Below are 288,358 nucleotides of genomic sequence, written 5' to 3'. Positions count from 1 at the left end.
CATTTAGCCTGTGATTGAGTTGAGATTTCCACCCCTGTTGATCTACCCAGCAAAGGAAATCGACACAAAGTGCTAGAGTAACTCAGCGGGTTGGGCAGCATGTCTAGAGAAAAAGGATGGGTGACATTTCGGGTCTGGACCCTTCTTCAGACTGAAAAAGAAGGGACCCGACCCAAAACATCACCCATCCAATATCGCAAGAAACGCTGCCTGAGTTACTCCAGGACTTTGTGTCCATCTTTGGCATAAACCAACATCTGCAGTTCTTTGTTTCTAAGGAAAAGATGTGCTTGATTTGGAGAGAGTGTGACAAATGTTTGCTTGAGTGGTTGTTAGGAATGAGATTGTCTTGAAAAAAGAAATAGAACTTTATTCCTTAGGGTTCTGAAAAATCCACTGTGACCTCATTGGGAACATGACATACTCAATGCATTTGACCAGGCAAATATTGGGAGGAAATTGCCCATTGCTATGAAGTTGACAGCAATGGGTTACAAACTCAATAGAAGGGCTGAGGATGGTGGTGAGAAAACATTTCAAAGGTTTTAGACAAAAGCCAATAGGTGCAGGAGTAGGCCGTTCGGCCCTTCGAGCCAGCACCGCCATTCAATGTGATCATGGCTGATCATTCACAATCAGTATCCCGTTCCTGCCCTCTCCCCATACCCCCTGACTCCGCTATCATTAAGAGCTCTATCTAACTCTCTCTTGAAAGCATCCAGAGATTTGGCCTCCACTGCCTTCTGAGGCAGAAAATTCCACAGATTTACAACTCTGAGTGAAAAAGATTTTCCTCATCTCCGTTCTAAATGGCCTACCCCTTATTCTTAAACTGTGGCCCCTGGTTCTGGACTCCCCCAACATCGGGAACATGTTTCCTGCCTCTAGCGTGTCCAATCCCTTAATAATCTTATGTTTCAATAAGATCCCCTCTCATCCTTCTAAATTCCAGTGTATACAAGCCCAGTCGCTCCAGTCTTTCAACATATCGCCATTCCGGGAATTAATTTTATGATTTTTTTATGGACCTCATCACCCCAAAAGTCCATAATTGTTGGGCAAATTCAAGACAGAAATTAATCAGCAAATTAAGGGATATGCCAAAAGTGCAAAATATTATAAACTGTCAGTTCAATGTCAAAGGTTCAATGGCCTAACGTGTCTAATATGTTCTTAACTCGAGTGGCACAGTAAATCACAGAGATGAGGCAGAGTCAACCTACTTAGCTGTGATGACATTGTACCTGTACGTCACCTTCTTTGTACACATGATAATAAGCACCACTTGACCACTTTAATTTTCACACAGCGGCAAGCCATTTTCTTTCTGAGGTTATTTTGTGAATTATGTCTCCCTCTTCTGGTGCTCTAAGGAAGTGCACCTTTGTTAGACTGTTAATAGATTATTTTGTAATCTGGATAAATACATTTTATGTACAAGAACAAAAGAAATAGATCCTGTGGCTCCACACGCCTACAAAGCCAGTCAAACGATAATGCTTGAAATCCTCTTTGTCTCCTGATCCAAATATCCTAACATCCGAAAACCTTTCAATCTTATCCTTGCATGGTTCAATGATACTTAATTGTCACAAGTACCTAGATGCAGTAAAATCACATTATACATAAGCATAACCATAAATAAGTACAAAAGTGCAATGATTGTAGTGCAAGAACACAGTTTTATCAGACCGAGGGGGGGGTGGGGAAATGGTGTCCATTATTGCCGATTGTCCGCTATAACCGGGTAAGGGATTACCGAATAATAGTTTCATTGTACAAGTAGAAGAAACAAAGAACTGCTAATGCTGGTTAATACACAAATAACCATTTTAACCCTCTTTACCATTCCCATACTGATCTTTCTGTCTTGGACCTCCTCTATTGCCAGAATAAGGCCACATGGAAGTTAAAGGAACTGCACTTCATATTCCGCTTGGGAAGCTGAAGGAATGGTATGAACATTGAATTTCAGGTAACTAATCTACAATCAACCTCCCCACTTTACCTCCTGCCCAACTATTTTCCCTCTCCCTTCTCTTTGCCCCCCACCCTGGATGCACACCCATTCAACCTTTTCCCATTCCTGTCCACCCATATTCCTTCCTCTGGCTTCACATTTCACACGGCTCTTATCCTTACTCCTTATCTCACATATTTTGTCTTTTCAACCCTGACCTTTGTCCAATCATTGGCCAATTGAAAAAAAACTCACATGTATCCACTTATCACTTACCAGGCCTTGTCTCACCCTCCACGTCTCTTCCAACTCAACAGCACCTCCTTAATCAGTCATCTGAAACACTTCCAGCTTTCCCCCCACTACTACAATCAACCCGAAAAAGGGTCCCGACCCGAAAAGTCACCTATTCCCAGAGAGGCTGCCTGACCTGCTGAGTTACTCCAGCACTTTCTCTATTTTTGTAAACCAACATCTGTTGTTCCTTGTGTCTGCAGTACCCCTTATCACTGGTACAAACAAAACTAGCAGTACTGCAGTGATTGAGGTGCAAATCAAGTAGGCCGCTGTTTCCTGGAGAGTATTCCTGTATTGATGCGTACTCATTAAATCACAGAGGAAATTATTCCATCAAATTCCTCACATGTGCCTTGAAAAATCTTGGGAAGTCATTAAGTGAGACATTTGCCACAACAGCTAACTCGTTCTTGTAGCCACATTATTAACACGGTTGCTCCAGTTTCTAACCAATGATAGCCCACAGAATGTTGTTGACAGGAGACTGACAACAACAAGTTCAAGAGGCAATGATGAGACGCTCTCTTATTGAAATGGCCATTGCGGTTATATCTTGAAGCATGGACATGTTGTTCTTCCCGAGTCCATCTGTGTGTTCAGTTTGATCGGAGAGGCTTGTGGTTCCCTCTAAACCTTTCCTATACATGTACCTGTCCAAAGGTCTTTTAAATGTTGTCATGGCACCATGCCAAATGTTGATATAGTACCTATAAGACAGTAACCAAGAGTGCACACAACATTCCAGCTGTGGCCAATCCAATATTTTAATGAATTGCACCAGAAACTCCCTGCTCCTATTTTTTATGCCCTATCTAATGAAATTAAGTATCCCCTAGGCCTTCTTAATCACCTTATCTACCTGTACTGTCACCTTCATGGATCTTTGGACGTACACATCAAGGACCCTCTGATCCTTAGAAATCCTCAGGATCTCGTCACCCATTTTGTATGTCCGAGCCGCGTTTCAAAACGCATCAATCCACCATTTTTTGTGTCATTTAAGAATTTACTATCCATATCTCTTACATTCACATCAAAATTGTTAATGTACAATATAAATAGTAAAGGTATCAGTATCAATCCCTGCAGGATATCACTGGTCACAAGCTTAAAATATCAGAAACAATCCTCCACCATCACACTCTGCCTCCTTTTAGTTTAATTTAATTTATTATTGTCAGGTGTACAGTACAGTAAGGTACAGTGAAAAGCTTTTTTGTTGCGTGCTACCCAGTCAACGAAAAGACGATACATGAATTACAATCAAGCCGTCCATAGTGTACAGATAGAGGATAAAGGGTATAATGTTTAGTGCAAGATAAAGGCCATTAAAGTCCAAATAAAGATAGTTAGAACATCTCCAATTAGATAGATGGGAAGTCAGGACTGCACCCTAGTTGGTGACAGGACGGTTCAGTTGCTTGATAACAGCTGGGATGAAACTGTCCCTTCATCTAGAGGTGTGCGTTTTTTCAAACTTCTGTACCTCTTGTCTGATGGGAGAGGGAAGAAGAGGAAGTGACTGGAGTTGGACCGCTCCTTGGTTAGGCTGGTGGCCTTGCTGAGGCAGCATGAAGTGTAGATGGAGTCAGTGTAAGGGAGGTTGGTTTACTTGATGGATTGGGCAGCGTCCACAGCTCTAGCAATTTATTTTTGGTCTTGGATGGAGCTGTTCTTACTACAAAGCCAATTTAAGATCTGTTATTAAGACGATGAACAGCACAGTGGCACAGGTAAAGTTGCTGCCTTACAGTGCCAGAGACCTGGGTTTGAATTGTGACTCTGTGTGCCATCCATACAGAGTTTTCACATTCTTCCTGTGACTGTGTTTTTTCTCCGGGTGCTCCGGTTTCCTCCCACACTCCAAAGATGTACAGGTTTGTAGGTTAATTGGCTTCCTTAAATTGTGAATTGTCCCTAGTGTGTGGGAAATGCTAGTGTACGGGGGATCGTTGGTCAGTGTGCACTCAGTGGGCGGATGGGTCAGTTTCCATGCTGTATCTCCAAAGTTGAAAGTCCAAAGACAACAATATTAAAGGTTGTCTCTTGTCAGTCTCCTCTCATTCAATGGAAATATGCCTGCTTGTGTCAACATACTGGACATAAAAGACTTGTCATATTGGGAAACAAGGAAAAAAAGGCTACAATTATTCTGTCACAGATCATTTTAGCTTGAGTCATTGTTCTTCAAACATTTCATGTTGGTTACCACAGAGGGAGTGAAAATGTAGAAACCACAGTAATTTGCCTTTGTGAACATCAACAAGCAGTATTCTGCAATCAAAATCCTCTTTACATAGAAGCAAGGATGTGGGAAAGGGACAGAGATAAGTAGGGGCAATAATCTCACTGGTGGGTCATGGAAATTACACCATTTTATTCTAAACTGAATGACCTTTTTCAAGAAGACTGCACCATTAAAGAATGCCACAGGCATTTAGTCATGGAAATTTGTCTGTGTCAGATCTTTGATAGTTATTTTGTTTGTAATTCTTAAAATCATTACTTTTCTTTGAGGAATTGTTATGTGAAATACAAACATTTTTCTTACGACCTGGGCGGTCATGGTGGCGCAGCGGTAGAGTTCCTGCCTTACAGCGCTTGCAGCACCGGAGACCCGGGTTCAATCCTGACAATAAATGCTGTCCGTACGGAGTTTGTACATTCTCCCTGTGACCTGTGTGGGTTTTCTCTGAGATCATCGGTTTCCTCCCACACTCCAAAGACGTACAGTTATGTAGGTAAATTGGCTTGAAATAAGGGTAAATTGTCCCTAGTGTGTGTAGGATTGTGTTAAAGAGCGGGGATCGCTGGTCGGTGCGGACTTGGTAGCCAAAGGGCCTGTTTCCGCACTGTATCTCTAAACAAAACTAAAGTACCACCTCTCTTGAATGTACAGGTGCAATTGAGAGGTTAAATTCAATGCTCAATATCTTAGAATCATATTTCTAGGACAGGACTTCTAATTTCACTGGCATTGGTTGAGAACACACCAGTATATATATATTGACCAGGATGGTTTTGGAGACTAATGGCACAGTTGTTAAGGAGAAGGCATGATATGAAGATTTCAGTGGTAGTATTGGACGCAATCTTACTTAATGGAGTAAATGGCTCCCACTAGTTCTGTAGTACTTAAATAATATTTACAATTTCAGGAGCAGAAATGAACAAAAATGTGTGTGTGTGCACGTGTATATATAATAAACAAAAAAAAGTTGAGTATACATATATATATACTCAACTTTTTTTTGTTTATTACATTGCTTACAAAGTACTCTGTTTACATATTCTGTTGTGCTGCTGCAAGTAAGAATTTCATTGTTCTGTTTGGGACATATGACAATAAAACAATCTTGACTCTTGACATGTTGGCTGGCATGGGCAAGTTGGGCTGAAGGGCCTGTTTCCACACTGCATCATTCTATGACGTTTCATTCCGATTGGAAAAAGCGCTGTCACTCGAGATGTCTGAGTGAGGCCAAACGTAAATTGGAGGAACAGCACCACATATTTCGTTTGGACACCTTATAACCCAGCCATAAACGAACCTGAAAGCTTTGTGCCTTATTGCAAGGAGCATTCGAATAAAGTGGATGAATTGAATGTGCAGTTAGTAGTTAAGGGATATGATATCGTTGGAATTACGGAGACATGGCTCCAGGGTGACCAAGGCTGGGAGCTAAACATGCAGGGGTATTCGATATTCAGGAAGGATAGAGAGAAAGGGAGGTGGGGTGGCATTGCTGGTTAAAGAGGAGAATAATGCAACGGCAAGGAGAGACATTAGCTTGGATGCTGTAGAATCGGTATGGGTAGAACTGCAAAATAGCCAAGGGCAGAAAACACTTGTTAGAGTTGTATATAGACCACCAAACAGCAGTAGGGAGGTTAGGGATAGCATCAAGCAGGAAATTAGGGATGCGTGTAGCAAAGGTACAGCAGTTATCATGGGTGACTTTAATCTACATATAGATTGGGCCAACCAAATTGGTAACAGTGCTGAGGAGGAGGATTTCCTGGAATGTATACACGATGGGTTTTTAAACCAATATGTAGAGGAACTGACTAGAGGGAAGGCCATCCTAGACTGGGTGTTGTGTAATGAGGGAGGATTAGTTTGTGATCTGGTTGTGCAAGGCCCCTTGGGCAACAGTGACCACAATATGGTGGAATTCTGCATTAGGATGGAGACGGTTAATTCTGAGATTCGGGTACTGAACTTGAATAAAGGAGACTTTGAAGGTATGAGACGTGAATTGGCTTGGATAGACTGGCAAATTATACTTAAAGGGTTAACAGTAGAGATAAAATGGCAAAGATTTAAAGACCGCATGGATGAACTCCAGAAATTGTTCATTCCTATCTGGCGAACAAATAAAACTGGGAAGGCTGGACTGACATATGAGGAAAGAATGGGTCGACTGGGCTTGTATTTGCTGAAATTTAGAAGGATGAGAGGGGATCTTATAGAGGCATATAAAATTCTTAGAGGATTACATAGATACATAGACAATAGGTGCAGGAGTAGGCCATTTGGCCCTTCGAGCCAGCACCGCCATTCAATGTGATCATAACTGATCAAACACAATCCTGCCTTCTCCCCATATCCCTTGATTCCACTAGCCCCAAGAGCTCTATCTAACTCTCTTTTGAATGCATCCAGTGAATCGGCCTCCACTGCCTTCTGAGGCAGAGAATTCCATAAATTCACAACCCTCTGGGTGAAAAAGTTTTTCCTCATCTCAGTTCTGAATTGGCCGACCCCTTATTCTTCAACTGGGACCCCTGGTTCTGGACTCCCCCAACATTGGGAACATGTTTCCTGCATCTAGCGTGTCCAATCCCTTAATAATTTTATATGTTTCTATAAGATCCCCTCTCATCCGTCTAAATTCCAGTGAATACAAGCCCAGTCGCTCCATTTTTTCATCATATGACAGTCCCACCTTCGCTCAATAGCGAGAATGTCCTTCCTCAAATTAGGAGACCAAAACTGCACACAGTACTCCAGGTGTGGTCTCACCAGAGCCATGTACAACTGCAGAAGGACCTCTTTGCTCCTATACTTAACTCCTCTCGTTATGAAGGCCAACATGCCATTAGCTTTCTTCACTGCATGCTGTACCTGCATGCTTACTTTCAGTGACTGATGTACAATGACACCCAGATGTGTAGGAAAATAACTGCAGATGCTGGTTCAAATTGAAAGTAGACACAAACTGCTGGAGTAACTGTAGAAGATGGAGGCGCAGGAGTTACTCCAGCAGTTTGTGACTACCTACAAGGACACCCAGGTCTCATTATACTTCCCCTTTTTCTAACCTGACACTATTCAGATAATAATTTGCTTTCCTGTTCTTGCCACTAAAGTGGATAACCTCACATTTATCCACATTAAACTGCATCTGCCATGAATCTGCCCACTCACCCAACCTGTCCAAATCACCCTGCATCCTCATGGCATCCTCTTCACAGTGCCACCCAGCTTTGTGTCATCTGCAAATTTGCTAATGTTACTTTTAATTTCTTCATCTAAATCATTAATGTATATTGTAATTAGCTGTAGTTCCAGCACCGAGCCTTGCGGCACCCCACTAGTCACTGCCTGCCATTCTGAAAGGGGCCAGTTAATCCCTACACTTGGTTTCCTGTCTGCCAACCAAATTTTAGTTACCTTCTGTTGATCTTTAAAAGTTTCCCAATCCTCTGGCTTCCCGCACATCTTTGCTATATTATACTTCTCTTTTATTTTTATACTGTCCTTGACTTCCCTTGTCAGCCATGGTCGCCTCTTATTCCCCTTAGAATCTTTCTTCCTCTTTGGAATGAAATGATCCTGCATCTTCTGGATTATTCCCAGAAATACCTGCCATTGCAGTTCCACCGTCATCCCTGCTAGGGTCCCTTTCCAGTCAACTTTGGCCAGCTCCTCCCTCATGCTGCCATAGTCCCCTTTGATCAACTGCAATACTGACACTTCTGATTTTACCTCCTCCCTCCCAAATTGTAGAGTAAAACATCATATTACAGTCACTACCTCCCAATGGTTCCTTTACCTGGAGTTCCCCTAACAAATCTGGTTCATTAAACAGCACTAAATCCAGAATTGCTTTCTCCCTGGTAGGCTCCAGTACAAGCTGCTCTAAGAATCCATCTCGGAGGCTCTACAAACTCCCTTTCTCGGGGTCCAGTACCAACCTGATTTTCCTAGTCTACCTGCATGTGAAATCGCCCATAACCACCGTAGCATTACTGTTGTTACATGCTAATTTTAACTCCTGATGCAAGTTGCACCCTATCTCCAGGCTACTGTTTGGGGGCCTTTAGTTAACTCCCATTAGGGTCTTTTTACCCGTACAATTTCTCAGTTCTATCCACAATGACTCTACATCTTCTGATTCTATGTTACCCCTCGTAAGGGACTGAATTTCATTCCTTACCAACAGAGCCTCCCCACCCCCTCTACCCATCTGACTGTCTTTTCGATAGGACGTATACCCCTGAATATTCAGTTCCCAGCTCTGATCCTCTTGCAGCCATGCCTCTATAATTTCCACATCATACTTACCAATTTCTAACTGAGCCTCACGTTCACCCACTTCATTTCTTATACTTTGCACATTCATATATAACACTTTTAATTCAGTATTCACCTCCCTTCTCACACCGGTTCCTATTTCACCTGACCTTCCTCTCTTATCCCTTCTTGAACTTTCCCGTCCCATTAATTTGGGTGTCTTTCGTAACTTTTCCTGTACTCTCTTTCCCTTTAACTCCATCCTTATACTCCTAATTAGTCAACACCTCCAACCCCCCCCCCCCCCCCGGCTATTTAGTTTTAACTCACCTGGGTGGCACTAGCAAACCTGCCTGCCAGAATGTTGGTCCCCCTCCAGTTAAGGTATAACCGTCCCTTTTGTACAGGTCACCTCTACCCCAGAAGAGATCCCAGTGGTCTATAAATCGAAATCTCTGCTCCCTGCACCAGCCCCTCAGCCACACATTCAAATCCCTCATCTCCCTGTCTTCACCAGCACAAGGTACTGGAAGCATTCCAGAGATAACCACCCTAGAGGTCCAGCTTTTCAACCTTCTTGCTAACTCTCAAAACTCACGTTGCAGAACCTCCTTCCTCTTATTCCCGACGTTGTTTGTGCCTACATGAACAACCACTTCCTCTCTGCTCACTTTCCTCTCGAGGATGTTCTGAAGTCCGTCCAAGACATCTTGGACCTTGGCACCAGGGAGGCAACACACCATCCTCAAGTCTCACCTGCCGCCACAGAATCTCCTGTCCGCACCTTGGACAATGGAGTTACCCACCATTATGGCTCTGCCTGACGCCGGTCGAGTCTCATCGCTAGGATTGGAGCCACCAACCTGTCCACCACTCGGACTGGAAGCGTCGTCTGCCCCGACAGCTCCCAAGAGGGCATACCTTTTGCATCAGGAACATCCACAGAGGTATCCTGCACCTGCTTCATCCCCTTTCTTTCCATCCTTACTCGTCACACCTCCTGCACTCGTGGAGTGACCATCTGACCGGAGGTTATGTACAGGAATCTTTCGGCTTACCGAATGTAATGCAGGTCATCCAGCTGTTGCTCCAGTTCCCCAACAGTCATTGTGGAGCTGCACCTGGAGACAGTTCCCACAGGTGTAGTGGTCAGTGACACCAGTATCACCTCTGACTTCCCACATCCTGCAGCATAGGCACTGCACTAGCATCCCTGCCATTACGCTTAAATATTTAAATTAAACACACAACAGAATAAGTGTAGCCTCCTTGCCTCACCCACCTCGCTGAAGACTCCTGAGCCAAAGACTCGCACTTTACTCACCAAGGCACTTCTTCCCAATACGCTGCTCCCCCAAGAGCAAGCCCTACTTTTATTTGCTGTTCAATTAAGTTGTTTTACTAATTAACTAATTTATAAATTTGGTGACGGCTTTTTTAAATGACCCGCTCTTGAAAAACTCACCAAGGCTTTAACTTCTGCAGCCAATCCCTGTGCTCGCTCCTTTACCTGCCGCTCCTCTGCCGACCTTGAAGGATTGGACAGGCTAGATGCAGGAAAAATGTTCCCGATGTTGGGGGAGTCCAGAACCAGGGGTCACAGTTTAAGAATAAGGGGTAGGCCGATTAGGACTGAGATGAGGAAAAGCTTTTTTACCCAGAGAGTTGTGAATCTGTGAAATTCTCTGCCACAGAAGGCAGTGGAGGCCAAGAGTTAGATTTAGCTCTTAGGGCTAATGGAATCAAGGGATATGGGAAAAAGCCAGAAGAGGGTGCTGATTTTGGATGATCCGCCATGATCATACTGAATGGTGGTGCTGGCTCAAAGGGCCAAATGGCCCTTTGTATGAAGACGGGTCTCGACTCAAACAATCACCCATTCCTTCTCTCCTAAGATGCTACCTGCTGAGTTACTCCAGCATTTTATGTCTATCTTCAGTATGAATATTGATTTCTCTAACTTCAAGTCACCATTGCTTTCCCTCTCTCCCTCCCTTCCCCACCTTAGTTTCACTGTCCTCCTGATTAATTTTACTATTGGCATGCCTCCTTGTCAGCTTCCCCTCAGCCAACAATGTATCATTCTACATTTCCTTGAACAGTCTGCTTTTTTGTCCTTTTCACGCTTACATGCATTTTGTACCCTGTAGCGACCATGGAGAATGGTCTAGGTCGTCGAACCCTCGGATTGGCCAGCGAGGTCACGTGGGAACGCGACCATGGGGATTGGTCCAGGGAAGGACATCGCTGATTGGTCAGCGATGTCATGGGTGCGTTTGGCGCCCGATTGAGTTAGTTCGTTTGAGTCTTCAAGGAAGACAGTAAGTTTATATTGGTTGTCCTGCGACTTGTTGTTTTGATTCTGTATTCGTGTATTGCGGTTGCAATAAACTTCATCCACAACTACAAGTCTCGGACTCGCCATATTGGTGACCCCGAACGTGATCTGGACGATCACCGACTGAGAAAAACCCGACGCCTCGTTGACGATGACTGAGCAGGGCACACCGGAGTCAAGCACGGCGGACGTTCATCTTCCGTTATTTTGGACGTACGCACCGCAAGCTTGGTTTATACACGCCGAGGCCCATTTCCATATAAAGAAGGTGTCGGATGATTCCACGAAGTATTTCTACCTCGTCAGCGCGCTATCGCCGGACACAACCAAGCGCGTGATGCGGTTCATAATAAATTCACCTGCGGAAGACAAGTATGAAACCATGAAGAAGGTATTACTGCGGACCTTCGGGTTAAAAAAGCATGGTGGTGCGGCAAAACTTCTGCACCTACCGGAGCTTGGAGACAAACTGCCTTCCGTCCTCATGGCCGAAATGATGGTGCTAGCCGGTGAGCATACGGATTGCCCGATGTTTGAGCAGGCATTCCGCGAAAAACTCCCCGAGGATGTCCGATTGCTGCTTACGGATTGTTCTTTTAAGGACCCTGAAGCATATGCAGCGAAAGCGGACGCGCTCATAGCGGGAAAAAACAAGGCAGGGGATTCCATCAACAAAGTCTCGACCTCGGCGACCACGCCACAGCGACGGCAAGATGGCGCCACGTCTCCCGCCAATTCTCCGAAAGCCCGCCAAAAAGATCCGCACAAGCGCGGCTGGTGCTATTATCACCTACGATGGGGTAACGAATCCCGCAACTGCCGCTTGCCTTGTACCTTCGCGGGAAATGCCTCGGCCGATCGTACATAGGGGCAGTTACGATTGGCCAGAACCGGCGCCTCTATGTCCATGATCGATTCACGGACACAGAATTTTTGGTAGACACGGGAGCCATCGTCAGCATAGTGCCGCCGACCGACCTCGAAACCAGATCGGGTAAGACAGGTCCCACCCTCATCGCGGTGAACGGCAGCCCAATTCGCACGTTCGGTACACGGAAAATGTCCCTGGGTTTAGGCCTCCGCACGTACGAATGGCCATTCATCATAGCTGACGTCAAACAAGCGATCCTGGGCGCAGATTTTCTCTGGGCTTTTTCACTGGTTCCTGATGTCCGCGGTAACGACCTCCGACCTTCCGCCGGAGAGGAGCCCGTCGCTCCGACAATCGCCTCCTCGCTCAGCCCTACTGTCCAGGCCGTCGTCGCGGCCCCCGACTCATATGCTGCGATTCTGGCCGAGTTCCCGGAGCTGCTCGTTCAACGTTTCGACGCACCTTCGGCTAAACACGGTGTGGTCCATCACATCCACACCGAAGGCCCTCCCGTTTTCGCTCGGGCCAGGAGACTGCCGCCCGACAAACTGGTGGTGGCAAAGGAAGAGTTCAGGAAGATGGAGGAAATGGGAATTGTCCGTCAGTCTGACAGCCCGTGGGCCTCGCCGTTACACATGGTCTCCAAGGCATCTGGGGGGTGGAGGCCATGTGGAGATTATCGGCGTCTCAATGCTGTCACCACGGCTGATCGCTACCCCATACCGCACCTACAGGACTTTTCATCTGGGCTGGAAGGTGCGGTAGTGTTTTCCAAAATCGATTTGGTGCGAGGATATCATCAGATTCCGGTGCGACCGGAGGACATACAAAAAACTGCAACTATAACTCCGTTCGGGTTGTTTGAATGGTTGCGTATGCCTTTCGGTTTAAAGAACGCGGCACAGGCTTTCCAGCGACTGATGGACCGCGTGGGCCGGGGTTTACCCTTTTTGTTTATCTATCTAGACGACATCCTGGTAGCTAGCCCCTCAGTGCAGGAACACCAGGCCCATTTGCGGACCGTGTTCCAGCGGCTCCAAGACCACGGGCTCATTATTCAACCTTCCAAATGTCAATTTGGCCTCCCTGCTCTCGATTTTCTAGGGCACAGAATTACCTCTGCCGGCGCTGCCCCTTTGCCAGAGAAGGTGGAGGCTATTCGGGCTTTCCCCAGGCCCACCACAGTAAAAGGGCTGCAGGAGTTCGTTGGCATGGTTAATTTCTACCATAGATTCGTTCCGGCAGCGGCGCGAGTCCTGCGCCCGCTTTTCCAATGCCTTGCAGGTAATCCAGTAGAATTGTTGTGGTCCCCGGCCGCAGAGTCGGCTTTTACGGCAGCTAAGGCAGCCTTGGCAGACGCCACCATGTTGGACCATCCGAGCCCCTCAGCCCCCACGGCCCTGACGGTCGACGCCTCTGACGTGGCGGTGGGTGGAGTTCTGGAGTAGCAGGTTGGTGGCCGTTGGCAGCCTTTAGCGTTTTTCAGCCGGCAACTAAATTCGGCCGAGCTGAAATATAGCGCATTTGACCGAGAGCTTCTAGCTCTCCATTTAGCTGTCCGTCATTTCAGGTATTTCCTCGAGGGCCGCCCATTTGTGGCATTTACGGACCACAAGCCATTAACATTGGCTTTTTTGAAATTGTCTGACCCATGGTCGGCCCGCCAGCAGCGGCACCTCACGGCTATCTCAGAATTTACCACAGATGTCCGTCATATCGCGGGTAAGCTGAATGCCGTTGCTGACGCCCTGTCTAGACCTGCTTTTCCCCCTATTTCGGCGGTGGACTGCGAAGTGGATCCCCAGGAGCTTGCGGAGGCACAGCTCCTGGCGGATACCGTTTCGACGTACCAGTCCACCACTTCGGGATTGAAGTTGGCCCAGGTAGCTTGTGGTTCGGAGGGCACGAAAGTCTGGTGCGATGTTTCTCTTCCTCGCCCCAGGCCGGTAGTACCGCCCTCCCTTCAGCGCCGGGTTTTCGATGCCATTCACGGGTTGGCGCACCCGTCCATCCGCTCCACCTCTGCCTTGGTAGCAGCGAGGTTTGTCTGGCATGGCCTGAGGAAACAGGTAGCGGGGTGGGCACGTTCCTGCGTGGCCTGTCAGACCGCTAAAGTCCAGCGCCACGTCCAGCCCCCCGTACAGGATTTCGAGGTCCCGCCCTTTCGTTTTTTTCACATCCACGTGGATTTGGTCGGACCTTTGCCTTCCTCCCGGGGCTACACCCACCTCCTCACGGTGGTGGATCGGTTCACCCGGTGGCCAGAGGCTTTTCCATTGTTTGATATTTCGTCAGCGTCTTGTGCTAGGACTTTGGCCCTCCATTGGGTAGCTCGTTTTGGGGTCCCGGCAGTCATTACCACTGACAGAGGGCCACAGTTCACTTCGTCCCTCTGGGCCGCGCTGGCAGAACTGTACGGGTCCAAGTTACAACCCACAACTGCATATCACCCCCAGGCAAATGGACTCGTAGAGAGGTTCCACCGCCAACTTAAGGCGTCCCTCAGTGCAAGGCTTGAAGGCCCGGACTGGGTGGACCAACTCCCTTGGGTTCTTTTGGGCATCCGGACTGCTCCTAAGCAGGATCTCGGTGCGTCGTCTGCAGAGCTAGTATATGGCTCGACACTTCGAGTACCCGGAGACCTTTTTTCGGACCCTTCAGCCCTGCTCCCTTCGGTCCCATCAGCTTTAGCATCTCTCCGGGAACGGGTGGGCTCCCTGGCTCCAGTGCCGACTTCACGCCATGGGTGTTCCATGGTGCATGAACCGGCTGCCCTGAAAGACTGTGAGTTTGTTTTTCTGCGTAAGGATGCCCATCGCGCCCCGTTGCAGAGGGTCTATCAAGGGCCGTTCCGGGTGTTACGTAAGGGAACGGCTACTTTCACCTTAGACATGGGCGGCAAGAGCGAACTCGTCTCGGTGGCCCGGCTCAAACCTGCCCATTTGGACCCGGATCAACCAGTTTTGGTCGGTCAAACCCCTCGGAGAGGCCGACCTCCGTTAGTTCCGCCCAGTCCAGAAACACCCGTTCTGACAGTTCCTTCAGGACCTCCCGTTTCGGCAGTTCCTCCGGAGCCCCCCGTGCCGGTAGTTCCTCCAGAACCTCTCGTTCCGGCTGTTCCACCAAGTCCGGAACCTCCGGCTCCTGTGGTTCAGGCTGTCCCTCTCCGTACTCGTTGTGGTCGCGAAATCAGGCTCCCAGCTAGGTTCCGCACCTCGGGTTCTGGGGGGGGTCATGTAGCGACCATGGAGAATGGTCTAGGTCGTCGAACCCTCGGATTGGCCAGCGAGGTCACGTGGGAACGCGACCATGGGGATTGGTCCAGGGAAGGACATCGCTGATTGGTCAGCGATGTCATGGGTGCGTTTGGCGCCCGATTGAGTTAGTTCGTTTGAGTCTTCAAGGAAGACAGTAAGTTTATATTGGTTGTCCTGCGACTTGTTGTTTTGATTCTGTATTCGTGTATTGCGGTTGCAATAAACTTCATCCACAACTACAAGTCTCGGACTCGCCATAACCCTTCCATATGTCCAGTTTCGCTCTACTCCGACTCTCAGTCTGAAGACGGGTCTGGATCTGAAAAGTCACCCATTCCTTCTCTCCAGAGAGGCTGCCCAAAGATAATAGAGTAGAACAAGGTAGACCACTCGACACTAGTCACCGTAGTATGTCATGGCGCCATTTTAGTAGGCAGAAACTTGCAGAAACATTCAAAAAGAAAAATAACAAAAATCTGTGAATTGATAGATGAGATATATTCTGCATTTTAATGGTATCATCACACATACTGTTCCCTCCAAAACACTGATTACTGCGAAAGGCATTGCGAACGGCGGGTTTTGCTTACTAAAATGGCGGACGTTCCGCTCCTTCCACTTCAGTGTGGGCTATTCCGACTACGTGTCTCCTCTAGCATCTTTGATGCCGCCTGACCTGCCACGTTACTCCAGCATTTTGTGTCTGTCTCTGGATGATTGACAGGTCTGAGTGTGGGGCGGGACGTCGCCGCCAGTGACAGGCTGTCTGACGTCACCGCGTTGGGCGGGGGGGTGTAACGTTATTGACGTCACCGTGTTGGACGGGGTGTGTGTGTGTGTGACGTGTTTGACGTCACCGCGTCGGGAGGAGGTCTGGCGTAATTGACGTCGCGCGGGTGGTTGTGGGCCGGGACTTGGCCGGGCGGCGGCGAAGCGGGGAGACAGAGCGGTGCGAAGAGAAGAGAAGCAGAACAACCGGCCATCGCCCCTCACCACACCGGTCTGCGGGCCCTGGAAAAGTGAGTGGATGCTTTAGCCCGGCGGCGGTCGGCGAGATGAGTGGGTGGATGGGAGAATCGGCCGGGCGGGCGGCGTGGTGCCGCAGCGAGGGCCGAGGCCCAGGCGTCGGAGGCCGTCCTCCCTCCCGCCCGCCAACTGGGCTCCGGGCTTGGACTCGCCCGCCGCCTGGAACCGGACCCGGCCACTGCCTCCTTCGTGTGAATCAGCGACAGACCCGACTGATCGGTGGCGCAGCGGTAGAGCTGCTGCCTCACAGCGCCACAGACCCGGGTTCAATCCCGACTATGGGTGCTGTCTGTACGGAGTTTGTACGTTCTCCATGTGGGTTTTCCCCGAGATCTTCGGTTTCCTCCCACACTCCAAAGACGTACAGGTTTGTAGGTTAATTGGCTTGGTATAAAATGTAAAACAATTGCCCCTAGCCTAGTGTGTCGTAGGGTAGTGTTCATGTGTGCGGATCGCTGGTCGGCGCGGACTTGGCGGACTGTTTCCGCGCTATATCTCGAAACAACTAAACCAGGGTCCATTGAATGGGGGGGGTGGGGAATAAATGAGGCGGGCAAAGGGGGGGGGGATCCGGACGCTAAAGTTGCATGTGAAGGCTCGGATCGTCCCCTCCAACCTTCGAAGAAAACACGCATCATTTAATCATAAAGATACATTGAGTGTTGACACAAGGAACTGCAGATGGAGTACGGGTAATTTGTGTTGAAGGTTGGCGTGTCTCACAATCTTCACATCATTCTTTTGAATTTCCAAGAGGAAATATTTGTAGAAGGGCGAAATGTGTGTGTGTATATATATGTATGTGCGTGTGTATGTATATATATTTATATATATACATACATACACACATCTGCACATCTCGCTTGCCAGGTTTTGTCCCACCCCTACCTCTCAAGACTACTCCATCAGTCTGAAGTTGGGTGCCAACCTGAAGCGTCCATTCCCAATCTGTTGTATGACCCATACTCTCCAAAGATGCTGCCTGGCCCACTGAATTTCCTTTGTTCTTTGCACTGGCATGTTTGCAAGTATGCTTGGACAATGATCAGCTAAGGTGGGATTGATTTGTTGTCTTATGCTGTATATTTTTCTATTGTGTACTAATGTTGAGTATTTGCTGTAATAACTTATTTATTTATGGATTATCAGAAGTAATATTTTAAATTGAGCATCCAGAATGAGCGATTCTTAATTTGTGGCTAGATAGGTTGATATTTCTCCTTAATTAATTTGTGTTTTCTAGATGTCAGATGAACTGGCAAAACAACTGGCCAGTTACAAGGCTCAACTTCAACAAGTAGAAGCTGCTTTGTCAACTGATGCAGACAATGAAGACCTGCTTAAATTACAAAAAGATCTGCAGGTTGGTGTTCTATTTAATTTTAATACATATTTTCAATTCAAAGATAAAATTTCCCTAGTTGCCTCAGTTTATGAAAGATCATGTTTTACTTTTAAGGAGGTACTGTAAATGGGTCAAACCAATAAGATGGTTAGAGCATACCATTGCTATTAATAAAAAAAGTTGCTGTATCATATCTATTGGGCCGGGATGTTTTTGTGGGATGAGGAGCAAATTGTTTCCAAAGTCTCGCTGAAAATCAGAGCAAACAGATACAAATAAATCAGATGACTCAATTCAGGAAGAATGCTGATTATAGGGCCTTCATATCACAAATAATGAGTGTTTTCTGTCTATGAGGAAAATTGTTTTTGTTGTTCATCCAGTGTTGGACATGACAGGCAAAGTGTGTAGCAGTTGCTGACATTGATTTTAATCATTGTTCTATCCATTTTGAATAAAATATGAATAATTTTTGTCAGTTCAATATTTTACTGCTTTTAAACAGTAAACCACCTGAAATTAAGAACATTTTAATAGTTGAGAGATAGTTGGAGCACAAATTAAAATTCATGAGACCACTTCACTAAAGTAATCACATTTATTGCTTTCAGCAGAAAATTGGACTGCTTCGAAACAGGAAAGTACAATTTGACAAATGTTTAAAACATATATTCTTTGACATGTGGTAACTATCAGAATGGCAGATTCGTTGACATTTTAAGAGATTGTTGGTCAGCTTTTATCATAAGGGGAATAACACATGTGTAAGCGGGGAGCTGGTTCACAAATGCAAATCACTCTCAACATGTAGTTCAGTGTAGAAGTACACCCGAAACGTCACTCATTACATTTCTCCAGAGATGCTGCCTGTCCCCGCTGAGTTCCTCCAGCTTTTTGTGTCTCTAAGCTTTATTCGAGAATGGTTCTTCAAAAGATTCAAGTGTTTAATTATCATACATAACAGCAACAGACAATGTAATTCTTGCTTACAGCAACTTAACTAGCCTGTAAACACAATACAGATAGGTGATATATAAACATTTAAATTCAATTAACTAATAATCATAACACCAATGCAAAAATGCTTGACTTAAAGTCCAAACATTACAGCATAATAAAGTGCAGATACACAGAGACAATTTACATAGAAAATAGGTGCAGGAGGAGGCCATTCGGCACTGTGAGCCATTCAATGTGATCATGGCTGATCATCCACAATCGGTAACCTGTGCCAAACTTCTCCCCAAACCCCCGATTCCAATAGCCCCCAGAGCTCTATCTAACTCTCAGCCCCCAGAGCTCTCTCTAACTCTTTTAGTAGAAATGATTTAGTAGAAATTATCTGTTAAAATTTGACAGGTGTTTTGAAACCTGAGGTACCAGAAAAATATTTAGTCTTTGTGTTTTGATGTCGCTTTTTTGCATGATATATATATATTTTTTAACGATCAATATCATATCAAGCTTAATGATGTTCTGAGATTCGATCATTTCTGCAGTTTTTTCGACAATGGTATTGCAGTTGCGTTAAAGTTAGCAAGTGGAAAAATCTTTCTTGTACATTATTAAGAAGTGGAGCTCGGGACTTGATAAAATTATCCAAGTTTTAAAGTTCCTTTTATTCTGCTGGCAGTGAATGGTAACTCAATTTCTTCATAATTTTAAAAAGAACTAAAAAAGCATCTATAAAGATTTCTTCTTTTTTTAAAAACTTTTTTAACTCAAATAGAGTTATTTGACTCTAACAACATTTATCAATATATTGCTGGAGATTGTTTTGTTTGAGAGGGTGGTGGTGGTTCTCTTTTAAACAGTTTGAAATCAAATTCATCTCGGAGTGCTTGAAAGTCGATTGTGTTACAATGAGATTGGACTTGCATCTAGGCAGGGTAGCAGATTACCATACATAAAGGATGTTCATGAAAAGGAGGGTTTTTTTGAATAGCAATCGAGCAACTTCACTTTTTATTTATTTTAAAATTTAATTTAAACACATGAATTAATGTTCTCAAAACAGCCTTGATGGGATTGGATTTATTCCAAGTCTCAGGATTACTAAACCAGTAATGTATCTACTGCTCAAGTATGCCCAATATTGCAGGAAGTAGATGATATTTGAAAATTCACAGCAGAGATTAAATGACAGGAAAACAGATGGCATATCATAAATCACGATACTAATTTACATTTGATGCTGGAAGTGAATTGTTGGGAACCACTTAATTTTTATCTGTGTTGGGGGAAATGGATACAAAATTCCAGAAAGTAACACTATTGGTGAAATGTAAAAAGAAGATCTTGTCTTAAAAGGAGTAATTCAAGCTGTATTACTCTGCAGCTTATGAGCCTCACAATGGTTGGATGGCTGAATTGTGCAGAATGTCTACAAAGGTAGTCTAGGGATTTCTTTAACAGTTGCATTGTCCAACAGTTCAGAATCTTTTAAGCTGTGCAGGAATAAAACACCTCCGCTGCAGATGTACATTGTACAAGTCTAGGCAGTGTTAAATTAGATCGTCTATACGTCAGACCATTTGCTGGACAAAAATAGAAGTTTTAAAACTTTGTATTTATTGTTTGGCACAACATCCAATATTTCTTAAGGATTTACCAATTCCTCGCCCTTTCTGTGCACATTCCTCACCCCTGCCTGCCTCTGCTTTTTGGTTAAGAGATATTAATTTATAATCGAGATCAGGCCTTTGCAATTCGTCAATCCAAGCTACCATGATGACACGTGCAGGGGAAATCAGACTGTAGTACTTCTATATTTTACATCTTTTTTTCACAGTTGGTACACGCCATGTTTGATTTCAGGTGGAAATGGACTCCTCTTCTTGTTCTGAGTAAGTATTAATCCTTGTCAACAGTTGCACATGGATTTAAATAGATTTATTAATTGGTTAAAATATTGATGGGATTATATTTTATTTCCCACCAAAAAAAGGCAGTGTTTTCCTAATTTCTCGTCTGCTCCAAATCAAAATGAATTGTTTAGCTCTTGGGCTTCCCGCAGTAAACTTGCATCTGCATGTGATTGGATGTATCTTATTAGTTACCAAATGTACTTGTACTTTATGAGGATCAGTTCTGAGTAAAACAATTACTTTCCCAATATATATATTTCTCTGAGACGTAGCTGGTATGAGCAGGTAGCTGGCATATGTAAAATCAGTGTAATAGTGTCTGGAAAATGCAGATATTTAATAACGAAGCTTTCGCTAAGGGCCAGCAAAAGTTGATTTGTGAGGTCAGTAAAGATTCTTTGCTACTTTACCAGTGAACGGATTTCCAACACCACATATTTAGGCAAGTCACTTAACAAATTCTTGAAGCTGAAGTTACAGTTTTACTCAAAAGTATTGCTTTACATTTGTGCAATTCTTAACATCAGTAAACTTGAGGCTACGAACAGAGGCATTGATATAGTTTGTTTTGCCTTGTGAGTATCTGATGTGGGGGAAAAAAGAGTTGTGATGTGGTAACAAACAAGGTGGTATCTAAACCTACATTCAACTTTAGAAAAACCTGTGGAGAGAACAGATTTATTTTGCAGATGTGCACTTTAGCTTTGTCTGTTCTCTACACAAATGCTATCTGACCCATTGATAGTTTCTGGCTTTTTTTCTTTTCTTTTTACTCGACGTCTGCAGTTTTTTTTGCTCTTTTTGTGCGTCCTCGGAAACCATGACTTCTTGGCATGTTCATAAACTCTTTTTTTTCCTGCCATAATGTAAAATACATGATGCAGCCCCTTTGACCATCAGATACCCAGAGTAGATTTAAGGTCTCAGGACATTGAGGGCAGAAAAGTGGGGTTGAGGCCAAAGAATGGCAAAGCGGGCCTGAGAGTGTGTAGCCTCCTTGTCAAAGATGGACAATAAAAGCTGCAGTAACTCAGTGGGACAGGCAGCATCTCTGGAGAGAAAGAATGGGTGAAGGTGGAAGTCTGAGGGGTCTCGACCCGAAACGTCACCCATTCCTTCTCTCCAGAGATGCTGCCTGTCCTGGTGAATTACTCCAGCTTTTTGTGTCTATCTTTGGTTTAAACCAGCATCTGCAGTTCCTTCCTACACATTTAGTATTTTAGCATCCAGTATTTTGCAAAAGATTTGAAGGTTAGTTCATTGTCGTGAATTTTTGATAAACAAAAATACAGCATAGGTGTATTGGGGATAAGGACCCATATTGCCTCCATAGATTTTACTCTTCTTGCGTACCCTCTGCCTTTGAGTTATTTTCCCTGGTCTCTAACTTTTCAGAAGAGGTGGATGGTTAGAATAGCTCTCTCTCCTGGTAGAAAACATCCTTAGCTTTTTGTATAAGAGGAAGGGTCTCGATTCAAAATGTCACCCATTCCTTCTCTCCAGAGATGCTGCCTATCCTGCTGAGTTAGTCCAGCTTTTTGTATATATCCCTTTTTGTCTATTTAATGGATGATAGTGGATCTTGGGAAATAGCCAGTTAACCATTACAATCTTCCCTTTGTTGTGCTTGGATACTGTAAAGCTTTGCTTTATGCCCTGTTAGTGTTCTGGTCTTAAGGTGACTTTAAACACAAATATGCAATTTCCCACCCTAAAGACATTTTCTTTTAAATGTCCTGTGTTCCTTCACAACGCCACCTCCATTTCGCTTTGGAAACTTGCTATTCCAGGTCTCCAACTCACCGGGGAGCTAATACCATCCATGAGAATAGCCAGCAAGTGGCTCCGGCAGTGATGAGAATACAGGACTGAAGAGATTGACAATTGGATATCAGCAGTATTCATTATCAATACCACCCGGTTCCCTGGTAAGCTTGAACCCAGAAATGGCTGGCTGCTAGGAGCTTGTGGAAGAGGAGCAGGATTTTTTTTTTTGTCTTTTTGCTTTATGTGTTTCAGATGTGAATTCACTTCCTCCTCTTTAAATAACACTTTAAAATGTTTTCTCCCTTTAACTTGGGACATTATGGAAATTGCCATGAATAAAGGGCGGGGGTCTAAATGGAAAACACACTCTAAAATACAAAGTTGACCCAGGTGCCTTGTTACAGCCGTAACAAGTATAATCCACCATCAGCCTTTAAGGTTACCAAAACAATTTTTATCTCAGCATTTGGAATGGGATGTCCTTGATTTTATCTTCATCTCAAAAGTCCATCCCATCCATGGATGGTTGATCCTACTGGCTGTTAGGTATTCTTAAAGTTACAGCATATCTAATTGTCCTTTGATATTTTCAACGTGGTGGCTATTTTCTGACTCTGTCAACCTTTGAGTGGGGAAAGCAATGGTTTACAGCCATTCCTTTTACTTATATCGGTGTTCTTACTATTGATTTCTCAATCAAAAAAAGGAATTGCCCATTCCTGTAAGTCTTTCATTATTTGATACACCTGAATTAAATTTTCCCTTTATGTCCTGTGTTCCAAAGAAACTCGCATAATTTATCCAGTCATTCTCAATTCCATGCAAAATCTTTGTAAATCGGAATCCTTTCAGATGCTGCCATATCCCGTTATTATAATTTTGAAACTCCATATTTATTTTCAAATGTGTACAAAACATGTCAACGTACAATTGATAGCATCGTTGAAAACAGGTGGATTAAAAAAGGCAGAAAACATGGGTAGTGTTGGATCACGATGCACACAAAAGGCTCCTTTGTCATGAGAATTTTAGACGCAGATGTTAAAAGAAATTGAGAGAATGATAAACTCTTAAGCGCTTTAGGTATGCTTGCCACAATGACAGTTGAATTTAAGCATGTGTACTGGTATTTGGTTTGGGTTTTTTATTGTCATGTGTACGAGGTAGAGTGAAAAGCTTTGTTTTGCATGTTATGAAACAGATCAGATAAACTATACATACATATTCAAGTACAATAGATAGAACAAAGAGAGGGATACAGAGTGTAGAAAGGAAGACAGTGGGAGATCTGGGGAGGGGAAGAGAGGGACAGAGGAACTATCTAAAGTTGGAGAAGTCAATGTTCATACCGCTGGGCTGCAAGCTGCCCAGGCGAAATGTGAGGTGCTGTTCCTCCAATTTCCGGTGGGCCTCACTGGCACTGGAGGAGGCCCATGACAGAAAGGTCAGACTGGGAGGGGGAGTTGAAGTGCTCAGCCACCGGGAGATCAGGTTGGTTAAGGCGGACTGAGCGAAGGTGTTGAGCGAAGCGATCGCCGATCCTGTGTTTGGTTTCGCTGATGTAAAGAAGTTGACATCTAGAGCAGCGGATGCAATAGATGAGGTTGGAGGAGGTGCAGGTGAACCTCTGTCTCACCTGGAAAGACTGTTTGGATCCTGGGATGGAGTTGAGGGGAGAGGTAAAGGGACAGGTGTTGCATCTCCTGCGGTTGCAGGGGAAAGTGCCCGGGGATGGGGTGGTTTGGGTAGGAAGGGATGAGTGGACCAGGGAGTTACGCAGGGAACGGTCTCTGCAGAATGGGCCTCCTCCAGTGCCATAGTGAGGCCCACCGGAAATTGGAGGAACATCACCTCATATTTCACCTGGGCAGCTTGCAGCCCAGCGGTATGAACATTGACTTCTTCAACTTTAGATAGTTCCTCTGTCCCTCTCTTCCCCTCCCCCTTCCCAGATCTCCCACTGTCTTCCTGTCTCCACTTATATCCTTCCTTTGTCCCGCCCCCCTGACATCAGTCTGAAGAAGGGTCTCGACCCGAAACGTCAACCATTCCTTCTCTCCTGAGATGCTGCCTGACCTGCTGAGTTACTCCAGCATGTTGTGAATAAATACCTTCGATTTGTACCAGCATCTGCAGTTATTTTCTTACACTACAGTGTAGAATATAGTTTTCGTACAGGTATGTAGGTTAATTGGCTGGGTAAATGTAAAAATTTACATCCCTAGTGGGTGTAGGATAGTGTTAATGTACGGGGATCGCTGGGCGGCACGGACTTGGTGGGCCGAAAAGGCCTGTTTCCGGCTGTATATATATGATATGATGATATGATGTTTAACTATGGATGCTAAAGGGAGCAACAGATAATTGACACCAACAAAAGGATGGGACTAAACTAACAGGTGTGACTGAGGGCTTCTAACTGTAACAGATTGGATGGGGATACATTTTCGGACTTGTTATTATTCCCAATTTGTTAACTTCCCGGTGCTAATCTTTCCCACGCCACTCACCTCATGATGTATTATTTAACCATCAAATCCAAGCCTCTCCTTTGCTTTGTTGACTTTAGCACTCTCCTGTATGACACAGTCATTCAGTTTTTCTGCCCTGGTATTGCAATTGGCATTCCTTTCCTACATTTGATCACGCTCCTTATGGCTTTTTTCAAAGGCACTCAAGGCACATATTTTGATCCAGTTCGGTGATAGCCATCTGCTATCATTCATCTGGCATGTGACATAAGGAATTGGTTGAGAATTTTAATGCCTGGATCTGAGTTGGCCCTTTTGTGTGTTATTAATGTGATAAAAGATTGTAATCTTAAGAGCATGCTCACCGTTGTTAGACTATTTTGAAATTTCCCATTCTCCAAGCAGTCTTTAGTTTTATGGTTTATCTCTTGGGTACAAATTAGGTGTACCTCTTCTGGAAATGTTGTTATTCGTTGCAGCCTGCCAAAAAGGGGATTTGAGGCTATAATGAATTGTCAAATATCCTTTACACAGAAGAAGCAAAAGCAACAGGCAGATTGATACCATTTTTGATTGAAATTTTGTTGATACTCAATTTTCACCATGGTTGCAGGTAAATGTCATGTGGTATGGCATAGTGAGGAACATTGTATTTTAAAGTTCAAGATGGTGCCATATTATCAGTGGGTTGTGCTGTAAATCTAGAGGCAGGAGTTTTATTTGGCATTCATCCAATATCATTTGATCTCCACCTTTGGGGCTTTAGTACTGATGCAAATTACATCATTACAAGAGGTATAGCTAGATTACAAGCAGGTCAGTGAGGACAGTGGTAATGATAGAACAGTAGTGTAATGGAAGCATTTTGAGGTGAGCACACTTGAATGAGCCAAGAGAGGATTATAATTGAGTTCGGGGATGTTGAAAGTACAGAAGGCAATACATTGAAGAATTGGCAGTGATTACTCAAGGATGAGAAATGTGCACTTTATGATCACTTTACATGAGTTTGACTGGCCATTGCTTTAAAAGCTGGTTTCCAACCGGCATAGCTTCATCTAATTCTACATCCAGGTTAAGGGAGCTGAAAAACATTTCAGCCAGAATTGGGACTGCCGGTTCAGATATTGTGAATGAAAATAAAACACAAAACACCAGCAGATGCTGAAAATCTGAAATAAAAACAATACTGGAAACATTCACATAGAGCAGCATTAACGCTTCAGGTCTGAGACTGTGGGGAAAAGGAGAAAACAAGTTGGTTTTCAGTAGATGTGAAAGTGGGGGGGGAGGAGGAATGATGAGAACGTGGGAAATATTATAGATATTGTGATTCCTAATATTTGAGGCACAGCAAGCAGGCTGTAACAAATTCCTATTCGATTGTGTTGAGTGGGTGGGGGGGGGGGGAATTGCAACCAGAGCAGTATGAAGCTGAAAGTGGAGAGCAATTTTGAGAGCTAAGTAAAACAGTGCTGATACATACTATGTATTGATTTGGAAACTGACGTTTATGCTCAAACGTTGCTTTCCTTTGACCCTGCCATTCCAGTGAGCAGTCATGAAGGTAGGAGTCAGTGTTATTGGCATACAGATCAAGATTCTTGACTTTAATCTTTGGAGACAAAGAAGAGTGAATGTAGCATAGGGTTTCAATCATTTGGAGGCAGTACAATCGGTTGATAACTTAACCATATCTTTACATTTCCTAATTTTAATAAAGCATTTACTAAACTAGTTTGTTGTTGAAATTGTACCAAACATGTAAGATGGTATTATACTTTACCAAAGGGCAGCACTAAGTCTTATATTTGCTTGAATGTCTTACAGGAAGTTATAGAACTTACCAAGGACTTGCTATCAAATCAGCCTTCTGTTGCCACAGCCAATGCAGACAGCTCAGCAAACTCTGTGTCCAGTCATAAATGGAAGACTGGTGACAAGTGTATGGCCATTTGGAATGAGGATGGACAGTAAGTGTAAAACTCTCTAACAGTACATCAATAGAACAGTAAAAAATGGTAAGAGATTCTTTGAGATTTATTCTGGAATTTGTCACTTAGGATCGGTAATATTTTAGCATACTAATGCAATTAAGATTTATTCTATTTCTGATTGTACCACAAGCTTCGCACATGTGCTTATCAGGCCAATCTGTTATTTATGCTTTGTGGCATTACTGATTTTGTTGTTGTTGCTGTTTTGGTGCAAGTAGACAGTGATCTCAGGAAGGCAGAAGTCATTGCTGTAGACATTTCTGGCGGCAGCATAAAACTGAACTATACTGATTCATCCATGGTGTCCAATTTAACACCAAGGTGAGGATCTGTCTCTGACCACGAAGGTGGCTTATTTCATCCTCCGAGAGCATCATTTGGTCCTGCAGCTGCATCAGCTCAGATCCCCTCAATATCTCTTTACCTCGAGATCTCTCTGCCCCCTCCCCATTAAGGCATTTCTGATCAAACCTTTTTGATTTGTTCTAATGTCTCCTTTTGTGAGTTAGTGAAATGTTAGTGTTCCTTTCGGGCATTTTGCCTTGTATAAATAACACTTTTTATTTCCGTGTATTTGATGATGATTATTGCCGGGTGTCTCCATTATGTGACAGTTGATTGATGACTTAAAGGTCATTGCAGGATTGGCAGATCTCAGAGATGTCTACAGCAAAACCAACTGCCTGGCCCTGCTATTTACAACTAGTGAAGATTTAGTGCACTTAGAGTTACTTGATGACTTTTAAAAAGGATTTACTTTGTACATGTTATTCTGCTATACTATGTACTGTGTTGTAGTACAGAGTATACTGTGAATTGGATATAACAATTATTCAATTATGGAACACTATTTATATTACAGGGGCTAAATTGGTTATAACATGATTTCAATTGGGAACTAGGGACTTCGTTTGTTTGTAAATTAACGAGCAGAAAGCTGTTTCGCAAAAAAATCAGTCTAGGTTATTATGTAACTCCCTGCAGTAAACAGCCACAATGGTCTCTTAGCCAAGGTAGGGCAGGCAGCCATGGAAATTGACCAGCAAATACTTATATTGACACTGGTGCAATAATGGTCAATTAAACAATGTTACAATTACATAAACGTAAAGTTACTTTTTCTAAATCTTGTCGGGTTGTGGAATAATTTGTTGACAAGGGACCAAACCTTTCTAGCCCCTAAGCCCCACTTATTGACTATTTTCTACAACACATTTCTTAGAACTTCAACCACTATGTTATAGCAGAACCACCTGTAACATTCCAAACTCGCTCCAGGAACTTTTCAAAGTTTCATTTATGAACTGTTTTAGCATGTTCTGTCAGACATTTGCCACGCATTTTCTAATACCATTTATGCCTATTTAAAAGATGCACATAATGTTACTGCTGTTTTCCCATGAGTTTCATAGAAGCCTAATTGTATTAGTAAAGCAATTTGATGTTTACTTATTTAAGCCATACTTATACTAAATAGATTTTGTTACATTTCGCAGAATTGCCTGAAATGTCTACAGATAGCAAATTTAAAGTATGCACTTCTTGATTGTTAATAAATTGCATTTGATTTGTAAAACACAGTAAAAACATTAGTTAATGTAGAAATTGATTAAAGCTTTGTAGGGCCTGGTTATCAAACCTCTACTCACATGCTTACAGCCCTAACTTCCTTGCAGATTGTATGAAGCGGAAATTGAAGAGATTGACCAGGAGAATGGTACAGCTGCCATCACCTTTACTGGATACGGAAATGCTGATGTGCTTCCCTTGACCAACCTGAAACCTGTTGAAGAAGGAAACGATAGTGAGGACCTGGGTGGCGACAAACCCAAATCAAAGTGAGTCCTGACAAGTGGATAAATGCATTACTTTTGATTGAAAACTGAAACTTGAGTCTTGTTTTAAATGCGCTGGAAATATAATACCAAGTTAAACCATTTGTTCAGTGGTTTTTGATTTGGACTGTTTGCAGGAAAGAAATGGTTGCCCAGCAGAGGGAGTACAAGAAGAAGAAAGCTTTGAAAAAAGCTCAGAGAATGAAGGAGCTCGAACAGGAGCGAGAGGAACAAAAAGTAAAATGGCAGCAGTTTAACAACAGAGCTTATTCCAAGAACAAAAAGGGACAGGTACATATAAAATTATTCTCTGTATACTTTTCATTCCCTTCTTCTTGCTCTCTTCCTCCCCCCCCCAAAAAAAAACATTAATATACTAATGCGAATAGGTCACCGACATTTTATTTCCTTATCTTTGGCATTATACCCAAGTGCAATATTTTCCTTAATATAACATCCTTGTATTCTTTCCAGCATGGATCAGTGAAGGACCTTAAGGTTCCTTAGATGGAGTATCTTTAAATATTACTTTTCATTAGCTTAGTGGCACTAAACTAATTGTTGTATCTCATCTGTTTCTTAAATTTAGATTGGCTCTGACTTTTGATTATGTCTTTGATTTACAAAAGATGGTGTTGATCCTGTAAAATTTATGTGGCATTGAAATTAAGTTGTGCTTCTGTGACATTTCATCCCAACGAATATTTACATCCGAATTGAATCTCCTTGTTTGTCTCCATCTTTCACGATGCATTGCCACTTTGATAATCTGACATCCTTGGTGTCCTGGATTAGCAGATTTTTGGATTTTGCTCCTGTTAATAAACCAATGCAATTTTAATTCATTTCTTTAGAAGTTACACAGTATAGTAATATTCTAGTGAACCATTGAGTTGAAAGGGAATATTAGAAATGGGGCATGGTGAGTTTAAAAGAGCATGGATAATAGAACCAGGTGAGTTAGATGCCAGATCATCGGGAATTCCCAACAGTAGAAAAGTGGATTATAAGAGCTTCACTGTATTTTGGCTGCCAATTTAGATATAAGAAAAAAGAGGCTTTTTTTAAATCAAAAGGAGTGTGTTTAATGGCCCTCAATTATTCATGTAGAGGTTTTCTTCCCTTCCACCATTATCGCTCCCTACGGCTTTATATTTGACCTCATCTGGCATCCTTTGTCTCCTTTTCACCTCTAGCCACTGTCACTTGCTCCAAGTCAATCGAATTCCCTCACTTGTATCCACCTATCTATTGCCAGGCTTTATCCAGCTTCCACCTCGTCTGATAAATGTCATCTGTCCATTCCCTCCACAGATGAGCGGATCTGAGTTGCTCCTGCATGTTGTTTTGCTCAATATTCTAGCATCTGATATTTCTTGTCTCTCTGATTTTTTTTTCTTCTGGCTATAATCAGGATTTGGATGGCCAAATTCATAAATTTTCCAGTTAACTGCACAATCCTTTAGAGTGCAGCTGGAGAATTTGCATCCAAATTTACCAAGTAGTCTGTTTTTAACAGTAAGAATGTTGTCCAAGAGTCAGTTGTAACCTATTGTATTAGTTTGTGTGCTTTGAAATGCAGACAGATGTAAATGTTTTCTCATTCCTCTCTGTGAATGCTTTACCATGAAATGGTGAGCCTACTTGGTAGTAACTCTATGCCAAATTCTGCACTGGGTTTCTTCAAGCAGTTTATGATGGAATAATTTGCTACTCCGCTGTGATGCATTACAATAACGTTACCAAAACTTTGGATTATTGCACGTCTTTTTGGTTATTGTTTTGAAACTAAATGCCTTGTTGACTTGTGTAAGTGCATTTGATAGTATTTGCAAGGTTGGCTTGGTTCCTTTGAATACTTCAATTCTACTAAACTTCCAAGATAAATAAGTTAAGTACTTATTTAATGTTCAGTTTAGATTCTTTACGTCTTGCTGTGAGAATATAACTGGGTATACATGTCTTTATATTTGTGCTATTTTAGCCTGATATCACATTTTACTGGATCATAGTAAAAAAGAAAATGGAAATGATAGAAAATATAATTATTACCATTGTAATTGCAGTATTTTTTTTAAACTACTTGCAACCAACATGTATTAATTCAGTCTTTATTATTATAAAGGTAAAGAAAAGCATTTTTGCTTCACCGGAAAGCGTGACTGGAAAAGTTGGAGTTGGCACATGTGGCATAGCGGACAGACCAATGACCCAGTACCAAGACACGTCCAAATACAATGTGAGGCATCTTATGCCTCAGTAGCTAGCACCAGTGTAAAGTATTTGCAAGATAACATTGTTTTTTGTCAATGTATTACATTAGTGCACTTTTAATATTTGTTTTTGGTGACTTCATTTGGTGTATTGGCACAAGTTATAGCTGTGTGATGCCAAGTGTATGAGACAGTTAATGTGTATGTTACCATCTATTACTGAGGCAGGTGGAGGATTTGATAACTCAATCTTCCTATTTGAGGAAGAGTAATTTTTACAATTTAGTTTTTTTTTGTAAGTATAATTGGGCGATTTTAACAAATAAAAAATAATCGAAAACTTGTCTTTTGTATTTTCTAATTAATAATTTGAGGGGAACAAATGTTGAATATATATTGTGACGGCCAGTTTAATCTATCATGTTCTATGCCAACTTTTAACCTGATCAGTGTCTTCATGAAAGTCATATCATAGGTACAAATGGAGGAATGTTCATTCCAACCTTGTACTCCCAATGATAAATTAACTGAAAATTCTCATTATTTACTACTCCAGAATTTATCACTTGCCTACATTAATTACAATGTATATGAACAGTCGACAAACTGTTTGTAAAATTTGCAGAGGTACAGGAAAATGTTCTTGTTGTTAATTTCATCCAGCCAGGCATCTGCTGCTCTGATATACCAAGGATGAGATAATTTACCTATTCATTGTAGGTGCTATAACAGCAGAGGCCTTTCTTCAGAAGAATCCTAACAAATACAATATTGCAGATTTCTGCCACTTGATAAACTTAAAACCCCTTCCCTATCATTTGAGTGGAAAGAAATCATGTGGTTTGGCATTTTGAAGATTGATGGGGGTGGGTTTCTAATACTAGGTTTATAAATTCAACAAGTTATAGGAGCAGAATTAGGCCATTTGGCCCATCAAGACTACTCCACTATTAAATCATGGCTGATATATATTTCCCTCGCAACCCTATTTTCCTGCCTTCTCTCCATAACTCTTGACACCTGTACTAATCAAGAATCTGTCAATGACCACCTTAAAAATATCCATTGACTTGGCCTCCGTTAACATCTGTGGCAATGAATTCCACAGATTCACCGCCCGCTGACTAAAGAAATTCCTTATATCCTTTCTAAACGTACATCCTTTTATTTTGAGGCTTCACTCATTATATGTTAACCCAATCATTCCTGGGATTATTCTCATAAACCTGTGGATCCTCTCCAATGTCAGCACATCCTTCCTCAGTACTGCTCACAATACTCCACCAAATGCAGTCTGACCAATGCCTTATTAAACCTCAGCATTACATCCCTGTTTTTGTATTCTAGTCCTCTTGAAATAAATGGTATCTATTTAATTTAACATCTCCCTATTACTGCTGAGGACTATGTTGATTCACTCAGTTTTGAACTATTGATTTTACGCCCAGGAAAATAACTTTGTCTCAGCCTTTGTTCTTGAAATGCCCAAAGAAATAGTGCCTGCTTTTTAATTTATATTTTTGCTGGCGTGTGTAATTGCTCAAAAATCGTATTAATTGTAGGGGGTTACTTTAGCACAGCCAAAGATTAAAATGCACTTCAAATTATCTATTTGCCATGGATACAGATTTGATTTGTTGTGGGAAATTAAATTATGGTTCCTTTTTCAACTAATGCAACCATGTGGAAGAATCCAAGTAATGTATAAAATTTATTCAGTACACTTAAACATCTGTTTTGCAAAATGTTTCTGGTTGATTCTGAAATTGGCAATTGCTATCTAGACAGTTGTGATTGTTCCATTTTATAGTGGCCGTTTTACTTAATTATCCATAGAGGGAATCTGTCCCAAGAACTGTTTGAAACCTGGACTGTTCATAAGTCAGAAAACAAGTGTATGGGAGTGGATCGCAGAAACAGCTGTGATGACATAGTGAGCAGTGATGGGAAGATTGGCCACCAACTGGCCTCTGACTTATTGAGTGAGTCTGCTCGGTTTGATCCGGCCTCTGATTGAACCACGCTTGGTGGGGAGTGAAGGCATGCAGAAATGCCCCATTCCCTTTAGATGGAAGATGGCTGCAGCCACCAGCAAATTCATCCTGTTGGTCTCCCAACCACCCATTCGTACATCAGTGTCCACACGATGGGTGTTTTTCGTAACCCCAAGAGGACCTGTAAGTGATAATTTGTTACTGCTGGAACAATGTCTTATCAGCTTTCAGGTTACCTGAGCGAAGTTGGTATCAGACATCAATCAAATTTACATTCTCTTTGTTTCCACCAAACATGGCTCCATTTTGTAAATCTCCATGTTTTATGACATGGGAGGCAATGCAGCCCATTAAGTCAGTTATATAATGGAGCAATCCCATTTCCCCTCATAATTTTCCATAACCTATTCTTCCCATTTTTCCTACTTCCATCTCCCTGTTTTTACCACTTGTCTACATCAGAGTGAATTTACATGAGCGATTAACCTACCAAATTGTTAAGAACAATTGACTAACTCCATGTTGGAGAAAATTTAGAGATGCCAGAAAATATTCTCAGTTAATAGTAGATGGCACAACTAATGATACATTATTTCACAAAATGAAGTTTTATTTTATGCTTTATACAAGACGTACATAAGAGATTTCTCTACAAACAAAAGTTAAGCAATTTTTAAAACTGGAGTAAGCTTAGGGAACAAGTGTGCTATTTGTTTCAACCAGCATGAACTCTTTACATGTGTATTCACTCTGTAAACAAACAGCCTGCCTTAAAACAATATCCCATTTTTCCTTGCGCTGCCTTCTATTTGAGACTTGCTACAAGCCTTGTTTTGTACACTTTGCAGCGTGTGATTTCGGCAATAAATGAATCAATAATTAACTAATATACATTGATTATGAATAGCACCTACACTATAACAACAGTGCCATTTTGGTTTCTATCACAATGAATATTGCAGTTTTTAAATACTGCTCATTCCAAGTGACTTGAAACAAATCCTGTTATAATCCATGAATATAGCTACTAAAATCTAGAACTGAGCACCCCTTCCTCTGTTCACCAACCAACTTGGGAGGGTCTTGAATTAGTTTTTAATTTAAGGTCATATTGCTGCATTTTGGAATCAACCATGGCCATTTGTTAACAAGATGGAGAAACAAAGCAGTCAAACCATATCTAGATAATTTAAATGTAGAAGAGAATGCGTTGCAGGTGTTGTTGATTTGGGGTGTATTCTACAAAAACAGATTTCCTAACAATTTCTTGTTAAGATAAAGGACGTAGTATTTTATTAACCTAATTTGAAGGAAGAGTATTTCATAAGTAATAGCAAATTGGCAGGTTAATATCATTGTATTTATGTAGTTTAGTGGGGTTGAAGAACATAGTGACCTGAGGTATATTTTTTAATACTTATGTCATCTTTCTGAAATAAAAACAATTTATACAAGATCATGAAATTAATCTATGTGCAAAAATGTATGCTACAACCACTTTAAGATGAAAAATCCTGCATTGTAGATGTGGAAACCACAAAGCATGAGTTAGATCATCATCTCTTGCATGTTCCAAGATACTATCCATTTGGCAGTGTGACACAATTATTATAAAAGTTTAACAAAATTGAGTCAAATTCCCATGTTACAGAGTGATTGATCTAAAGATGTGGAGGAAGGACGTTTATGAAAATCAATTTACTATTAACTGAATCGGCTGTAGTGTAAACTTTGTGGCAGTTAAAAGTCACAAATGCAGGTTTTGTACAAACTAATATGTTAATGTAGTTTATGAGTAGGAAAAGCACAAGATATCACCTAGAGCAGTATATTACATCAAAATATTAGTGTCGGATTGTTCTTTATTTAGTTCAACCAGTTTAAACATTTCTGAAGCTAAACTGTTGAAACCGGTGCAGTAATGGTGTCACATGACAATGATCTTTTGAGGGAAACTAAAGAGCCTAAGTGTTTTTCTCATTTGAGTAACGACGACAACAGTAAGTGCATTTTGATCAAAGAGGCAGCAGTTCATCTGGTCACCTTTTAGATAAAGACCAAAATGTCAGTTAACAGAATTCTGCGGTGAGTTTGAAGCCATGTGGGTTTTAAAAAGAATTTGCTGTACTTGGTGTTTATATATCCCCAGCTTCCACTTAATAACTTGTGTCCTATTTGACTTCATGTACTTGCTTACAGATAACTAATGACCAATGAAAACTAGGTTGGTAAAATGGACTCAATTTCATTTGTAAGTGGCCTAAGTGAAAATTCTACTTTTAAACTGGTCAGGTTAGATTCATGATAAACTGATCAATTTGAGGATCAGAATTGTTTAACTTTAATCATTCACATGGTTTTAAATCAGTATATGTATCTTTGGTTACCAATTTAAAATAGTTTTGACAATGTCTTTAGATATCTTCTGCTCATGTTTTTCCTTGAAATTGAAAATGCAAAATTGTTTATATTGATTGAACAAGGTAGTTGAATTTTGCATTGATAATGGTCACTTGCACCCTCTGGACATTGCAAATGCAGTGTTAGAAAGACACTATTAAGTCAAGCGATCATGTGCTACCAGTTTCCTATGATCACAATTAACCAGATTTCTCGATGGAAGGGAAAGTAAGTAACAGCAGGAAATTGGGCATTGGTGATACTCTGTATAACATTGTCAGATGATTAAACACCACTGCACACCTGGGAGGCTTGGACTGAATGGGAGAATGTATTCTTTCCTTGGGATCCAGAAAGGGCCTCTGTATCTAATTTAGTTGAGAGATACATTTAGAACTAATTGTGGACCCTTGAACACTGAATAAGACTAGTATCGATCTCAATTTTTTTTCCAGTTTGGTTTAATTCCAAGTTAAATTTGAGACCAATTCTCAGAGTAGGGCTTTCTGACATCAAAGAAGAAATGGGTGAATTTTTACTAAAACATGAAGCTTTTTCAACAATTCTCTGCAAACATAAATAACATTTATTTTCTAAAGGATTATAAGTGCAAAAAAAATGCTGAAGAAATTGCACTGAAACATTATCTGTGAATGCCACTGGATACTGATATCTCCAGTCAGTATTGTTTGGCAGCTGGCATTAATTGATAAGTTTACCAGTGCAGTGTTGTCCTGAAAGGAAGAAGGGAAATGTCAACACTTTTACATGACACAGAAATGGGAAGGTCATGCATATCAGCCCTGAAAATACACCATTAATGTAATATTAATTAGCAGAGCAACCAACGGCATCAAGAGTATAACAAATTGTATGCTTAAATGCACAAAATTGCATTCGTACTTGGCAAGGACTGATTTATTTTCAAGGAGTTGAACTGGATTATGTATTTTGAATTTAACCAAGCATGGTCATTCTGATCATTAGTTGGGTGCATTATTTGCATAGGTCTAGATTTGGCCAACAATTGCAAGGTTGTTGCAAAACCTACAATACCATTTTTATATCAAAATACACCATCCTATGTATGACATATATTAAGATATGGAAAAGTCGTTCCAAAATAACCATCCAAATTAAAATTGATTTAAAAGAATTATTGGTAATAAATATGAAGATTGTGTTATCAAATGCAAATATTGAACTGCAGTCGGTACTATTAACCAATTAGCAATTTCTCTTTCAGCTTTATAAAAAAAAATAAACCAAAAAAATCCATTGTAGGAGTTAAAAACATACGAAATATCATTGTTGCCATGTATTTTTTCTGGTTATTACTGCATTAAGGAAGGGGAAAGGCATCACACATCTTTATACATTATAGTCAAACTGTAACAGCTTTAATACTAAATACTGCCCAGAAATAGTATTTATTTTACGCTTGTTGAAAAACAAGGCTTTTTTGGTACTATTGTGCCTTTCCTTTAGATTTTATGTTCTCCACTATAATTATGGACATTGATCTTTTTAACAATTCTGTTCATTTTTGAGCGAATCCCATACTGCCTGTATTCCTGTCAATTCTGTATAGTTAAATAAAATTCCTGTTACCCATTATTTCATTGCAACAGTTGTTTATGAGTATTGTGCAGTAACTCAATCTGGTTAAGTGGTCTACTGAGACACTCGTATATACATATTGTTAAAATGTGCCTTGCTGTACTGAAGTGGTTTTTGACAAAACTAAAGGTCTACTGCAGCATTGCTGAATGTTCAACATTCAAATTTGTTAAACCAGAATTCTAGTAATACAAAGTGAATCTGCCAGTCCTAGCCAGATTACCTCCTAATAAGATTAAGATACCGCACAATTCGGAATATAAAACGATAGTTCTAAATTTACCTCAAGATGACCATGTTACGTGAAAGATGCAGATAATTTTTAAAGGGTTTGGTCATAAATGTCATCAGAATCAGGCAATATCTGTAGGATATATCTCATGGTGTAAACGTGTGGAAGTTGCTGGTGAACATTTTATGTTTCTCTAGAATTGGTCAATCAGCACATTCAATCAGTCACAGGATTTTGTAGCTGAGTGTCCTGGAGTAAAGCTGCCTCTTGTTTTACATTCGTGTTCTGCTCACTTCTTAGAAAAGAGGTAAAGCGGGAAAAATAGTGAAGAGACTGAAATATATTACAAAGCTGCCAAATCTGTGCATTGTCCATATGAGCTTAGTAACTAAACCAAACAAGGCTGTTAAGTATAGTAAATTAAATTGTAGCAATTTAAAATGTTGCAATTATTGTGTCCCAAACAGTCATCACCGAATAGCACCAGAATCATATTCTTCCTGTTTTCTATGTTTTAAGTTGTACGAAACAGGTAATTTACATTTTCATGATATGTGAAATTCCTGGGGGCTTTTCTTGACTAGTGTAGAATGCAATGGAAAGCGCATGCAATCTATACATGCCTTTAGTACTATTTGATGCATTTCACCTTTGTTTTTGTACATATTCTTACAAACCCGGTTAAAACTGTAACCTATAAAAAATTCAAACAAATAATCGTGACCAGAATTACTTAAGGTACTACTTTTAAGATTCTAAAATTTATCTGAAACAGGAAAAATGTAATCAGCTTGTTATTTAAATCTGAACTTGGAAATCACAATTTATAGCTCACAACAAACAAATATTCAATTAAAGACACAGAGCTGGAGTAAACCCGATCCATGTACTCCAGAAATTCTGCCTGACTGCTTATTTATCTCCAGCACCTCGAGTGTTTTTTTATAAAACAGCATCTGCAGTTCTTGTATCAAAAGAAATGTTCAGGTTTTTCCAATTATTTGAGCTGCACCTAATGCAATGGCCTAAATCTAGTTCTTGACCTGCAAAACTGCACAGTTGCAGTGTAAATCTGAAGGACTGTTTGATTATAAGGAAATGCTTTTTGATCAACTGAAATGCAAAACTCTACTTTTGAGAGGTGAAGGTTTCCTGGTTGATTTACTGTTTACTGGTTGATTTTAGAAACAGGTGTTTCAAGCTCTAACCCTCTCTCATCAACAACACATATTTGGCAAATCACAGGTGTACTCCCTGTGACATTTTGTCAAATTTTAATGATTACAACATTTAACTGCAATTTCCTGATATGCACTTTATCCAGCATGCAAGAGAGCAGTGATGGACTTTCTGGGGAAGGACATCTCAAGGAGATCGAATGACAACTTGTAGAAAATATAACAGCTAGGTTGTTTCAAATGAAAATGAATTGTTGTTAAAACTAAAGTTGAAATATTACTGAATAAAAATACTAAAGCTCAGCTGCAGGTAAAAGTTAAATTGAAACACAGACAAGCCCTCTGTCTAATAGTCCCTAGTGGTTTTTAAATTTTAGATTTACAACACACATCTCTATATATGCATGCCGTAGTCCTGAATCTACTGCTAATGCTTCTGTAGTTAACACCAACATTAGATTTGACCATAGCAACGATAAAATCTTTCTCTTCTCTCTATAAAAATACCATTAACTGTACTGCAGTGTGCACATATACCAAAAGCTAAAACAGATACTAACGCATATAGGTTTCCATTCTTGCAAAGCTAATTTATTAACTTTATTGTTATGGGGCTTCAAAATTGATGAAGGAGGTGTGGAGGTCAGGTTAAATTTTACAGGAATCAGGCCATTCTAATATGGAACTGAGGTTGAAGGGAAGTGAAGGAAACAAGATTAAAATTGAACTATTTTTAAATCGCTCTGAATACATGCAGGGACAAATAGATAATAGACAGTAACTTCATGACAACACAATGCACGCTTAGAAGGGACAACATCAGCACAAACAAAAAATAAAAAGGAGAAAAAAAGTCCCTAAGATTTAACTTCATAAAACTTGGAGAATCAAAGGGAGCAAGATACATTGTTTTTTGTTTGCCACACCAAATAAAATCAGTCATAAATTACCAATTTTGTAAAGATTTCTTCAGTAACTATTTGGGGTAGTTATATATTTTTTACAGTAAGTGGACTTTACAACAATCTGATTGGCGAGGTTTCCAGAGGTAAAATCTCTGCGGGTTTTCTAAAGGAAACGAAGACCTCCAAGTGCAGGGTAGAAACAATCTATCAGAAAGCCACAAACTTTCTGACATTGTTTAAATTACATTGGAACTCTGGGCGACACATCAAGATGCCCTTCACCTTAAAAAGTGCATTTTTTTAAAAAAGGCTTATATTTTCCAACTGAATTGACACTAATGGGTTATCTGCGAATACACAAAGAAACCATCTGAATAGTGGTATCGCTTTGCACCCACAATCCTATGCACTATTTCTTTCTTCAAAACAATGTAATTTATCTCAGTCCTAGGTGAATGCCTCGTGCATGAGTATTGCAGTACAAACACGTGTTCTTAACCTATTTGTTTTCCTCACAAAAGTCTAAAGCTGAAGTAGCTTGTCATTGTGATCCCTCAGGCTATTTGCAGGTAGTTTCAGGGTCTTTCTTCTAAATGGATGAGGAGAGCTTTATACTGCAGCTTGAGTAACCCTCATCACTACCAACGCTTTGGAGGCTGCTGTGGTCATCAAGGTCGCTGATGCTGGAAGTGCTAATATTGTCCACATCTCCATGGGAGAATTCTGTGCTCTCAACATCCACTTCAATTTCTTCTGGAAATAAACAAAAACAAGACCATTGGAGATGTGTCAGTTAACAGTGCCAGTTAGAAAAATAATTAATTTTCTGATATCTAAGTTACCTAAAGAAATAATTTTATAGTTTTTTTGTTTATTGTTTGAAACCTTTGTCATCCAGAGTAACCTAAATAGCTCTGCTAGTGATAATTTTTTTGATTAAATAGAACATTCCAAAATATTTTAAAAGTTCAATAACAGCAGTAAAGAGCAGCTTCACAAAATTAATCATTAAGTCTAGCCTTGTTTCACCATTTCCTACAATAAACTAGAGGGACAAAAATGTCTTGAGAGCAGCAAACATTATTTTATATTTCAGGTGATGTTACGAAAAGATATGCTAAACTTACAAATCCTCTCAAGGTTAGTGGCTTGGACTTTGCAAAAAGTGGGAAAGTAAGCATGAATAAAGATGCTCACAAAGATCCACTTTTGTGGTGACAAGAATTGCGAAACATTGTGCTTGTCCCTCTTTTCCGATATGAATGGCTGTCAGGATTCAGTTCTATCGGACATGGGCAACACTGATAGCATTAAGTGTAGGAAGGAACAGTGGATGCTGGTTAAAACCGAAGATAGACACAAAATGTTGGAGTAACTCAGTGGGTGAGGTAGCATTTCTGGAGAAAAAGAATATGTGACATTTCGGGTCGGAATCCTTCTTCAAACGTTAAGCTGGTTGAACACCAATCAGTGACAAATTGTCAGGTAAGAAACCAAGATGTTAAAAGCAGTTTTTAAACTAACATTTCAAGCATATTGCAAAGCATAAAATACAAACCAGAATATTGCTAGATGATGATATACCAAAAACATTTTAAAGTAAAATTAAAATTAATTTTAATTGAAATATTTATCATAAGGAATTACAAACCCCCTACCTAATATTACTTGGATGACTAATCAATAGTAAGTGGTGTGGGCAATAGAATTTGTTTATAGAACTTTACCTCGTTCTGAGTCTGAACGATCAGAGAAGACATTGGATCCTACACTATCCATTCGCATTCGTTCATTCTCTGGCAGACCCTGTAGCTGTTCCAGTCTCCTCTTTAAAAAGCGATGCTCTCTTTCCAGGTGCTCAATCTGGTACAGTGACTTCCTATCCAGCTCTTCAAGTTTCTGCCAATATGTAATACAAAAAATGAATGAGCATTTACAGAGCAAGCCAATCAAAGGAATTATTTACTGACCTAGCAAAATTCACTGAGAAGACTTTAGGCAGGTTGTGAACTTAGCATATGTACGTGAATTTAGCACGCACAATCAATTACAATTGATTCCATGACAATTATGAGGAGAGTGCTGTTTACAAACAGCTTATTTCTTCATTCCAAAGTGTTAGAAATTGGGTATGGAAATAATTTTTTTCCTCAAATTTGTCATATCTGCTGAAATAAATTTCAGGTTAATTTAAATTATTAGTGTGGTTGCATCTTAAAGCACCTTCATCTCAAGTTAAAATCACGATTGCAGATGAAAGGCAGAGTTTAGGCAGCCAAGGTGGTTAAACAAAAAGGATCTCAAAGGTGCCATCTGATAGTTAAAATTGAAATAATATGATTGAAGCAGTTGGATGTGTAGCTGGAAAGATGGAGTAGATGACAGGGTCTTAAATTACTGGGCAACAGGGATCATTCTGAGGGAGGTGCAACTTCTGCAAGCCAGATGGGTTGCACCTCAACAGGAACAAAACCAATATTGTTGTGCAGGTAGTGGTGAGGGGTGAGATTGTTGGAGCTTGGGTGCTAGTACTGCTGGGTTTCACAGAGCTTAAACTAAATTTACAGGGGTTGTAAAGCTGAGGTTAGAATCAGAATGGAGAAAAACTTAGTTGAGGGGGGTGATAGAGGTAAAATGACCTGATATCAAGAAGGAGAGAATATACAAGCATAACATTTAATCTGTAAGGATACAAATGAAGACTGGGAAAATGGTATGGAAACAGGTTGAAACAGCTATGATCTCAATTTCTGGTGGGGCAGGCTCCATTCTTGTTATGTTGCTGATGAGCCTGAGATAAAGAATTTAACATCTGACCAAGAGGCATGTAGTTGTATTATTTTGCTTTACCTTAATATGTGCTTTGGCTTTGTTGAGTAAACCAAGAGTAGTGTGCCTGGTACACTCTGATCCCAGTGGTATAAGTTCCTTCAATTGTTCCAAACAGAGACGAAGGTGTGCTCGACTGTAATCAAAAATATAATGTGCTCAATCCAACAGTAAGCCAATAAATATATAATGAACAACTCGAGGATATTTTTAACAATTGAACATTCAGTCAATAATTTAAACAATTCATGGAATGCTCATTGGCATTAAGTGGTAGCAATCTAGCCAAACTAACAGTATTAACTTTTCTGTTCATTTCCATCTAATGAAGATCAGAGCAAAAGAAGTTGATGTTTATTTCTGGTTTTGTTGCTATACTATTTGCCTGGACAATACCATCCATTATTTTGGAGGTCTGAAATACTAGATACACTAATTTTGAAATCTAGGGGGAAATATTCATCACAAGTTTGGAAATAAAATACTGCAGTTAAACGATATTGCCTGGAGTAGAGCAAACTTGTGCCTATTTCTTAGACTCTTAGTGCTCAGTGTGAAATTTGCCCCCTGATTTTCTGGAACGATCTTAATTGATAGTAGAAGCAGTGTTGTATCGTAGAACATCCCTAAATGACATTAACAATAGTCCAACACCAAATATTCTCTCAAACCTTTTCTCTATGGAGTTAAAAATGACATTAGTTTACAGAAAACAAATTAATTTTCAATAAGCTAAAAACGATGTTATTTTTAAAGGACCAACTTTCAAACTGCATTCTTCGAAAGGATGCTCCAGGAGAAATTCTCCACATCCAACTCTTATGGATGGCCTGGATATCGATCATATGCATCAGAGGATCACGGAAGTCACATAGACCACATAAGAGGAGGCATACAAGAACCCTTCACCAGATCTTGTCCACCAAAGATTTACGAAGAGAGTTCATAGCTGGACTGCTTTGAGGTGCAACAATCTCACAGGCTAAACTTCACCAAACCAGTCCAAACATAAAATTAAAAATCTCCAGATGCCTCTATCTGAAATAAAAACAGAAAGTGCCAAAAGCACTGAGATCATGCGGTTTTTCTGTTACTTTGGGCCAAAAAATTTAACTGTTTCTCTTTCTACACATGTTGTTTACCTCACTGAAATGTGTCTTCCGATGTCCTCAAATAAAGGCGACCGTTTTGCCGCAGACATATGCTCTGTCCGCCAAGCCCTGCTGGAGCTCTTGGTTGCTAACTATTCTAACGTCCCTTCCCATACCAGTCTTTTTGTGCTTGGCCTCCTCCAATGCCACAGTGAGGCCACGCTCAAAGAACTGCACCTCATTTCCCACTTGGATAGCCTGCATGAATGTATGAACATTAAATTCTCCAAATTCAATAGACCCTGCCCCCTCTCTTTTTGTCCTGTCACGTGTCTCACCACCACTGCCCCAGTTACTCTTTTCCCTCTTCCAGACACTCATCTCCCATCCCCAAGTCCCATATTTCCCTCTCTCCCATGCCCCTCCACCAATATATCCCACCATCTGTTTAACTATTTTCTTATCTGACACCATTTTGTCTCCTTGACAAAGAAATGGCAGACAAACTGAATGTTTTTTCCATCAGTCTTCACAGTGGAAGACACCAGCAACATGCTAGAAATTCAAGAATGTCAGGGGCAGAAGTGAGTGCAGGCGCCCTCTTTTTTCCAGCTTGCTTCTCCCTACTCCACCCAGTTTGAATGGTCTGGGCCCAAAATGTCATCTGTCCCTTCCCTCCACAGATGCTACCTGATCCAATGACAAACAATACTAACTGAAAAAAAATCACCATGAATTGAACAAAAAGTGAAAGCTGAAGAATTCAAGGCCAATAAATTGTAACTGTTTGAATTGAATGAATTAGCTTGTTAACCCTAGTACTTTATTCCATTGAGGTACAAGTCTGCTGTAAACTACAAATTTTATTAAACAACCATAAATCATTGGGGTTGAGGGAACAAGGGAATTTAAATCAATGACATTTTTCAGCCTTTTGGGCTTGCTTGTACTTATCTCATTTGAGTGCATAGCAGGCAAAAGATAGCTTTTCACTGTACCTAGGTACACGTAACAGTAATACACCTAAATCCAAATGCAGGGCATAATGGTTTCTGGTGAGGGAAATTTAGAAACGTTGTTGTGAAAGGACAAAGCAATAGTGTGGAATACCAAAATGGACAATGAAAACCCTTATCTGCCTGGTATACTAGCAAAAGGATGGACATCGCAATTACAGTTAGACCAGCGAAAGACCGTATTAAGACAAAATTGAAGGTCATTTTTCTGAATGCAATTGCTTAATTAAAACTGAAATTTACTAATTAGATAATAAATAATAATAAAGCTCCAAATCTAACTTTTGGTGATAAAAATATCAGTAAACAACTAGAAGTATGAAACATTGTAGTTTTAATGCTAGTTTTAATAAAATACCAGATTATAAATTATATATAATCACACTGGCTAGGCAGGTTACATTGCAAAATGCTTAATGTGCTGTTTTTATGGCCTCGAGAAGAACGTAATCCATTCAGCCAATTATGCATGAAATTGGCAGCATGTACTGTGCCCCCCATAATGCTTGGGACAAAGACCCATCATTTATTTATTTGCCTCTTACTCCACAATTTGAGATTTGTAATAGAAAAAAAATCACATGTGGTTAAAGTGCATATTGTCAGATTTTATTAAAGGGTATTTTTATACATTTTGGTTTCATCATGTAGAAATTACAGCTGTGTTTATGCATAGTCCCACCATTTGAGGGCACCATAATGTTTGGGATACATGTCTTCATGGGTATTTGTAATTGCTAAGGTGTGTTTAAATGCCTCCTTAATGCAGGTATAAGAGAGCTCTCAGCACCTAGTCTTTCCTCCAGTCTTTCTATCACATTTGGAAACTTTTATTGCTGTTTATCAACACGAGAACCAACATTGTGCCAATGAAAGTCAAAGAAGCCATTATGAGACTGAGAAACAAGAATAAAACTGTTAGAGACATCAGCCAAACCTTAGGCTCACCAAAATCAACTGTTTGGAACATCGTTAAGAAGAGAGCACTGGTGAGCTTACTAATCGCAAAGGGACTGGCAGGCCAAGGAAGACCTCCACAGCTAATGATAGAAGAATTCTCTCTATAATAAAGAAAAATCCCCAAACACCCGTCTGCCAGATCAGAAACGCTCTTCAGGTGTCAGGTGTGGATTTGTCAATGATCACTGTCCGCAGAAGACTTCATGAACAGAAATACAGAGGCTACGCAAAAATAAGATGGCCTGGTTACAATTAGCCAAGAAGTACTTAAAAGAGCAACCACAGTTCTGGAAAAAGGTCTTGTGGACAGATGAGATGAAGATTAACTTATATCAGAGTGATGGCAAAAGCGAAGTATGGAGTAAAGAAGGAACTGCCCAAGATCCAAAGCATACCACCTCATCTGTGAAACACGGTGGTGGGGGTGTTATGGCCTGGGCATGTATGGCTGCTGAAGGTACTGGCTCACTTATCTTCATTGATGATACAACTGCTGATGGTAGTAGCATAATTAATTCTGAAGTGTATAGACACATCCTATCTGCTCAAGTTCAAACAAATGCTTTGAAACATTGGCTGGTGGTTCATTCTACAGCAAGACAACAATGCCAAAACATACTGCTAAATCCACAAAGGAGCGCAGCGGTAGAGTTGCTGCTTTACAGCGAATGCAGCGCCGGAGACTCAGGTTCGATCCTGACTACGGGTGCTGCACTGTAAGGAGTTTGTACGTTCTCCCCGTGACCTGCGTGGGTTTTCTCCGAGATCTTCGGTTTCCTCCCACACTCCAAAGACGTACAGGTATGTAGGTTAATTGGCTGGGTAAATGTAAAAATTGTCCCTAGTGGGTGTAGGATAGTGTTAATGTACGGGGATCGCTGGGCGGCACGGACTTGGTGGGCCGAAAAGCCTGTTTCCGGCTGTATATATATGATATGATAAAGCTAAAGAATAGTCAATTCTTGAGTGGCCAAGTCAATCACCCGATCTGAACCCAATTGAGCATGCCTTTTATTTGCTGAAGAGAAAACTGAAGGGGACTAGCCCCCAAAACAAGCATAAGCTAAAGATGGCTGCAATACAGGCCTGGCAGAGCATCACCAGAGAAGACACCCGGCAACTGATGATGTCCATGAATCGCAGACTTCAAACAGTCATTGCATGCAAAGGATATGCAACAAAATACTAACATTTATATGACATTGCTGTATCCCAAACATTATGGTGCCCTGAAATGGGAGGACTATGTATAAACACTCCTGTCAATTTCTACATGGTGAAACCAAAATGTAAAGAAATGGCCTTTATTAAAATCTGACAATGTGCACTTTAACCGCATGTGATTTTTTCTATTAAAAATCTAAAATTGTGGAGTACATAGGCAAATAAATAAATGATGGGTCTTTGTCCCAAACATGATGGAGGGCACTGGATTTCAAACAGTTGTTCTGACCGACCGAAGTACCCACTTTTAAGATTTTAAAAAGGAAGTGATATGGGATGTGTAGATTGTTATGTTTATACCACAGAAGCCACATCCCGGAAAAAAAAACTATACACACAGAGAGCTGTTTAGTTGTTCCATTCTCCGTGGCTCATCATAACTCCAACAAACAATTATAAAATGGTTGCACAATTACACTAAAAGTCAAATACCATTACATATTTCTCCCACTTGTTTTACTCCTAAATTGTTGCCCTGAATGCAGTAAGTCATTTTAAGGTATAGACTGTTCAAGTACCTTGTCTACTTAGTCATCCACTGTGCACATACTTAATCTATGAGTGTTGTTTTTACATTACACAACTGAGAACATGATTGCTTGCTTTCCAAAATTGATCTCTTCTTCAATATGTGCCCATGAAGCTCATCTCTAGAAAATGCTCATACTTTGTCCCTTGGTCTAAATCTGCATTTTATAATCCATCCTATTGCGAGTTCATACAACTACCAGGTTTTCCAACAATCTTGGCTACCCCCAACAACTATTGTCTCCATTATAATTGAATGTGGCAGTGTTACAATAATGTGGCAACAAGCATACTCAAAAGCTAACAGGAATCTACTTTATTACAGATGGAAGGATTATATCATAAAAGGATGTTTTTTTATTTTAATTAATGTACTGTTAGTCTAGATCACATAGTCCTTTATTGCCAGTGGGTCTAAATCCTGGAATTCCTTTTCCGATAGTCTGATCAGTCTGAAGAAGGGTCTCGACCCGAAACATCACCCATTCCTTCTCTCCAGAAATGCTGCCTGTCCCGCTGACTTACTCCAGCATTTTGTGTCTACCTTCCATTAGCATTTCTATATATGCTCAAACAATGCAAGTTGTTTCACACCTTGGACTATGTTCCCGACCCAAGAAAGATAACTACTGAATGAAAAAATAGTTTATCTATTTGAATCCGATGCTTGCTAAAATCTGTAGTTTGAGTTATTGGCTAAGGGTAAGGAAATTATTTTCACGGATCCCTGAGGTAAGTGTACTGTTCTCAATCAGAGCCAGAAGTATCTGGAGTTCCAACTCTGAACTATTAACCATTAGCTTGGTCTGGAAGCACCTCTGATACTCATCACCCACCTAGCAGGGTCTAGAATATCAGATCGGCTAGGAAATAAAATTATTTCTGTGGACTCCTCAAGGCGATTTTAAGAGAGTCAAATAGAAATGTCTCCAACTTTCAACGATCAGCGTGTAATCATGCAGCTTTTGGTTAGGGTAGTCTGTCCCGCATGGTTGAAGATTACTTGCTCCACTCCAATTCTGTGGGTTCTGAGGTTGCTGATGAACCTAACATGGGATCTAAAGACTCTCTCATAGGTGGAGCAGTAGGAGGGTAACAGGGCACTTAGGTGGATAGCACATGAGGTAGTGCAATCCTTGCACTTTCTTTGCTGGGCTAAAGTGACTTGAGGTTCTCAATGCTATCCATCTGCATATTGAATGGTCATGGGCTAGGGATTTGGTGGGAATGTTATATTTTTTCCAAGTGGCTTTGAGAACATCCTTTGATTGTTTCCTGGGTCTTTGAGATAATGTTTTGGTGAAGCTCAGTGCCTGCTCTGGCATGGGCTAAGTCAACGATATGATATTGCCACTGTTGCCAGCTGAGTAAAATTAGCCTCATTGCTGGAAATATTGGTCAGGAAGAGGGCAATGAAGTTAGATTGTTTATCCTGCCAATAGATTTGGAGGATTTTGTGGAGAATTTGACAGTGCTTTGAGGTGTCTGTTGGTAGTCTACATCTTAAACATATGTAGGACGGTAAGATTCACTGCACACATCTAGCACTCTTTTCCTAGGGTAGCTCAAGTTGGTTCAGGCACACTGAAGGCGATGGTGAATTTCATGTTCAATATCTGCCTTTAGTGAAAGATAGCTCCAAATTTGTGATAATGGCAGAGAAATGGTGCATGCCAAACAATTCCCCTTTGATTGGATTTGTCACTAATTTACACTGGTGGCTAAGGGAAATTTTACAGTTGGGTGGCGCAGCGGTAGAGTCGCTGCCTCAGCGCCAGAGATCCGGGTTTGATTCTGATTAAGGGTGGTGTCTGTGGGGAGTTTGTACATTCTCCTTGTGAATGAGTGGGTTGTCGCTGGGAACTCAGTAAAGAATGTCTTGATGAAGCGTTGCCTGCATAGACATTGCTTCTCAGGGACATATAGCTGTGAACATGGATCCCTGAAAACTCTGGGGATATAAAATCTTGGTAATGGGCCCTTCCATATCGCTTCCGTAACCCATCTACAAAATATTAACTGAAGCCAAATTCCCTTTGGACGTTAAAGCACTGAAAAATCATGAAGATGCAAGGAAGTTTCTAATTTAAATAAGTGTGATATGTAAATATTGGGTTGCAGCATGCTTTGGAGCACCTGGGCAGAAAGGTTTGATTGTCGCTATTTAAAAAACACTCTTTCAGGATAAACAGGATCAATAAAAGCTAGTCAAGTTAACAAACTAGTCAAGTAAACAAACTTCTGTTTTCCAAACCAAAAACAATCAAGAGACAAATAATAGATTAAAATATCTGCAATTAATGGGCACCAAAGAGGACCATAAAATAGTTACAATACTCCAACTAAGCATATTTTCAACTAAACAAAAGTTTTATTTTTTATATACGTATTGCGAGAGTAATTTTTAGGCCATAAACTCAGGTATCCAAAATCTAATCAACACACAAACCATTCTTAAGTAATATCCACGTTATGACACATTAATCATAATAGATTTGTCAATTAATAATTTCAATGATCTTTGTAGGAGAACATTTTTATGTACAAACAACTGCTATGTTTGCTTAAATAATTGCAGTGATTAAAAGCCCTAACACCAGGGAGGTGAAACGTCATGCTAAAGTCCCATTTGCAGACACGAAATCTCCAAGTCTATTCTTCTAACTACTGACTCCAATGATTCTCTCTACCATGTTCATAATGCCCTCCCTGGCCAGTCAAACTTCCATTATCCTCACTGAACTGCTAGTATCTTCCTTCTGATTACCATCTTTACCTGATCTAGCCATTAGGGTCTCCAAATACCATTTATGGTTACTTTTGAAAACCCTTTGAAATGGGCTAGCAAGTCACATCGTTGTATTACTATTGGGGTGGAAGTTAGTAGAGTGACTATCACTAAAGAGAAGGTGCTTGGGATGCTGAAAGGTCTGAAGGTGGATGTCACCTGGATGGACTGCACCCCAGCTCTCATCTTCTTTAGCAGCCTCACATGTGGCATCTTATCAAAGGCCTTCTGAAAGGCCTTCAGGTAGACCACATCCACTGAATCTCCTTTGTCTATCCTGCTATTTACTTCCTCAAAGAATTTCAATAGGTTTGTCAGGCAAGATCTCCCTTTCACAAAACAATGTTGACCTCGGCCTATTTTATCATGTGCTTCTAAGTACATAGAAATCTCGTCTTTTATAATGGATTCTAAAACCTTATCAGCCACTGAATTCAGGCTAACTCTTCTGCCTCGCTCCCTTCTTGAACAGCGTCATATTTGCAATTTTCCAAACATCTGGAACCACCCCTGACTCTAGTGATTTTTGGAAGATCACAACTAATGCCTCCACAAAGTTTCAGAACCCTGGGGAGCAGTCCCTCCAGGTGACATCCACCTTCAGACCTTTCAGCATCCCAAGCACCTTCTCTTTAGTGATAGTCACTCTACTAACTTCCACCCCAATAGTAATACAAATATGTGACTTGCTAGCCCATTTCAGGGGGTTTTCAAAAGTAACCATAAATGGTATTTGGAGACCCTAATGGCTAGATCAGGTAAAGATGGTAATCAGAGGGAAGATACTAGCAGGTTGGCTGCATGGCAGAAGGCAGAGAGTGACAATAAAGTTGTTTTTTTCTGGTTGGCGGCCAGTGACTAGCGATGTTCCGCAGGGGTCGGTGCTGGGGCCGCTATTCTTCACGGTGTATATAAATGATTTGGATGGGGGAAAAGGTGTAGAATACTTTCTAAATGGGGAGAGAATTCAGAAATCGGAGATGCAAAGAGACTTGGGAGTGCTGGTACAGGATTTCCAAAAGGTTGATTTGCAAGTTGAATTGGTAGTAAGGGAGGTGAATGCAATGCTCACATTTATTTGAAGAGGATTACAATATAAAAACAGGGATGTAATGCTGAGGTACTGATCAAACCGCATTCGTAGTATTGTGAGCCGTTTTGGGCCCCTTATCTGAGGAAGGATGTGCTGGCATTGGAGAGGGACCAGAGAAGGTTTACGCAAATGATCCCAGGAATTATTGTTAACGATGAGCTTTAGCAGGCACTGGGTTTGTACTCGCTGGAGTTTAGAAGGATGAGAGGGAACCTCATTGAAATTTACCAAATCGTGAAAGGCCTGGAAAAAGTGAATGTGGAGAGGATGTTTCTACTAGTGGGAGAATCCAGGACCAGATGCCATAGCCTCAGAATAAAAGGACGTACCTTTAGAAAGGAGATGAGAAGGAATTTCTTTAGTCTTTCCTTAGTCACCATCGTCAGTGGTGAATCTGTGGAATTAATTTCCACAGACGGCCAAGTCAATGGATATTTTTAAGGTGGAGATTGACAAATCTTGATTAATAAGGGTGTCAGCGTTTATGGGGTGAAGGAGAATGTTGAGAGGGAAAGATAGATCAGCCATGATTGAATGGTGGAGTCGACTTGATGGGCCAAATGGCCTAATTCTGCTCCTAGAACATGAACTCAGAGGGTCAGGCTGCATCTATGAAGAGAAATGGGCAGACAATGTTTCGGGTCTGGTATACTCCATAGATGTAGCCTGAACTGCTGAGTTCCTCCAGCCGTTTGCTTTTTGCACAAGATTCCAATTCGCTCTTTCTTGCTGTCCATTTCAGAATAGACCAGTTCTGCCTGTCATCGTTTTGGGTCAGTTTTTCTGTTTCCACTTGTAGTTTGGCTTGTATGGCAGGTCCCGAAGCCTTACCAATAGCAACACATTGCACATATTAAAAAAGCATCATCTGATTCTAACTGCTATATTTACTCATTAGTCTCATCCTGTCACAGATATTGCCTTTGTTCTACTCACCACTTCCCACCGTCTCAGCAAATTAAAACTAAATTATTTTATTTCTTTCCCAGTTGGAACCGAAACATTTACGTTTCTCTTTACACAGATACATGTTTCTGAAAAGATATGACCATATAGTTTTTTTCCCACTTCATACGAACTCACCAGCAGTGCTACAGTAACCTGACACCTTAGCAACAACATCACCATGTGACCCAATCAGAGTTCAGCATGTCAGAGAAAAAAAGCAATGAGTACTCTGCATTCAGATTTTCTGCTTCAAGTCTGACATCTACTTGCATTTTGGAAACAAGTTGCTGGTTTGTAAGGGGAGCTTAAAGTTTTACTCCATGAAACATTTGCTAATCACTTCCTTTATTTTAAGAATCAAATTATTTTTCCGTTTTATAATTGGAAATTAAAATTTTCATGCTCATTACCAAATGAGATAACTGTGTGGTATCCTATCTGTCAGTGACTTACCGGTTCTTTTCTAATTCATTGTGTGTAGATCTGCAAAACAGAAATTTAGCAGTTATTTTAAAAGCTTTTGAAAACATCTCTTGGATCAGTAAATTGTCCACATTTGAACTTAATCAAACTGTCTATTTTTGCTGTTCCAATATTCTTCTCTGCAGAAAAGTGATGATTATGCATTTTAGTCTTATATCAAACATTTAAATATCAATAGGCTATATAATTATCACATGTGTCACTGCTGAACCTGATTCTGTCTTCAGTTAATAGTTTTTATTTGTAATTTTCCAACATTGGAAAGCAATTGGAGGCAGAAATTCTGATGTTTTTTTTTAACCTTTTTTAAATCAGGGATGCCGAGGTCAATTAGAGTGCTTTAAATGAGCTCAACATCCTCAGCACTGTCCAAAGATTTAATTTTGGAGCTGGCTGATTAAGAGCTCAACCTCATACCATATGCATAACACAAATAGCTGGTGTAAATTAACGGATCAGGCGGCATCTGTGGAGGGAATCGAAAGGCAACATTTTGGGTCGGGACCCTTCTTCAGACTCTTGAAACATCACCGATCCATTCCCTCCACAGATGCTACCTGACCCACTGAGTTCCTCGTGGCTTCATACCATATAATTGCCAAAGACTAGGATCGGAAGCAAATTACATTATTCGTTCTTTAATAAATGCATGTCACAAAATTTCCAAATAAAATCTTAATGTCAAACCCCTGCTGTGAATCATTGGAGAAAAATACAAATTCCTGGCTGGAAAGCAAATGGCTAATAAGAGGATATTTTGTATATGAATGTGTAGGTTCACATGATTAACAAAGGCTTCCTAAAACAAAAATATTGTTCCATGCCATGAGATTGTATCCCATGAAAAGGGATGAATTTCAGATGGGTGTGACGAGCCTTAACATCAAGACAGTTTATGATTGAACGTGACCTCAAAGAATTCTGGTAAAACTGAAGTTAATTTTTAAAAAACTCCAACTCGTGTCATAACTAGCACAAAGGAAGATCCTCAAGATCACCTTAATAATAATAGAACATCCCTGCAGATTATAGTCAAAGAACACGGAAACATTTCCTTTGGCCCAACTTGTCCACCTGACCAAGATATCTGCCTGAGCAAGTCCCATTTGCCTGCTTTTGGCCCATTGCCCTCTAGATCTTTACTATCAATGTACTTGTCTAAATATCTTTTAAACATTGTAATTGTACCCACCTCAACAGCTTGTTCCATATACCCATCCTGTGTGTAAGAAAGTTGATCCTCGGTCCCTTTTAAATCTATCCAGTCACCGTAAATCTATGCCCTCCAGTTTTACACTCCCCGTCACAGGGGAAGAGACTGTGGCCATTGAATCCTCGGGTACTGTCCTAGCTCAGTTATGTTCAACTCTACTTCAATAATTTCCTTTCTTGGTTGAGGAGGTCAGAACCTATGATAGAACTGTTCAATTCAAATTCACCCAGGCTTTTTCAACAGCATCTCCTAAACTTGTTAACAGTTCACTATTCCTTCATCATTGCTGGGTCAAAATCCTTGAACTCCATGGTGTCGAGGCACCTTCACTAAAGGACTTTGATGGTTCAAGAAGGTAGCTTACTGTTACTTTTACTTGGGCAATTAAAGATGGTTATTAAATGCTGAGTGAATAGAAATATCTCAAGCTGCAGCAAGAGTCCTTGAACTGTACACAAATTCATGTACAAATATTTTCAATTAAATAATATAACTTTCTTTAATGGAGATAAATTTATGACTTGAACTTTAAAAATAGAAAATCAGCTTACCAAAAAAAGGCCATTAAAAATGCATTCTCAAGGAACGGATGCTGGTTTACAAAAAAAAGGACACAAAGTGCTTGAGTAACTCTGTGGACCTGGCTGAGTAACTCAGCAGGGCAGGTAACATCTCTGGAGAAAAAAAGATGGGTGACGTTTTGGGTCAGGACCCTTCTTCAGACTGAAAGTAGGGGGTTGTGAAAAGTTGAAAGCAAGAAAAGACCAGAACCAGGACTAGGGTGGAGGAAGGGGGAAAGGAGGGAGAAGGGAAGGGGAGATTAGTGTAAGATTAAGTTACTTAAAATGAGAGAATTCAATGTTCATACTGCTGGGTTGTAAGCTACCCATGAAATATGAGCTGCTGTTCCTCCAATTTGCATGTGGCTTCACTGGCAACGGAGGAGGCCCAGGACAGAAAGGTCAGTATGGGAATGGGAGATGAAATGGTTGGCAACCGGGAGATCTCATAGGCAAAGCGGACAGAGCATAGGTGTTCAGCAAAATGGACAGAGTCTACGTCAGGTCTCGCCAATTTCTCTAACCAAAAAACGTCTTCAGTCATGTTAAGGTAATCCCTTTCATTGGCAGAAAATAGTCATAAAACGCTGGAGTAACTTAGCGAGGCAGGCAGCATCTCTGGAGAGAAGGAATGGGTGAGGTTTTGGGTCGTGACCCTTCTCCTGTCCCCCATTCCTTCTCTCCAGAGATGCCGCCTGTCCCGCTGTTATTCCAGCATTTTGTGTCTATCTTCTGCATCTGCAGGTCCTTCCTACACTCTTTCATTGGCAATCCCCCGAGGTCAACAGCTTGGTAGTTGAGAAAGTGATGTGTTCCTTCTATTTACTTTGGGTTTCTTTGTGTTCCTGAAGGAACTCAGGCCTCCATTTTGTGTGGTCACAGCCAAGGATTCCCACAAATTGGTGGGGATATTGCATATTTTCAAGGAGACATTTAGAACATGTTAGAACCGTTACCACTGTCTAGCTAGTAATCTTTTGCCTTAATGGAACTTGCATTTGGTGTCTCTTTCAGGCATTCAAACATGGTCAGTGCATCTTTACGAACTGAATGCAATTAGGATCTTGATGCTGGGGATAGTGGTGTGTGTGAGGGTGGGGCACTATTCTCAATCATTTATTATGCCAGTGGATAGTTCTTTCAGGTGCCTTCTGTAAGACATCCACGTCTTGGGAGAAAACAAAAAGGCAGGGATTACTCATTGTTGCCAGGAGGGTCATGATCTTTATGTTGGGTTACAGTTCTTGATCTTCAAATGCTCTTTTTATCAAAGACTGTGTTGTCACACGGACATTGAGCAACACCTTCAGGATATTCTTTTGTCTTCATTGGGAGGTGGCTTCCAAGATATGGGAAATGCTCCACCTTTTCCATCGTTTCGTCATGGACGTTTATTATTGAGGAGCTGAGTTATGCAGTGGAGCAGACCAGTAGAGGTCCTTTACCCTGCAGATGTTAAGTGTAAGGCTCGGTATCTTGTGAATGAACAAATCAGCCATCACTTGGAGCTCAGTCGCTGAACAAATGTTGTCCACGTAATGCAACTTGATGACTGAGGTAAGGGTGACAGTTTCTTCTGGAATGGAAATAATATAGATGGAAAAGCTTTCCATTTCACTTTCAAATTAGCGCCTCTTCAGTGGGCAACTTGTTTTAGGTAAGGTGCAACAGTGCAGCGAGAATGACTGAGCAAAGTGTGGGGCAGAGATACAATCTTGCTTGACACCGAAACCAGTCTGCGTTGAGATTGGTTATGTTGTGATTAAGATTTGAGCTTACAAGTCAATATGTAGCAAATGTAAGATGGAGACAAATATTGAGAGCAATCAAAATTGATAGGGATATTCTACAGTACCTCTTGATTGATGTAGTCAAAGGCTTTTGAGAGGTCAAATGAGCTCATGATGGTTGATGTTGCTTTCTGGACTATTTTGGAGATGATGTGTGGTGAAGATCATGTATATTATGACTTTAAATGCTAGACTTCACTTAGTGATTACATTGTGATGACAATTTCAAGGGCAGCAGTCTGAACCTAACCAATAACCATGTTTTATCTGTAAAGTTTGTGTATGAGGTCGTCAGGAATGTGGACTTAGAGCTGCATTTGGATGCCGGGAATATTCTTTGCAGGAGTTATCAGAGTTTAGCCCGCTAATTTGACATTCAATTTGTAAGTACTATAACACAATTTATGGCTAGCTCATAGAATCAAGTAACTTGGATGACATCTTACTTGGCCTAGCCTGCAGAACCAAGTTCAACTGTTCTCATCTCAATACTATGTCAACTACGGTCACAGAGTAAACAGGGAATATAAACATTTCCTGGTGTGAACAGCTCAGAATCACACTAGTGCACATGCACAGCCGTTAAGGTAGTCCACTGAAATTCTTTACAAGCCCGAGATTTTTTTTTAAAACGTTGCTAATTAGTTAAATCTAACATAAAACATGACATGGCAGTGTGGTCCAACAGCATTTCAATACAGGGATGGCTATCCTAACTTCATTATTCAGCAGCATTATTATAATTCAGACAAACTAGGAGTTTCAAACTTGAACCCATACTTGGTTCACCTTGTACAGCCCCACAGGTAGATGTAGGAGAAGCGACTGACTTGCATCAGAACTGCAGGCAATTGCTGAACCAGGAGGAGCTCCTTTCAAATCATTTATTTTTCAGTAGCACCCGTGGTTTCTTTAACCACTAGTTAGGCTGCTTAAACTAAAAACACTAGTCAAGGCTTCAATTAACGCCACCTTATTTCAGTATTTAGCTAGGCCACTAAATAAAGCCTCACACAATTTAGCAGCAGTCCAAAGGGAGAGATCATGCACAAGCTTCTGCTTTACCAAACTAGTCATAGGCATTTTGGTAACTCGTCACAAATTTGGTAAATCTACTCCAAAACACTCTGGTCATTAACTGACCTGGTGGGTAACACCAGTTTAGCTACTACAATCGTATTCTACAAATGATTTATATTAAAAAATTGTGAATTGGATTTTAATGTTTTGGTTTATTAACTATTAACTGCATTTCATTTAACATAAGAACATAAAAAATCTGAGTAAATCTAAGCCATTTAACAATATCAGGCATGCTTCACCATTCATCAAGATCATGGCAGATCTTTATCTCAATGTTATTTTCCTGCATTATCTCCATATCCCCTGACTCCCTTGATATCCAGAAATCAATCTAGCTGTTTCAAAAGAACTCAATGACTGAGGCTTCACTGCCAAAGATTCACCACCCTCCGAAGATTTTTCTCCTCATCTCAGTACGATGAGCAATAAGAAAACACTCTGCATTTACACATCATCTTCTAAGGCTAACCACAATTAAAATAAAATATGTAAGCAAAGGGATGACCAGAAGCCTAGTCATGCATTCACATAAATAACTGCCCTGGTACCATTGGTTCTGCCTGCTCTTGCCCCGTTGAATTCATCTCAACATACCTCAAAACTGACTAGTCCCTCATTTTCAAGTTCCTTCCCACAAATATCTGGGACACATCACAAGCTCTCCACCAACTTCTAATTCCCTGGTTCCACTACCTCATCTTTACCATGGAGCCAGTTCCTCTGCACTCCATCGGGAACATCGGGAAGACTTCAGGGTGTCCGTTTCTCCTAGAACTAAGGCCAAGGTTCCTTCAGTTAAAACTGTCCTCCTCCTGGCAGAACTTATTATAACCCTCAAGGACTTTTTTGATTTGTCTCACTTTTTCCAATCAAAGGTATAGCCATGGACACTCACAAGAGCCCCAAATATACCAGTTATTGTTGGCTATGTTGAATGCTTTTTGTTCCAAACATACTCTGGCACTACTCCTCAACTCTTTCTCCGCTACATCGATGATAGCATTGGCAGTCACAATCCCATGGCAGGACTCATCAATTTCACCCTGGCCACAAATTCATTTGGACTATCTCTGACACCTCTCTCCCCTTTCCTGATCTGAGATGTCCTCTTTCTTCAGGAAACATGGTTTCCCTTTGGCAGTTGTGGATGGAACCTTCACCCATGTCTCCTCTTTACCCTATAATTCTGCTCTTGCTCGCCCTTCTGGACAGATGGAACAGGAATAGGGTTCCCCTGGTTCTTATCTTTCACCCCATGAGCCTCTACATCTAAAACATAATTCTCCAACAATTCCCCAGAATCATTGCAATCCCTCCACCAGTCACATCTTCCACTCCCCACTCCTTTCACGGAGATCACCCTCTCAGTGAATGCTCTAAACGCTATGCTTTAAGACAGTTTTAACAGAAGAAAGAGGTGGACAGGCAAACATCTTTAAAGATAATTCTAGAAGGCACGGTCTAGATGTCAAAGCTACAGCAGCAAATAGTTTGAAAGGGAAGTTTATTCTGAAGATACGAGTTGAAAGAGGTTACAGAATAAAAAGCGGTGAGGCTGTAAAAAGGTGTGATTATAATGATGAGCATCTTTGTACGGGTGGCATCAGAGCAACAAATGTACAATGCAAGTTAAAAAAACTCGAGATGCAGGAAATCTGAAATAAAACAGAAGATACTGGAAACATTAAGCAGGTCAGCCAGCATCTGAAAAAATATAGTTAAGGTTTTGTGTTTTTAGTTTAGTTTAGAGGTACAGCACGAAAACACGCCCTTCGGCCCACCGAGTCCGCGCCGACCAGTGATCACCCCCGTACACTAGTTCTATCCTACACACCAGGGGCAATTTACAATTTTTACGCGAAGCAAATTAACCTACAAACATGTACTTCTTTGGAGCGTGGGAGGAAACCGGAGCACCTGGAGAAAACCCATACAGTCATGGGGAGAACATACAAACTCTGTACAGACAACCCCCATAGTCACGATCAAACCCGGGTCTCTGGCGCTGTAAGGCACAGCGCTACCATGCCGCCGCAGCCTCTGATGCTGTCGAGGATCAGAACTGAGAAAGAGGGATTTTTTTTAAATTGCAGGGAGGATGGGTGTAAGATGCAAAGGGAATATCTCTGATAGGCCAAACCCAAGGCTGTCCTGGGACATACTGTAAAATAACTCCTTTGGAAAAAAAGTTAATGGGGCAGTTAGGGATGGAAAACATGGTTGTTTGATCATTAAAAGCCAAGAAATTAAGCCAGTTAGAATGAGAACCGTAACAAAATAAATGTACGGATTGCAAAACACAGGGCTGCAGGATCTGCCCAACAAAAACACTGAGCCAATATCAAGATGGATGACATGGCCTGTTCTGATATAGATAGAGAAACCTGTTTAGGCAACAGGAAGCTTAGGCTTGCTTCTGAGTACAGAATACAAGTGCTCCGCAAAGCAGTTGCCTGATCTGCATTTGGTATCTCCAATATAGAGATCGCATTGTGGACACTGAATGCAATACACTAGATTGTGAAAAGTGCAAGTAAATCACTGCTTCAACTGGAAGGATTATTTGGGTCCCTGAGAAGGGAACAGTTGAAAGAACATTTGCCGAATCTCTTGCAGTTACTTGAGAAAGTGTTGATGTCCTACCTATCTATTCCTTAACTTTCCTGTGTTTTGAAATTAACTTTTCACTTCTTCCCAGTTGTGATAAGTGGTCTTGAACCCAAAATGTTAACTCTGTTTCACTTATCACACACACGGCCTAACCTGCTGAGTCCTTCCAGCATTTCCTATTACAATACACAACGCAGATCAGTGAGAACATGGATGAAAAACAGGAACTAGATTTTTCAATCAGCTTGTTTACTGAGGTGCAAAGTGAATTGCAATCAAATGTGCATTGAAATAATACAGTCGATTGATATAGACAAGGAAAGAGGTTTGGGAGGACAATAAACTGTGCTAGGGCAGAGAGTGGATTCAGATGGAATCGGAAGCATTGCTCAGAGGATTAGAATAGATGGCAGAATTTGACAACAATAGCTTAAAAAGACATAATATAGAACATGTTGCCTATCCCTTCCTCAAATAATAGAACATGAAATGGAGACACAATAAACTGCAGAAGCTTGAACCTTGAGCAAAAAAAAAACAGCTGAAGGAACTCAGCAGGTCAGGCAGCATCTGCAGAGGGAATGGGACATTTCACATTTTGGGTCAAGATCCATCTTCAGATTGAAGGAGTAGAGGGGAGATAGTTAAGAGAAAGCAGTCTGGGGAAGGAGTGCGGCAAGAATTAGCGCATGATTGATGGATACAGGTGTGGAAGGGCTGATAGCAGACAAGTCAAACCAGGAAATGATTTTCATAATGAATGAAAGGGTCCTGGTGAATGTTGTAGACCAGAGGAATCTAGGTACATATTTCCCTGAAAGTTGTGTCACTGGTAGATAGGGTGGTCAAGAAGGTTTTTGGTCCATTGACCCTCATCAGTCAAGGTATTGAGTATAAAAGTTGACACATCAAGTTGGGCAATATGTTGGTGAGGCCGCATTTGGAGTTTTATGTTTAGGGTATATAGAACAAATTGCCAGGGTGAGTAGTTGAGACAGGTGCAATAACATTTAAAATAAATTTGGACAGGCACATGGATAGGAAAGATTAAGAGGGAAATAGGCCAAACACAGACTAGCTTAGATGAGGCATCTTGGTCGACATAGACAAGTTAAACATAGGAAAAAATAGAAAACATACAAAAAATAGGTGCAGGAGTAGGCCATTCGGCCCTTCGAGACATCAATATGATCATGGTTGATCATCTAAAATCAGTACCCTGTTCCTGTTTTTTCCCCATATCCCTTGATTCCTTTAGCCCTAAGAGCTAAATCTAACTCTCTCTTGAAAACATTCAGTGAATTGGCCTCCAGTGCCTTCTGTGGCAGAGAATTCCACAGATTCACAACTCTCGGCGAAAAAATGATTTCTCATCTCAGTCCTAAATGGCCTATCCTGTATTCTTAAACTGTGACCCCTGGTTCTGGACTCCCCCAACTCGAGAACAAGTTGGGCCGAGGGGCCTGTTTTTACACAGGCACCTGAAAATGATCACCTGAGATTTATCCTTAGCATAAATGCACTGTATGGCATACTACAGATGAAAGCGTACAGGTGCAAATTCAGTACTGAGGTGTCTGAGCAGATATGGAGAATCCAGGAGGGGAACAAAATGGTTCCTGCTTCTGACTTCTATTCAGTTTTTTAAAATGAAAAACTGTCCTTATCATCTATCTGGAGTACTACCTTTCTCAACTAGACTCCACTATTGCAAGAAATAACACTTTCCTTGAGAGAAGAACCAAAGGGTGGGGTGGATGTAAACTAGAATTCCAATCTGGATGCTACTTGACTATGGAGGCCCTTTACGCATTTTTTTTCCATTTAGATTCAGCAAATTTGGTGAATCAGGAGGACTGCTCATGCTGTTATGCTGAATGTAGGAGGGACTTAGACACCACAAACAGTTTTAGCCTTACATGTCATGACATGTACCGAGTTTGCATTAAACGGCAATTTGAAAAGTAAAACCAATTAAAAAAACACAGCTTATATTTAGTTGCAATCTTATCTTTCAATTCTAGCATGTAGTCAAAACTTTTCTCTTATATACCACACTACAATGAGCAAATAGTCATAAATTGTCCTTCATAATTTTACATTGCACCATCAAAAAAAGAAACAGCTGACATAGAAAGTTAATAAAATAAATACCTATTATAGGTGAGCAATCTGAATAGTTACTTTATATCCAGACCACGACAGAATGAAACAAAGTTGTGGTGAATTGCATAATTTTCCCGTGCAAAGTGAGGCTTTAATGTGCAAAAAACAAAACAAATGAAATAATTCAGGACACTTCGAAATTTTAATCATTGAATGTACTTTAGATGTTCATTGCAACTGAAACTTATTGTACAGTGAAATGCAAGTTCACGGAGAAATTCTGATGAACCAACCGTCCGTGTAAAAATGACAAAGATGAAAATTCTCCGTGAGAAAGATCCATATTTGCGTGCCCCCCCCTTTTCAATTTCACATCAGTGTGTTTTTAAAACTGTAAATCTGACAATCAGCTGATCGCAGATGGCGCTCGAAGCTCCCTTTCCCCCATCCCCCATTAAAATATAATTAGCTTTGCATTTTCTTTTCCCTCCAACACAATACACTATTCACCTAAACGCAAGCAAAAAAATCGTCAGTGAGGAAAAAGCTTCGAATTTTTATTTGGAAAAGTTGCTGTAGGTTTGGCTGATCTGGGTATTGTTTAAAAAAATAAATTACAAAATATATATAAAATGGCGGGTACAGTAACTGCACATAAACAGCGCTCGGTCCGGTTTAAAATTTGCCCTACTTTAATGCACTTGCACTGAAATGCATCACGTTTACGTGCAAGTAAATGAAAAGGACACGGATTTTATTTCATTTTTACCTATTGCTCGAATTCTTTTTGGTTTTCATTTTCCTCCTGGTCGCCTCCACATCGTAGGGTAACGACGATGCATATCCGTGCTCAGCTTCTGAAAGGAAAACAAAAACAAGTTCACGTTCGCCTTCACACATATATGTTAAACATTATAAAGTATTTATCGCTGACAATCGCCAATTGTTTGCCCTTTTTTTTTAAACATATAACGAGAAGCAGGGCGATTGATGTCAGGGTGTTTGCTGAGTCTTCTGCTGCGGTTGATGGCAGTTGGAACTCCTGGCGATTTGAATTCTCTTTTTAAAAAAATGCCAAATAATAATTTATCCGATGTGTTTATTCCAAGAAAAGCTGTGGCGTTTCTTCTTTTCTTTACCTCGATCTCTTCTCTCTAAAAACTCGGCCGCTTCTATCAGTCTCTGGATGTTGATTAATTGCACTGCGTTCATTATTTCGTTTATGTTTTCAATTTGGTCGTGTATTTACAAGGTACAAAAATATTTTTTTTATATAAAAATGGGTGGAATTTTTTTTTACAAAAAAAAAAAGATCTGGATTAAAAAATGAAAGGTTTTTCTTGTTAAAAAAGGGGGGGGAAGCGAGCGATCCGCAAGCAGCCGACCCTCCTCCCTCCTCTCACTCTCTGTCAGTCCAAGTTTGTTTACCTCAGGAAATATCGAGGACGGCTCCGACTGAGCGGCTCCATTGCGCCTGCGTTCACCGCCGCTCTGGGGCTCCCTCTCTCACTCCCTCCCTCCCCCCTCTTCACCTCCCTCCGCGGAGCACGCCGGGAAATGTAGTTCCAACTCAGGGCCTCCCCGCTGCCGCAGACGGCGGCCTAAGACTACAAGTCCCGTGGTGCTCTGGGCTTCGCTGCCCGCATCGAGGGAGGGAGGGATGCAGGGTTGGAGGGGGCGGGGCTCCCAGCCCGCATGCGACGTGTTTCATGTGAAAAGCACATGTCGCGGGGCGCGCGCGCATGCCCGGGGTGGGGTGTGCACGCGCACACACATGCGCGCGCGGGACGGGGCGTGCAGCGAGCAATGCAACTTTGCAAAAGCGCCCTTAACTTGCACTGTGGTTCTTATTATTTGCACGCCAACTTAATCTCTCTCCCTCGTGTGAGTAGTAAATTAAAGATAATGCGTTTATTTATTTATCGATAACGATGTTGGAATAAGTTGGATGGCTCGCTTTTTTTACGACCTGCAAACAAGCATCGTTGGGAATGATTTGGTTTATTTTCATGTTTGCAAAACCAAGCTCGTTTGAAGTGAGACCTTTCTCACCAACAATATTTTCTGCATGGTGGTGGCTCCGAACGTTTTGGGTGCCACTTCATCCAGTTGAAAGTTCAAGATCCATTTATTGCCACGTTTAAGTTAGTGTAGGCACAATTAAATCAGAAAACAACAATGCCGCAGTATAACTATATTTTACATAAAATTAGACACAAAATGCTGGAGATACTCAGCGGGCGAGGCAACATCTTTGGAGAAAATGGATAGGCGACGTTTCGGGTTGGGGCCCTTCTTCAGACTGGTGATTTTTTACGTAAATGTCTTACTGCAATTTTATATGGGGAGGATAATTTCCCTGATTTAGGATTCTCAAACTAGGGAACATCCTCTGAAAGCAAGGGGAGGTTTTTTAAGATTGAAGTTATAAATGTCTTCCCTCGGTACATACGATACGATAGAACTGTATTTATCTCAGGAGGGAAATTCATGACGATTCTTTAGCAATCTCTACCTTGCAAAGAATCAGTTATGATTGCTTTCAGAATTGAGACTGATAGGTTTCTTTTAGTAAAGAAATTAAGAGAGATACAAAGCCTGGAGTAACTCAGCGGGTCAGACAGCATCTCTGAGCAAGGCTCAGACTCTTTTTCAGGCTGAGAGTCAGGGGAGAGGGAAACGAGAGATATGAAAAGTTACAAAGAAACAAATGAATGAAAGGACTCTCAATCTGAAGAAGGGTCTCGACCCAAAACGTCACCATTTATTTTCTCCAGAGATGCTGCCTGACCCACTGCGTTACTCAAGCTTTTTGTGTCTATCTTCAGTGTAAACCAGCATCTGCAGTTTCTTCCTACACAAGGAATTAGGAATTCAGTCTGAAGAAGGGTCTTGACCCGAAACGTCACCCATTCCTTCTCTCCCGAAATGCTGCCTGACCTGCTGAGTTACTCCAGCATTTTGTGAATAAATCGATTTGTACCAGCATCTGCAGTTATTTTCTTATAAGGAATTAGGAGATATGGAAACATGGCAAAAAAATATAGTGGGAAGATCAGCATGATCTTGATAGAGCAGGTTCAAGGGGATGAATGGATTATTCTGCCTCTATTTCTTTATGTTCAAGTAGGAAGATTGTTGCCACAATTACAAAATATGTGCACTAATTTCAGAATATATTATACTCTTTTCCTTGTATCTTTCTATCCAGAAAGGTATTTGTTAAAGATCTTGTGACATTTCCTGGATGTCTGCCAACATTCCGATATCAAACAACACAAAAAACGGTGTAACGAGCCAAGCATCGCACTGCTGTGCTATATTGTGTTTGCGTACATAATATGTGATGTATGAGAGATGTGATGGATATCTACAAAGGAATTCAGACAGTGATCTTGAAAGATCTTTGCAGCCACTAGTTGGTTGAGGCTTTTAGAATTCTTACAATAGTCAAGAGGCAAGCCAACCAGTTTAGAGTAGATATCGTGTAGGTTTGAAAAACATACATTAAGAAATGTTTGAATGTTGAGTCTACTTTTGAAAGAGTGTTTGAGGTCTACAGGCTAATGGTGAGCAAAAATTTCTCAAATGGATATTTATTAATCTACACCAAAACTAATCAACAGTGAGGTTGGACAAAGAAACACATAATTAAATTCTGCTGCCATGCAGAACTCATGTACTTTATTAGCTTAGCCATCTTTTCTCCAGTCGATGCTACCTGACCTGCTGAGTTACTCCAGCGCTTTGTGTCTATCTTTGGTATAAACTAGCATCAGCAGTTCTGAAGCATTATTTTGTTCCATTTGATAGTATTTGTAACCTGTCCAATAAAGGAAATTGCAACGGTCCCATTTTTGTTGTGATTATTCTTGATATAAGACCCATGGAACTTTTTGGTGGCTGGCAATTCGGAAAAAAACTTGCATTTAATGACACCTTTCTTAACTATGGGATGTCCCAAACGATTTAAAGCCACTCTTCTCTTGTGACCGTTGTTGCAAATCGGAAATGCAGCATCCTCTTTAGATCAAAATGGATACACATTTTGTTCAGGCAACTTGTTACATGTCTTCATTCAGGAAGTAAATTAATTAAATACAATGTATACTTAGTTTCTTAATTTTGTTAGAATTCCCTCTGATATATTTGTAGTGTACACACTTAACCACAATGAATATCTGTTTATATATTAATGTAATTGTCAATTGTTATTAATAAAGATATCATTAGTTTGTTGCAGCTCCAAAGTATATTCAGGGTACAATGGGTGTGGGGGGAAGGACAAAAAGGACTAAAAATAGACTAGAACTCTAGACATTGGAGTAAAAGAAAAAGCATATCCTGTAAATCCGAAATAAAATCAGAGAATGCTCGGCAGGTCAAGCAGCAACAGATACTTCAGAGTCGACATTTCAAGTCAAGAACCGGAAGAGTGAATTGTATTTTTTAATTTGCAGAGGGAGGAGAGGGGGGAGTGGGGGGGGGGGGGGGGGGAGAGGACAGGGTGGAAAGAGGACAGGGTGCAGACCAAAATTGTCTAGCTAACAATTACTTTAAAAACTAGCAGCTGAAATAAAAATTACACAGAGACAAGTTGACATAAAGCAACAGCTTTATCTGTGAAATTTAAACCTAGTATAAGCCACAATGGTGGTAACATGTCTGGTCAGAATATTGGCTGCTTTGATTTCCATTTACTTATTTAGAGAAACAGCATCCAAACAGGCCCTTTCACCCACCAAGTCCACGTCGACCATTGATCACCCATTCAAACTAGTTCTATCAGGGGGTATGGAGAGAAGGCAGGTACAGGTTACTGAGCTGGATGATCAGCCATGATCATATTGAATGGCGGTGCAGTCTCGAAGGGCCGAATGGCCTACTGCTGCACCTATTTTCTATGTTTCTATAAGGAAAAACTTTTTCAGTCAGAGAGTTGTGAATCTGTGGAATTCTCTGCCTCAGAAGGCAGTGGAGGCCAATTCTCTGAATGCATTCAAGAGAGAGCTAGATAGAGCTCTTAAGGATAGCGGAGTCAGGGGGTATGGGGAGAAGGCAGGAACGGGGTACTGATTGAGAATGATCAGCCATGATCACATTGAATGGCGGTGCTGGCTCGAAGGGCCGAATGGCCTACTCCTGCACCTATTGTCTATTGTCATATACTCGTTTCATGCTACACACTAGGGACAATTTTACAGAAGCCAATTAACCTACAAACCTGCATGTCTTTAGAATGTGGGAGTAAACCCACACAGTCAGGCAAAATGCACAAACTCCATTTAGACAGCACCCAAGGTCCAGATCGAACCTGGGTCTCTGGTGCTGTAAGGTAGTAACTCTACCGCTGCACTATCGTGCCACCAACAGTGTTTGGCCGGTTTGACCAACACATCCACACGTCTTTGGGATGTTGGAAACCCATGCAGTGGTAGGAAGAATGTGCAAACTCCGCACAGAAAGTACCCCAAGGAGGTTGTTCCTCAAGCTTATGTGAGATAATGTTGGAGCAATGTAAAGGATGAAGGACCGAGAGGTCAGAGTGAGAGACGGATAAGGAGTTAAAATGACAGATGGGATCCCATTGCAGATGGTGGAAATTATGCAGGATGTCTAGAAAACTAGACATGTTGGACTTGTTTTTCTCATCTTTCTAACATGGCGACTGCCTAGGGGCAGGAGCTGAGGCACCATAAGTGATTGTCGATGTTGTGACTTAACTCGAGCAGTTTGCCACGTTCGTTATGGGGTGATTTGGAATGTTAACACCGCTTTAAAGAATACCCTTTCAAATGTTCTGGGCACCTTAAACACCAATGCAAGACGTTTGAAAGCAGTTTACTTGTCTGGGCTACTGAATGGGAGGGAGTACATGTTTAAAAATGAGGATAAATCTGTATTGTTATATAAAAACCTGCTAATACGTGGTTACATTTTAACATAATTATAACATGTCAGGATACCAAAACTGATCTCACTGTTTCTGTGCAGGAGGACAGGTTGAAAAAGGACACAGTAACTACTGCTAACATTTTTTGTAGGTGCACATTTAAAAATTCATTCATGGGTTATGGGGATCTCTGCCAAGCCTAACTTTAACTATCCATCCTATTTCCTTTTGAAGATGGTAGTGAATTGGTTGCTTAAACCACTAACAGTCCATCTGGTAGATTCCCAGACAACATCCCCTGTATTGTGGTGCTGGTAATAACAAGGAACTGTAGATACCTGTTTATACCAAAGAAAGACACAATGTACTGGAAGTAACATGATTACAATCGAGCCATCCACAGTGCACGGGACAACGTGCATTACGTTTAGTGCAAGATAAAGCCAGTAAAATCCGATCAGAGTCTGAAGGTCTCCAATGAGATAGAGAGTAGTTCAGGACTGCTTTCTAGTTGTTTGTAGGATGGTTCAATTGCCTGATAACTTATAAATACTTCACAAGCTGGGAACCACCATCATTTAATGCAAAATGTTCTAGAAGCTACCTCCACCCATTAGTTAATTGTACATCAACATTCATGTTTGGGTATGGCAGAGCTGCTAGGCCATTGATATTGGTTATGAGGCAGATTGTTCTTTCTATTCCATATGGTTTGGGAACAGCTCTGCCCAAGACCACAAGAAACTGCAGAGAGTTGTAGATGTAGCAATGTCCATCACACAGACAAGACTCCCCACCATTGATGCCATCTACACTTCACACCATCCCGGAAGAGAACCCAACAAAATCAAAGACTTGTCCCATCCTGGTAATTCCTTCTTCTCCCTGCTCCCATTGGGCAAAAGGTACAGAATCTTGAAAGCACGCATCACCAGACTCAGGAACAGCTTCATCCCCTCTGTTATCAGGCTTCTGAATGGTCCTTCCATAAGTTAGGGTACGGTCCGATCCACCTCTACCCCATTGTGGACATGAACCTTGTCCATGGAACTGTTGAGCTACAATGCTGTGAATTATATTCTGCACTCTGTCTATTCCCCTATGCTCCACCCATTGTACTTGAGTTTGACTTGATTATAGCTATGTTTAGTATTATCTGATCTGTTAAATGACATGCAATACAAAGCTTCTCACGTAGCTTGGTACACACAACAGTAATACACCTAAACCTTTCTATTTCTATTCTAAGCTGTTTTCAGAGTGCTGTATCGCCGTGCTTCATGATTCCCAGCATTGTCTTGCTCCATCCATTCTACCCCTGCCTCACATATTATTGTGGTGGTAGCATATAACATGAAAGAAGAAATCATCAGTGCAAAGATAAAATCTATGTTGTTATGGACAGATGCATTTACGACATATAGATTAGTAAGGACAAGGTCAAAGAGCCCCTTAAGTCAGACCATGAATTTTGTTGCTCTGACCTGAAGGACTTGGTCCCACATTAGAGTACTTACTGTGTTTCTTTCAAATGGTGTGCAACATAGAACAGTACATCACAGGAACAGGCCCTTCAGCCCACAATATATGCGCCAAACATGATGTCAAACATGATTCCATAGGCCTCTTCCCTGCATATATGCCTACCCAAAAGCATCTTAAATACCACTATCATATCTGGCATTTAACATGAGGGAATGTGAACTTGTCACCACAAGAGTGGATGTCACCAGGATGTGTTTCTGGCCATATGTATGAATTGGTCATCAATGCTGAGGACTCTCAAGTTCACTCCCTTCCAACCTATCCTTTTTCTCCAGAGATGTTGCCTGTCCCGCTAGGCTATTCCAACACTGTGTGTCTATCTTCACTCCCTTCCAAACATGTGCCACTATAGTGTTAGAAGAAATGTGCAGGGAGTATGGCCCATTGGACTTTTACTGTAAAGTAAGACTTTGTGAGGTATGATTATGCCAAGTTGCTGCTTGACACCATTGCTATTAGATGGGCCCAACCAGTTTAAACAGGTTGCCCTTTAATTAAATTTATTTAAAGTAATCTGTCAGGGTTTCATGGTATCGATTTGATATAACAGTGAGTCATTTTGCGTGCTATATGAAGTTATTTTAGGCAGGACAAGACAATGATAATAATGGAACATTAGACCGTAGAACCAGTAGAGCCTGCTATGCATTTGGTGATAGCTTTACTTATCTACATTGCTAACATAACTTTCATGGGAGTTATGTTTTAAGATAATTCTCTAATGTCTTCGTCACTCTAACTAAATTAGTTTCGGTCGGCAATACTAACGACATTGTCTTCTTATTTATGATTCATTCATTCAACTCATTTTAAATTCCGTGGGTGGGTTTTGAACTCACATCTCTGGATAAGTATTTTAGGCCAGAGAATAATTAGAGCCATTAAATTTACAATTTAGTTTGGGCCTCAAGTGCATCAGCCTCTGTATGATTTGTAAACAGTCAATGGGAGGAAGCTTTCTGAACATCCCCACATAACATACAGTCGTGTTTGCAGTATTTTTCCCAGTTAAATAGCTTGCCAGCATCACCAAGTGAATAATGGTCTCTTGGATGAGATATTGAATGACTGCTGTGAGAAAAGCAATTTAAATAAAATCCAGCTAAATGCCACCCAATCCGTTTATCATCACCAAAGAACTTCCAAGGCTGAGGTGAAACATCATGGTCTCTGGCTAAAAATGGTCAATGGGTCTAAATGCCGGAACTTCCTGGCTAACAGCACTGTGGGAGGATGTTCAGCAGAAGGACTATGCCCATTCAAGAAGGTGGTTCACATCTACCTCTCACGGACAATTAGGAATGAGCAAAAAAATGTTGGCCTTTCCAGCAATGGGACCAAAGAGAAACGTTTAATTTAGTGATACAATGTGGAAACAGGCCCTTCAGCCCATCGAATCCGCACCGACCAATGACTACCCCGTACACTACCACTATCCTACACACCAGGGACAATTTACAGAAGCCAATTAACCTACAAACCTGTACATCTTTGGAATGTGGGAGGAAACCAGAGAACCCACAGGAACCTCACATGGTCACAGGGAGAACATGCAAACTCCGTACAGCACTCGTAGTCAGGATCAAACCCAGGTCTCTGGCTCTGTAAGGCAGCAATTCTTCTGCTGCACCACTGTGCCACCCCCAAAAAAATTTACAGATATTTCTATATGTGGCTGGAAGCTGATAGGTTTATTGATGCTTCTTTTGAGCCTCAATTAAGGAGGACAGAGAATCAAGGAAGTAAAATAGAAGACAAAATCAGTGGTTAATACCAGCTCACTCATAGCATAGCCAGTCACACCTGCGTGCAGGCCTCAGTTCATAGTTTCTAGGACCACTCACCATGAGATCTTTCCAGTATAGTCCAGATTAGATCCTTTTGGCCCATCAAATATTTGGGTGATTTTTAAAAGCATTTAGCTGATTTTCACTCCCATTTATCAATTGCTGTCACAGATGTGTTGTATATAACTGAGAAATTCAAAGTCTTCAAGAATTAATAACAGTTGCTGCCTGACTAGAGAATCACACTGCACTGACAGAACTACACCGCTCGGTTACAGGAATTTTTGACCTAATGAGTCTGTCAAGATTCCAATGACACCAATCTCAATTTCTCCTGTCAACTAACCCCCTTCCCCAGATTTTACCCTTTCACCTCAACACAGCAGGCAATTTACTGGCCAATTAACCTCCCAACCTACATGTTTTTGAGATGTGGGAGAAAACCTAGGCACCGGAGGAAACTATGTGGCAACAAGGAGAACATGCAAACTCCACATAGGCAGAACCAGAGGTCTTGATTGAAACTGGGCCATGAGCTGTGAGGCAGCAGTTTTGCCAGCTGTACCTGCTGAGTGCTTCCAGCGTGTTTTGCTGTCACTTCAGATTTCCAAAATTTAACCTACAAAGTGCATTGTACTTTTGCTTCACCAACATTATGGATAAACTTCATTATGTTTCCATCTTGAGTCCTAGTATTAACTCTGAATTTAAACAGTGTAGGTCTAATGTCTGTAAAATAAAAACCCAGCTCACACTTATGGTGTAAATGCATCTTCAGGAAGTACTAAGGCACTGTGTTAGGCAGCTCAATGATTCAAGAGAGTGTGGTAAATAGACAGATAGAGATCTAAAATGAAATAGTCTGCCCTGTTGTACAGCTGAGTTTTTACAGTGAAGACTGGCTGTCTCCATAGCTTGGATCGATAAAACATGAGAATTAAGAGATGTTCAGAAGACACTGAGTGCTGAAGTAGCAGCATCAGGTTGTTTGGAGCATGCCAGTGTTGAGTTTGGCCAAAGATAGACGGACACCAAATGCTGGAGTAACTCAGCAGGTCAGGCAGCATCTCTGGAGAAAATGGATAGATGACGTTTTAGATCAGCACCCTTCTTCAGTTTGGTTAACTCTCATTCCAGTTGTTAAAAAGCAAACACAAACACCACAAAACCACTTCTATCCTGCCAGCTGCTTTCTCCCGAATATCCCCAAACTGTAGTATTTCTAATTACCAGGCCTTTAGCTGTCCATCTGAAGTGGCATGACATTGTTGTGTGTGGAGTAAGGTGGTAGTGGGTGAAAGTTGGGGATAGAAACGACAACAAATTCATTTCCTGAAAAAAATGTGCTGCCTTATTGCTTCATTTATTTTAATTCTGGCAAAATTAATACCAATTTTTATTCAAATTTACATTTGTAGATTAGGATTACAGCAATCCTTTTGATTACATAAAATTATTGTCTTAACCGGCCAATAATTGAATAATTTATCATTGTGTAACGTGGGAGAGTCTAGGACCAGAGGCTATGGCCTCCAAATAAAATGACGTACTTTTAGAAAGGAGATGAGGAAGAATTTCTTTAGTCAGAGGGTGGTGAATCTGTGGAATTCATTGCCACGGACGGCCAAGTCAATAGATATTTTTAAGGCGGAGATTGACAGATTCTTGATTAGTACAGGTGTCAGGGGCTATGGGGAAAAGGCAGGAGAATGGGGTTGACATGCAAAGATAGATCAGCCATGATTGAATAGTGGAGTTGACTTGATGGGCCGAATGGCCTAATTCTTTTCCTAGAATTTATGAGCGTGCACGGTAGTCATTTTAAAACTGATGGTGCTAAAAAAATAACGGGCCCTTGGTAAGGTGAAGCTGAACATTTGTATCCAATAACTGAATCTTAACTCTGAAGACGCAACTCTTCTCCCCCACTACACATGGCAAGCTTCGCTTTAATATGCTCTTTTCCTCCATCGGAAATTTACTGTAGTGAGAACATTTAATCACTACTCTCTACTCACTCCGGCGAGATAACCACTTATGAGGTGTTTGCGCAGTAATCAACCAGAACCAGAAAGCACTGGTTCTCTCCCTGTCAGTAACTGTTCCGAGCCGTTCAAATTAAATTTTGTCTTCATCAGTAAGCATTTTTGGACAAAGATGTCCCTCCCGGTATCATCTCTAAGCGGTGCCAAAAGCACAACGCGTTATTGTTTCGGCTTGTTGCCAGCGTGACATTTTACTAAAGAGTAATGTCCTGTAAAAAATGGTTTGTTTTGTTTTAAGTAGGGAACTTAAACTTGGGCAGAATGCAGATAAAAGTGATTGTCTACACCCGTGTGCAGAGAGCTGTAGGTATCTGCTGCAGACTACAACGCCATCGAGGCCCGGCTGTCTCTATCACTTGCCAGTGCTTCTCAAAACACGTGGCGATGAAGTATTCATGGGTGGTGCATCGGAAAAAGATACACCTGTCATTTCAAACGTCTCATCGCAATGAACCTTAAAAGGCAAGCATCAAAGGATTCCCTGTAATTTTATTAAGCCCCTCGGTTTGCGAAACTACTTTTTATACAGTGTCTTTATACCAGTTGGTTAATTGTACGTGAAATCGTCCGGGGGTAATGCAGGACAGAAGAATTGCTAAGAACATTTATCTCAGCGTCTTCACACATCCCGGAGATTAAAGAAAGACGTTCTATTACTTGCTGGATTCAAACCGATTTAAAGTCCCATTTTAACTTCTTCTGTGAAAACGATTATTACACTAATTAAACACCGCGGTCAATTTATGAAAATCGTATTATTCCAAATGATCTCTTAGGAAGGTTAAAAGAAGCAACAAGATGATAACTGCATACAACATCTGATTCGCTGCCTCAGGTTGATTTACTGACGTCCATTAACATACATTTTAAATACATATCTTCAAATAATGTCATTTTATATATAGGTCTGTAAATTAGCATGTGCATCTCAGCGTCAGTTAAAACTGCGCTTTCTAATGCTCTCTTTTTAAACATCATGTGATTAGGCCATTCGGCCCATCGTATACTCCACCATTCATTCATGGCTGGTCTATCTCTCCCCCCTAACACCAATCTCCTGCCTTCTCCCCAAAATCTCTGATACCCGTACCAATAAAAAAATATATATATATTCCAGCCGCAATTCAATGCAATATTCCTCAAACACTCTCTAGGATACCTTTAATTTACAGACTTGTGGAACACCTGTTCATTGGATGGAAGTTAAATATCCTTGACATTAATCGTAAGGAAATGTTGCAGCCAGAGCCAAAACAGTGGGGTTTCGCTTTCCTTTGTGTATCTACAGTGACTAATGCAAGTTGTTTATTTCAATACAATACAATACAATATATCTTTATTGTCATTGTACAGGGGTACAACGACATTTGCAGACAGTCGGGAATTGGCTCCGCACTTACTATCCGTTGCTCGCTCGGTCCTTTCAATATGACTGGCCGCTTCCAGAATAACTTGAACGTTCTGCAGAAAAGTATCGACCTGATGTATCGACTCTCCGGCACGAAGGGTGCGGGCGAGAGACAAGCCCGACATTGCTGCAAGTTACACACACAGGCGACTTGCCGCTGGCCGTGCAGGTAAAGTGACAGGCCGATTATTTCCGGGGCCTCCCATCCTCTCTCCCATGTGAGTTTCAGCCTGTCTCCGTCTGATGCCGCCAATGAAGAGAGTTATACAGCATTCAGGATCCGACCCCATAGGCGCGCTTAGCTTTATTCCCGAGAGCCTGGCGCGCCACTTCGTGCTGTTTAAGCGCTCTTGTTTAACCCCACACTGAACTCACTCTGAAGCTTTACCTCGCCCGCAGAAGCTTTAATCTTTAAAAAGAAACATCTTTAATTAAAGCGGGATAGTAGTTATTAAAACATGTTTCCTCCAAATTTAGAGTGCACTTTATTTCAATGAGTTAAAGCGGATTTAAGGCCGTCGGTTTAAGGTCACGTCAGCAAAATATAAATCGGGATTAGAGTTTAATGCAAACTGTTCACTGTCGGTGTAAACACATTTGCGGCATGTTGTCGGGGTTACAACTCTTCACTAACTATACCACATAACTGTCCACATTTCCTTCCCCTCCTTCCTCGCCAGCAAACCCACAGGTTTCCATATTAAACCGGTGTAGTCGCACAAATTACTGGAGCCAAACACAAAGTGCCGAGAAACTCAGCGGGTCAAGCATCATCTGAGGAGGCGACATTTCCGAGAGGGGTCTTTCTTCAGTCTCCGATTCCCTACCACGATGCTGCCTGACCTGCTGAGTTCCTCCAGCACTTTGCCACAATACAATACAACATATCTTTATTGTCCACAAAATGCTGGAGTAACTCAGCAGGTCAGGCAGCATCTCGGGAGAGAAGGAATGGGTGACGTTTCGGGTCGAGACCCTTCTTCAGACCAATGGTCTGAAGAAGGGTCTCGACCCGAAACGTCACCCAATCCTTCTCTCCCGAAATGCTGCCTGACCTGCTGAGTTACTCCAGCATTTTGTGAATAAATCGATTTGTACCAGCATCTGCAGTTATTTTCTTATATCTTTATTGTCATTGTACAGGGTACAACAAGATTTGGGAATGCGACTTCCATTCGATGCAATAAATTAATTAGCTAATCAGCTAATCTTTAGACAGTCCATGGACAGATGCCAACATTTGCCGTTTCTAGTCTACAAGTTGGCATCGAATGCACTAATTAGTTAATATCCCACCATAGTGACTGGGGAACTTAAATGCAAACAATTAAATACATCTGGAATTAAAGGAAGTATAAAACAACAGTTTTTTTGTAAATATCTGTTTTGGTACATGAGGAGAAGGAATCTGCTACCTTGATTAATCTGGCCATTATGTGACTTCAGATCCTCTCCTAATCATTCAGCCCATGGACAGTGATTTCTAGCAAGCACAACTCATAACTGACTGAAAATTATAAATATTCCAGTAGAGCTCCTCACACTCTCTGTGGGAGCATCAGCGTCATTTAGTTTATTATTATTGTCACCTCGAAAATTAGGTGCAGGAGTAGGCCATTCGGCCCTTTGAGCCAGCACTGTCATTCAAAATGATCATTCAAAATGATCATGGCTGATCATCTAAAATCAGTACCCCATTCCTGCTTTTTCCCCATATCTCTTGATTCCTTTAGCCCCTAGACCTAAATCTAACTCCCTCTTGAAAACATCCAACGAATCGGCCTCCACTGCCTTCTGTGGCAGAGAATTCCACAGATTCACAACTCTGGGTGAAAAAGTTTTTCCTCATCTCAGTCCTAAATGACCTACCCCTTATTCTTAAACTGTGACCCCTGGTTCTGGACTCCCCCAACATCGGGAATATTTTTCCTACATCTAGCCTGTCCAATCCTTTAAGAATTGTATGTGTTTCTATAAGGTCTCCTCTCATCCTTCTAAATTCCAGCGAATAGAAACCCAGTCAACTCATTCTTTCATCATATGTCAGTCCCACTATCCCGGAAATTAACCTGGTGAAACTGCACTGCACGCCCTCAATAGCAATAATGTCCTTCCTCAAATTAGGAGATCAAAATTGCACACAATACTCCAGGTGTAGTCTCACCAGGGCCCTGTACAACTGCAGTAGGACGTCCTTGCTCCTAAACTCAAATCCGCTCACAATGAAGGCCAACATGCCATTAGCTTTCTTCACTGCCTGCTGTACCTGCATGCTTACTTTCAGCGACTGATATGCAAGGACACCCTGGTCTCGTTGTACCTCCCCTTTTCCTAATCTGACACCATTCAGATAATAATCTGCCTTCCTGTTCTGGCCACCGAAGTGGATAACCTCACATTTATCCACATTATACTGCATCTGCCATGCATCTGCCCACTCACCTAACCTATCCAAGTCACCCTGCAGCCTCATAGCATCCTCAGCCACCCAGCTTTGTGTCATCTGCAAACTTGGAGATGTCACATTTAATTCCCTCCTCTGAATCATTAATATATATTGTAAATAACTGGGGTCCCTGCACCGAGCCTTACGGCACCCCACTAGTCACTGATGAGGTACAGTAAAAAGCTCATTTTTGTTGCATACTATCCAGTCAGTGAAAAGATGATCATTACAATCATGACCATCATTACAATCAAGCTGTCCACAGTGTACAGATAGATACAAGATAAAGGGAATAACGTTTAGTGTAAGATAAAGTCGAATTAAAAATAGTTCGAAGGTCTGCAATGAGGTAGACGGTAGGTCAGAACTGCTCTCTAGCTGATAATAGCATGTTTCAGTTGCCTGATTTTTAGTTCAGAGATAAAGCATGTCAACATTCGGTCCACCGAGACCATGCAAACCAGTGATCCCCACCCACTAACACTATTCTACACACACTAGAGACAATTTACAGTTTTCCCAAAGCCAATTTGCCCACACACCTGTAAGTCTTTGTAGTGAGGGAGGAAACCGGAGCATCCGGGGAAACCCACGCAGGTCATGGGGACAACGTACAAACTCCGTGCAGACAGCACCGTAGTCAGGATCGAACCTGGATTTCTGGCGCCGCAAGTCAGCAACTCTACCACTGCGCCACTGTGCAGCCCTGTGACAGCCCATCAAGTAGAACTGCTGCCTCAGAGCACCAGAGGTACAGGTCAGGTTCAATCCTGACCTTGGACGCTGTCTGTGCTCCCTGTCACTGTGTGGCTCCCTGTCACCATGTGGGTTTCCTCCAGGCATTCCGGTTACCCTACCCTCCCACCCAACATCTCAAAGACATGGGTAGATAGGTGCATTGTCCACTGTAAATGTCTGCAAAGTGGTAGCCTCTGGAGAGGGGATGGTGGAGTTAATGAGAATTTAAAAGAATAGCCTCATGTAGGTGCGTGGGTTTTCTCCGAGATCTTCGGTTTCCTCCCACACTCCAAAGACGTACAGGTATGTAGGTTAATTGGCTGGGTAAATGTAAAAATTGTCCCTAGTGTGTGTAGGATAGTGTTAGTGTGCGGGGATCACTGGGCGGCGCGGACTTGGTGGGCCGAAAAGGCCTGTTTCCGGCTGTATGTATATGGTATGGTATGGTAGGATCAGTGCACGTGGGTTGTCGATAATTGGGCCAGACTTTGTACCCTGTTTCCATGCTGTTAAGCTGCTGCAGGTAAGAATATCATTATCAGTAATTGTCAGTATGTACAACAATTAAGCACTCTTGACTGTTGAACACTTGTTTGAAAGAACTGGGGCAACCAGTTCCTCTTCTTCAAGGGCACAATTGTGCGTAACAAAATAAATATTATCACCTTTGACTCAAAGGCCGGGGTATTGTCAAGTGTGCCTTAGCTGATACTGTGGCACGCAATGATATCTGTGGTTTCCTTATGTTTCTTAGCACCACCTTACTTTATTACAGGTTGCGATATGAATGCACCTTATTACTGTTGTAGCTCAACCATGCTAGTTGATTGGTTAGATTTGATTGGTTAGGTTTTATGTAACCATGTAACAGTTGGAAGAAATGGCGGCTAGCGCCCCAAAATGACAAAGAAATGATGCTTTTATTGTGTTGTTAAGAACATTTGTACATGGTATAGACAATAGACAATAGGTGCAGGAGTAGGCCATTCAGCCCTTCGAGCCAGCACCGCCATTCAATGCGATCATGGCTGAGCACTCTCAATCAGTACCCCGTTCCTGCCTTCCCCACATACCCCCTCACTCCGCTATCCTTAAGAGTCTTCTGCAATGCATTAAAGGACATAAAGTGCTGGAGTAACTCAGCTCGTCTCAAACAGCAAATCTGGAGATCATCGATAAATGATATTTCGGGTCCTTTCCATGTTTGCCAGAGATAAGTGACATTTCAGGTCCTATCCATGTTCTCTGGAGATCCTGTAACTGACTCGCTGGCTTACTCCGGCATTTTATATCCTCTTGTGTATTCCAGCATCTGTAGTTCCTTGTTTCTACTTTCTGCAATGCATGGTCTTTTAAAGTCTGACATTGTTTAATTCAACCATCTTGATTTATCTACCGTTATTTCAAATTATTCTCTTCTTTGATGAAGTCCTAGTGTTATGAAGTTGAATTTTTCACCTCCCTATTTGGTTACCAGAAATGAGTATTTGTGAGAAGTGATTAGGAAGTGCGGCCAAGTGGATGGTTTTTTAAAGGAACGATGTGTACATTTGCATTGACTTCTCTAACATTAACATACAGCTGCATTTTTCTTGGCACCAGACATTGCTAGTCTCAGGTCTGGTTGCATTTCGCTGCTAACCACACTGTCTTTTTCAGGTCACTGCCCAGACAGTCCCTGCAATTAAATTGTCCACCCAAGACCAATTAGAAGCTGATTACTTCAGTTACTGGAAGCCTCATTAGAATTGCAAACTTATCCCTTCGTCTACGTATCAACTCAACTATCTCCAAGGTCATTTCAAGGTCATAGAGTCATACAGCGTGGACACAGGCCCATCAGCCCAACTTGCCCACACAGGCCAACATGTTCCATCTACACTAATCCACCGGCCTGCGTTTGGCCCATATCCCTCTAAACCTGCCCTATCCTTGTACCTGTCTAAATGTTTCTCAAATGTTGCAATAGTTCCTGCTTCAACTATCTCCTCCATCAGCTCATTCCATACATCCACCACCCTTTGTGTAAAAAAGTTACCCCTCAGGTTCCAATTAAATCTTTCCCCCTTCACCTTAAACTTATGTCCCCTGGTTCTCAATTCCCCTGCTCTGTGCAAGGGACTCTGTACGTCTACAAAACAAAAACAGCAGGAAATAAATGTTTCTTCCTCATTTTTAATGATTCTGTCAAATGTTTGTCTGAAAATGCCTTGGGATATTTTACTACAGACAAGCCAAGTTATAAATAACTTTTTCTTCAGTTTGTATTGGATGAAATCCACTGGATACCCTCCAGAACTGTGTATGCTCAATTACATGTCACCAGTCTGACTGAGAAATATATTTGCTATTCTAGTTACATTTAGAACTTAACAGTAAACTCTATCACCATAAACACAGAGGACAGAGGGGGTATGGGGAGAAGGCAGGAACGGGGTACTGATTGAGAGTGATCAGCCATGATCGCATTGAATGGCGGTGCTGGCTCGAAGGGCTGAATGGCCTACTCCTGCACCTATTGTCTATTGTCTATTGACATTTTTGTTCAAAATAATGTCATTAAAAAGAAATGGCATCATATTCAAAATTACAATTATAAAAATACTTTCCTAATACTTTGCTAACATTCAATGTTTGAGAAGTCTACAGTCTTCCATTCTGATATTCGGCATTTACATCAATCGAGAGAAGGTAAAGCAGGCAAAGATGTAACTTCAGGACAAGAAATCCTGGCCTTGCCAATGTCACTCATATCGGAAGAAAATACAATGGAATCACAGAACGATACAGTGCAGGAGGCCAATTAATCCATTGTACCCAAGTGGACCATAATCAGGGCCTTTAGGGTACTCTTCTTCCTACTTCACAATCCGTAGATTGTTTCGTTTAGAGATACAGCGAAGAAACAGGCCCTTCAGCCCACCAACCACCCACTGACCAGTGATCACCCGTACACTATCAACAGTTTTACAGAAGCCACTGAATCTACAAACCTGTATGTTTTTGGAATGTGAGTGGAATCTGGAGCACCCGGGGAAAATATACGCGGTCACAGGGAGAATGTACAAACTCCGTACAGATAGCACCCGTGGTCAGGATTGAACCCAGGTCTCTGGCGCTGTAAGGCAGCAAATCTACCGCTGTGTCACCGCGCCACCCTTCCAAAGCAATGTTATAACCTGAAAATCAAACAGTGATAATTGTTATACAATCACACAGATCTATAGGTTATGCTTATTAAAACACTCATCCTGGTATCATTTATATGTGTAGAAGTTCTCTGCCTCTCCAGAACCCACCCACCCCCAACACCTTGGGAAAAACTCCCCTTTAAACTTTACATTAATCAACCTCAGTCCATGACACTTGGTTATTGACTTTTTTGAATGGGAAACAGATCCTCCGACTACATTTCCCACCCACATCCCATTCCCACAGATTGGTAGGGCTCTTCCTGTGATTATAATTCTCCAACCTTGGGAATGTCCTTGTACATTTCTCCATCTCTCCAGTGCCATCGCACCTCCTTGTAATGCGATGACCACATCAGTACACTGGCGGCTTCAGTTGACTTCACCTGCACTGTACACAGCTCCTGTTAGTGGTCAACCATTCTCACTCCTCATCTCCTGTACATTAGCTAAAAAATACATGTCCCGTGTGGAGCTTCTGATCCACCTGAGCTGCCTGTCCTGTGTAGGGTGGCTTAGAAGATATATGTATTTAACAAATGATATTAATAAGCATTAATAAGTGGCACGGTGGCGCAGCGGTAGAGTTGCTGCCATACAGCGCCAGAGACCTGGGATTGCTCCTGACTACGGGTGCTGTCTGTACGGATCAGTACGTTCTCCCCGTGACCGCGTGGGTTTACTCCGGATGCTCCAGTTTCCTCACACAGTCCAAATTTGTATAGGTTTGTAGGTTAATTGACTTCGGTAAAATTGGAAATTGTCCCCAGTGTGCAGGATAATGTTAGTCTGTGGGGAACACTGGTTAGCACGGACTTAGTGGGCAGAAGGGCCTGTTTCCGCTCTGTATCTCTAAAGTCTGAGGATATCTTTGATATTGAGTGAGAACTTTCATTTATACAAACCTTCCAATATAGCAATTCATTCTAGGGCACATTACAGGTGCACGGACACACAACGTTCTAACACAGAGCCCGAAAGCTGTTAGGGCAGATGATTAAAACAGTGTTCAAAGAGGCAGGCTTTAAGGAGAGTCTCAGAGAAGGAAATGACTTGTTTAGAGAGGAAATTCCAGAGCTTAGGGCAGAGAGGTGTGATTAAATGTACTCCACTGTAGTGTGTGATGTTGAACGTTGGCTGTTAAATTTTAAACCCAAACACTGCAGCTTTGACAGATTTCCCACACATGCAATGTTATTTTTGCAGGCGGAATCACACAGTTCTTGTGTAAGGAGTAGGCAGGTGCACCAGAGCACAATGCACAGGCCAGATCACCACAAGATTTCCTTTGAACATTGGCAAGTTTCAAGAGCTGGAATTACTGCTTTAAGATCACAGTTAGCCCTTGCTGTTACGGAATGGCATTACTTTACAACGCTTCAACCGAGGTCGCCATGTTTTGCAGCGTCCGAGTGTAAAACGGTTGTAGAACATTGCAAGATGTTATGCAGGATTGGCAGACAATGTTACGCCCTTTCTTTTCTGCTTCTTGACTGTTAACCAGCTTGTTCTACAGCTGTGAAAATAAATTTGAACAGTATGAAACCTAATGGGATAACTGGCAGCTGAACATAAGTAGATCAGCCGTTAATGAGGAGTCCTGTATATTTCCATAAGCCTCGTTGCTATTCCTTTTTCTCCAGGGATACTGCCGCTGTTTCTCCAGCAGTTTGTGTCTCTCTTTGGTATAAACCTGCATCTGCAGTTCCTTCCTACACATTTTGTCTGCTCCACTGTGAAATCAGCTCAAGGTGTGCCTACTTTGACGAAGTTCCCCTTCTCTCTCTCACGGGAATTCTGCGACACCCTCTCTCACTGCTCCCCTCTCCCCTGACTCTCAATCTGAAGAAGGGTCTTGACCTGAAACATCACCTATTCCTTTTCTCCAGAGATGCTGCCTGGCCTGCTGAGTTACTCCAGCACTTTGTGTCTAGCCTAGTTGAGAGCCAGATTGGGGTCTTTACCAAAGTTGAGTAAGCATCCAGTTTAAGTCAGCGACATTGATAGGATGACATGAGATTTTGGTTAATTATTTGCCTTTGGAAAATGTACCAATAAAAATACAAAGTGCTGGAGTAACTAAGCAGGTCAGACAGCATCCCTGGAGAACATGGATAGGTGTCCTTTCAGACCTTGAGCCGAAATGTCACCTAGCAATGTTCTCCATTGATGCTGCCTGACCTGGTGAGTTACTCCAGCACTTTGTGCCCTTTTTTTCCGGACCCATAAAGTAGCCTATCCATGTCCTCCACAGATGCTGCCTGACCTGCTGAGTTACTCCAGCATTTTATGTTATTTTCTACTGTCAGTGTCTCCAAAATGTTCAGCCAGATGGGGCAGCAGAGTGGTGCAGTGGTAGAGATGCTGCGCTTACAGTGCCAGAGACCTGGGTTCAATCCTGACTATGATGGATGGTACATGATGTATGGTATATGATTATGATGTATGGTACATGGGTGCTGGCTGTACGGAATTTTTACGTTCTTCCTGTGACCGCATGGGTTTTCTCTGGGTGCTTCAGTTTCCTTCCATATTCCAAAGGCGTGCAGGTTTGTGGGTTAATTGGCTTCTGAATGAAAAATGTCCCTAATGTGTAAGATACAACAAGTGTATGGGTGATCATTGGTTGGCGCGGATTCGGTGACATACCGTATCTCTACACGAGACAGATTTTAATCAGTCCACGTTTCCTTGCTTCTTACAATTGCTATCACCTGCAGCGTTATCTTACAAGGTGTATTCACAATTTGGTGTAGTGTTTAGCGTGACTGAAAGGTTACATTAGTTGATAAGCTATGGTCTACATTGAACCAAGGAGAATGACTCAAGTTAACATTGTTGACTTTTGCATTGTGTTGGTGCAACTTTGTAAACTTCCCGGATCAGTGAGTTGGAGCAAATTAATATAGACACAGAAACGGAATGGAGAGGAACAAACCGACTTTAGTTCTGTCTCGAGGCCTCGGAAGGCGGAGATATGAAAGCCTGAAGAGATGTAGTGCATGGGGAGTTTGCGCATTGCAGCAATGTTACTGCTTTGCCAGAAGGTGTCAGAGGTGAAAGGTTGAGCAGATCCTGGCTCGAATGCTTCATGAGTGCAGATCAGCGGAGAGAACACCCAGCAGGGACTAAAATGTCCTTCAACCTTTTCTGACGAGGACGAATCTGCAAATTCCAAAAGATGATTTTGCCTGGGTTTGGTTTGGTAAGAGGCAGGCAGGAGTAGCCTCTCAGCACTTTTTCTTTGCATTGTCTGAAGTCTGAGGAAGGGTCTCGAACCGAAATGTCACCTGTTCATGTTCTCCAGAGATGCTGCTTGACCTGCTGAGTTACTCCAGCATTTTGTGTCCTATTATGACCTTTTTTTGATAGTTTGCAGAAAGGTGTAGTGGATGTAGCCCGGTTCTAAGTTATAGGAGCAGAATTGGGCCACCAAGTCTACTCCCCCCCCATTCCATCATGGCTGATCTATCTTTTCCACTCAACCCCATTCTCCTGCCTTCTCCCCATAATCCCTGACACGCTTACCAATCAAGAATCTGTCAATCTCTGCCTTAAAAAGACTTGGCCTTCACAGCCGTCTGTGGTAATGAATACCACAGATATGCCACCCTCTGACTTAAGATATTCCTCCTCATCTCCTTTCTAAAGGTACATCCGTTATTCTGAGGATGTGGCCTCTGGTCCCAGACTCGCCCACTAGTGGAAATATTCTGTCCACTTTCACTCTATCCAGACACTCTATATGGGAGAAAACTGGACACAACCGGGACACAGAGATGGCCAGGCAAGGAGAGGAGAGGGATGTCGGTTCATGCACCGATCCGGTGAAGGGCGACGGAGGGAGGCTCTGCAGGAACCTGGGGCTTACCTGGATCGGGAACTGCTCCGGTAGACCAGGCAAGCGGGCAGACCGAACTTTAGACTCTGGAAATGGCGCAAAAAAACATGGCGGCTGCATGTGTAAATATGTATAAAGAATTTCACTGTGCAGTTGACAAATAAAGCACCATTGAACCATTGACCATTGAATGACTAGATCGAGTTCATTCCAAAGATAATGTTGACTACATTAGACCAAGAGTAAGAGAAATTGCCAGCGTTGCTGTCTTTGAGATTAGACGACTACTCTGTCAGTATAGATTTAAAAAAATATCCTCCAGAGCTATTTATAGAAAGCAAGAAGAAAATTCTTGGAAAACTTTTTTTTGCCAACGCCAGCAGAAGCATTTATTTAATTTGTTATTTTTAGATACTTTGATGTGTTAAAGGTTGACTGGCCTGTCTGCCAACAGTGGCTTTAATTCAAAACAAAAATTTAATCGGTCGAGAAACATTTTGGGACTTCACAGGAGAGGAAATTGCTGTGTAAACGGACCAGAAGCAACGTACGTTGGAAAATTCTTTGCAGGCCAAGGCAGCATCTGTGGGGAGAGAAAAACAGGGACAACCTTTCAAACTTTCGTCAGGAACTGGAGATGAGTTGTTTATCGAAGCAAGGGGAAGTGACGGGTGTCGGACGGATATTATTGGTGGGTGTAGCCTGTGGCAAAGTGGAGAGCAGGAGCACTCCAACACTGAGTTACTCTAGCACGTTGTGCTTTGTTGCTGTCTTGAGTTTCTCCAGCATTTTATATATTTTTTCTGCAGTAACTTATGTGTCCTAAATGTACTAATGTTCAGTCAGATGGGGCGGCAGAGTGGTAGAGTTGCTCTCTTACAGCGCCAGAGACCTGGGTTTGAATCTGACTATGATATTTGGTATGTATGACTATGATGCATGACAGATATAAAAAGCTGGAGTAACTCAGAGGGTCAGGGAGCATCTCTGGAGAAATGGAATAGGTGACGTTTCGGGTCGAGACCCTTCTTTTGTTGCTGTCTGACCACCTGAGTTATTCCAGCACTTTGTTCCTTATGATGCTGCTAGACCCGCTGAGTTACTCCAGCACTTTGTGTTTTTTTGCTCAAGATTCCAGCATCTGCAGTTTCTTGTATCTACACCAAATGCAATGTTGTCCTGAGTCTATTGGACTAAACTTTTTCCAACTCAGCAGACAAAATTCTGCTGAAAGATAAGCTTCCTTGAAACATTTTGCTTATCCTGAGTTTATTTTTGTGCAGGACATTTGCAAACAGCCAATGCCAAAGACCCACAGTCCAGCCTGATGCTTCTTAGTTTGGTTATCTGAGCAATGGCAGATAAAGTTGTTTGGAGCACTGACGGATGGTTTCATGACTCAGAAGCCTCAGTAAACACAGTATCTGCAGTCTCCATGGTTTCTGCACTTGCTGATTCCAGCAGTCTAGCAACCACTGGTGACTAGCCACACGCTGTAATACTGACCCAATTCATATTGAGGCCTGCATCCTATCACTTACACACACTCCCACTGTTGCTAGGGCTCAGTATAATACACTCAGGTCTTCCCATCCAATCAGATTAAGTGAGAGTATCTCAATCTAAAACATACACTGAAGTAAAGGTGACAAAGGTTGGATAGGAGCCCATTTTATTTTTAACTCATTCACGGGACTTGGGTGTTGCTCGCATGACCAGCATTTATAACCCATCCCTTGTTAGCTTGAGAAGATGCTGGTGAGCAGAACATAAGTAACAAAAATAGGGCTCAACTTATAAAGTGCTGTTCCAATTGTTGCAACACTTACCCTCCAATTAGAAAGCTGGCCAATGTGAGTTCCGTTTTTGCCTCTGCATGTTGGTTGCCACTGCAGGTTAGTGCAAACTATCTGAACTTCAACCAGCCATAGTCCCAGGGGTGGTTCAATGGTTTATTTATTATCAAGTGTACCAAGATACAGTGAAATTCTTTTTTTTTGCATACATACAGATCAGAAGATTATTGTCTTACAAAACTACAATAATTATATAATATATGGAAACAGCCCACTGAGTCTAGATGCAATAGTTGCCAGGTTTTGGCACCATTACACAGTCCCAACTGCAGCTATCCATAAAGGCCTGTTACGGCCATCGCCTACATCTGGTCGTCCAAGGAACCATTGTCCCTCTCCTTGCTGGGGCATCTTCAACCCTCGTGCCCCTGGGGCATGTATCACAGCCTTACAGCATTGCAGCACAACAGCCCCTAGGACAAAGTCCGATGTCTGCAATGAGCTAGAAGAGAATTGCACAGTACCCTAGCTCCTGGAAGGAAGGAAAAAGAGAGAGAGATTGTGTTTCTCTCTGCTCCGGCAGCTGAGAAGATTTGAAGCAACCCTTTAAGGTTTTTGTCGAAGGAAGAGGGACAGAGGCAGTGGGAGTTCGAAGTTTGACTGAACGTTGGACTTCTGAAACTTTCCTTTGTTGAAGGATTTCTCCATTTAGTGAGGAATTCGTGCGCTTGTCTGCAGTGCTGTGGGAGCGGCAGTGGCTGGCGGATTGTCAATCGTACCTGGAGACCGGGAGTTGGAAAGATGCGGTGTTTTGTGTCGATTCTAGCACCGTAACCCAGCTTCCATACCGTTTTGCCCGGACCAGGCCCTCGGTCTCAATGAAGAGAAGGTACTTTTCGAATCTGGCAGATTCCGGAGGGGCTCGAAAAGCCTCAGAAAGCCCCCAAAAGCTGCTCTCGGCAGTGAGGATAAGCGTGGGCGTGTTCCCTTGCTCGACTGGAGAGAACTGCTTCTGCTGCTCTTTAGACTGAGACTGACTCTGAGATCGTTCTTGAGCGAAGCCTGCTGATGTCTCTGGTGTTGTTCTGTACCCCTGTCGGGATGGCGGTGGCTTGGGCTCGGGCTCGGAGCTACGCAGCTGTGGCTTCGGCTGCGGCTCCGGAGTCACTCGAGGAGGGGCCCTATGTCGACTTGGGGGGGCTCGAGTACGGGACCACGGTCCAAACCGGGGACTGGTGGTCCAAGGAGGAAATAGCGGAGAGTCTGTTTGATCTTTTCCTGAAGGACGAGATTGCCTCTGCTGAGATTGGAGGGGGTAAATGTCAGTTCATCCTAAAGGATCAGCAGGATGTGGCCCTAGCTTTGGAGAAGGGGCTTATAGTGGGGGGGACCTTTGTACCGGTGGAACCATGAGTGTCCGCCGTGAGACCGGTTCTCCTGCGCAACGTTCCCACTTTCATCTGGGATGCGCTCCTTGGCCCACACCTGGCAGAGATTGGGGAGGTGCGGTCCAGGCTGACTAGTCTTAAGCAGTCCTGGCGCAGCAGCACTCGTCTCCAAAGGAGCTACACTTTTAAGAGGCGGGTGTTCATGGAAGTAGGACTGGGGTTGGGTGCAGAGGGAGGCTTCGTCGTCAAGAATGCGGGGCTCCAATACTGCGTGTATTGGAGTTGGGGGGAAGCACGGTGTCATGCGTGTAAAGAGTTCGGGCACTTCCGCAGGGATTGTCCCAATGGCCGGGGTGCTGCGAGAAATCCCAACGCTGCAGCCCAGGAAAGCACTGCTGGCCCATCCAGGGTTGCCGGTTCCGCCTCGTCCCCCACTGCCCCCCGGCCTCCACGTCCTGTACCTGCGGCGGAGCTTGATGGCGAGGTGCAGGGGGAGGGCGAGGGGGGGTAAAGCAGACACAGAGGGGGAGGAAGGCCAGGAGGAAGAAGAAACATCCTAAAGCGAGTCACCCGCAAGCAGATGGGCCCACGCCCACACCTGAGCCCACCCAAAGGGTGCCTGTTAGGCCGGGAGAGGTCCAGGGGGCACCTGGTGGGGCTCAGCAAGGAGCCGAGGAGTTCCAGTTGGGAGCTGCGGTGGCCGAACAAAGGGATGAACGAGAGGAAGCTGGTAGTGTGGAGGTGGAGGACTCCTCCTTTATGGAGGTCACCGTACCACCGCACATCAGTGGGACAGAGAAGTCGTGGGCCTCTTGAGGAAGATCACGGCCCTGGGCCAAAAGTCAGGGGGCTGCCCACCTCGAGACCCTCCATTCCTGTTGAGGCTGGTGGTCCAGGACTAGTGTCCTCTGGGCCGGAGGTTGTCCCTTCGTCCCAGGGGCCTTCTGAGGGTGTTATCTCACTGGTTGTTGGGGTTGGCTGCCCTGAAAATGTGTCCCCTGGGATGGAGGACGAGCAGAGACAACCAGAAGGGGGAGTCTCGGTTGTAGGGGTGGTTTCCCAGCCTGTGCTCCTCATTAGAGCTACGAGAGTGGCTGAGGGGTGTGCTGCCCCACCGGCTGAGGAAGTGGGGGAAGACTCCAGAAACACTGGCTCCTTCAGTGGGCCACAGTGAGGTTGCTCCCCTGGTGGTGGGGACTCCAGAAACACAGGCTCCTTCTGTGGGCCACAGTGAGGGTGCTCCCCTGGTGGTGGAGGCCCCACCGGCTCCTTCAGTGGGCCACAGTGAGGTTGCTCCCCTGGTGGTGGGAACTCCAGAAACACAGGCTCCTTCTGTGGGCCACAGTGAGGGTGCTCCCCTGGTGGTGGAGGTTGGAGACTCTCTGGGTGATGCTGGGGGAGTGGGTTCCCCGGGTGCGGAGGGGGACGGGGCTGTTGCAGGTCGTGTCCCTCAATTGGATTCCTGGGGTGAATGCGGATTGCGGGCCCTGGGAGAGCCCTGTTTTTGTTCTTCCCCAGGCCCAGTTGTAGGGGGCGGGGAGAGTTTGCAGGAGCCTGGCCATTCACTGGCCAGCTCATCGCTGTCAGAGGCTCGGGACTCTCCCTCGACACTGATCCCGGGGGTGGGATCATGCCGGAGGGGGGGGGGGAGCGTGATGGAGCCAGCTTACGCAGTGAGGAGAGCGAGCTGGCAGCCAGTGGCAGTCTGCCGAACCTGGACCATGACCTTGAGTGCAGTGGGGGGGAAGATGTTGCTTCAGGTGTCGGTGGGTCGGTAGAATGCCCGGATACCAGTGCTGCGTCTCGAGCGGCCAGTATCTGGGAGATTCGAGTGTTTTTGAAGGAACATCAGCGCAGTAGAAGCAAAGTCCGGAGAGCTGCCGAACGGTGGCCAGACCTGGGGTGAACTATCCGGACATTTAGTGCTATCCTTCACAGTAAGGATAGTGGTCTTCTTGAGCCTGAGAGTCGTCAATTCAGGGAATTTTTGAAGCTCCTAAGAGAGAGGGGCTCCACTCCCACAAGGAGTGTGAGGAAAAAGCCGTAGTGTGTCTTCACATTCACAGTAGTTAGCCTAAACATAAACGGCGGAAGGGGGGACCTTCGTAGATTTCACCATCTATCGGTCCTCAGAGAGGGGAAGAATGCAGTGAGTTTTCTGCAAGAGACGCACACTGTTGTTAGTGACGAGCCCACCTGGGTCCTGGAGGGGGGAGGGTCTACATGAGCCACCTCAGCACAAAGTCAAGTGGGGTGGCCTTCCTGTTGGCCCCGACTTTCCAGCCAGAGATTGTGAAGGTGCAGGAAGTTGTGCCGGACCGTTTGCTCTATCTGGCCGTGATCCTGGATGGCGTGCCATTACATTGCATTAACGTGTACGCCCCCAGCACCGGCACGATGCAGGCGCGTTTACTTCAGGAGGTGACTGCTCTGCTGAGCACCATTGATTGCGGAGAGTGCGTCTTCCTTGGGGGGGATTTCAATTGTACCCTTGAGGAGCGAGATCGCTCCGGTACTCAGTGTGCCCCTGCAGTAGCGAAGAAGTTGAGAGGTGTGACTGAATCTTTTGAGCTGGTTGATGCGTGGCGGAATCTCCACCCTGATTCCAACGCGTTTTGGGGGGTGGTTCCCTTATCGATCGTGTGTACATCTCCAGAGCGTATGTCTCCCGGGTCTCGCTGGCCTCTATGCGGCCGGTGGGCTAGTGGGTTTATTTTGGGGAGAGAGGAAGCACTGTGTCTCCGCAGCAGTCCTGAGTCTCCCGCTAGAGGAGGGTGGCCAGTCCTTGGTATGCGTGGGTACCCAGGTGGCGGCTCTCCGTCTCAGGACTCTGCAGAGGTTCGTGTATACGGAGCACCCTCCCAGATGGCACGCTCTGGCCACGTATCTTTTCCGCCAGGGCCATTGCCTAAGGGGGGTTTTGCGACTCCCGGTGGCGGGCATCAGTCGGCCCGCCACACAGGACATGCCAGGTTTTTACCGCGATGTGTTAAGAGTGAGGAATCTGGTCATCTTCAGTCAGCGCGTTGCTCCTCAGGGGGAGGGGGGTGTTGTGGCTGTGAGGGGGGCCGGTCCTCACCCTGTCGGGGAGCGGCGTGTGCTTGGAGTGATTCCGGCCGAGCTTACCCCCACTCCGCTGGAACTGCTCATCGGGCCCAGGCTCCGGAATATTTCCCGGGAGCCGGCCCCACACAACTTGAGCCGCCTCTCCCAGATGCCCAGCGTGCCGTTCCGTGATGCAGGCCGAGGGGGGTCGAGGCTATTGTAAATAGAGATTTCACCATTGTACTGTAATGTTTGATTGATGTATTGTGAACATTTAGTGTCTATTTACTTTTTGGCACACTGTATTATGTGTTTTTTGAATAAAGTCCTTGGAATGGATAAAAAAGAGAGAAAGAGTGAGAAAGAGAGAGTCTTTTATTGTCATATGTCCCATAATGAACAATGAAATGCTTACTTGCAGCAGCACAACACATTATGTACACATTGTACACTAAACAATAAATGAGAGAGAAAAAAACAAGTTCAGTGTGTGTATAAATACACACAAAAACAAACAAAAATAGAGCAATAATAACAATAATAGTCTATGTAGTTCAGAACTATTGGAGGTTGTAGTGTTTAATAGCCGAATGGCTGTAGGGAAGAAGCTGCTCCTGATCCTCGACATTAGTTTTCAGGCTCCTGTACCTCCTTCCCGATGGCAGGAGTGAAATGAGGGAGTGGCCAGGGTGGTGTGGGTCTCTGATGATGCTGGCTGCCTTTTTGAGGCAGTGACTCCGGTAAATCCTTTCGATGGTGGGGAGGTCAGAGCCGCTGATGGAATGGGCAGTGGACCATTCAGAAGTCTGAAAATGAAGGGGAAGAAGAGAGGGAGGGACTTCTGCCTTCCAGGGTGATTTTGGAGCGAGCCATTCTGACAGAGCCAGGCCGGGTCATGTTCAACGCATTTCAGTCAAACTTGTTGAATGGACATGGACCAAAGCACCTGCTCAACCTTATCCATTCAACAGGTTGGACGTTCAGCAAAAATTTCCAAGCGTTGCGGGAGGAAGGGTTTACTTGGGACAAGAGCACTGAAGGTGGTTAGATGATAAAAGTCTGAAAAATTCCAAGAACATAAATTGCTGGAGATACTCAGAAGGTTACGCAGCATATGTGAAGGAGAAACAGAGTTAATATTTCAGGCCCTAGACTTCTCGGTTCTGATGAAGGGCTCCAGATCTAAATTGTTCACCATTTCTCCTTCCAAAGATGCTCTTTGACCAGATGCATTTTCAGCATTTTATAATAATAATAATAATAATAATATATTTATTTTATATAGCGCCTTAACACATGCACAAAGCGCTTTACAAATACAATTAACATAGAAACAAACAGACAAACAGACAAACTATCCTGACGGATTTTGTGCTTTTATTTCCAATATTTTGCATCTCCGGTTTATTGATTTTCTTTAACTGACAAATTACAAGGGTTGATAGATGGAAATAGTGACGGAATCAAGAATGTGGTTGGAGATGGTCCTGGGAGTAGTCGGAGGAGTGGGAAGAGGGGCTACATGAGGTGGTAATGTCATGGGAAAACCTGTCGTTATGGATTGAAGAATTGATAATACATGGAGATGCAGGGAGTGAAAACAGTAATTAAATCAGAGGAGATAGAAATTAAACTCGGGTTAACTGCATGCATTAACTGCATGAAACTACTTACATAGGACAGGTTTGGAGGGTTATGAACCAAATGCAGGCAGGTGGGACTCGTGTGGCTGGGACATGTTGGATGGTGTGGGCAAGTTGGGGTGAAGGGCCTGTTTCCATGCTGTATCACTCTGACTATGACTCTATTAAAAGATGCAGTGTAGTGGCCTCTGGGTGGGTGAGGAGAGTGGGTCTAGCCAGATCTCCACATGTGGACATAGTGAAAGGAAAGGATGGCCGGGGATGAGGATGGGACGGGTAATTGTTCTTCATGCGGAACTTATAACCTGGACTCTTCAGCCTGAGGAACAAAACACAGTTGAGAACTTTCTTGTGATTTGCTTATGTTTTTTGAGGAAAGTTTTACAGCTTCAACATTTATTGCAGTCTTTTTAGTTTAGAGATACAGCACGGAAAAAGGCCTTTTCAGCCCACCGGGTCAGCACCGACCAGCGATCCCCGCACATTAACACTATTCTATACCCACTCGGGTCAATTTTTGTTTTCATTTATCAAGCCAATTAACCTGTACGTCTTTGGAGTGTGGGAGGAAACCGAAGGTCTCGGAGAAAACCCACGCAGTCACAGGGAGAACGTGCAAACTCCATACAGACAGCACCCAGTCAGGATCGAACCCGGGTCTCCAGCGCTGCATGTAAGGCAGCAACTCTACCGCTGCGCCACCGTGCCTTCAGCAATTGTGTTCTGTTGCTTTGCTATTGCTTCTGTTATTGGTCTTCTGCTAATCAGAGAAAATACTAAGGCAGGTTCAGAGAGAATGTAAGTCGGGGCATTTTTGAAAATTGAGATTGGCACAAAGATTTGTGGACAAAGCCTGCTTCAGTTTTACAAATTGGTGCAAAAAACAAAATTGGTGTACTGAATGTAATTTGCACTTAAAACTCCTCGGACCACTTGCCACAGAAACATCAATTTGGGTAAATTGGAGCAAAATAAAACTGGCACAGTTGAACAAGAGCTATAGGCTGTGTTTATTATGAAAAGTTGGACGTAGAAAATAAATCTTTCAGATGCTCAAGTCATTGAAGCGTTTCACGCACAAGCTTATGTGGTCAATCCTGAGTAATCTGCAAAAAGGCTGTAGGTTTTGGTGCAAAACACCAAGGTGAAAGACTTCTTTATTTAGTGATATTTTAAAGGGGGTCAAATATTGACAAGAAATTGGAAGGCCCAGGGCCTTTTTATATGGCGCAGGGCCGCAATGTAACGTCACATCAACAAAAGTTAAGCAGCACTTCAAGATTGCACTGGCATCTCAGTCGTGGTTCTTCACTTGTTAATGCAACAGGCATTTAACTTGCAATCTCTGATTCAGAGATAAATGTGCTGCCGACTGAGCTAATTCTTGCAGGAAAACATCTTTTAATTTAATTAATCTTACCTTTCTCCCTTTTCTTGCTAAGCCAAATACTAAAATTGTCATTTACTACTACAGCTTAATGCTGCCACCTATAGTTCAAAACAGATTCATCTTTGCAGAGAAGTGGTAAAATAATTAATGCTTCTGTTCTATCATGTCCTGGTGGCACTGGAGTAGTGTAGCAATATATGGGAGCTAAATCAGAAGTGTCATGTGCTCAGTTGTGGGACTGTCTGCCAGAGATGCCTTCCTGTGACAAACCTCACCCACAAAGGTGTATAACATGTTGGGGTGGCACAGTGGTAAAGTTGCTGCCTTACAGCGCCAGAAACCCAGCATTGGTTCTGACTCGGGGTGCTCTCTGTACACAGTATGTATGCGCTCCCCATGACTACGTGGGTTTTCTCCAAGTGTTCCGGTTTCCTCCCGCACTCCAAAGAAAATACAGGTTTGTAGGTTAATTGGCTTTGGAAAAATTGTAAATTGTCCCTAGTGTGTAGGATAGTGCTAGTGTACGGGGATCGCTGGTCAGCGTGGATTAGGTGTGGCGAAGGGCCTGTTTCTGTGCTATATCTCTAAAATAAAGGTAATTAGGGAGGTAAATGGAATGTAGTTTTTAATTGCAAGATGGAGTACAATTTCTTTCTAGAGATTTTTAGATAAGCATCTGGATTTGCAGGAAATGGAGGGATAAGGAACACGTGCAGGCAGAGATTAGTTTGACTCGGCTTCATGTTTGGCACGGACATTGTGGACTGAAAGGCCTGTTCCTGTGCTGTACTGTTCCATGTTAATGGTAGGGAAGACTGGTCTTAATTGTAAGGGGGTTGAAACATCACCTATCCATCTTCTCCAGAGGTGCTGCCTGTGCTGCTGAGTTACTCTAGCACTTTGTGTCTTCAATAAAATGATTCCAACGGAGAGTGGAAAGATATAATACTGTGTCTGTATTCTGTACTCTCCGAAGATTAGAAAAATAATCCACTATCTCCGAAGGTCCATTTAATATAATTGTGCATATATTTATTGTAAGATTTTTAAATAAATTGTACGCAAAAAGAAATTTCACTGTACTTGGGTACACATGTCAATAAAGTACTATTGAATATACTGAAATGGAGTTGGATGGGGTGGTGCTGAGAGGTGGCTCCCCCTGCTGGAGAATTCTGGGTCCAGAAGAAAGATAATCCACCATCAGCTAACAAATCCCCTTACATATATCAACCTATTACCTGGCATGCTTTGTCCTGCCCTTCCTCTTTTCCAGCTTTCTTTCCCCCCCCCACCCCTCCACAACGCAATCAGTCAGATGAAGGGTCCAGACCCAAAACATCGCCTCTCCATGTTCTCTAGAGATGCGGCCTGAACGGCTGAGTTACTCCAGCACTTTGTGTCTTTTTTTGTAAACCAGCATCTGCAGTTCCTTGTATCCCAAAAGATAAAATTAAACCCACTTAAGAATGAAGAAAAATATATTCTTTAAAGTTTGCAATCTTTGGCATCCTCATCTGGTCATATCATTCCTCATTTCCCCCCATAACTCAAGTAATTCAAACAGGAGGTTATTCGACTCCAACACTGTTGCTTGTTTGCAAAAACCGTTAAGCTTCCGAATTGATGTATGGTGCGCCTGGGAATTCTGCTGAGCACCCACAGTGCTGGGACGGTCCAGTCCTCCACAGTCATTGTCTCGCTCGATAGAGGATTGGTGTACCTGGCCTGCTGAATGGCAGCAGGTATGCCCGCACCGTGTAAAGGTTTGCAGGAGTGAATACAGGTCTTCAGAATGGTTGGCATCGATCGCGGTTACACATTGGCTCGAAGGTTCAGGTATTAACCAACACCTGCAGTTTATTTGTTTCTGCATAAGGATCTACTCATCCTACCTGACCGACCTCCTCCACAGGCACACTCCCACCTGCACCCTCCGCTCTGCCGCTGCCAATCTCCTATCCCCCCACATCCGGACTAAACTCAGATCCTGGGGGGACAGGGCTTTCTCCATCGCTGCTCCCACCCTATGGAACTCACTACCCCAAACCGTTAGAGACTCCCCCACACTTACCACATTCAAAACATCGCTGAAGTCTCACCTGTTCAGCACTGCCTTCAACCACTGAAGGTCACCTCACCTACTGTCTCCTTTCTCTGTTCATTTATTTATTTACTTATTTATCTATTTATTAATTTCCCTATGTTCTCAAAATCTCTGTAAAGCGTCTTTGAGTATATGAAAAGCGCTATATAAATAAAATGTATTATTATTATTATTATTATAAATTAATTCAAAGGACAAAGAGGGGACATGAAATATCACTGTTGTTCTAAATTAAGGACAAAACCCCAAACCAGTGAAGATATTTTTTTGGAGATAAACGTATTAGAACATAGAACATCACAGCACAGGAATGGGCCCATGGCATCATATCATCATATCATATCATATATATACAGCCGGAAACAGGCCTTTTCGGCCCACCAAGTCCGTGCCGCCCAGCGATCCCCGCACATTAACACTATCCTACACCCACTAGGGACAATTTTTACATTTACTCAGCCAATTAACCTACATACCTGTACGTCTTTGGAGTGTGGGAGGAAACCGAAGATCTCGGAGAAAACCCACGCAGGTCACGGGGAGAACGTACAAACTCCTTACAGTGCAGCACCCGTAGTCAGGATCGAACCTGAGTCTCCGGCGCTGCATTCGCTGTAAAGCAGCAACTCTACCGCTGCGCTACCGTGCCGCCCATAGTTACATGATCCATGCAACTACCTAAAATCCTCTTAAACACCTCTATAATATCTTTCACATCCACCAGCCCTGGTAATGCATTAAGGCCCGCACAACACTGTAAAACACTTTCCTCCACACCTTACAACTATGCCCACTAGTGTTGGACATTTCCACCCAGAGCAAAATATACTGTCCACCCTATCTATGCTTCATAATTCTATTTACTTTTATCATGTCTCCCCTCAACCATCGACATTCCAGAGAAATGATTGATATGAGCATAGTATTGATGTGAGCAACATAGTATTGATGTGAGCAGCATAGTATTGATGTGAGCAGCATAGTATTGATGTGAGCAGCATAGTATTGATGTGAGCAACATAGTAAGATTCTATAGCAAGGCATTTGAACTATTGCAGATTGATCCAAAAGATGAAATCCCATATGATCCAGAACAAGTTGACAAATGGGATTACAAAATTGATTGATAATAGGAGGCAGAGGTTATGTGGAGTGTTATTTTTGGATTGGATGTCTGGGAGCAGTGGTGTCCCACAGGATTCAGTGCTGGTTCACTAACTGTTTCTTACATTTATTAAAAATCTATTGTGACGAGGAAGCTCACAGATGGCACATGATACTGGTGATGTTACAAACAGTAAATCGGGTAGCCTTTGGCTACATTGAGGATTGGTAAAATGGGCAGATGCAATTTCATCCAATTGTGAGATGATGCATTTTGGTAGGAAATACATAATGAAGTGGAGTCCTATAAGAGGCATCTTGATGAACAAGTCCAACAATCCCTGAAGATGGCAGCACAGATAAGGTGGTGAATAAAGCACATGGATACTCGCCTTCATTAGCCAGGGCAGAGAAAATAAGTGCAGAGGGATAATGGTACGACTTCATAAAAGGTTAAGCCATGAATGGAACATAGTGTGCTATTCTGATCACCGCACAATGGAAGGGTATGTTTGCATTGGAGGAGTTGCAGTGGAAATTCACCAGAACATGGAATGTTTCATTTATAGAGACTGGGTAGGCTGGGTTTGTTCTCCTCATATCAGACCTGATAGAGGTACACAAAATTATGAGTGGGTTCGCTCACACTCCCGTTGACTTCCCCTGATCCTACCACTCGCCCTAGTAATAAGAGTACATAAGGAACCTTTAACTTTAGCAGAGTGTCCAACACTAGAAGGCATAGATTAAGAAGGGGTAAAAGATTTTGGCATCCAGTGAAGAATATTTTCAGCCAGAGGTTGGTAGGAATCTGGAACACACATATACACACACACACTATCTGAGGGAGTGGTGGAGACAGAGACTCTCAGAACCTGTGTCGAGGACCACTTTAATTTCCAAAGCATACAGTCATGAACCAAGTGATGGAAAATGAGACTAATACAAATGCTACTCGATGGTTTGCATGGCCATTGTTGGCCAAAGGGCCTGTAAATGTGTTGAATGACAATAATTATTTACATCACAATGATTCTTGCATTGAGCAAAGCCTTTGCTTTTATCACTGGATGTTCAATTAAATTGCTATGACTCCCCCAGTCCCCCATTTATGGTGGGAGAAGGAACTAGTTGCACCAGTCATAGGGAATAGAATCATCTAATAATAAGGAAGTGGTATTAAGAGACGTGTAAAATAAAGGCATTGACCAAAGTCCACATGGATTTTTTTTAAAAAGGAAAATCAAGCTAAATCTTTTAGAGTCCTAAACATTGTAAATCGCAAGATACGTAACAGGAAACCCATGGGCAGTGCATATGGAGATGGGGGCAGGCCATATACTGGGAGATTGTGTGACGAAGCAACCTGGTGATTGTGCTCTGAATATACATAGTCAACATATTAGTCACCAGAACCCATGCCCTTATTTATATTTCAACTAGAGAGATTCATGGACTATGTAGAGGAAAGGTTTCTGTGGCCAACGGAGGCAAGAGAATGATCGAGCGAGATCAAGGAGGTGGCAGGTGGTCTACCACCCCTATTTTTTTTTTAACAGTTTGTTTGTTGACTACAGTGGAAAGTTTGCTGAATGGATCTTCTAATTTCTTTCAACATTGACTTGTTTCCTACGTTGGATCAGGCCTGTGTTTCTTGAGACAAGAACATAGAACAGCACAGCAAAGGAACAGTCCTTCAGCTCACAAAGTCTGTGCCAAACATGCCAAGATAAAACTAATCTCATCTGTCTGCACATGATCCATATCTCTCCATATCCATGTGCCTACCAAAAAGCCACCTACACTCCACTATTGTACCTGCCTCTACCACCACCCCTTGGCAGCACTTTCCAGGCACACACAACCATCTGTGTAAAATATTTGCCCTGCACATCTCATTATAAAAATCCCGCCCCCCCCCCCTCCTTCACCTTAAAGCTATGCTCTCTAGTATTTTACATTTACACCCTAGGAAAAGGTTAATCACAGTACATCCCACAGAACCATTAACATAACCACATAGGCTTTACATGAATGAGTTAACAACATGCCCCACATATATATGCCCCACATATAGATCATTGGCCGAAACTTGCAACAAATACAGTGTGACTGCCAACATATTAATAAAGGAAATCTGACAGAAAATTCTAAAGCAAGCAAATTCATTAGCAATAGCTGCTGTGAGCAACTTTACACTCCGCAGGATACAGTTTCTTTTCCAAGTCTATCAGCGAGGACTTCAATGGTGTGAACTTAATCTGATTGCCCACTAGTTCATAACATTCAGAAATGTTATAAAATAGATTTGTCTGTAAATGGAGTATTGTGCCCAATTCTGGGCACCAAATATTAGGACGGATGTGAAGGCTTTAGAAAAAAATAGAATGCTAAATGAGGGCTGAATGTTGTGGGAAAGGGCATGGGTTTTTATATTATATTTATGAATACATATCAAATTAAAGGTGTATGTATTATATACACACACAGAGGATGGAATGAGATACAATTGACCATTGGTAAACAAACATGACAGTATCGCACAGGAACACACGCTTTAACCCAGTGTCTGTGCAGAACTTGATGTCAGGTTAAACTAATCACCCCTACCTGCACATGATCCATATCCTTGCATATCCATGTGCCCATTTAAAAGCCTCTTAAATACCATTACTGTATCTCTGCCTCCACCACCACCACCCCTGGCAGTGTATTCCAGGCACCCACCACCCTCTGTATCCAAGGAGGACTAGAGATGTAAAGCAGAACACAAAAACACTGGTAACACAACGTAAAAACATCTACCTGCAATGAGTGCTTAGCATCTGGGATGCATCACCTGGCAGGGTGGTGCAGGCAAATTTACTTGGGGTTTTCAAGAAGAAATTGGATTAATATTTGAAGAGAAAAATGATGCAGGGGTATAGGAAAAAGGAAGAGAAGTGGGGCGAGATGCTTTGCTCTTGGAGTGCTGTCAAGCATTCAAATGGCTGAATAGCATTCTGTGTCCCCAATATTACAAATATAGCCAAAATGATGAAGCAGCAATAAATGTTCCAATGGCATCACTGAATTCATGCCACACATGGTTTCATTCTCTCATAAATGAAGTGGGGTTTTTTCCATCTTGGTTTGGTTGATTATCAGGTGTACTGGGATACACCGGAAAACAGTTTGGTGCTATGAAATGACATTATACACACGAGTACAATTAAGCCATAAACATATGCAGCAGGTAATTCAAAGAGGAAAATACCCAGAGTGCAGAATATAGTGCCACAGCATTACAGCTATGTCACTAAGAGCTCAAAAAAAGTACAAGGGCCAGAATGAGGTGGGTTGGGAGATTGAGACTACACCGTAGCTGATGAGTGGTCTGATAACAGTGGGGAAGAGGCTGTTACTAAATCTGGCTTTATGCACCTTTATGATTCTGCCCGATGGGAGGGGAATGACCAGGGTGTATATGGCCCTTGATGTTCCACTGGGTGGTGCTGCGATGGCAGCTTCATCTACAGTCTGTCCTTTTCTTGTTATTTTTGGTAAGTTTTAAAAGTCTGTGTTAATGCTCTCTGGTTTGTTTTATGTGGGGGGTGGGGGAGGGGCTCGGGGAAACTTTCTTTTTAATCTCTTACCTTGCCGGAGATGCGAATGTTTTCCGGATCGTATCTCCAGTCGCTCTGTGGCCTAACATCGTGGAGTTGGAGGTCTTGCCTGGGACTGACTTTGAGCCCCTGCGGGGCCTGGACTTACCATCCGAGCGTGCGATTCCTTGCCTGGATCGACACTCCAACCGTGCCTGCGGACTTTAACATCAACCAGCTCGCAGTCTCGGGTTGAGACCAAAGTCGGGAGCTCCAAGTTGCACGAGGTTCGCCTACCCCCGACCCGGGGTAGATCGCCCGGCACGGGGGAGCTGAGATCTCCCCCGATGCAGGTGCTTGATCGCCCCGACGATGAAGGCCCACCACCGGTTATGGGAGTCAAGATCGTCCCGTCAACGGAAGGTTAGAGGCCCCCGACTGCTGGAGGACAAAGAAGGGCGAGATTGAACTTTTTTTTGCCTTCCATCACAGTGAAGAATGCGGAGGAGTCACTGTGGTGGATGTTCATGCTAAAATGTACTTTGTGTGTCCTGTTGCTTTTTATTGTTATGACTGTATGGCAAATGAAATTCCTCATATGTTGCAAAACATACTTGGCTAATAAAGTATGATTGTGATTTGTGAATGTGGGCTGCTTTAAGCAGCGTGAAGTATAGACGAGGGTCGATTTAGACCGTTTAAACGTTAGACATACAGCATGGAAATAGGCCCTTTGGCCCACCGAACCCACGTCGACCAGCGATCACCCTGTACACCTACACACGAGGGACAATTTATAATTTTTTATTAAAGTCAATTAACCTACAAACCTGTATGTCTTTGGAATGTTGGAGGAAACCAGAGCACCCGAAGAAAACCCACCCGGTCACATGGAGAACGTGCAAACGCTGCAGAGGCAGCACCCTATAGTCAGGATCGAACCCAAGTCTCTGGCACTGCAAGACAGCAACTCTGCCGCTGGGCCACCCCAAAGAACATGCAACATTTTTGTTTCTTTTTGTATTATTTCATACTTTGAATTTCACATGTCACAGCCTGGAACTGCCTCATTCAATTTTGCAACACTGATTAGGAGTGGTGACTGTGAAACCACCAGATTGTTACAAAACCCCTCCTGTTTACTCGTGTGCTTAAGGGGAAGAAACACATTCACTCCACATCTGGCCAAAATGCAAATTCAGACCCATGGCAAAGTCGATTGATTTTTAATTACCCAGCAAACTGTTCACTTTAAGAGTAGTTAGAGCCAGGCAACACATGGATTTACTAACAAAGCTCTCGACCCGAAACGTCACCCATTCCTTCCCTCCAGAGATGCTGCCTGTCCCGCTGAGTTACTCCTGTTTTTTGTGTCTATCTTTTGTCTCATTTCCCAGGAGTTGATTTAAAAATATAACAGCATTTTGGAAATGATTTGAGCATGCAGACCATGATACTACTCTTGTGTGAAGATGGCCTTTTAGCTTGTACTGTATCAGCAAAGACATACATCTTAGCTTTGCATCCTGTGGGTAAAAAAAACCTGATTAAAAACATTCACGTTTTCTTGTAACTCGAGTACATCTTAAATCTTCATTTTAACGATCAGACATCTCTATACAATGCTCAAGAAAATGTTGTCTTTACTATTCTAATGCTTGGAATTCTTTCATGCAGAGGCAACACAAATTTGGTGTTCATATTGGTATTTAATTGTTCATAGAGCAAGTAAGTTGCTATACAGAGTGCCATTTCTTTTACATTCTTCCATAAGCAGATTCCAGATTTTAAAATGCTCCAATAGTTTAGATGGGTTACAGAATTTCAAAAATAAGAAAGTTATGGAATTTTATCAGAATATAATTTAATAAGCACATAATATCAAATAATTAAGATTTCAATCAAAGAGTAAGGTTATTGGAAAATAAGTCTAGTATAAGGTACAAATTATAGATTACTAAAATGAGATGTCTCCTCATTGTAAAATACTGCTTATTAGTGGACTTTACATGGATTAGCAACACATCTAAAAAGCAATTTTGTTAAAGCTTTATGTATTCCACAGGGTTGCTGCACTTATATGTAGTGCCATTAACAAGGTGCAACAAGGTCAGTTAAGTCCATTTAAAGCAATGCACAAAAACTGCAGGAATAATGTAGACAGATAGTTTTAATTTGAAAAAAATCCCAACTTCTCCTCCCCATCCCCTCTCCAAAAAAGTTACCAGTAGGACATGTCCAGATAACTGTCTTAGAGTTAACTAAAATAAGCTGGCATTTAAAAAAAAGTTAATTTTACTTTTCTTTCCAGTACTTAGTGTTGAGATGGTGTTGTTCCCTTTCAGAGATCCATTCCTACAGCCTCGAACCATCTAACAACCCCAATTTCATTCATCAACATTCGGTATTCAGAATCAGACTTTCATTCACATTGCTAATTGGGATTCCAATCACAGACCCCAATGTAGTGGTTTTCTTTATTTTCTCTCAAACTCATTTAGTGGCTCTCTCGAGTTTCTAAACTCAGCTCACGCATTTATTAGGTCCTTCTCCTGACAGAACTACCATGAAAATATTTAGTTGCAGAAGAATTAGTAACAGAAGTCTATTCATCTGGTAAACCCATCTTCGTCAGAGAACAGATAAGGTCGTTATAAATGGAGAAACAATATAGAGATCAACGTTTCAGTCTCTTATGCTTATAAAAATATCATATTGTCATTCTGCAGCAAAAGTTCAAATGTAAAATACAATTACTTATTCCAATGTTGGCATTTTGTTCAGAAGGACATGGATCCATGGAAGTCATCAGTATATAGCAAGTTTAATTGTAATCACAAATCTGGTCACTTTTTAAATGTGCACATCATCGATCGATTTCTCAGTCTTTGAACATGATCTTATCGTTTCCCACTGCATATTTTACACAAGAAAACACTTTGTAGTAAATGCATTACAAGTACTGCACAAGAGAACATATAACGTGAAAGATAATTTTTACATAAAATGTGAAAGATCAATTCTAGAGGATGTTTCCCATGACAATTAGATAGCTATCCCAGTAGAATTTCTTTATATTAAAAAAAAGGGTTTCTTGGGAAAACACTACTTAAATCTCAGTGTGGTCACTAACATTGCAGAATAAATTCACAACTGTAACAAAAATGAACTTAAAATTTGTCATTCACATTAAAAACCAATCGTACACTGGGGAAACTAATCATCTTCCAGGAGAGATAAAGTGTCAACGAACACATGGCACAAGACCAAACCCTGTTGGCTATTCGATTTATTCACAAAATGCTGGAGTAACTCAGCAGGTCAGGCAGCATCTCGGGAGAGAAGGAATGGGTGACGTTTCGGGTCGAGACCCTTCTTCAGTCTGAAGAAGGGTCTCGACCCGAAACGTCACCCATTCCTTCTCTCCCGAGATGCTGCCTGACCTGCTGAGTTACTCCAGCATTTTGTGAATAAATCGATTTGTACCAGCATCTGCAGTTATTTTCTTATACTACCTGTTGGCTATTCGATGGGCAAGTCAGTACAGTCAACTTCATGGCCAACTACTGATTGCCAATCAAGAGCCACATGGATACTTATTCAAGATGTGGACCCAGGCAAACAATGTTTGCAATATTACTTGGCATCTTGAGATTTAAGGGAGGAATGAGAGGAACAAATGGGTCAATTAAAAGTGACATGATTCAAGGAGCAGGCTAGCACCAGGTCGTTGTTGTGTTCTAGCTTAATTCTTCTAGATCATGCATTTAAAACATTATTTTCATGCCTTTTTTTCTTTTATGCTACAAGTTGAACCACACTTTCAAAAACAAAACGTCAATTGCCTATTTACCACTTTCCATTCATCACAACTCAATCCTTTTCCCATAATTACGCCAGCTGCACACATGCCTTTCCCTTTTTGGTAGCATTATTTCACCTTCATTTGGTTACCTCATGGATTCACGCATGTTTTAGTTACTAGTAAATTAAGTATACCAAAAGTGCAGTATCGTTTTTTTTAAAAAGAGAACAAAAGATACTATTGACACGAGTCCAGTTTTGTATAATCTAGCCCATTAATATCAGAACCACAACATGCCCAGACTTTCCCAGGTATACTTGAGTCAGGCAGTTTTAGTCATTTATTTTTCATTAAACCCTTATATAGCATGCTTGTAACATTTATTTCATTGTATTAAAAAATTTAGAAAGTTTTCCGTCATGGATTAAATTATCTGTCTAAATGTATAAAATTTCCACACTTTGGCGGACTTACTGAGATGAGTTTCATTTAAAGATTAAAATCAATTCCACTATATAACTGTTCCAGGTCTAGAATTAACTAGAATGTGATTTCATTTTGGCAAAAGGTTAGTTGCGAAAGAAACTTGCAATAATATTTCAATGCTAGATTTAAACCCCTTTTGTGCCGTTTTCATTCATTCTTGGTCAGTGCAGTCAAAAGATGTTTAGCACATTTAGTTGAACATATCAGCATGTTAAAACCGACATTAATCTGACCAGCATTTTAATTGCAGAACATCCCTGCAAATTCATCATTATGCTTCCACCTTCTCTCTCTTTTTGTTCTTTTTCAGGAATGATGGCGTGCGGAATTTCTTTTTCTTTTTCGATGGAGATTTCGAAGGAGATCCCTCAGGTGAAAGGGCGTCACTGGCATTCAGATCCACTTTTTCAGTTGACTTGATGGTAATCTCCACGCTCTCCACAGTGCCAGTTGTCAACTGGCTAATGCGCTTTGTCACGTCTTCTGCAAAAGCTTGTCCGTCTTCCTTCCCTCCATTCACTACTACTGCTGGCGGAGTATTATCTGAGGCAGAATCATTATTAATGAAAAACAGTTAAGTACACTTTACAAATAAAACATAAATACAATTAAAGTTGTCTTAGAATTCTGAGCAGTTTAATAGAAAATCAAAATTCATAAAAAATAATTTTTAACATGTAGTTGTCATCCAAGGAGCAGGCTGGGCAGCAAACATAATTTTTTGGCTATAATTAAGCAGACTACATGACTGTAGGTAAATCAGAATACTTCTCTCCTTGCATGTCCCCCAATAGTTCATGGTTTTTGTAAGACCTACAATTTATTCTCAACCCTCTAAACCATGACCATTCAACCTCCATATCTGGCAAAGAGATATAGATAAAGTGGGCAGGCAAATCTTTGGCAGATACAGGCAGAGTTTTACACCTGGACTAACTTATCCAAGATGCCTTCCTGAAGCTAGTCCCATTTACCTACATTACCCAGATCTGTCTAAGCCCCTCTTATGCATGAATTTGTCCAAAACGTATTTTCAATGTTGTAACTTTACCTGCCTCTACCACTTCCTCTGGCAGCTTATTCTGTATATCCACCACCATTTGTATGAAAAGCTTGCCCTCAGGGGTCCCCTTTAAAGATTTTCTCTCTCACCCGAAAGCTATGCCCTCTAGTTTTAGGCTCCCTTACAATGACAAAAAATAATATTGTGTAAACAGACAGGATATTGCTGTAAGAGTGCACTGGTTGCTACGTACATAAAACACAAAAGTTGTGTCCAGGTACAAGTATTAGGAAGGCGAGTGAAATGTTTCTCCCCCCCCCCCCCCCCTCACAAATGGTATTTTATACTTTATGTGCTTATGTACAAAATAAAAACAGATTAGATCTCTGACCTGAAATGTTAACCATTTCCCTTTCCACAGGTACATTCTCGGTTTTCATTTAAGATTGCCAGTAACTCTTCATCAACTGACCTTATTACAACTGTTCCTGGCATACTTAATAGTTCTGGCCTCTTTATTTGAAGGATATACTTGTATTGGAGACAATTCATTAAAGTTCATTCGGCTGATTGTGGTTGAAACCCTCTATTATTTGGGCTTCACAAGAATGATCCATTTCTTTATCATTCTTGATCATCTTATGAAACAGAATCTTACTGAAACAGAAAATTCTGAAGACCATGAGGTGTTAAATGTTGAGATGATCTATTCCTCGTAAAGGAATCTAGATCCATGGAACAAAGATCCTCAAGAATCTTTGAAAATTTCCAAGAACTCTGGAAGCCAAGTCATTGGCCAGAAAAGAAAGACGTGATATATGGGAATGTATATGGGAATCAGAGATTATGGGGAGAAGGCAGAAAAGTGGACATACCAAGTTCTGTTTGGCCATCATCGTCAGTGAACGGCAGTGCGGGCTGGAAGGGTACTATGGCCTAATCCTGCTTCTATTTCTTCCTAAATCAGTTTCTTAGCCAAGTCTGCCTTACCCACAACTGTCTGAACTAGAACCAGTCTGCCTGTCACTTTGTTATTTTATCTGAACTCAAGATCAAGTCAAATTACATCTCCATATCAATAAAACTGCCCATTTCCCACCCTCCACATTCAACTTAACTCTACCAATCCTCAGATCACTGGAACGGAAATTCTTAGCCATACCTTTCCGAGCTCCGATTTGATTTCAATGCATGTTAAACCACCTTACCTATTCCATGGATCTCTACATCAAATAAATGATTTCCAAGGTATTTCACTGGTCTGCTCCGTCATTTTATCTGTAACTTGATTGTCCTAAGTGTCTACTGTCTCATTTCCACCTTACACTGTTGCTTGAGCTAAATCTCATGGATAAGCAACATTTCGCATTTAAAATTCCCCATCTTGTTTTCAACTCTCTATGGCCTCAGCCTTTCCTATTGCTGTAACTACCCCTCTCCTATAACCTCTATTTTGGACTCCTGATAATAATTGTTCCATTTGCAGCCTGCCTTCAACTCTCAAGGACCCGAGCTCTAGGAGTTTTCCCCCCAATTAAGGTATACCTTAAGATCTGCCAATTTCCTCCAAAACATCTTAAATACCATCTTTTTGGCCAGTGTTTGGTCATTTAACCAAGCAACTTATTTTCTTTGGCAAGTTGAGTCATTTTATTTGGCAAAGGTCTTCTGAAAGAACTTCAGATAGAAATATAGAAAATAGGTGCTGGAGGAGGCCATTTGGCCCTTCGAGCCAGCACCACCATTCATTGTGATCATGGCTGAAAATCCACAATCAGTAACCTGTGTCTGCCTTCTCCCCATATCCCTTGATTCCACTAGCCCCTAGAGCTCTATCAAACTCTCTTTTAAATTCATCCAGTGAATTGGCCTCCATTGCCTTTTGTGGCAGAGAATTCCAATGTGGGTGAAAAAGTTTCTTCTCACCTCAGTTTTAAATGGCCTCCCCTTTATTCTTATGGCTATTGTCATACAGCTACAGCGAAGAGCCATATTAATAAAGCTTGCTGCATCAGTGGCACAACCACATACATGGTGCATGTTAAACCACCTTACCTATTCCATGGATCTCTACATCAAATAAATGATTTCCAAGGTATTTTCAACAGACACAAAATATGTAATTTCCCCAAAGATTTCTAACTGGTGTATGTTGTAGAAGTGGGACTAGAAATTTGTACAGGCATATCAATATCTGGGAAAGCAAATGACAAAAGAAAAAGAGTTGAAATGTCCCACCTTCCAATTCTGCTGGTAAGGCGTGTGGGGATTGAGTTGGTGATAACGCAGAACCATCATCTGATGTTAATTCATGTTCAGTATCTGTAGGGGAAGAGTTAGTATTTTTTCCCCTTTTAATGTTAAAATTCTACATGCTTTACAAAGATTTCATGCTTTTTAGTACAAACTAAAATAATTTGTTAGCTTTATAACTAAATAACAATAGGATTAATTTCATGTAAAATGAGTGAAGCTGAATCAACTATGAAACATATCTAAAACGGAATGGAGGTAGATTGTCCAGCAGTTTATTACTGACCAACTATTCGGTGTTTCTTCAATCACAAAGCACAGAACATTAAGATGTTAAGAATTTCACACAAAATTAGTAAGAACATTTAGTCCCTGTGATGGTTAACTAATGTTAGTTATTATTCCAGGGGAGCCAGCAGACTTTAATTACAACATCCTTGTGGTTGTTTATCATGCGAGTGAAAATTGTGCATATATCTTTACCTAGTGCTAATTTCTCTGCTTGAGGGTGATGGGTTGCAGAGAGAAATGAGGAAGAGGAGGGGGAGAAAGAGGAGGGGAAGAGACTGTGAGGGGAGGGAGGGAGTGAGTAGGAGCATAACATTAGACATCTGAGAATGCCAAATGTCTATTCACAGATGCTGCCTGCTGAGTTCCACCAACACTTCTTTTGCTCAAGATTCTAGCACCCGCAATTTCTTGTGTCACCATAACATGAGACATACTTATCATGTGAAATATAGACAGAGTACGTCATTGCAAATTACCTTTTTTAATTTAATCATCTACGAAACAACCCTCACCAGCACATGCCTGGGAGATATGACAGAATTCAGAATGAAGGAAATACACCTGAAAAGTAAGATCCTACAACTCAATCACAACATATTAAATTCATAACATCATTTTATGGAAACTCATTTGGTTCAATGAGGAGAGAATCAGCAGTTAAAACACATCACTACCGTCAAGAATACGAGAGGAATCAATGCTGTGAGAAGCAGAACTCCGATGGGGAGTGTGAGCCATTATTGACAAAGCCACTCCTTGGTAAATCTTGAGATTCAGTGCAGAACTTGAGGTGAAATCCTAAAATAAACCAGCACTGTAAATAGTCAAGAATAATAATAGTTGTATGTGGCATTAGACTTATCAACCACAGGTCACCGTTTCTAACACAGCAACATTTTCCTGCCCACACAGATTATGAAGATTAAAATAAAATCATTTACACTGTGCAGTCATAGGTTTCTGGACAAACTTTTAATTTGGATACCATAATGACAAAATTGCCTTACCATCCAATCCTTGCTGTTTTCGTTCTATCATCTTTTTGTATTCCTCTAATTCATTCTCGTTGAGGTAACTGAATGGGTTTGGTGGGCCTGCTGGCATCTGCTCACTCATCCTTTCAATCTCCAGTTGCGTAAGCTGCCACAGAATTACTTTGACATGAATAACTTCAGCTTTCAATCACAGTGGAAGGTTTTAAACTTTTCAGTTCTATCCCTCCAGATAATTCCCAAAATAAATCACAGCATTTCATTTAGAAATTTTAGTTCTTGGTGAATTGTGATAATAATTCACTGCAAATTTCCTTCTTTGAGAAGGCAATTTGCAAATTTAACTATAGAGCTATAGAAAACTGATGTTTCTGACTTACAGAAAGAGAAAAAAACCCTCATGAAATCTGGGCACTGCTTGTGTCCTACATTACCCTCACGAGGAGGAGTTGCACGATACAGCTTTTGCTGTATCCAGTGCTCTTAGCAACAAAAAAAGCTTTTCACAGTACTTCAGTGCACGTGACAATAAACTAAATTAGTAATGTCTAGCTATCATAGATAGAGTCATAGAGTTATACTGCATGGAAACAGGCCCTTCTACTCAACTTGCCCACGCCCTACACGAGTCCCACCTGCTCGAGTTTGGCCCATATCCCTCTAAACCCATCATTTGGAATGATTTTAATTAGCTGAAGACTAGCCTTGGCGATGAAAACAGAGATGGATCATCTAGGTGGCACTTTGGGTAGAACCCGTTTGTGAATAGCATTATAATATTTAAGTTTTTATTACCACAGTCACAGTACATACATCTGCGGGAATATGATTTACTAGGCGTAGTGTCAAAAATTAATAACTTCAAGCACGTTTGTCAGAGGCAGTTGAGTTATAATTAACACCACAACATACAAGGACATCTGAAGCAAAACAATGCTAAAACAACACAGCAGATACCAAAATGAAAAGAGGACTTCCATTTCGTTCAGTCACTCTACACTTCCATCCCCCACCAGAAAGGCCTTAAAGCCCTCAGTTTCTTCCTCTACCGCAGAACCATCCAATTTCCATCTACTACCTCTGTACTCTGCCGAGCAGAGTTGGTCCTTACCCTCAACAACTTCTCTTTTTACTCCTCCCACTTACTCCAAGTCCAAGGCGTAGCTACGGGCACCGGCATGGGCCCCAGCTACCCCAGCCTCTTTGATGGGTACGTTGAACAATCCCTGTTCCAGGCGTACATTGGCCCTATCCCCAAACTCTATCTCCATTACATTGATGACTGCATCAGTGCTACCTCCTGCACCCATGCAGAACTCATGGACTTCATCAACTTCACCAATTTTCATCCTGCACTCAAATTTACTTGGACCATCTCCGACACCTCCCCCCCTTTCTTGATCTCAGTCTTCATTACAAGAAATAGACTATTGACTGACGTCTATTACAAACCAACTGACTCCCACAACTATCTTGACTACATCTGTTCCCACTCTTCTTCCTGCAAAGACTCTACCCCAATTCGTCCATCTACACCGCATCTGCGCCCAAGATGAGGTGTTCCATACTAGAACGTTTGAGATATCCTCATTCTTTAGGGAAGGGGGGTTCCCCTCTCCCATCATAAATGAGGCCCTCACTCGTGTCTCCTCGGTACCCCGCAGCTCCGCCCTTGCTCCCCCTCCCCCTAGTCGCAACAGAGACTGAGCCCCCCTAGTCCTTACCTTCCACCCCATCAGCCGTCGCATACAACATAATCCTCCGAAATTTCTGCCACCTCCAACGGGATCCCACCACTAGCTACATTTCCCCATCTCCACCCCTTTCCGCCTCCCAGAGAGTGTTCCCTTCGCAACTCCCTGGTTAACTCATCCCTTCCCATCCAAACCACCCCCTCCCCAGGTACCTTCAACTGCAACTGGAGAAGATGCAAATGATCATGTGATGGACATAAAATTGGATTCAAACACTTTTAGAACATCTCTGTAGAGCTTCAACATTGACACACAGCACTGGATCTTCCTGTTTGGCCTACCCACATTAAAAAGTGGTGCTTGCTCACATAAAGCAGCTAGAATGCAGGAAGGAAAGAGGGAGAGAATTTCTAAGAACAAGCAGCACTGATGTTACATCTCTACACCCATGTCAACTGTGTTGAAGGAACTTTCAAGCCCACGTAGGTCTAATTGGGAATCTCCATTACACTGCAAAACTATAACTATATGTCAATGGCTTGCTCAAGAACAAGTGCCGAACAACATTCTATATTACCAAGTTTCTTTCAATAGGGATTTAATGTGTTTCATTTGTGATAGTTAACAAGATACAAATTCACTGGACAGTTGAAGTTTTCTCTTTGTTTTGGCTAATCTGCATTAAAATAACAAATGCACTCGGCTTACTGATTTTAATACAAATGGATGCTGGCCATCCCTTTTTGGCTGAACTAAGCTATGGCTCATTTTAAATGTGGATGTTTTAATTAGAAGGGGACTTAATTGGTAACTTTATGAACATGAAAATTACAACTGACAAAACTACAAATTAAACTATATGATGCAACTGTACCGGGATGCCTTTCTTCTCAATATCAATGCCAGCCAGTAATTGCGACTGTGGCCCCGCAGTCTTCATGTCATATCGATTCTGTTCACGAATCTGGAACAAAAGTAATGAGTCAGCCCTTGGTTCAGGCATGCTGTGTACAGCAGGAAACATGACTCTTTTGTAAATGTCATTAAACAGCTTTGATCTGATCAAAGAGTTTCACGTGATTCTTTTTACCTTCAAGTAAAACCATCTGAATCTGAGCAGAACTGTGATGCTATCATAAAAAGTTCAAAGGGTTTCACAAAAACAATTTACCATGAATGATTGGAACTGCACCGAATGTAAGCCTCTCATAGTGCACAATTATCACCCAGTTCCAAAATACAGGAACTTTATCAACTAATAAAACTATATTAGTTGAAATAGTTTTATCAACTAATATTAAATAAATATCAGTTGATAAAATACGTAATTTAAAAAGAATAAAACCAAGATAGATTATTGTGCACGGGAAGGCATTAACTTTAATACACCCCCCATTTTCTCAGTCTTGGCCTATTATGTAGCTAAGCTACTTAAGATCAAATTTCCAGTTACAGCAGCTTTTGACAATCTTAACTGCAAGTCAATTGTGAGGCAAATCAAAACCTGGGTTATTGGATGAGCTAAATTTGATATGGTGAAATCAGTAAGGGTACTGAATCGAAAGTTTAATTTTCCACGAATGGGATATGGACGATTCTGCTTTGTTACCTTTACTCCTAAATACTCTTGGGAAAGTTTGGTGGATAAGGAGCTCTGGGATTTTGATCCAATGACAAAACAGCAGCGGTATTTCAAAATGGGTTAAGACTTGGAAGGAACTTTGCAAATCGTGATGCTTTCACACTTACAAATATTTCATATTAATACTTTCGTTCGGAAAATGATTCGTAATTAATTAGGGAAATTTTTTAACTGATACTCTAATAAAATGATATTCAATCTATAACAAAAATTAATCAATGTTAGACTCCAGTGATTCATATTTTGATGAAAGGATATTAACCCAAAACATCAACTCTTCTCGCCATAGATGCTGTCTAAATAAATCCAGAAAATTCTGTTTCTATTTTAGCAACTTAATACAAGCCTGAATTTATCATAACTTAACACACATGGGAATATCAAACTTAAATATTTCAATGAAGTACTACTCAAAAACAGGGTTTGTGCATTAATTATCTACAAACCTTGTTTCTCTTATCTTGGACCTCTCGTGGATCAGTATTTAGTGGAACAAACTGATTAGGATCCTCTATCTTGATTGGTGTCCCACTGCTATTTGCAGTGTTGTCAGCTTTCATCCACTGCAAAAAAAAACCCAGATATAATCTCTATATGGTGCCTGGAAGAAAAATATGGGGATGAATTTTGCTAATGAGAAAGGACGAGCATAATGTTGCTTGCAGTTATTTAAGTGGAAACTGGACAGTAAATTTTCCTGACTGCAGATGCAAAGTTAAATACAAAAGTTAAACATAAATCCTACAGTTACTGCAAGAGGCGTCCTGCTCCACCAATTGTTCATTGAAAATGGTTACCCCAAGAGATCTATCATTTAGATATAGGGAATGCTGTAAAAATGTGATTCTTACCAGAACTAAATACTCCAGAAAGACTGAGCTAACCTTCCCAGTGCAAGTATCCTTTTAATAGCAAATCTTAAATTACAGTCATTTTTTCACACTGAAAATCACCATTTAAAGCTTTTATGGTTTCTAGTATGCAGGAAATTCCACAATTTATTCACAGTACAAAAACAGTGACATCTTACAGGTCAAGTGCGAGTCTCTATTCTGTAGTGAAAAACCAGTGGCCAAGAAAATACCAGCTTAATATGCAAATCAGAGCACAATGTACTGTGCTGCATATAAAAGCCTTTAGACCTTTAAAATGTGCATATAGTTTAAAAAGAAAATCACACTCTTTGCTTGCCCATTCTTGCTGCCACGATTCTGTGCTGCTGTCAATCTACAGTGTCTCCATAACATTCACACACTCGCTCAAGCAGCATTGTCTGGCGAAGTTCATACCACAAGAGGGAGCACCACAAATCGACACCAACTCTTTATTAATACTTGCCAATAAAACAGCAACTATGGGAGTTTAAATGGCGAGGGAACGTGGTAGTGAGCAGATGTATGCAAAAGGATCAATTCAAAAAATGATAGTAATTGAGTGTGGATGACACATTGGAGAGGAAAGGAAAAGTCAAGATGGTCAAGTTTGGACATTGTGGTAAAGGGAAACACTTGGTGGGGGGGGGGAGGGGAGGAGAGGAAGGAAGAGAATGGAGACAAATTAGGGATGGAATAGAATGATGTACGAAACAAACCAATTTGCATTAAGTGATTGGATTAGGTCTTCCAAAGAAGGGGAAAGTACGTGGAAAACAAAGTCAGCAGCACTTTTTGTCAAGTTATGATATTTCTAGCATTCTGAAAACCAATTGCATATATACTGCAAAATGTACAGAGAAGAAAATCAAACAACTGCAGATTCTCTAAATCAAAAATAAGAACGAAATAAGTAGGAAACACTCAGGTCTGTTTTTAATTAAAGTCTGAGGTTGTGGGGGGGGGGGGAAGTTTAACTTTTATATTTATAATTCAGAATAACTAATAAATTGGAATTGGATTTACATTTTTTGGTCTGGTACATTGCAATGTGACAAGATATTTACAGCAGGAAATAATTACCATTTTGAAGAGAAAACATTGTACATCTGGGTTTTGTATTGGGCAACATTCAACGGAGCCATTATGAGTAATGATTTTTTTTAGTAGACTTATTCTGTCCAGTGTTCTCCTTGAAATTATGTAATCTGGCATTGAAATACTGGAAAACATTGCTTGCAGAAGCTTTGGGGAATTACGTAATGTGCTGACCCACCCTCCAGATGGAAAACTGCATGAAAACAAATAGCTTGAGGGGCAAGCTGAGGGGAATCTGTGGAGAAAGGTTTTAATATACAGGATTGCTCTTCAACACATTTCAAAAGACCATTTAGAACTTAATAGCTTGGAACGTATTAACCCTCACCAACCAACATGCTTTGGGTAGGACTCATAAAACTACGATGAAAAGCATTTTACAACTCCTTCCAAAATCAGTTAACAATCATTCAGCAGTATTTCATTCACTGCAATTAACTGCACAGTAAATTAATAATCTTATCACAAGAGAGAACTTAATATTCCTCCAAGTCCAGAATATCAGAGACCCAATTTGTACAGAGGAAGACTCTAGTGTATTTCTAACATCACAAATGGGCATGCTGAACAATGTAGCTGCATTTTTAGTTATTAAGAACAGGGTGGATCCGTTGTGCCCAAAGCTCTCCTGCATCGGTCTCGCACCCTCCCCTCCCCCCCATCTCACCCACTCCATCCCCACCTCAACCACTCCATCCCCCCTCATCCCCTCCCACCCCATCACTCACCCACTCCATGCCCCCTCAACCCCCCTAAAATATTACTAAAACTCTCACCTTGTTAGTTTATATATATGCCTGTTGTTCCCGAAATACAGCCAAAACGGTACACGATGGCGCAACAATTTTAGGCCCACCTTACTTCAGCATTGTTCATATATATATATATGAATAATTGGCACAAGTATCAAACATGTAACAATAGAATTAGATGCTAGAGTTTGGCAGATAATGTTATGGAAGAATACATTCTCCTGTGAACTGTTCCCATGATCACAAATTCAGTATTTTTGTCAAAAGTTCAACATTAAAAATGGGAGTTATTCACAATATTTTGAGTGCAGTTCTATCTTCATAATTTAATTTCATGTGTAGTCCATATTTGCAATACTGGTTGTTTAATTTTATTTAAAATTGGAATTTAAAGCCAATACTAAGAAAACAAAACAGTGTTTCTGAACTTTGGTGGTGTAAACACGGAGCACTCTACAAAGAAGCTAATCCTCAATTTGTTTTCCAAAAGAACAAAAGGTCTGGTAGAATTGTGTTTGTATCAGTAATCAAGCATAACGCCACTATAACAATACAAGTGCCAATGCAACCATCTTCTATTTGTGCTACTTTGCTACAAATTCAAGGCTAGTAGAAAGTAATTGAGGCAGGAAATGTTCAGTGGTTAGGTTTGGGAAATTGGATATGCAATTAAAATAATCAGAACGTCTCTATTTTAAATTTGTTTTTTGGATATAAGCATCTCTGGTGAAGTTAGAAGTTAATGTCTATAACCAAGATTATGAATTTGGGGGATCAAAGGGGTTTGTGATCCATAAGATGTTTGGTGGAGAGTTTCTAGATGAGCAGGTGACAATGGAGGATGGAGGAGGAAGACATAGTGGGCTCAGATGCCAAGCAATAAGCATGAGGGAAAGTACCTTGCCTACCACGTCTGGACATTGGAACCCTCAGCAAACTATACAGAATTAAACAATATTAAAAAACTCATATTTGCATAGATTCACTGCGTCATTATTTTAATTCGCTTCCACAACTGAAAAGTCAATTTTAACTTAACAATGCTGCCTGTCACTTAACGACCCTCTGTGCCAATAAATGATAAACTGCATAGGTAATTTATAAAAATTGTCAAACTTTAAAACAAATCTATATCTCTTAAACGGATGAATGAGTAAACTGATGTGGAAAGCCAAAATCTAATTAAAATTTTAAATTTCCTTACACAAGACTAACAGAATTATTGTTGACAGTATATTTAACAGAGAGCTTCCTAACAAATGTGAACCGAGCATTGCATGCAAGTGCTGTGATACACTGGCAGATGCCAACAATACTGCCACAACTTAATGGTTAATTTTATTTTTAGGAGGTGCACACGCATACACACACACATACACAATACAAATACTTTGACCAGCAACTAGATCAGTGCCGCTAACAGATGATTAAAGTTCCGAATCCTTTATTAGTCTTGTTTAATACCTACCAAAAACGGCTAAGTTCGCGAATGGGTACAATTCAGGTCTTACAGTAAGACACTGTTGCAGCTTATGGAAATTCAAGACCTTCAAACCCATTTGCAATAAACTCAGATTTTATATCCAGATTACAATTAGAAAACATCAATGACCACTTCAGTATTCTTCCAGATGAGAATTTTTATTAATAAAAATAGGATGGATTAAAAAAAAAACTCAGATATTGTGTCCTTTTTCATTCATTCAGACCGTGTGTTCTTTTTCATTGAAAGGAGTAGAGCTAGTTAGCGTCCAATTAATTTCACATGCGTAAATTTTAGCAAACACATAGCGTATCGGATTTAGATTTTTCATATACCTGTGAATATACATGTTATGAATCTATATACTAAAAGTCTAGTTTGTTTGTTCCTGAAATACAGCCAAAACGGTACATGATAGCATGCCAATTTTAGGCCCACCTTACTCACCGTCGTCCCTTTGGTGCTAATGGAAGAAGTTTCATTGAAATCAGTGTTATATTTTTTAAGTTATTCACATTTTAAAGTTTAAATCTATCTCCTAGGGAGGGAGAGGGTGGAGGGAGGGAGGATAAGGGGGGTTGAGAGGAATGGAGTTGGGGGGGGAGGGGGTTGAGGGGGTGAGGGAGGAGGGAGGGGGGAAGGGAGAGAGGGGAGGTGGGAGGTGAGTGGGGAGGAGAGGGAAGTGGGGAGGAGTGGCGGGGAGGGGGAGGAGTGGCGGGGAGGGGGAGGAGTGGCGGGGAGGGGGAGGAGTGGCGGGGAGGGGGAGGAGTGGCGGGGAGGGGGAGGAGTGGCGGGGAGGGGGAGGAGTGGCGGGGAGGGGGAGGGGATGGGGGGAGAGGGTGCTGCACCAATGCAGGAGAGGTTGGGCCCAATGTTCCACTTGGTCTAGTATGTGTTATTACCTTCACAATGATTTTACAACTCCAATGAAAGACTCTCTCCAGACATATTAGTCGTAATAACTTACCACCATCACAGTTTAAAAATAAAATTTTACAAGCATCCTATTGAAATTATAAGCAGACCACTCAACATTTAATTTTACAGTTTCATAATTTTGATGTCCAAAATTCAGAATCTTACATCAAAATTCATAATATGGTGCGTAATGCAACTTTTCAGCAAAAGAAAGTATGCACGCCAAATGCCCATATGTGTTGCGCTACATTCACGTGTGAAAAACTACTATTATTTCCAACAGTCTGTAGTTCTTGGACTACACGTACAATGTCAGGCCTATCATGAGTATATTCTGCTATTTATAGAAAGGTTATTGAACAGAAATACTTTTTACAACACAACGAAAAAATTGCTTTGTTTTGTTTTTTCTATTTTGCTTTTTCTTACACATCCCAATTCTCTTGGTATTGAATAAAAGAACAATGGTCATAAAATGTATGACTAAGTTATGAAGAAAGAGTTTCATTTAAAACTGCACATACCTAATTTCATTGAAGACATACTTGCTCCAGTGGACTTCAACAGCAAAATATGTCCAAATCCATGTCTCCCCCCTCCTACCCTCCCCCCAACTCTGCCCCCACCCCTCCCCTCCCCCCAACTCTGCCCCCACCCCTCCCCTCAACTCTGCCCCCACCCCTCCCCTCCCCCCTCATCCCCACTCCCATTCACCCCCCTCCCTTCCTCCACTCCCCCTCCCCTGCTACCCTCCTCCCCACCCCATCCCCTGTCAACATCATGCTACGCGGCGAGGCCAGGCCGGGGTGAGCGGTGAGAGGCGAGCCATGTGTTTTAGTGGGAAAATGTGAGGCAAAATCGGAATGGCAGAAATGAAATAAAGCAGAAAGCGGAAACTTTCCGCCAAATTCGGAACGGTTGGGAGGTCTGTGTAAGTATCAGTTAAGCAGATGTCTTAGAATCAAAGATTCGAGGTGACAGCTCCAGGCAGAAGAGAAGTTAAAATCCTGATATCTGCTACCTCAAAGAAGATGCAAGACTGTTTCTGAAACTCGGATGAGAATGCCCCTTGCTGAATTAAAGTCATGAAGCCCAGAGTCTTTCGAATGGTCAATGTGAACACCTGGATCAATTGCCACACTACTCAGCATTGTGGTCTGTTTTATTCTTGGAAAACAAATGCAAGTGGATAGGCAGATTTTTGTCCCAATTTCTCTCCTCCAGCCATTTCCCATCCACCCATTGGAAGGGAACTCAATCGCGAAACCCTGTTCTTGCTGTAGAACAACAGATATATTGTGTTTGGAGATTTTTGTGATGAAGTCTTTGACAACGTCTTAGGGCACAGCAAACAGAAACAATGCAATAGAATGTCTCCGCTTGTAGTTCCTAACGTCTTGCTGGACACTAGCTCCATGGGCTAGCAGAATCAAGGGATATGGGGAGAAAGCAGGCACGGGTTACTGATTGTAGATGATCAGCCAATATCACAATGGATGGCGGTGCTGGCTCGAAGGGCCGAATGGCCTCCCCCTGCACCTATTTTCTATGTTTCTATGTAACGTGCAATGCCACCTGCTTGGCACCAAACCTGGGGCCAAATTAACTCCATCACACAATAAGGCCAATCTTGTTCCTTTATTCAGTTAATGAATACTGACTATCAATAGACCTGTAAGTCCAATGCTGGGTTTTTAACTCCAAGGGACTGTTCTCCAATGGCTATAGAATCTCATGTGATGAATACAGGTGGGTGTCAACTCATCTTTAAAGTGATTTGGGGTTACAAAGCAAAGCTGGCATTAATTTAGCAATTATTTTTTATTGCAGATGGTTTGAGTCCCCCCCCCTCCCGAATACCTAAAATCAACCAAAATCTTTTTATAAGTATTAAAAGCATAAAATACGAGATGGATAGGGTAAATGCACAGAATGTTTTAACCCAGAGTTGGGGAATCAGGAACCAAAGGACATGGGTTTAAGGTGAGGGGGAGAGATTTAGTAAGAATATTAAGGGAAAGTTAAAAAAAAATATAGACAAAGGGAGGTAGGTATATGGAACTAGCTACCAGAGGTGGTAATTGGGGCAGATACTACCACAACATTTTAAATACATTTGGACAGGAACATGGATAGGATAGGTTGAGAGAGATATGGGCCAAACGCAGGCAGGTGGGACTAGTATAGATGGGGCATGTAGGTCGGCATGGGCAAGTTGGGCCAAAAGGCCTGTTTCCACACTATGACTATGAAACATTCAATCTTAAAATATGCAGAAATTTTCATTTAAGTGTAATTTATTTAAGTGATAAGTGATGAAACAAAATACAGAGCGGAGGTGCAGAACCTGGCGGACTGGTGCTCTGATAACAACCTGTCCCTAAATACCACCAAGACCAAGGAGCTGATCATCAACTTCCGTAGGTCACACAACGGGGAATACGTCCCGATCTTTATCAACGGGGACAGTGTGGAGAGAGTGTCCAGCTTCAAGTTTCTGGGCACTCACATTTCGGAGGACCTAACATGGTCCAATAACACTGCTGCGCTGGTCAAGAAGGCACAGCAATGACTGTTCTACCTAAGAACACTGAAGAAGTCTGGTCTACCCCAACAGCTGCTGATGACATTCTACCGCTGCACCATAGAGAGCATCCTAACACATGGCATCCCTGTGTGGTACCTCAGCTGCACGGAGGCAGAGAGGAAAGCCCTTCAGCGGATAGTCCATAGAGCTCAGAGGACCATCGGAAAAACAGCTACGAGCCTTGGAGGGCATCTACAACACACGATGCCTCAGAAAAGCCACCAGCATCCACAAAGACTCTTCACACCCCTGCAACAGTCTGTTCGAGCTTCTACCATCGGGCAGACGATACAAGGCCTTCTACGCCCGCACCTCCAGACTCAGGAACAGCTTCATCCCCAGGGCCATAGCTGCTATGAACCGGTCCTGCTCAGCCGGATGGTCACATCGCACAGTGATCCGGCACAGATCTACTTGGAATGTATTCTGTTTTATAACTGTTAAAATTTGTTTCATTGGGTTGTTTAAATTAATACTGACTAGCTAATTAAATTATTGCATCGTATGGGAGGCGCATTCCCAATCTCGTTGAACCCCTCCCTGTACAATGACAATAAAGATATATTGTATTGTATTGTATTGATGAAATCTGGCATTGGGTAAAGCAATTGGTTACAGTTTCAACAGAGCAGAGATGGGTAAATAGGTTAGTAAGGACATGGTGGGCCAAAGGGTTTGTTTCTGTGCTATACAACTCTGTGACTCTGAGATCATGGTTTATCAAATGTGGCATTCCAATATTGGTGCAAGCAATTCCAAGTCTCAATGACAGAATATTTATAAACGATTACTTACTGTGGTTTTTGACCTAGGACTGCAATCACCTGATGGAGATTCCTCAGGAACATTGACCTTCATGTACGTGTTTGGAGTATTCAGCCATCTTGTCTTTTCCCGCTGCTGTTTTTGTGCCAGGAACTTGAGAGGAGAGTGGGGCAGTACATCATCGTCGAAGGAAAATGCAGTGACGGTTGCAGGTATCTCCACCTCGCTCTTGTGCCTTAGTTTTTCCCTCAGAATTGGGTGTCTGTAAGTGTAGCCTGTTCTGTAGCCCTGCGGAGACCGAGAAAAAAGAAGAAAAAATGTGACCATTTTCTTCAGGTCACTACAAGATCACAAAACAGGTAGTGATCTGCAAGCATATGCAAATGACTGAACTACAGCAGCCTTGTGACAATTAAAACTCAATCAAATTTATGGCATAGATAGCAGAATACAAATCGTACATAAACACACCCATTTGCTGCCTTAACTAGTAGGCCATTTTTTTGTTTCAGGTCTACCGCAAGAGAGTATAATAATAACTCTTTCCTTAAGGACAATTTCTATTGATTATAAATCAGCCAACAGAAGCAGAAAATATGTGAAAGCATTAATTCATATTGACATTTGTTATTAATGTGTGCTTTAAATGCCAATTAGTATATTTAGAAACTGCTCAGAATTTTTCTCGTAATAATATATGGATAAAGCCTGCCAGATCAAAAAAATAGTTAAGTTAGTGTTTAAAATCCCAAATACCAAGCTCTGAAAAAAGCCTTCATGTCTTCAGGATGCCACAACAGCTTTACAGCCAAATGTAGACAATAGGCTGGGATTTAGGCAGTATTTACAAAAGGGCTTTGTGAAGAAGTCGCAGTGGCGCAGAATCATGAATATTCTGTTCAGGCACTCCCATAAGTTCATAACCTAAGACAGGTAGGCAATAGGATTGTCGAGCAGAGGAGGGCGGTGAAATGCCAGGAATAGGTAGTTAACGCCCTCTGTTAGAAAGGAGTTCCAATAAGTGGGGGGTGGTGGGAAGAAGAGAAGGAAGCGACTAGTTAAGACTGGGGTTGCCATAGTCTGTTGGGAGCGAACGTCAAGTCAATCCAGGGGTTTTGACTGTCACTGCTTGTAAGCTAGGTGTGAGGTCATGTGCAGCTGAATTGGGGACTGCTCAGAGGTGTTGGATGTCAGAATGGATTAGATCAGATGATTTGTGGGCGAGGTGGCAGAACGAGAAGATTGAAAACAAATCAGGCACGATTCATGAGCTTGGAGATTTGGGTGGACGGACTAAAGGAGGAGCCGCTCAGGGGTGGTCTCCTTTAGGTCATGCACGCGGGCTTCTCAGGAACACTCCAAGTCTGGTTATGAATGAGTGATCTGCAGGCCACCCTTAAGTAAATGAAAATGCCATAAATGGTATCCGGACATGACCCCACCAAACAATAAAAGTGGGGAAAAAATAAAAACAGAACTACTGGTTTGTTAATCTTGCAGTGGTTAAAGGGAAATTGCTGGAACTTACAATAAAGAATGTGATATCAAGACATTGACAAAATATTGAAACTGAAGATAAAGAAAATCAAAGATAGACACAAAAAGCTGGAGTAATTCAGTGGGTCAGGCAGCATCTCTGGAGAAAAGGAATAGGTGACTTTTCAGGTCGAGATCCTTCTTCAGAGTCAGGGGAAAGAGAAACTAGAGATGTAGACTGTGATGTAGAGATATATAGAGCAAATGAATGCAAGATATGTCAAAAAGTAACTGGTCAAGGAAAGGTGGAGCCCACAATGGCCCATTGTTGCCTCTGGGCTAGGTGACAACGTTATACAGACAATGAAACTCATCAGGTCGACAGTGAAACTATATGAAGACTAGGGTGGGGGAGGGATGGAGAGAGAGGAGATGGAGAGGGAAGGGTTACTTGAAGTTATAGAAATCAATATTCATACCGCTGGGTTGCCAAACACCAACTTTTCTGTCCTGTCCTGTGAAGCCTGATGCAAATTGGAGGAACAGCAACTCATAATTTGCATTAATTGTCTGTGTAACCTGTTATCACCTAGCCCAAGCCAACAATGGACCATTGTGGGCTCCACCTTTCCTTGATCATCGTTACTTTTTTGCATATCTTTCATTCATTTGTTCTATACCTCTCTATATCACATCTTTATCTCTCGTTTCCCTTTCCCCGTCTCAGTCCAAAGAGTCTCGACCTGAAACGTCGTCTATTCCTTTTCTCGAGAGATGGTAGTAAGACATGGTTGTAATTTTAATGCTTTTTGTGTCTCTAAAAATAAAATTATGTTTTACAAATCTATTGGGAGTTTTTAGAAGATTTCACTAAGAGATGAGAAGCTAGGGAATGTGGTGCCTTTTCAAAAGGCCCCACGCAGGGAGTTGGTAAACAAGGTTACAACATGTGGAACTAGGGGTAACATTAGCATGGGTTGAGGTTGACTAAAAAAAAGGAACTGCAATAAACCAGTGTTTCTCATGTTGGTAACTTAGATCAGTGTGTTACTGTGAGGTATAGTGCTTGGGCACTAACTATGCATTATCCAAGTCTACGATTTGGCTGAAGGATCAAATAGTGATGAAGGTGCTGACCATGGATAAGTTAAATGAGTGGGCAACTACATGGTAGCTGGTGTACAAAGTAGGAAAATTTGAGTTTACACTTCACTTTAGAAAAAGCAAATGCTGAGCATTTTTTTAAAAACCTGCTGTTGCGAAATTTTGACATTCAAAGGTACCTGGAAATCCTCGTACACAAGCAGGCCGTTAGGAAGACAACTGGTACATTGACATTTATTTTAAGAAAACGCAAAAAATGAGTAACATTGTCTTACTACCAATGAATGGTGCTCTGGTGAAACCACGCCTCCAACATTGTGTATCATTTTGGCCCCCTTATCCAAAAACGGATCAGAGCTGCCCTTGAGGGAGTGCAGCAAAGATTTACCAACTGGATGGTGGGTCGGCTATAAGAGACTGACTACCTCAGCCTTATTCTTTCAAGTTTACAGTAAGAGGAGACTTCATTAAAATTCTCAAGCAGCCAACAAGGTAGATGCAAGAAGAAATGTTTCCTCTGGCGAAGGAAACTAGAACTAGAGGCACAGGGTCAAAATTAGGAATAGGCCATTAAGGATCAAGTAGTATTTTTTTCACTCCTGTGACAAAAATCTTTAGAATTCTGTACTCTGGACGACTATGAAGGGTGAATCATTGACCATTTAAAACCAAGATCAATAGATTTCTGGGTGGTAAAAACAATAGACAATAGGTGTAGGAGTAGGCCATCCGGCCCTTTGAGCCAGCACCACCATGCAATGTGATCATGGCTGATCATTCTCAATCAGTACCCCGTTCCTGCCTTCTCCCCATACCCCCTGACTCCGCTTTCCTTAAAAGCTCTATTGAGCTCTCTCTTGAATGCATTCTGCCATTTCCTTGTTCTCCATAATAAATTCCCCTGCTTCTGTCTTCAAGGGACCCACATTTGCCTTGACTATTTTTTTCCTCTTCACATACCTAAAAAAGCTTTTACTATCCTTCTTTATATTATTGGCTAGCTTACCCTCGTACCTCATCTTTTCTCCCCGTATTGCCTTTTTAGTTATCTTCTGCTGCTCTTTAAAAGAGTCCCAATCCTCTGGCTTCCCACTCTTCTTTGCTATGTTATACTTATCTTTTATTTTTATGCTGTCTTTGACTTCCCTTGTCAGCCAAGGGTGCCTCTTACTCCCCTTAGAATCTTTCTTCCTCTTTGGGATAAATTGATCCTGCAACTTCTGCATTGTTCCCAGGAATACCTGCCATTGCTGTTCCACGGTCTTCCCTGCTAGGGCCTCCTTCCAGTCAAATCTGGCCAGCTCCTGCCTCATGTCTCTGTAATCCCCTTTGCTATACTGTAATACTGACACTTCCGATTTTCCCTTCTCCCTCTCAATTTGTAGAGTAAAACTTATCATATTATGATCACTGCCTCCTAATGGCTCTTTTACCTTGAGTCCCCATATCAGATCAGGTTCATTACACAACACTAAATCCAGAATTGCCTTCTCCCTGGTAGGCTCCAGTACAAGCTGTTCTAAGAATCCATCCCGGAGGCACTCCACAAACTCTCTTTCCTGGGGTCCATTACCAACCTGATTTTCCCAGTCTACCTGCATGTTGAAATCTCCCATAACCACCGTAGCATTACATTTGCGACATGCCAATTTTACCTCTTGATTCAACTTGCACCCTATGTCGAGGCTACTGTTTGGGGACCTGTAGATAACTACCATTAGGGTCTTTTTACCCTTACAATTCCTCATTTCTATCCATACTGATTCTACATCTCCTGATTCTATGTCAGCTGCACTCGAGTGCAAGAGAGTTACCACCAACGCCATGCCTATCAATGCCCAGCTAACATTCCCGCAAATCCCATCGTTCATCCGGGAAGGAGAGAAACGGAAGAATACCACCTCGCCTCTCAATTCATGCCCACTGAGCGCAGCCAGAGACTGGGAAATGCGGGTTGACCTAGGCCAGAGGCTTTCCTTCCCAGTTGAAATCGCAGCTACCAACCTGCGACCAGATATCGTCCTCTGGTCCAGCTCCTGTCGCCGTGTTTACATCATTGAGCTGACGGTGCCCTGGGAGGAGGCTGTGGACGAGGCATTTGAAAGGAAAAGACTGAGATATTCCAACCTTGCAGTAGAGGCAGAGGAGCGAGGTTGGAGTGTAAGAGTGTGTCCAGTGGAGGTGGGGTGCAGGGGCTTTGTAGCCAGTTCCACTGCAAGGCTCCTGAGGGAAATTGGAGTCAGAGGGCAGGCCCAAAGGAGGGCAATCAAAGAACTTGCAAATGCCGCCGAACGGAGCAGTCACTGGCTGTGGCTGAAAAGAAAAGATACTGTCTGGGCTGCCACGTGACCATTTAGAGGCTAACCATAAGACACACACCCAGGTCTGATCACCCTGCGGTGGGTGTCTTGTGATAAAAGGCCGAAACACCCAGTGACGTTGAGGTACACAATTGAAGATGTGTCTGAATGGTAGCAACATTACCTAGTGGTCACCCCCAAGAACAACACCAGTCAATTGTAGTGCAAACCTTAGGGATTGTAACATCTAGTCCTACTAATCAATACATCTCCTGATTCTATGTCACCCCTTGCAAGGGAGTGAATATCATTCCTTACCAACAGAGCAACCCCACCCCCTCTGCCCACCTGTCTGTCTTTTCTATACGTTGTGTACTCCTGAATTTTCAGTTCCCAGCCCATGTCCTCTTGTAGCCATGTCTCTATAATTCCCACAACATCATACAATGAGGTAGACCAGCCACAATCTTGCTGCATGGTAGAGCAGGTTCAAAGAGCTGGTGTACTCCTGCTTCTATTTCTTCTGTTCTTGTGTTGCACGTGGTCAGGTGGAGATGTGTGCTTGGGATCGTCTCTACATTATGGATCAATGTACGGAAAAGCTAGGAGTGAAACATTGTATTTTTGTTCCTGTTTTTTTTTACAAACTTGATTGCAATTGCATGTTAAAAACATGGCACAGCATAAATTAATGGCTAGGAAACTCTTTTACTGGTAAAATTGCAGCCTGTTTTTACACAAAGCGTACCACATGGGACAATACAATAAATTACTATTTTAACAGTGTGGTAAAGGCATAAATGTTGTTAAGCGCGCAGCAAATTCTCTAGTCAACAACGTGGCATGATATTTTCCATAATGCTGTCTTATAAAAGTCACCTCGGGAAGGCTTTTATTCCACTGATATATAACAGTTAGAAGAGTTAAGGAGCTCAAATCCAGGAATTGGGGTTAAACACAATGGCGTCCAACACAATAATACCACAGTGAAAGACAATACTTTTCATAATACAAACCTAGTTTTAATTGCACCAAGTGAAAATCATTAAAGACTTCATTTAAAAGTTACCTTGTGCTTGGGTGCCGATTTAACGGCGCAATAAATCCTTCTATTATATAATATGCATACATCACTCGACCAGCACATTTATTTCTGCAGTCCACATGCCAAGAACAACAACTCAAGATACTCGAGGCAAAGAAAAATGGAGAACATTGAGCAAGAGGGAAAAGATAAAGATGTCTTTAGAGTCTAGTGATTTCAAAACTGAAATGAAATAAAATAATTTTGCATTGGGATGAATAGAAAGTTACGGTGGGGTGTATGGTTAGAGAGGATCATGGAGATGGGGTGGGGCAGATCCTGGGAAGATATGAAAACAAGCACCAGGATCTTGAATAAGTACATACCAAATTGTCCAACATTCTCATCATTGCTTCAAATTCCTGTTCTCCAACTCTCCACTTTTGTGTGGTTCCCATATTGACTCCTTCACGAGCCACCATGTGCGTGCAAGACTTGAACTTTTCCAGATCCAGCAGCAGTAAGTTATCCACTCCACCTGCACTTGCCAAGGCCCTTACCTTTAAATAAAACCACTTGGTTAGAAGTGCACAGATCATTTCCAACTACTATAAGAATATATGTGCCCAGCGGAATATTGCTTGAAGAAATTCTTATTCCTTGCAACCAAATAAAAACCAAATAGCTGAGGCAAAATGAGTGTAATCTTTATGTACACCTTCACTTCTGTCAAAAAAAAAATCACTACACATCTGATCAAGTTAACAGAATTAAAGTTAATTGAAAATAACCACAAATTACCGGAAAACAAGAATAGAAAATTAGTTTTTATTTATATAATAGCATTGCTGTTAAGACCAGAGTTTATTACCCATGTTTCATTGTCTTTGAAAGGGTGCCACCTTGAACTGCAGCAGTCTGTATGGTAAAGGTGTTCATGCTGCACATGTTTCACTACCCTCTTGCCCCACCCATCTTTCAATAATGTGCAAGGTACAAGACAATGATAATAGAACCTTCCCCATTTGACTGTACGCGCACAGCTCCAACAGCAAACAACTGTTGTTCACTGGCGATTTGAAGATTTAGACCCACAAAAATGAAATCAGCAATTTGTTTCCGAGAGAAATCAGTGTGCAACTTGTTGGGGAACATGCAGGCTTTTGCCCATGTCATTCTTGGTGGTAGAGCTGCAGCTTTGGGAAGTGCTGCCACCATATCATTGACGCGCATCATTGCATTTTCCAGATGGCACACTGAATGCTGGTCGAGAATACGGAAATGCTTAACGTGCTGAAAGAGGTTCCAATCAAGTAGACCGTTTTGGAGTAGAGTTGCTCGAGTGTTTTAGGAATGCACTCATCCAAAAAAGGGGAGAATATTCCATTGCATTTCTCTATTATGCCTTGCGGACTAGAAATGTGATGCGCACAGCAGGATACTCAGTGTTTGAACTCCTGCGAAAACCTAGCATGTGCACAGTTGGTCCAGTTGATCTTCTGGTCAATGTGCTGGTGGCGAGTCTCGGCAATGCAGCCATTGAATGTTAAAGAAAAGTTGTTAAGACTTTCGTTTGGAAGCAATCATTTTCTTACAGCACAAAATTTTACCTGTCTTTTTCTCTGACGTTTGAATGCTGTCAGGGTCTTACAGGAACAGTCTATTTCTGTGTTCTATGGAATTTTGAATGGAATGAAACATTAGGGAATAATCAGTGATTATAAAGGATAAAGGAAGTATAAAGGAAGATCATGAATGAAATCGAAGTTGGTTGGGTCTAGAACACTCCTTAAAGAACACTAACAAAAAGGTCCAGGCAGTGAAGTTGATTGATTTACAACACTGGATTATTCCTGATCCTTGCGGATGGAAAATTGCAGAGTGTGGCAACTGTACTTGTTTTGTTAGTGTGTTTCCTTTCTGTAACCTGCTACAGTACAGCTACACAACTAATTAACAGAGGCTTTACACTCGAGTCTTGGGTTCAGCCATTTTAATTCAGGATCACTCTGGCTACAGCCTCATGGGTAATATATCCCCGGTACTGCACCACCGGGTGCGCTATTCCCATAACATCCCCCTTTATTTACAAAACAGATATGTACAGGAACTTTACATGTATAGCCATAAATTAAATTCTTCCATGGCATCTTAGTTCAGTGCTCGGAATTATCTGAACTTTGAACAACACATGTCTGGTTCCTCATTCCCTTTCCCTTTTTATTTATTCAGTTTTATTAGTCATTACCATTACTTCTACATAAAACAATGCATATCAAACTATAACCAAAAATATAACATTAACTTTTTAAATATAACCTAATATCCTTTACATCTATATTCAACTACATGTACAGGCCCTATCCTTATGTGGGCACATAATCCTGCAGATAGCGTGGTTTTCGAACGCATCTACCAGATCTTGTTGTCAGGGTTTGATGCTCCCTGGGGACCGGTGGTCGGCTCATAGGTCGATTTTCTCGCTCCGGTTCAAGCAACGTCACCAGGTCATCTAAGTCAACATCAACGCGATGAAATGGCTCGTTGGTCTTCCTCAGATGGCGCCGATTCCGACGATAGATGACGCCGTCCTCGGTTCTGACTTCATAAGATCTGGGTTGCGCAACACGGCTTACAACCACAGCCTTCCTCCAGGATTGATGTCGATTATCGGTCGGCTTCACTCAAACTGGATCGCCAGCTTTCAGGGGAATCAGATCTTGAGATCCTCTGTTGTAGTAGTCTGCTTGTCTGTCTCTAGCTGCTCTCAACTCATCTCTTACTTTTTTCGGAATTTCAGGTTTGAGCAGCCTCTGAGTAGTCGGTAGAATGGTCCTGGTATGTCTGTTCATCAATCTTTGAACTGGACTGCTACTCATGCCAGGTGTTGGTGTGTTGCGAAAAGCTAGTAGGCTCAGGTAAGGGCCAGCTCCGGCAGCCTTAGCCTTCCTCAGCAATGACTTTGCAACTTTCACACTGCTCTCCGCCTTTCCATTACTCTGTGGATAATAGGGTGATGTGCTCGTAAGTTCAAACTGCCACTTCTTGGTAAAACTCTTGAACTCCTCAGCTGTGAACTGTGGCCCATTATCTGTGATGAGCTGATCTGGTATTCCATATCTTGCAAATTGGCCTTTCATTTTATGGATGACATTCACTGCCAGTGTTTTCTCTAGATAGTCTATTTCCCAATATCCTGAGAAATAGTCCACCGTGATCAAATAGTTCCTTCCATCCAAGTGGAACAAATCTGCACCCACCTTCGCCCATGGTCTCTCTGGAATTTCATGGGAATGCAGCATTTCTTTTGGTTGCTCTTTCCCTTGAGCTTGACATGTCTCACATTTTTGTATGAAGTCCTTGATTTCTGCACTCATTCCGGGCCAGTGCAGACATTCTCTTGCCCTTCTTAGACAGCCATTCACACCAATGTGGGAATCATGTACTCTTGTGAGCATGTCGCGTCTCCTGGCTTTAGGGATGATTACTCTCTCTCCCCTAAATATGAGACCATCTCCAACACTCAGCTCGTCCCTCACATGGAAATAGGAGATTAGCTCTGGGTCAACATCCTTCATGGTCTTGTCAGTCTTGCCAGTCTGAATATATGCTCTGCTCAGCGTGTCTGCAAGCTGCATCTCCTTCCCTGGTCTGTATCTTATTGTCACATCATAGGTCTGCATCCTCACCAGCATCCTCTGCAATCTCTTTGGTGCCCGATGAAGTGGTTTTGTGGCGATTATCTCCAGTGGCTTATGGTCTGACTGCACATTCACTGGCCTTCCATATGTGTACACATGGAACCTCTCTAGACCAAACATCACTGCCAGCAATTCTTTTTCTATTTGTGCATATCTGGTCTCTGCATCCGTCAGGGCCCTGCTGGCATAGGCAACTGGATGGCCCTCCTGCATCAGCGCCGCACCAAGTCCAGTTTCTGACGCGTCGGCCTGTACTGTCAGCTCCTTGGATGGATCATAGTATCTGAGTACTGGCTCGGCAGTTACTAGCTTCTTTATGTCCATCACCGCCCTGTCATGCACCTGTGCCCACCACCAAACTACATCCTTCTGCGTCAGCTTGCGTAGCGGTTCACATAGACCGCTTAATCCAGGAAGGAATTTGCTCAAGTAGTTAACAAAGCCAATAAATCTCTGAACTCCTTGGACATCCTTTGGGTTAGGCATCTGTAGCACTGCTTCTACCTTCCCTGGATCTGGTTTCAGTCCTGCAGCAGAGACTCTATGTCCTATGAAAGTGACTTCCTTCACCTTCAGCTTTGCCTTCTCTATGTTCAGCTTCATGTGACGGTCACGACATCTCTCCATCAGAGCTTTAACCTTCCTGTCATGGTCTCTTTCTGCTTCCTCTGCCGTTTTTCCTTTCCCAAACACTAGGATGTCGTCAGCAAACAGACCTCACTACTTCCAGGCCCTCCAGCACTTGGTTCTGTCGTCGCTGGAACTCCTCAGGAGCCGTGGACAGACCAAACGACATGCTTCTCCACCTACATCTACCATATGGTGAGTTAAATGTCGTAAGCTGAGGCTCATCATCCAGTTCCACATGCCAAAACCCATTCTTGGCATCAAACGTGCTAAAGACCTTGGCATCATTCAAGTCGGTGAGGACATCTTCGATCGTCGTCATTAGGTAATGACTCCTTTTACGCCCCTTGTTCAGATCCCTCGGGTCTAAACACACTCTCAACTTCCCATTGGGCTTTTCTACACACACAAGGCTGGATACCCATGGTGTGTGGGTCTCTACTGGGGCAATTATTTCCGCTTCTGTCAGTCTGCCTAACTCCTCTTTCAGCTTACTCCGTAAGGCTACAGGGATTCTTCGTGGTGGGTGGATCACCGGCGTTATGCTGTCAGCTACCAGCAGATGGTACTTCCCCTCAAATTTACCTGTCCCTTCAAACACATCAGCATACTCCGCTATCAATCTTTCCTTGGTCAGAGGGATTTCACTGCCATTCAGTGTCATTATGTTCTCTGTACACACTGAGATGAGCCCCATCTGCTGGGCTGCCCTGCTTCCCAGGATTGGAATGCAGTCTTCCTCCAGGACTACAAACTCTACTTTGTATTTCTTTCCATTCTTTGGGTTTACCAGTCTCATTTTGCTTTTCCCAAGAGGCACCACTGTCGTATTGTTGTACATGGACAATACTTGCTTGGTTTCATCCACATCCTTTACATACCTCTTGGGAATTATGTTACATGTGGCTCCACTGTCCACCTGGAATTTTACTTCCTTCCCTTTCAGCATCATGGTCGCAAAGATTTTTTTGGGGAATTGAGTCTCCTCAACCCTGTGCACACTTTCTGCTTTTACTGCTTCTGGTTGCAGTTCCATTGTGTGAATTTCATCAACCTCTTGACTGTCATCATACTCATCACTGGAACTCTCCACTTCCACCACTGCATGCACAGGTTTTTTCCCTTTCTTTTCTTTCTTCTGCTGCCCCTGCTTTTCCATGCATTGTGAGGCGAAATGATCTTTCTGATGGCATTTGAAACACTCCCTGCCATATGCCGGACATTTCTCCTTCTTTCTCTCATGTTTGTATCCACAGTATTTGCACTCTATGGTTGGCTGGTATCGTTTCCCCTCCTGCCTCACTGCACAGACATCTTGTCGCTGGTCCCCTACCAGGACATCAACTCTGGCCTTGGCCAGCACCGAAGCCTGGCATGCCTTCACACACTTTTCTAAGTCAAGTGAGGTTTCTCGGAGAAGTCTTTCCCGCAGCATGTCATCCCTTATTCCGCATATTATTCTATCACGTATCAGTGAATCCTTCAACTCTCTGAAACCGCAATGAGCTGCCAAGAGCTTCAGTTCTATTAAAAACGAATCAAAAGTCTCCCCTCTCTCTTGGCTCCGCATAAAGAATCTATACCTGTCGACGGTCTCGTTCCTCACGGGTTGACAATGCTTTTCGAAAGCATCGAGTGCCTGCGCTAGAGTAACGTCTTATACGTTGCCCTCCAGCGTCCGTGTCTCGAGCGTCTGGTAGAGCTCTCTCCCTTGCGGTCCAACTAGGTACATTAGCAGTTTCCTCATTGTCTTGTCCTCCTTCCCTTCCATGCTCAAATCAACATAGAGCTCAAACTCTTCCCTCCATTGTCTCCACTCCATTGGCAGGTCCCTTGCCTCAAAATTCATTTGCCTAGGGGGCTTCAGCTGCTCCATTTTCCTGATAAATCCGCCCCTCGATCAATGGAAACAATGTAGGCCCCACAGTCGTCTCTCAGCAGTGATTACTCACAAACGTCGTCTGCTGTCGTCCTTTCGATTGATCCTGAAGCAGGCCCTGATGTTTTGTTAGTGTGTTTCCTTTCTGTAACCTGCTACAGTACAGCTACACAACTAATTAACAGAGGCTTTACACTCGAGTCTTGGGTTCAGCCATTTTAATTCAGGATCACTCTGGCTAGCCTCATGGGTAATATATCCCCGGTACTGCACCACCGGGTGCGCTATTCCCATAACAGTACTGGCGCAGTTTGATCGCAGACATTACAGCTCTGATGTGCAGTTCTTCAATACTCCAGCCTGGAAGTCCTCTGATCACATTACCTTGCCTGTATTCAGAACCCTCTGCCATTTCATGATAACATATGGAACTAATCAGATTTACAATTCAGACTGAAAACAGAGATGAATCCACTACTTGGCAGTTCTCGCAAAACTTGTAAATGCTTCAACTTGATCGTTGGCACTCTCTTGTTGGGATCCATCATTTAAGCTGGGGATGTTCTTGGCACCTCCTCCTACTCCTCCCCCCATTAGCTGTTTAATTGTCCACCACCTTTCATAATTGTATGTTGGGCTTTGTGGTTTCGAACCAAGTTGAGGACTGGTCGCGTTATCTGTTCCATCCTTTACTGCTTACGTGGTGGCTCAGTCCTGCACGTAGCACAATATATCCAGGAATTATGGGCCAAGAGTCATCCTAATTGCTGTGGATCTGAATTTGCATGCAAGTCAGGACGGGTAAAGATAACAGATTGCTTTCCCTTCAGGGCATCAGTTAATCAAATGGCTTCAATGATAATCTGATATTTACATAGTCAATGGTACGGAGACATGCTTCTCTTTTTAAATTATAGAGTTAAATTCATCATGCCAAGATCTTTAGGCTTCAGGATTATAAGATAACTTTTCCACTATATCATTGCCCCACAGGTCATTTGTTATTGTAATAATCTCTCTACTGATTTAACATTAATTCAATTAAGATTATACAAGAACCAAATAGTAATTTGTAATGGTAATTAAAGCTTAAATACTAATTATTTTCAAAGGCACTTAATTCGGATTGGTTGCGTTTCTGATAATTATTACTAATTTTAAGGAGTGGGTTGAACTTGAACTCTTGCTGTAGGGCTAAGTTTAATTAATTGACCCTCTTGCTCTAGGGCTGAGATTAATTTACGTAATCAATGGTTTGTAGAAAAGGAAATATGCTTTCAAACCACTCTAAATGTCTAAACGTAGTAAATCCTTGTCAGAAGATAGACACAAAAAGCTGGAGTAACTTAACAGGTCAGGCAGCATCTCTGGAGAAAAGGAATAGGTGACATTGTAAGTCGAGACCCTTCTTCAGACTTATCAGATATAGTTTCATAAATGACAGTCTAATCTGGTAATTAAGAAATTAATTGATTATGAAAGACCGTATAATTGCACTTAATGAACACTTCGCATCAATGGCTTTCAGTTTACAATACCATTCACTCCAGCACAATTCACACCAATACCATCCCCACACCAGGGGTTAAAGACTTTGATTTAATGTATTTGTCTCCAAAGTATGAAAGCGGGGAAAAGTAGTTCAAAGTTTAAGAGTGTCAATATATAGTGCTTTGCTCTTTGTGGCATATAAAGGATACAAAAGTAAACGATGCCACTTGCAATATCGGTCTATGCTTGAATTGCAGGGGGGATCATGGCCGAATGGCCTACTCCTGCACCTATTTTCTCGAAATCCAGTCAACCATGTAATGTTTGTTAAGAATGATTAGCAAGAGGTATAGCAGTGACAGCAGTGGGTGGGATTTTAAAAGACTGAAGAAGTGGCAGTCAGGAAAAATACTGGCGATAGACACAAAATGCTGGAGTAACTCAACGGGCCAGGCAGCATCAATGGAGAAAAAGGATGGGTGTAGACCTATCGCTGGTATAAACCCGCATCTGCAGTTCCTTTCTGCACAAAGTACTGTGGATGTTAAGTTTGGACATCAGAGAAATGATAGTTTCAGAAGACAGGATAGAGGTACAAATGTTGGCAAGCTGCAATATGAACATCAATCTGAAGAAGGGTCGTCGACCCAGAACATCATCTGTCATCCCTTCCCACTAAGTTCCTTCTCCACTGCATTTTGCTCAAGATTATAGCATGTGCAGCTGGATTTGGCAATTGATAGGGTGTTGAGCAATGAAATGTAATAATCAAAACTCAAAGGCTACATATTACCAAGCCACCAAAAGAGCAAATGGAATTAGGGTGCCTGCAGCTGGCATTCATTACTGAATAGCAATCATTAAAATCTCTACTCATTTTTTTCTTGCTTGAAAACACTGAACACGACTCCTCTCAGCTTTGGCTGAAATAAGGTAACTAAATGTAGGCTCGCTTTCACATATAAGACTTCGAATGTGGCTTTCGTTCAACATAACATTACAATATTATATTTCCATTGCAGCCACAAAATCTACTAAAATTAGGTTAAATAAATAAATCATCACGCACAGGCCGCCCACACTTGTTGAACTGCAAAAAGCGGCTACTTATCTCAAGTAGCTTCCCCCATTGGCAACTTATGGACAAGTGCCAGCTTCATCCCTTGCATTGAACCAGCTGTCTACATTGTAAATACAATCACATGAATGGGTGCCAAAACAGGTCCCACCCAGAAAAACTGACAAAAACCTGAAAAGCTCCCAAAAGAAAACTGACAGCCAACTTGACCATGTCTTAGCATTACCGGCATCGTAAATTAAAATCTATTTGAGTTTTAAACAGTAAAAAGTATTGAAAATGTAATAACTGAGAAATAATTATACATATAAGCAATTAAAATTTGAAAAAAATCAATACCAAGTCCCTTATGATTGTTCTCCACTGAAATGAAAGGGGAAGTTTCCTTATACAGACCCAACAAGACAGATTCTTGGAACAGGTCCTTCCCTCACCTTAACTGTGAGAGAACTGCTGAAACTTTGTACTCCCACACTGGACCATACTACCTAGAAATTCAATTTTTGTGTTTTCCCAGCAAAAAGCCACTGAAAATTGATTTTCCAGTAAAGTGAAACAATTACATCTGTGCGGTTTCATATCATTCCATACATTCGATCGGACCTTTCTTGACAAGAACCATCCTGCGCTACTGAAACAATTTCTGCATCAGTTGCACACTAGGTCATTCCTCAGGGGAACATTAATGAAATGGTTTCAAATGCAATAATCAATTGTGTTGAAGGAAATCCTGTTCAGGTATAAAGTGATAGTTGGTTTCCTAAGAAACGCTGTGTTACACAAAACCGTGATATAAAGACAACTGTATCAATGACAACGCTTCAGATTCACAATAACAGATATTTTCTTGCGGGATTTTGAAAAATAAAGGTATTTTCAATAGTAATGTTTTTTGTTACTACAAGCTAAATATACTCGAGTTGTAGGTTACATTGTTTAATAGGTTATCGCTGAACAAGTGTAAATAGAAGCGATTAGTTGTCTCTTTCAATGGCCTCTTGTGATTAAAGTAGCAGCAGTGTTCTTAAGAGACAATGGTGCCTGATTACAGCAGGGAGGTTATGTGGAAACAGGGTAGCTATTTTTTCTGGTCGCCAACATCCAAAGTAACTTTTAAATGGTTCTCTAATACATACTAGATTCAATTCATTCCACTTAATTCAAATAGTGTTCCCTAATTCATCATTTATGTTATATCCAATTTGTCTTATGGCATCCAGTTAAAGCAGAACAACCTGATTTCACCATTAATACATTGAGCTTTCCCTTCCTCTTGCACATAAGCATTACATCAACCTACCCCTTACACTTCGACCTTGCTTCTGACCCAGAACCCTACACCTCAAAATAATCCCACTCCCAAACCACCAACACACACCCTAACCATACCTATTCCCTGAAGCCCTGCTTGGGCTACTGCAATCTTATTCTACTGTCAAGGTCAGTGGCCCCCAGATCCGAACATAGAACAGTACAGCACAGGAATGGGACCATTGGCACACAATGTTCATGCCGAACATGATGCTTAGTTAAAGTGATCTCATTTGCCTGCACATGATTCATATCCCACTATTCCCTGCACTTCCACGAGCCTATCTAAAAGCCTCTTAAATGCAACTGTCATATCCGCCTCCACCACCAGCTCTGGCAATGTGTTCCAGGCCAGCACCACCCTCTAAAAAATACTTGGCATGCACATCTCCATTAAACGCTCACCCTCTCATCTTATAGCTATGCCCACTAGTGTTGGACATTTCCACCCTGGGGAAAAAAGGTTCCGACTGTCTATGCCTCTCATTATTTTATATACTTCCATCAGGTCTCCCCTCCACCTTTTGACGTTCAAGAGAAAACAATCCAATTCCATTTCAATAGAAAACAAAAGTCTATTCAAACTCTCCCTGTAGCCGTAACCCTCTAATCCAGGCAGCATTCTGGTAAACCTCCTCTGCATCCTCTTTTAAGCTTCAGCACTTTTCCTGTAATGGGGCGACCAGAACTGCAATCAATGCTTCAATGGCAGACTAATCAAAGTCCAATAGAGCTGCATCATGAAGCCCTCTGAATTATCTAATCCTCCTGACCTTCCAAGGTGACGCTGAGTAACACACCCCAATTTACCAAGCCCCTCAGATCCTCCTATATGTCATCAAACCCGCCGATTGTCGATGCCCTCTCCAACCAGATCTTGTCATTACCTATAGGTGATGGTGGTGAATCTGTGGAATTCCTTGCCACAGACAGACAGTGGAGGCCAAGTCATTGGGTATTTTTAAAGCAGAGATCGATAGGTTATTGATTAGTAACAACGTCAAAGGTCATGGAGAGAAGGCAGGAAAATGAGAGGAAAAAATAGATCAGCCATTGTCAAATGGCAGAGCAGACTCAATGGGCCAAATGGCCTAATTTGCTCCTATCATATCATATCATATATATACAGCCGGAAACAGGCCTTTTCGGCCCTCCAAGTCCGTGCCGCCCAGCGATCCCCGTACATTAACACTATCCTACACCCACTAGGGACAATTTAAAAAAAAACATTTACCCAGCCAATTAACCTACATACCTGTACGTCTTTGGAGTGTGGGAGGAAACCGAAGATCTCGGAGAAAACCCACGCAGGTCACGGGGAGAACGTACAAACAAACTCCTTACAGTGCAGCACCCGTAGTCAGGATCGAACCTGAGTCTCCGGCGCTGCATTCGCTGTAAAGCAGCAACTCTACCGCTGCGCTACCGTGCCGATGTTTATGATTCTTGCGCATCATTCTTTCCTAATTATGCAGTAATTTTTTTTAACTGAAAACACATTTTAATGAAACAGCCAAATGTTATTACTGACTCATCATTCACAAGTTGGCAGGTATATTAATTTTTGACATTACCTGAATCTCACAGGCTAATTGAACGTTGTAGATGTTGTGAAAAGCTTCCTCGATGGTCCCACCAAGTGCGATCACACCATGGTTTCTAAGAACCAATACCTGAAATCAAGGCAGCAATTAAAAATGGCAACAACGGAATATTTAAGCTGTAGTTTAAATTGTGATCAAATTTAAAAGAAACAGCTTTGCCTTATTTTGTTTACACTGGTTTTTATCCTTTTCACTTGCTTCTTTTTGAAGCAATGGAATACTTATCACAAAGACACCAGCCTTAATGATCCATTTCAAAGTAAACATTGTTTTTAGGCTTTAAAGATTTCGTGCGGAAACAGGCTCTTTAGCCCACTGAGTCCGCGCCAACCAAGATCAACATTCATACACCAACACTATCCTACACACTAGTGACAATTTACAATTTTACTGAAACCAATTAACTCACAAACCAATATGTCTTTCGAGTGTGGAAGGAAACCGGAGCACCTGAAGAAAATCCACACAGCGACAGGGAGAACGTACAAACTCCATACACACAGCACCCGTAGTCAGGATCGAACCCGGGTGTCTGGCGCTGTAAGGCAGCAACTCAACCGCTGCGCCACTGTGCTGCCCACACAATACTGTTGTTCTTGAATATGCATACATAACGATTATTTGCGAGTAGAGAGGGGAAATCAGAGTTAAGCATATTCCAATAATCTTACAGGAGAGGACATGCCCATCTGACATGTTGCCCATGTTGGGTCTTTCAAAAATGCTGTTCAATTTAAACCCGGACCCAACTTTCTCCTCAGTTAATCGTGGTATTCAAGTACACATTTGTTGGCCTTTTGAATGGTTGGTAATAATTGATTAGCCTAGTTGAGTAACTGCACAACTGTTTGTAGATTATCAACAATGCAGTCATGTGCACCAGCAATAGAAGGGTTGAACAGTTAAATAGGTCACCAATCAAACAGGCTATCTTGTCTTGGAGAGCTCAAACTGAAGGGTCTCGACCCGAAGCGTCACCCATTCCTTCTCTCCAAGATGCTGCCTGACCAGCTGAGTTACTCCAGCATTTTGTGATACCTTCTAACTTACTGGAGCCCTACTCATCCAGGGTGTTCCAATATGCTCTTGACCTTAGTGTTGTAGAAAGACTGAGGTTTGAGTGGTCGAGTCACTGTGACTGGCAGTTTGTGGCCACTCACATTTGGTTTTTAACCCTCGCCTCTCAGAATGCTGATGGCTAGTGACTCAGTGTCATAAATGATCGGTAGTTACATTATCTCATTGGAGGGTCATTGCTTGGCACTTTTATAGCACAATATTTCCATTATATCATATCATATCATCATATATATACAGCCGGAAACAGGCCTTTTCGGCCCTCCAAGTCCATGCCGCCCAGTGATCCCCGCACATTAACATTATCCTACACCCATTAGGGACAATTTAAAAAAAAACATTTTACCCAGCCAATTAACCTACATACCTGTATGTCTTTGGAGTGTGGGAGGAAACCGAAGATCTCGGAGAAAACCCACGCAGGTCACGGGGAGAACGTACAAACTCCTTACAGTGCAGCACCCATAGTAAGGATCGAACCTGAGTCTCCGGTGCTGCATTCGCTGTAAAGCAGCAACTCTACCGCTGGGCTACCGTGCCGCATAACATAAATGATGTGAAGATTTAAATGCTACTTACTCTGTTTTATATTCAAAACTTCAATTTGTAAAACCAAGTATCCTTGGGCTTTCTTAGCTTTATTTTTTTTCTCTGCCATCTTCAAAGCTGCACACCCAGCCAACATTATAATTTATATTATACTGTCTCTCCATTTTTCCCCTCAGGGAATAATTTTGCATTCCCTGTAATTGAGGCAGTGCAGCGGATGTTCACGAGATTGATCCCTGGGATGGCGGGACTGTTATACGAGGAAAGATTGAAAAGACTGTGCTTGTGTTCACTGGAGTTTAGAAGGATGAGAGGGGATCTTATAGAAACATATAAAATTATAAAAGGACTGGACAAGCTAGATGCAGGAAAAATGTTCCCAATGTTGGGCGAGTCCAGAACCAGGGGCCAGTTTTAAATGGCCTCCCCTTTATTCTAAGACTGAGATGAGAAAAAACTTTTTTACCCAGAAACTTGTGAATTTGTGGAATTCTCTGCCACAGAGGGCAGTGGAAGCCAAATCACTGGATGGATTTAAGAGAGAGTTAGATAGAGCTGTAGGGGCTAGTGGAATAAAGGGATATGGGGAGAAGGCAGGCACAGGTTATTGATTGGGGACGATCAGCCATGGAATGGCGGTACTGGCTCGAAGGGCCAAATGGCCTTCTCCTGCACCTATTTTCTATGTTTCGATGTTTCTATATTAGAGGCACTATATTAGGCATCTGCCAGATACCTGTCCATTTTGTCAGCGCATGCCTGCTACTGCCTAGTAAAGTATTTATTATGCTGTCAACATAAACCAAAAATAACCAAACACAAATATATTTTGTCATGAAGACAAAATGATAGAGCCAAATATCACATGGTTCCAGTAATAACCATTTTAAACTCAAATTTTCAGGCTCGACAAGTAATGTCCTGACCTAGACACAAAATGCTGGAGTAATTCAGCGGGTCTGACAGCATCTCTGGAGAGAGGGAATGGGTGACGTTTCGGGTTGAGACCCTTCTGCAGACCTAATGTCCTGACCTACTGATTCACAGTCAGCAGTGGGTCTCCTTGTGAATTTTACTATAATCCAATGACTGCACATAAAAAGGTAATACTCTTTATGCTAAACCAGCCGAGATCACTTGCTCAGAGATAGAGAGGGGAAAAAAACACCTATTATCTTGTTATCCATTACTCAGCTGCATGAGGCACTGGTATTTTAGCTTTCATCAAACTGCAGGACCAGTATTTAAGCATCTGCATTAATTAATGGAGATGCTCTCCAGTTACATATCACTCTTGCCAATATTAAATTGTTAAGGAAAAAACTGAAGCCAATAAAAATAAAACATTGAAATTAAATGCAGTGCTTCAATTTATTTGCGTTTAGACAGCTGAAAAGTGCAATAAAATTATTTGTGACTGGGATATTTCAAGAAGGTAGGAGGCTTTGAGATAAATCAGATTAACAAAACGGCCTTTTCAGATATCACATTCCAAAATGATCTCAGAACATAGCAGTGTTTTTATAAATTCAGCATTTCTGTATTGAAAAGTATAAAGCATGTACATTCATGTGGATAAAATAATTATCTGTGATCATATTTAAGTTGTACTATATTTTGCACATGTGAAACATTTACTCAAACGAAACACATGGAAAGTTTTATATTGACAGCATTCTTTGAATTTTTTAATTCTTGCTGTTTAGTTTTAAAGAATTTCTTAATCTGTATTCAACTCTAAAAAAACATTTAACACAACCTCACAGTGGACTATTGTTCAAAAGGTTCAGCCAAGCCCCACACTACTCTGCACAAAGAATTGCAAATTCACCATGGCTTGAAAGATAACGACTACACATGTGGTGCCTCTGTTCCCACCACAATTGAGATCAGCAAGCTGAAATAGTTCATGCAATTCTTTTCCGTTATTACCATATTAAAGTTGTCCAACCTTACGGTGGAGATGCAAAGACAGGAATAACAGAAGATGCAAAAAAATATTTATATAACAAAAACCCAGAATGATCTGTGGCTTCCAGTTTTTGAATTCTGTAGGAAATACTGTCATCTTACCTGGCAGGCTGTACCTAAGCACTTCTGTAGCTGAATTCGATCACTTTCTTCATCAAGAGAACCATGATAGTCATAATATGCAACAGTGCCCACAATCAAGGCTTCTTGGGATATAGGCAGGATACCACATTTCATGGTTGAGACCTGTAGATGTTGGTGAAAAAACAATAAAGTACCTTTTATGAACTAGTGCTCAACAAAATGTTGCAATGTTTAAGAAGAAAAATGACACACTTACAGCAGCAGCTGCGGGTGTATGTATATGTATTGCACATCTGACATCTGGGCGTATTGCATAGACCGCTGCATGTGGGCTGAATGATGCCTGGTTGATTCGGAGATTTGTGCTCCCCTGGTCCACTACTTTGCCCAATATGTTAACCTTCACCTATTTATATATGGAAAAAAATACACATGAGGAGGTTAATATTTAAGCCCCTGGCCATACAGGATCAAGATCGATGTGATGCAGAAAAATAACTAGCTGCTTATGCCAAGTATGTACAACAATCTGCACCCTTTAGGAAAATCTAGCAGTAAAATGTTTTTGTTTCAGGCTTTGAACAGTCCCTTCACTCATGATTAAAGTACCAATCCAGACTCAGCAAAATGTGCAAGTCAGTGCATTTGTTTAACATTTCACAATAAGCCAAAATAAATCTTCAGAAAGAATATATATATAATTTTAATATGCAAAAATCTGTAATCACTCCAGAAGTGAAAAGTGAAATAATGAATAGATACCATTTGGGGTCAAAATTAGGGTTCCTTATTCCTATTATTCCAATCATTATTCTTTCTTATTCAACATAGAATAATTTGTGCTTTGAATAAGGTGCTTTCATTTTATATTGCTTTCGCAATCATGAAGACCTCAATTTCCCAAATATTAAAATACTCACAGCCACTGTCAAGTTTTGCTCACAGACACTGTCAAGTTTAACAGACACCTTCCTACTGGTTCAAAGAAATCGGGTTTTTTTAAAAACAGCTTAAACACAGATGTTGAAATAAACATTGATAATGATAAAGCCACTAAGACATCAGCGTTACAGTTTTACAATTTGATATTTTAGAAGAGTGGATTTGGATTGCTTTGAGATGGTGTGAGGACTTCCAAGTATTGGTTTATGACTACGTTGTTTACATTACAGCTAATGTCATTGAGTAATAGTGCCATACAGCATGGAAACAGGCCCTTTGGCCCAACTCGTCCATGCTGACTAAGATGTTCCATCTATGTTCGTCCCATTTATCAGTTTTTGGCTCATATATATCTCTCTAAACCTTTTCTATTATATACAAATCACCAGTTGTCATATCAATGCCCATGAAGATAAATCAGTAAATATTCACGCCAAGGAGCATCTTTGAAGAGATTTTAAAGTTAATATTACAGGTAATGATCTTTAACAAGAATTCTTCTCATTGAGGCTGCCAGACCTGCTGTGTCTTCAGAACATTTCTCGTTTTGTTTCTCCAGTTAATAGGGATTTGATAATACTCTGTCGCAATGATGGTTTACTTACATATAAAAAAATAATTCAAAAGTGATTCGAGAATAGAGCAGGCCAAATTATCTGCAATGGGGGTAGTCACTATTTTGTTGAGAATCCCAAAGGAATCGAGTCAAGAAATCAAAGAGTGCACATCTGAAACATACCTACATTTCTCTCCCCTTTAATTCTGGCATTTTTTGTTTTCATTATAAACTAAAGAATATGCCCTACAGTATTTTCAGCTGTATGGAGTTATGAATAGCAAAATAATGAAGAGTGACTGAAGTATTTCATTGGTTTTAAAGTGCTTTAGGGCATGCAAGGTTGTGAAATGAGTTACAGAAATGCAAGTTGATGATTTGATTTCAGATTTCATTGCTTACTATAACTGATAATGCTCAGGACATTGACTAGTAAAGATAACAAAATCTTGATAATTTCAGCGGCATGATGTGCCAGAGCTATGCCACTTGCATTGATGTACAATAAAAGGCAGCTCATTAAAGTATTAAAGAATCACAATAACACAACGAGTATTCGCCAAATGCATTGCAAGAACTCTTGTCTCTGTCCTCCGTAGTAGATAAATATATGTGGAAATTAGATTACAAAGGTAGCTTCAAACCAAATTCAGTACAACAGTTTTTACTATAGTCACAAAATGTCAATCTTCCAAGTGATTACAAATCACTTTTCAACAGTCAAGATTTTAACCAAAATAGCTATATTTTCATCCTTTCCTGTTGATGCATACAGAAAATATTGCTTGCTTTACAGAGCTGCTATCTGAACAAACAGGGGATGGAATTGGCCAATTATAAAACCAGTTTCAACTGGTTCGCAATTGAGGAAACTTAAAATACAGGACTGTACATCCCTAATTAAATTAATCACCATAATGGCTATAGGAATTATGGTGATTAGTTTCAAAATAACAAAACTTAAGGTTGCTGGACTCAGATTTATGTTGGCATTTCCCTACATTTCTGTCATAAATGCAAAAACATTAGTTTTGAGTCATTGCACCAGTCACTCAGTCTACTAAACCAAGCAGGCAGCAACTGATGTTGGATAAAGATTGTGCCACGATTCAAAATTGCGAGGTGCAAACTCGCAACAAGAATCAAGTCTGGAATCCAGAGACAAATTTTCATTTGTAGACAAATATTTTTGTGCTGCAGTGAAATGAAAGATATAGCCACCAGAAAATCAAAAATGTTTCCATGTTGCCACCAATGTCAACACTTGGGGCAATACTACATAATGTTTCCAGAAAAGTACTCCACATTCTGCCAATATTTCTGTTATCAACTCTAGCCATTTTGGCACATCCAAAGTAACTGGTGTAGACTAAGTAATAAGTCACAGTATTGACTTCAGGGCGGCACAGTGCTGCAGCTGCCTTACAGCGTTTGCAGCGTTGGAAACCCGGGTTCTATCCTGACTACGGGTACAGTCTGTACGGAGTTTGTACGTTCTCCCCTTGACCGCGTGGGTTTTCTCAGAGATCTTTGGTTTCCTTCCACACTCCAAAGACGTACAAGTTTGTAGGTTAATTGGCTTGGTTAAAGCATAGAAAATGCCCTTAGTCTGTTTAGGGTAGTGTTAATGTGCGGGGATCGCTGGTCAGCACGGACTCGGTGGGCCGAAGGGCCAATTTCCACGCTATTCCTCTAAACTAAACTAAATAAGGGCAGCAGAGGAACTCAATAGACTGTCGTCAACAGATGCTGCCACCAAGTTCCTCCAACACTTTGTTTTTTTGGTCCTGCATCTGCAATTTCTGTGTCAACAAACTTGGTGTCTGCTAAAGAAAAAATACCTGGCCATTTAATATTGTTAAGGAATAAATATTGGCCTGGTTACCTGTGATACTCATCTTTCATATAGTTCCTTGGAGATCTTTTGCACATACTCATTGGGCTGACAGGGTTCTAATTTATCTCATTACAAAGATAGTCGAAGATAGTATAGTACACGACCCTCGAAATTGGATAAAATCACATTTCCCCACCGTATGCTCATTAGTGAATGTCCTGCTCACTCATTTCACCCATTTATATTCTTTCACGTACTTTATATCCTTCTCACCATTTGTTTTCCCACTTTTATTATCAGCCAATTTGGCCACAATGCCCTCTAATCCACATTAGGCAGGAAATGGTTTTGGGTAGACTGATGGGACTGAAGGCTGATAAATCCCCAGGGCCTGATGGTCTGCATCCCAGAGTACTTAAGGAGGTGGCTCTAGAAATAGTGGAAGCATTGGAGATCATTTTTCAATGTTCTATAGATTCAGGATCAGTTCCTGTGGATTGGAGAATAGCAAATGTTATCCCACTTTTTAAGAAAGGAGGGAGAGAGAAAACGGGTAATTATAGACCAGTTAGTCTGACATCAGTGGTGGGGAAAATGCTGGAGTCAATTATAAAAGACGAAATTGCTGAGCATTTGGATAGCAGTAACGGGATCGTTCCGAGTCAGCATGGATTTACGAAGGGGAAATCATGCTTGACAAATCTACTGGAATTTTTTGAGGATGTAACTAGGAAAATTGACAAGGGAGAGTCAGTGGATGTGGTGTACCTCGACTTTCAGAAAGCCTTCGACAAGGTCCCACATAGGAGATTAGTGGGCAAAATTAGGGCACATGGTATTGGGGGTAGGGTACTGACATGGATAGAAAATTGGTTAACAGACAGAAAGCAAAGAGTGGGGATAAATGGGTCCCTTTCGGAATGGCAGGCAGTGACCAGTGGGGTACCGCAAGGTTCGGTGCTGGGACCCCAGCTATTTACGATATACATTAATGACTTAGACGAAGGGATTAAAAGTACCATTAGCAAATTTGCAGATGATACTAAGTTGGGGGGTAGTGTGAATTGTGAGGAAGATGCAATAAGGCTGCAGGGTGACCTGGACAGGTTGTGTGAGTGGGCGGATACATGGCAGATGCAGTTTAATGTAGATAAGTGTGAGGTTATTCACTTTGGAAGTAAGAATAGAAAGGCAGATTATTATCTGAATGGTGTCAAGTTAGGAGGAGGGGGAGTTCAACGAGATCTGGGTGTCCTAGTGCATCAGTCAATGAAAGGAAGCATGCAGGTTCAGCAGGCAGTGAAGAAAGCCAATGGAATGTTGGCCTTCGTAACAAGAGGAGTTGAGTATAGGAGCGAAGAGGTCCTTCTACAGTTGTACCGGGCCCTGGTGAGACCGCACCTGGAGTACTGTGTGCAGTTTTGGTCTCCAAATTTGAGGAAGGATATTCTTGCTATGGAGGGCGTGCAGCGTAGGTTCACTAGATTAATTCCCGGAATGGCGGGACTGTCGTATGTTGAAAGGCTGGAGCGATTGGGCTTGTATACACTGGAATTTAGAAGGATGAGGGGGGGATCTTATTGAAACATATAAGATAATTAGGGGATTGGACACATTAGAGGCAGATAACATGTTCCCAATGTTGGGGGAGTCCAGAACAAGGGGCCACAGTTTGAGAATAAGGGGTAGGCCATTTAGAACGGAGATGAGGAAGAACTTTTTCAGTCAGAGGGTGGTGAAGGTGTGGAATTCTCTGCCTCAGAAGGCAGTGGAGGCCAGTTCGTTGGATGCTTTCAAGAGAGAGCTGGATAGAGCTCTTAAGGATAGCGGAGTGAGGGGGTATGGGGAGAAGGCAGGAACGGGGTACTGATTGATAGTGATCAGCCATGATCGCATTGAATGGCGGTGCTGGCTCGAAGGGCTGAATGGCCTACTCCTGCACCTATTGTCTATTGTCTATTGTCTATTGTCTAATCCTCTAATTTATGTCCTTAATATGGATGGTAAATAATAAATGTGCCCATTGGCAAGGATTCACAAGTTTGATTTTTCATCCTATTCAAAGTGAAATTTATATATATAGAGTTAAACAAACCAACCTCCCTGCTATTGACTCCATTTATAGCTCACGTTGCCTAGGCTAGGCCAGCAGCATAATGAAGGACATGTCGCATCTTGGCCACTCCCTTTTCTCCCCTCTCCCATCATGCAAAAGGTGTAGGTGTGAAAACGCATACCACCGGATTCAGGGACAGTTTCTTCTCAGCTGTTATTAGGCATCTGAATCCTACCACAACCAGAGAGCAGTGCTGAACTACTATGTACCTCTTTGGTGACCCTCAGACTATCCTTGATCGGACTTTGCTGCCATTACCTTGCACTAAACGTTATTCCCTTTTCAATTGTAGTCATGTATTGTTATTCTGCTGACTGGTTAGCACATGACAATAATTTAAACTGATCTGAACAGCATGGAAAAAGGCCCTCCGGCTAAATCCCTCCATGCCGACCAAATGGTCTATTAAAGCTGCTTCCAGTTGTTTGCATTTAGCCTAAATCCCTTTAATATAATAATGTTGACAAAAAACAATTCAACTACTGAGGTTACCAGAGTGATGTCAGAACCTCTGCAGATATCTAAACATCCTGGGCTTCAATGATGGTTAGTGGCAAACCACCAGGAGTAAGATGGTTTTGTTTTGCATGATGCTTCAGTCCAGCAATTACCCTACAGATATTTTCTGTTCCTGCCAACTTATTGCAGCAATAACTTTGAACGGGTTCATTAAATAAACAATGCAAACAAACTTACAAGATTTGAAGCTGTGGCCTCAGAATATGAAAGGCCCTTGGGAATAATAAGGAAGTGTTCCTGTTCTTTGCTTACTCTGACCTGAAGAGAATAGAAGTAAAAAGCAATTTAAGTTTAAATCCACCAACAAATGACTGTAGAAAACCAAATCACACAAATATCCAATGATATAGTTAATTGTCAAATGTAACCTTGTACCATGACTGTAATTAGTACACAAGTTCAGTAGCGTATTATCTTTTAGTGCCATCACTTGTTTTCACAGGTTTGAACAATAATGACAGTTAAGAGGAAAATCTTGTTTTTTTTGGAAAGAAAAATACTCATTACCTTCTGTGTTAAAAGTGACAAATAAATCCTACAACATAATCGTCACAGAGTTTCGATGAGCTAATCTCATTCTCAACAATATAGGCCTTGTGCTGTTTGATCGTTCTTCATAGAACAATCCCCATCCCAAGCATCAATCTGGTGAGTTTTTGTTGTGCGTTCATTTTGCAGGTAAATTCTAGGGTGAGCATACAGGTATATAATGTTTCAGATGAGTGCTCACCAACATGCCATTTAATTGTTGTTCTTGCACTCAAAGCCTCCTGCATTAAAGGACCATATGGTTCACCTTTTTTTATTGCCTTCTGTACCTGCAAAAGTTTTTACTTTGCGATTCATACACAAGGACATCAAGATCCACCTGAACTTCAATGTTTCCAATTATTCATCATTCAAGCATACTGAATAAGCATAAGGATCCTCACATTGGGCCACATTATATTCCCTCTGCTATGCGCTTGGCATTCATGTGGCTTGCCTACCTCTCTCTGATGGGTCTCTGCATTCCACTCACAATCCATATTGGCACCCAGCTTTCTATCAGCATACTCTGTTATATCATAATTAAGTCATAGAGTGATACCATGTGGAAACAGGCTCTTCGGCCCAACTTGTCCACACCGGCCAACAATGACCCAGCTATACCAGTCTCACTTGCCTGCGCTTGGTCCATGTCCCTCCAAACCTGTCCTATCCATATACCTGTCTAACTGTTTCTTAAACGATGGGATAGTCCCAGCCTCAACTACCTCCTCAGCTTGTTTCATACACCCACCACCCTTTGTGTGAAAAAGTTACCCCTCTGATTCCTATTAAATCTTTTCCTACCTCACCTTGAACCTATGTTCTCTGGTCCTCGATTCCCCTACTCTGGGCAAGAGACTCTGTGCATCTACCCAATCTATTCTTCTCATGATTTTGTACACTCATCCAAGTCTCTCATCAAATCAATCACATTGATTGGAAACAACCGAGGACACAGCACGGCCCCTTAATTCAAAAATTGCTCAGTTAATCCAACTGTTTTCTATCTGTTAAACAACTCTCAACCCACGCCAGATATGGGCCTGCAATCCTATGTATTTGTGTGATACCTACAAGTTAAGTCCTTCAGAATTTATCAGATTCGTTGCATGATTTTCCTTTAATAAATTCCTCTGACTTTCCCCATTTCTATTATCATTACCTCAGCACCCACAATCTCAATAACAGATTTTACCATTTTAGGTTCCAAAAATACTGCAAATCTAAATGGAATATTTAAATGCATACTTACTGTTATGTAGGTATTGGTTAAATGAGCCCATCCAAAGAGGTCCACCATTCTATAAAGACTTGCAACTTTACAGCGGATCAACTTCTCTCCTTTTGCAAAGTTAGTTGATTCAATGGCATGCAGATCATTGATGGGTGTGGCTATTCCTAGGCCTAAAGAAATGTATAACTTGTCAGAATTTGCGACAACATTTCTAAGTACTATAAGCAAATATATATTTATTTTTTTACAGCCACTTACCAAGTTGTGTTGTGGGTAAAGCTGCAACAGAACTTGCCATTACAAAATCTGCTATTTGGCGCAGGGCAAGCAGACCAATAGGATTATTACCCTTTCCCATCTGTTCTTGAATAAGGGTCTCAAGCTCATCTCTGAAGGCCTATAATCAAATGGATTTGGATTAAAATTTGGACATGAAACCAGAAGGACAGCTATGTAATGTCTCACTATAGAATAGTTAACATTTCACAAGTTGGACTGTTTACATGTGATACCTCAAATGTCCGAACCCTACAAACACAACCATGTTCACACAGCAGTTGCATAATGAGACCCTTGAAGCCACTACAATGGATTCACCACAAAACCCAATGCATCAACAATCTCAGTATCATTTTATTCCCAGTTATTTATCATATGTAACATTTTAATAAAGGAATTGTCAAAATGATTATAAATACCTATGCAGTAATAGAATAGAGAACTGCTGATAAAGTACGCGATGAATCAAAAAATAAATCAATTTCAGTACCGGAATAAAGAATTAAAGGTACTGCAGGTCCACCACTGATCCAGACAAAATTGAGAGCGCACTCAAAATCCCCCGGGGAAGTCCCCCAAAAATATGGTGCCTGTGGTGAGGCAGCTGATCTCCACCTCATTAGGACTTCCGTGCCGATCACCCGGGGTTGAATTTGCCCCCTGCAGTCACGGCTCTGGAACCTTGGCCTAGCAGATCCATTTCACATAGCTGACAACACTGCCACTTTACGGGCCAGTATCTTGGCCCATGGATGGCCTGTTCTGCTACCGTTGGACTTCTCGGAGGCAGTGACCTCTGTTGGTCTGACAAAACATATAATCCAGAAAGGCTCTGAAACCAAGTGTGTTTGGGGAGGGGAAAAAAAGGGGGGGGGGGGGAACCAGTGGGGGTCCTGCACTACAAGACAGCACCAATGTGGTCAATAGCAGTATTTCCTGTGATACATAGTCACCTAAAAAACAACAAATCCCTTTAATCCAACCACATTGCAAGTCTCTTTTCACATCTATGAATTAATGTTGCAAATTCAAATATACTGATGAAAAATGCACTTGCATAGAAACTGGGATAGAAGGCAAATGACCCCCTTACACTGCTTCACCATTCAATAACATCATGGCTCAACCAAAAGTTAGCCAAAACACCACCCTCCACCACTCTCTCAAATTGTCCGTCAGTTAAATGTCCATCTCTACCGTGACTATATTCAAACAATTCTGCCTCAAAGGCCAATGAGATAGCAGATTTCAAATATTTTCGACTCAGCAAAAAAAATCTGTCCTCCTCTCAATCAGGAAATATATTTTCCCTCAACCGATCCTATGCCCTGCACTAAATATCCAACAAGAGGAAACATCCGAGGATAAAATTCAGTATAGCAAAGTGCGGAGTCAAGCATTTTGGTAATACGAATAAAGGCGTCGATTATTTTCTGAATGGAGAGAGAATCCAGAAATCAGAGGTGCAAAGGGACTTGAGTGCTGGTGCAGGACTCCCAGAAAGTTAAACTACAAAAATAGAGATGTGATGCTGAGGCTCTCCAAGGTGCTGGTCAGGTCGCATTTGGAGTACTGTGAGCAAATCTGGGCCCCACATCGGAGGAAGGATGTGCTGGCCCTGGAGAGGGTCCAGAGGAGGTTTACAAGAGTCCGGGAATGTGCGGGTTGGCATATGATGAGCTTGACAGCCCTGGGCCTCTACCCGCTGGAGTTTAGAAGGTTGAGGGGGAACCTCATTGAAACACAGAGTAATGAAAGACACAGTAGATGTAGAAAGGATGTTTCCACTAGTGGGAGAGTCTAGAACCAGAGGTCATAGCCTCAGAATTTAAGGGCGCTCTTTTGGAAAGAAGGTGAGGAAGAACTTCTTTAATCAGAGGGTAGTTAATCTGTGGAACTCATTGCCACTGAGGGCTGTGGAGGCCAAGTCAGTGGATATTTTTAAAGCAGAGATAGACAAATTCTTGATTAGAATGGGTGTCAAGGGTTATGGGGGGAAAAAGCAGGAAAATGGGATTAGGAGGCAGAGATCAGCCATGATTAAATAGCAGAGTAGACTCAATGAGCCAAATGGCCTAATTCTACACCTATAACGTGTGAACACCCCCTTAGAATTTTAGACATTTCAATAAGATCACTTCTCCAAAACTCCAATGAGTATAGGCCAAAGTGCTCAATCCTTTACATTTCAACCCCCTCACCCCAGAAACCAAACCTAGTGAACTTTCTGTGTATCCCCCCCCTCCGCATCCAAAATCACATTGTTTCTTAAATATTCCACATGCAGCCTTACCAACTGTTGCATCAAAAATTCCCTTCTTTATATAGCATTTGCAATAAAGGCTATTCATCTTCCTAACTACTTGCTGATCTGTAGTTTCACTTTGTGTTTCATGAACCAAGACTCCCAGAACCCTTTGTCTGGCAGCAGTTTATAATCCCATGCAATTTAAATAATAATTTGATGTTTCTTCAAAAATGAATGACTGTATATTTTTGCATGTTATAATCCATCTGCAACTTCTTGCCCACTTACATATTTGTATCCCTTGCGGTCTTTGTGTGCTCCTCACAACATGATCGCCCAGCTACTGTTGTACCAGCAGCAAATATAGCAATGTACACTTGTTCCCTTCATCCAAGTCATCAATATATAGTCGAGGCCCCAGCTACTAATCCTAATAGTGACAGCCCACTGGATCACTAATCTGAAAATGACCCATTTATCTCTAATCTGTTTTGCTGCAAGTCATTCTTTCACCTATGTTAATACATTATATCCAATCCCATGTAATCTGATCTTGTAATCTTTCGTACAACAGCATACTGAATGCCGACTGGAAATCCAAAATACACCACTTCTACTAGTTCCCCTTCATCAATCCTTTTTATTATATCCTCAAAAGAACTCCAGCACAGCTATCAAACACAGTTTCCCCTGAATATAAACATTTTTTTTAAATTTGCCTTGACATGATTTTCTAAAAGTCCTGCTTTTATCTCTTTGGTCATGGATCCCAGGATTTTCCCATGATAGATCTTAGGCTAACTGGCCTAACTAGGCTAAACTTCCTGCTTTGCCTTCCTACTTTTATGAATAGTGGCAACAAATTTGCAAGGAGCTTTAGTAGATTACAGTAAATGCATTTACTATGTTTGCTGCCACTCCCTGTAAAATACAATGTAGGCTATCAGATCCATTTGTTTGCATTGTAATTCTCCTCTGGCAACAGAAAGTTCCCACCCATTATTTCTTTCACTCTTATCAATCAATAAATCACTGTACATTTATAGTAAAAGAAGAGAGATAAATTTTGTTTGCACTAGTTGGTCAATGTTTCACTTTCCAAAATCATTTAAAAGATTTAATTAGCTCATATTTTCAAAGTAGGTGTTTCTGAATCTGATGGCAAGAGACCTCAGGTGCTCTGGACTCTGTTGGGGGGGAGGAGCTGGAAATTAAGTAGGGGTGGGGTAAAACCTGACAAATGATAGGTGGATACAGGCAAGGAAGGAGGCAGAGGACAGAAAAGTTGGTATGGGGGTTGAAGTTTGTAAAGAGTTATTAATTCTTTCTGACAGGATATTGCACGGAAAGAATTTCTGTCTCTTTGGTTCTGCACTCGGGTGTGGCCCATAGAACAGCTTCTTTCCTTTGTTTTTAATATGTAACTTACAACATTTACAACTAGACATTACTAAGCTTAAAGTAAGAGTTGATCTTAAAGATTACAAAAGGCACATAGCTTGAGTCTTATTTTCAATCGACTCATGGGTAAACCTTCCCCACTGGCACTCAATCTACAAACCAGATAGGCACACAGTTTACCATTAATCTTCAAAAGTAAAATTGACAGCATAAATGTTACTTCAATAACTACATTGTTCCAAGACAGTTCTATTAAACAAAGCAATGTTGTGCAATATTTTGGTTTACGATGATCACAGTACAGCTGTGTGTTCAAATCATAAGGCATGGGTTTTACAACTATTTAACCATTCAAAATCCTTTATAAATTTTCCTGCAAGAAATGCATCTTTAAAAAGTGAATGTTTAGGATAACCTACAACCTCAATTTAAATTGAGTGATTCACTTGGAAAGAATGTCAAAAAGGTGGCATGGTGGCACAGCGATAGAGTTGCTGCCTCACAGCACCAGAGACCCAGGTTCTATCCTGACTATGGATGCTGCCTGTATGGAGTTTGTACGTTCTTCCTGTGACAGCTTGGGTTCACGCCGGGTGCTCCAATTTCCTCCAAATGTGTGTGTAGGATAGTGTTAGTGTGCGGGTATCGCTAGTCGACATGGACATTGGTGGGCCAAAGGGCCTGTTTCTGCGCTGTATCCCTAAACTAAAACTACTAGGTTGAATGGATTTTAGTGGGAAGAAATGTAGAAGTGGCAGCCAGACACATGGCATAAATTAAACATAAACTAGATTTTGTTGTTCGGTTTTAACCTAAATTACATTAATAAGCAAATACTTCTGGAGAACATACTGCGTGAAGCAGTACAACGCCACAGACAAAAAGGCCAGGCTGTAATTGAGAAACCTTTGGACAGAATGTTCTGTTAAGTTAATTGATTTAGTTTAGGATGCCTTAAACTGATCTCCTCCACACTTTGAAGTGAAAGTGTGGGAGCAGGGGAGGTGAGGCAAGCAGAAGCACACAAGATGGAGGGAAATGAACATTTATTTTTTCTTCTGCCAATTCTGCTTGCAGATTTTGAGTTGCACGAATTCATATTTATGCTTTCACATGTGATGAGTATTTCAAGGCACTTGGTGCTTGGACATGAGCCCATGGCCTCGGTGTGCTAGAAACCTGCCACAAGTCTCTGCCATCTGCATGGGCACTCCCATGGCAATGAATCACCCCAAGGCTCAGCATGGAGAGGCTGCCTGTGACAGCTGGTGTTGGAAACCATGGAGAAGGTTAGGTAGCTGCTCAACCCTGTACCTTGTCCATCCCTACAAGTACAAACTGTTACTGGGGTTCAACAGTTGCTGCTCCATGTTTGACAAAGTATCCAGATCCTATGTTTTTTTTTAAAATGCCCTCCTGTTGGATTAAAAAGCAGCAGCTGTCTCTACTTTATTTGGCTACTGCTCTCTCCAGCCCAGAGATATTTCTGTGGTAATTGCTAATTGCTCAAAAGGCTAGGATACCAGGTGTTGAGCCATTTACCACAGAATGCACTGAGCTACGACGCTTCAAGTAATGAAGTAGAATTAAGAGGATACAGACAAGCTGAGTGACTAGGCAACAACATGGTAAATGGAGACACAAAGTGCTCAAGTAAAAGGCAGCATCCCAGGGAAAAATGGAAAGGTATCGTTTCAGGTCGGGGTACCTTTCCATATTCTCCAGTGATGCTACCTGACCTGCTGAGCTACGCCAGCACGTTGTGCCTTTTGTGTAAACCAGCATCTGCAGTTCTTTGTTTCTACAAGATGGCAAATGGCACAGGAAAAGTTTGAAAAATTGGTAGAAAAAATGCAAATGATTGCAAATGCAAAAATGCAAAAAATGCAAATGCAAACATGGCAAATGTAGGAAATTAGCTAATCTTGATCATCTAAGTTTTTAAGCATCATTTCATTGCTTTTAACATGCTGTGGGGGATTCATAAGGTAGACGGAAATAAACCATTGTCCCAATTAGGTAGAAACAATGAACTGCAGATGCTTTTTTACATAAAAGGACACAAAGTGCTGGAGTATTTCAACATGTCAGGCAACATCTCTGGATAACACGGATAGGTGACATTTCGGGTCAGGACCTTTCTTCAGATTCCGAGGACAGTTTAACAATTGGAACTAAGTGTTACAGAAGTAACATTAACACGTTCACATGCAGAGGATGGTAGAAATTTGTAAAACTTCCAGAAATGGCATTTGATGCTTGAGCAAATAATAATCACAAAATCTAAAATTGATACTTTTGTTTTAAACTAAACGGACATTTGGCAATGTGAGTTTATGGAGTCAAGTCATGAATCAGCTCTCATGTTATTTGAATGTTGAAACTGGCTCGGGGCTAAATGGCCTCCCTTTGATCTTGGGTTTCATCTACAAAGCCACCATCATTCGATTAGGAGACATCCCACAATTAAATATTGTTTTCCTTGTGCAATGCATGCAGAATTTACATCATAATCCCCACTCAAACTATCAGATTGCAACTTCCTCTCATTGTACATTGCAAAAAAAATGCTCACATCTGGATAAGTATCGGCTGTGTATTTTTCATTAGGTTTTTGCCAAATGACACGATGCAAAAAGCATTCAACATCACTTAATCACATCCAAGCCTTTGGGTAATTTTCTTCAACAAGTTATTTTTAACAAGTATCAGTCTTGCATATCGTAAACTTTCCATGCATCTCGACATCGGGCACTTTTTGTTATCATTTCAGTGCAACTTTTAACCACTTTCTTCCTAATCCCTTTTTCTTGACAGCTCCATCAATGAAATCTTTATCTCATACTAGATCAGTTAACAGTATAGAGGTGATACAGGAAGCAATTTGTACATAAATTACTAAACAATGTTCGAAACAGCTCTGGGAGTGCCGCACCCTTTGATAAGCAAGCAATTACAACGTCTTAAAGAGAAAACAGATTTCCAAAATATTCCTTGAGAGCTCGAGATGTACCTTACAAGATCCAATTAAAACATATTTTTTAGATGAGATTCTTCATGGCACCAAGGTTGAGAGAGTAGCAAGTATAACATAAACATTGGAATGTTAAAATTCATCTGGAATATGATCTACACCATCTCCAAAAGTTGCCCAAACCAGTTAATCTGGATGTAGCCTTCCTACGGGCAAATTTGAAATATTTGAGTTACTCAGAAATTCAAGCAAAAATTGGTCATTATTCTAAAATTAAATAAGATGGCATTCAATCTTCTACAGCTATTTCATTTTGTTTAAGCCAAAATAGATCCTATCACTACAAATGCTTTGTGAAAACTGTAGTCGAGTGGAAAGTTATTGAAGCGGTATTGCAGTTTTGAAAACAATGTTTATTAACAATGTTTATTGACAATGTCAAGAGATGTGATTATTCCCAAACAAAAGTAAAAGTTACCAAGATACCCAATCCAAGCTAGTCCCATCACATCCCTCTAAATTTTCCTATCCACGTATATATGCCCGAACTACATTTAAATGTTATTGTATCAGTCTCAACTCCTTCTCTGACCGCCCATTCCATATACCCACCATCGTCTCTGCAAGAAATGTGGTCCTCGGGTTCCCATTAAATGCTATCCATCATCTTAAATCTATGCCCTCTAGTTCTTGATACCCCTACTCTGGGGAAAAAGACTGTGCATTCTAGTAACTTGTGCATATGCAAGTATCCAGTTAGCCAACTCCCTCTGGATCACCAGTGATCTAACCTCCGAGAGCAGCCTACCATGTAGAATCTTAACGGCCTTACTGAATTCCATATAGATTACATCTATAGGCCTGCCCTCAACCTTCTTCGTTACTTCTTCAATCAACTCAAATTCATTACACACAATCTCCTACACACAAAACCATGCGGAGTATCCCTAGTCAACCAGTCTTTCCAAATGCATGAATATCTTATCCTTCTAAAAGATGCAATAGGTTTTGTTGATATGCCTAATTTTGTAGTGTCAAACAAGTTCTGGGAATTATATCTTAGCATTGGGTAAGTAATACCTCCTCACAGATTGATTAGATATGATTGATTCTGGATCTAACTCAGATCTTTAAGGCCTGACACAGAGTCATGCACCATTGAATTAGATCAACAGCCCACTTAGTCCATGCCAACTATCAAGCATCTATTTACACTAATCCTACGCTAACTCCATATATTATTATCCCCACCTTCTCATACACTACTCTCAGATTCTACTGCTTACATACACACGGAGCAATTCCTAGTAAGTGTACAAGGAACTAGCATCTACAACCCGCACGTTTCGCTGCTTGGGAGAAAACTGGAGCACCCAGGGGAAATTCAAGTGGTCACAAAGAAAACATATTAATTTGATACACACAGCAGGAATGAACTGGGTTTCTGGGGCAGTAAAATCTACCAATTGCATTATGGCGATGCCCTTCATTAAGATCACAAATAAACCAGAGGAATCAGACGAAATGAGGAAGAGGCTGAAATACTTGTCTGGACCCTCGAAGATGGGAACATGAAATGGTTTGATAGCTTTATTATAATAGGATCTCTCTTCTAAGCATAGTGTTTAATTGAAAAGGATATAAAAATGCATTCACCCATTAATGCAGAAATTTATAACGAATGAAAGAAAATGGCATCACAACTCCATGACATTCGCTGCAAAAGCCAAAGAAGAACCACAATTCCCAGTTGCATGCCTATTTGTGGCTCCCTCTCCTGGGTCATTAGGCACTGAGACAAGCACCAGTTATTTCCTTCACTCACCACTCCCATTTAATAAGGACGTGATCATCACATCATCTGCCCTCAACCAAAGATAAACCAACATCCACCTTCTTGGAGGGAGACAAGGAACAGTAAATATGTCAAGCAAAACTTAACATCAATAACTTCATCCTTCATTACTATCATAGTCACTCATCATCAATGCAACTTCGCATTTATAACAATACAGTACTATATGGAACTACGCAATTGCTCATCTCATTTTCCTCAAGATTACTTTAGTTTTTTTACTTTAAAAACATATTGTTTCATTACCATCCCCTTTTAGGTATTTTTTCATGAGTAGATAGCCAATATATTGTTTAATTACCATCCCCTTTTAGGTATTTCTTCGTAAATAGATAGCCATAGTTTGTGAATATATATTTAATTTGAGAACCAATGAAGTAAGCAATAAATGTGTATGAAGAAATTGCAGATGCTAGTTTAAATTTGACGGTAGACACAAAATGCTGGAGTAACTCAGCTGGACAGGCAGCATTGCTGGAGAGAAGGAATGGGTGACGTTTCGGGTCAAGACCCTTCATTAAGTGTGTTGATACTAATAAGTAGTGATCAGATTTGAAACAAGATGCAGCTGCATACATAAACAAGGGTCTCTCTTAAACCAGCAGCTGCAACGTCACACATCAGGGGATCTCGATGCAAGTCTGGAAACTGATCCATATTTATGTAGACAATGTAATATGGATTGATTCTTCAATTGCAGAGCACTTATTTTTTGTGTGCTTATTAATGTACAATGATGCTTTCTGGAACATTACTGGACACATTTAATTTGAGTGGTGCATCAGATATCTCAGAAAGCCTTCAGAGTACAATGAAATTGATTATCTCAGGTGGTCTTCATGGTACAATAAAACATGGTTACACGTGGTTGGTGCTGGACTAGCAGATTTTCTATTGGATGTTATTTACATTAGGTCGCCAACAAACATTTAATTCACTTTTAAGGTACATCCTCAGGTATGTAGGTTAATTGGCTGGGTAAATGTAAAAATTGTCCCTAGTGGGTGTAGGATAGTGTTAATGTACGGGGATCACTGGGCGGCACGGACTTGGAGGGCCGAAAAGGCCTGTTTCCGGCTGTATATATATGATATGATATGATAAGATGTCACACTTTAAAATGATAATTGTTTATAAAGGGAGTGTAGGAACCTGGGTCCTCGCAAGCCCATTGAAAAGGAGTACGGGTAACGCAGATGGACAGTAATTAATCAATTAACAAACACACAGTTTAAGAATTTACTGTAATGTCATTGACTCTCTGGGTTCAATTCACTATTTTTATTTTGCTACATGTAATTTATATGAATTCGCTGACATATTTCTTTGAATGATACTCATTGGACTTTGCAGTATTTGAGATAGGCTCTCATTAAATGGGAAAAGCATAGAGACCTTGATAATTAAAGGCTCAAAAATTTTGCACTATGGAGTTACGTTGGTGACCAATAAGAGATCCAGGAGAAACATTTCAGATGGAATACAATGTAGAATCTGCTTTCTTGCAGGGTGGTGATGCAGATAGAATGAGAACAAGTAAAGGAAAGCTGGAAAAAGGTATGACAACGACAGGGATGAGATTCATTATAGAACAAATCTGGCACAATCTTATGCCACATGGTTATTTCCTGTACGATAAATAAGCAAAACAAAAGGCCAAGTGAAAAATCAATACATCAATGTGAAAGCGTACTCCTATTTTATAGAAATACTAGACAAAGTGAACCCGTTGGGCCCAAACCTCTCCTGCATTGGTGCAGCACCCTGTCCTCCCCCCTCTCCTCAACCCCCCCTCCCCTCTCCCTTCTCCCCCACTCCCCCACTCCCCCCTTCCCTCCCCCTCCCCTCCTTTTAAACTTTAAAATGTGAATAACTTTAAAAATATAACACCGATTTCAATGAAACTACTTGCATTATCACTAAAGTGACAATGGTGAGTAAGGTGGGCCTAAAATTGTCACACTATCGTGTACCGTTTTGGCTGAAGTTCAGTTCAAGATAACAGACGAGAGTTTTAGTATATAGATTTTTAAGAAATGACTATTCTATGAGATATTAATTATACAATCAACAAATAGATTTAAAAAAAGACCATAACGTTTCTTTTAATGATACTCACAGGGCTCTGCAGTATTTGAGAAACGCGCTTTCTCTGATCCATCAGGTTGAAATCCTGTCTCAATTCTGGCGATCTGTTTCTTTCTTGGATATATTCAGGATCACTTTCATTGATGTGATCAAAGTAGCCCCCCTTATGAATTGCACTGGGTGGAGGAGGGGATGTTATCACTTCCTGGCTGGAATCACCACTCATGATTACTGCTGTCTACTGTCTGTGAATCTGCAAGAAATAAAAAGTGGCTTATTAAATGCTATTGGCCTGTAATTTACAATCAAAAGCAGCCCAAGACTTTAGAATAAGCATTCATTCCAGATTATGTCACTATTAGTGTTCTATAACAAATACCATAGCAGTCTGATGCACCTTAGCAGTCTAATGAAGGGTCTCGACCCAAAATGTCACTTATTCCTTTTCTCCAGAGATGCTGCCTAACCTGCCGAGTTACTCCAGCATTTTATGTCTATCTTAAGTACCTTAATAAGCTGGGCTACATCTTCATCAAGCTATCTGAACGAGAGTAAGGAGAGAATCCTGCCAAAAAAGTATCCCAATTGAATTCGAATTATGCCCATCTGCGCATGGCACACTAAAGAAAGTCAGATGTCAACATCTTAAACTGAAATGCAAGGATGAACGTATTTAAGAATAACAAATATATCATGTTGGCAAAAGCAGCTCTCACGCAGAATTACAGGGCTGCACAGCGGTAGAGCTGCTGCCTTATAGCACCGGAGACCCAGTTTCAATGCTGACTGTGGGTGCTGTCTGTATGGAGTTTGTACATTCTCCCTATGACCTATGGAGATTCTCCAGGTGCTCCGGTTTCCTCCCTCCAAAAGCAAGTAGGTTTGTAGGCTAATTGGCTTTGGTAAAATTGTAAATTGTCCCTAACATAGGATCGTGTTAGTGTATAGACTCTCTGAATATACTATAGAGCGATCACTGGTTGGCACATACTCTGGGCCAAAGGCCCATCTCCAAACTTCATCTCTAAAGTCCAAAAGTAGCTTAATTCATGTATTTTCTGCAAGAACTATATTACTGTAAAATGATAATATAGTGGCCCACTATTATCAAATAGAATACAATGATACAAACTTGATCCACCACTTGATTGTGTTTTGGCGAGGTATCCAGAGAGGCACAAGACTGGGGATGTGGCTTTGTTTTCCTAGGTGCTGGTTTGCTGGTGATGCATAAATGATAAGAAACAAGAATTGTAGCACGCCCACATGCCAGATCCATCTTTTAATAAAGTATGTTTAATCAAATTCATTTTTCTGCATTAGTTCGGTATACCAGCAGTCCATTGATATCTGAACATCTAGGTACGTTCAAAGTTTGGGGCATGCACAATCTTTTGGAGTAAAAATATTCAAAATTCAAGATCATGTAAAGCAATTTGTCATCTTGATTGTAAATATTCAAATATTTTCCCATTCTGGGCTCTCAAGACAGATGACAGTCTCTCAATTTCTGTCCTGTCACACCTTAATTTTATTACACTTCTCTTTTCAATAAAATTATCGCCATTCCACATTTTGAAAGAATTTTCCTCAAGGACAAGTTGATATCTCCAAAACTTTTAATACACATCCTCAGGTCAGAGATAAGAGAGATCAATACTCAAGTTGGAGTCTCAAAGTATTTTACAATTGTGCCAAGATTTCCATATGCTTTTATTTTAACTTTGTTATAACCAAGGCAAACATTGCATTTGACTTCCTCATTGCTTGCAGCATCTGCATTTTAACAGTGTGATAACTACAAGAATTCATAAAGAACTCCCAAAAGTCTCTCAGTATCTCAATATCACTGGAACACTCCTTACATATTGTTCCAAAGGAATAATTGTTCCTGTAGTCAGGATAAATGATACACCAAGTAAAAATATTTCCTCAATGCATTATGAATCTTTATTCTCCTGGATGCTAGTTCTTGAAACAGATCCTAAAAACCAGCAAGTTGGAAATGAAGCAGTATAATGCTTCTGAGCTTAAAAAAAATTGCATCCAATAATTTGAGGTTTGAAGAGAATTACTTTACTTACTTACTAGGGCAGAAAGTAGTCCTTGACAAAGACCGAATCTTTTATTTGCAGCAAAATGTTGCAATGTTATTGTTTCATGTTTATTATTAATGGACAAATACAACTGTAAAACATGACAAAGATGAATTTGTGCAGCAAAACAAAATGGCACAAAATAATTTAGAATTAAAAGAACTGCTGATGAAATAAAAGCAAAATGCTGGGGGGAAAAAAATCAGGCAATAACCTAACTGATAAGGCAATTACTGTAAATAAAGAAATGAAAGTTAATGCTTCAGGTCAGTGTATTTTGTTCTGAGTGTTTCCAATATCCAGGTTTTGTTCAAATCTATTGAAATCTGTGTTTTGTGTTTATATAGAGAGTTCAAATATTGCTAATTAAGTGGGGGTAGCAGAGAGATCATTTTATTGATATACATTCAAAGAAGAATTTTTGCAAGTTTTAAAAGCTACTTTGCGGCATCACCCTTAACTCTTGAAACAACGCCCAGGTAGCTCAGCTGTTTAAAGCGTGTTGCCCATTCTAGATAACACAACTTTAGATGGAGTCTTTGTTGCCATTGCCTTTCGAAGAACACGGTTTCAGAATCTTTGAACATTTTTAAAAGTAGTAGAGAGATTCTTGTTAAGCAAGAGGATGAAATGTTGAAAGTATGGAGCATGGACACAATCAGGTCAGACAATTTTAATGAATGGCAGAGTAAACTCAAGCAATTCAGTTGCCTACACCAGCTTCTAATGCACGTTTAAGTTTGATGCATTAACTAATCAATGTGCTGTGATCAATGTACATTGTTCATTGGAGGCAGGTCTCTAAATTGTTAGGTGCTGCTAGTATTGCCCCACTTCAATATAGCAAACAAAATAAGACATGAAAGAAACTTCAGTCAATCCTCAAAAGACGAGCTTAATGCGTGTAAAATGTTCCCAATTTTTCTTGCAACATTAAATTGCTATCAATCAAGCAGGAAATGTTCTTAATCACAATCTAGAACATTGCCTCTTGCAGCCTGACAGCAAATTGGCAGCTCCCCAATAAAGGAAGGGCACGCAATCTTTGTTCAGTCAGTGCAGCTTTATCAGCTACAGGGGTAAAATGTCGCTTACAAGCTGACCCATGACTAAGAGGACACCAAGTGCAATGCTGAAACGATGCATTATTGCCAATGTCACAATTTGGATGAGAATTTGTTTGTCGGTACAGGAGCACATTAAAAAAGATCCTGCAAAATCCAGCCTTCCCCCTTCAACTAAATAAATAACAGGATATGCAAAATAAATGCCCCTGTTGTCTTCCAGTGAAATAATCATTCTATTTAAAGCCTTTATTTTTGTGATGCTATGGCAATCTATAAATAAAAACATTTTCTGCAAGCTTCAAATAATTATTTTCCAACAGGATGTGAAAACAAAACAGATACTAATTATAATCATGTGACTGTAGGAAAAAAAATCAGCACATTTTTAAAAAAAAGGTAATTCAAACAGAATTCATCTTTTGTTTTGTGCTTATTAAGATGAATAATATTTTATATGTTCTTTGCCTTCCTTTATCTTTCTGTCATATTAAAGACTAATTTCACAGACTTTTAAAATTCTATCTTGGGACTTTAGAAATCTTCTACTTTGTCAATTTTCTTGGTTTACCACACCTTCTAATATTTTCATTTATTGATGTCAAGAACGTTTGTAACATGCACCGAATATGAACAGGAACAATGAAACTCTTACCTCCTGCAGGCACATTAGATGCAACAATAAGTACAATAAATTCAGTTATTCTAAGCAAATTAGACCATAGAGGATCAATCATAGTAGTGCAAAGTTCATAGTCGTTTACATAGTTATAAAACATAGAATACTGAACATAGAACGTGCAGCAAAGGAATGGGACCTTCTGCCCACAATTTTTATGCTGAACATGTCTCATCTGTCTGTGCATGATCCATATCTCTCTGTTCCCTGCACTTACATGTGCCTATCCGACATCCTCTTGTTATCGTTTAAATGTTTCTTTTGATTTATTTTTAACTCTGTATGTGTGGGGGGTGGTGGGGGGGTGGGGGAAACCTTTTTTTCCAATCTCCTCCTCAACGGAGTTGCGACCTTTACCGTGTTGTGTCTCCGTTCGTGCTATGGCCTAACACCGTGGAGTCGGCGGCCTCCAGCTGGGATCGACCTTGAAGACTCCGGTCGCAGGGCCTGGACTTACCATCTCGGAGGCTTCGGCCGTGGGCCCTGCAGACCGCAACATTGGGAGCTCGCAGATCCCTGGCTGGCGACCGGCTTTCGGGAACTCCAGCCGTAGCAGCTTCGACCACCCCGAAGCGCGAGGTTTGATTGACCCGCTCGCAGGCCCCTCATCGCCCTGCGTGGCCTGGCCGCGGCACTTTCCATCGCCCGGTGGGGGCTCAGGACCTTCATCGGCCTGCTCGGCTCGGCCCTGGGACTTTCCATTGCCCGGTGGGGGCTTCAAAAGTCGGGAGCCTCGATCGCCTCGTGGCACCACGGGAGAAGAATGAGGAGGAGATAAGACTTTTCTTTGCCTTCCATCACAGTGAGGGTGTGCCTGGAGCAATCACTGTGATGGCTGTTTGTGTTAAAAATTGTAATTGTGTGTCTTGTGTTCTTTATTGTCTACTGCCGGACTCTGACGTGAGAGGACGCTGGCGCTATTTGTTCGCCGCTTCTCCGTCACGATAGTTTGTCTGTTTGTTTTTATGTCTTGACTGTTTTTGTAAAGCGTCTTTGAGCATTTGGAAAAGCACTATAAAAAATAAATGTTTATTATTATTATTATTAAATGCCACCATCATATATGCCTCCACCACTACCCTTAGTAGTGCATTCCAGGCCTCCACCTCTCCGTGTGAAAAAAAAACTTGTCCTGCACATCTCCATTAAACTTTCCTCCTCTCACCTTATAGCTGTGCCCTCTAGTGTTTGACATTTCCACTCTGGAAAAAAGGTTCTGACTGTCTATGCTTTCTATGCCAGGTTCCGACAGTCTACCCCATCTATCCTACCCTATCTGTGTCGAGAGGTTCAAGGACCTGATGGGTGATCAGGTTGATGGAAGCAGTTACTGAACCTGGAGGTAACTGTTCTCAGGGCTCCTGAAGCATCTTCCTGATGGGAGCAGCGAGATGAGAGAGTGGCCAAGGTACTATGGGTCTCTAATGATATTAGCTGGCTTCTTGAGGCAGCGTGTGGAAAAAAACAATGTTTAATGTTTTTCCATTCAAAAATGTCTTACGCATTTATTTTTAAACTTAAGCGTTTTTAGACTAGGAGGCAAAAATAAATCACTAAACCATCAAAAGGTTAAGGAATATAATAGTTTCGGTATTGCGCCTTTTATACAAATGATCCATTATCAGGGTATTGAGCCATACTGTGTCACTATCAGTCAAGTTGCAAAAACACAGGCATTATTTCTTCAACTTTGCCATAGGCAACGAGATCCTTGATTTTTAAAGTATTAGCTTAGGTTGGTTTTTTTAAAACACAAAAATCAGCATCTTCCTCCCAGCATTAAGAATCTGGATTGAAACTATAGAGATTTCCCTAAAGATTAGAAATGTACAAGAATCTCACTTTAAATTTTCCTACACTGCCAGCAAAAGTCGACATCTAAAATGGTCATGTACATGTCTCACACTATTTCCTGCATGAAATATTCAAACATTGGTACACAAATGTAAGTTGCAGTCTTTTGATAAAACAACCAGACTAGAATAAAATGCAAGTCATCGATATTGGTTTATTAGTGATACGGGTACTGAGAAAGTGAAACATTTTGTTTGTGTACAATCTAGGCACAAGTATGAGCACATCAGGGTAGTGCAAAAGAAAACAAATAAACTTGAGTGCAGAATATAGCAATACAGTGCAAAGTGTGAGGGGCGGCAATGAAGGAGATTTGAAGACCCAGAATTAATCCCTAGCATTTGCAAAACAAACTTCCAATGATTTCTTCACAAAATGCTGGAGTAACTCAGCAGGTCAGGCAGCATCTCGGGAGAGAAGGAATGGGTGACGTTTCGGGTCGAGACCCTTCTTCAGACTGATGTCGGGGGTGGGACAAAGGAAGGATATAGGTGGAGACAGGAAGATAGAGGGAGCTCTGGGAAGGAGGAGGGGAAGGGAGGGACAGAGGAGCTATCTGAAGTTGGAGAAGTCGACGTTCATACCACCGGGCTGCAAACTGCCCAGGCGAAATATGAGGTGCTGCTCCTCCAATTTCCGGCGGGCCTCACTATGGCACTGGAGGAGGCCCATGACAGAGAGGTCAGACTGGGAATGGGAGGGGGAGTTAAAGTGCTGGGCCACCGGGAGATCAGTTGCGTTAATGCGGACCGAGCGCAGGTGTTCAGCGAAGCGATCGCCGAGCCTGCGCTTGGTTTCGCCAATATAGATAAGTTGACATCTAGAGCAGCGGATGCAATAGATGAGGTTGGAGGAGGTGCAGGTGAACCTCTGTCTCACCTGGAAAGAATGTTTGGGTCCTTTGATGGAGTTGAGGGGGGAGGTAAAGGGACAGGTGTTGCATCTCGTGCGGTTGCAAGGGAAAGTGCCCGGGGTTAGGGTGGTTTGGGTAGGAAGGGACGAGTGGACCAGGGAGTTGCGGAGGGAACGGTCTCTGCGGAACGCAGAGAGAGGAGGGGATGGGAAGATATGGCCAATGGTGGGGTCCTGTTGTAGGTGACGGAAATGTTGGTGGATGATATGTTGGATCCGCTGGCTGGTGGGGTGGAAGGTGAGAACGAGGGGGATCCTGTCCTTGTTGCGAGTGGGGGGATGGGGAGCAAGAGCGGAGCTGCGGGATGTAGAAGAGACCCTAGTGAGAGCCTCATCTATAATGGAGGAGGGGAAGCCCCGTTTTCTGAAAAACGAGGACATCTCGGAAGCCCTAGTCTGAAACACCTCATCCCGGGCGCAGATGCGGCGTAGACGGAGGAATTGGGAGTAGGGGATAGACTTTTTGCAGGGGACCGGGTGGGAAGAAGTGTAGTCCAGATAGCTGTGCTAGTCGGTGGGCTTGTAATAAATGTCCGTCACTAGTTTTTCTCCTGTGATGGAGATGGTGAGGTCCAGAAACGGGAGGGAGATGTCAGAGATAGTCCAGGTATATTTAAGGGCAGGATGGAAATTGGAGGTGAAGTGTATAAAGTCAGTGAGTTCTGCATGGGTGCAAGAGGTAGCACCAATGCAGTCGTCGATGTAGCGGAGGTAGAGTTCGGGGATGGGGCCAGTGTACGTCTGGAACAGGGATTGTTCGACGTACCCGACAAAGAGGCAGGCGTAGCTAGGGCCCATGCGAGTGCCCATAGCTACGCCTCTGGTTTGGAGGAAGTGGGAGGAGTCAAAGGAGAAGTTGTTGAGGGTAAGAACCAGCTCTGCTAGGCGGAGGAGAGTGTTGGTCGATGGGGATTGGCTGGTTCTACGGTCGAGGAAGAAACGGAGGGCTTCGAGACCATCCTTGTGGGGGATGGAAGTGTAGAGTGACTGGACATCCATGGTGAAAATGAGGGAGTGGGGGCCTGGGAACCGGAAGTTATCCAGGAGATGGAGAGCGTGTGAGGTGTCTTGGACGTAGGTGGGGAGGGATTTGACCAGGGGGGATAGGATGGAGTCGAGGTAGGTAGAGATAAGTTCGGTGGGGCATGAGCAGGCAGAGACAATGGGTCTGCCGGGACAATTGTGTTTGTGGATTTTGGGTAGGAGGTAGAATCGGGCCGTGCGGGGCTGGGGAACTATGAGATTGGAGGCACTGAGGGGTAGTTCGCCGGAGTTGGTGAGGTCGGTGATGGTGCTGCTGATGAAGGTCTGGTGTTTATCGGTGGGGTCATGGTCCAGGGATAGGTAGGAAGAGGTGTCTGATAGTTGTCGTCTGGCCTCGGTGCGGTAGAGGTCAGCACGCCAGACTACCACAGCCCCTCCCTTGTCAGCGGGTTTAATTATTAAGTCCGGGTTGTTGCGGAGTGAGTTGAGGGCTGCACGTTCAGGAGGGGAGAGGTTGGAGTTAGTCAGGGGAGTGGAAAATTTGAGGCGGCCGATGTCACGCCGGCAGTTTGAAATAAAAAGTTCTAGTGGGGGTAGTAGGCCATACTGGGGGTTAAAAGTGGAGGGGGTCCGTTGGAGACGGGAGAAGGGGTCATCAGTGCGGGGTCGGGGCTCCTTGCCATGGTAAAAGGCTCGGAGGCGGAGGCGGCGGAAGAAGAGCTCCACGTCATGGCGGACGCGGAACTCGTTGATGTGGGGGCGGAGGGGAACAAAGGTAAGGCCTCTGCTGAGGACCGACCGTTCGGTGTCTGAAAGGGGGAGGTCAGGGGGGATGGTGAACACCCGGCAATGGTGGGGGTTGGGGTCGGATGGAGGCAGGGGGGCTGGTGGAGGGGATGTATGGTGGGGGGTGGTGGGTTAGCTGGGCAGAGGGGGGCATGAGGACCGATGTGGGGAGTACTGGGGGTCGCCTGGCTGGAGGGGGAAGGGGGAGACCCAGTGGAACCCCTGCTGCAGTTACCTGTAGTAGGGGGTGGGCAGTAGGACCCAGCAGTGCTGAGGGGCTCTGCCTGGTGGGGGCTGTGGGCCCAGCGCGGTGTGTGTGGGCCAGGTGGAGCTGCAGCCTGTTGTTGGTCCCGGGGGCCGGGTACAGCGACGGCTGTGACCTGCTGCTGGGCGGTGGAGCGGCGCGGGTCAGCACGGTCGCTGGGGGAGGCCCGCGGGGACCTGGAGCCCGGGTAAGTGGCGGTCGGCTCGGTCAGTGGATGGCCGGGGAGGGCGTGGGCGGCGGTGAAGGGGTCGGGAAGGTCGGCGGCAGCGGTGAAGGGGTCGGGAAGGAGGTGGGCAGCAGCGGCGGTGCAGAGGCCTCGCTCGTCGGCGGCAACGGCCCCGGGGAGGCGGTGGAGGTCGGCGGCGGCAGCCTCAGGTGAGTCTCGGCAATCAGCGGCCCCAGGGATTCACAAAATGCTGGAGTAACTCAGCAGGTACATGCCAAATTTCCTTAGTCTTTTGAAGAAATAGAGTCATTGATCAGTGTCAATGTGGTTAGACCGGGGCAAATTGTTGGTGAGATTGACACTTAGGAATTAAGCTCTCAACCATCTCCACTTCAGTACCATCGACACCGAATCAAGCGTGTACTTCACCCTGCTAACCAATATCGATGACTAGCTCCTTCAAATTTGTGATATTGAGGAAGTGGATGTTGTCCTTATGCCATGCTACTTAGCTGCCAATATCCTTCCTATATTCCACCTCAGGTCCTCAAGTAGGGACCAATCCACCAACACAGTTGAGCAAAGGCTACTTGTTGTCCGAATCTTGCTGTAAAATCCCAAGTGTACATCAGGATACATTAACCACATTATATTATGGCAAACTAGTGTTACAATTACATAAGATTTTTGAAACATGTCAGCTATTGTTACATAGTACACATCACACAGCACTATCTCCATCGAGCACTGGACAAAGGAGCTCTTAATTTGTGAAAAATGGTATAGCATGTTGGACAAAGGAATATTCTTATATGTCAACACAATTTGAAATGTGTTCAAAAGCATTTCTGTTTCGGTTTAGGTTTATTATTGTCACATGTACCAAGGTACAGTGAGAAGCATTGTTTTTCATGCTATCAAATCAGATAATAGCATACATAAATACAATTAAGTCAAACTCAAGTACAATAGAGAGAAAAGGGGAAGATACAGAGTATACTCAGCATTGCACCACATAATTTCCTTTGACAAACTCCAATGTCTGCAATTGGGTTGAGGTGAATTGGTCAGTATCCAACCTTATGGAAGGACTATTCAGTAGTCTGATAACAGAGAAGAAGAATCTGTTCCCGAGTCTGGTGGTGCATAGTTTCAAGCTTCTGTACCTTCCACTGGATGGGAACAGGGAGTAGGATGAAGACAAGTCCTTGATTATGTGGCTGCCTTTCTGAGGCAGAGTGAACTGTAGATAAGAGTCAATGGTGGGGAGTCTGGCCTGTGTAATGGACTGGGCTACATCTACAATAATCTGCTATTTCTTGGAGAGAGGTGTTCCCAAACCAAACTGTGATGCAACCCAACAGTATGCTTTCTGTGTAAGAAGGAATTGCAGATGCTGGTTTAAACCGAAGATACAATCTAGAAGACACAAAAAGCTGGATAGAAGGAATAGGTGACGTTTCGGGGCGAGACCCTTTTTTCTGTTGTGCATGTGTATGTTTGTGAGGGTCATTGGTGACATGCTGAATTTCCATAGTCTCTTAAAACAGTCACCTTGACACCATTTTCCTAAGTTCTCAATCTTGTTCCAATATTCAGTCTCGTCATTGTTCGTGATCTGTCCCACCACAGTGGTGGCATCTGCAAACATGTGGGTAGGGTTCGAACCAAATTTGGCTGCAGTCATAAGTGAATAGGGAGTACAGCAGGGGACTGAGAACACATTCTCGCAGGGAACCGGTGTTGAGAATATCGCAGATCTTTCACAATGTCATGATTATATCGGGCTTTTTCAGTTTATCAGGGGCTTTAGTCTGGTTTGCCAACGTGAATAGTTTAATTTTGTTCAACTATTCATCAGAATAGTTTCATTTTGTTGCCCACATTATTTTAAATTTCCAACTTTGTCACTACTGCATCCCCCTGCAAGTAGTTTCTTTGAAAATGATCACTCAAAACTGTTGCCAAAAGTCTGCAAATACCTTTCTTGAAAAACCTTCAGGAATGTCTTGCCACTGACTTCAGTAGCTGTTATGGTTTATAATCCAAATAAAATTCAGAAGGTGCCTTTATATCCCACAGTTCAAAGTATATGGGAAGCATCCAGGAAGGTGGTATTCAGACAGAAGATCACCCATGACCGTGCTGAATGATGGAGCAGGCTCAAAAGACTTATTCCCACTCCTGTTCAGCATTTGATACATTATATTTATATACTGCAATCTATCAGCAGATACAATGCATTTTCCTGGGTGAAAATCTCATATCAGCAAACTAAAACGTGAAAGGATAATTCAAGCCTGTTAAGTGTTTTTTTTTAAACAAGTATGTGCAGAAGCCACCCCATGTTTTTGTAGTGATGTACAAGATCAATGGGTTGTGACTGATTTGCTCTAACTTGGGTGTGATCTTATAACTGAAATAGCAATTTGTTACTTTCTTAGATGGCCTGTTTGCCTCCTTGGGACACAGAATTAACAACACACCAGGAGATTATTAGCACTGTACAATGTAGGAATAACAAGAGCCTGTAGTTATTGAGATTTAGCAAACTAATTCAGGTATAATAATAACCTACAGGTTTTCAGTCATTGTTCTGCTGCTCGCCCCAAATAACCAGATTTATCAGAGTTAATTTCATATCTCGTTGTTAAATACTATAATCGTTAGATTTATAATGTTAAATACACCATATGAAAACAAGTCATTCTAGTCTGTCGGACCCTGCGACAAATTTCTGTCCAACTTGGGACATGGATTCAAACATTACTTTTGGAAGGGAGCATTTAGTCCAAGCTAATACTGGCATGCACAGGAATGTTGCACTGCCACACCTACAAGTGAGAAGTTAAATCGAGAACCTGTTCAACTTGCATTAAAAAAAAACTTGGATAGCATAATTTTAGAAAGGAGAAAATGATTTATATTCTCAAAAAAAGACAAAGTGCTGGAGTAACTTAGCGGGTCAGGCAGCAACTCAGGAGAAATGGATAAGCGACGTTTTGGGACAAGACCCTTCTTATTGATCCTTATTTCGACACTTATTTTTCAATGCCTTGACGCTCATTTCTCACTTAATAAGTATCGCCAATACACCCGTTTTACTGATCATCCATTGTGTGGCCATTGCCACGTAATTTGTACGCAATACTGTATTTTTTTTAATTTGTTGAGAAGCTCCATCACAATTTCATTTAATCATTTACCTTCTGAAACTAGCACGATATTCTGCTAACACCTTTGTATTTTGAAACTATCAGAATCAAAGAGCCGGGGAACTTGCTTTCTTACACTATTAAACTGTATGTCTAGGTTAAAAGAATAACAGTAAAGGAATGGTGTGCAGTGCCCATTAACGCAGTGTGCCCATTGTGTGGAATATGGTGAGCAAGAGAAGATCATTCTTCACAATTTATTTAATTTGGTTTAATTGTACTGTTTTCATTTGCAATGGGAAATAAGTGCACAGGCTACATGCCAGGTAGTTAGATAAAATCAGGTAGAACTGGTTAGCCAAGGTCAGCTAACACCATTGGAGAGGGGATTTTAGCACCTGGGAATAATAGCTCTTTGGCTCTGCCAATGCACAATATTGTTTTGGCAGCAGGTACAATGTCTACACAGTGAGGACTTCAGAATAAAGGCAATGTTGTAGATTTAATAAAAATTAAATTAGTAAATCGGATGAATTACAATTAAGGTATGTATAACAGGGCAATTAAGGTCCTGCAACAGTAGTAGGTGTTTATGTTCATTATGGTCACGTGCACTGTGGCACAGTGAAAAGCTTTGTTTTGCATGCTATCTAAACATTTAGATATACCTTACATAAATTAAATCAAGCAAACTCAAATACAATAGATAGATCAGAAGGGGAAGATGCAGAGTGCAGAATATAGTTCTCAATCATTTCTACACCACTGATAACTTGCTTCCGAACATTAATACAAACTATTATGATCAATGGTAATCATATCCAAAAAGACTGCAGCGTGAGGTACACAGTTGTTGAGCTGGAGTCCAAAATTAAGATAGTGATGCAAGAGAAAAGGGAAAACATAACCTGGGGCATTGTTCCAAGAGACAGGCACACCTCTTAGATTAAGTACTGCAGAATCACGTTAGTTACGAGAGACAGGATAGCATGACTGGACCCAGAAAGGTATGGGAATAGAGCTGGAGCAGCTTCAACCTTTGCTCTTCTCTATCAGATATAGTATTTGTGTGTCGAGACAGCAACAATTGCAGGGAGGATAAGCAATTTAATCACAGTATCATGGTATTAGAGTGAGTGGCAGGCATTCAAATTGAGGGAGTGAAAAGGAATGTTATATTTACAAGGGACATTTTAGTTTGGAGAATCAAGTCGGTTCTGTGCATCCACAAGTTTAAATCCCACAAGCTACTGCCAGGGTTAAGGATTTATTCACAAAATGCTGGAGTAACTCAGCAGGTCAGGCAGCATCTCGGGAGAGAAGGAATGGGTGACGTTTCGGGTCGAGACCCTTCTTCAGAAGGGTCTGAAGAAGGGTCTCGACCCGAAACGTCACCCATTCCTTCTCTCCCGAGATGCTGCCTGACCTGCTGAGTTACTCCAGCATTTTGTGAATAAATCGATTTGTACCAGCATCTGCAGTTATTTTCTTATGCCAGGGTTAAGGATGTCTCTTTGGGGTCAGATAGGAACTTGAAATTCAAATTAGAGAGAACTGCAAAGGTAGTTGCCAGCTAGAATCAACGATATGGACGAGCTCAACAGGGAGTGTGGCAGACAAAACCCCAGCAACTATCGCTCTATGTTGCAGAGTTTTCTGAACCTTCATTGTCACTGGTCGAAATCATAGAACTCAGTCTTTACTTTAGACTTGAGAAAAAGTGCAGAAACAGGGCTTTCAGCCCACTGAGTCCATGCCGACCAGCGACCCCCCCTACATTAGCACTATCCTACACATTAGGGACAATTTCCAATTTTACCAAGTCAATTAGCCAACAAACTTGTGCATCTTTGGAGTGTGGGAGAAAGTCAGAGCACCCAGAAAAAAACCCGATGAGGTCACAGGGAGAACGTACAATCTCTGTACAGATAGCACCTGTAGTCAGGATTGAACCAGAGTCTCCGGTGTTGTACGGCACCAACTCTACCGCTGTACCACCCCAAATTGCTGCCCAATATCAATATGGAAATAATTTCACTGAAAGGCCAATAGTCCAAAACAGTGGGTTAAAAGAACATTCTCAGTGATATTATAGGCTAAAACCCCATTTACAATTCACAATACAGACCGACAATCAACAAGAGTACTGAAGGAATGTAAAATGTTAAGTGTGGTTCTCCTGGCAAGACATAAAACGGAGGCCTTGCTTTCAGAACCGAATTACATGGCACTGTCTGAATAGGGGTTTCTCCAAGCATCAAGGATTACCAAGGAACAAAAGCAGTTATTATCGGCGGTCACTTGAAGCGAGTATGACTGTCCTCTCCATAGGGTCATCTACTTGTGGGTCTGCAGATGTCTGTAGAAGCCGATCCGAGATCCACACACCTTGGTGCAACGTGGGCAGGGGAGCCTGGCTATGGTTGGTCGTGGTTGAGCCCCCTTCTCTTTCTCCTTGCGGTGCTGTTGCTTTGTCTCTGCAGCATGGCGTAGTTCAGTTTCATGACGTGCAGCTCCTTCATGCACCGATTTCCTCCATGAGCACCTGTCCAGAGCAATGTGCTCCCAGTTGCTCGATGTGATGTAGAATTTCTTCAGACTGTTCTTGATGTTGTCCTCGAAGCGTTTCTTTGACCCGCCGGGGGCTCACTGACCTTCCTTCAGTTGAAAGTACAGGAGCTGTTTAGGGAGACGTGTGTTGCACATGCGGATGACATGGCCTGTCCATCGGAGTTGGTGCTGCATTATTGTGGTGGTGGTGCTGGTCATGTTGGCTTCTTCCAGAACGCTGTGGTTGGTGCATTTGTCCTCCCAGCTGATCCTCAGAATCTTTCGTAAGGATCTTTGATGGTGTTGTTCCAGGGCTCTCGGGTGCCTGCTGTAGGTGGTCCATGACTTGGCTCCATACAACAGGGTGGGGAGGGCAACGGCTCTGTAGACCAGCAGTTTTCTTTGAGCCTTTAGGTCTTGGTCTTCAAAGACTCTTTTCCCGAGTCTGGCCGAGGCTCCATTGGCACAACTCAGGCGATGGTTGACCTCAGAGTCGACGTCAGCTTTTGAGGAAAGAATGCTGCCACGGTAGGGGAAGTGGTCAACGTTTTCAAGAGTGATGTTGTCCACTTTTACAGTGGGCTGGGTAGACGGCTAGTTGAGTGGAGGTTGATGTAGGGCCTGGGTCTTCTTGATGTTTAAGGCTACGTCCATGGCTCTGTATGCCTTGACAAAGGCATTCAGGATGCCCTGAAGGTCTTCTGCAGAGTGTGCTGCGACGGCGCAGTCGTCCATGTACTGAAGCTCCATGATGGCGGCGTTGCTAACTTTGCTCTTGGCCTTTAACCTATTAAGGTTGAAGAGCCCACTATCAGTTCTGTAGAGGATTGGGATCCCCTGTGGCAGCTCTTCACCAATGAGGTGGAGAATGGCAGCAATGAAGACGGCAAACAGGGTGGGTGCGATGATGCATCCCTGTTTGACTCCCGTTTCCACAGTGAAGGGCTCAGAGCCGCTGTTGCTGAGCACTGTGACTGACATGCCATCATGTAGAAGCCTCAATATTCTGATGTACTTGCCGTGGCAGCCGTACCTTGATAGTTGTGCAGAGGAGACTTTACAAGACCAACAGTATATATGAGCAGCACGTTCTGTGAACTGTCCTGTCGGCAAACAACCAGGTCGTACTGTTATTGTGATGCATTTCCCACCCGAGTATCCTGCTCATTTCTGATACTTCTGAAGACAAAGTAAATATTGGTACAATGATCATGATGGAAACTCCAAACATTAATCAAGATAGGCTCATGAATCAGCAATCCTAAAAAAACAATATCCTGATAGGAAATGAAATCCCCATCCATATTTATCCGTTACGTGGGATCCACATGGAAAGAACAATAGATCTTCCGATGTAGAGAACAATTTCACATAAAACCACAAAAAAACAGCACTTTTCGTCATTGTTTATATGAACACAATTCTAATGGTGACACCATAAAATGCCCACGGCAGTTAAAACTATCAAATTATTCATAAAAACATCTAATTCTTATCCTCACAAAAATAATGCTGAAATTGCAGATACTTAGGGCATGGAAAACACAGAAATAATTGAATGTGCATCTAACCAATAACATTTTTGGCACCAATTAGGTCATGTGACAGCAGTAGAATTAGGCCATTCAGCCCGTCAAGTCAATTCCGCTATTCAATCATGGCTGATCTATCTCTCCCTCCTAACCCCATTCTCCTGCCTTCTCCCCATAACCTCTGACACCTGTACTAATCAAAAATCTATCCATCTCTGCCGTAAAAATATCCGCTGACTTGGCCTCCACATCCTTCTGTGGTAAGGAATTCCACAGATTCACCACTTTGACTAAAGAAATTTCTCCTCATCTCCTTCCTAAAAGAATGTCCTTTAATTCTGAGGTTATGATCTCTCTCTAGTCCTAGAATCTCCCACTAGTGGAAACATCCTCTCCATATCCACTCTATCCACGTCTTTCACTATTCTATATGTTTCAATGAGGTCCCACCTCATTCTTCTAAAATCCAGCACTGACAAATGTTCATCTTAGGTTAACCTACTCATTCCTGGGATCATTCTACTAAACCTCCTGTGGACCCTCTCCAGAGCCAGCACATCCTTCCTCAGATATGGTGCCCACAATATTCCAAATGCAGCCCAACAAGTGGCTTAGAGAGCCTCAGCATTACATTCCTGTTTTTGTATACACGCCCTCTTGAAATAAATGCTAGCATTGAGTTTACTTTCTTCACTACCGATTTGATTTGCTGATTAACTTTTTGGGAATCCTGCACCAGCACTCCCAAGTCCCTTGGCACCTCTGATTTCTGGATTCTCTCCCTATTTAGAAATTAGTCTATGCCTTTATTCCTACTACTAAAATGCATGACTCCACACTTTGCTACATTAAATTCCATCTGCTACTTGTCTGCTCACTCTCCCGACCTGTCCAAGCCCTTCTGTAGAGTCCCTGCTTTCTCTACACTACCTGCCCTTCCACCTATTTTCTAATAATCCGCAAACTTGGCCACAAAGTCTTCAATCCCCTCGTCCAAATCATTAACATACAATGTGAAGAGTAGCTGCCCTACGGAATTCCACTAGTCATAAAACAGAAGTATGACTATTCCCATTCTGCCAGTTACAATACTGTGCTACAAAATTGAGTGGGATGTGCAAACTAATCAATATAGAGTTTACAAGAGGTAATCTCAGTGGCACTAATTCAAAGCTCCTGTGTTCAACCTTGACTTCTGGTGCTGTGTGAAGCTTGCCGGTTCTTGTGACCACATGGGTCGAGAATTTTGCCTACATCAAACATGCGAGTTGCGAGGTTAATTAGCTAAAATTACTCTGCATATAGATGAATGCAAGGCAAATTAGGTGGGTTAATGGAAATGTTAAGAGAGTAAGGAAAATAAAGGTCAATGAACAAAATGGTTTTCTGTCATGCCAAAAACATGAAATCTCCTAAAATTCTTGGATGTTGTGTCAGGATTGATGATGGAGATCAACACATTCTAGGCTTTCCGGAGACTTTGGACAAAGAAAAAGATGAGGGGCGATTTCTTCAGTTGAGGGGCTATTAAACTTTGGAATTATTTACTTCAAGAATACAATCGATATTCAGTCAATTTGGAAACTCAAGATGCAAATCAACAGATTCTCAGGCACAAAAGGAACCAAGAATCACTATTTATCCTTCAAATGAATGTTACAAGAAGCATTATTTCATCACTGACATTTATCAGAAATGAAGTTGAATTTGACTGTTTCAGTGTCAGATTTGAGAGTTATTTTTGCTTATGTTTGGCCGCGTGGATATCGGAAGCCCGCAGGTCCCTGGGTGGGGGCCAACATCGGGAGCTCCAGCAGCGGCTTCACCCGCCCCAAATTGCGGGGCTTGGGTCGGCCCGCTGCGGACCTTTCACCATCCGGCGCGGCCTGGAATATGCCACGGGATTTTTCTCCACCTGGCGGGGGTTTCAATGTCGGGAGCCACGACCGTCCCGACATGCAGCGACAGCGTTTTCGCCCGCCCCAAATCGCGGGGCTTGGGTCGGCCCGCTGCGGACCTTTCACCGTCCGGCGGGGGCTTCAATGTCAGGAGCCCCGACGTGGCAACTTCAAGCAAACTGACCGCGAGAGAAGACGGCAAGGGAAGAGAAAAGACATTCTGGCCTTCCATCACAGTGAGGAAGTGACTGGGAGGAGACTCGCTGTGATGAATGTTTCTTTTTTTTGTTTTGTGTTGGTTTGTGATTGTGTGTGTTATTGCTCTAATTTTATTGCTCTTATTGTTGGACTGTGGGTAACGGAATTTCGTCCAAAAGACTTGTTTTTTTGGATGACAATAAAGGTGATTCTGATTCTGAATAAAGCAACTACTTGCCATTTTCATTCAAGTAAAATTACATTGTTCTCTCTCGCACCCAATCTGAAGGTAGTGCAGCACCAATATTTCACCCGACTTCACCTGCAAGTAGGTTGCAGCAACTTGGGCTCCACATCCTACGAGTAGAACAGGCTAATTGCCCATAAATTCAACACAGGACACCAAATACACCAGCTAAAGGAGAACAGAAAGCCCGTTTCCAAAACCACAGTAGAAACTATTCTGGATAATCCTAATTGAGGTAGAGAGGAAGTGCCATCTTTATCAATTAAATGATGTACGGTTCAGGATTCTAGATTGACACTAGTGTAAAGCACAACCAATTAAAACGTAGATGACATTGTTGTCTAGATTCAAACAAGTGTAAACAGAGTAGATTCATGATCCATTTCTTTCTTAGAAGTTAATGAATACATGCATGCAGATCATTGGTTAAAATACAATAAAATTCGAGTTGGCATACATTCCTTGGATGCTTCCCCGACTCAGACCTTGATCCATTGTTTTATTTGGCCACAGATGGCGAGAGCATGGCAACATTATTTCTTCAATCATCACTTCTATGCCACTGAGAAATTAAAGTTGAGGTCAAGGAGTTTTTCTTTGTTAAATAGCATCTCGTTGTTTTGCGTTTGATTTTCTTGTGCAGAAAAATAACAAGAATACTTAAATAAATTAACCAAATATAAATTGCTTCCAAAAGAGTCAATTTTAAGAGCATGCCACTATAATGAAAAAAAAAACTAAAAGCATTTTGAATATTCATTTAACTGTTCTGTGTACTCCTGCAATTTGAACAGCTAGTGAATTAATCAGTTTACATTACATTTTAATAAAATGTTTTTGTCCTGCGGAATTAAATCTGCAGGCTATTTGACTGAGGAAACAATCAAATCAAATGGTAACTTGCCAGAAGCATCTTTTTCAGCAATTAGGATACCTTAATGCACCTTTCCTATTAATTCACCCACGAATAGAAAAAAGACTACAAAACAAAAATGCCAAGCTTAGCAGTGTCATAATGATGCAAAATTGAATCTTTCCCAGGTTTATTGTTCAATGCTTCAAGTTCATTGCTCATATTATGGTACATTAGATCAATTGTTATACTTGTGCATCTTTAGATTAAAATGTAACTGGAAATTGTATCAGCCATTATTGTAGAGATGGGGCACAAAAAGTATTAAAGCTAGAAGTTCATGATCTTCATTGATACAATGATAATGAAATAATAATAACACTCATGAGTGCTCTTCATTCTTTGATTACAAAACCTAATCAATTGCATGAAGAGGTTGATGTACATTTGTTTGTACAATTACTACTTCACAGGTCAATGCCATTTACTCACATTATTTCAATAGATCAACTGATTGCATGAAAAACAAATGCTGGTAAAACGCTACAAATATCTTTGCAAGTGGATGCTCGACTTCCTCATCGGTGCGCAGCGGTAGAGTTGCTGCTTTACAGCGAATGCAGCGCCGGAGACTCAGGTTCGATCCTGACTACGGGTGCTGCACTGTAAGGAGTTTGTACGTTCTCCCCGTGACCTGCGTGGGTTTACTCCGAGATCTTCGGTTTCCTCCCACACTCCAAAGACGGACAGGTATGTAGGTTAATTGGCTGGGTAAATGTAAAAATTGTCCCTAGTGGGTGTAGGATAGTGTTAATGTGTGGGGATCACTGGGCGGCACGGACTTGGAGGGCCGAAAAGGCCTGTTTCCGGCTGTATGTATATGATATGATATGATATGATATGATATGGATCAGTGCGGATCGGGAACAACATCTCCTCCTCACTAACCACCAACATAGGTGCACCTCAAGGCTTTATGCAAAGCTACCTGTTCAGCCCTGTTTACACCCGTGACAACTTCAATTTACTTCTGTTGTTGACCAGATCACAGGTGTTCCGGCACATCTTGTTGAGTTGTGCCGGAACAACCTCGCGCTCAACATCAACAAAAGTAGGGACCTAATCATTGTCTTCAGAAAGGAGGAAGCCATCGCTAGTTGTCATTGGTGGTTCCGCGGTTGAGAAAGTTAGCAGCTTCTTATTTCTAGCCATTTTCATCTTGGATGGCCAGTTCAATCCCAGCACATCATGAAGACAGCACACCAGTGCCTCTACTTTGCTTAGAAATTTTTAAAGATTTAGCATGTCACTGAATACTCAAACCTACAGATGCACTGCAGAAAGCATCCTGACTGGTTGCATCGTAGCCTGGTACAGCAATTCCAACACACAGCAATGCAAGTGGTTGCAGGGAGTGGTGGATTCAGCCCATGCCATCATAGGCACAGTCCTCCTCATGATTGAAAATATCTAGGAGGCACAGAAGGCCTCAAGCCAGCAGCATTTATCATCAAGAATCCTCACTGTCCTACCATACCCTCTTTTTGAGATTACCATTGGGCAGGATGTAGAGAAACCAAGACCCACACCACCAGTTCAGGAACAGCTACTTTCATTGTATCTATACCTCACCATACTTGTGCATATGACAATGAACTCAGCTCGACTTGAACTCAGCCAGTCAGTCAAGCAGCATCTGATGAAAGAGAAGTTTTGCTTTGGGGTTAGAAATCCTTTTACAGACCAGCATCAGTGATTTTGTTTTCTAACAGATAGCATCACATACTTTTCTATGATTTTCCTTGATACAGATAAATGGTTAAAGCAGTTTAGCTTTAATTGCCAGCAGCAAATCCTTAAATGGAACAATTGCCTAAAAAACAAAGATCTGACGAACAGTCCAATTGCATAAACACTGTTCCATTCAGTCCGCCTACGCACACTTGAAATCTTGATGGGAACTACACATGATGTTTAATCTCTCTGTGCAGACAAACTAACTGAAAGAAATACCACTTTCTTGGCTCACACATTTTAGTACATTTTAGAATATTGGGAGCTTACAGCATGCAATTATTTTGTATGGTTCATCTTTTGTTTTGATTACGGAAGTACTTTCCCTTGAAAGTATTTATCGAAGGTGATTTGTACCAGCATCTGCAGTTATTTTCTTATATTTCTCCCTTGAAAGAATGGCTTATATCTAGATAGTATTTTACAAACCCCAAAATGTTCCTGTGCACTTCAAAGCTAAACTTGGATACTGCAGAAATTGGGACACCTAATTTATGCACAGTTAACTCATGCAAAACAATAGCATGCTGATGACTAAGTAAATGCTTTTGAATTGTTCACTAGGGGATCATTATTGAGCAGATAACTGGATTAACTTTCCTGAATGCCTTTAAATGTAGCGTTGCTCACTGGAAACAGCAAAAGGCACCAAGACTTACCATCTCATCTGAAATACAAAGTTTCCTTGCTGTTTAAATTTTGTTCCATGATAAATATGTGAGAATAAAGCATGATTGCCATTTCAAGGAATGCCAATGCAAGGAGACGAAGAATCCCAAATATCTATTGGAGAGGGAAAAAATGACAGTACTGAGGTTCTATCCAGTATATCGACTGATCCAAGATTTCAAAAAGTTCAGTCTGGAAATGTGTACAGGAAATCCAATTTAATCAACATATGCTCTGGAAACCAATCAAATTCCATCCGTCAAAATTATTGAAGGCTTTTACGTGGGAGATTTACAGTTGTATGTCCAAAAACCTGCAGAAATCTTTAAACAATTGACATTTTTGTCACATTCCATCAGCAAATTAACAACTATTAGCAAGCTAAAAAATGTAATGTGATCTGATTGAGTATCCTATCCCCCCCCCCCCCCCCCCCCCCAATTTGGCAGCCTGAAAAGGCAATTGGCAAAAACAATTGTTTTCTGGGCAACTTGCTTGAAAGCGGATGGAAATATGAAATCATCTAGAGATGACATTTCTTAACTCGGAGTGTGGTAAACCCCTGAAACACTCTGCTCAGGCAGGCTGTGGAGGCCTAGTTACTGAGATAGGACAACGATTAATAGATATTAAGAAAACAGGTTTAGTGCAAGAGTAGCATTGATTTAAAATGTCAGCCATTCTTGCCGAATGGCAGCCAAATGGTTTACTCAGGCTTCAGTTTGTTAAAGTCTTACGGAAATTCCACACCAGTGGATCAGGTAAGCCAGCTGCTCCTAAAAATAGTGCACCTTTCTAGAGAGAAATATAATCATGACATGGTAGAATGCAGGAGAAAATTTAAGGATGCGCATCAGAGTTTCATAACTAATGTCCTGAAGTTAAGGACAACTACAAAATGGTATGAAAGTGGTGTTGTTTGGAGTAAACTGGGTAAAAAGCCTTCAGGATAGGTAAGTAGATAAGCAGTGGGAGATAAACAGCTAGTTCATAACACTCAGCAGAAATTTATCCAATTATGAAAGAGGAATCCCAGGAGAAAGGTGAACCAACTATGCTAAACAAAGGAGGTAAATTAAAATGTTAAAGATTAGATGACACAAAGTGGCCAGGACTAGTGGTAGACCAGAGAATTGGGAATTTTAAAACAAGTTTCAGATCCACTGAAGGGGGATAAAAAGAAATCTAGCAAGTGATATCAAAACAAAGAGCACGGCCTTTTATGGATATGCAAAAGTGAAGAGGGTGTGAAAGCAAGTGTGGGACCCCACTAGAGCGAACAGGGAATTAACCAAATAAGGAAATAACAAACAAGTTTAAAACTTTGCATGAGCCTTCACAGTAGAGGACATTGCAAGTGTGCAACAGATATCTAATGTGTTCATTTTAAATAACATGGCAAATCTTGTATCGATTATTATGAGGTAGTGGAAAAGGTAGCAAAAGCAGAAAAGTCATCTGGTCTCCGTGGCCTGCACACAAGGGTTTTAAAGGAAGTAGTTGCAATGATAGTGAAGCTAGTTGTTAAAAATTCAAAGCTCTCAGTTCTGGGAAGTTACCAGTGGATCAGAAAACTGCAAAGGTTACACCATTGTTCAAGAAGGGAGGAAGACAAAACGTGGTTAACATCTGTTGTTGGCAAGCATGTTGGAGTTTTTAAAATTAAGAAATAATTCGCTGGTCATTTAGAAAAGCTTAATGTAATCAAACAAAGTCAACATGGTTACACAATTCACATTAGTCGAAGAATTCTTCAAAAATGTAACTTGTAATTTAAATATATTTGGATTTTCAGAAGATATTGGCAAAGTGTCACGAAAGACTGGAGCACAAGAATTGGGGAACTGTTGGGGAAAGTGCATTAGCATGAATTAATGGAGTCTGAAGAAGGGCCCCAACTCAAAACGACGCCTGTTCATTCCTTCTCTGATTATCTGACTTATTCCAACACTGTTCTGCTCAAGGTTCCAGCATCTATAGTTTGTCTTCATTTTTTCTGCTCCTATTTTCCTTGTGCAAAGTGAATTTGGCCGTTTAATTGCCTGGCTTGGAAAAGGATATATTCAAATAGTTATTGCAAATCTATCAAATTGGCCAGTTCAGGTCAAGAAGATAGTGTGCAAAGATTTTCTTTGGTGGTTTAGAAAATTTCTTGGAGATTGCAGTTGCTTTTTTCATCATCTGTGCAATCCTGTAGGTCCACTTGATTGCCAAAATTCAATAGGCAATTTAACCTAGCCTTAGCCAAGTCACATATCTGAAGGATACTTTCTCATTGATAATAATGTGGAAGCAATTTACATTAATTACACTGAACATTGCACTTGGTTTCAAAATCATGAAACAAATACACAAATTCATAAAATATTTAGTTATAGGGATGGCTGGATAGTCTGGAGTCATTTTACTTGGGGTACTGGAGGATAAGGGATAATCTTTAGGACACACACTAAAACCAAGAGAGGCACATACAAGGTGAATGGTCAGTGTATTTGCCAAGAGTACAGAAATCTAGAACTAGAGAGGGCATAGGTTCAAGGTGAGGGGAAAGATTAAAGAGAGACCTGAGGGGCAGGTTTATTGCACAGAGGGTTGCGCATATGGGATGAAATGCCACAGCAAGCTGTTGAGGCAGGTACAATGGCAATGTTCATAAGACATTTAGACAGCTGCATTGATAGGAAAGGTTAAGAGGGATATGGGCCAAATGAGACTAGTTCAGATGTAAAATCTGGTTGATTTGGGCAGCTTGAGCCACAGGGCCCATTTCCATGTTGTTTGACAATTACAATTGTCTACTTATAAGTCTGCTTTGGTGGATTTCTACGCGTGGATCAAGCATGCATTAATCATGGGGAAATGAAACATTCTCACATTCACAACATTTCAATGCAAATACACCTTACTGCAATCTTACAATTTGAAACTACAATAGTCAAAATGTAAAATAGTTGATTTAAGACACTAAAAGTAAAATCAGCAACTATTGTAAAGTTGTCACTTCTGGATTGGGAATATCTGAATCCATGTCTATCATCTGCTGAGTTACTCCAGCCTTTTGTGTCCATCTTACATCTCTATCATGTCAGATTTATACTATTGATCCTGAAAGTGCCTAAAAACAGCCTTTTTCATACTCAGTATTTCAAATGAGTGAATGTATTGAAATACCATTAACTTTTCAATATGATTAAATTGTCCATGTTTTGTAAAAGTTAGATTATTTCTAATTATGGGAATACAACAAAGATGACTAAAACAAAGCAAGACAATCTGCAAGTTTTTTTAAACCATAGGAATGAGTTATTGGATTGGCAGAATATTTAACAATACATTTAGTATTCCAGTAAACACTACTTAGCACTAAAGAATCCACCCATTATTGATGGATTAGGATCAGATCCAACACAGCTGCAAAGGAAATGACACAATGAGGAAAATTTAAGAATTGATTTCTTCATCCACAGCTCCACAAGCAATGAGTTCAAACAGCAAACTTATGTACTATTTTCAATTTTATACATTATATGCCTGATACCCATGGCACTATCTCCTCTAAATTGGAGAATAAGTGGAAGATTGGGCGACCATTTTGCAGAACACCATTATTCAGTCTGGAGGCGAGACTTCACTTGAGTGCCTGTTATTTTAATTGCTCCCCCTCAATGCTATGCTGACTCCCTTGTTCGGTGCATTTATACTGTTCTAATAAAGCCAAAATGAAGCTCAACAAATAGCATCCCATCTTCTGACTGGGCACGCAACATCTAATTTACTCAGACAGTCCACAATTCAGATCTGGCCTTGCAGCATTTTTAAAATATAGAGAAAAGACAGTGAACTATTCCTTTTATAATTTCAAATACGAATTCTGACTGTTTTCTGAATTCTAAATGTTTTATAACATTTTTTAAGAAATTTGGACACATGTACATGGATAGGAAAGGTTTAGAGGGATATGCGCCAAATTCACAGATGGGACCATCTAGTTTGGAATGTGCAGCTTGGGCCAAAAGGCCCGTTTCTGCGCGGTACAATTCTATGTTGCTGCTATTTATCACGCCCTGGTGTTAAATATATTCAAAAGCACTGCTTCCTCCAACATTTGAGGAAGAAGCTTCCAAAGACCAATAACCCTCAGAGAAAAATTCTGCCTTACTATCTTAAATAGGCAACCTATTTAAATAGAGAATAGTTTTTAATTTCCCCAACAAGAAACATTCTTTTTACATCCACCTTATGAAGACGCGTTGTATATTTCAAGACCCGTTGCACTTTTCTGTACTCTAGTGGATATGTTTCCTCATAAGACAACTTGCCCATAAAGTTATCAGTCCAGTAAAACCATCTTGGAATTGCTTCAATTCAATGAAGCATTTCATGGGTTTCTTATTTTAGGAGGCTGTTCATGTATACAATAATCAAGTTGAAACCCTATGCAATTGAAGTACAATTTGACTTCTGACAAAGAATCTTCAACCTGAATTCTTAACTTTTGTGTCTCATTCCATAAATGCTGCCTGATCTGCTGAAAGTTTCTACCCTTTTGTTTTTATTTCATTTATATTTTGCATAATTTCCACATATTGGAGGAATGTAATATATTCCTTAAAGGTATAGCAATAAGCAGCAAACTTATATAACCATTAAAAACTTCAATTCCCTCACTATTTAATAATATTGAAGAAATAAAAACATCTTATCATCTTCTTAGGCCAATTCTCAGCCTCCTGAACAAAACTACTGGGTGCGAAAATAATCTTGTCAATGTGACAATAGTGGAAAATTCTAGAACACTCCATGATTTAGTTCACATTTGAAATATTTCTATTTTGCCTTTTTTCCCCAGTATTATAACATCAGCTTAATTAAAAGTATGCTTGCTGCCTGCAATGGAATGATTGACAAGGAAAGCTTTTGTAGTCAAAAGAAATCTGCACCAGCAGGAAGAAATATTATTTCTCATGAATCCCAGTATCATGAAAGCAATTGGGACAAAAGTAGCTTGCAATGCTATACATAGTACAGGAAGGGGCATCACGTGACAGGATGATATTGGCAGTATTATTCGGGCAAGGAAGCACATTCACTGACCCCAGACCATGCCAGCAAATGAAAAAACTCAAGATAGAAACAAAATGTTGTTTATTAAAAATGCAATATGCTCTCATCCCAATTTTAAGTTAATTCAATTCTTTGGTTCCTCTTTTTGGCTAACATTTTAACAACTGGACATCTAAACACTTTTCTCAGCAAATGATTCCAACATTTCTAAACCAGTGATTTCCTACTCTCCTTTTTCAATAGGATAGCCTTTACAATTCTCATCGCCACCTTCAACTATGCTATGAAAAAGGATCACCAAGATGTAGTGATCATTCAAGAACATTTTACAAGGGGATACTCCCTCAATTTGCTTAACAAGACTTCTATTTGAATTTTGCCATTTACAATCTCCAGAAGGCCCTATTTAATTTATTACCAATTAAATATTTCAAAGGCGTACTTTTTTGGAATGTAGAAGACTGTGGACAACCAAGCTCCTACAAACAGCAACATACATAAAGAGCAGCTCTTTCTCAATTAGATCATTGAGTTTCCATCCCTCTTTTCTGAATGAACCATAAGCTTCAATTGCTTTAATATACCAAAATCTAAATCACTCTTTCTTCGAGTCCTGGCTGACCAACAAAATTATCAAGCTAATTTCTGTGCACTACTTTGAACGGTGGTAGTAGGATGAACAACATCTCAAATCAAGGTCTTGTCCAAAAAAACAGTATCCGAGAGTGCAGTACTCTCAGTTTTGAGCAGGACCTTACAGTTGGACACCCACCTACAACTCACAGATCGTTCTTTGCTGCAACAGGTTGCAAACCATATTAGGGCTGCAGAACTAATGACCCAAGTTAATCAGTTGGGACTAGAGTGTATTTGGTCCTGCACAGCAAGCTGATCCAGAAGATTAAGATGCATGTGACTAACGATGACTTGGTAGTTTAAACTTCAGAAGTGGCGTGCTCATATTAGATAGAGGGTAAGAGAGTAGCGGTGGGAGGGTATTATTCTGGCTGCAGGTCTGTGACCAGGGATGTTCTGCAGGAATCAGGGCTGGGACCTCTTGTATGTGAAATTGGATAAAAATGTAGATGGTTGGTAAGTTAGCAGATGGCAAAAATTGGTGGAGATTTGGACAATGAAGGCATTGTCTATTAAAGGATACAGATCAGCTACAGATATGAATGGAGAAATGGCAGATGGAATTTAATCCAGGGAAGTGCAAGGCATTGCATTTTTAGAGGTCAAATACAAGAGGAAATTATATAGTTAATAGCAAGATCACGAACAGTAACAGTGAGTAATCATGGGGTCCAAGTCCATAGATCACCGAAGGTAGCAACTAGATGGAGTGGTAAAGAGATATGGTATGCTTGGAGACGCAAGAAACTGCAGAAGCTGGAATCTTGAGCAAAAACCAAAAGGTTGGAGGAACTCAAGTCGGTCCGGCAACATCGGTGGAGGGAATGGACAAATGTTTTAGGTACCCTTCTTCAGACTGATACGGTATGCTTACCTTCATTGATAGGGGTATTTAAGTGCAAGATTCAAGGTCATTTTGCAGCTGTATAAAACTTTGGTTAGACCTAATTTGTGTATTTTGGGTGATTCCATGTCACTTTCTAGGACAGATATGGAGATTTGAGATGGTGCAGAAGGGGCTAACCATGATGGTGCCTGGATTAGAGAACATTAGCTCTAAGGGAGAGTTTAGATATACTTTTTTTTCCTCTGGAGTGTTAGAGGTCAAATACTAGAGGGCATAGCTACAGGGTAAGAGGGGGAATGTTGAAGGGATATGCTGGGGGTGGGGTGATGGAAAGAGTTTAAATATACAGAGCGTCAGGTGTTTGGAACATGCTGTCAGGGTTGGAAACAGATACTATAGTGGCATTTAAGAGGCTTTTCGATAAGCACTGGAATATGCACAGAGAATGGAAGGATATGGATCAATGTGCAGGCAGAAGCAATTAGCTTAATTTGGCTCCATTTTTTAAGCATGCTTAATGCTCCAATGCTACACTTTCATATTCCTGTACTGTTTTATGTTCTAGCATATTTAAATTAATCCACACCAGAATACTTATTGGCCTGAAATATTCAACTTCTAAATTTTGACATGAAGCAGCACAATGAATTGCTCTGTCAACAGCACCTCCTTTTATCACCATGGCAATGGTTGTCATGTGACACAATGATCCAGAACCTCTTTACATGCAGATCTTATACAACAAATTGATAGACATCAATTTTGATACTGCTTTAAATATGCATTGAAAATATATTAAGACATTTTGATATCCTGAACACTATAATTTTGGTTTAGAAATATGATACAGTTTTACACTATATTTTAATCACCTAGCTTAAAGCGTTGCTATTATTCATGTTGAATGTTGCTAACAGTCAATAACAAGAAAACTGCATTCATGACATTGCAAGGGATTTTGTCTGCTTTATGAATTGTTAGATTTAGGCTATCATACCAGCATTAAATTATATCCCAGCAATAAGATTTTAAACAGCAAAACTGACCACAATGAAAATCATTAAGCAAACAAATTGCCACACTGAGGAAATTATGCAATAAGATGATTCTATTTACAATCAAGTAACTTAAATCTTTGATACTCTATGGGGTTCAGGGAGTTATGGGGGAAGCTGGTGGTGGAAGGAAGAGAGCATATTTTTTCCACTAAAGTTAATTTAAATCTAATTCGCAAGCCTAAATTTAAACAAAAGCGGCAAATCTTAATTAGATGTCTGCAATAATTGAGGTAGACACTAATTAATTTTTTTTTAAAAAGCACTCCAGAGTCCTCATATATTAAGCAAAATAAAATAGTACAGTATAGTTTAGGGCGGCATAGCGATGCTGTGGCAGGCCGGCACAGCGGTAGAGTTGGTGCCTTACAGCACCATAGACCTAGATTCCATCCTGACTACGAGTGTTTGTACGGAGTTTCTATATTCTCCGTGACTGCGTGGGTTTTCTCAAGGTGCTCCGGTTTCCTCCCACATTCCAAAGACATGCAAGCTTGTAGGTTAATTGGCTTCTGTAAACTGTGCCTAGTGTGTAGGATAGAACTGGTTTGAAATCTAAAATAAAATCAGAACATGCTGGAAATTCTCAGCATGGTACATCTGTGGGAAGAAAAACCTTAACATTTCAGGTCAAAGATGATTTGTCAGAATTGGGAAAGAAACAAAAGCTTATTGTGTAGCAGAGGGGAGGGCAGTTGGCAAACTCAGAGATAGCCCCCCCGCCCACCCTCTCTATACTTTAACAAGGTTCTGTTTCCTTCCCATTTCTGATGAAGGATCATAGAACTGAACCCTTGTCTATTTCTTTTACCCAAAACGCAGCCTGAACAGTTCAACATTGCCAGCATTTTCTGCTTATTTTACATTGCCTTTTGTACCCTGGTATTGGACAAGCTAAATCTAAAACTAGTCTAGTATTGGACAAACTAAAATTTATACCAATTAAATGGGTACAGGAGACAGGGGAAGGGAAAGAGAGTAAATACTATTTTGCTCCAAGCCTTGAACAATATTATATCATTATCTAATGACAAAGGATGAACTAGCCAGATCGGAATCACAGCATCCTATATGTCCTGTATGTTGAGCTTCCAATGTATTACAAGAATAACATGCTTCCACAACTGGAATACTTGCCTCCGTTCATCTGTTGCTAAAATCCTAAACCATGATTTTAAACTCAAACATTTAAAATAGTTCCATGACCATTCACCTCAACTTTAAACCTTTTAAAAAACTTATTAAAATACAGAAAGTAGGCATGATTTCCAAGCTCAACATTCATTACCCATCTATAACCATCCCGAATAAAAGTGATTTTCTAGAATGCATTGAGACATGTGATTGGGGTACTCTCAGCTGCAATGACTACAGAGCTCCAGTGTTTAGTTCTCGTGACAATGAAGGAAGTGCTAATTTACTTCCAAAACAGATTGGAGGGAAGCTGTGTCAGTACTCTTTCCACCTCATTTCATGCAGTAAATACAGGTTTGGGACGTGCAACCAAAAAATGCTTGACAAATTGCAAAGGTGCACAATGTGGAAGGCAAATTATGCCACCATTGCAATAAATGTGGAAGCAATGCATACTTTTGGGCAGAGACCAAAACATCCCCGACCACTGCTACACATCCATAAAAAACGCTCCATTCCTCAGCCACATTTTGGGAAATCTGACCATCTAGCTGTGCTTCTACTCCCTGCCTACAAACAAAAACTAAAGCAGGCAGGTATGGTACAGAAAGTTGTTCAATGCTGGTCGGCAGACACGGATGACATCCTACGTGACAGCCTTGAATCAGTGGACTGCCGTGACTGACTTAATCAGCAAGTGCGTGGAGGAGTGTGTGCCAAAGACAACATCTGAGTGTTCCCCAACCTGAAGCTCTGAAATCTCAGTCACGTATGGAAAATTTGAAGAAGGATGTCAGAATCTTAACATAATAAGTTTGGACAAGTTCACACAGTTTCGAAGATTTGGGAGCACTTCAGACCAAACTATGTGTTAATGAGCTGTGCTAGCCAAGTAAAAATTAACTACTTTCCCAGAGATTGTGCCAGATAGGTTTTTTGTAATTAAAAGGCTGAACAAGCACCAAGGAGCTATCACATTAGCATTCCCTCTGCCCTAGTAAAAAAAATGAGCGTAAATTATAATTACTTTCAATTAAACATTGTATTTCAAGTAGATTTGCCAAGAATTCACGATCATTGTCAAACAAATTTCTTAACTTGGGAATATTTGGAACAATGGTCCTTTATCTTTGATCTCTCACCGATATAAGAAAGCACATTTCTGAACTGAGCTCATTATATAATTCAAACCAATGTTCAAGGTAAACATGATTAAGGCTGAAGTTTAACATTATAAAATGGTCAAGCCACCACTGCTACTGCTGGGATCTTATGTGAAAAATGATCATATGCTATCCATAGCAATTCTTTCATGGTTTGCTGGACTTTACGAATTAAACCAGAAATTAATATCTGATGGGAAAATACAGCTTTTAGTACATCCACTGAGTTCCATCTAAGCGTTGGGCATGTACTTGGTAAAAAATGGCTCAGAAATGGTCACTTTTTAAAAATATAACGTGCAGTGACATTAAAATGTTTTTCATTAAAGGCTCTATTTATGGCTCACAGTTTCAAATAAGGTTGTAGTTTCAGTCTCTCTTCTTTGAATCGTTGAGTCGTTGCAAAAAAAGGGAATTTCATTATTTGCATCCAGCAGTATATGAACAGCACCTCAAGTCAGCATTGGGTAGAGCTTGGTATCCTAGTTATTGCTGCTTTTGTTTTTTTTTGGTTATTTAAGTCACGAGGGAGCAGATCCCCAAGTAAATTAAGCAAGTTGCATTGGTAAGTAGCACTTGCTGCACCCCTGGTATTCAACTGATGGAGAGCTGGGCATCGAGCCTAATGACAGAGGTGCCAAGTACAGGAGTACCAATCTCTGCCTCGGCCTTTCCATTCATATAGCTGAAGGAGTTAAGTTTCCAATCATGAATCACCTCCCAAAGATATTGGTGGGGGGTCTTGGAGCCAGAGGCCAGGAGAAATTGTTGCACTCTTCTATTTGAAATGGTAATTGCCTGACATTTAGAATCATACATATGTAGTGCAAAGTGTTGTTCAATTTAAACAAATTATGTTGGAGGCTGATGTGAGAGGCTTCAGCATTGGGCAAGTTGTAAATGGAGCTCACACCATATGAAGAAACTGAACCTTCAGGAAATATTCTAAATTTTCACCTGATGAAAAAGTAATCAGGATGTTAATCAGGAAGCAACTGAAAATAATTGTGCCAAAGACACTTAATGTAGTCCTTGTGATTCTCATTATTGGCCATTAATAACATCTGCTGTGCAAGAAGAAAAAAAGTGTTAATATCCAGATTGTTAAATTCATTATTAAAATTGTGGGACAGTCTATCGATAGTCAAGCAATGATCAGGTTGCAAATATTCTTATTAATAATCAGATATGGTTGGGATTTACAATTGATTTTAAACAAAAATGAAACTAATCAGCTGTAATAAAAGCAGAATTTAAAATCTTCAGTCACTGAAAGCTAATTATCATTGTGAATAGCTGAAATTTTAGAATATGATTTGTAATAGATACAAAGTTCAAATTATGTGCAATGAAAAAAACCATGCTGGTATTCTTAACATCCACTTTCCTGTATTCGCAGTCATTTTTTGCAAAAATTTGTCTAAATTCTGCTAATTCTCAGGAACAACCACTATCTTTCTCATATCAAGATCACTTCAGAAATTGCTGGCTACCTTTGTAAACAACTCAAAGTGGTCTAGCTTAAAGATTTAGAAATGAGTAGGGAACTGCAGATGCTGATTTACACTGAAGATAGACACAAAATGCTGGAGTAACTTAGTGGGTCAGGCAGCAAGCATCCTTGGAGAAAAGGAATAGGTGACGTTTTTCAGTCTGAAGAACAGTCTCGACCCGAAAAGTCACCTATTCCTTTTCTCCAGAGATGCTGCCTGACCTGCTGAGTTACTCTAGCATTTGTGTCTATCTTAAAAATTTGCAAGTTAGACTTTCAGCAGATTAGTTTATCACTTCATCTTTTAGCTGCAATTTTAATGTACATGTTATGGAATGGAAATATTATTCAATGTGCCAACTCTCTAATGAACCAACATTTTTATCCTTATGCAAGCTTTGAATGGTATACTATAAGAATATTTTTGCTGCAACATATCAGGGATATGTGGGTTATTCATTATATTCTGCTGTATAGTCCAAAAGACAAACATCATACTCAAGTTAAATTTGCAATGGCATTTACGAAAACACAGAGAAGCCAGTCATTAAGGTAACCTGGCCACTGATAAACTTAGTCTGCTTCAAAATTAAGAAGAAACAAGTCTTCAATAGTATTACCATTAAATACTCAATGATATGCTGATTAACACTTTGTTTCTACAAAACCATCCAATTCCTATCTCATTACAGCTTTAATGCAGACATTCAAAAAAGCTCAGTTTTAGTTTTTGAAAGTTTGCGTTATCAATAGCAAATCAGCATTTCACAATAACACCAAATAATCCTTGCAAAACAAATGAATTGTCCATACAAAAATTGCGCAACTGCTGCTATCATAGTTTACAGAAAGCTCGATTGCAAAATGCCTGTTAATGTAGCCACAAATTTCCAGCAGAGTACATTGCTATTGTTCAAAAAGAGGGAAAGCTTCTATTTATCATTAATGACGTCAGGACGTGTCAAACATTGTACACTGAGGTACACAACGTCATATGATAGGACGTATAGTAGCCAGGCTCCCAAATAATGAAATAACGTCAATTTCAGAAGGATAAATATCAATCAAGACATTTTTCAAAACAGTATCATGGAATCTTAGACGCCAAAGAGGGTCTAATTTCTATCCAAAGACCTTTTATAGTTCAATCAACCCATTACCAAGATTAAGGCGAAAGTGAGCCACAACTGACACCAAAGAACAGCAAAATTAGAAACATAGAAAATAGGTGCATGAGTTGGCCATTAGGCCCTTCGAGTCTGCACTGCCATTAAATATGATCATGGCTGATCATCCAAAATCAGTACCCCGTTCCTGCTTCCCCCCCATATCCCTCGATTCCTTTAGCATTAAGAGCATTTAGCGGGCGGCACGGTAGCGCAGCGGTAGAGTTGCTGCTTTACAGCGAATGCAGCGCCGGAGACTCAGGTTCGATCCTGACTACGGGTGCTGTACTGTAAGGAGTTTGTACGTTCTCCCCGTGACCTGCGTGGGTTTTCTCCGAGATCTTCGGTTTCCTCCCACACTCCAAAGACGTACAGGTATGTAGGTTAATTGGCTGGGTAAATGTAAAAATTGTCCCTAGTGGGTGTAGGATAGTGTTAATGTTACGGGGATCGCTGGGCGGCACGGACTTGGTGGGCCGAAAAGGCCTGTTTCCGGCTGTATATATATGATATGATATGATAAATCTAACTCTCTTTTAAAAACATTCAGTGAATTGGTCTCCACTGCCTTCTGTGGCAGAGAATTCCACAGATTTACAACTCTCTGGGTGAAAAAGTTTTTCCTCATCTGTCCTAAATGGCCTACCCCTTTTTCTAAAACCGTGACCTCTAGTTCCGGACTCCCCCAACATGGGGGACATTTTTCCTGCATCTTGCCTGTCCAATCCCTTAAGAATTTTATATGTTTCTAAAAGATCCCCTCTCATCCTTCTAAATTCCAGTGAAAACAAGCCCAGTCAACCCATTCTTTCATATGTCAGTCCCACCATTCCGGGAACTAACTTGGTGAATCTACACTGCCCTCCCTCAATAGCAAGAATGTCCTGCCTCAAATTAGGAGACCAAAACTGCACAAAATACTCCAGGTGTGGTCTCACCAGGGCCATGTACAACTGCAGTAGGACCTTCTTGCTCCTATACTCAAATCCTCTCCCTCATCCATTCTACTTGTTACATCCTCAAAAAATTCTAGAAGATTAGTCAAGCACGATTTCCCCTTCATAAATTGTTGAAAATCACCACTGGAGATCCTTCCGATGAATGCAAAAGATTTTGTGGAGAGCACTTGGATGGTATCTCAAATACCCCCAAGTGCTTTCCACAAGATATCTGGGGTTCAGAAGCACACAAGGGAAGGCAGCATTGCAGTTGCAAGGTTGACCACAAATTTTGAGCAGCAACTATTTGAAATACAGTGATCAGATGTTCCAACAAAAAAGCTTTTTATATTAAAACATTGTTTGCAGATCGGTGAACAGATTAAGTCTGTATACAAGAAAAAACATCCACATGATGCTCTTTCCAACCAGTGCTATTTAAAATTTGTGTTCTGCTTCACATTTAGATCATAAACAAGCAAATAGGAAAGCTGATGAACATGTACTAATTTTTCAAAGTAAGGAGATAGATTAAAATGTATAGCTTCAGTTTATTGAAATAAATCAAATATACTATTGGACATGAAAAAAGTTACAGTTAAAGCTAAAGTTAATATTACCAAGGATTAGATTGGTATCATTTTGATTAAAATTAGGAGGCAGAGACTGGAATTCAAATTCAGATGCTGAATTATTGCAATGAAATGAGGTCACCTCAGGAAAATGTGCTAAGTGATGTTTAACAACAAAAGCAAAATGTGCACATGATCTGTGGAAATAATTGGCAGGATGGGAAATTTGGATCCTACATTAGAATATGTAATTAATTTCACATTCTAATAGATAAAATTAAACCTTTAAGGACAAAGTGCTGGAGTAACTCAGCAGGGCAGGCAGCATTTCAGATGAACATGGACAGTTCTGGACCTTTCTTCAAACTTGCGTTTGATCTTAAACTTGAAATTTTTGGAATTTCCTTAAATCCTAGATTGTAAAAGTCTTGCTTTAGTCAGATTTTTAAAAAAACACCCACAATTTGTTCCAACCAACTTACGGATGATTAAAGTACTTTCAAACATATTGGAAAGTGAGTGGTTTCCTCCGGTACCCAATCTCCTGTAAAACCTTACAGCAATTCTGAGGATGTTGAAATTGTGATTGTCCCACTCAAGAACTTAAGTGCAACAGAAACAGAACTGGTGCAGACATGGAATCAGATTAATTCCAAACTGACAATTCACTTCTTATGATCAAGCCAGGGTAGCACTTTTGCATTGTGAGATTGCACAGACCCAAAATGACCCATTATTACTTTGTAACACAATATGCAACAGCTGAATGCATGGCATGAGTTTCCATTTAAAAGCAATCACCAAGTTGATATTTTAACAATATGAACCATTGAAAAAAAGGTTAAATGAATTCCAGCAATCATGCTGATTTCTTTTGAACTATTGTGAAGTGCTGCAAACATTGGCAAGATGGCAATCTTTGAACTTCCACAACGCACCTGACAACATCTGTGTCTTCACAATCTGATTGCTTCAGGCTGAGATTATAAACACTATCCTTAATTTACTGTCCCTCTTTTCTCTCATTATAAGGTCTTCAATTTGAATCACTGGAATATTCAAGAGAATGCAATGCAGAAATACACTGACATTAATAACAGGAGGAGTTATGCAACTCTCACTTGAATTTTTTCAAACAGCATTTTGAACAGTTCATAATTTATTGCTGCTTGAGATAAAAGTGACTCCTCCTATGTTACCAGAGTGCAGACTGTTAATCTGTGAAGAATGTAGGAACAAATCTCTGCACCATGAGCAGAAAATGGTCAAAATACGTCATTAGTGTGAAATACCCAACCTACAGTTTTTGCCCTGACCACTTCATTTTGTTCAGTAATCCCCAAATTATGAGAACAACAATTCATCTACAACCAAAATATTACCAATGGTTCCTTATTCACAATTAAGCAACAGCATGAAAATGTAGGTTTGTTTCCCCTCAAAACAAGCAAAGTACTTGTCATCGATGTATTTGCTGGGCCAATGCTTTGTGGCAGGCTATATTAATTCCCATTCTGTTCAGCGCACTCATTTACATTGGTGGGAATGGGTGCTTCATCAGTCGAGAAAGTACAGAAAGGAATTAATTAAATGTGCTACATTTTTAAGCAGAGATTAAGAGTTACAACTGTGCCCTTGATGGCTCATTTCCACAGGAGGAGATATTTGATTCCTCATTTGCATCAATTTAGTTGACAGTAACAGGCCTTTCGTTACTGTTGGCTATAGAGTGCTTTCACTGGAGACAGCTATCAAATAACAGGGATGGGTTTGACTGCCAGAGGGGAAAGAATTAAGTTTGACTGTAACCAGTCAACTATTAGCTCAGAGGTTTTGTACCACCGGCCACACATCATGGAAATGTTCCCAATAAAACCCCAGAGGCTCTGAAAGAAAAGGGAAAAAAATACATGTGGTTTCAATGAATGAAGAACCGAGTGCCCAAAACGGCAAAATTGAACTTTGAAATTTATAAGCTTGCTTGTATGAATTCAGTGAAGGCAATTTCACGCACTTAAAATTTGACATGCATCTTAATTCACGTAGACCAGAATTGTAACAAGTCTACCAAAACTCACAATGACTGGACCACAATGTATAAACATGAAACGGGTATTTATTCACAAAATGCTGGAGTAACTCAGCAGGTCAGGCAGCATCTCAGGAGAGAAGGAATGGGTGACGTTTCGGGTCGAGACCCTTCTTCAGACTGATGTCAGGGGGGCGGGACAAAGGAAGGATATAGGTGGAGAGCAGGAGGGCAGGAGAAATCACAGAGGGGGAGCAGCGAGAGAGCATGTTGCTAAACTCTCGTCGAAGAGAGGAGGAGAACTTCTTCAAAGTGGACATACCTTGAGGAGAAATTGCAGTGGAGCAACAGGTAGTGTAAGAAAATAACTGCAGATGCTGGTATAAATCGAAGGTATTTATTCACAAAATGCTGGAGTAACAGCAGGTCAGGCAGCATCTCAGGAGAGAAGGAATGGGTGACGTTTTAGAATTAATTTTTGCTTGAACTCATTAAATCCCACCTTCAAAGTTTAACTCCAACATCGAGTTAGGCTGTAAATTATATGGGTTATTAACTACTGGAATTAGTAGATATCAATAGAGAAGAAATTTTCACCGAGCACTAGACAGAAAATTCCAGACAACCGGCATCTTTAAGTAAATATGGTGGTTGAAAATTTCCTTAAGAGTAAACTCTTTGCCATAGGTGACGTTTCAGATTGGGTCAGTAAAAAAAGTCTGAAGGATACCCATCTGAAATGACACCTACACATGTTCTCCAGAGATGCTGCCTGGCCTGCTGAGTTACTCCAGTGCATATGACAAAAACAAAACATTCAACTTTTTCCTCAGAGGATGGTGCATAGATGGAAAGAGCAGCCAAATTAGTAGAGGGGGGCATAACTGTGATACTGAAAGACACTTCAACAAATGCATGAACAGGTTCAGGGGGGGGGGGTGGAGACCAGGCATAAGCAAGTGAGCTATGTCAGACAACGGAGGATTGGTCTGAAGAAACTTCATCTATCCATGTTCTCCAGGGATGCTGCCCGACCCACTGAGTTACTCCAGCACTTTGTATTTTTCTTTAACAGGTGGTTGACATGGGCGAGTTAGGCTGAAGGACATGGTTCAGTGCTCTATAGCTCTATGACTTTATGCACACGATAACCATTCATATTGAGATGCCCATTTCAATTAGTGTTTATAAATATGACTACGAAATGAAGGTGTACACTTTTAAATACATCATTGAAATTGTATTGTGGACCCTTAGTGACTGAAAAAGACATCTCAATAACAATTACAACAACTGGAGTCTCTTATGTGTTGCGAGGTTCTGGCAGACTGCAACTTTTAGAGGCACAAGTGACTGCAGATGCTGGAATCTTGTGCAAAAATACAAGTGTTTGAGGAACATAAGATTAGGCAGCATCTGAAAAAGAGTCCCGACCCAAACATCATCTGTCCATTTCCCTCAACAGATGCTGCGAAAGAGTTCCTCCAGCAGTTTGTTTTTCTTTCAGGGGCAGCGTTTGTCTGAATTGCATTTGTAGTAAAATGACAAAACCAAATCAGGACTAAAAATGGGTTATCTTTCAATAATAATCTAGAAATAACCACTCTCATTTATGGAGTGCTTTTGATTGACTAACATGCCAAACTATTACTCTGGCATGTTATTATGCAAAATTTGACCGAAGTTATGAGAGATACTGAGAGAGGCATCCAAACGCTTGGTCAAAGGACAGTAGGGATTATTTTAAAAGATGCAAAAGTAGAATTTGTGAATTCAAGAGTTAAATGCTCAGCACAGGGCCAAGAGTTATGGAAAATAAATTTCAAGACACATAACCAGAATTAAAGTTTGCAGATACAGGATGATGTTTGGTGCAGGAAGACCCTTCCTGACCACTAGCAGATAAGATGATGCAAACAGTTGTGGGACATAGTATGATATTCTCCAATGTTATCGCCAAAAACATTTTACAACATTCCACGTAGAAACTAATTAAATTTCGGACTCCAAGAACAATTTTCATCTACAGTTGCACTTGTCACTAAATATTTAAAATTCTGCTCTCAATTATTAGATTAATTGACCTGAGCACCTAGCATTTGTTCAAAGTTGTGGCAGTCAAGTGCAGAGTGAGGTACGCCTAGGTTCAATGGAGGTTAAAATTTGCCTTAATTGACATAATTAACTGATGTGGAAGTCTCAATGCTAAAGAGTTAAAACATGACAATACGGTTACGTGATGTGACCAGATGTCAACGTAACATTTCTGAGACACATAGCAGTCTCAACTTCAGTAATCTCTTGCACGCAAACTAAATTAACATGGCACAACTATCCATTATCTAAGATTTTCTTCAAATAGTCAGAATTGATGTTTACTGAAATCATGATGCGGTTTAGGCCAAGTTCCAGTTTCTCCAAGCTGCATTTCTGCGTGATAGAGAGAAAAAAGAGTTGAGTGCAGTGTAGTGCAATTATAGAAATTTTTCAAGGCATTGATGCTAAACAGCAGACTGATCACACGTTCCACAGGATATGACTGAAGCTGTGATAAAAGACAAGATTGATGACAGAATGGTTAGCCTAGTCATGCAATAGAAACCAAATACTGTATAGATAACCAAAATACATGTGTTGAAGCTTCTTGTACAAGTTTCAAACCCATGCCAAGTAAAAAGCAACAATACAGCAGAATCATATTGACAATGAGAAATCCTTAAGTGTGTGGAACCCAAGGAGGTTCAAAACACACAAAATATATTGTATACTAGACCAAGTGGACCTGTTCGGCCCAAACCTCTCCTGCATTGGTGCAGCACCCTCTCCTCCCCTCCCCCCACCCCACTCCATCCCCTCAAACCCCTCTCCTCCCTAGGAGATAGATTTAAACTTTAAAATGTGAATAACTTTTAAAAAATAACACCGATTTCAATGAAACTTTTTCCATTAGCACCAAAGGGACGACGGTGAGTAAGGTGGGCCTAAAATTGTCATGCTGTGTACCGTTTTGGCTGTAGTTCAGAAACAAACAAACAAACGAGAGTTTTAGTATAAAGATTGATGTATCTGTCCATGCTCTGGCAGAGACAACAACTCTTCAGTATTAAAAGGAGTTTAATTTTAAACAAGATGATTTAAAAGTACCCATTTTACATACTGTCAGCAACAAGTACTGCTCTGGGTAAGAAGAACTGCCCACCATTTTCAATTTAGTTGAAAAAATATACAGGGAAAGGTCTAAATGAAGGTTAGCAGCTTGGGAGCCTTCTGGAATAAATCACAGAATCTGTGGCTGTCAACAGGGGACAAAGGTTGACAATTCATGAATGCAAAACAGCTAGGATGTCTTATCTTAGACAATTAAAATACTAAGAAATATGGAAAGAAAAATACAAATTGATAGACAGTTGCATTTAAAGAGGTTGGATATTAAATACTAACTTTACCCCTTTTCAAATTCTCGGAGACATTTCTTCATCATTGTCGAATAGCCTGGAAGTATTTGACAGCAGAAGATTCAATTTCCATAATATGGTTACTGGCAATCCTGGAGTAAAGCACATAATTTCACACAACTCCTACTTGACCACCTCTAACAAGATGAAAGAAGTTAAAGCAAAAATCACTAAAGATTAACTGTTCAGGCAAATGCAACATTCACAAATGCAAAGCAGTCATTGTATCAAGATACAGTACTTAGTTTTTGAGTTATATATTTCTGATCATTTCAGCTTGAGTGTTATCTACATTTCATTTCTAACTACCAGCCATTCAATCCATGTTAGAAATTCATGTGGTTGGCTTCCCTGCTGCTGGAAGTTCCAATCCAAAAACCAGCTTAGTATGAAAAATATAAACCCAGGCACAAAAACGCAGAAGAACCAACCTAGAAGGCAAGTTCAACATTTATGAGAATTGAATTGTTTATGCTTTCATAAAGTTAAACTGTCAAAAACATGCTCAGTTGGCAACCAGAGAACAAATTTAACTATGATTGTTTTTACTCAGTCACAAATGGGAGGAGCATGTACGTCATCACTCCAACAGTTTAATAGAAAAATTGCAAGCATGTTAAAATAAATTTATCCATTCAGATTAAATGCACAATGCTGTTCAAGCCAGAAGGTATATACAGCAAGGCAAAAAATACAGATAAAGGATTAGACTGTGCTCCTATTGAATTCCAATTCAATAGACTAAGTGACATTGACTAAAACATTACATTATGGCTGCAAAAGAAACTCAGAGTAGTTTCACTGTCCTGTTTAATTTTACTGTTTGCATGCCTCGTTGTCTTGTTCCCCTTAGCCAACAATAAACCATTCTACATTTCCTTGACCATCATCTGCTTTGATCTGTCATTTTCACACATAACATTCTCTTGGTACCCTTCCATATCTCTACTTTCCCTCTCCCCTAACTCTCAATCTGAAGGATCTCGACACGAAATCTCACCCATTCCTTCTCTCCAGTGATGTTGCCTGTCCGGCTGAGTTACTCCAGCATTTTTTATGTTTATCTTCTTATTACATTATAACTTATTTGTCAAATTACAAATATTTTTCCTTTCCAGCAGGCACTGGATTTTTTTTATTTGCCTCTCTTAGGTAGTTACTGATTCAGGTATTAGAATGGAGGTAGGTTGAAAAAAAATTGCTCTGTTCAAATTGCTGTTTTCACTTAATCTTAATAACGGTAGAACCAGGGTTATCAGAACGAATGCCCTTCATGAAAAATTTAAATTTTCCACAAAATGCAATGGTTTTTACAGTACATCTGCTATTTAAACTTGTGTAGCAAACACTCAATTTAGATACAAAGCAAACATCTCTTTAATTTGGATAAACCCCAGGCTGGAATTTAATCCATCCTGCATTCTTTAAGAAAGTTTTAAATTTTCTAATTTTGCGTTTTAAGCTTTAATTCGGGGAAATAACGCACCAGAACAACCTTTGATCACACATCCGCACTCTAAAAATGGACTTTAACACAAGGCATAACTTATTTAGTTTTAAGAGAGGGAAAAAATGGGAAAGAGGGAGGGAGAAGAGGTTGAGAAAAAGAAAATAGGAAGGAGAGAAAAGAAAATTGAGAGAAATGGAGTGAAATGAAGGATGGGGTAGCCAGAAAGTAGAAGGGGATGTAGAGCATTTTACAGACAAAAGGGGGAACAGGATTTAACTTTCAATGAAATAAATGTACACAATAATGTCCCTCATCTCATTGAGTAATACGATGCAACCCTGCCACTTAAATTTTCCTCATGGGTATTCACAAGAGTTTCTTCCAGGCTTTGTTGTTGTTATTTTATACCAGAACGCACTGTTCACATTAAATGATACGAGTAGTCTGCCAACCTTTAAAGTTCCCTCAGAATGCAGGTGAAATTAGTGATTAAAAATGTGTTTGAATTTCAAATTAAAAAGGAAACATTTTCTGATTAGGTTAACGCTTGCTACTCAAATTAGGCATTTTTTGCACAATATGAAGGATAACTGAGTAGATCAAGAATAATTTTCATTATTGGGGAATATAGGACAAATGTTCAGAGTCTGCAATTCGGACAAAACTTTTCACGTGTCGTTAAATCAAGTAAAACAGTGACCCAGGGTTACTCTTTCTCTTCTCTGATAATCAATTTGAATGAAATAAAGAACCAACAATGTAAACCCGCATCTGCAGTTCCATCCTACACATACCAACAATTCTGGGCTTTGTCCAACAATAAAAATCTTGTGCTCAAACTACTAAATTAGCAAGTTACATCCAAGCTGAAACTAAATCGTAGCAAGAAAATTGTAGTATAACAATTGGCAGATGCAAAACCTGAACTGTTCAGGGACAAAAAGCAGCCAAAAACAAAAACATTTGTTTTGCTTGAATCAGTTCTCCAAAGAGCACAATGCTATTGACAGATTTGATCTCCATTAATCACCTGCCCAACTTCTCTCCTCCATTACTGCCCCATAGCCCACACCATGGCTGCATTCACAATGGACTGTCAGTAAATGCAGGAAAACACAGTATGCCAGAAAAAAACAGATGTATTTAGGACATTTGAGACTTGGAGCAAATATTTTCTTCTTAAAGATGCATTTAATCTACCAACTATTTTGAACTATTCACCAAGTTCCCAATTGTTAGCTTTTGGGAAATCTTTTATAACCTTCCATTTGAAATTATAAAATATAATATTTTAATTGATCGGGTTCACCCTGATGATGGGTTAATGATAACTTTATCATCCTAAGTTACATCATCCAACAATACCTGCACATTTTCTACCACAGATTTTTGGTTGGCTAACCAGGGGTGGATAATTATAATTATCAACCTGAAAAAGGAGCCATTGGAAACCGATCAATCTTGTATTCAATCAAGTAATATGATCAAGAACAAAACAATTGATTTGATATTGAACAGAGCAAATTAGAGATGCAAAGGGTAAATCTGCAGCAACAGATTTTGAAAGTAAATTGAAAAAGGTATTTAAGTAATAACTGGCAACAAGTACATTGAAATAAACAGAGATAAAAACTGTTGTAAAACTGGGAGTCGTGGATAGAGGGGTTAAAAGCAATTTGAGATGAAAGCAAACACAACGTAATTAAAAGGGCAATTTGTAAACGTTTAAAAATCTTAAAGGACAGCCAAGAAATTGATCAAGATTGTGAAAGTTAAGTAAAACAAAAAGATTAGCATAAGTAAATTGTGTTCAGAGGAAGATTCAAGAGAAGAAAAATTATAATAGGCAAAAGGAATCGAGACAAAAGTATTTTGGGTCTGCCTTCACAGAAGATCCAAAAGAACATTCTGGAAATTATTGAATCAAGGGCCCATTGTGAGTGGGGAAAGGAATAATGACTATCAGATGACAAAATAAAGGAACTAACTGGATGAAAATATGAGAAATCCATACATCTAACAGCCAACAATGTAGGGTTTAAAAAAAAGCAGCAAGTGAACAGTCCCTGTGGATTGGAAGGTTACATTTGTAACCCAAATCTCAGAAAAACAGGATAACGTAACAGGCATTAGTTGGGAAAAAGCTAAACGTTTTTTAATGTTGTAGTAACAGGGAACTTAAGGAAAAAAATCAAATAGAGTAGATGCTGCATTTTGGAAAAAGCGCTTAACATGTTGGAGGCCTCTGCTATTTACAATCAAAGATTTAATGAGAGAATAGTGTAATAATTCAATTTTCTTATTACAAAGCTTGTTATGGAAATAATGTTAAAATGGAGGATGAACAAGCCCTTTCTCTATCAATCACAGATAACAGTTCATTTCAATCACATTATAACACACACTTCCAACACTTCATTATACTAGTTGGCATGCATATCCTTGTACAGCTCCAGACTCAAATAATGCTTGCTTTTTGGATTCTTAGCTTTCATTGTTCATCAACTATTCCCATCCAAACCCCAATCCCTTTATCCTTGGCTGCAGGAAGATTCACTCAGGCACTCTTCTCAATTGATTTACTCGAAGCAGAAAATCAGGACTCCATTTATTTAATATATTTAAATTATTATATCTCCTCCAGCACTGCAATTCATCACTCCCTCAACCAAACTCCTCCGAGTAACTAACTATTGCATCACCATCAAATGGGTGCACATATTGCATCTGGACTCTACCAAAATTTCTCCAACTTTCCACCTACCTCCTCATTAAAATCGCAATGTCATCCTCATTCCTCCAACAATTCCACTTATAAATTAGCTTAAACTGTCAAATTCTACCTTCTTCAATTAATGCAAAGTTTTGCTGTTGAAGCTTGTCCCAGATAATGTGCAAGTAGATCACTGTTTAAAAAGAATTTAAAATTCAATCTTGTTTTTAAAGTTTGGAATTATTATAGCTATGCTGCATGCGTATCCTTAAAGACAACTGTGAGTAATCAATTGTAAAAGAATGGAATGGTATTTTTTCACTTTCAATAATACTTTCCCAGGGCTTTACAGAGATCTTATCGGCTCCCTGAACCATCTGGATTGCATTTGCTGTCATCCAAAGGAATCCAACATGAATGCAGACCCCAGGCCTTTTTCTTTACCCTGATCCTGTTTACACAGTGATTGAGAAATAGCTATCCTTCCTTGCGTCGGATAAAGAAAACACAGTAAAATGTATTTTCGTACATAATTATTACCTCTTCTCTGAAGGAGGACTTTAGGACAAAACGTTAGTGCTAAATTTAACATGAAAGATTAGCACAGAGTAGAAAGTTTCTCCCGGAATTATATTTTTACCACAATGTTTTTGCCACAACCAGAGATAACAAACTTGAATGAAAGGAGATTGTTAAATTAAAAATTACATATTTGTTCTTCATATCTGTCAGAAAAAGTTTTTAATAATCTGTTGTCACTATTCAGTAACAAATATAGCCTGGTTACTTACTCAACTTGCATTAGAGTGTAGCTTTAGAACTTCAGTTTAGTCCAGTTCAGTTTATTGTCATGTGTACTGAATGAGGTACAGTGAAAAACTTTTTTTTTGCAAGAAGGTTCACCACAAACCTTCGGTTTGTTAATTGGTTGAATTAAATAACCTGTAATCAATGGAAATTGGTTGAACGGTAGAAGATTAGGAGGTAGAATAGACGGCATATGCTGATTTGTGGAATGCGATTCATGAATGATTGCAATAGTGGGTAATCATTTTTAATCACATTCTTTCATGATTTGCTTGAAGGAAGATAGTTTGCACAAAAGAGGAAAACAAATAGACACCATACTAAATCACAAAAATGAGGGCAGAAATAAATTGGTAAATAAGGGTACCAATAAGACAGAAATGGGAACAAATAAGACAGGTAAATAGATTGAAGGTGCATTATCCATGCATCTGCAGAGTCTTTATGATTTAAAGCATATGGAACTATTTAGATTGTTAGAAATCAAATTTGTTCAATTGCCTTTGTCAGAGTGATAGGAAATGAGTGGTTGGATCAGCTACAAACTGCCAATTGCATGCAGCTTTGTTTAAATCCATTAGTTTGTTTCAAGACCTCTAAAAGCAATGGCTTTACTCTTCCCAATTAGGAAACTGATGGATCTATAACTGAAAGTCAAACTAGGGAAGGAGTGATATAGGGCTGGGTTGATCCAAAGGTTTTAAAATGATACGGGTTTCAATGGTTTATATGCAAGAAACAATTATTTCCATTGGATAAAACAGAGGCCATGATCTTAAAAATCAAGCCAGCTAAGTCAGGAGCAAAAATTAGAGAGGCATTTCCACCCATCTACCCCTCTTCCTTCAAAAACGTGGAGAAGCTGGGACTAACAGAAAATGTCCATCTCAAATGTAATTCATGGCATTGAGGACACAAAACAACAGAATGGTGGAGGTAGCTACTACCCCCAACCCCCCACCCCCTTTTTGTTGCTCCCGCATTAGCTGTGATTTGAATACTGTAGAAACAGGGAACTGCAGATGCTTGTTTACAAAAAAACTTGGCCAAAGGGCTACATGTCAATGAGGAGGAGCCTGAACGATCAATACAATATTGCACAAGTACAGGTTTTTTTTTAATTAGAAATGCTCTGCTACAAATAGCTTAAAAGTGAAGCCAAATAAGAACAGGGTCATGGAAGAAAATTGCACTTGGAGCTTTATGAAGTTGCTGCATTTGTGTGCTAATTGCCATTTGAATTCACTAAAGAAAACTGAACCTACAACCGAACATGAAATTTTAAACACGGGAATGCATGCACCAAGTGCCAAAAAATACCATCCCATTAAGAGGAAAACTGCAAATACCAAGTTGCATTTCTTCAGATATTAAAGTCTGTAAAAATAAATTTATTTTTCTTCTTTCAATCAACCCAATTCTTTCACTCATTCATTATTGCCGCTCTCTTAAAACATCCCTACCATTACAAGAGCAACTATCATCCCTTCTCCAAGTGCAGTATTTGTACTTGCTAAAAAAAACTCTAAAATCTTTGTGCATGACAGAACGGTGTAAAAGCATAAAATTAATAACTCACAAGTTGTAACAAGGCTCTCTAGTAGTGTCTAGAAATTATTTATTATCTACTAAAAAGTTTTAAATGGATCTTAGATAAGGCAAGATTTTTTTTAGTACAACAATTATACTTATTAAACAAATTATAAAATCACTTAAAACACTAAGTAATGATGTATGTTGGTATACAATTTACAGCAAGATGCTAATATTCAAAACATACAACAACTTGTTGACTGTTGAATTCCATCTTGAAGTATTTAAGAATTATATATAAACATTTGCAGAAACAACTTAAAAGCAAACTGGAAATCCTCATCAGGTCAGTCAACAGGTAGTAAAAAGAAACCAAGAACATTTATTATCTGCAACTGTTTGTCAAAACCATACTAGAAATCTCATCATAAGTAGAATAAAAGTTGGGTAGTTGTCAGCTATGACAATTGCCAGACATTCACATTGCCAGAAGTTTGAGGTAACAGTTTCTCTTCAGCAAATGCCCCAAAAATAACAGTTGCTTTGAATAATACTCCATCACTGTGGGCATCTCAAAACCATTCCAGCATATAAACTATTCCAGCGTATCAGCCATATTTATATTCTAGTGATTTGGCAGCTATATTTAAATAAATGATTTTGACAACCATGTTAATAAATAATTGTGATTACAAATCAGTAATTGCGACTTTCAAACTAAAATCAAGCAAATAATTTGACAGCGAACATGTAAATTTGCTTGTATTTAATGCAGAACCGCAGCCAAACTCCATGAGCTATCATTTGTCATCATAATTTTTCCTTTTCATTAAATAGTTTTGACCTCTCACCCTAGCCAGCCATCTTGATTTTATGTCTGCATCTACAATGAGATCATTCAATAAAACTGCAGTCAATAAATGGGTCTCTCCAGCATGCTTTCTACACAACATGGTAAACAAGTTCAGGATACAGTAACTATCAGAAAAATGATCCAAGAACATGCAGATGAAAGATTGCGCTGTTAGGATAAGCAAATTACCTAAAGCAAATAAACAAATCAATGGAAGGTAGACACAAAATGCTGGAGTAACTCAGCAGGTCAGGCAGCATCTCAGGAAAGAAGGAATGGGTGACGTTTCGGGTTGAGACCCTTCTTCAAACTGATGTCAGGGGAGCGAGCGGGGATAAAGATAGGATGTAATAGGAGACAGGAAGACAGTGGGAGAACTGGGAAGGGGAGGGGAAAGAGAGGGACAGAGGGACTATCTGAAGTGGGAGAAGTCAATGTTCATACCACTCGGGTGTAAACTGCCCAAGCGAAATATGAGATGCTGTTCCTCCAATTTGCACTGGGCCTCACTATGACAATGGAGGAGGCCCATGGCCAGACTGGGAGTAGGAGGGGGAGTTGAAGTGCTGAGCCACCGGGAGATCAGGTCGGTTAAGGCGGACCGAACGAAGATGTTGAGCGAGACGATCGCCGAGCCTGCGTTTGGTCTCGCCGATCTAGAGAAGTTGACATCTGGAACAGCGGATACAATAGATGAGGTTGGAGGAGGTGCAGGTGAACTTCTGCCTCACCTGGAAAGACTGTTTGGGTCCTTGGATGGAGTCCAGGGGGGAGGTAAAGGGATGATATTATTTGCCAGTTCAATTGTAAAACAAGTGCCCCATTGTTATTATTCTTCAGACAGAAGATGCTGAAGTACAGAACAAACATGCCAATTGACAATATTTAGAAGAAAATTGTGCAAAGGTCTTCCACAAATAACATTGAATAAAAGTAAAAGCCACTGATAGCAGCTCCATAGAGAGTAAACTGTAGGGAAAGGTAGTCGAGGCTACTTCTCCCAAAACCTATTAGGTAATAGCTGAAAGGAAGAATATGGGCATTCAAAATGGACACTACCAGGGATACGAAATAGAAGGAAATAAATTAGGCAGGTGGGGGGTGGTTGTGGGGCACTTTTAAGGTTGTGAGCATCGGACAGTGTGCTCACACCATCAGGAAAATTAGTAGCTTCAAGATGCTGGCTAGGGACAAGTTTAAGAAATTTAATTAAGCTACTTATTTGCCTACGTAACATTACATTATAAATGTAATTCATTGCTACTAAATTTTTGAGACAGGGAGAAAAGAATCCTAGCATTTATTTTTAAGTAATCTTCTCATTCTTCTGGATAAAGCCCATAAAGTAGTTCATCATCTAGTGGCCCATTACCATATCTTCCGCTTTACTTTGCTTCAAGATCTATAATGTCTCCAAGCTTCCAGTTGGCTGTCACTTTTGTTGGCTAAAATTTTACATCCTATTCCCATCTCTACTTTTACCAACTTGCAATGTTCCAATGAAGCCTCACGCAAACCCGAGAAATAGAAAACCATCTTCTGTCCTTGGGACTCAACTTTAGAAAACTAGCCTTTCCCGTTCACTTCAGAAATTACCAGTTATATCTCATCATTCTACTATTATTTGCCCTTCCCATTCTCCTCTTCATCTTTCAGCTATTTGCGCCTCCTTTAGACAGGTCAGATGCTAATGACAAGCCTTCAGTGCCCTTGCTGAGCTTGCAGTAACAACTGGGCAATTCATTTGTGCTTGATTTTCAGGTTTTATCTCTATTTTTCTCTTTCCGCATCTCTGCAACCCAAGTGTTCATTTGCCGTGCTTATCCTAGTTCAAATTCAAAATATTAACTACTTCCTTCTCTGAAGCAGCTACTTGACTTGCCAACTATTTCCAGCATTTTCTGTTTTTATCTCAGATGTTTTGCTTTTTGAAAGATTCAGGTTCGTTGATAATGAAGTTGCACAATAGGAAGAACAACACCAGCCTGTTGACAAGAATTTCCGCAGCTGCATGTAAATACCTCAATGGCAATTAGTTAAAAAAACCTCATACGTTGCCCTGGTTAAGATCACTATTATGCCATAATTCCAAGGTTTAAAATGAAAGTGTATTAAATTGCCACCCAGAAGACTATAAAAAAAATATCAGGACATAGGTTTAAGGTGAAGGGGGAAAGATTTAAAAACAACCCAAGGGGTAACTTTTTTCCCCCTCACAAAGGGTGGTGGGTATATAGAATGAACTGCTGGAGGAGGTAGTTGAAGCAGGTACTAATCACAATGTTTAAGAAACATTTAGACAAGTACATGGATAGGATAGGTTTAGAGGAATATGGACCAAACGCAGGCAGGTTGGACTAGTGCAGATGGGACACGTTGGTCATTGTGGGCAAGTTGGACCGATGGGCATGACTACGCAGTATGACGCTACGTGTGACATCCACAGACTTGGTCATCTGGAACTTGCTTACTCAGTAGACAGAGGGTAGTAGAGGAAGGTGTCATTCTGGCCAGTGGTGTTCCGCAGGGGTTAGTACTGTAATAACTATTTGCAATAAATAAGTTTGTAGACAACACAAAAATTGGAGTTGCAGGCCGTGAAGATGGCTGTCAAAGGATGCAGCCAGATATAGATGTTACAGATACGGGCAGAAAAATTACAGATGGAATTTGATCCGAGCAAGTCCAAGATGTGGCACTCTAATCATTCACATGCATGGGGAAACTATACTGTTAATAACAAGACACCAAGAACCTTAACAACACTGACGTACAGAGGGATCTTGTGTTCCAAATCAACAGCTCATCGAACGTAGAAAAACAAATAGATGGCGTGGTAAAGGTGTATGGTATGCTTGCCTTCTTCTTCCAAAGCATCGAGTACAAGAGTCAGGAAGTCATGTTGCATCTTTAGGTTAGGCTGCAAGTGAAGTATGTGGTTCTGGTCACTCCTTTACAGGAAGGATGTGGAGGCATTGGAGAGGGTGCAGAGGTGGTTTACCAGAATTCTGCCTGGATTAGAAGGTATTAGCGATAATGAGAGGTTAGGCAAACTTGGATTGTTTTCTCTGGAGCATTGGAGGCAGACGCAATAGATGTTACAAAAAATTATGAGGGGCATAGGTGAGCTAGATAGACAAAACTTTTTTCCCTTCCATGGTGCAAATGTGTAAAAGACGAAAAAGTTTAAAGGAGATGTGCAGGGCCAGTGTTTTTTTCCCCCCGATACAGAGGAGGAGGAGCAGGAATAGGAGCAGGAATAGGAGCAGGAATAGGAGCAAGAGGAGTCGGGAACATGTTGCTCAGGTGAGTGGAGGTAGATGAAAGTGGCATTGAAGTGGCTTTTAGACAGGCACATGAATGGGAAACACTATGGATCAGGTACAGGAAGGAATGATTAGTTTAATTAGGCATTTGAAATTAAGAATCAACTGGTATCAAGCCCACATTCAGCTTGGCAAGCGGATTCATTAAACTAAAAGGTTTCGGGGCAGCACAGTGACACAGCTACTCCAGCTGCTACCTCGTTATTCCAGTGACCCATGTTCAGTCCTGACCTCCAGAGCAATTGGCTGTGGGCAATTTGTGTGTTCGCACTGTGACTGCATAGATTTGTTCTGGGGGCTCCAGTTTCCTTCCACATCCTAAAGACATGTGGGTTGATAGATTAATTGGACACTATAAATTGTCCCTCATGTCTCTCCATAATGTTTGGGACAAAGACCCATCATTAATTTATTTACCTCTGAACTCGACAATTTAAGATTTGTAATAGAAAAAAAATCACATGTGGTTAAAGTGCACATTGTCAGATTTTATTAAAGGGTGTTTTTTACATTTTAGTTTCACCATGTAGAAATTACAGCTGTGTTTGTATTTCGTCCCCCCATTTCAGGGCACATAATGTTTGGGACACATGGTTTCACAGGCGTTTGTAATTGCTCAGGTGTGTTTAATTGCCTCCATAATGCAGGTATAAAAGAGCTCTCAGCACCTAGTCTTTCCTCCAGTCTTTCCTTCACCTTTGGAAACTTTTATTGTTGTTTATCAACATGAGGACCAAAGTTGTGCCAATGAAAGTCAAAGAAGCCATTATGAGACTGAGAAACAAGAATAAAACTGTTAGAGACATCAGCCAGACCTTAGGCTTCCCAAAATCAACTGTTTGGAACATCATTAAGAAGAAAGAGAGTACTGGTGAGCTTACTAATTGCAAAGGAACTGGCAGGCCAAGGAAGACCTCCACAGCTGATGACAGAATTCTCTCTATAATAAAGAAAAATCCCCAACACCTGTCTGACAGATCAGACGCGCTCTTCAGGAGTCAGGTGTGGATTTGTCAATGACCACCGTCCGCAGAAGAATTCATTAACAGAAATACAGAGGCTACACTGCTAGATGTAAACCACTGGTTAGCTGTAAAAATAGGATGGCCAGGTTACAATTAGTCAAGAAGTACTTGAAAGAGCAACCACAGTTCTGGAAAAAGGGCTTGTGGACAGATGAGACGAAGATTAACTTATATCAGATTGATGGCAAGAGCAAAGTATGGAGGAGAGAAGGAACTGTTCAAGTTCAAACAAATGCCTCAAAACTCATTGTTTCATTCCACAGCAAAACAATGATCCCAAACATACTGCTAAAGCAACAAATGAGTTTTTCCAAAGCTAAAAAAATGGTCAATTCTTGAGTGGCCAAGTCAATCAGCCGATCTGAACCCAATTTAGCATGCCTTTTATATGCTGAAGAGAAAACTGAAGGGGACTAGTCCCCAAAACAAGCATAAGCTAAAGATGGCTGCATACAGGCCTGGCAGAGCATCACGAGAGAAGATTCCCAGCAACTGGTGATGTCTATTAATCGCAGACTTCAAGCAGTCATTGCATGCAAAGGATATGCAACAAAATACTAAACATGACTACTTTTATTTACATGACATTGCTGTGTCCCAAACATTATGGTGCCCTGAAATGGGGGGAGCTATGTACAAACACAGCTGTAATTTCTACATGGCGAAACCAAAATGTATAAAAATACCCTTTATTAAAATCTGACAATGTGCACTTTAACTAAACATAGCACAAAAAGTAAGGAAATTTGTGTTTGGTAGATTATTTCTTTGTTGTAACAATGCTTCTTGGCAATAAATCTTATACCGTTAGAAAGCCTGTTTATTTCCCTTTTAAATGGTGCCACATTTGTAAGGAACATGCATTTGTGGGATGAGCAGCAGAGCTGAGTATATGGGTTGCGCCCATGAAAAATTTGCCAAATCTTCTCTGCCAATGCCAGCTTATTCTGCTGTTGCTATTGACTCTTGTTTTGAGCTTCTGGTACCCCCAGGTGCTGACAATCAGGTGCCTGATTGGCACCTGATTGGCAGCATCTGTGAGCATGGGCCCTGCTACAGTGGTCAGTAGGTGTCTGCTCCAAGAATCGGCATGCCACGTTTGACTGATCTGGATAGGGCCCGTGCGATAGGGCAACTTCAAGCTGGTGTTCCGCAAAACCAAGTTGCGGCATTATTTGGAGTGAGCCCTAGTACCATCTCCAAAGTGAAGGCCAAGTTCCATATAACGGGGGATGTCAGAGACAGGCCGCGAAGTGGGCGTCCCAAGAAGACGACACCCGAAGAAGACCGTTTCCTCACCCTGTCAGCACTTAGGAACCGTAGGCTGTCTTCTACAGATTTGCAGTCAAGGTTTGCAGGACAATATGGCCGACGACTCTCTGCCCAGACAATTCGGAATAGACTGCACGCAGCCGATCTCCGGTCTCATAGGGCTGCCAGGAGGCCTGCCATGACTGCCCTTCACCGTCAGGCCCGTTTGCGCTGGTGTCGGCAACACGTGCACTGGAACATGAACATGTGGAGGAACGTTATGTTCAGCGATCAGTCCAGATTCTGCCTACGGCAGTTGGATCATAGGGTCAAAGTGTGGAGAAGACGCGGAGAACGCTATGCTGATTGCTGCACCGATAGAGTAACATCTTTTGGTGGAGGCAGTGTGATGGTGTGGGGCGGCATCTCCCTCACTGGAAAAACGAGGCTTGTCATCATTGGAGGCAGTCTCAACGCAGAGAGATATCGAGATGAGATTCTGCAACCAGTGGCAATCCCATATCCACAGTCTGGGACCGAACTCTATCCTCCAAGATGACAATGCTCGCCCCCACAGAGCAGGGTTTCTCAAAGACTACCTCCAGAATTTGGGAGTGGAGAGGATGGAATGGCCTGCCAGCAGTCCTGACCTCAACCCCATTGAACACTTGTGGGATCAGCTTAAGCGTGCTGTTCGTGCCAGAGTGACCAACACAACCACGTTGGCTGACTTGCGACAAATGCTGGTTGAAGAATGGGATGCCATCCCACAACAGTGTGTGACCAGGCTGGTGACCAGCATGAGGAGGAGGTGCCAGGCTGTTGTGGCTCTGTATGGTTCTTCCACACGCTACTGAGGCTCCCGTTTATTAAATGAATAAATTGTTAAATTGCCAATATGTCTTGTTTCTTCAGACTTCAATCATCCAATCCAAACAAGAGTCAATGGCAGAATAAGCTGTTTGGCATTGGCAGAGAAGATTTGGCAGATTTTTCATGGGCGCAACCCACATACTCAGCTCTGCTGCTCATCCCACAAATGCATGTTCCTTACAAATGTGGCACCATTTAAAAGGGAAATAAACAGGCTTTCCAACAGTATAAGATTTATTGACAAGAAGCATTGTTACAACAAATAAATAATCTACCAAACACAAATTTCCTTACTTTTTGTGCTATGTTTACATGTGATTTTTTAATATTACAAATCTCAAATTGTGGAGTACAGAGGCAAATAAATAAATGATGGGTCTTTGTCCCAAACATTATGGAGGGCATGGTAGGTGCTTGATAGAAGCACATTGCTTGCATACACAATGTAGACAAATAAAAGAATTTCACTGTGCCTAGTCACATGTGACAATATAGTATTTCTATTGCTATTCCTTCCTAGAACGTGGTAGAGATTGGGAATGTGGAGCTAAAAACCATAGGATTAACATACAAATTGCGTAAATGGATGCTTGATGGTTGGCACAGACTTGGTAGGTCAAAGGGACCATTTCCTTGCTATACAAGTAGAATGGCAGCAAAGAGCAATTCCATGGAAAATAAGAATGTCCTATTTTCCTTTAGAACATGCCATTAAATGTACAATTACACCATGATCACCATTGTGAGAAGAGGCTTTAAATTATTGTTTGTGTACAGAATGCAAGAAGTGACCTCTTCCCTAGTAAAAGTTATCAACGAAATGACTGCGTATGGCTACTTATTTTCTCTACTGGCTATGCTCGATTTGAGACAGCCAGGTGGTTGTTTTCAGCTCCCGGTAACATTATTCCACATTTGTTTTTCGCCCTTTGGCAAATGCACAAGAATGATCCAATAATCAAAATACTCCAAATCAGTAAACAAATTAGAAGCTTTCTGCACTTTTTTAGAATTTTCAGTAATTCTTTAGCAAGGTTCACTGATCAGCTACATCATTTTCTAAATGATTTTTTAAAAATCACATTGATGAATGTGCAATCACCGACCGATGCAACTAAATGTTGAATGCACAGTAGCCCACTTTATACAAAACTAAATATATCACCATTTGACAAATATGCTGTAACATAGATCAAGCATTTATACAAGAAAAAATAAAGAAAAACTTTGACAACAACAAAGAGGAAGAGAAACTCAACTGGGAAATAAAAAAGTGTATAAATGAAATTAAATATCTGGGTTTCTTTTCAGGCCAGCAATTAACAAATTGAGTTCCAGAGGGAAAGATACAAATCATTAAATACTGGTTCAATCAAGGTGGAGTAGCAGAATGAGTAACGTGGAGGGCAGTCATACAGTAGCGATGTCAACTAAATTGAGCAGGAACAGCTAAACTAAATCTTCTCAACCGATGAAGGATCTTTAATTTTTTTTCCCCCCAAGAAAAAGGTAGCCAGAGTTCCACTATAATGTTCAAAAGAGTTCCAATATGAATTGGTTCTAGATTCTCCTTGAAAATTCTCCCTCTCACTATAAAGGTATGCCCTCTAATAAATGACATTTCCACCTTGAAAACTGGATCTACACGGTCTATTCCTCTCATTTTGTAAATTTCATGTCACCCTTTAGCCTCTAATAGTTGGTTAATACCAATGCAAATTATTCATAGCATTTCACCCTTTTCCTCTGGCTGGAGGCTTAATTTCCCTCCATTGTCCAAGCGGTCCTGCCCTCTCAAGATATCCTCTTGTTTTAATGTACAAAATGTCTTGTGATTCCCCTCAATTCTACTTGCCAAGGACTCTTCATGACTACTTATAGCCCTCTTGATTCCCTGCTTTTACTTTCTCGCCTGTTTTTTTTTTTATACTCCTCAGGACCAAGCCTCATTTCAGCATTCTAAACATTATATGCTCCATTTGTCTTACTGACTAAATTTAAAACACCTCTCATCAGCCAAAGTTCTTAAACCTTACCATTGTGGTTTTTCTTCCTCACAGGAATATGTTGATCCTGAATTCTGACTGGCCAGTCATTGAACTACTCCCATATCAGATGTGGACTTACCCAATGGTAGCTGTTCCCAATCTAGTCTCCACAGCAACTGCCAAATTCTGTTGTATATAGTCTCAAATTATTAATATTAAACCTGCAATTTTCTCATTTACTTTCTTAAAAACTCAGCATGAATATCACCCGGTCCTGGGAAATAATCAGCCTTCGGTCACGATATATTTTTTAAGATTAGTACATTTTAATATTGGCCGTTCTAGTTCATTACTCAGAATTTCCCTGGAATATCAGATCATCCTTTATTCTGCTAAAATACATAATTAAACAGTGAGTCAGCTATTTCCATTTATCTTGCAGTACAACTCACTTGTTTTATTCATAGGCTAAACCTAACTATACAGTAGCCAAAAGCCAAGAACAACATTAATCTTAAGATTCCCTTCAGGTTTAGTTTCATATTCACTTTGCAGATATTCTGACCTGATCAAAGTGGTCAAGTACAGGTAAAATTGCAGATGACCTTTAAATTTCAAAAATTAACTGAATATCTGTCCATAGGAGGCAAAATGTTCTACTTACAATAAACAATAACCAAAGTTAATAAAAGACGAGAGATAAAGCTGACTAACATGCAAATATTCATCCAAGGATAAAGTAGTTTCCACACTATAACACTCCGTGACTCTAGTAAAGGTGAACAGGGTGCTAAAATTGGGATTTTGGTTAGCATAGAAATTAGCAGAGGGAGAAGGAGAGCTGCCTAGTGGCTCCATTTTTTGGAGACCATGCAAGTTTAAATTAAAGGAATGTCATCTTGCTCAAATGAGGCCAGGTTTATTTATCTGAAGGGTTCCTAACCAAAATATCATCTGAACATTTATCTTCACAGATGACAAAAATAATTGGACTGAGCAGTAACAATACAGATTTATGAAAGACATGTTTGATTAATCACCTGGAGCCCATTGATTGGCTACAGTTTTCTGTTTTATTTTACATTTCCAGCATTTGCAGTTGAGTTTTTTGTTGAATAGATGAGGGAAATCAGGGAGTGCAGTATAATTAGGATTTTCAAAAGGCTCTCAATAAGGTGTCACAATGGGTAGTCAACAAGCTTGAAGAATGTGGAATTGGAGGTAATATCCTGGTAGGAGCCGAGAACAAAAAGCAGAGTGGGATGTTTTCAAATTGGCAGATTGAGATGTGTAGATTGTTACAAGTGACTTGGCCCCAAGTGCGAGTGTTTTTTAAAAAACATTGACAGATTGGGAAATGTTGATCAAAAGAGATCGAGGTGTCCTTGTACACTGATCACTTAAAGCTAACATGCAGGTTCTGCAAGTAATTACAAAAGTTAATTGCCCCCAAAAGGTGGTGAGCCATCTGTAACCATTACATTCCTTTAATAAAGATACATCTACGTTCTAGGATTTTGATCCGCTGATGCATGACCAGCAATCTCAAGATCAACTGCAGGTTCTCCTCCAAATCAAGAGGACATGTAACTGCAGTGCACCAGTGGTGTAGGAAATGAATGTTTATGGATGGTGGATGGACAACTCTCCTCACCTCCTTCTCCCTTATTTGCTCAGATTATTCACCAAAAAATTATTAATTCTCTAAAATGGACCCTGGTCAGATGTCACCAATCGATTTGATAATTACAGAGGAAACAATGAACACATCTGGCTAATTTCAATGCCGTCTTCGTTTAATTGTCACAGAAATATAATACCCTAGATATATACATATGGAGCATTTGAATTTTGTAAGATTTTCATTTATAGAGATTAGTAATTTATTCATTCCAACAAGCTCTTTAATTGGCAATTTAGATTTGTTGCCACAACTTTGGATGTATAGATTCATGTCTCTTGGCTTGTTTTCATTGCCTTATTGCAAGTGACTAGCCAGATAATTTCAAGGGATGCAAAGAACAGGATGAAAACAGTTGGCATCTGTTGTTTTGAAGGAAATACATCCTCAGAGTATTGTTCACAGTAACACTTGTCATTGACAATTAACTTTGAAATGGCAATTTTGTGACATACATGCTACAAAACTCAAGTTTTATTTGGTAGAAGGATGGCAAAGATATCGCCATATCTTTACCCATGACAGGTAATATTGTAGTATTATCCAGCTCTTTCTAATCTTTACATCTCCCATCATGTATCTGGTCTTATACAATTAAAGATGATTTTAGACCCCAATTTGACAAATCAGGCCAAATGAAATCTTCCTTCCGATTTCATCAAATGAAGTCTTCCTTCTGGGCACATTGCAGCCTTCTGGATGCAATGCTGAATTCTACAAATTCAGGTCACATTATAGATTAATTTATTGTCTTTGGATGTAATGAAATTCCTTGTTCACATAAAGCTCAAAGTAGCAGTGCATGTACAGAAATGATACAATAAATACAATGACAAGTGTAAAATAGTAGAATAGTATAAGCTTGTGGTGCAAAAAAGTAGTGTAAAAGAATATTAAAGTACGATAATAAAATAGCCAATGAGGTCAACAGTAAAAATATATGGCAGCACTTCAAGGAGGGTGACTGGTGCAAGATAACCACAAAATGTTGGAGTAACTCAGAGGGACAGGCGGGATCTCTGGAGAGAAGGAATGGGTGACGTTTCGGGTCGAGACTGAAGAAGAGTCTCCAGCATTTTGTATCCATCTTCGGTTTAAACCAGCATCTGCAGTTCCTTCCTACACAGGATTTGGTTAGCATTGGGGAAGCTGTAATTAAATCTGGACGTTTGAGCTTTCAAGCTCCTGTATCTTCTCCGAGAAGATAGGAGAAAAGGGAATGGCCAGGATGGCAGGCATCCTTGATAATACTTCCAGCCTTCCTGATGCAACACACCATTAAGATGGGCCCAATGGAAGGAAGAGATGAGCCTATAATGGATAAGTCAGTCAAGAGCAGAGCAGTTGCCATACCTGGCCAAAATCATCCTGTTAAAATAGTTTCTATAGTGCGTCTGTAGAAATTCAAGTGAATACGCAGATCTGAATCATCTCAGATGCCCAAGAAACAAAATACACTGATGTGCTATCTTGACATTGCATCAATGTGAAGGGACCAGGTTAGATTACTGATGATATGATTTTTTTTTCTTAATTTCTCTGAGCAAGTCACCTGATATTCAATTAGCTTTCCTCTTCACAAAATTAAGGAGTCAAGTCAAGTCAAGTCAAATTTATTTGTCACATACACATACACGATGTGCAGTGAAATGAAAGTGGCAATGCCTGCGGGTTGTGCACAAAAAGAATTACAGTTACAGCATATAAATAAAGTTAATAAGTTACTATTAGTGTCGACAAAAATGTAGTCTCTGGGGTTATAAAAGTTGACAGTCCTGATGGCCTGTGGGAAGAAGCTCCGTCTCATCCTCTCCGTTTTCACAGCGTGACAGCGGAGGCGTTTGCCTGATCGTAGCATCTGGAACAGTCCGTTACTGGTGTGGCAGGGGTCCCTCATGATCTTGCTTGCTCTGGATCTGCACCTCCTGATGTATAGGTCCTGCAGGGGGACGAGTGTAGTTCCCATGGTGCGTTCTGCCGAACGCACTACTCTCTGCAGGGCCATCCTGTCCTGGGCAGAGCTGTTCCCAAACCAGACTGTAATGTTGCCGGACAGGATGCTCTCTACAGCCCCAGAGTAGAAGCAATGAAGGATCCTCAGAGACACTCTGAATTTCCTCAGTTGTCTAAGGTGGTAAAGGCGCTGCTTAGCCTTACCCACCAGTGCGGCAATGTGCGTTGCCCACGTCAGATCCTCTGCGATGCGGACTCCCAAGTATTTAAAACTGCTCACCCTATCCACAATAGACTCATTTATCTCCAGTGGCGTGTACGTCCTTGGATGTTTAGCCCTTCTGAAGTCCACAATCAGCTCCTTTGTTTTAGTGACATTCAAGAGGAGGCTATTGTCCTGACACCAGAGTGCCAGATCAGCCACCTCCTCCCGGTAGGCCTTCTCATCGTTGTTGGAGATCTGGCCCACCATCAGTGTCATCAGCAAACTTGATGATGGAGTTTGAGCTGAACCTGGCCCCACAGTCATGTGTTTACAGGGAGTACAGTAGGGGGCTAAGGACGCAGCCCTGGGGGGATCCTATGTTCAGGGTGAGGGAGCTAGATGTGTTCCCCCATCCTGACCACTTGGGGCCTGGCAGTGAGAAAGTCCAGGACCCAGGCACACAGAGGGGTGCTAAGCCCCAGTTCCAGCAGCTTCTCAACCAGTCTGCTGGGGACTATTGTGTTGAATGCTGAACTAAAGTCAATGAACAGCATCCTCACATAGCCCCCCTGGCTGTCCAGATGAGAGAGAGCGGTGTGTAGAACCTGGGAGACCGCATCATCCGTGGACCTGTTCGGACGGTATGCGAACTGTAGTGGGTCCATGTTGCGAGGAAGGAGGGCGCAGATGTGCTTCTTGACTAGCCTCTCAAAGCATTTCATGACAACCGAGGTGAGGGCCACCGGTCGGTAGTCATTTAAACACGCTGGAGATGCATTCTTTGGCACCGGTACAATGATGGATCTTTTGAAGCATGCAGGGACCACGGACTTTGCCAAGGAGAGGTTGAATATTGTGGTGAGCACTGGAGCAAGCTGAGTAGCACAAGACTTTAGTACTCGCCCAGATATACCATCTGGGCCTCCAGCTTTCCTCGTGTTCACACGCGCCAGAGCCCACCTCACCTCATGCTTGGACACCGAGAATGTGTGCACATCCCCGGCGGTGGATCCCCCTCCAGCCTCGCTAGCCAGCGCCCCTTCGGTGCTGTTTTTAGACGGCGAGCTGGTGGTGTTACCCGTCTCAAACCGTGCATAAAAAGAGTTCAGGTCATCAGCTAAGGAGGAGCCGGCACTTCCGGTTGAGGGGGTGCTGGACCTGTAGCTAGTTATAGTCCGTAGCCCCTGCCAAAGGCGCCTGGTGTCCTGCTGCTCCATCTGTGACTCCATCTTGTCCCGGTACCTCCTTTTTGCATCCTTCACTGCCCTTCGCAGTCGGTAGGACTCTCCCTTGTAGTCGTCCATGTTGCCGGATGCCAGACCGGAGTTGTAAGCAGCGGTGCGAGCATTCAAGGCCACGCGAATAGACCTGTCCACCCAGGGTTTTTGGTTAGGGAAGATACTGACCCTTACCGTGGGGATGATGGTATCGGCTATTGTGGCAATGAAGTCCGTAACCGCTTCCGCAAACTCATTTACGTCTCTGGAACTTGCTTGGAACATGTTCCAGTCGACTTCGCTCAGTGCATCCTGCAGCATGGCCTCTGAATGGTCAGCCCACCGCTTTACGTCCCTCGTCACTGTCGCTTCCCGTACTATCCGTTGTTTGTACTCCGGCAGCAGGAAAATGGCAGCGTGGTCAGATTTCCCAAAAGGAGGGAGAGAAACGGCCTTGTAGCCTTTCCTGAACAGCGTGTAGCAGTGGTCCAAAGTTCTTTTCCCCCTGGTGACACACGTGATGTGTTGGTAGAAGTTGGGCATGACCTTTTTGAGATTTCCCCTATTGAAGTCTCCAGCCACCAGCACAGCCGCATCAGGGTTCTTGCTTTGGTGTTGACACAACACATTGTGTAGGGTGGACAGTGCCACGTCGGGGTCCGCATGCGGTGGGATATAGACGGCTGTGATGATCGCCGAGCTGAACTCCCGGGGTAGGTAGAATGGTCGGCAGGCAGGAACGAGAAAGCGTCTTAATATTTCCAGGATTGCACCAGTCATTATTGGTCAAGAAGCAGACTCCTCCGCCCTTGGATTTCCCGGATTCTTCCGTTCTGTCCGCCCGGAAAACAGTGAAGGACTCGGATGGGCAAATCACCTGGTCAGGCACCAGCGGGGTCAGCCATGTTTCGGTCAGACAAAGGATGTTACAGTTCTTTATGTCCCTCTGGAATCTGATCCTTGCCCTCAGGTCATCCAGCTTGTTCTCCAGGGACTGGACGTTGGCCAGAAGTATGCTGGGCAGAGGTGGACGTAAGGCTTGGGTTCTCAGCCTGTTCCGAATCCAACAGGGAAGAAAATTCCCATCCTCAAATGTAATTAAAGGTAAGTAATAACATTAACTTCAAATGATTTTCATTGTTTTATTGAGAAAATATATTGAAATAACCTCTGCCCACAATAGTCACAGTATTGTTGCACAATCACGTACAGAAGACATTGTTAAATAAAGACGGCTTGTTATTAAGACTGACGCACCCTTTTAAATTAAAGATAATTTGCAACAAAAATTAATTGGCTGATGTGTATTTTAATAATGAACAATCATTTTCATTCACATTTCACAAGAATAATTGTTATGTGGCAATCTCTACCAATTGAAATCAATTCAACATTGTTCATCATTTTGAACAACCCAATAAGATGAAGACTGCCAATTGTTATTAAAGGATTTTAATTTAAAAAAGGTTTTATTTTTAGGTAGTTTTTAAAAAAGGATGTTAAAAGACACGACAGGGAGCTAGTCACTGATTTCAGGAAGCAGAACAGAGTAACATGCTCCAGTGTATCAATAGTAGTGAAGTAGAGATGGTCAAGAGCTTCAAGCTCCTAGGTATAAATATCAGCAGGTTGTCCTGCTCCAACCACATTGACACTACAGCTCAGAAAGCACACCAACATCTCTACTTCCTCAGAAAGCCAAAGGAATGTGTCATATATCCAATGATTTCTACTAATTTCCAGATACATCTTTCTGCAAGTATGTGTAAGAAGGAACTGCAGATGCTAGTTTAAACCGAAGATAAGACACCAAAAGCTGTTGAGGGCGTGCAGCGTAGGTTTACTAGGTTAATTCCCGGAATGGCGGGACTGTCATATGTCGAAAGACTGGAGCGACTAGGCTTGTATACACTGGAATTTAGAAGGATGAGAGGGGATCTTATCGAAACATAAAAGATTATTAAGGGGTTGGACACGTTAGAGGCAGGAAACATGTTCCCAATGTTGGGGGAGTCCAGAACCAGGGGCCACAGTTTAAGAATAAGGGGTCAGCCATTTAGAACGAAGATGAGGAAAAACTTTTTCAGTCAGAGAGTTGTAAATCTGTCGAGTTCTCTGCCTCAGAAGGCAGTGGAGGCCAATTCTCTGAATGCATTCAAGAGAGAGCTAGATAGAGCTCTAAGGATAGCGGAGTCAGGGGGTATGGGGAGAAGGCAGGAACGGGGTACTGATTGAGAATGATCAGCCATGATCACATGGAATGGCTTACTCCTGCACCTATTGTCTATTAACTCAACTTCAAGAAGGGTCTCTCCCAAAATGGCACCCATTCCTTTCTCTCCAGAGATGCTGCCTGTTACTCCAGCTTTTTTGTGCCCATCTTCTATCTGCAACTATTGCAGTTTGGAAGGCAACCACTCTGTCCAAGACCGCAAGAAACTGCAGGGTTGTGAACACAGCCAAGTCCACCCCCCCCCCCCCCCCCCCCCCGCCACTCTGTCAGGCAAAAAATACAAAGGCTTGAAAGGATGTACCACCAGATTTTAAAAATAGCCATTTCCCCCATTATCAGACTCGTAAAACAGACAGCGCATATGCCAAGTATAAATTTCCTAATCTTTCAATCTACTTCATCACAGCCCTTGCAATTTAAAAAGACAATCTGCACTTCTACACCTGTAACACTATTCTGCACAGTTTTGTTTTCTATTTGGCACTACCTAATGTATTCATGCATGAAACGATTTGCCCAGATAATAAGCAGAACAAAATTTTGCCACTGCATTCAACAAATGCATGCAACAAAATATCAGTACCACTCCAAATTTATCCTCACTTTTCCATTCCTGAAGCAGATATACATCCACAGGTGCTCCCCTAAAGTATTAGCAATTGCTTATTCTCCAAGCCCAAGACAGGACAACAGTAAAACCAGGAAAACAAATTTCAGATCTTATTCCCATAGAACTGCAAACCAAGACTAAACAGGAGCATTCCTGATTATTTTTTTCCCCTTCCTCACTCGGCCATCACTACGGACTCTGAAATATCATTTAGTCTTATTAGCCTAGTTGACAAGCACTGAAAGACTCTATATAGTTTCATACGTAAAACGTACCTTAACCATTGTTCTTTTGACCCATCATCCTCCCCGTACAATTAAGCCACCCATGTTAAGATTTGGAGTCAATAGACAATAGACAATAGGTGCAGGAGTAGGCCATTCAGCCCTTCGAGCCAGCACCGCCATTCAATGCGATCATGGCTGATCACTCTCAATCAGTACCCCGTTCCTGCCTTCTCCCCATACCCCCTCACTCCGCTATCCTTAAGAGCTCTATCCAGCTCTCTCTTGAAAGCATCCAACGAACTGGCCTCCACTGCCTTCTGAGGCAGAGAATTCCACACCTTCACCACCCTCTGACTGAAAAAGTTCTTCCTCATCTCCGTTCTAAATGGCCTACCCCTTATTCTCAAACTGTGGCCCCTTGTTCTGCATTCTGGGGAAATCACTTCCCCGTCAGTATTCAGAACTGAATATTGGTTGGTCTAAATGCCCTTAGGATTCTTCTACACTGTCTGCTTGCTCTTTTGTATTATGCATTGTTCCATCTGTACTCTCAATCTGTGGATGACCACTTAAACAAAACATGTCTCACACATATCCTCATTTCCGTGCTGTATCTCTAAATGGAAACTAAACTAAACATGGACCAGTGTGGTCAGCTATTGCTAAAGCTCAAAACCATGTGTTTATCGTCCTCCAGCTTATGTGGACTTCCCACGTAAAGAACAATTAGAGGAAAGTGGTTATGACCTTTCCTGACGGACGTAGCATAAACTGTCAACTGCAAGCTCATGTTCGGCTATGTCACATGAATTTTAAGAATTAGCATCCAAAACCAATTTCCTGTGAACCCGGCACACAGCAGAATTTTTCTGGATGTTTATGAACTCTGTTTAGTCAAACTCCTCAGGTGGCATTTTAAGAGATATCTTGCCAAACAAATTATCATTCCTATTAACAAATATAGATAACAAGATGACACTGGTCTACCCCACCCCCCAAAAGTCTGATTTGTTCAGTATGGAAGTATTCAAACTCTCTCAAAGTAATATTCCATGCTGCTCACACACTCTTTTCAAAACTGCAGATGTTTGGTTTCTGGAAATGCGCCATCATTCCAAGAGTCACTGCAATTGTATGTCAAACAGCATTCCTAGCAACCAAAAGAGCAAAATAAACAAAGTTATAGCTTTATCTAGAACATTTTGATTTTCATTAAAAAGGGACTTTTTCTTTTCCCCCCAGATCTCCTAATGTGGCCAGCACAGAGACCTCTGATCCATTACCTCTGAGCCACTTCAGTATAATGATACATTTACAAGATTGCAATCAAAGAAAGTCTGCAGTGTTTTATTTTTATTCCAGACCCTATCCAGGCGGTGTCTTTGTTGACACCCAGCAAGATATCCGAATGTATTGGTAGTCATCCAAGGCAAACTAATCATACAATACATTAAGAAACAAGTCCTTCGCAATCTACTGTACTAGTTCCTATGGCAACCTCAAATGTCTGAAGATATTTGTAATGTATTTGTTTAGATATATGCCCTTATCACAAACTCTTACACAAATTTTGACATCATTTAGCATGGTATGTTATTGTCACATGTACCTAGATAGTGAACAACTGTGCTATCCAATCATACTATATATACACAGGTACAATCAAGTTGTGTAGCAAAATAACTGCAGATGCTGGCACAAATCAAAGGTATCACAAAATGCTGGAGTAACTCAGCAGGTCAGGGAGCATCAAGGAGAGAGGGAATGGGTGACGTTTCAGGTCGAGTCCCTTCTTCAGACTGATCAGTCTGAAGAAGGGTCTCGACGCGAAACGTCACCCATTCCCTCTCTCCTAGATGCTGCCTGACCTGCTGAGTTACTCCAGCATTTTGTGATACCTTCAACAGTACAATCAAATCATACACAAGTACAACGGGTAATGAAAGGAGAAAAATATCATAGTACACAATATCGTGTTACAGCATTTTGTCGATACAGCTAAAGAGAAAGTGCAGAGAACAAAAAAAGTTCAATAGGCCACACTCTTAGCTTATGAGAAGACTGTTCAGTGGTAATGTACAGGCAGAAATACATTCAGCATTATCAAGCATGTGCTTTCCACAAGAAAATGAAAATATTTTTGCCAGACAACATCTGTATTCAGAGTTGTCACTCCAGGTCAAAGTGACATCATCAGATGCTTCCTCTCTCAGTTCTGATGCAGAGTCCTCAATCCGAAATTGTTTCCTTTCCACAGATGCTATCTGACCAAGTGTTTCCACAATTTTGTTATTTCAGATTTCCAGCATCTGCTCCAATTGTTTAAGCCTTGCTCTGAAGATCCTGCTAGCTTTTTGCTAGAGTTTGCAGACTTCTGGAAACAATAGGGTTTTTAAAATAAGCCCCAAAAAAATTAGATACGAGGTCATAAGCCAACAGAAAATAAGTGGTCAATTCTGGTGTCAATTACTGATCAAAAAAAGTTACTAACCCAAGTAAAGTTCTTTCCCAATCTCAGTCTTACATACCACTTACCACAACCCAACATTTGTGCAAGTCAATTCAAAAACATGATGGGTGCAGGCAAGTAGCTGTTTGTGAACCTGGGTGGCCTGGGAATTTAGACTATGATCTCCTGCCCAACAGTTTTAGCAAGTAGTATGGACTGAATGATGGGGACCCTTGATGATATATGCTGTCTTTTTGAGGCAACCCTTGTGCAGCTACTGTCAATAGTTATATCCATGATGGACCAGGCCAAGTCCACCACTCTCTGTAGCCTCTTGCATCCCAGGGCATTAGAATTGCCATACAAGGCCGTCATGCAATTAATCAGGGTACTTTCTACAGCATATCTGTAGAAATTTGGTATAATATTCAGGTACATGCTGAGTCTCTTTAAATTAGAGGCTTTAGAGGATCACCGTGATTACGTCTCTATGCTGGGATATTCATGCCTAGAAATTGAAAACTGTCAACTCCATTTACCACTGACTCACCAATGAAAACTGGCACATGATCTGCCAACACCCTTTCTGACATTAATGATTTGTTGCTGGTTTTGTTGACAATGAGCGAGATGTTGTTACACCACTCAACCTGGTGTTCTACCCTCTCAAGATTCAAGATAGCTTTATTGTCATCCAAATTGGACGAAATTCAGTAACCCACAGTCCAACAACAAAAGCATCAAAATAGGCATTAAAATTACACAACCCCCAAAACACACAAAAAAAGAAACATCCATCAAGAAAACATCCATCACAGTGAGTCTCCCCCAGTCCTCTCCTCACTGTGATGGAAGGCCACAATGTCTTTCCCTTCTCCTGCCGTCCTCTCCCGCAGTCAGGTTGTTGTGGTTGCAGGCCGCGCCAGACGGTCCGCAGCAGGCCGAGCCTAAGGCGAGTCGCAGCCGCTCCCGCAGCCTCCGAAGACGGCCGGCTCCGCTGATGATAAGTCCGATCCGGGGCGAGCGAACACGCTGCTGCTGCCGCTGTTGCTGCACGTCGGGGCGGTCGTGGCTCCCAACATTGAAACCCCCGCCCAGCAGAGAAATATCCCGCGGCATATCTTAGGCCGCGCCAGACGGTGAAATGTCCGCGACCCAAGGAGGGCGAACACGCTGCCGCTGCCGGAGCTCCCAATGTCGGCATCCACGCGGCCCGAGCCTAAGGCGAGTCGCAGCCGCTCCCGTAGCCTCCGAAGACGGCCGGCTCCGCTGATGGCAAGTCCGATCCGCGGGCTCTCCGAACCAGAGCCCTGGAGGCCGCCAGCTCCAGGAGTTGGGCCGATGGTAGGCCGCAGCAGGAACGGAGACCCGACCCAGAAAACAAAGGTCGGGTCTCCTTTCGGAAGGGACACATATTTACAATTTTACAGCTCCCCCCCTCCCCCCCACATACACACATAGTACACAAACACAAAAACACGACATCACAACTACAATTAAGACAAAAAAACAACAAAAACACAAAGACAAATGGACCGCAGGTAAGCCGCAGCTGCTATGGCAGCGCCGCCATTTTGCCTCGTGTATGCTGATTCATCACCACCAGTGATATGGCAAACAGTGAATTGGTAGATGGCATTGGAGCTATGCTTTGCCACATGGTCATGGGTTTAAAGAGTACAGCAAGGGTCCTCTAGTCTAATTGTACACTACTGCTCTGCTGTTCGTTTGTTGTTAGACAAAGGGAAGCACATTTTAAGTAAATCAGCTTCAATAGTCTAAACTTATAATTAAAGAATGACAGATAAAAAGGGTCCTTTATAGATCAATGTTTATAACCTGGCTTTACACTGTTTGCTGTTCACTTATCCATGTTATTTAAATAGATTGTTGATTCAAAACCCTAGTTCATAGGTTACACATTTTAGAGCAAAATGTGGCAGGAGAGCCCACATTTCCATTAGTGTAGAGGATGTTAATTATTACTTGCATGGATAACAGGCAGAAATAAAAAGGACGACCTGAAGATTTTTGAATTACGGAGAGTATGTAGATCACCTTTCTTAGTTATCCTCAAGAAACTCGCAAATCACAGATTTGAAAATGTCTGCTTTTCATTTTATAAACTAGTCTTCCATAGAGCCGATGTACACTGTATGCATGCAAGAATGTTGCAATTGTCCAAAACATCGGTCAGGATGGACTTGGAAGTATTGCATACAGTTCTGGTCACTACATTACAGGAAGGATGTGGTAGCATTAGAAAGAGTGAAGAGATTCACCAGGATGCCTGGAATGGAGTACACTTGTAAATAGGGATTAGATAGGCTTTGTTTATTCGTACTAGAATATAGGAGGCTGACCATAGAGATTTGGAAAATTGCGAGGGGCATTGATAGGTAGATAGGGCTTTGTCCTGGGTGGGAGTGGGGAGTTTAAAACCAGAGGACATAGATTTAAAAGGCAAGAATGGAGAAATTTACAGTTGATTTGAGGGGAACATTTCTTTTTCCCCAGACAGAGAAAGGTGATTAAAATAGAACACCTTATCAGAGAAAAGGCATTTGGACAGGTACTTGGATAGACAAGGTATATACATGTTATTGTCAGGACAGTTCGTCAGGACAGTTCGTCAGGACAGTTCGTTTGTTTGTTTTTATGCCTTGACTGTTTTTGTAAAGCGTCTTTGAGCATCTGGAAAAGCGCTATAAAAAATAAATGTTTATTATTATTATTATTACATAGAAAATAGGTGCACGGAGGCCATTTGGCCCTTCGAGCCAGCACCGCCATTCATTGTGATCATGGCTGTTCATCTACAATAAGTAACCAGTGCCTGCCTTCTCCCCAAATCCCTTGATTCCACTAGCCCCTAGAGCTCTATCTAACTCTCTTTTAAATTCATCCAGTGAATTGGCCTCCACTGCCTTCTGTGGCAGAGAATTCTACAAATTCATAACTCTCTGGGTGAAAACGTTTCTTCTCACCTCCGTTTTAAATGGCCTCCCCTTTATTCTTAGACTGTGTCCCATAGTTCTGGACTCCCCCAACATTGGAAACATTTAGCTTGCATCTAGCTTGTCTAGTCCTTTTGTGATTTTATATGTCTCTATAAGATCCCCTCTCATCTAAATTCCAGTGAATACAAGCCCAGTCTTTCCAATCTTTCCTCATATGACAGTCCCTCCATCCCAGATATTAACCTTGTGAACCTACACTGCACTGCCTCAATAGCAAGGACGTCCTTCCTCAAATTAGGAGACCAAAACTGCACACAATACTCCAGATGTGGTCTCACCAAGGCCCTATACAACTGCAGAAGGACTTCTTTACTCAAATCCTCTCGTTATGAAGGCCAACATGCCATTAGCTCCTGTACTCAAATCCTCTCGTTATGAAGGCCAACATGCCATTAGCTTTCTTGACTGCCTGCTGTACCTGCACGCTTACTTCCAGTGACTGGTGTACAAGGACACCAAGGTCTTGTTACAGGCAAATGATATTAGGCTACAAATAGGTATCATGGTTGGGCCGAAAGGCTTGGTTTTCTGCTGCACAACCTGACCTATGACTAAGACTATGTCTCAACTTCCACTGCTTCGCCGATGATATCCAGCTCCTCATCTCCACCAAGTCAATCTCCACCACCACACACTCTACACTGACAAATTGCATCACTGAAATAAAATCTTGGCTTCAATCAAATTTCCTCAAACTCAACTGCAACAAATCTGAAATCATCATCATTGGTCCAAAAACGCTCACCAAATCCACCCAAAACTTCATCCTCAATATTGATGGTCTCCCAGTATCCACCTCCCCTCACATCCGGAATCTTGGAATCATCTTTGATCAAACCCTCTCCTTCGACAAACACATCAAACACATCACAAAGACAGCCTTCTTCCACCTCAAAAACATTGCCCGTCTCCGTCCATCCCTCTCCTCCACAGCTGCAGAAACCCTCATCCACGCCTTCATCACCTCCCGTCTGGACTACTGCAACAGCCTCCTCTATGGCGCACCCTCAAAAATCATCAGTAAACTTCAATACATTCAAAACTCCGCTGCCCGTCTACTCACCCACACCCCGATCCGTGACCATATCACCCCCGTCCTTTACAAACTCCACTGGCTCCCCATCCCCCAGAGAATCCAGTACAAAATCCTCCTCATGACCTACAAAGCCCTCCATAACCTGGCCCCATCCTACCTGACTGACCTCCTCCACAGGCACACTCCCACCTGCACCCTCCGCTCTGCTGCTGCCAATCTCCTATCCCCCCCCATCCGGACCAAACTCAGATCCTGGGGGGACAGGGCTTTCTCCATCGCTGCTCCCACCCTATGGAACTCACTACCCCAAACCGTCAGAGACTCCTCCTCACTCACCACATTCAAAACATCACTGAAGTCTCACCTGTTCAGTACTGCCTTCAACCACTGAAGGTCACCTCACCTTCTGTCTCCTTTCTCTGTTCGTTTACTTATTTATCTATTTATTCACTTCCCTATGTTCTTTAAGTCCCTGTAAAGCGTCTTTGAGTATATGAAAAGCGCTATATAAATGTAATGCATTATTATTATTATTATTATAAGAATAACTAAAACAAATTACTTCAAAATTGAGGGCGTGCAGCGTAGGTTTACTAGGTTAATTCTCGGAATGGCGGGACTGTCATATGTTGAAAGACTGGAGCGACTAGGCTTGTATACACTGGAATTTAGAAGGGTGAGAGGAGATCGAAACGTATAAGATTATTAAGGGGCTGGACACGTTAGAGGCAGGAAACATGTTCCCAATGTTGGGTGAGTCCAGAACAAGGGACCACAGTTGAAGAATAAGGGATAGGCCATTTAGAACTGAGATGAGGAAAAACTTTTTCAGTCAGAGAGTTGTGAATCTGTGGAATTCTCTGCCTCAGAAGGCAGTGGAGGCCAATTCTCTGAATGCATTCAAGAGAGAGCTAGATAGAGCTCTTAAGGATAGTGGAGTCAGGGGGTATGGGGAGAAGGCAGGAACGGGGTACTGATTGAGAATGATCAGCCATGATCACATTGAATGGCGGTGCTGGCTTGAAGGGCCGAATGGCCTCCTCCTGCACCTATTGTCTATTGTCTAAAATCCAACTCAGTTCAGTTCAATGCATTTCAAAGGAGACAATGTGATTTGCTTTGGCAAGTTAAATGTCCTCAATCAACTGAACAGATTCTTGGCAATTAAATAAAAACAATTCAAACATTTTCCTTCTGATAAATGTTCAGTATGACAGGAAGCAATGTTAAAAATCAACAAATAGCAAATTTAAGCCAGCTACTTTGTGCACAGTAATCAGTTCTGGAATTGAAGCTCCAGGTGGTTAGTGGAGGCACTGACAATAGATTCTTACATCAGTCCCCCTACGCCATTATCTTGTAATCTCACAAACACCCACAAGATGTCAAAAGCATATTTTATTCAAATCTGATTTCAGTGCTACAAGCCGTTCATCCAAATAAATATATTTTGCTCTTTTCTGCAAGCAATATTCCTTCATAGTGTTGCACCACAGGAAAAGGATGTACTTAATATCTTATCTAAAATTTAGTATCTTCCATTGGAAAGGGGAGACTAAAGATTGATATAGGAACATTACTTACATTCACCTTCCAGCCCAATGGACTAAAAGACTTCAACTAACAAGGCTACAGATGACATTTAGCTCTTTGCTTTAAAGTCACAGTCCTGTTCTTGAATTTTCATTTAAAAATCCTTTGTTCATATTTAAAAAGGAATTACACAAAATTATGATAATCTGCTATCTGATTGTTTGAATATCGCAGCAGTGAGACATCTGTCTGTTGAATCCCACACTCGCATTAGCACACCAGGATCCCACTTCCCATGTTTCTCGAAACTTGCAAGGTTCACTGGAAAATTAAAATGCTGTACGATTTTTAAAAAAGTGATTTTGCAAGTTAAATGTTGTTTGGAATAACATCCAATAGTCCAGAAAAACTGACAATCCACCACTGGTCCCAAATACACCGGATTAATAAGTTTATTGTATACATTTTCAAATCAAAACTATCTATAGAACATCGCATCTCCAGTTGTTTTGGTTTTTTGGGTATAGGAGTTGGGTACATTAGTGTAATTTAGTGTAACCAATTTACATGTAATGCAAACAAGAATTGGAGTATAGATGCAAGATTAAATGACGTTTAATCTTCTTCAGCAGTTCCTCTCGATAACTTGCTTCAATTTTGTTTTTTGTTGAGGTGGCTGATCACTGCAGACAGATCATTCCAATTTTGGAACTGCACACACTTCCAAATATGGGGCTGGAGGTTCCTGACAATGAAGGCGGGTGCAGTAGTTAGACAGGTAGTGCATTCCTACCATATATTGCGAGTTTCTGTGTTCAAGATTTTAACCAAAGATCTCAATCCCATCCACAATGCTTCATTTCCACTTGAGCAGTCGGTGTTCAAGAATTTAACCAAGGATCTCAATCCCATCCACAATGTTTCATTTCCACTTGAGCAGTCGATGTTCAAGATTTTAACCAAGGATCTCAATCCCATCCACAATGCTTCATTTTCACTTGAGCAGTCGTGCCCAGGAATTCCCAAGAATTCAGGAGTGGGAATCTTGAATTTCTTCCAGGTTTTGAGAAATCTTTAACTCTCATCTTCCATCCATCTTACAATAGCTTCTTACAACAGTTAGCAATAGAGTGCCCAATTTGAAAGTTTGATGTTGGCCATGCAAATGATGCAATCTGCCCAATGGAACAGATTGGGTCGTATTAGGGGCCCAGTACTGGGGACTCTGGTCTAGAAAAGACAGCAACGGTTCAGGTCGAAGACAGACACAGAAAGCTGGAGTAACTCGGCAGACCAGGCAGCATCTGTCTGGCGAAAAGGAATAGGTGGTTTCGGGTCGAGATCCTTCTTCATACTCTGTCTTGACCAGAAACGTCACCAATTCCTTTTCGTCAGAGATGGTGCCTGACCTGCTGAGTTACTACAGCTTTCTGTGTCTGTCTTTGCTTTAAACTAGCATCTCAATTTCCTCACCACACACCAAAGGTTCAAGAATCGTTCCATTAAATGTGAAGGATTGTGCAGAGATGACATTGGTGGCATCTTTCCAATGCCTTAAGTTAGCTGCTGTTGATAATGTAGGTCTCTTTGGGCAGCACAGTAGAATTATTGCCTTACAGCACCAGAGACCCAGGTTCGCTTCTGACAATGGGTACTGTCTATACGGAATTTGTATGTTCTCCCTGTGACTGCAAGGGTTTTCTCCGGGTTCTCTGGTTTTCCCCCACACTCCAAAGACTTTGGTAAAAACCTTAAATTGACACTAGTGTGTAGGATAGTGTTGGTGTACGGGGTGATCGTTGGTCGGCACGAACTTGGTGGGCCAAAGGGCCTGTTTCCATGCTGTATCACTTAAGTCTAAAGTGTACAGAAGAGGCTTTCGATAGGATTAGAGATCGTGTTTTTCAAAATACCAATTTCTTTCATCAAAGGCTCTGCTGATATTGAAGGCAATGGTCATTTTTATCATCAACATTACGTTTGGGAGCCACCTCTTAACCAGATATGAGAAGTGATCTGTTTCCTTGCACATTTATTGTTAAAGGTTGGTGTTGTACGACAGGGGCAGGTTGGTAAAGGACCTTTAACTCACAAACATGGAGTGGAAGACCCATCTTCAATTGTATGCAACTGCAAGTGTCATCTGTATGTGTCATCTGCAACACGATTACCAAGATTGGGGTGAATCTGGGTTTGAACGTGGTAGAGATTGGTTAATTTCCCATTATCTCTGAAATTGGCTCAACATGTGAAGGAAGTTTGTTGGAGCAAAATTTAGTTTTGACAAGAAAGATGAAACACTAGAGAACATAATTTGCCATGTCACAAGGCTCAAAAGACTTGCAACTTGAGGCACTCGGTACATAGTCCTTACACTTTATGCAGATAAGACTTTAACTAAATAAAAAATTAAATATACCACTGTTCTAAACAAATATCCTTTATTTCAGAAAAGATCCCACCCTCCCACTACATATTTACACAATGTCTGCACTTTCACAAAGCCATTCTTATGGGAAAATATCAAATTGCCAGGTGTGTTACCAAACAAGAACAGAATAAACTGCTGAAACGCAGTATTATTTCAGCTGGAAAGAAAGCAAACTTTCAAATAACATCTTTCACATCCTTGTCAATCTCAGTTCAAGACAAAAGCCTTATCCTGGAGGTGAATAGGGGCAGAATATTATTTGTAGCAAAATACATGCCATTACATCACGTTTTGGAAAAAAGAGGCATGTTGTAGCCAGTAAAACAATCCACAAAACTCTTAAATTCAATATTAATACCAAGGTTAAAACTGATGCAGTCCAATCACAAATTAAAGTGATTTGAATTCAGGGAAAAATACAGGAAAAGGGCGCCTGTTTCATTGGCATTTCATTCACCATCCTAAACATTCAATCTTGGTACCATCGACACATACCATCTATGAAATACATTATACCCAAACTATTCCAGCAACACCTCCCAAGCCTGCAATTAATATAAACAAGGATAAGGACAATAGATGCACAACGTGGATTAGAAAAAGCATATGGAAGAGAACTGAAAACAGCAAAAAATGCAGACAGGAGCAATAGGTTTTTTTTTTTTTTTTTAAAAGGGTGACAAAATATTAGTGGATGATAAGGTCAAGGAAAACCTGAAAGCATGATATATTTAAGTACAAGAAGGTAATCCAGGAAAAAGCAGGGCCAATCCATGTATAGAGCAAGAAGACACGGGGAAGTCTTGAGCTTCTCATTTGTACTCTCCAAAAGGGGCTGCAGTTGGAGAGTGAAAGTGGTATTTGATGAATGAAGAATAATCCCAACCCAAATGTTATCTACATTCTCCACAGATGCTGCCTCTCCTGCCGAGTTACTCCAGCACTTTTTTTTTGTAAACCAGCATCTGCAGCTCCTTATTTCTCAGTACTAGATATCTTAGCAGGCTCAAAGGTGGATACATCTTAAGGGCCTGAGGAATTATATCAAGGCTGCCAAAAGAGAAGATTGCGTGGGGTCAGACAAATATTGTAATCTTTGCCAGCCTCAGGCAAGTTACATGACTGGAAATGAGTAAATGTGGTAAGTTCATTCAAAAAGGCATTTGACAAGGTTCTGCATGGGAGGCTGCTCTGGAAGGTTAGATTGCATTGGATCCAAGGAGAGATAGCTAAATGGATAGAAAATTGGCTTAATGGAAGGAAGCAGAGGGTGAAAGTGGAAGGTTATTTTTCAGACTGGAGGTCTGTGACTAGCAGTGTGCCTCAGGATTCTGTGCTGGGCCCAGTGCTGTTTGTCGTAAAGGCGAATGTGCAAGACATGATTAGCAAGTTTGCAGAGGACACTAAAGTCAGTGGGGTATTGCAAATAATGAAGATGGTTGTAAAAAATTGCAGCAGGATCTTAATCGGTTGGCAGGTGGGCTGAGCAATGGTTTATGGAATTTAATACAGAGAAATGTGAGGTGTTGCATTTTGGGAAGTCTTACAAGGGCATGACCTATACGGTGAATGGCAAAGCTCTCCTGAGATGCTGCCTGACCTGCTGAGTTACTCCAGCATTTTGTGAATAAGTGCAGATACAAGGTTCCTTGAAAGTGCCTTCACAGGTAGAGTGGTAAAAAAGGCTTTTTGCACATTGGCCTTCATCAGTCAAGCATTGAGTAAAGATGTTACAGTTGTATAAAACATTGGTGAGGCGATGTTTAGAGTATTGTGTTCAGCTTTGGTCACAATGTTAAAGGAAAGATGTTGTCAAGCTGGAAAGGGTGCAAAGAAGATTGAAGAGGATGTGGCCAGGACTTGGGGGCCTAAACCTTAGGGCGAGGTTGAGCTGGCTATGACTGTATTCCTTGGAGGATGAGGGTTGATCTTAGAGGTGTATGAATGAATTAGATAAATGCGCAGTCTTTTGACCAGAGTAGGGGAATCAAGAACCAGACGGTGATGGTTTAACGTAGAGGTGTGTGTGCGTGCATGGATTTAGTAGCAACCCGAGGGATATCACGTTTATTTTACACAAAGGGTGGTGGGTATATGGAATGAGCTGGTAGTTAAGGGAGATACTGTCATAACGTTTAACACATTTGGACAGGTACATGGACAGGATTGGTTTATGGGCCAAGCTCTATCTACACTAGCAGGTGGGGCTAGTGTAGATAGAGCATGTTGCTTGGTGAGAGCAAGTTGGGCCGAAGGCCCTGTTTCCATGCCATAAGACTCTATAACTAAGGCAGCTGAAATAAGTCCAATAATTACAGGCCTGCAGATGGTACAACATAAGAAAAAAAGAGGCAGATGAATATGCACTCAGAAAGGCAGGAATTAATCAAACTGCCAATTTGAATTGCATAAGATATATATTTTTTTAAATCACTAGCACCAAGAACTTAAAGTTATATGTTGCCATGCACTTGTTCACACGATTTTATAGGATGGAGAACTTGCATTAAGATCTGATAGTTAAATTTGCTCCAACTATTCAAACAGTAAATTACCGAGCATACTGCACCAATCTGACGCTACGCAGCTTATTCAGACAATCCATCGCAGCATTAGGAGATTGGTTCTTCACCCATTCTTTGGGTGACACGTTTTAATTATCGCAATCCATTGGCTGATTAAAATTATTTACAAACCATATGGTTAAACAGTTTCTTTATCATTGTCGATTGGACACGACCATTGTAATCTGGCCTAGACACTGCAAAGCCACAGTTTAAAAAAACAAATTGGCAACCGCCAATGGACTGCGATAATTAAAACGTGTCCAAAGATCCCTGCAGAGAAAGAAAACAACGTGGAGGAACTCAACGATTCAGACAAAATCTGTGGAGCGAATGGACAGGCGACATTTCGGGTGAGACCGTTCTTCAGACACCTGGCGAACCTCCTCCAGATGGATAAATTATCCCATTTATCAATTAATTCTAGGGGGAAAATCTGCCCAAAATCATGAATTATACTCCTCATTTAGTCCAGTTACCCTCGTCCAAAACAAAAGGAGCGAGTGTATTTGAAACAAATTGGAAAGTGTTACTACCTATTAAATTTAATTTGTTGCGCTGATCCTTCTCATAGCATTTTCACTTCAAAAGAAGATTGTTATTTCAAGTCCCTGACGGTTGTGTAAGCGAGTTAACGTATTCGATACAGTGTTAAAACTCACCCACTTTAAACCACAGTAACAGAGGATCTACAATCCTACGCAAAAACTCGAAATCCAGAACTGGGACACACCGGCGCTATCACAATCACAGACTCTTGGTTTAAAACTGGTTTGAACTCGTTGTTGTAACAAAACTGTTTGTGTGCAAACAGTATACACAGATTTCTGCAGCTGTGGGCGAAACAGCCACGCTGGGGTCACATCGCTCACACAATCCCCTCATCAAGTTGCACAATTGAAAGGCTATTAATACAACCTTTTGCACACTAACGAATGGAGGGGGGGGGGGGCAAGATAGGGGGAAGGGGCAAGATAGGGGGAAGGGGCAAGATAGGGGGAAGGGGCAAGATAGGGGGAAGGGGCAAGATAGGGGGAAGGGGCAAGATAGGGGGAAGGGGCAAGATAGGGGGAAGGGGCAAGATAGGGGGAAGGGGCAAGATAGGGGGAAGGGGCAAGATAGGGGGAAGGGGCAAGAAAGGGGCAAGAAAGGGTGAAGGGGCAAGAAAGGGGGAAGGGGCAAGAAAGGGGGAAGGGGCAAGAAAGGGGGAAGGGGCAAGAAAGGGGGAAGGGGCAAGAAAGGGGGAAGGGGCAAGAAAGGGGGAAGGGGCAAGAAAGAGGGATGCATCCAATTGTTCCTTCAACACAGAGCGTAGGATGGAATGAGGAAAACACCTTTTTTTTTTTAAAAGGCATTTTAGAGCGCGTGTTTAAAAGCGTGCACTGACCGTAAACACTGTGACCACTCTCGAAACATCCAAAGTTTGGAGGAGAAACAATAGCAATTCCTCCTTCACGGCCCTTCACCCCGCATCGTTCGGCCAGCCGGCGTTACACGCCCTTCTTGCTGCAGATAAAACGGCTGCTTCTCTTCACCTACCCTCTCTCTCCCTCCCTCTCTCTCCTCCTGAATCGGGCTCCGGCGGGTTTTTGTTGTAGGCGGCTGAGGAGGAGGAGGCGGGAGGATCCGCCGCCAAGCGCAGGCGCAGCAGCCGCTGCCGCCGCCAAGCGCAGGCGCAGCAGCCGCTGCCGCCAAGCCCGCGCGTGCGCAGTGCGGCGATGGGCGCTCCGCCCTCCCGCGCGGCCGCGGCCACCAAGGCGGCGCAGCGCTCGAGCTCAGTTTGAACAGTGCAGACGGTTAGAGCTAGCGGACCCCGACCCCTCTCCTCCCTCCATCCATCTCTCTCCCCCTCCCTCCCGGTCACCGGACACAAACAGTCGGAATAGCGCCTCATCGTGAATCACAAGGGATAATGTCAGTGAAGTCTAGGTAAGCGGTAGGCCTTGTTAGTCTATTTAAAAAGGCGGCGATGTCTCATCGTACGCTACATGCTGGACTACTGAAGGAGGGTCTCATCGCCTTTTCTCCAGAGATGCTGCCTGACCCGCGCCAGTTATTCTAGCATTTTGTGTCTTATCTTCGGTGTAAAGCAGCATCTGTAGTTCCTTCCTACACACTACATAATTTAGTTTAGAGATACAGCAATAGAAACAGGCCCTTCAGCCCACCACCGATCACGCCATTGCATTGATCACGCTTGTTCTACACTATCTCAATTTCCCATCCACTCCCTACATATTAGGGGCATTTTTTTTCTTCAAGAAATAGAGGATAATTAACCAACAAACTCGCATGTCTTTGGTGGGATGTGGGAGGCAACCCACGCAGTCACAGGGAGAAGGTGAAAACTCCCCACGGACAGCACAGCACCCGGGGTCAGGATCGAACCCGGGTCTCTCTGGCGCTGAGAGGCAACAGCTGCACCATTGTGCCGCAATGCAAAAAAAAAAGCAATTTTAAAATATAAAGTACATGTAGTCTTTTGCATTACACCCTCCACACGCACGTACATCTTTACAAAATGCAATTTACTTTCTTCCCGCATTATCGTGTTTGCCCTGCAATAAGTGAAGGGACATTGTACGAGGTTGTTTAAAACCAGCCACCGGGGATGGTTCATTCAGAAAGCCTTGCGGTGATTTTTTTTTTAAAAGGGCGGGGTAGCTGTCGATGGGTGGAAGAAAAATAAACTTTAAATCGGTTCAGCTTCATTCAAAAGTCTCCGAGCAGGAATACGTCTTGGCGTTTGTAAGTGAAGTCCTGCAGGTCGTGTCGTTCATCGCCAGAGCGAGCGAGGCAGAGAGTTAACTGACCAGCAATAGTTAACAACACCACCCGTAAATCTTTAAACACTGGCCAAATGTTTCCATTAACTACAGTAATGCAGGGAAAAGGAACCAGATCAAAGCTCGTCAAAAGTTAATGCTTAGTCCCTACCTTATTCCCGTCTGAGAGGCTGTAACAGAGCAGGTCTGGATCCTGTCTGCTTTTTTTAAATGGTGTGATCTGTTTTGCCTTAACTATACGTGCGAGAGATGATAAAGCCTTCCAGCACTGACCAGCTTCAATTGGTGCAGAGATTTTACTACTCTGTAACGACACTCATCATGTGGTCAACAGCTGGAAGACTGCAGTATTACAAGACGTGAAATGAACTAAGAAATATGCATAAGCATTCACGGTGTAAAAAAAATAATTGTTTTTTTAAATAAAATTGTGTGCCACGCTATTTGTTTTTAGAGGAGGGATACACAATAGACTACGACATTTTTTAGCTCTTGTCCCAAAATCCCATCAAAATTGAGAATGTAATTGAAATAACATTTTAAGTAGTTACAGCAAAGCCCTTTCAAAACTGCTACAACTTTCTCGGTGTTGTCAGCAACGCAAATGCCAAAAAAACGTTGACCCCTGATGTGGACTGGGTGGGGACTGCACAATGGGGGAATTTGATGAACTCCGCAATGAATTGGGGAGGGGGGGGAGGGGTGATTTGTACCACTGCAGCTGCAAAACACAGAAGCGAATCAAAAACTTCAAGCCATGCATTGAATTCCAGGAAAGAAAGTCATACCTAATTAAATAAAGTCTTTTTTTTTGGAGATAATAAAAAACACAACCTGCACAATGAATTTAAATATTTTGCCTACTTTGGAGTAAAAAATTAAATATGTGTTGTCAATTTTAATTTGGGAATTAACTATTTTGGTGTAAAATGTGTTTATGCAAATATATCAATTATTGATTTTAAATGGTAGCATTTTTGTTTAACATAATTCTGAACAATGCCTCTGCAAAAGAAGATTCATTGCTCTGTAACATATGGACTATTTTTTCAGGAAATCAGTTATTTCCTGTTCAATGTATTGCACAACAAAGTATGCTTAACAGTTCCAGTCTCTGGGGTGTCTATAAACTCGACTGTTTTTACACTATGCTTCTTGCTTACTTCAAAGCATACCCAGTTATCCAGACCGCAACTCCCTGTGAAAAACAACTTTGTCACCAATATAAGGAAGCAATTCTAACATTTGTATATGTCCCAATGAAACACAGACAGGTAACCTATGTGCAAAGAATGAAACTGGCATTACCCAAAAAAAATATTTTGGTAATTGATGAAAGTTTATTAAAATTGTTCTTGAAATAAGGGAGAGGAGATGGTCCTTTCTCTGATTTAAAGTAGATCAAAGATTCCCAATCTTTTCCAGATCTAGCAACCCTGCTCAGACTCCCATCAGGTTTAATCTTTTAATTTCTAATATTCAACATTGTACAAAATATATACATTTATATATACATTTGCAATTCAAAAACTGGATCGAGGGGACTATTTGTCATGGATGAAATAGTTTGTTAAACTAACAGTGAGTTAAACTAACAGTGGACAGATGGGTAATATTTAAATTGTAAATTATGTTTTTCCCAAAAGGTCGTGGCGATATTTTGATATCATTCCAGAAAATGATGAAAATCCACTTTCGTGTGGGTATATTTCATAGCAAATAATTTAAACAGATGGAAAAATCTTGTCTGACAATTCAGAGAACTGTATGAAATAGTTTTTGGCAGAGAAGACTGAGGAGAATCCAAATAGATTTTAGAAGTATATTAAGGGAGAAAAAAAAACTACAGAGAATATGGCCCCTCAGAAATCAAAGTAGTCATCAATGTGTGAAGCCTGCTGGAATGGGTGTTTTAACTGGAGAGAAAGAGGTGCAACGAGGGAACATGGGAAAGGTAATGGGATGTTTTGGGACAGTAGAGAAGGTGCTAGATGTCTTAAAACAAATGAAGGCATATCAAAGAACACTGCGGCAGAGAATATATCTGTCTGAGATATATGTATCATCATTAGCTGCAAGTGAGGTGCCAGAGGACTGGAAGGTGGCAGATATTGTGCCTTTCTTTCAGAAGGGCTGCAAAGAAAAACCTGAAAATTATAGACCAGTAGGCTAAACATTTGCAGTTGGTAAGTTACTGGAGGGGATTCTGAGGGATAATGTGGAAAGATCAATTGATTAGGGACCATCAGCATGGCTTTGTGCATGAGGAATCTTGATTCATGAATTTTAATTATTTGAACAAGTAACCAAGAAGGTTGATGAGGGCAGAGCAGTAGGTGTAGTCTATATGGACTTCAGCAAGACCTTTGATAATTTTCGGCATGGTAAGCAGCTTTAAAAGGTTAGATGACATTGTATCTAGGGATAGCTAGCTAATTGGGTATTTAATTGGCCTGATGGTAAGATGCAGCAGGTGATAGTGGAAGGTTGGTTCTTGGAGTGGAGGCCCTTGACACATGGTACGTGTCAGGGGTTATTGTTGTTTGTCATTTATATAAATAATTTGGATAAGAATGCTCAAGGCAAGATGAGTAAGTGAAGATGACATTAAAATAGGTAGTATCGTAGACAGTGGAAAAAGGTTATCAAGAATCTGAGCACAGGATCTGAGCAACTGGATTAGTATTCTGAAGAATGGCAAAAGGAGTTTAATTCAGGTATGTGCTGTGCAAGGTGTTGATTTTTGGAAATCAGACCAGGGAACAACTTTCACATTGACTGTAGGGCCTTGGGGAGTATTATAGAATAGAGTGAAAGTATCTAGTTCCCAGTTTGTCAGTTTGGGCATTGCGTGTCAAAACATGCAGACAGAAGAGATTGCAGATATTGGAATCTTGAGGGGAAAAAACAAAGTTCTGGGGGAACTTAACAGGACAGGCAGCATCTGTGGAGGGAAATTTACAGATGATGTTTTAGGTTGGAACCTTTCTTCTGATGCTCTGAAATGCTGTCTGTCCATTTCCCTCCACAGATACTGTCTGGCCTGCTGACTTCCTTCAGCACTTTGTTTTTTTTTTTGCATTGAGTACAGAAGTTGGGATTATATGTAGTACTTGTACAAAAACTGGTGAGGCCATACATGGAGTACTGTGTTCAGATTTGGTAACAATGCTGTAAAAAAGTATGCTATTATGATGGAAAGAATGCAGAGAAGATTTACAAGGATGCTGCCAGGAATCACAGGATTGAGTAATAGGGAGAGGTTAGGCAGGCTGGACTTTATTCCTTGGAGACTGAAGAATGATCTTATAGAAGTGTATAAAATCATGAGGGGCATAGATAGAGTGAATACACTCCGCCTTTTTTTTACGGTGTTGGGAAATCAAGAACCAGAGGGCAAAGGTCGACAAATTTAGGTTTTTGACATATGCACAAGTACGATGAGGTATAGGTACAAAGAAAAATTTTGCTTGCAGAAGCATCACAAGCATGTGGATGTAGACAAACAAATGGAAAAATAAATTATACATAAATTACACATCAATTCTGGAAGACAGTATAAAAGAAAAAAAGATTGCCAAAAAAAGACATTAATGCAAAACACAGTTAGCAAAAAAGCAAGTGCATAGAGGTGCCACAGATAGTCAGTGGTATTCTGTAATCAAGGTAGGATTATGATTATGCGGGTTGTTTCAAGAACCTGAGGGTTGTGGGAAACTGGAGACACAAGACACTGCAGATATTATGTGCTTGAGCAAAACACAACGTTTTTGAGGAATTCAATGGGTCAGGCAACATCTGTAAAGAGAACAGTTGTATGAGTTCCTGAACCTGGTGGTGTGCGACTTCAGTAACTCCTGCCCAATGGTGGCATTGAGAAGTGGACATGTTCCAGATGGTGGAGATCCTTGATGAAAGATGGCACATTCCGAAGGGAGCACCTCATGTAGATGCTTTCATCTGTGACGCTGTGTCCTGGATGGACTGAGTTGGACTACCGACCGGTTGCCCTAACTCCGATAGTCATGAAGTGCTTTGAAAGGCTGGTCCTCTCACACATCAAATCCAGCATCCCTGACTCACTGGACCCACATCAATTTGCATACAGGGCAAATAGATCCACAGAGGACGCCATCTCTCTGGCTCTTCACACTGTCCTGACTCACCTGGAGAGACAAGGCACGTACGTGAGGATGCTATTCATTGACTATAGCTCTGCCTTCAACACGGTCATCCCCACCAAGCTCATCACCAAACTCCACCAGCTAGGCCTCAGCTTGTCATTATGTGACTGGATCCTGGACTTCCTGCTGGAGCAACTGCAGGCAGTGAGAATGGGCCCGCACATGTCCTCCACTATCACCCTGAGTACCGGCACACCACAGGGCTGTGTTCTGAGCCCCATGCTCACTCCCTCTTCACACACAACTGTGTTCCTGCATTCGACACCTACACCATTGTCAAGTTTGCAGACGACACAACGGTGATCGGGCTGATCACCAATGGTGATGAAACAAACTACAGAGCGGAGGTGCAGAACCTGGCGGACTGGTGCTCTGATAACAACCTGTCCCTAAATACCACCAAGACCAAGGAGCTGATCATCAACTTTCGTAGGTCACATAATGGGGAATACGTCCCGATCTTTATCAACGGGGACAGTGTGGAGAGAGTGTCCAGCTTCAAGTTTCTGGGCACTCACATTTCGGAGGACCTAACATGGTGCAATAACACTGCTGCGCTGGTCAAGAAGGCACAGCAACGACTGTTCTACCTAAGAACACTGAAAAAGTCTGGTCTACCCCAACAGCTGCTGACGACATTCTACCGCTGCACCATAGAGGGCATCCTAACACATGGCATCCCTGTGTGGTATCTCAGCTGCACGGAGGCAGAGAGGAAAGCTCTTCAGCGGGTAGTCCATAGAGCTCAGAGGACCATCAGAACACAGCTACCAGCCTTGGAGGGCATCTACAACACACAATGCCTCAGAAAAGCCACCAGCATCCACAAAGACTCTTCACACCCCTGCAACAGTCTGTTCGAACTCCTTCCATCGGGCAGACGATACAAGCCCTTCTACGTCCGCACCTCCAGACTCAGGAACAGCTTCATCCCCAGGGCCATAGCTGCCATGAACCGGTCCTGCTGAGCCGGATGGTCACATCGCACAGTGATCCGGCACAGATCTACTTGCACTTTATTCTGTTTTAAAACTGTTACAATTTGTCTCGTTGGGTTGTTTAAATTAATAATCAATACTGACTAGCTAATTAAATTATTGCATCGTATGGGAGGCGCATTCCCAATCTCGTTGTACCCCTGTACAATGACAATAAAGATAAATTGTATTGTATTGTATTGCACCACTCACTGTACCCTCTTGTCTTTCTGTGCATTAGAATTGTCGTATTAGTTTATAATGCAACCAGTCAGGATATTTTCCACAGTTCATCTGTTGAAGATTTTAGAAAGTCCAGTGACATGTGGAATCTCTTTAACCTTTTCGTAAAGGTTTAAGGTAAGAGGGGAAAGATTTAATAGGGGCAAATTTTTCATATAGAGTGTGGTACGTCTATTGAATGAACTGCCAGAGGAAGTGAGAGCTCAATCTTGACTTTACCACTGTTTAAGGTTTACAGAATATTTTCTTGCTTTGGCGAAGTACTGCTGAGAAATTGTTAACATGCATTTGACCCAGTTGGTCATGTTTTCCATTGAGAGAAAGTACACACACTTAATTGACTTGTCAGTTCCGTGAGATGTTCTGAGTTTAGTTTATTGTCATGTGTACCGTGGTACAGTGAAAAACCTTTGTTACATGCTTACCAGTGGCTTGACATCACCTTTAACACTTTCCTTAAATTGTGGTTCATTCCATGTCAAGAATTCAAACATTTGAGTAGATTTCTTTATTGCTTTCCTCTTAGAACATAAGAGCACAGGAGTACAGCACAGGAATAGGCCATTTAGCCCACAATGTTTGTGCCGAACATGATGCCAAGGTAAACAAATCTCATCCGCCTGCACATGATCCATACCACTCCATTCCCTGCATATCCATGTGTCTATCTAAAATTCTCTTAAGCACCACGATCATCAGCCTCCAGGAACACCACAACAGACCATTCCAGGCAGCATCATCCTCTGTGTAAAAAAACTTGCCCCGTAGTCCTCCTTTAAACTTTGACCCTATCACCTTAAAGCTAAGTTATCCTCCACGCAATAAACTCCCTAATTTCAGCTTTTATTTTCAATCATTGGTTCTGTTTTTTGCTGGCCATTGATGAATATTGTATTTGGGATGAATCCAGATCTAGATAATTGAGCCAAGAGCATATATATCCAACAGTGGCCTGGCCTTGGGAGCCAGGTCATAAAATAGGGAATCGCTGTTCTGCAAAGAACAGTTTGACCTCAGAGTGAACTTCAAAGTGACATGCAGAGACCTCAGCACACAGCTAGCAAGTTGTTGTCACATCATTCTGTGTGAAGTATGAGATAGACTTGTATAAATTTTACCATCTTCACACCATTGTTCAGCACCACCTCCAGGTTTGTAGACACTTTTGAAAACAAACTGCATTCCTAAGCTTAGTTACATGCATTGATTATGCAAGCCCCTATTCTACAATCTCTACCAATCATTGACATTGTTCCATTTGTACAGATGCCAATACATTGTGACCAATTTCTGTGTTGATTTATGCAGCTACCAAGCAAATTGAAAACCTGATTAGTTATTGCTGTGATAGGCAGTATCTGCCAAAACAAAACTCTGCCCTGTATTTTAATTTTTAATCTGTTCTCCATATCCACCAGAAGATGAGCACAGCTCAACAGCAAAATACTGACTGCTAATGGTGCAGTTCACTAAAGAAATCATTATTGGCCGTGCTATTAATTTGATATGATAGTGAATTGTTTCATATTAGCACTAATTGAATTAGTTTTGGGGCATCCATACAACTATAATGCCTACCATAGTAAAATAAACTCTAGGTAGCCAGTCTGAAGAAGGGTCTTGAACCAAAACTTCACCCATTCCTTCTCTCCAGAGATGCTGCCTGACCCAGTTTTTTGCGTCTATCTAGGTAGTATTTGTTCCTCTGCTATTGTGTTTAGTTTTTCTGATTTGACAACTGAGTAATTCACTAAATATAAATTTGCTAAATCAATAGTCTTACTGTTGTCAAATGTAGCACAATTTTGGTCTTGCTAACCTTTAGATGCAGCCATATCTGAAAAACCTGTTGTTTGTGCCAGTGAGGAAGAGATGGTTTTAGGCAGCTTTCCAGCAGAACTTGCAATAGACACTGGCCAAATGAAATTCATTTCATTGCTTATCATTTTGTTTTACTCAACACCGTCATCTATTTATTCATTGTTATTGTTATATCGTGGTAAAAATACTGTAATGCAAACAACTAGATAAACTTGACTTTGTATAGAGAACTGTTTCACAATTGAAGCCACACTCTAATGTAGGATGATCGGAGATGAGGGCCTATGTATATTACTGTCTCAATACTCTGCGTTCTCATCAGAACATCCTGAAATAAGCTCCAGATAATTAATTCTCAGAGTTTTAAAGCTTCCTGGAAAATCACTATTATAAAAATGCAATAAATATATAGTTTGAATCATTTCCTACCAGCATCGTCAGATATTAACAGTGATGTTTCATGTTCCTACATATTGCAGCTGGAAACTTTACCCCATTCCACGCCATAACACACAGGAGCAGAATTAAGCCATTCGGCCCATCGAGTCTGCTCCACCTTTCGATCATGGCTGATCTATTTTCTTAACCCCATTCTCCTGCCTTCTCTCTGTAACCTTTGACGACCTTCCTAATCAAGAACCTCTCAAGGTAAAAATACCCAATAAGGGCCTCCACTGATGATGATACTTTATTGTCACTTGTACCTGCCTAGGTGCAGTGAAATTCTTTATTTTTGCATATCAAGTACACAAAAGACTCGCAACAAAAATTACAAAAGGTACTCATCCCTTCTTCATCCCCCCCCCCCCCCCCCCCACTGGGTCCCCCTTAGTTCTCGCCCCACATGCCAGCTCCCCCTGCCGGGTCCCCTTTTGTTCTGCTGTCTGTGGCAATGAATTCCAATCCTCTGACTAAATTCTAAAGGTACGTCCTTTTATTCTGAGGCTTGTGCCCTCTGGTCTTGGACTCTCCCACTGCTGGAAACATTCCACGTGCACTAGATCTAGGCCTTTACTCAAGTAAATAGATCAATGCCCTTGAGCCTATTCACTAGGTATTTAAACTAGGAATAATTCTTGTATCGAGATGACTTCTGCAAGGCTGCTGTTTACCTGAGCTATGGAGGTACTAAATGGAGGCACTCGAAATAGGTCTGAATTATGAATTGCACAATTTAAAATGCTGCCCTTTGATTTATGTTAAATAGTTTTGTTAATAAAATCTTTCATGTTGCTCGTTTCACACATGGTTTCTTTGCATTGATCATGAATCTTCTGTTATTTGTTCATAATACCAATTTTTTTTTCACCACAAATAATTGTTCTCCAGATATTCAAACAACAGACATAATGTTACATCCATATACATTACATGTCATTTGATCTAATCATCAAGCACATCTAAACCAATCTGGTTTTCATGGCAGTTCTTCACACAGATTTTGGTGTCATTTGACCATATTCCCAACACTACCATCCAGGGAATTAATAAAAACCAGAAGGTAGGAAGACCTAGGATAGATCACAGCAAAACACAGGTAATACGTAGCAAGCTTTCCAGATGACCTCTACCTTAACACTCTGATAATCCAGCATTCTCAGAATTTTGGTAGTACTGGATTAGCATATTGGATTAATGCCACAATTTTGTTTTATTTTACTTTTTCACATGTAACACAGTAATATATTTTTTCCAGTGAATTAGATGAGTTTAAAGGAAGAAGGAAATAGAACCATTGAGTTTCATCTTGTAAGTTTCTGAACTGTGTTCCTGAATCTGACTGTCGCACACCTTGAACTCCAGAACCCAGCTCACCCTCCAGACTAACAAATAAGACAGATGCTGAACCATCAACATTTCTGAACAATTGGATATCAGATTATCAAATGTTACTGGTTTTTTTCCAAACCTTTTGGTTATATCGTTGTAGCCAGTATTTAATCCAGTGTTTCAATTTTCTATTGTACCAGAGAAATCCTCCTCATAAGCGATATATTGTGATGTTCTGTCTCAAAGATTTACTGAGAGTCTGTTTGATGTGCCTAATTTCCCCTCATTCATCAACCTAGTGACTACCTCCTATTTTTTCAGATGCATTATTGTGTATTTATTCTGCCCATGTGGTTGATTTTACAATAAGTGGAGGTTGCCAGTTTATTGTCAGGCATTAAATGTAAATTATAAATGAATAATACCAATGTTTCAGTAATAAAGTATTTACAATATTTTATATTACAAAAGTTACTGAAGTTTGAAAGTTTTTCAGGAATCCCTTGGTGCCATCACACACAGCTGACCTTATATCAAGAGCTATCATTCTCATCAGATTTTGACCAAGACCACCATGAAGTCTGGAGCTGAGAGGTTCTGGCAGAAGCCAAATTGAGCATTCGTGCAATGTATTATTGAATGATAGTTCCCCTGATACCATTATTGACTGAGGGTAGGCTGATGGGACCGAATCAGCAAGTTTGGATGTTCGCAGCTTTTAAAATGTGTTACAAATCACCTGGACAAATTTCCTCATTATTTTGTTTTCAGGGCTGTTGACATGCTGAAATTGTTTGACTCGAGATTAGTTCTGCAGCACACATTAGGATTAGGCCGTACAACTGGAATTCTTTCAAGACCCATAGCCCTTTCTGCGTCTATTGCAATGTCAATTCTTAATATTATCATTTTATTTCAGTCTTACAATTCTACAGATGTCTTATTGGGCTGGATTATGCTGAACTAGCCCACTTCCTTGGTTTATGCCCTTCTTGCCCAGCCGTTTGGGCTTGAATTTTCTGCATGTAAATGTTGAACTTATTCGGTACTTTACATTTGAGAGACATTTCATGAAGCAAATCAATCTTCAACTAGTAAGCAGGCATGCCCATGCAGCTTCTGACAGCTTGCCTCTCTGTCTTATACAGAGGATTTTATTTTTTTAATGGATAAAATTGATAATTTTTTCAATATTAAATTAAAATTGGTTTAAAAGTACAATACGAACACATGGAAAATGTTAAATTAAAGCAAAATAACAAATACAAATAACAAATACATGCAATTATCATTTTTTAAACAGTTGGTAATCCCATTTAAATGTTTCATCAGAATTTTGCCCTTGCTTAATATTGAGGAGCCAAATGTTAGTATACCAACATGTTAGGCAAGTGCAGCAGCAGAGCTCAAATGCCCTAATTTTCAGACTGTAACATTTAACTGAGTATGTGTGCAGGTCCAAGATGAGTCACTGGACTGTACATGGTACAATATCTGTGCTAACTATCTTCACCAGTCTGTTCTTATCCAGTCTTGTCTTTCTGTGCTTCTTGTGACCACCGCCCTCCATCTCCTCCCTGTCATATCTCCCAAAACCAAAACAGCAAAAAGTATGTTATTGTAATTTTTTTTCCAAATGTTTTCTATTCCTAAATATTCTACAATTCTTCATGGACTGAGTAAACATAATCCACTCATCCTTGCAAACAAAAATAGTTTGTGAAATTTAGAAATTTATTTCAAATGAGATTTGAGCACCGCATTTAGGCAATTTTAAACACAAGACGAAATTACATTTTAAGGATTTAAATGTAAACTTTGCCTTCAAGTTTTAATTCGAACAAATAATTCTGGTCTATTTTTGCTAGAGGTTTCTTGTTCTTTTCCCAGTCTTCCAAATTAAACAATTTCTTTAGTTGATCTTACTAATTTATACTTGACAGACTAATATTGTATGTTCCTAATGTTCCTTTAGTGCTCACAACCCTTTGGAATGGAAACAATCAGTAAGTAATAAAACTGAAGATAGACCCAAAAAGCTAGGGCAACTCAGCGGGACAAGCAGCATCTCTGGAGAGAAGGAACGAGCGACATTTTGGGTCGAGGCCCTTCAGACTAGTTAGGGAAAAGGGAAACAAGAGATAGGATGTGGCAGAACTCTGGTCGGAGGAGGAGCTGCGGGGTACCGAGGAGACACGAGTGAAGGCCTCATCTATGATGGATGATGGACTTTCCCCTACAACCGCAGGAGATGCAACACATGTCCCGATACCTCCTCCCTCGACTCTGTCCAGTGACCCCGACAGTCCTTTCAGGTTAGGCAGAGGTTCACTTGCACCTCCTCCAACCTCATCTACTGTATCCGTTGTTTAAAACGTGGACTCTTATACGTCGGTGAGACCAAACGTAGACTGGAACAAAAGAACACCTTCGCTCAGTCAGCCTGAACCTACCTGATCTCCCGGTTCTCCTTCTCATTCACACACTGACCTTTCTGTCCTAGGTCTCCTCCACTGTCAGAGTGAAGCTAAGTGCAAATTAGAGGAACAGCATCTCATATTTCGCTTGGGCAGCTCACAGCCCAATGGTATGAATATTGATTACTCTAACTTCGTAACCCCGGCATTCCCTCTCTCTCTATCCCTCCCCCACCCAAGTCACACCACCTTCTCGTTTTCACCCAACAAGCAACTAACAATGGCCAGTTTCCTTTATCATTGTTACTTTTTTGCATATCTTTCATTCATTGTTCTTTATCTCTCTACATCATTGTTTATATCTCTCATGTCCCTTTTCCCTAACTAGTCTAACAAAGGGTCTCGACCCGAAATGTCACCAATTCCTTCTCTCCAGAGATGCTGCCTGTCCTGCTGAGTTACCCCAGCTTTTTGTGTCTATCTTCAGTTTAAACCAGCATTTCCATTTCTCCTCTGTTTCTTCCTCGACCGTAGAACCAGCCAATCCCCATCGACCAACACTCTCCTCCGCCTAGCAGAGCTGGTTCTTACCCTCAACAACTTCTCCTTTGACTCCTCCCACTTCCTCCAAACCAGAGGCATAGCTATGGGCACTCGCATGGGCCCTAGCTACGCCTGCCTCTTTGTCGGGTACGTCGAACAATCCCTGTTCCAGACGTACACTGGCCCCATCCCCGAACTCTACCTCCGCTACATCGACGACTGCATTGGTGCTACCTCTTGCACCCATGCAGAACTCACTGACTTTATACACTTCACCTCCAATTTCCAACCTGCCCTTAAATATACCTGTACTATCTCTGACATCTCCCTCCCGTTTCTGGACCTCACCATCTCCATCACAGGAGAAAAACTAATGACGGACATTTATTACAAGCCCACCGACTCGCACAGCTATCTGGACTACACTTCTTCCCACCCGGTCCCCTGCAAAAAGTCTATCCCCTACTCCCAATTCCTCCGTCTACGCCGCATCTGCGCCCGGGATGAGGTGTTTCAGACTAGGGCTTCCGAGATGTCCTCGTTTTTCAGAAAACGGGGCTTCCCCTCCTCCATTATAGATGAGGCTCTCACTAGGGTCTCTTCTACATCCCGCAGCTCCGCTCTTGCTCCCCATCCCCCCACTCGCAACAAGGACAGGATCCCCCTCGTTCTCACCTTCCATTTCCTTCCTACACTAGTAATAAAAATGAGATAGTCAGTGTATTGACCAATGTCCCAATGTGGAACTGAATCATTTGTACAGGAAATATATGGGAAACATCTGTAATTTCAGCAGACTATAATACAATTCATCAATAATAAGTTATAAACACTCCATCCCCCAACCATTCCCCCTACTTGTGCAACTAGTTTGAAATATTCGAGAGGACAGTGAGGTAGTGGTAGCATTGGATAAGATTCTACTTAGCTCTCCTGTTTAGACAATAGACAATAGGTGCAGGAGGAGGCCATTCGGCCCTTCGAGCCAGCACCGCCATTCAATGTGATCATGGCTAATCATTCCCAATCAGTACCCCGTTCCTGCCTTCTCCCCATACCCCCTGACTCCGCTATCCTTAAGAGCTCTATCTAGCTCTCTCTTGAATGCATTCAGAGAATTGGCCTCCACTGCCTTCTGAGGCAGAGAATTCCACAGATTCACAACTCTCTGACTGAAAAAGTTCTTCCTCATCTCAGTTCTAAATGGCCTACCCCTTATTCTTAAATTGTGGCCCCCTTGTTCTGGACACCCCCAACATTGGGAACATGTTTCCTGCCTCTAACGTGTCCAACCCCTTAATAATCTTATACGTTTCGATAAGATCTCCTCTCATTCTTCTAAATTCTAGTGTATACAAGCCTAGTCGCTCCAGTCTTTCAACATATGATAGTCCCGCCATTCCGAGAATTAACCTAGTAAACCTACGCTGCACTCCCTCAATAGCAAGAATATCCTTCCTCAAATTTGGAGACCAAAACTGCACACAGTACTCCAGGTGCGGTCTCACTAGGGCCCTGTACAACTGCAGAAGGACCTCTTTGCTCCTATACTCAACTCCTCTTGTTATGAAGGCCAACATTCCATTGGCTTTCTTCACTGCCTGCTGTACCTGCATGCTTCCTTTCAGTAACTGATGCACTAGGACACCCAGATCTTGTTGTACGTCCCCTGTTCCTAACTTCACACCATTCAGATAATACTCTGCCTTCCTATTCTTACCACCAAAGTGGATAACCTCACACTTATCCACATTAAACTGCACCTGCCATGCATCCGCCCACTCACACAAACTGTCCAAGTCACCCTGCAACCTCATAGCATCTTCCTTACAGTTCACACTACCACCCAGCTTTGTATCATCTGCAAATTTCTCTCCTGTCAGTCTATCAGCCTTGTCTTAGAAAATGTCCATTGCATCCCTTTCTCCCAGTACAATAAATTCAGCATGAAAATAAAAAGCAACAAGGCAGGTGCATGAAAATCAAAATAAAAACAAAAAACTCAGCAGTCAAGTGGCATATGTGAAAGAAGAATGTTTTTTTCTTGGGTTTTCTAGAATTTTCTGTTTTTATATTAAATTCTAAATCCTTGTTTATAAATTGACTTTCTTGCTTCTCAAATTTTCAAGCTTCCTTCCTAGTTCATTTTCTCTACATTTCTGTTTCTGGTCTGGTATTACTTTTACTTAACCTCAAATGGTGAGAGGTTTCAGTAAATTTGGCTCTGTATACTGAAACTCTTATTGTAAACTGTCTTTATACTTTTCTCCCCACCATAAAACTATTCAAAAGGCTATTCTAAAAATAATTTTCTAACTATACCTTTGGTTTGCCTTCTGAGTTGTGTGATATCTGTTGCATATTTTCCTTCTATTCTATGCATTGTTACGTTTACAACATAAAATATAATATTTAAAAGCAAGTTGAGAATTTTTAAACTCTTGGGTAATCTCTATGAGTACCGAACTTTATAGAAACATTCAAATTCATTCAGGCATTCTTTACAAACCACAACAATTTGTCCAAACATGAATGGTTCTGCCAATAGTAGTGCATTATTTTGGCATGCTCTATGCAGCAAGTGTGATTTCTTTTCTTTATCTCTAGCATTTTAGTTATTAGAAGGAAGCGACAGCACAGATTACATCCTACCCACCATTGTTAATGGCATAGAATCCAATGGAGTATTACTCTTTTATTACTCTGTCCCCCAACTCCGCCATTGACCAACACTTTATATTAGGCAGAATATTTCATGCCCACTGTATTCTGCACATTCGGATATGACAAATAACTTTTTAGTATAGGTCTTCCGTTGCCCATTCTGGTATTTGAACTAACTTGATCTATTGAGTCATATCTGCCTTTTTCTTTGGTTGTCCTTTAGGATTGAGGATGATTTCCACTCCAGTTCTGTGGGGACTGATGTGGCTCATGAGTCCAACATGGGTTGTGCAGATTCTGTCACAATTGGAGCAGGAAGTTGTTGATGAGAGGGGCAGATGGATAGTATGGGATATGGTGGAATCCTTGCATTATTTTTGCTGTCAACTCTCAATGCATCTAGGAGATCTGGTGAAATATCGCTGTATACTTTTTATTATATTTGATTGACTGATAAATATTTACAATAAAATTGCCGGTGGCCGAGCACTTCAACTCCCCCTCCCATTCCCAGTCTGACCTTTCTGTCATGGGCCTCCTCCAGTGCCATAGTGAGGCCCACTGGAAATTGGAGGAACAGCACCTCATATTTCGCCTGGGCAGTTTGCAGCCCAGTGGTATGAACATCGACTTCTCCCACTTTAGATAGTTCCTCTGTCCCTCTCTTCCCCTCCCCCTTCCCAGATCTCCCTCTATCTTCCTGTCTCCACCTATATCCTTCCTTTGTCCCGCCCCCTGACATCAGTCTGAAGAAGGGTCTCGACCCAAAACGTCACCCATTCCTTCTCTCCTGAGATGCTGCCTGACCTGCTGAGTTACTCCAGCATTTTGTGGATAAATATTTACAGATGCACCAGAGTAATCACATTGTCTGATTGCAGACAGCTTGGTTTGGGAACAGCTCTTTATTTAGAGCATTATCTGATCTGATTGGATAACAAACAAAGTTTTTCAAAGTACTTCGGTACATGTGACAATAATAAACCTAAAACTAATCTGCACCTTTATATTAGGGAGACCCAAGTCCCAAAGTATACTGTGAAATGCATGATAAATTGGAGTTTTATGCTGGTTTGTTTTACGAGTGAATGAATGAATAAATACTTTATTGTCACATGTGACAAGTCACAGTGAAATTCTTTGCTTGCATTCCCAAATAGTCGCCTATAAAGAACGCTTACAAAGTTCCCCCGCGACAGGTCCCCCTTTGTTCTCCCCCCCACCCCACCCGCTCCTCACAGTTGTTCCCCCATGCTGGGTTCGCATTGTCCATTATTCTTCCCCCTCCATCACGGCGGTCCCCCCATGCAGGGTCCATTGTTCTCCCCCCACCCTCACAGTAGTCTCCCCACGCTGGGTCCTCCCTTGTTTCTTCCCTCGTTCCTTCCCTCGGCAGCGGCATCCTCACTTCCACATGTCCGTCGATCGGTGCTATCATCGACTGCTGCACCAACCTTTCCACTATCGCCACTGGGTCCTCTCTGGATGTCTGTGTGGCGCCAACCCAGGCCCCAGCCGCAGGCTCCGTAGACCCAAAAGGCTCCACCTCCGACCCACGAGGCTTCGACACGTGAGACCCAGGCTCCAGCCCGTGAGGCTCTAACCCGGGAGGCCCGAGCTCCAACCTGCGAGGCTCCGGCTCGTGAGGCTCTGACCCTTGGAGGCCCGTGGCTCCATATTACATCCAATATGTTCAGAATTGGGCAAATGAGCGTGAGGGATCAAAAATTTTGATGTGTGAATTACATTCTTTGTAATTTGAGACACATTTAATGTATTTTAAGAAATGAAATATACTGAAAACTATGATAAACATCTTTTCCATTCATTTGCACGCCTTCAAGGTAAGTTTAGATTCACCAGGAATAATCGGCCCTTTAAAGACATTTTAAATATTAAAAGATATTAACAAAATGACTACCAATAAAATTAGTAAAAAATAATTACTGGCCATTATACATCACTTTTGTATAACACACATAATCAATTTCTTCAGAAAAATGCATTTTTACAGAGCAGAGGAAGCAGAAAATGCATGGTAATTTCTGCAAAAAAAATGCAACGTGGAAGATAGTTGCATAAAAAATGACATAATTTTCAGGCATTTATAGCAATGTTGTCACCGAGCTTGATTATCCCATCTGCCTACAGCATTGATGATACATAAATTCCACTGCCTATCTTTATATTTGGTAATGTGCATATGATTTGAGATGTACTTTCACCAAAACAACCTGAAAATTGAACAGTTTTGCTCGGAAATTGCATCTTTAGTTTTGATTATACCTAAAGTGAAATTTCTGTGTCAGTGCCCAAATAACTGAGGTGATGACAAAGGGAGAATTTAGTTTAGGGGACAATTATTTTCTTTGGCTTATAATATTAACTGAATCACCAAAGATTGACTGACAATAGACAATAGACAATAGACAATAGGTGCAGGAGTAGGCCATTCGGCCCTTTGAGCCAGCACCGCCATTCAATGTGATCATGGCTGATCATTCTCAATCAGTACCCTGTTCCTGCCTTCTCCCCATACCTCCTGACTCCGCTATCCTTAAGAGTTCTATCTAGCTCTCTCTTGAATGTATTCAGAGAATTGGCCTCCACTGCCCTCTGAGGCAGAGAATTCCACAGATTCACAACTCTCTGACTAAAAAAGTTTTTCCTCATCTCTGTTCTAAATGGCCTACCCCTTATTCTTAAACTGTGGCCCCTGGTTCTGGACTCCCCCAACATTGGGAACATGTTTCCTGCCTCTAACATGTCCAACCCCTTAATAATCTTATACGTTTCGATAAGATCCCCTCTCATCCTTCTAAATTCCAGTATATACAAACCTAGTCGCTCCAGTCTTTCAACATATGACAGTCCCGCCATTCCGGGAATTAACCTAGTAAACCTACGCTGCACGCCCTCAATAGCAAGAATTGACATAAAGATACAACCCTTTCTATTTGCATTATTGATAAAATATCTGAAATATTATTTTTGAATTACAATTGTTTATCTTATCTATCTTGCATAGCTACCTTCTCATTTATGTCTTACTAGATATAATAATAATATTCATAATTGATCTTTCTAAAATGTGTGCATATTTCGTATGAATGTTAGAATGGTTCAATGTTAATGTAAAAGGGAGGTTGATAGTGTTTAATATAATTTCAGATATTAATCTGATCACTGAACAATTGATCAGATTGTTGCAGCTATAATGCACACCATGTTGTGTATCTTGAGTTTCCAGAGACTGCTCATGTTATTCAATATTATCACTAAAATCCGACAACAATATATTTGGATAGACACAAAGTGCTGGAGTAACTCAGCAGTGACAGGCAGCATCTCTGGAGAAAAAGGATGGGTCACTCTTCCTTTTTCTACAGAGATGCTGCCTGACCCGTTGAGTTACTCCAGCACGTTGTGTCTATCTTTGGTATAAACCAGCATCTGCAGTTCTTTGATTCAACAATACATTTGGATTGTTTCCACCATTTTATTGGTATTTGGTAATTTCCACTACATGTGAAGCTCTTTTTCAATGCAGGATGCCCTTTCTTGAACTTGGTAGAGTTCACTAAATATCAACCTTGGCAAAATAGTGCTTCACGTTAATGCTAGGGTCTGTTATTTTTAATTACAAGCCATTGTGCATTTTACCATTCTACTTCAATTTTTAACATAATTGCTTCTTCGTCTGTCTTTGTTGAATGTTTTGAATTGGAAGCAAAAGCAACAACTTGCAATTTTACTGACCTTGAAATCTGTAATTACTATTGCTAAATTGAAACAACTTCAATGTGCAATTTGTGACCGACTGTGATCTAGAATGAATATTTTACTGAACTCAATATTAACTATAAAACTGTCATAAACTAACTGTCTCTCATGGGATCACCTTATGCAAATGATCTAACATTGGGCGCAGTATTTTGATGATTCTGATTTAACAGCTAGAATTGAAACTATGTGACGTGGTTACAAGTTAATCTTTCTGTGGATTTGATTCTCATTATTCTCAACTCAGTCCCACCACGAGTTCACTTTGCTATCTGAAATTTAATCAGTATATTTTGTTGATGGGTGAAATTAGGTATAGAGTTTGAGAAATCTAGCTTATTTTAAGATCCATATTATTTCTGTACATATTCAGAATGTTTCCATTTAAATTTCACAAATACTGGTCATTGATCTTTATAAAACCGCTGGGATTTTTACAGAACCAGTTGTTAATTTTATGAAAGGTTCTGCAATTCATCAGGCATTACAGAGAGCCCCATTTGTTTCCTGCATTAATTTATTTAAATTCATGGAGCACCTTCTTGCCTTCTGCTACATCATTTAATATGTGCAGCTTTGGTGGACAATATTTAGTGTCAGTGAGCCAATTATTCTTATGTTAGTAGGAAACAGAATGCTGTAAATGCAGAAAGAATAAGTGAAAGTGCCTTTACTGATAAAGAATTGCACAGTTGAGGAAGTCTAGAATTCGGTGAAATTAAGTGTAAATTTAATAAAGTAGTCCAAGGAAAGACCTTGTAAATAAGCAATGGGTGGTAAAGAAGTCAGCGAATTGGAGCCTACAAAATAATTTTAAAGGGCTCAAAGGGGGAGCATATAACTAAACTGATTCAAATATGTGCCAAAGGAGGAAATGTTTACACAGATGTTGGAGTCATTGGTCATTTCAAAAGTAAATAGGGTACTTTCATAGGAGTGTTGTACAAACAAATAAAATATAAATTGTTTGAGATATTTGAGATCTTTGGGTAATTTTTAACTTCCGCTTGCTCATTTCTTGTTTGACAAATGTTTGGCAGAAGAACTCTTGAGAAGAACCAGGGAAATTACTTTGATACCCAAAGTCTGCATGAATCGATTTTCAAGCAGGCCTTAATTGAGTATAAAATGTCCCAGCTACATCTGACAGGAAGCTATTTAAAATTCAAATCTAGAGAACCCCAATTATTTATATTTATTTGATTTTGGAGAGAAACAGGCATTGAGCTGAGTAACCAACTACTCCAAAGGGTCTTCAGGAGAGTGCTCCAAGGTTGCTTGTAAAGTTTTCTTTCTGATTATCACAATTCTCGAGAAGGTCACTGCCAGCACAGTCTCAAACTACTGGTGGTCACCTTACATTTTTCCTCCCCCTCGTAACATGTCTCACCAAGCAGCTGCTTGGAAGGAATCAGGAATTGGATCCAACTGCTTTACACAGATATCTATAGTGCAGTTTAAATCTCCACCCTGGTGATCACCTGCGCCGTCTACCATTTCATCTGGGGATTAAAGATAGTGTGGGTCTGATGGGTCACGACGCACAAGTGCCCAGACAACAGGGCCAAAAGCATACTCAACATCACCCTCTTCCTGATGGCTACCTTCATGTGTGGTTGCATCAGGCTGTGAGTAGAGCCGAAGCACATGGCCACCAACTGACATTACTTGCTGAGGTTTAACCTGTCTCCGATATTGCAAAGAATAGGCCTGGCACCGATGCCATGCAATGTGCCAGTCAGTTGGACATTGTTGTATCACCTGTTCTTTATGGAAAGGTTATCCCAGACCAACACCTTTGATCTAGGTAGACACAAAATGCTGGAGTAACTCAGCGGGTTAGGCAGCATCTCTGGAGAAAAGGAATGGGTGACGTTTTGGGTCAAGGCCCTTCTTCAGACCTGGTCAATAGTTCCTTTATCAACCATATACCATCGGTCTTTGTCTCTAGTAAATCAAACAGAGTAGATATGCTGTCCAAAAAAGTTTTTTCTCAGAAGTAGAGGATAAGAAACAGACTGAATGAATTGCAGTTGCACATTTTGCAGTGGTATGCAGTAATCAGAACTGAAAATGGTCTAAAATGATAGGGAAAACAATAGAGGAGGAGGTATAGCATTGTGGATCAAAGATAAGCTAATTTCAATGGTCATGGAGGAAAAAACAAGAGGTCAATAAACAGTAAATACACAAAATTCAAAAAAGGAGAAGGAGTAGAGAGCTGGAATGTGGTTTTATGAGAGGATCAGCCATGGTCAGAGGGAATGGTGGATCAACCTTAAATGGCCAAGTGGCCTAATCTTGATCTTTTTTTTAATGTTTATGGAATTGAATATTTTTAATGAATTTAAGTCTGTTGAAAGTTGTGTCTAAGCTTCTTTTTCTTGGAGGTAGTGACCATAATATGATTAGTTTTAATATGCAATTTGAGAAGGAGAAGGTTAAATCAGAAGTGTCAGTGTTGCAGTTGAACAAAGGGGACCATGAAGGCATGAGAGAGGAGCTGGCCAAGGTCGAATGGAAAAGGATCCTAGCAAGAATGATGGTGGAACAGCAATGGCAGACATTTCTGGGCATAATCCAGAAGATGCAGGATCATTTCATTCCAAAGAGGAAGAAAGATTCTAAGGGGAATAAGGGGCAACCGTGGCTGACAAGTGAAGTTAGGAATGGAATAAAACTAAAAGAAAAGATGTATAACATTGCAAAGAGTAGCGGGAAGCCGGAGGATGAGGGACTTTCAAAGGACAACAGAAGATAACAAAAAGGGCAATATGGGCTGAATAGATGAAGTACGAGGGGTAGCTGGCCAAGAATATAAAGAAGGACAGTAAAAGCTTCTTCAGGTATGTTAAGAGAAAAAGATTAGTAAAGACAAATGTGGGTCCTTTGAAGGCAGAAACGGGTGAAATTATTATGGGTAACAAGGAAATGGCAGAAGAGTTGAACAGATACTTCGGGTCTGTCTTCACTAAGGAAGACACAAACATTCTCCCAGATGTATTAGAGGGCAGAGGATCTAGGGAGACAGAGGAACTGAAAGAAATTTGCATTAGGCGAGAAATAGTATTGGGTAGACTGATAGGACTGAAGGCTGATAAATCCCCAGGGCCTGATGGTCTGCATCCCATGGTACTTAAGGAGGTGGCTCTAGAAATCGTGGACGCATTGGTGATCATTTTCCAATGTTCAATAGATTCGGGATCAGTTCCTGTGGATTGGAGGGTGGCTAATGTTATCCCACTTTTCAACAAGGAGTGAGAGAGAAACCGAGGAATTATAGACCAGTTCGCCTGATATTGGTGGTGGGGAAGATGCTGGAGTCAATTATTAAAGAGGTTATAATGGCGCATTTGGACATCATTAAAAGGATTGATCCAAGTCAGCATGAATTTATGAAGGGGAAATCCTGCTTGACTAATCTTCTGGAATTTCTTGAGGATGTGACAAGAAAAATGGATGAAGAAGAGCCAGTGGATGTAGTGCATCTAATGTCCCACACGGGAGGTTAGTGAGCAAAATTAGAGCACATGGTATTGGGGGTAGGGTATTGACATGGATAGAGAATTGATTGGCAGACAGGAAGCAAAGAGTAGGAATAAATGGGTCCTTTTCAGAATGGCAGGTAGTGGCGAGTGGAGTGCCGCAAGGCTCGGTGCTGGGGCCGCAACTATTTACAACATTAATTAATGATTTGGATGATGGAATTAGAAATAACTTGCTGATGACACAAAGCTGGGTGACAGTGTGAACCGCGAAGAGGATGTTAGGAGTTTGCAGCGTGACTTGGACAGGTTGAGTGAGTGGGCAGATGCATGGCAGATGCAGTATAATGTGCATAAATGTGAGGTTATCCGCTTTGGTGGCAAAAACAAGGAGGCAGATTATTATCTCAATGGTATCAGATTAGGGTAGTGCAACGAGACCTGGGTGTCCTTGTATACCAGTCACTGAAAGTAAGCGTGCATGTACAGCAGGCAGTGAAGAAAGCTAATGGCACGTTGGCCTTCATAACGAGAGGATTTACGTATTGGAGCAAAGAGGTCCTTCTGCAGTTGTATAGGGCCCTGGTGAGACCACATCTGGAGTATTGTGTGCAGTTTTGGTCTCCTAAATTGAGGAAGGACATACTTGCTATTGAGGCAGTGCAGCATAGGTTCACGAGGTTAATCCCTGGGATGGAGGGACTGTCATATGAGGAAAGATTGGAAAGACTGGGCTTGTATTCACTGGAGTTTAACAACACAAATTCATTTAACAAATAGTACATTCTTTGGTAAAGGGGTATAATATGCTTTCAAGCCATAAAAGTTTTTCTTAAATGGGACAATGGTTTGTTAGGAACAATGTGGTATAATGAAAAAAGATAATAATGATATATTAAATGAAAACAAGGAAATGGTGGAAATGTTAAATAACAACTTTGCATTAGTATTTATAATAGAAGATAACATGTTGGACATCGGAGGAAACACATTATGAATTATGGGCAGGCATTCTCTAAAATGAACATAAGCTAAACAATAGCAATGATGAAAGTAATTCCACTAAAGAGTTCCAAGGTCAGATGGTTTCCATCCCAGAGTTTTAAAGGGTTACACAAATCACTGCAGATTTTCTAACCATAACCTTCCAAATTTCTGTACATTAGAGAACATTTTTCTAATGTAAGAAAATTATGGGTCTTGTTTCACTGAAGTTCAAAGGAAAACCAAGGATTTATACACTGCTTTGGCTAGTATCTATTGATGGGAGATTATTAAAACCTGTAAACGAAGTAATCCGAGTTCATTATAAGCAAGTGTTTTAGTTTTAGAGATACAGCATGGAAACCGACACACCGAGGCCACACCTGTTCACACCAGTTCTTAATTATTCCACATTCGTATCCACTCCCTACATACTAGGAGCAATTTACAGAGGTCAAATAACCAAGAAACCTGCAGGTCAATAGACAATATTGGAGTAGGACTAGGCTATTCGGCCCTTCGAGCCAGCACTGCCATTCACCGTGATTATCCACAATCAGTACCCCCGTTCCTGCCTTCTCCCCATATCCCTTGACTTCGCTATCCTTAAGAGCTCTATCTAACTCTCTCTTAAAAGCATCCAGGGTATTGGCCTCCACTGCCTTCTGAGGCAGAGTTCCTCAGCTTCACAACTCTGAGTGAAAAAGCTTTTCCTCATCTCCGTTCTAAATGGGCTACCTTTTATTCTTTAACTGTGACCCCTGGTGCTGGACTCCCCCAATATCGGGAACATGTTTCCTGCCTCAAGCGTGTCCAATCCCTTAATAATCTTATATGTTTCAATAAGATCCCCTCTCATTCTTCTAAATTCCAGAGTATACAAGCCCAGTCGCTCCAGTCTTTCAACATATGACAGTCCTGCCATTCCGGGAATTAACTTCGTGAACCTATGCTGCACTCCCTCAATAGTAAGAATGTCCTTCCTCAAATTTGGAGACCAAAACTGCACACGATACTCCAGGTATGGTCTCACAATGGCCCTGTAGAACTGCAGAAGGACCTCTTTGCTCCTATACGCAACTCCTCATTATGAAGGACAACATTCCATTAGCTTTCTTCATGCTATACCTGCATGCTTACTTTCAGTGACTGATGAACTAGGACACCCAGATCTCGTTGTACTTCCCCTTTTCCTAACTTGACACCATTCAGATAATAATCTGCCTTCCTGTTCTTACCACCAAACTGGTTAACCTTACATTTATCCACATTAAACTGCATCTGCCATGCATTTGCCCACTCACACAACCTGCCCAAGTCACCCTGCATCCTCATAGCATCCTCCTCACACTTCACACTGCCACCCAGCTTTGTGTTATCTGCAAAATTGCTAATGTTACTTTTAATCCCTTCATCTAAGTCATTAATGTATATTGTAAATACCTGTGGTCCCAGCACTGAGCCTTGCGGTACCCCACTAGTCATTGCCTGCCATTCTGAAAGGGACCCATTTATCCCTACTCTTTGTTTCCTGTCTGCCAACCAATTTTCTATCCATGTCAGTACCCTACCCCCAATACCATGAGCTTTAATTTTGCCCACATAATCTACTATGTGGGACCTTATCGAAGGCTTTCTGAAAGTCCAGGTACACTACATCTTTAGAATGTGTGAGGAAACTGGAGCATCCGGACAAATCCCACATAATCACGGAGAGAACATGCAAACTCCACACAGACAGCACCTGAGGCCAGGATCAAACCCGGGTGCTGTGAGGCAGAAGCTCTACCTGCTGCACCTCTGAGCTGCTGGTAAAATTCATCTATTTGAACATGAAAAAGATAGAACATTGTACTTTCTCAATGAAAAGATAGAAAAAGTGAAGGTCCAAAGTGATTTTATGTTTGAGTACATTTAGATATTGTGGATAAAGAAAATTATAAAAATCACTTCTGGAATATAAAGGATTGAAGTTGTACTACAAGAAGGCTGGATAGATCACAAAGAAGGTGGCATAAGTTTTTATGGACACTATTTTGTGCTTGGTGTGGGTGCAGTATATATTTAGTAGAATTAATTCTGAATTTCAAAGGTTAAATGAAAGGCACAATTTTCCAATCTAGGATTGTATTACTTGGAATTTAGAAGGGTAAAGGAATATTTGACTGACATTTTCAAAATATTTGCTCACAGTGTGAAAAGAGAAAAATTATTTCCACACTGTGGAGTTTAGGACTTGTTCATAGGTAAAACTTAGAACCATGCTTTTCAGGAACAAAGTATTGAAATGCCACTATGTGCAAAGGCTTGTTTGAAGTTGAGGGATGTTTATTCTGAAAATTGAGAATTGCTACCCAGCCAATTATAATTTCTCATCTGAAGTAGAAATAGTTTTAGTAGCTAAAGCTGTAAAGGGATATGAGTTTGCTGTTGGGTCACAGTTTACTCATCACCAATCAAAAAAAACCCTCATCTATATCACTTGCCATGCTTTGATCTGCCTCCACCTCTCTTCCAGTTCCTCCCCTCCACACCCCTTCTCACCACAATCAGTCTGAAGAAGGGTCTCGGCCCGATATGTTACCTATTCATGTTCTCCAGAGATGCTGACTGACCCGTTGAGTTACTCTAGTGCTTTGCGTCTTTTGTCATACAAACCGCAATCTGCTATTTCTTGTATCTAAATTTGTTCCTTTATTTCTGTATCCTCAGCAGGAATATCATGCAGATTCACAATGATATCCATGGAGGCATTGTTCAGCGAACTTGAGGTTAAAAGAGATTCCTGTTTGGCTGTAGAGGATGTGGGTGTCAAAAGAATGATTATGTGTAGGAGGGCGGATTTCAGAAGTGACCATGCAATTCACCATTTCAACAATTGTGACACAAGCTGAAGAGGTTCAGTGACCTCTCTTGGACAACGAGGGTATGACATACATAATTTGCACAATTTTCCTTGCTCTTTGTCATGTGAAATGCCTTGGAGACGGCCAATGTCCAATTTCCCTCCGGGGATGAATAAAGTTTAATCGTATTGTATTGATATCTCATAATTATCTCAGCAGAGAAGTTCCAGAATCATGCGAGTGACTTGTCGATCTGAAATTTCTGTCATTTCATCGTAAAGAGTCATAGAGCTATACAGCATGGAAACAGCCCTTAGGGCCAAAATTGTCTATTCCCAAGTTTGCATTCTGGGCTAATTTCACTTGCCTGCAGTTGCCCCATGTCCCACTAAATCTGAGAAATACACAAAATGCTGGAGTAACTCAGCAGGACTGGCAGCATTTCATTGCTTCTACTCTGGGGCTGTAGAGAGCATCCTGTCCGGCAACATTACAGTCTGGTTTGGGAACAGCTCTGCCCAGGACAGGATGGCCCTGCAGAGAGTAGTGCGTTCGGCAGAACGCACCATGGGAACTACACTCGTCCCCCTGCAGGACCTATACATCAGGAGGTGCAGATCCAGAGCAAGCAAGATCATGAGGGACCCCTGCCACCCCAGTAACGGACTGTTCCAGATGCTACGGTCAGGCAAACGCCTCCGCTGTCACGCTGTGAAAACGGAGAGGATGAGACGGAGCTTCTTCCCACAGGCCATCAGGACTGTCAACTTTGATAACCCCAGAGACTAAATTTTTGTCGACACTTTTTGTGCTATGTTTAGTAACTTATTAACTTTATTTATATGCTGTAACTGTAATTATTTTTGTGCACAACCCGCAGGCATTGCCACTTTCATTTCACTGCACATCGAGTATGTGTATGTGACAAATAAATTTGACTTGACTTGACTTGAGAACATGGATGGGTTCGAGTCGGGACCCTTCGAGTTGGGAACTTTCTTCACACTGATTTCAGTGGGGTGGGGCAGGGCAGGAAAGACAGCTGGAAGGAGGACAGAGCATGCCTGGTAATGAGTGAACACAGGCGAGGGCTTTTTTTTGAAAGGCAGATTTATGAACAGGGATGAAAAGATGAAAAGAAACTATTGCAAACCGTGATCTGTCCTGTCCCTCCTCTCTTCCAGCTTGCTTTCCTCCGCCCCCCTCCCCCCTGCAATTAGTCTGAAGTACAGTCCCGACCCAAAACATCACCAATCCAAGTTCTCCAGAGAATCTACCTGGCTCACTGAGTAACTCCAGGATTTTGTGTTTTTCTTTGGTAAGCCAGCATCTGCAGTTCCTTGTAATTCCTTCTAAATTTACAATATATGTTAAAGATTTAAACAAAGGAATTAAATGTAACATCTCCAAGTTTGCGGATGACACAAAGCTGGGTGGCAGTGTGAGCTGCGACGCGGATGCAGGGTGATTTGGATAGGTTGTGTGAGTGGGCAAATGCATGGCAGATGCAGTATAATGTGGATAAATGTGAGGTTATCCATTTTGGTGGCAAGAACAAGAAGGCAGATTATTATCTGAATGATGTCAGATTAGGAAAAGGGGAGGCGCAAGGAGACCTAGTTGTCCTTGTACATCAGTCACTGAAAGTAAGCAAGCAGGCACAGCAGGCATGAAGAAAGCTAATGACATGTTGGCCTTCAGAGAGAGGATTTCAGTATAGGAGCAAGGAGGTCCTACTGCAGTTGTACAGGGCCCTGATGAGACCGCACCTGAGTATTGTATGCAGTTTTGGTCTCCTAATTTGAGGAAGGACTATTGCTATTGAGGGAGTGCAGTGTAGGTTCACCAGGTTAATTCCCGGGATAATGGGACTGACATATGATGAAAGAATAGATCGACTGGGCTTATATTCACTGGAATTTAAAAGGATGAGAGGGGATCTCATAGAAACACAATTTTTTTAAGGGGTTGGACAGGCTAGATGCAGGAAAAATGTTCCCCATGTTAGGGGAGTCCAGAACCAGGGGTCACAGTTTAAGAATAAGGGGTGGGTCATTTAGGACTGAGATGAGGAAAAACCTTTTCAGTCAGAGAGTTGTGCATCTGTGGAATTCTCTGCCACAGAAGGCAGTGGAGGCCAATTCACTGGATGTATTCAAGAGCGAGTTAGATATAGCTCTTCGTGCAAACGGAATCAAGGGATAAGGGGAGAAAGCAGGAGCAGGGTACTGATTGTGGATGATCAGCCATGATCATATATGAAAGGGCCGAATGGCCTACTCCTGCATCTATTTTCTATGTTTCTATGTTTAAATCTTCCAATCTACAGATTACCCTCTGAGTGAAATAGTTGCCTCCAAGGTCCCTCTTAAATCTTTCCCCTTTTACCACAAGCCTATACCCTCTAATTTTAGAATCTTCTAATCTGGGAAGAAGACTTGAATGTTCACTTCATCCATGCCCCTTATCATTTTGAATACTCCAAAGAGTGCTTTTTTTTGTATGCTCCAAAACAAAAAGTCATAGCCTCTTCCTATACTCAAGCCCCCAAGTCCTAGTAACATTCTGATGAATTTCCTCTGCACCCTCTCTAACTTAATGACAACCTTCCTATAGCTAGGTGACCAGAATTGCACACAGTACTCCAATTGTGGTTTCATCAATGACGTACAGAGCTATCATGATCTTCCAACTTTTATACTCGATATCCCTCACTTAGAAGGCAAGCATGCCAAATGCCTTCTTCACCTGAATCGCCACTTTCAGGGAATTATGCACCTACACTCATAGGTCCCTCTATTCTTCAGGACTCTAACATTTACTGTGTGAATCCTGCCCTGGTTTGATATATCAAAGTGGAACACGTCAACCAGTCAGGGTTAAATTCCATTTGGTCCACCGTTCCAACAAATTGAGATCCTGCAGTAAACTTAAATATCCTTCCTCAGTCTACTAAACCACCAATATTAATGTCATCTGCAAATTTACTGCCAATGTTAAACTACCTTGTCGTCCATATCATCATCAGTCATCATAATTTTCATTTGCGAGCACAAAGACTTTCATTTGGGAGAATGTAATTTGTGAATCAGAAAAGTGTTTGGCAATTGTTGCTGTTTGCTTAATTGCTTGCTAAATCTGTTTCATAGTTCATTGCTTCTGCCAGAGTTTAATGGAGGACAATAGACAATAGGTACAGGAGTAGGCCATTTGGCCCTTCGAGCCAGCACCACCATTCAATGTAATCATGGCTGATCATTCTCAATCAGTACTCCGTTCCTGCCTTCTCCCCATACCCCCTTGCGGGGACTGTGCGGGTCGGTCGGGGACGAGCTGTCTGTCCGTGGGCGTGGGGAAGAGAGTGGAAGTTTTGTTGCCTCCATCATAGTGAGGGGGTGTTTGGAGTCACTGTGATGGATGTTTGTGTTGGGGTCATGTGTCTTGTGTTCTTTTTTGTGTGTGACTGCTATGTAGTTTCGTTCGGTACCTTGGTACCGAATGACAAATAAAGCTCTGTTGAACTGTTGAACTGAACTGTTGTTGACTCCACTATCCTTAAGAGCTCTATCTAGCTCTCTCTTGAATGTATTCAGAGAATTGGTCTCCACTGCCTTCTGAGGCAGTGAATTCCACAGATTTACAACTCTCTGACTGAAAAAGTTTTTCCTCATCTCCGTTCTAAATGACCTACCCCATATTCTTAAACTGTGGCCCCTCATTCTGGACTCCCCCAACATTGGGAACATGTTTCCTGCCTCTAACCTGTCCAACCCCTTAATAATCATATGTTTCGATAAGATCCCCTCTCATCCTTCTAAGTTCCAGTGTATACAAGCCTAGCCACTCCAGTTTTTCAACATATGACAGTCCTGCCATTCGGGGACCTACAAAAAAAGGAAAGATCATATCAATTGAAGTACATAGCTCAATGTGATGTTGGTCATTGAACACTCGATGTAGTTGAACTCTAAGGATCGAGAGGCACTCCTACACTCATTGCAATTGAGATTTTATTCCACTGGAGTTGCCATAGATACCGTATTAGGAAAAATACATGGTGTAAAAATCCAAACTTGTGTGAGACTTGTGTTAAATTAAACTTTCCTGTAATGGGGCCTTGCATAACACTTACATATCCCCCAATGTGACAAAAAACTGACCTTGAAATCTTGAAACCCCATTCCCACCCCACCAACCCTCAGTATTCTTCTATTCAGCATTCTTTTTCCAATGGTCCATTGTACGACATTCTTCACAGCAGTGGCAATGTGGATTTGGAATGATTGACTTGAAGTGGAAATGTGGTGTCACTGATTTTGAACCACTAGTCTCAGAATAGTAGGGCCGTATAAAGGCAGTCTATCTGACTGTATAAAGGCAGTCTAAAGGTAAGACATAGAATGAAGCTACAGTTTGCAATGGGTGAGTCATTTCCCTGAAGGCACAATTATTTATTTATTCCATTGATACCTCAGTTACACGAATAGGATGTCAATTTATTTTAACTGGAGCTGAAATTTGTGGATTGAGAGAGGATTTCTTGGAATAAACCTACAAAACTGAGTTAGGTGAAAAGTGAATTGTTATTGCCGTAGGTCTACAAAAATAATTGAAGTACTCTCAGATTTTGACTAAATATTTTTGCAACAAATCTAAATTCTATTTAATTGTTGCTGAGATACATTTTTTTGCATTTTTATGTTTCCTAACACAAAAGTATAATTAAATGGTCTATTTTTTTTCTTTGGTGTTGGCTGAGAGAAGAAGGCTAACATGGGTAGCAGTACCTAAAATTTGATATTTGTGTCCATTTTTTAATGTGTAAATGGTGCATATTAAAATCATTTTATTTACAGATATGGTGTGGAAACAGGCCCTTCGGCCCACCAAGTCTGCCCCAATCAGCAATCACCCATACACTGATTTTATCCTACACACTAGGGACAATTTACAAGAGGCCAATTAGCCTACATATCTACACGACTTTGTAGGAATCTCAGAGGAAACCGGAGCACCCGGAGAAAACCCAGGCATTCACAGGGAGAACGTACAAACTCCGTAAAGAACGCACTCGTGGTCAGGATCGAACTCGGGTCTCTGGTGCTGTAAGCCAGCAACACTACCGCCGCACCACTGCGCTGCCTAGATTTTGTGCATGTTATCAAATGTTTGCACTATGTTGTTTTGAAGTCATACCCATCAATATGCATTTCTTACTGCAATTCATCCTACAACCTTGTTTGCGGTTGTGCTGTGCACAACTCCCACTCATTCGTGACAAAAATTGAATCAAAACGATGTGACACTTGACATCCATTGTTCACTCGCAATTCAACAGGGAATACACCTCAATGAAAGTAGTGAACTGTGCCATGATGTAAAGTCTCCCCCACAATATTGTTTTGAAGATCAGTCATTATATATATTTATTTATATAATAACCTATTACCTCCTGCTCTCAATGCAGATTGAGGATTCTGTAAACTGGTAACTGGTTCAGTTCACAGAAACCTGACTCCTGCAGCTGATACAGCAACTGATGGTAAGAGGCTTGGGACCACCCACACCAATGGCTCCATTTTAGGGTGGGAAGGGAGGGAGGTCTTCCCTAAAGGATTCATACTCTGTCACCCTTCCCCACTTCAGTCTATTGAGGTTTGCTTTTTGCCTCCTCTGACCCCCAATTAAATTTAATTTCTGTGGCTGTGAAATGCACAGATCAAGCTTAATGATTCTTAAAGCAAATAAACCATTGCAATAATTATATCATCTGATGATGTACCAATTCCTTTTTGATTTGGCACTCATTCAGCTCACCAAATAGGTAGAATACCTGATTTGGCATGAAACACTGGAGTTCCCCAAATATTGCCGAGATTACAAACATCTAATCTGAACAATCTATCTAATCTATAACATCGATCTTTAGACTTTTGAGATACAGCGCAGAAACAGACCCTTCAGTCCACCGAGTCCGCACCGACCAACGGTCACCTGTACACTAGTTCTATCCAACGCACTAGGAATAATTTACAATTTTTATCAAAGCCAGTTAACCTACAAACCTGTACGTCTTTGGAATTATGGGAGGAAACCGGAGCACCTGGAGAAAACTCATACAGACGCAGGGAGAACGTCCAAATTTCGCACAGACAGCGCTCACAGTCAGGATCAAACCTGGCTCTCTGGCGCTATAAGGCAGCACTCTACCGCTGCGCCACCACTGTGGTAGAGTGCCCATTTGTATTGTTAGAGATGCCCATTTAGATCCCTGAGCATCTAAATGGGCATCTCTAATAATACAAATCGATCAATGTTGTATTTAATTGCTTGACTCGCTTAAATGTCCAAGTAATTAAGAGTGTTTTATTGTCAGACAGAACAATTAAATTCTTATTTGCAGTAACAGAATATGTAAACAGTAATTTGCAAACGAGATAATAAACAAGAAAAAATGTTCAGTGCGTATGCGTGTATACACACACGTGTGTGTGTGTGTATATATATATATGTATACATACACATAGATATACACCGATGAGCCAAAACATTATGGCCACTGACAGGTGAAGTGAATAACATTGATGTTCTTGTTACAATGGGACCTGTCAGGGGGTGGGATATATTTGGCAGCAAGTGAACAGTCAGTTCTTGAAGTTGATGCAGGGGAAATGGGCTGGAGTAAAGACCTGAGCGACTTTGACAAGGGCCAAATTGTTATGGCCAGACGACTAGGTCAGAGCATCTCTGAAACGGGAAGTCTTGTGGGGTGCTCCCGGTCAGCAGTGGTGAGTACCTACCGACAGTGGTCCGAGGAGGAACAAACCTCAAACCGGCAGCAGGGTGTTGGGCGCCCAAGGCTCATCAATGCACGAGGGCAACGAAGGCTATCCCGTCTGGTCCGAACCGACAGAAGGTCTACTGTGGCACAAGTCACAGAAAATTTTAATGGCGGTCACTGGAGGGATGTGTCATAATACGCGTACATCGCACCTGCTGCATATGGGGCTGCATAGCCGCAGACCGGTCAGAATGCCCATGATGATCCCTGTCCACTGACGAAAGCGCCTACATTGGACATGCAAGCTTCGGAACTGGACCTTGGAGCAGTGGAGAAGGTCACCTGGTCCGATGAGTCCCTTTTTCATTTAGATCACGTGGATGGCCGTGTACGTGTACGCCGTTTAGCTGGGGAAGTGATGGCATCAGGATGCACTGTGGAAAGATGACAAGCCAGTGAAGGGAGTGTGATGCTCTGGGTAATGTTCTGCTGGGAAGCCCTGGGTCCAGCCATTCATGTGGACCTCAATTTGACACTAGTCATCCACCTAAACATAGTTGCAGACCAAGTACACCCCTTCATGGCATTGGGTTTCCCTGATGGCAGTTGCCTCTTTCAGCAGGATAATGCGCCCTGCAGCACTGCACACATTGTTCGTGAATGGTTTGAGGAATATGATGAAGTGTTCACGGTGTTGCCCTGGCCTCCAAGTTCTCCAGATCTCAATCCGATTAAGCATCTGTGGGATGTGCTGGATCGACAAGTTCGATCCACGGCGGCTCCATCTCGCAACTTGAAGGATCTGCTGCTAATGTTTTGGTGCCAGATACCACAGGACACTTTCAGGCGTCTTGTAGAGTCCATGCCTTGGTGGGTGGTGCTTTTTTGGCAGCCCACAGAGGATCAACAGCATATTAGGCAGGTGGTCATAATGTTTTGGCTCATCAGTATATAGGTATATATATATATATATACACACATGATTGAAAATGTATCTGAAAAATTCTAATTTTATAAGCATTATGTTGCACTGGAGAAATAAAATTTATGCCAAAGAATGCCAAGAACAATTGGAAAACATTGCATGAATACATGATGTGCTTCGGTGGTACAGGGTGTTCAAACCTATTTAACATTGGATTTTGTTGCACCAGTAGAGGAAGAAAGCATTTTGATCACCATTGTATGCCTTATGCATGCGGAAAACAAAATCCAGATTATGCAAACAAAAACAGCAACATGCTTGATTATATAACCACTTCATAATTTAACACCTAACACCTAGTACCAAACTTATTGTTGAAGAACTGTTGCAAGAGAAAGTTATTGAAAAGTCGCTTTCACAGTAATGAGCAACCAATTAGGAATGTCGAGGTTCAATGCATGGATTTACCAGCAGATGTCACTCTCTATGCTTTCCATGAGTATCTCTACTTCTCAAGATGTTGGTCAGTTTAAAATAAGGAGCTGCTTCACCAGAATGAATTATTTGTTTGTTTGCTAATATAGGCTGCTGTTTATTTCTATATAATTTGCTGTATGGGAGGAATGAAGTAGAACAAATGAATAGACAGTGATTTCCTTTTAATCAACATTTAGGGGCCACCACATAAAAGGATGATTAATGCTCGATAAAATTCTTTGCGAATATTCAGAAAATATAACTTTTAAAATTATTCACTGCAATTGAAGGAATGAACATCCAGGAGTAATTGATTGAACATAAAATTCAGAAACAAGAATGAATTGGAGAAGCAATTGGGACTGTGCGGAATAAACATAATACTAAGCTGGAACCGGACTGGCTGTGATGAATGACAATACTCCAATGTAATATCTTCTCAGGTAATATAACATCTCAGTTTTACTAAGTGGTGGCACTGTACTGGAAAGTTAACTCACTATAATAAGACCCAATATCTCAGAGCCTAATAAACTGGAAGCATTGCGACAAAAATATGAAACAATGACTCCACGCTATGAAATTGTCTATGTAATTTAGAACATCAATGACAGGCAGGCTGTACAATTGTAATGTGGGAGAACCAGAAGTCTAGTATGCTATAATTGGACACAAAGGAATGTAGATAACTAAATACAACATAAAGTACTTGCTATGAAAATGCAAAAAAAGGACTGGAATGTTTAAAGATTTATAATCACAGTGGTAGCTCTCATCTCTAAAATGGTTGCACCATTGCTAAATTGAAGAACAAGGAATCTAGGAAGTACTTGGAACTGTCAATGTTCATTGTCATTGCAGAGCAGCAACATGTGAAATACATTTACATGTAACGGCAGCGGCTGACTAGCAGTCTGTCCGTCTTTTTTTTTCCCTTTTTTTGTTGTGTGTCGGTGTTGGGATGGTTTATATATATATATTTTTTTCGGTTGTGTATGTGTGGGAGGGGGTGGGGGGGACTTTTCTCTTCCTCACGGCGCGGGGTGCGGCTCGGCTGCGGGGCCTAACATCGCCCGCTGCGGCTCGGCCGCTGGACTTTACATCACCCGGTGCGGCTTGGCCGCTGGACTTTACATCCCGGTGCGGCTTGGCCGCTGGACTTAACAGTGCCCGGTGCAGCTCGGCTGCGGGGCTTAACATCGCCCGGTGCAGCTCGGCTGCGGGGCTTAACATCGCCCGGTGCAGCTCGGCTGCGGGACTTTTCACCGCTGGTGCGGCTCGGCTGCGGGACTTAACATCGCCCGGTGCGGCTCGGCCGCGGGGCTTAACATCGCCCGGTGCAGCTCGGCTGCGGGGCTTTTCATCGCTGGTGCGGCTCGGCTGCGGACTTGACATCGCCCGGTGCGGCTCGACCACGGGACTTAGCTGCGCAAGGCTTGGTCGCGGGCCTTTCATCGCCCGGTTCGGCCGCGAGACGTTTCAGCGCCCGGTGCGGGGACTGTGCGGGTCGGTCGGGGACGAGCTGTCTGTCCGTGGGCGTGGGGAAGAGAGTGGAAGTTTTGTTGCCTCCATCACAGTGAGGGGGTGTTTGGAGTCACTGTGATGGACGTTTGTGTTGGGGTTATGTGTCTTGTGTTCTTTTTTTTTTCTATGACTGCTATGTAGTTTCGTTCGGTACTTCGGTACCGAACGACAAATAAAGCTCTGTTATACCTGTTATACCTGTTATACCTGTTATATAAAGGAAGGAAACAAAACTTTTGTTATTTTGCAGTTTTTATGACTTCAGAATACCCCTTAGTACATGAAGTGAAATCACTGTTCAAATAAAAGAACCATACCATGAACCTACATACAACAAATTTCCACAAATGACAATGAAACAACTGATCATATCATCTCTCTGCTTTAAATATTGCCCAAATGTTGGCTAGAACAACAGATCTCTGCCTTCCTTCAATGTGATTTTTTTTTTACATACACCTGAAAGAGCAGAAGGAATGCGAGTTTACCATTATCTCAATGGTGCCACGCCAAATCATTAAAATTCTCTGAAACTCCCTTTGTTCTACATTGAAATGTCAATTTGAAGTTTTGTCATATCTTTGGAAAGAAGCTTTAAGATATAACTATAAATCAAACGCAAGAATGTTAAACAACAAACAATCTGCTAGAATGATATGGTAGACACAAAATGCTGGAGTAACTCAGCGGGTCAGGCAGCATCTCAGGAGAGAAGGAATGGGTGACGTTTCGGGTCGAGACTCTTCTTCAGGCTGATGTGATATGGACAGTTGACATTTTGGGCTGGGATTCTTCATCTGGACTGAAAGAGTACCTAGTATAAAGAGATAGGCAAGGGCAAGAGTTGGCATGCAACGTGTGTCTTGGTGAGGAGGATTTGTTTGATAGATGTAATCGGGTGGGGGAGGAAAAGGTGGTAAGATGTTAGAAGAGAAGACACAAAGTGCTAGAATAACTAAGCGGGTCAGGTAATATCTATGGAGAACATGACAGGTGACATTTCTAGTCAGGACCCTTCTTCAGATTTGCTGTGAGAATGTTTACTTTGATTGAAAGGTACTAAGAATAAGAAGGAACCACACCTATATCTCCAACATCTCTAGCCAAAAACGATTTATTTGGCTAAACATCAGGTTTGAGAGCACCAGATTTTGGAATTTTCTATTTTTTTCCAGTTCCAGCATTTTCTGCTTTTATTTCAGCCCAATACCCGGTGGAATTGTGTGTTGTTGTTTGTCCTTCGGGTTCAAAGATGACCATGACTTCACTTTCAATCTTATTATTTCGACCGCTGATTGGGATCCCCGCCAGCCGTGGTGTGCTGGCCTAGGTTGAGATCTTGACTTGCGCTTGACTTGGATTTAAGTGAGGGGGAGTTGCACAGATCGTCGGCCTCACTCTCTCATCCTGGCCTATCGGGTTCCAGCAGCAAGACATAGTCGAGATGGCTGGGGACAGGTCAGGATGCAGTGGATGGTCAGAAGTGTCCTACGTATATCACTCTGCCCTGTTTGCACTCCACGACACTTTGCTGGTATCGTCTTTCTGCCCGTTGAACCTTCTGGTGGTTTCCTCCGCGCAATCCGCCGAACCCAGGCTTCACATGCTAGGTAAACAAGCCCTAAGCCGCTGGAACCAATGACTTGCCGACAGTACTTGTGGCATGCACACAAGACAGTGGAGACATCATGGGGGCGGGGGTAGTCCTGCAGCTGATCCCACGGCTTGGGGGGATGGTCGAGACCGGGGCGGTTCTCTCCGGGCGGTTGTCCGCAGCCCCACGGGCAGGAAGTGCCGTCCGCCGGCTGCTGCTGCTCCTCAGGCCTCGGGTACGGGCCCCAGGTCGCCGGTTCGAGTCTCCCCGGGGCGCCGGCGCGGCTACTGTCCCGCCCCGGGAGACTCGGCCTCCAACCCGGCCATGCTGCGCCCGGGAGGCAGGGTCGTTCTGGCCCTGGTCCTGCGCGCCCGCCTGCGTTGTACGAGGGGTGGCTGCCGTGGCAGCGCGGCGGGGCGAAGGCGGCGGCCGCTGGAGGCCCATGGTAAGATGGCGGCACCCACTCCATGGCCGACCGCCGCCGCCCACTAACCGGACCGGAAGCTCGCTTCCCTCTCCCTTCCTCGGGCTCCCGGTCTCCGGCTCCTCGACCAAGCGGGGCGGTCCCGCGAACCCGGGGAGCCGCGAACGACTGCGACCGCGACCGGGACCGGGGGCTGTGGAGCCCGCAAACGTCCCGCCACACCTGTGTTATTGTGAAGTGTATGTTTATTGGCTGTTTTTCCATTAATACTGTACGTATTTACCTACCCCCTTATTCGGTAATAGCGGACCATTGGTAATAACGGACACCATCTTCCCCCGTGTAGTTCGTTATAGCGAGGGTTTACTTTACTTCAATTACACCTCCTCCCACCCTGCTTCCTGCAAGGACACTATTCCATTCTTCCAATTTTTCCACTGCATCTGTTCTGATGACAAGGCTTTACACACCAGCATCTTTAATATGTCTTCCTTCACTATGTCTTTTAAGAATTCTTTCAGTTTAGGTTTAGATTATTTGGTCACATGTATCGAGGTACACCGAGAAGCTTGGTTTTACATGCTGTCCAAATCGATCAGATTGACAATCGTCAAGAATTCATCCCTCGGCCTGAAAGGTCAATCCTCTTGCCTGTTCTGCTGAGAGCCTTCAGCATTGTGCTTATTTGTCAGCACCAGTAAGTAGAATAAGGTTGAATGCACATCTTAGTTCTATGAAGCACAAATTTTAACATGGCCAAAGGTCAAAAGTTTTCCAGCTCAAAAGTTGAGAAATCTGTGGAATTTTAATATTGTTCTGTTGGACTCAACAAAGATTCACTGCTGGCATTTTGCCTTCGGTGGTATAGCATGCAGCCTCGTCATGAGTTTAACCCAGTTTTGGGTTTATCTGCTGTGCAATTTGTGCAAATATTTATAAAAGCACACATTGAAAGTTGATGAAGCTTTGACATGTGTCCCAAAAATTCACCCAATGTTTTTTAATAGTGCTTTTTAAGCTTTTACTCAGGTTAGACAGCATCATTTGCAAGAGAAATAAAGTTAATGCTTCAGGTCAATAACTTCTGAACAGTTTGGATGAAAGGCCATTTGCTGTAAATGTTTCTCAAAGTGAAATGCCATCAGGTAATTTGTATCTAATACAGTATTCTGAGGGCATATGATAAAGTAAATACTCTAAGAAGGATCCCTGGTATACGAATTTGGAAGCTCAGGGTAATCCTTGCTTCAGCCCTCTCATACTCAATCCTCTATATACCTGACTCTCTTATCCATCACTGTTGCTCCTGCATCTAATATCCCACCACCCTTCCTCCAGCCTTTAAATCCTGTGTGAGAAAAGAAGCCCCTTGGGTTTAAAGGGGAGAAATGAGGAGAGAGGCCCTATGGATTTAAAGGCAGCCGTGGTGGCAACTGAACTCAGAACCAGTAGCAGTCTGAAGAAGGGTTCCGACCCAAAACATCACCCATTCTTTTGAATGAATGAATAAGTTTATTGGCCAAGTAGGTACACATGCAAGGAATGTGCCTTGGTGCTCCGCTCACAAGTAACAACACGAACATACAGTAAACAATTGAAAATAAAGCATAAAACATTAAGAATACAACATTACAGTTTAAACATGTGAGTGAAATAAACCACAGCAAAGAGAGACTACAGACTTTTGGTTATTGATTAGAGCGGAAAAAAAAGCTGTTTGTCTGGCTGTGGCTGCTTTGACAGTCCGGAGTCGCCTTCCAGAGGGAAGAGCTTCAAAGAGTTTGTGGCCCGGGTGAGAGGGGTCAGAGATATCTTGCCCGCTCGCTTCCTGGCCCTTGCAGTGTACAGTTCATCAATGGGGGGAAGGTTGCAGCCAACAACCTTCTCAGCTGATCGAACGATTCGTTGCAGCCTCTGGATGTCGTGCTTGGTGGCTGAGCCAAACCAGACCATGATGGAAAAGGTAAGGACGGACTCTACAATGGCAGTATAGACTTGGACCATCATTGCCTGTGGCAGATTGTGTTTCCTCAGTTGCCGCAGGAAGTACATCCTCTGTTGGGCTTTTTTGACTGTGCAGTCGAAGGTGCCCCACATTTAATGTCCCTGGAGATGATGGTTCCAAGGAACTTAAATGACTCCACAGATGTGACTATGGTGCTTGATGGTGAGTGGGGGGAGGGGAGGGGGAGCTCTCCTAAAGTCTACAATCAGTTCCACTGTCTTAAGAGCATTGAGCTCCAGGTTCTTGCGATGGCACCAGGAAGCCAGCTGTATCACTTCCTGTCTGTAGGCAGATTCCTCCCCATCCTGGATCAGTCCAATCAGGGTTGTGTCATCCGTAAACTCGAGAAGCTTGACAGAGGAGTCTGTGGAGGTGCAGTCGTTGGTGTCGAGAGAGTAAAGGAGAGGGGAGAGTATGTAGCCTTGCAGTGCTCCTATGCTAAGGGTCTGCGGGTCCAAGATGTGCTTTCCCAGCCTCACATACTGTTTCCTGTCAGGAAGTTGATGATCCACTGACAGAGGGGTTCAGGCACAGTCAACTGGGAGAGTTTGGAGTGTAGTAGTTCTGGCACAATGGTGTTAAATGCAGAGCTAAAGTCCACAAAAAAAATCCTTGCATAGGTCCCCTTGCGGTCCAGCTGCTGGAGGATGAAGTGCAGGCCTAGGTTGACTGCATCATCCACCGATCTATTTCCCCGATATGCAAACTGCAGAGGTTCCAGCAGGGGGTTTGTGATGTTTTTCAGCTGGGCCAGCATGTCTTTCAAAGGTCTTCTTGACTACAGAGATCAGTGCGACAGGCCTGTAGTCAATAAGACCAGTGATCCAGAGATGCTTCCTGACCTGCTGAGTTGCCCCAGCACTTATGTTTATCAATGATTTCTACATCTGTGCTGCCAACACCATGGCTGGATTTCCCTCAATGTTTCCCCAGGCTAGGTCACAGGCTTCATGGCGGATAGCTGGAAAAGGGAGAATGCTGGGGAAACTCATGGGAAAGGAAGGGTGAAAAGTCTAAGAGTGAAGAGAGAGAGAGAGCTGAGAGGCAGGGGAACATTCCCTTCTCCCCCAGTCCTGTCTTCTCTCTGTGTGCTCACACTCCTGGCCCGCTGCATCCTGGGGCACATCTCAGTACCCATCCCCAAGCCGAGGCCGCCTTTAACTGTCTTACACCCTGGCACTTGGCTGAGAGAACACCACTCCACAATGATACAGAGCATTTTTATCAGGACCAAAGAGTAAGGGAGGTCTTGGATGGGAGGACTTGGACCTAAGACGGTGCAGATGTGCAGACTTGAGAAAGTGGGGGGGGGGGGGGGGGCATTGGGCTAGTGGAGAGGGGGGAGATTTGTTCAGTACAGGGAAGGAAGGAGAGAGCCAAATAGCAGGCTGGAATGGGTTTACGAGCAACACAAATTGATTTGGAAACATTTAATTGAAATTGCTGTTTTTGTTACTAATTTTCTGCTTCTCTTCCCGTCAAGGTCGTAAATCATACTGGGATTTGCTACTATTGGCAGAGGTCTACCTCCCCCAACACAGCATTCTTCAGCTATGACTTCAGACAATAGCTCTTGGAGAACTCACAGAAAGAAGGAAGGGAAAAAAAACAGTGCTAATGTTTCAGGTCGATGACTTTGCATCATGACTGGAAAACGTTTTGGACATATCAAGTTTTAAATAATCACAGAGGGAGGGAAAGCACAGGAAATTGTAGCGAATTGTGGACACAGCCCAGACCTTCACACAAACCAACCTCCCTTCCATTGACTCCATTTATACCTCACGCTGCCTCGGCAAGGCCAGCACATTAATCAAGGACGAGTCGCACCCGGGCCACTCCCTCTTCTCCCCTCTCCCATCAGGCAAAAGATGAAAAGGCACACCTTCAGATTCAGGGATAGTTTCTTTCCAGCTGTTATCAGGCAACTGAATCATCCTACCACAACGAGAGAGCTGTCCTGAACAACTATCTACCTATTGGTGACCCTCGGACTATCCTTGATCGGACTTTGTTGGCTTTACCTTACACTAACCGTTATTCCCTTATCATGTATCTACAGTATATGCTGCATATGACTCCATTGTAATTATGTATTGTCTTTCTGCTGACTAGATAGTAAGCAAAAAAAGCTTTTCACTGTACCTTGGTACACCTGACAAAAAACTAAATTGAAACTGAAAAGCAAAAAAGTGTACAAGGAGTTGGTATTGAAAGAAAGCCATGAATAAATAAATATCTGAATGTATCCTGGTGCATGGTGAAATGGAGTGGCGACACAAGGAACTGCAGATGCTGGAATCGTGAGTAAAACACAAAATGCTATAGGAACTCAACGGGACAGGCAGCATCTGTGCAGGGAATGTATAGCCAATGTTTCGGGTCAGAAATGGAATGGTAATGGGTCAGGTAAAATACAAGCTAAGTTCAGTCGACATTTTTATTCTCACTTAATTAGACCTGAGAGAACTTTAAAGGATATTTCTCTCTCTCTCTCTCTCTCTCTCTCTCTCTCTCTCTCTCTCTCTCTCTCTCTCTCTCTCTCTCTCTCTCTCTCTCTCTCTCTCTCTCTCTCTCTCTCTCTCTCTCTCTCTCTCTCTCTCTCTCTCTCTCTCTCTCTCTCTCTCTCTCTCTCTCTCTCTCTCTCTCTCTCTATATATATATATATATATCTCTATATCTCTCTCTATATCTCTATCTAACAAAATGCTGGAGTAACTCAGCAGGTCAGGCAGCATATCAGGAGAGAAGGAATGGATGACCTTTCGGGTCTAGACCCTTCTTCAGACTGATGTCAGCGGGGCGGGTCAAAGGAAGGATATAGGCGGAGACTAGAAGATAGAGGGAGAACTGGGAATGTGGAGGGGAAGAGAGGGACAGAGGAACTATCTAAAGTTGGAGAAGTCAATGTTCATACCGCTGGGCTGCAGGCTACCCAAGCGAAATATGAGGTGCTGTTCCTCCAATTTCCGGTGGGCCTCACGATGGCACTGGAGGAGGCCCATGATAGAAAGGTCAGACTGGGAGTGGGAGGGGGAGTTGAAGTGCTCAGCCACCGGGAGATCAGGTTGGTTAAGGCGGACTGAGTGAAGATGTTGAGCTCAACACTCCCCACCCGGCAACGGGTCCACAGGTTGCCGGGCCCGCTGGATCATCAGTTGCGGGACAGTTGCCGGAGAGGCCTGCAGGAGAAACGGGCTTGAGGTCAGTGCCTTTTCCCTGTCCCCCCCTCGCCCGCCCACGGGCCCGTGGGACACTCCCCGGACCCGTTGGGCCCAACAACCTCTTCTCCCCTACTCCCACTCTCCCCCTCTCCCTCACCCTCTCACCCACTCGCCCACTCCATCCCCCCTCAACGTCCCTCATCCCCCCCACTCACCCACTCGATCCCCCCAGAACCTCCCATATCCCTCCCCCCCACTCACCCCTCCATCCCCCCTCAACCCCCCTTCTCCTCTTCCCCCCTCACCCACTCACCCACTCCATCCTTCCTCAGCCCCCCTTATTCCCCCCCTCCCCTCACCCCCCCCTCCCTCAGGGGTAGGCCATTTAGGTCTGAGATGAGGAAAAACGTTTTCACCCATAGAGTTGTGAATCTGTGGAATTCTCTGCCACAGAAGGCAGTGGAGGCCAATTAATTGAATGTGTTCAAGAGAAAGTTAGATTTAGTTCCTAGGGCTAAGGGAATCAAGGGATATAGGGAAAATGCCAGAACAGGGTACTGATTTTGGATGATCAGCCATGATCATATTGAATGGTGGTGCTGGCTCGAAGGGCCGAATGGCCTTCTCCTACTATTTTCTATGTCTCTATGATATTTGATGTCCATTTTCACTCAACTCAATATGTGACCTCAAGCCCTCATGACAACTAACTGTTAACTGTTTTTTAAAGCGGCCATGTGAGCTATTCAGTTCAGGCGGCAATTATGGATAGATAGTCAATTCTATGATTGTCAGTGATGTCTATACACCACGTATTGAAAGAAAAAGTGCTGAAAAGGATCTTCCCATTACTGGATATAATCCATCCAGTTCCAACACTGAGAAAGAATAAAACTTGCAGAGAAATTACAGAGAAATGCAAAATTAATAGGAAAGGTACTTCAATTAACATGACGTGAGCCAGACTGGTTATGCTAATGCAGTAATTTTGCAGCATTATGGATAAATAACATTTTATTTCAGATTATTTGTTGTTAATGTTCCTATCGACTGTGGAATGATTCAAACTCATGTTCCCAAATAAATAAATAATCCAGGTTGTGGATAGTAGTCCAATCTAACCACTGTGTTACAATAGCCATTTAACATATTCAATCTTCGAACCCTCCAAATATATTGTTCTTCTTTATTGTTATAAAATTTTCCCCTTCTATTTCTATATTTCTATTTCTATACAGCCACAATCATATTTGTCTTCTATCATTCACTATCTCTCAGCATAACATTGGTGTCTAGAACACAAAGTTCCCATTGCTGTGTCTGTTTAAATCATATCAGTGTTAAAACCATTGTATCATAACTTCACATGACAATTTGTGCTTGTAACCCATTCAATCTTATTTAATACTTGTTATATTTATCACAAACAGATCCCAGCACCATTCTAATAGCTTTTTATCTAATTCTTTCTCCTTTTAACTATTCTTTGTTCTGTAACTCTACAGCCCTGCTTTTCTCTGAATCAGCCTTTCTTTCTGCTGCTTTTTATTGATGCATTCTCTGTTACTGCACTAGTTAATACTCCCTTGAAATATAAATTAGGGGAGATATGACTATCTTTCTTAGTAGTTCCAATGTTCTATGAAATCTGTAGTTTTTTCTTTTGCACCTCTTCTCCTATCATGAATTTGCTTGTTTTATATTCCTGCATCTCTAGTCTCTGGCACTCAGAAGATTCCAAAGTTATACAGTCTTTAATCCTTTTGCAAACTACTGAAACAAGCCTTTTCCATCCTGTTGCAATGGTTTAACCAGCTAGCTATTTCCCTGCACTTTGCAGAATATCCCATACCATTTACTAAATGAGCAATGGACCAAATGGGACTCACAATTGCAGTTGTAGAAACAATTATTCATCCTCAATGCTACCAAATCCTCAACAACAATTGCATTTCTATTCTTACTTAGAAACATAGAAACAGAAACATAGAAAATAGGTGCAGGAGGAGGCCATTCGGCCCTTCGAGCCAGCACCACCATTCATTGTGATCATGGCTGATCGTCCACAATCAATAACCCATGCCTGCCTTCTCCACATATCCCTTGATTCCCGAGAGCTCTATCTAACTCTCTCTTAAATTTTACATTTATACCAAGCCAATTAACCTACAAACCTGTACATCTTTGGACAGTGGGAGGAAACCGAAGATCTCAGAGAAAACCGTGCAGGTCATGGGGAGAACGTACAAACTCCATACAGACAAACATATGTAGTGTGAATCGAACCCGGGTGTCTAACGCTGTAAGGCAGTAGCTCTACTGCTTTGCCACGTATTTAAAGAAAAAGTGCTGAAAAGGATCTTTCCATTGCTGGATATAATCCATATAACCATACCGTGCCACCCATGGTTAGTAACAAATTCCATCTTTGTGGTTTCCCTGTTCCCATTAAGTATTCTGGAATGCTCATGTAGCATGTGTACACAATAGACTCTAGCTCTCCTTCCAAGATTCAAGATTCAATTTATTGTCACATGTACCAATTAAGGTACAGTGAAATTTGAATTACCATACAGCCATACTAAGTAAAAAGCAACAAGACACAGCCACATAAAATAAAATTTAACATAAACATCCACCACAGCGGATTCCACATTCCTCACTGTGATGGAAGATAATAAAGATCAATCATCTTTCTCTTTGTTCACCCGCGGTCGGGGCTGTTGAACCATCCACAGTCACTGCTGCCGACTGTCTGAAGTCCTCGCGTCGGGATGATCGAAACTCCGGAGTTGGGACAGATTGAAACACTCTCCACGGCATGGAGCTCCCAAGTCGGCCTCTTACCAGAGACCACGGGCTTCACGGTGTTAAAGTCCACAGGCCCCGCGGCTGGAGCTCTCCGCAATCGATCCTCGGCAAAGGACTGCAGTTCCACGATGTTAAAGTCCAGGAAAGGCCGCTAAGTCCTCGATGTTAGGCCGCAGTGGGGACGGAGATACGATATGGAGAAAAATCGCATCTTCGTCGAGGTAAGAGAATGAAAAAAAGTTTCCCCCAATTCCCCCACCCCCCACATAAAACAAACCAAGAAACACTAAAACACTTTAACACATACTTAAAATAATAAAAAACAGTTGAAAGGACAGACAGACTGTTGGAGAGGCAGCCAGTGCTGGTGGCGCCACCCAATGTTTTTCAGGTTCAACACAGACCAACAACGATTTCATACCCTTTTTCCAAGTTTAAAGCTACATAGCTGTTTAGCTAACACCCAAGCATAACATCTCTCATGACTAAAGAAACATTAATCATTAATAATAATAATAATAATAATGCATTACATTTATATAGCGCTTTTCAAACACTCAAAGACGCTTTACAGGGATTTCTAGAACATAGAGAATTGAATAAATAGATAAATAAGTAAACGTACAGAAAAAGGAGACAGAAGGTGAGGTGACCTTCAGTGGTTGAAGGCAGTGCTGAACAGGTGAGACTTCAGTGATGTTTTGAATGTGGTGAGTGAGGAGGAGTCTCTGACGGTTTGGGGTAGTGAGTTCCAGAGGGTGGGAGCAGCGATGGAGAAAGCCCTGTCCCTCCAGGATCTGAGTTTGGTCCGGATGGGGGGGGACAGGAGATTGGCAGCAGCAGAGCGGAGGGTGCAGGTGGGAGTGTGCCTGTGGAGGAGGTCAGTCAGGTAGGATGGGGCCAGGTTATGGAGGGCTTTGTAGGTCATGAGGAGGATTTTGTGCTGGATTCTCTGGGGGATGGGGAGCCAGTGGAGTTTGTAAAGGACGGGGGTGATATGGTCACGGATCGGGGAGTGGGTGAGTAGACGGGCAGCGGAGTTTTGAATGTATTGAA

The 288,358-nt window shown here is 41.7% G+C and overlaps 3 protein-coding genes across 8 annotated transcripts; 1 reads left to right on the top strand and 2 right to left on the bottom strand.

Moving 5' to 3' along the window:
- The first annotated feature begins 16,121 nt into the window (after positions 1-16,121).
- On the top strand, positions 16,122-36,883 carry smndc1 (survival motor neuron domain containing 1). The gene is made up of 6 exons (XM_078413406.1): positions 16,122-16,262; positions 17,513-17,632; positions 26,550-26,692; positions 28,393-28,554; positions 28,689-28,842; positions 30,677-36,883. Exons 2-6 carry the CDS (start codon positions 17,513-17,515, stop codon positions 30,812-30,814), a joined length of 717 nt encoding a protein of 238 aa, XP_078269532.1. The 5' UTR covers positions 16,122-16,262; the 3' UTR covers positions 30,815-36,883.
- mxi1 (max interactor 1, dimerization protein) lies at positions 33,380-74,317 on the bottom strand. 3 transcript variants are annotated; one of them, XM_078413408.1, is made up of 6 exons: positions 74,086-74,317; positions 62,185-62,272; positions 52,024-52,053; positions 41,944-42,058; positions 40,821-40,992; positions 33,380-39,843 (listed from the first exon to the last, which is right to left on the bottom strand). In XM_078413408.1, the coding sequence occupies exons 1-6, from the start codon at positions 74,216-74,218 to the stop codon at positions 39,683-39,685; spliced, it is 699 nt and encodes a 232-aa protein (XP_078269534.1). In that variant the 5' UTR covers positions 74,219-74,317; the 3' UTR covers positions 33,380-39,682. The 3 variants fall into 3 exon arrangements, with proteins under 3 accessions (XP_078269534.1, XP_078269533.1, XP_078269535.1); XM_078413407.1 differs by having other exon boundaries at positions 33,380-39,846; positions 74,086-74,311; XM_078413409.1 differs by lacking the exon at positions 74,086-74,317 and adding an exon at positions 62,555-62,818 and having other exon boundaries at positions 33,380-39,846.
- A 29,454-nt stretch (positions 74,318-103,771) lies between these two features.
- On the bottom strand, positions 103,772-242,165 carry add3a (adducin 3 (gamma) a). Of its 4 annotated transcripts, none has more exons than XM_078413403.1 (15): positions 242,032-242,165; positions 160,895-161,116; positions 150,277-150,415; positions 150,037-150,188; positions 148,431-148,511; positions 142,540-142,689; positions 142,302-142,445; positions 138,573-138,671; positions 127,298-127,471; positions 121,038-121,295; positions 112,979-113,095; positions 111,765-111,854; positions 109,212-109,344; positions 107,899-107,982; positions 103,772-105,200 (listed from the first exon to the last, which is right to left on the bottom strand). In XM_078413403.1, the coding sequence occupies exons 2-15, from the start codon at positions 161,087-161,089 to the stop codon at positions 104,929-104,931; spliced, it is 2,088 nt and encodes a 695-aa protein (XP_078269529.1). In that variant the 5' UTR covers positions 161,090-161,116; positions 242,032-242,165; the 3' UTR covers positions 103,772-104,928. The 4 variants fall into 4 exon arrangements, with proteins under 4 accessions (XP_078269529.1, XP_078269528.1, XP_078269530.1 ...); XM_078413402.1 differs by lacking the exon at positions 242,032-242,165 and adding an exon at positions 240,482-240,731; XM_078413404.1 differs by lacking the exon at positions 242,032-242,165 and adding an exon at positions 239,086-239,140.
- Between the last annotated feature and the right edge of the window lie 46,193 nt (positions 242,166-288,358).

The sequence above is a fragment of the Rhinoraja longicauda genome, chromosome 16 (assembly GCF_053455715.1).
Source record: "Rhinoraja longicauda isolate Sanriku21f chromosome 16, sRhiLon1.1, whole genome shotgun sequence".
Lineage (NCBI taxonomy): Eukaryota > Metazoa > Chordata > Chondrichthyes > Rajiformes > Arhynchobatidae > Rhinoraja > Rhinoraja longicauda.
This window is presented reverse-complemented; position numbering and strand designations above follow the sequence as displayed.

Bases quoted from the DNA above. Each gene is read 5' to 3' on its own strand.
- smndc1 (XM_078413406.1), top strand. From the start codon at position 17,513: ATGTCAGATGAACTGGCAAAACAACTGGCCAGTTACAAGGCTCAACTT. The intron at 26,693-28,392 runs GTAAGTGTAAAA...ACTTCCTTGCAG, and splicing joins ATTTGGAATGAGGATGGACA to ATTGTATGAAGCGGAAATTG. The intron at 28,843-30,676 runs GTACATATAAAA...ATTATTATAAAG, and splicing joins CCAAGAACAAAAAGGGACAG to GTAAAGAAAAGCATTTTTGC.
- mxi1 (XM_078413407.1), bottom strand. From the start codon at position 74,218: ATGTCGGGCTTGTCTCTCGCCCGCACCCTTCGTGCCGGAGAGTCGATA. The intron at 52,054-62,184 runs GTAAAAATGAAA...TCTGTTTTGCAG, and splicing joins AAAAAGAATTCGAGCAATAG to ATCTACACACAATGAATTAG. The intron at 39,847-40,820 runs GTAAAGTTCTAT...GTTTATTTCCAG, and splicing joins TCGTTCAGACTCAGAACGAG to AAGAAATTGAAGTGGATGTT.
- add3a (XM_078413403.1), bottom strand. From the start codon at position 161,089: ATGAGTGGTGATTCCAGCCAGGAAGTGATAACATCCCCTCCTCCACCC. The intron at 148,512-150,036 runs GTAAGTATGCAT...TATTCTCTTCAG, and splicing joins TAACCAATACCTACATAACA to GTCAGAGTAAGCAAAGAACA. The intron at 127,472-138,572 runs GTAATGTCAAAA...TTTTATTTAAAG, and splicing joins AATTAGCCTGTGAGATTCAG to GTAAGGGCCTTGGCAAGTGC.